We start from the raw sequence: 243793 nt of genomic DNA on the forward strand, positions 1-243793 counted from the left end.
TATCTAATCCTATTCTGTGCCATACTGATTGCTGAGCCGTGTATCTAATCCTATCCTGTGTGACACTGACTGCTGAGCCGCGTATCTAATCCTCTCCTGTGTGATACTGACTGCTGAGCCGTGTATCTAATCCTATCCTGTGTGATACTGACTGCTGAGCCATGTATCTAATCTTATTCTGTTTGATACTGTCTCTTGAGCCGTGTCTCTAATCCTATCCTGTGTGATACTGTCTGCTGAGCTGTTTATCTAATCCTATCCTGTGTGATACTGACTGCTGAGCCATGTATCTAATCTTATTCGGTGTGATACTGTCTCCTGAGCCGTGTATCTAATCCTCTCCTGTGTGATACTGACTGCTGAGCAGTGTATCTAATCATCTCCTATGTGATACTGACTGCTGAGCCGTGCATCTAATCCTATCCTGTGATACTGACTGCTGAGCCGTGTATCTAATCCTATCCTGTGTGATACTGACTGCTGAGCTGTGTATCTAATCCTATCCTGTGTGATACTGTCTGCTGAGCCATGTATCTAATCCTATCCTGTGTGATACTGACTGCTGAGCTGTGTATCTAATCCTATCCTGTGTGATACTGACTGCTGAGCCTTTTATCTAATCCTATCCTGTGTGATACTGACTGCTGAGCCGTGTATCTAATCCTCTCCTGTGTGATACTGTCTGCTGAGCCGTGTATCTAATCCTATCCTGTGTGATACTGACTGCTGAGCCGTGTATCTAATCCTATCCTGTGTGATACTGACTGCTGAGCCGTGTATCTAATCCTCTCCTGTGTGATACTGTCTGCTGAGCCATGTATCTAATCCTATCCTGTGTGATACTGACTGCTGAGCTGTGTATCTAATCCTATCCTGTGTGATACTGACTGCTGAGCCTTTTATCTAATCCTATCCTGTGTGATACTGACTGCTGAGCCGTGTATCTAATCTTCTCCTGTGTGATACTGACTGCTGAGCTGTGTCTAATCCTATCCTGTGTGATACTGACTGCTGAGCTGTGTATCTAATCCTATCCTGTGTGATGCTGACTGCTTAGCTGTGTATCTAATCCTATCCTGTGTGATACTGTCTGCTGAGCCATGTATCTAATCCTATCCTGTGTGATACTGACTGCTGAGCTGTGTATCTAATCCTATCCTGTGTGATACTGACTGCTGAGCTGTGTATCTAATCCTATCCTGTGTAATACTGACTGCTGAGCATGTATCTAATCCTCTCCTGTGTGATACTGTCTGCTGAGCCGTGTATCTAATCCTATCCTGTGTGATACTGACTGCTGAGCCACGTATCTAATCCTCTCCTGTGTGATAGTCTGCTGAGCCGTGTATCTAATCCTATCCTGTGTGATACCGACTGCTGAGCCGTGATTCTAATCCCATCCTGTGTGATACTGACTGCTGAGCCGTGTATCTAATCCTCTTCTGTGTGATACTGACTGCTGAGCCGTGTATCTAATCCTATCCTGTGTGATACTGTCTGCTGAGCCGTGTATCTAATCCTCTATTGTGTGACACTGACTGCTGAGTTGTGTATCTAACCCTATCCTGTGTGATACTGTCTGCTGAGCCGTGTATCTAATCCTCTCCTGTGTGATACTGACTGCTGAGCCGTGTATCTAATCCTATCCTGTGTGATACTGTCTGCTGAGCCGTGTATCTAATCCTCTCCTGTGTGATACTGACTGCTGAGCCGTGTATCTAATCATCTCCTGTGTGATACAGACTGCAGAGCCGTGTATCTAATCCTCTCCTGTGTGATACGGACTGCTGAGCCGTGTATCTAATCCTCTCCTGTGTGATACTGACTGCTGAGCTGTGTATCTAATCCTATCCTGTGTGATACTGACTGCTGAGCCGTGTATCTATTCCTATCCTGTGTGATGCTCACTGCTGAGCTGTGTAGCTAATCCTATCCTTTGTGATGCTGACTGCTGAGCCGTGTATCTAATCCTATCCTGTGTGATACTGTCTGCTGAGCTGTTTATCTAGTCCTATCCTGTGTGATACTGACTGCTGAGCCGTGTATCTAATCCTATTCTGTGTCATACTGACTGCTGAGCCGTGTATCTAATCCTATTCTGTGCCATACTGATTGCTGAGCCGTGTATCTAATCCTATCCTGTGTGATACTGACTGCTGAGCCGTGTATCTAATCCTATCCTGTGTGATACTGACTGCTGAGCCATGTATCTAATCTTATTCTGTGTGATACTGTCTCTTGAGCCGTGTATCTAATCCTATCCTGTGTGATACTGTCTGCTGAGCTGTTTATCTAATCCTATCCTGTGTGATACTGACTGCTGAGCCATGTATCTAATCTTATTCGGTGTGATACTGTCTCCTGAGCCGTGTATCTAATCCTCTCCTATGTGATACTGACTGCTGAGCAGTGTATCTAATCATCTCCTATGTGATACTAACTGCTGAGCCGTGTATCTAATCCTATCCTGTGATACTGACTGCTGAGCCGTGTATCTAATCCTATCCTGTGTGATACTGACTGCTGAGCCTTTTATCTAATCCTATCCTGTGTGATACTGACTGCTGAGCTGTGTATCTAATCCTATCCTGTGTGATACTGTCTGCTGAGCCATGTATCTAATCCTATCCTGTGTGATACTGACTGCTGAGCTGTGTATCTAATCCTATCCTGTGTGATACTGACTGCTGAGCCTTTTATCTAATCCTATCCTGTGTGATACTGACTGCTGAGCCGTGTATCTAATCCTCTCCTGTGTGATACTGACTGCTGAGCCGTGTATCTAATCCTATCCTGTGTGATACTGACTGCTGCGCCGTGTATCTAATCCTATCCTGTGTGATACTGACTGCTGAGCCGTGTATCTAATCCTCTCCTGTGTGATACTGTCTGCTGAGCCATGTATCTAATCCTATCCTGTGTGATACTGACTGCTGAGCCTTTTATCTAATCCTATCCTGTGTGATACTGACTGCTGAGCCGTGTATCTAATCCTCTCCTGTGTGATACTGACTGCTGAGCTGTGTCTAATCCTATCCTGTGTGATACTGACTGCTGAGCTGTGTATCTAATCCTATCCTGTGTGATACTGACTGCTGAGCTGTGTATCTAATCCTATCCTGTGTGATACTGTCTGCTGAGCCATGTATCTAATACTATCCTGTGTGATACTGACTGCTGAGCTGTGTATCTAATCCTATCCTGTGTGATACTGACTGCTGAGCCTTTTATCTAATCCTATCCTGTGTGATACTGACTGCTGAGCTGTGTATCTAATCCTATCCTGTGTGATACTGTCTGCTGAGCCATGTATCTAATCCTATCCTGTGTGATACTGACTGCTGAGCTGTGTATCTAATCCTATCCTGTGTGATACTGACTGCTGAGCTGTGTATCTAATCCTATCCTGTGCGATACTGTAGATTTTATCCTGGTTTCATGAGATACTTTAATTTCAGTTTAGTCCCTACCTTAAAGGCGCAGTCCTCACAATAAGAGGGGTGCGGCTTATGGTAACTGCCCCAAAATGGGCGTTTTGAAGCTTCCTAGGCCATCCGGGGATAGGGCGTAGCTGCCCCAATGTTGATCATTAGTAGGTATGGCCCACATGATTATCATACTGAACCTCATGTCTGGTGAGGCACATATACTTTCATGGGTATAAATGTTATCAGGGTCCCAGAGAACATCAGTTCTGCCCAAAGAGGAACATCCCGGACCTTTAATGGCTCCTTCTACCCTGGACTTAGGAGGCTCCTCATCACTCATGTTTCCATTCCTATTGACAACTACCCCTTTCTTTGAAGAACATCAGGAGACATTCTTTGAGTCTGATCGGTGCAGAAGGAGATGGTGGTTCTGGATTAAGATCAATCCACTGATCACTACGCCAGGACCAGTTGATGCATTACCCAGCCAGAAGGTTCATCTGGGCTCATGAATAGAAATTGGTCAAACCAACAGGACAGTTCTAGAATTAATACTGCTGAAAAGGGGCAGCACCGCTTACCTGCCCAGGTCTCTGAACAAATACACTACAGGATGCAAGATGTCGGCAACACAGGTGCAAAATACTAACATGTGATTTCTACTTCGATGGAATACAATGAGGTCTTCAGCCCTGAGGACCTACATGACAGATCCAGGTTCAACACTACTGTAGCTACTGTAGGGATGGGCTGGAACACTTTGACCACTACTTCTACAAGTGAGGAACTATGATAGCTTGGGTGGGATGGTGGCATTTTAGACCATAGCCGCGATACAGGACAAAACTCTACCAATGCTACCTCTAAATCTGAAGAGACATGATGGTTTTGTGGGATGGTGGTGGCCTGGACCAGAGCCATGGTGCCAAACAGAAGGATTGTACCATTACCTCTAGATCTGAGGAGCTATAACAACTCGTGTGGGATGGTGGTAACCCAGTCCATAGCCATGGTACCAGATAAAAGGCTTTTACCACTACCTCTAGATCTGAAGCGCTATGATGACTCATGTGTGGGATGGTGGTACCACAGACCAAAGCCGTGGTACCGGACAGAACGCTTTTACAACTATATGTACATCTGAGGAGCTATGATGGCTGGGGTGGGATGGTGGTAATCTAGGCCATAGCCACGGTACTCTACAGAGAGCTTTTACCACTACGTCTGAGGAGCTATGATGGCTCCTGTGTGGGATGGTGGTATCTTAGGCCATAGCCATGGTACTGGACCGAACACATTTACCACTACCTCTAGATCTGAGGAGCTATGATGGCTCGTGTGGGATGGTGGTACCACAGACCATAGCCGTGGTACTGGACAGACACTTACCACTACCTCCTCTGAGGAGCTATGATGGCTGGTGTGGGATGGTGGTACTCTAGGCCATAGCCGCGGTACTGGACAGAAAGCTTTCACCACTACCTCTGAGGAGCTATGATGGCTCCTGTGTGGGATGGTGGTATCTTAGGCCATAGCCATGGTACCAGACAGAACACATTTACCACTACCTCTACATCTGAGGAGCTATGATGGCTGGTGTGGGATGGTGGTACTCTAGGCCATAGCCACGGTACTCTACAGAAAGCTTTTACCACTACCTCTGAGGAGCTATGATGGCTCCTGTGTGGGATGGTGGTATCTTAGGCCATAGCCATTTTACTGGACCGAACACATTTACCACTACCTCTAGATCTGAGGAGCTATGATGGCTGGTGTGGGATGGTGGTACTCTAGGCCATAGCTGCGGTACTGGACAGAAGCTTTTACCACTACCTCTGAGGAGCTATGATGGCTCCTGTGTGGGATTGTGTGGGATGGTGGTATCTTAGGCCATAGCCAATAGCCATGGTACCGGACAGAACACATTTACCACTACCTCTACATCTGAGGAGCTATGATGGCTTGTGTGGGATGGTGGTACTCTGTCATAGCTGTGGTACCGGACAGGACACTTTTACCACTACAGCTGAGGAGCTATGACGGCTGGTGTGGGATGGTGGCACTTTATGCCATAGCTGTGGTACTGGACAGAAAACAATTACCACTACCTCTACAACTGAGGAGTTATGATGGCTCGTGTGTGAGATGGTGGTTCCCAATGTCTCCCATACGAAGGTTCCTTGGATGTGGAAATTTTCCACCTTATTATTAGATTCTGTTCCACCATAAAATGTATTACAATCTTGGGGTCTCCCTAGTTGCGGATCACCAGGAAGCTTTAGGGGTCGTCCACAAACATACAAGGAAGCCCACCCAGAGATTTTATTATAAAACAGTACATAATCAGCAGCACCTGTAGGGGGCACTAGCAGTACTCGTCACACTGTGTGTAAGGGAAGTGGTTTAGATTCCCGTAGTTGGAGGGATTCTGTGCTGGTGCCGATAAATCCACAAAGTCCTCTCTGTGGCTCTGCAGGGTGTGGATGTAGATGTCCCACACCGGGGCCAAGCTCTCCTGCTCCTGGGTCTTCTGCGTGTTCTGTAAACTTCTCTCCAGGTTCCGTCTCCTTTGCTTGAACTCCAATATGGTCTTTGTGTATCGGTTGATGGTCGTTACTGATGCTGCCATGCAGCATGTGAACGAGCCCCACGCCAAGCTGCGGAGAGAGACAACGGGCAATAATGATATCTACAGCTGCTATAACATAGGCATTGTGTACCCAGTGATATGGAGCATGCTGGTATAGCCTGGACATCTCCTGTATATAATTATACATGTACAGCCGGTATAACCTGGGTATATTCTATATATAATTATATATGTACAGCCGGTATAACCTGGGTATATTCTATATATAATTATATACGAGTACAGCAGGTATAACCCGGGCATCTCCTGTATATAATTATACATGTACAGCCGGTATAACCCGGGTATATTCTACATATAATTATATATGTACAGCCGGTATAACCTATATATAATTATATACGAGTACAGCTGGTATAACCCGGGCATCTCCTGTATATAATTATACATGTACAGCAGGTATAACCTGGGCATCTCCTGTATATAATTATACATGTACAGCTGGTATAACCCCGGCATCTCCTGTATATAAAATTGTACATGTACAGCTGGTATAACCCGGGCATCTCCTGTATATAATTGTACAGCAGGTATAACCCGGGCATCTCCTATATATAATTATGTATGTACAGCCGGTATAACCCGGGCATCTCCTGTATATAATTGTACATGTACAGCAGGTATAACCTGGGCATCTCCTCTATATAATTATATATGTATAGCTGGTATAACCTGGGCATCTCCTGTATATAATTATATATGTACAGCTGGTATAACCTGGGCATCTCCTGTATAGAATTATATATGTACAGCTGGTATAAGCCGGGCATCTCCTGTATATAATTGTACATGTACAGCAGGTATAAGCCGGGCATCTCCTGTATATAATTATATATGTACAGCTGGTATATCCTGGACATCTCCTGTATATAATTGTACATGTACAGCTGGTATAACCCCGGCATCTCCTGTATATAAAATTGTACATGTACAGCTGGTATAACCTGGGCATCTCCTGTATATAATTGTACATGTACAGCAGGTATAACCCAGGCATCTCCTGTATATAATTGTACATGTACAGGTGGTATAACCCGGGCATCTCCTGTATATAATTATATATGTACAGCCGGTATAACCTGGGCATCTCCTGTATTATTATATATGTATAGCTGGTATAACCTGGGCACCTCCTGTATATAATTATATATCTACAGCTGGTATAACCTGGGAATCTCCTGTATGTAATTATATATGTACAGCTGGTATAACCTGGGCATCTCCTGTATATAATTATATATGTACAGCCGGTATAACCTGGGCATCTCCTGTATATAGTTATATATGTACTGCCAGTAAAAGTTACACAGCTTCTTGTCTACGGTGATGTGGAGTGCGCTGGTATAACCTGGGTATATAATGATATATACAGCCGGTTTTATGTGCGCAGCAGTGTGCGGTGTAATGACTCGGCTTTTCGCTGGACATGTTGACGTCTCCTCTCTGCTGATTTTGGATCTTTTCCCCATTAATAGACAATTCTAACTTCAGCATTGAAACCACTTCAAAAAGATGTCGATAAATTGTGGAACGAGTTCTTACATCTTCAAGGAAATCCTTCCCGGACTTGGAACTGCTGAATAATCAGAATTGCCCAGAACTTTTTGCCGGTGGGAAAATATTCAGAAGCTACTGATCTTCGTGCAGAGAGAGACTGCGCCGGATAATTCATTACTGATGAGCAAGTCATTCCTCAGTCAGGACATGAGATCTGTCTATTTGTAGACGGAGGGAGAAAGGGACCATGTCACCCGGTTCTCCTCTTGAGGTGGGTTAATCCTTGTGTTTTGCCTTGGGCCACCTGGGACCAGATGAGAACAGGACAGATAAGGACTCCTTGATAGTTCTGTCCTTTGGTCAGCATGTCATAAAAGGCTTTGGGCTACTCATCTAGTAGACCGATAGACTATATACAGATGATTGGAAAGGTCTATGTCCCATCATCCATGGAACTTACTGGTATGGTGCCCAGAGAGCCCCATTTAAATCATTGGGAAGTCAGAAGAAGACCATCACCTGTGATGGTTGACTTTAAAAAAACAAGACAAGGCAGTGTACAATTCTACAATTGTGGCTACTTTTTCAAACAGTTGATTGACGGTGTCTTACCAGTAGGACCAGCCGTAGTCCCAGTTCTGAGGTCTCCAATCCTCCGGGCCAAGGTTGACAGTCATCTGGAACACTGTTGTGTACATCATGTGTGCGACCATCCCGAGTAACCCTGTAAAATAGATTGTTATTGTCATTAAGGTCTCATGTGTTTACAAAAAGAATCATACAGCCAAATCAGATCTCTCGCTTTGCACTGAAGATGAGTAACGAAGGATGCAAAGATGGTCCCAAATCCTGGAGAGGACACCACCCTCGTTGACTTCATCCTCAATCTATGGATGGCAACAAAAATCCCCAGCTCTGGTTAATAGGGAGTGTTTACCACAATTAGTACCTCCCTCTATTATAATTTTGGTTAAAAAGAGCATCTATCGAGAGAGCTTATCCAGAAGTCCTTTGTTTCCAAAGAAGTGTGGTGGAGCCACCTCAAAATATTTTGTGCAGAAGGCACCACATATCACATCAGACATCCTAAAATTTGGCAGATTTGTTCAGTGTAAACTCTACGATGTAGATCAATTGGTCATCATCTTCCATTGTTCATCACGTGGTCTTGTAGGCTATAGCTCTTGTATCCACCACCCCGCCAAAAAAAAGGCCAAACCTCATGGAAAGCGTTCAAGCTCAAGAGATATAAATCAGACGGATCCTCTACAAATCAGACTTCTCATATTTCACCATTTTTGAAATGTTTTGCTTCTCATTTCATACATTACTCCTGACTGTCTCTTCATTGGAAAAACTCTTGACCGATTTTGACCAAACACAAACAGAAGGAAATCTGAAAGTGTTGGAAGAGGATGAGATCACTGTGAGAAGATGATTTTAAATGATGGGCTGAGGGGAGAGGACAGCACAAAACCTCCTTCACAAGAGGTCCATAGTCTATGGTTAGCAATGGTCAACCTTACTCTCTATTGTCATGCATCTGATCAAGAAGACTTTTGTTTGGAAAGATGAAGCAGTCAACAAGTAGGGCCACCATGGAGAGAGTTGGATTGTGTGGTGGAGCCACCCCATGAATTGGTAGATTTTCAGAGTGTGAATTCTACGAGGTAGGTCAGATGTTACTTACTGTGTAGGCTATGGCTCTTGTATTTTCCAAACAAGAAAGCCAAATTTCATTGAAGGAGCTCAGGAGAAATAAATCGGATGGTTCCTCTACATGTCGGACTCCTCATATTTCATGGTGACTTGCTGACATTTTTGGAAATGTTTTGCTCCTCTTGGTGTCTAAAGATTCTCTCTTCAGTAGAAAATCCACTCAAAGCTTTGGGAAATAACAAATGGTACCAGATATGGCCTACATAGGAGGCCAAGGTGAAGACATCTCACCACACGTCCCCGTTCATCCAGGCATCAAGGAGAAACTTCTGATGAACTTAATAAATCTGAAGAACCCAAGAGGGACTCACCTGATAAAACAGTAAAAATGGCGGCAAAGGCGTTGAGCTTGAGGCCGTCAATAACTGAGGTATAGTAACAAACTTCCACCGACATGAGGCTGACCCCTGTGAGGAGCAACGTGATGTACAAGACCTCGGCAACGATGGAGAGCCACAAGACACCTGCACCAAGACACAAACACCATTATACCACTGACAACCAGCCCCTATGTCATGTCTGAGAGGTTGTCACTGCCCGCCCCCAGGCATGGCCATCACATGGGTATAGATGCAGCTTAGGCTGTGACTAGAGAGTAAGTCCAATGAGTACTTACTGAGTTAATCATCATTACAAGTAGCAAGAACTGGTCTTAGGAGCGAGGCTTTGTTATTTTTTGTTCGCTATCGCAGATTATCGCATCTTTCTGCAATTTCTTAATATAAATGGTAATGCTGATGTCACACTGGGTTGGGTTCTTTGCTTGCGCAGCTTTTTTTTACTTTCCTGGTGATTATTATTATTGCAGGTATGGGAATTTGTGGTCATTAGCGACCAGCAGAACAGATCTAATTACTGATATACGGCCAGCGGAGGAACCTGAGCTGCACTACAAATACTGGGCAGTGGCCAGAGCAGGGAGGGGGGCAGAGGCGACAGAGGGGCGAGGGGCAGAGCCGACAGAGGGGGGCGAGGGGCAGAGCCGACAGAGGGGGGCGAGGGGCAGAGCCGACAGAGGGGGGCGAGGGGCAGAGCCGACAGAGGGGGGCGAGGGGCAGAGCCGGCAGAGGGGGGCGAGGGGCAGAGCCGGCAGAGGGGGGCGAGGGGCAGAGCCGGCAGAGGGGGGCGAGGGGCAGAGCCGGCAGAGGGGGGCGAGGGGCAGAGCCGACAGAGGGGGGCGAGGGGCAGAGCCGACAGAGGGGGGCGAGGGGCAGAGCCGACAGAGGGGGGCGAGGGGCAGAGCCGACAGAGGGGGGCGAGGGGCAGAGCCGACAGAGGGGGGCGAGGGGCAGAGCCGACAGAGGGGGGCGAGGGGCAGAGCCGACAGAGGGGGGCGAGGGGCAGAGCCGACAGAGGGGGGCGAGGGGCAGAGCCGACAGAGGGGGGCGAGGGGCAGAGCCGACAGAGGGGGGCGAGGGGCAGAGCCGACAGAGGGGGGCGAGGGGCAGAGCCGACAGAGGGGGGCGAGGGGCAGAGCCGACAGAGGGTGGCGGGGCAGAGCCGACAGAGGGGCACATGCCTTGGGGCGGGGGGGCGCTAACAAACCACTTTGCCTTCACCAGAGTATTTACATATAGGAAAGGGGCAGTTGGTGTAACGTTCACCCTTACTATCGTGCACACGAAGCTACGCCAATGTCAGCAGTTCTCAGTGGAGCAATCTGGGTCCTGGATGGAATATAATATGGGAAGTGCTGAATGCAGAACAGATTTGGGAGATTCCCATTAATTTAGTAGCGTGCACAGCAAACTGAGGAATGACCACTAGGTGGCAGCATGTGGCATACAAAGAAGAAGAAGACTGTATCACAGAGACCCCTATATTATACCAGACCCCCATGATATACCAGGTGGCAGACCTGCTCCTTATTTATTTCCAAAACTTAGTTTCAAATATTTAAAAAATGAAATATTTTACAAAAATGTCAGAAAGCGCAGTAGCTAACCTCTGTCTGCAGGGGGCGTGAGCGCAATGAAACTGCGACATTTCTCACCTGGAAAACAAGAGGAAAATGAAAGACCGATATTAGATATGAGATTGCTACATAGATAAGGAATAATATAAGAGGAAGAAATGATGTTACACAGGCAGATTCCCCAAGTGGTTTGAGTCCTACAGGGCACTGAGGCATGGAGAACATTGGTTGATGGAGAACATTGGTTGATGGAGAACATTCAGGGTCAGGTGGAGAACATTCATTGGCGGATGCAGCTACCTGACCTTATACATCAGGGCGCAGTGCAACCTTGACACCAACGGCTGCTGAGCATTAACATAAATGTGGTTTGCAAATAAGTCTCCCTTCCCTCTTCCGATACATCATGGAGACCGTTAGTGACACTTCCATCCCAGAGGAGATCTGTTCTACTACACGGCTCCCTCTACCCCGACCCTACACATAACTGAACATGGGATTCGCAGTCTCCTTCCTGATGCTGGGACATTCATCGATTGAGAATTGAATCACTGATGAAACCTTCTGAATAATGTAATCCAAAAAAAATGTATACAATATTAGGACACAAACAACCACAAACAGAACAACAAACCACCACACCAAATTCCACAGACAGTAGGGCGATGACCATCGCCACAAACAGGACAATCACTACCATAAAAAAGGATATCCACCAACCAAAACAAGACAACAACCTGCAACACAAACATAAGGACATATGCTACCATCACCAATATAAGGATAACCACCACTACCAGAAAAAGTTGGACAACATCCGCTACAAACAAGAGGACAACGATCACTACTCCATCAGGAGGACAACCACCACCACAAACAGGAGGACAACTATTGCTGTAAACAGGACAACCACCACCACAAACAGGAGGACAACCATCCCTATAGACAAGACAGCCACCACAAACAGAACAACCACACCACAAATAGGAGGACAACCACCTCTACAGACACGACAGCCACCAAAAACAGGAGGGCAACCACCACAATCAGGATAATTGTCACCATAAAGAAGAAATACACAAGGACAACCATCAGAAATACAAATCCTTTTTTTTTGTAAGAAACTTACTTTACAAAAAAGAGGACATCCACAAACACCATTGCATCTGCTACTATCTCAAATAAAACCACAGCTACCTCTGAGACAACAAGTAGGACAATGTCCACTGAAAAAGGACAAGTACAACCAGAAACAAAAAGAACCACCACTACTCCAAAAAGCTGCAAACTTTCTTTAAATAAGAGGACAATCACCACCACAAACAAGAGGATAATCACTACCAGAGACGAGCATACAAGCAGCAGTACAACAAGCAGGACAACCACCAGAAATAGAAGGACCACCACAAAAAATAGCACAACATTCAAAACAAGTAGCCACTAGAACCACCACAAAAACAAGAGGACAACTGCCACCATAAGCAGTAGGAAAATCACAACAAATAAAAGGACAACCAACTTCACAGTTAACAGCATAACTAGCAGCTAGCACAAAATAGAACTAATCGCCATCACACACAACCACCACCAGAAACACACCCACCGCTACAATCAAAAAGGACAAAACAAATGAAGAACCAGCACAAATGAAGAACCAGCACAACAAACATAAAAAAAAACATCAACTACCATGATAAACAAGAGGACAACAATCACCATAAAGAAGAGAACAACTAGCAGCACAAACAAAAGGTAAACTGTACCACAGAAAAAAGTTAAGTGCCACCACAAGCAGGAAAACAGCACACCATAAAAAGGACAGCAACTACCACCATGAAGAAGCAGACATCAACCACAAATGAGTTACCATCCACAACTACAAACTGAAAAACAACTTTAACCACCAGGAGGACAACAACCACTACAAACAGGAGGATAACCACCACCAGAAACAGGAAGACAACAACCACTAAAAAGCAGGTGACAATGACCACCACAACCAGGAGGACAAAAACCTCTACAAACTAGGAGGACAACTACAACCAAGCGACAACCACCACTATTACCAGAAGGACAGCTATCACCACAACCAGGAGAACAACAATCACAAGGACAACCACAACAACACCACTACAACCAGGAGGACAACCACCACCACAACCTGGAGGATGACAACAACTATAACAAGGATGAAAACTGTTATGAGTTCATTTTCTGCTTCACCAGTTGAGAGGTCCCCTTCCGTTCTCCCTCTGGTGGTGACGGGAGGTAGTGAGGTTGGTTTAAGTGGTAGTGATATGCCACCTGGTGAGGAAGATAATGATTGGATTTCTGGAGTATCAAACTGGATATAAGACAGCCGACGCCCTATCCTGGTGCTGGTGATTCAGTCTGCCTCTCAGGTCTAGGCCTCAGCTCTGTCCCAGTCTTCTCAAAGAGAAGTTTGTTTTTTGCTAATGTTCACACTTGCTCTTGCTGGTTTTTTTCAGTTTTTTGTGTGGTCAGCCAGCCCGGCTGGGCTGTGCTGAATTTCCACTCTTATTTGCCAAATTGCCTTTTTTTTTTTGTCCCTTATTAGATTGGCCTCTTTTTGCTCTGTCTCAGAATATTTCAGAGTGCTGATATAGTGGGAGAAGTCTAGTGACTTCAGGGTTAATTATGCTATCAGTTGTGTTGGATATTTTGTAGGGTTTTTTGGCAGACTGCAGACAGTGTCTTTCCTTTCCTGTCCTTTCTAGTTAGTTTGGCCCCATCATTTGCTCAGCCTATTTTCCTGCCTTTGTTTGTGTTTTCATCTTTATTCACCATCAATAAATGTGGGGGGCTGTCTCTCCTTTGGGGTCTGCTCTGGGGCAGTTAGTTTTCCTCTTTTCCTGCTTTAGGCTTATCTAGTTCTCCGGTTGTGACGAGGAGTCTAGGACCACCGTAGGAACGCTCCACGACTGCTGCTAGTTGCGTGTTAGGATCAGGGGTCTGCATAGTTACCAACCTCTTTGGTTTTCTGAGACTTAGCTTGTATTGTTTTTTATTTCCTCCTCGGCTACCCGTTCATAACAGAATCACCAGCCATACCGCAGATTCTAGGGTACGCAAAAGCAGGAAAGAATTGTAAAAAGTGTCAGAATTTTTTTTTTAATATGCATTTTTTGCTCTTTTTCTCTGGGGCCGTAGGAGGATTTTTTCCTTAATGGAGATTAAGCAATTGTCTGATCGTGTGGAGCAGCTTGCTGTTGAAGTGCGGGGAATTTCCACCTATCTCGCTCAATCACATGCTGCTGAACCCAAAATCCCCACTCCTGATGTGTTTTCTGGGGATCGGTCTAAATTTTTGAATTTAAATTTGTGGATAAGTTTTTGATCATCTATCTGGATGATATTTTGATCTTTTCTTGTGACTGGGATTCTCATGTGGAACATGTCCGGACTGTGTTCTGGATTTTGAGGGGGAATTCCCTGTTTAAGGGATCGAAATGTCTCTTTGGTGTTCAGAGGATTTCATTTTTGGGATTTGTCTTGTCTCCATCGACTATTGAAATGGACCCGGCCAAGGTACAGGCCATTTATGATTGGGTTCAGCCCACTTCTTTGAAGGCTCTTCAGAAGTTTTTGGGTTTTGCTAATTTCTATCGGAAATTTATAGGTAATTTTTCTGGTATTGTCAAACCACTGACTGACCTGACCAAAAAGGGCGCTGATGTGCTGAATTGGTCTCCTGAGGCTATCTCAGCATTTCAGGAGCTTAAACGGAGATTTACTTCAGCTCCAGTTTTACGGCAACCTGATGTCTCACTCCCGTTTCAAGTGGAGGTAGACGCTTCTGAGATTGGTGCAGGAGCTGTTTTGTCCCAAAAAGACCCTGTGACTTCTAAGATGAATCCCTGTGCCTTCTTTTCTCGAAAGTTCTCCCCATCTGAGCGCAACTATGATGTGGGGAATCGGGAATTGTTGGCCATGAAGTGGGCATTTGAGGAGTGGAGACATTGGTTGGAAGGAGCTAGACATCAGGCTGTGGTCCTCACCGATCACAAGAATCTGACTTATCTGGAGTCGGCCAAACGCTTGAATCCTAGACAGGCTAGATGGGCCTTGTTTTTCACGCATTTTAATTTTGTGGTCTCTTTTCTTCCGGGCACTAAGAATCTTAAGGCAGACGCCTTTTCTAGGAGTTTCTTTGCCGATTCTCTTAATGTGACCGAGCCTACTACTATCCTAGGTGAGGGGGTAGTTCTTTCTGCCATTTTGCCCGATTTGAGACGCGCCCTGTAGGAATTTCAGGAGGATAAACCTGAGCGTTGCCCTATGGGAAGATTGTATGTTCCTGACCAGTGGAGAAAGAGAGTGATGTCTGAAGTCCATTGCTCCGCATTGGCTGGTCATCCAGGTATTTTTGGTACCAGAGATTTGGTGAGTCGGTCCTTTTGGTGGCCTGCCTTATCTCGTGATGTCAGGAATTTTGTACAGTCCTGTGGGACTTGTTCTCGGTCTAAACCCTGTTCTCATTCTAGTGGGTTGCTGATGCCCCTGCCGGTGCCCAAGAGGCCATGGACCCATATCTCAATGGATTTTATTTCTGATCTTCCTGTCTCTCAGAGAATGACTGTTATCTGGGTGATTTGTGATAGATTTTCGAAAATGGTCCATCTTGTACCACTCTCAAAGTTGCCATCTTCCGCTGAGTTGGTGCCCTTGTTTATACAACAGGTGGTTCGGTTACACGGGATTCCTGAGAACATTGTGTCCGATAGAGGGGTCCAGTTTGTTTCCAGATTTTGGAAAGCCTTTTGTTCCAGTCTGGGAATTCAGTTGTCCGTCTACTCCGTGATTCATCCCCAGACCAATGGACAGACAGAGAACAATCCAGACCTTGGAGTCTAATTTATGTTTTATATCTGCTGATCAAGATGATTGGGTCTCATTTTTGCCCTTGGCCGAATTTTCGCTGAACAATAGAGCTAGTTCTGCCACTTTGATGTCACCGTTTTTCTGTAATTTTGGGTTTCATCCTCGATTCTCTTCAGGGCAAGTGGAATCTTCGTCCTGCCCAGGTGTGGACACTGTGGTAGAGAGAATGCAGCAGATATGGGATCAAGTGGTGGATAAGTTGTCTCTCTCTCAGGAAAAGGTCCAGCATTTTTCCAACCGGCATAGGACCATTGGTCCCCGTTTTAAAGTGGGTGATATGGTTTCGTTGTCGTCTAAGAATATTCCTATGAAGGTTGCATCTCCAAAATTTAAGCCAAAGAGCGACCAGAATGGTGACCGGTCTGCAAACCCTGTCTTATGAGGAAAGGTTGCAGGATTTGGGAATGTTTAGTTTGCAAAAGAGAAGACTGAGAGGAGACTTAATAGCTGTCTACAAATATCAAGGGCTGTCACATTGTAGAAGGATCAACTTTATTCTCATTTGCACAAGGAAAGACTAGAAGCAATGGGATGAAACTGAATGGGAGGAGACACAGATTAGATATTAGCTAAACTTTTTGACAGTTAGAGTGATCAATGAGTGGAACAGACTGCCACGAGAAGTGGTGAGTTCTCCTTCAATGGAAGTCTTCAAACAGAGGCTGGACAGACACCTGACTGGGATGATTTAGCGAATCCTGCTTTGAGCAGGGGGTTGGACCAGATGGCCCAGGAGGTCCCTTCCAACTCTACGATTCTATGATTTATTGGACCTTATAGGATTTTGGAGATTCTTAATCCTATTTCTTTTCGATTGGCTCTTCCAGTTACGTTCAAAATCCATAACGTATTTCACAAGTCACTGTTGAAGAGGTTTGTTGAGCCAGTAGTTCCTGTGGTGGCACCTCCTGACCCTGTGTTGCTTTAGGCTTATCTAGTTCTCCGGTTGTGACGAGGCGTCTAGGAGCACCGTAGAAATGCTCCACGACTGCTGCTAGTTGCGTGTTAGGATCAGGGGTCTGTAGTCTGCATAGTTACCAACCTCTCTGGTTTTCTGAGACTTAGCTTGTATTGTTTTTTATTTCCTCCTTGGCTACCCTTTCATAACAGAAAACAACCACTACAACCATGAGAACAGCCAGCAGTACAACTAGGCGACAACCACCACCACAACCAGGAGGACAACCACCACCACAGAGGAACAAAGAGGAAGACAACAACCACTACAACACCCTGGAGGGCAACTAGCACCGCAATTAGGATGACAAACTAATGCAAATAAGTTTATATCCACCGTAAACAAGAGGACCACCAACCCTCCTCTCTTCCTAGTGGCTTCCAGGTTACCATGATCACTACTATTGGGTCAGGTTCCTCATCGTAGTCCAAACCTAGAGTCTTATCCCAAAAACAGGAGGAAATGTTGGGCCAAGAGAGGTGTCCATAACATCATTGCACTGAACTGGTGGAAACTGTCCACCCTACAAGTCTCGTTTATCAAGCAGCAGGGAAGTTCCAACTGTGTGGTAGGACCACCACCCTATAGTCTACCAGATTTTGCTGGTAGGAACACTGAGGTTTGAGGCAGAGGACGATGTGGAGAACTGGAGCGCCACCTCAGCCCCAGTAATAATGGCTCCATCTATAATGCATGCCGTGATGAGGCGAAAAGGGTCTCCGAGGGGCTCGGGGATCAAGAAGACAATTATTACGGCTGCTTTAATATGAGCATTGGGAAAGGGAAAATGCATGAAAATTGGATGTTATAACATTATTGCCTGCAAGCTCAATAACCGCACATATTAAAGCCTGGATCATTAGTGGACGAGCCGTGGAAGGAAAGAAGAGCCCAAAGCACTGATAAAAATGAGGCCTTTACCAGCAGCTGCCTGACACCAGCACAATCCTGCTGCCTGAGTGTGACCACAGGAGGGTACTAGAGAAGGAGCCGGATCCTGTGCATTGCAGAGGATTACAGGACAATTCACAGAGAAAGCTGTGCATAGCAGGACGGCGCAGTCTGCCGTCGACGCACAGATCTTAGACGTCTCTCGTCTACATATGGAGGAGGATTTGGCTCCAGACTCAACTGCCTTATCCAAACTCTTCCCCGTGTCAGGGAACGTCCCGAGGATCAGTCTCGATTATGGCTGATGATCAGTTAAAGAGATGATGTCCACATGGGGCACCAGCAGCTGCTCAGCCCAATGTCTCAGGGAGCCGGACCACTCTGACGACACTCCAGATTTCACTATTAGGGTTGTGTTCATACCATGCGATCCTGATGCGGTTTGAAAGTTTAGAAAACATGGTACAATCAGATCTGATGAGCAGTCACCTCTGTGGCCTCAGAAAAAAAGGACTTTCCATAATCAGATCACTAAACCTACAGATCCCAGAATAGGATCCCGACGAGTCCGCGCCGTCCCCCATTCATTGCTTCTTCAACCAGTTTTCGACGAGACAGCGCAGTCCCCCCACTCATTACTTCTCCATCTAGTCTCAACTCTATAGATGAAAGGATTTGTGTAGGGGATGAAGGCCTAATCACCATAAGCTCCGGTGACCCCCTCACCGCCGGTATCCATCACACTGCCAATAACGCCCCGGCACTATAATACTGCCCCTATGTACAAGAATATAACTACTATAATACTGCTCCTATGTACAAGAATATAACTACTATAATACTGCCCCTATATACAAGAATATAACTACTATAATACTGCCCCTATGTACAAGAATATAACTACTATAATACTGCCCCTATGTACAAGAATATAACTACTATAATACTGCCCCTATGTACAAGAATATAACTACTATAATACTGCCCCTATGTACAAGAATATAACTACTATAATACTGCCTCCTATGTACAGGAATATATCTACTATAATACTGCCCCTATGTACAAAAATATAACTACTATAATACTGCCCCTATGTACAAGAATATAACTACTATAATGCTGCCCCCTATGTGCAAGAATATAACTACTATAATACTGCTTCTATGTACAAGAATATAACTACTATAATACTGCTCCTATGTACAAGAAAATAACTGCTTTAATACTGCTCCTATGTACAAGAATATAACTACTATAATACTGCTCCCTATGTACAAGAATATAACTACTATAATACTGCCCCCTATGTACAAGAATATAACTACTATAATACTGCTCCTATGTACAAGAACATAACTACTATAATACTGCCCCTATGTACAAGAATATAACTACTACAATACTACCCCTATGTACAAGAATATAACTACTATAATACTGCCCCTATGTACAAGAATATAACTACTATAATACTGCACCCTATGTACAAGAATATAACTACTATAATACTGCCCCTATATACAAGAATATAACTACTATAATACTGCTCCTATGTACAAGAATATAACTACTATAATACTGCCCCTATATACAAGAATATAACTACTATAATACTGCCCCTATGTACAAGAATATAACTACTATAATACTGCCCCTATGTACAAGAATATAACTACTATAATACTGCCCCTATGTACAAGAATATAACTACTATAATACTGCCCCTATGTACAAGAATATAACTACTATAATACTGCCCCTATGTACAAGAATATAACTACTATAATACTGCCCCTATATACAAGAATATAACTACTATAATACTGCCCCTATGTACAAGAATATAACTACTATAATACTGCCCCTATGTACAAGAATATAACTACTATAATACTGCCCCTATGTACAAGAATATAACTACTATAATACTGCCTCCTATGTACTGGAATATATCTACTATAATACTGCCCCTATGTACAAAAATATAACTACTATAATACTGCCCCTATGTACAAGAATATAACTACTATAATGCTGCCCCCTATGTGCAAGAATATAACTACTATAATACTGCTTCTATGTACAAGAATATAACTACTATAATACTGCTCCTATGTACAAGAATATAACTACTATAATACTGCTCCTATGTACAAGAACATAACTGCTATAATACTGCTCCTATGTACAAGAATATAACTACTATAATACTGCTCCCTATGTACAAGAATATAACTACTATAATACTGCCCCCTATGTACAAGAATATAACTACTATAATACTGCTCCTATGTACAAGAATATAACTACTATAATACTGCTCCTATGTACAAGAATATAACTACTATAATACTGCTGCTATGTACAAGAATATAACTACTATAATACTGCTCCTATGTACAACAATATAACTACTATAATACTGCCCCTATGTACAAGAATATAACTACTATAATACTACCCCTATGTACAAGAATATAACTACTATAATACTGCCCCCTATGTACAAGAACATAACTACTATAATACTGCCCCTATGTACAAGAATATAACTACTACAATACTACCCCTATGTACAAGAATATAACTACTATAATACTGCCCCTATGTACAAGAATATAACTACTATAATACTGCTCCTATGTACAAGAATATAACTACTATAATACTGCTCCTATGTACATGAATATAACTACTATAATGCTGCCCCCTATGTACAGAACATAACTACTATAATACTGCCCCTATGTACAAGAATATAACTACTACAATACTACCCCTATGTACAAGAATATAACTACTATAATACTGCTGCTATGTACAAGAATATAACTACTATAATACTGCCCCCTATGTACAAGAATATAACTACTACAATACTACCCCTATGTACAAGAATATAACTACTATAATACTGCTCCTATGTACAAGAATATAACTACTATAATACTGCCCCCTATGTACAAGAACATAACTACTATAATACTGCTCCTATGTACAAGAATATAACTACTATAATACTGCTCCTATGTACAAGAATATAACTACTATAATACTGCTCCTATGTACAAGAATATAACTACTATAATGCTGCTCCTATGTACAAGAATATAACTACTATAATGCTGCTCCTATGTACAAGAATATAACTACTATAATGCTGCTCCCTATGTACAAGAATATAACTACTATAATACTGCTCCTATGTACAAGAATATAACTACTATAATGCTGCCCCCTATGTACAGAACATAACTACTATAATACTGCCCCTATGTACAAGAATATAACTACTATAATACTGCCCCTATGTACAAGAATATAACTACTATAATACTGCCCCCTATGTACAAGAATATAACTAGTATAATACTGCCCCTATATACAAGAATATAACTACTATAATACTGCTCCTATGTACAAGAATATAACTACTATAATACTGCCCCTATGTACAAGAATATAACTACTATAATACTGCCCCTATGTACAGGAATATAACTACTATAATACTGCCCCTATGTACAGGAATATAACTACTATAATACTGCCCCCTATGTACAAGAATATAACTAGTATAATACTGCCCCTATATACAAGAATATAACTACTATAATACTGCCTCCTATGTACAAGAATATAACTACTATAATACTGCCCCTATGTACAAGAATATAACTACTATAATACTGCCCCTATGTACAGGAATATAACTACTATAATACTGCCCCCTATGTACAAGAATATAACTACTATAATGCTGCCCCCTATGTACAAGAATATAACTACTATAATACTGCTCCTAGCTGTGAGGTTGTGTGTTTGTAGCTCTCCTGATGTCTGGAGCAAGCCCCTGGGCGGGGTATCTCCCCAAGCAAGGCCCAGGCTTCCAGGCCTACACTTGGAAGTAGCACTCAAGTTGTGTCTAAGGCGGATGCAAGTCCCAAAGTTGTTTCTGAGGGAAAGAAAGCTCAGAATGGAAGTAGCAGCAGCAGGAATAATGAAGCTGTGAAAGTGCAAAAAGTAACGGAACAAGGAAAAGCCATGGCTGTGGGTAAGAAAGTTCCAGTTAAGCAGTCGGCCAGCCAAGGCAAACAGAGTGAAGGACAACTAGGAGAAATCCAGAAGAAATCTACTGGTGAGAAGCTGAATGGAGGAAAGCAGCCTGCAGCTCAGGAGGTGCCATCACCATCTTCAGGTGTGCAGCTGACTCCCAGCAGACAGAGGAGAACCTCACTGGAGAGACAGACGCTCCAGGAGAACCTGCAGCAGAAGCATGTGGTGGCCAGCATGGCGAGCTCTGGGCGCACAAGGTCGCAGTCAGGTGGCAGCAGTAAAAGTGCTGTGGAGCCTGGAGCCACGAAACCAGCGGTGGTGAAAGTTAAGGAGACGTCTGGTTTCAAGCATCCAGGGACATTGCTGAAAGCAGGATCCCAGGAGGAGACGCCATGTGCACCTGAGCTTCAGGTCGCAGAGGAGATCCCAGGACTGGTCAAGAGGCTCGGTGAGTTACAGCAGCACAAAGACTTGCTGCAGAAACAGATAGACATGGGCTATAAGGTAAAGGCTGCTAATCCTGGTGGAGATCACACCTTTTATGATCAGACTCTGAACATGCTTGGTATACAGCTGGCAAAAGTGGTGACTGACATGGACTGTGTCCTAGAGAAGATGGGGCCCCTGGCAGAGACTTATAGGAACCAGGAACTGTTTATGTCACACAAGCAGGACTCTGCAGGTTCCAGCTCAGACATTGTCCCAGGTGGGCCCCAGAAGCCGGTGCAGCCAGTGCTGCAGCCTGCAAGTTTCTGCTTCCAAAAGGGTCAAATACTGCAGCCGCAGCAGCCTGCGGCAGACCCCAAGCAGCAGCACGTTATGCAGATTCCAGCAGGTGTACCATAAGTCTCAGAATGCCCAGCACAGCAGCCTGCGGCAGACCCCAAGCAGCAGCATGGACTGCACTTTCCAGCAGAGGGACTACAAGTCTCAGAATGCCAAGCACAACAGTTGGGAAGTGGACATGTGCCGGTCATTACTGATGGTGCCCAGCAGGGCTCTGATGCTGGGGATAACCGCACTATATCTGGGGGGTCGGGGGCTTGGGGGAGCACAGTATATTTGGTGGACGCTGCACAGTCTGATAATGACATTGATGCTGATGATAACAATGTGCATGATAATGTCTGTGATTTCCCACCTTTAATTTCAAGAACACAAGGTGTGGCTGCCCCTCCTGCTGCAGACCTTCACCCCGTCAGTCAACCCAATGTGACACCGCACGGTCCCCCCAGTAATGCCTGGAGTCGTGGTGCTCCGTCCTTTACCTCTGGTACCAATTATACAGGCCAGGCGTTTAAACGGAGAAACGTCGTGCGTTTCCGGCACAGAGGTGCCAAGGAGGATCTGCCAGACAGGAGGTTTGTCGTCAGGGAGCTCTTGTGCCACCAGATGGGGTTTGTGCCAGTCAGCATCCTGGCAGTGATTAATCTTCCAGACAGGCAGGGCTATGATGTCAGCTTTAAGCTCATGTCTGACCTGGACAGATTCTGGTCTAGTTTCCCCAAGTTTAGAGACACGGAGGGCTGGAGTAAGTTCAGCTTTATTCCTATCTCTAAGCCAGATACTGTCACCGTAAATGTCATCTTCTGGAATGAGTCTGTTCCCCCGCAGGACATTGTGGTGTGGCTCCGGAGGCATTGTGACCTGGTCTCTGACCTCACCAAAAGCAGAGACAGTGATGGGATCTGGACAGGAGGGTGGCGGGTTTTGGTGAAACTGCGCCAATGCAATAACATCACTGCCCACTTACCCAACTCCTTCTTTATTGGGAGGGAGAGGGGTGTGTGTTTCTATCCTGGGCAGCCTTGTAAGTGCTTTAAATGTGGCAAGGCAGGTCACCTGGCAAATACCTGTACTGTGGTGAAGTGCAGCCTGTGTGGGGAGGTCGGCCATCTAGCTGCAGACTGCCAGAACATCAGGTGCAACCTCTGTGGGAAGATCGGTCACCCTCACAGGGACTGTCCAGACGCCTGGCACAATATCTGTAAGGACTTTCCTGACGAGGACTTGGTGGCAGGGGCAGAGATTCTGGAGGAGGCAGCTTTACTGTCAGGGGAAATACTGACCAGACCAGAGGTCCACCAGGGGTCTACTCAGCTAACACCAGAGCAGCAGGGTTCAGAGAGAGAACAGGGGAGTATGGAGGTTGTACCTCAGGGGCAGCGGTCACAGGAAGGCATTACTTCAGTGCTACCATCTGTGTCTGAGGAGTATAGCAATAATCAGAAAAGGAAGAAAAAGGACAAGGCCTCCCGTAAACCTGAGGGGTATGACACTGGCCAAGGAGCCGGGAAGAAATTCCAGAGCTCTGCAGGTGTAATGGTCGTATCTAACAGGTTTGATGTTCTGTCTGAGTCTAACGGCGATTTTGAAGATGACCTTAAGAGAATTGACGCAGAGTGTGATAGGGACGTAGAGGATTGTCCTCCGCCAAAGCGGAAGCCCTTACCTGAGGGCACTCGGGAAGAGTCTGAGATGGAGACCGGAGGTGAACAGAATAACTCCGACTCAGATCTGTGACGCTGTCAACCAGATAATGTCTGAACTCAGATAGGGAAAATCATTAGGAGAAATTAGGACATGTTAAGATATGGAAGGATGAGTCACTGGGTAGGAATATAATGAGCTCTGTTTGCAAAGTGTTTTTTTTTTTTTGTTTTTTTTTTTTCTCTCCTCAAACTAGGAGTATGGACTCTAAGTTAATTTGATATGTATAAACTGGATATGTAATGAATGTATGTACAATCCTAGTGAATTCAGTTTTGTATTATTGGAGGAATGTTATTTGTATTTGTTTTGTTTTTACAATAAAAATTGCCCCCTATGTACAGGAATATAACTACTATAATACTGCCCCTATGTACAAGAATATAACTAGTATAATACTGCCCCTATATACAAGAATATAACTACTATAATACTGCCTCCTATGTACAAGAATATAACTACTATAATACTGCCCCCTATGTACAAGAATATAACTACTATAATACTACTCCTATGTACAAGAATATAACTAGTATAATACTGCCCCTATGTACAGGAATATAACTACTATAATACTGCCTCCTATGTACAAGAATATAACTACTACAATACTGCCCCTATGTACAAGAATATAACTACTATAATACTGCCCCTATGTACAAGAATATAACTACTATAATACTGCCCCTATGTACAAGAATATAACTACTACAATACTACCCCTATGTACAAGAATATAACTACTATAATACTGCCTCCTATGTACAGGAATATAACTACTATAATACTGCCTCCTATGTACAAGAATATAACTACTATAATACTGCCCCTATGTACAAGAATATAACTACTACAATACTACCCCTATGTACAAGAATATAACTACTATAATACTGCTCCTATGTACAAGAATATAACTACTATAATACTGCCCCCTATGTACAAGAACATAACTACTATAATACTGCCCCCTATGTACAAGAATATAACTAGTATAATACTGCCCCTATGTACAAGAATATAACTAGTATAATACTGCCCCTATGTACAAGAATATAACTAGTATAATACTGCTCCTATGTACAAGAATATAACTACTATAATACTGCCTCCTATGTACAGGAATATAACTACTATAATACTGCCTCCTATGTACAAGAATATAACTACTATAATACTGCCCCTATGTACAAGAATATAACTACTACAATACTACCCCTATGTACAAGAATATAACTACTATAATACTGCTCCTATGTACAAGAATATAACTACTATAATACTGCCCCTATGTACAAGAATATAACTACTATAATACTGCCCCTATGTACAGGAATATAACTACTATAATACTGCCTCCTATGTACAAGAATATAACTACTATAATACTGCCCCTATGTACAAGAATATAACTACTACAATACTACCCCTATGTACAAGAATATAACTACTATAATACTGCCCCCTATGTACAAGAACATAACTACTATAATACTGCCCCCTATGTACAAGAATATAACTAGTATAATACTGCCCCTATGTACAAGAATATAACTAGTATAATACTGCTCCTATGTACAAGAATATAACTACTATAATACTGCTCCTATGTACAAGAATATAACTACTATAATACTGCCCCTATGTACAAGAATATAACTACTACAATACTACCCCTATGTACAAGAATATAACTACTATAATACTGCTCCTATGTACAAGAATATAACTACTATAATACTGCCCCCTATGTACAAGAACATAACTACTATAATACTGCCCCCTATGTACAAGAATATAACTAGTATAATACTGCCCCTATGTACAAGAATATAACTAGTATAATACTGCTCCTATGTACAAGAATATAACTACTATAATACTGCCTCCTATGTACAAGAATATAACTACTATAATACTGCCTCCTATGTACAGGAATATAACTACTATAATACTGCCTCCTATGTACAAGAATATAACTACTATAATACTGCCCCTATGTACAAGAATATAACTACTACAATACTACCCCTATGTACAAGAATATAACTACTATAATACTGCTCCTATGTACAAGAATATAACTACTATAATACTGCCCCCTATGTACAAGAACATAACTACTATAATACTGCCCCCTATGTACAAGAATATAACTAGTATAATACTGCCCCTATGTACAAGAATATAACTAGTATAATACTGCTCCTATGTACAAGAATATAACTACTATAATACTGCTCCTATGTACAAGAATATAACTACTATAATACTGCTCCTATGTACAAGAATATAACTACTATAATACTGCTCCTATGTACAAGAATATAACTACTATAATGCTGCTCCTATGTACAAGAATATAACTACTATAATGCTGCTCCCTATGTACAAGAATATAACTACTATAATACTGCTCCCTATGTACAAGAATATAACTAGTATAATACTGCCCCTATATACAAGAATATAACTACTATAATACTGCCTCCTATGTACAAGAATATAACTACTATAATACTGCCCCTATGTACAGGAATATAACTAGTATAATACTGCCCCTATATACAAGAATATAACTACTATAATACTGCCCCCTATGTACAAGAATATAACTTCTATAATACTGCCCCTATGTACAAGAATATAACTACTATAATACTGCCCCCTATGTACAAGAATATAACTACTATAATACTGCCCCTATATACAAGAATATAACTACTATAATACTGCCCCTATGTACAAGAATATAACTACTATAATACTGCCCCCTATGTACAAGAATATAACTACTATAATACTGCCCCTATGTACAAGAATATAACTACTATAATACTGCCCCTATGTACAGGAATATAACCACTATAATACTGCCCCCTATATACAAGAATATAACTAGTATAATACTGCTCCTATGTACAAGAATATAACTAGTATAATACTGCTCCTATGTACAAGAATATAACTACTATAATACTGCTCCTATGTACAAGAATATAACTACTATAATACTGCTCCTATGTACAAGAATATAACTACTATAATGCTGCTCCTATGTACAAGAATATAACTACTATAATGCTGCTCCCTATGTACAAGAATATAACTACTATAATACTGCTCCCTATGTACAAGAATATAACTAGTATAATACTGCCCCTATATACAAGAATATAACTACTATAATACTGCCTCCTATGTACAAGAATATAACTACTATAATACTGCCCCTATGTACAGGAATATAACTAGTATAATACTGCCCCTATATACAAGAATATAACTACTATAATACTGCCCCCTATGTACAAGAATATAACTTCTATAATACTGCCCCTATGTACAAGAATATAACTACTATAATACTGCCCCTATGTACAAGAATATAACTACTATAATACTGCCCCTATATACAAGAATATAACTACTATAATACTGCCCCTATGTACAAGAATATAACTACTATAATACTGCCCCCTATGTACAAGAATATAACTACTATAATACTGCCCCTATGTACAAGAATATAACTACTATAATACTGCCCCTATGTACAAGAATATAACTACTATAATACTGCCCCCTATGTACAAGAATATAACTACTATAATACTTCCCCCTATGTACAAGAATATAACTACTGTAATACTGCCCCTATATACAAGAATATAACTACTATAATACTGCCCCTAATCTAATATATAAAGCTCAAGTGTGTGTATGTCCGGGATTGACATCCGCACCGTCGCAGCTACAGCCACACGTCTGGACCCCAAGAGCGTCCTAGGCTATGTTGTGAGGCGAAATTTTAACCCCGCGCGTTCCAATTCACCAAACAATTTTGCCCCTATCTACACAATGGGGAAAAAGTGTGTGTGTGTATCAAGCCCCACCCCTCATTATGATGTCATAATGGTTGACTATGGGATGGAGGATAATTATAATTTGCTATAATTATCCACAGTTAGTTACTATGCCCGGGCAGCGCCGGGCTCTTTAGCTAGTATAACTACTATAATACCACCCGGGGTGTATTCCATGTATTGCACACAGTATATAGATCTTCCTCCCCTCTGCGGTATTATACTGTGCTGTATGTCTCTCACACTTGTGGTCAGATTATTCCACCTGTCAGGAAAATAACCCGAACTTTTGTTTCCACTTTCTGTTCCAGTTAGGAACATGCAGCTCTCTGGCGCCCTCCTTACCCTCAGGTCAGTCAGGGAACTGCACCTAGGATAAGTAGTCGCCGGAAAGGCTGCCTTGTCAAATACTGGCTATGGGCACTCTGTAGTGAGGTTGGTGTATATATCACCAGTCTCAGGCAGGAAATACACACATAAACCTCCGATCCATCACTGCCAGGGTTCTCCAATACCACCAGGAAACCACGCTGCCAGCAGTTCCTCATTTGATACTAAAGCCTATATCGGGTCAGGAACCCACCAACCAGTCGCGTGGTTATGCGCGGGAGTACATGTCCGTTTGGTCATAGAGCAAGAAGAACAAAACTAGTAAATTTATAAGTTTACTCCAGAAAATATCGGCAGTGTTTACAAAAATACAAAAGATATTACAAAAGGAGACAAAACACAGTAGGTACAGACAGTTACAAATAAAAGGGATTAAAATAAGAAACTTACTCTATGTCAGTCACCGGTATGAAGTGTCGATAAAGGGGAGGAGCGCCGTCCCAAGGACAAGATTCAGTCCACAGCATGGATGGCAGCTATCTTCCCCAGGTCTGAACGGCTCTGAAAATGGTTGCTCCGGTTCTATGGTTTGCCCATAAACTTAGGCTCTCCCACCTTTGTTGACTTCACATGTGGGCTGTCCCCAGGAGGACCACCTATATTAAAAGCTTGTGCTTACCATATCTTTGGCTGGGAAGCTCACAGGGTGACGACAGGGACATTATATTGTCCCCTGCGAATTTACCTTTCTTTTGAGACCAAACATGGCCTGTCTGCGTGTTACTGGGGGGCAGAAACTCATTTCCCAAGTTTCTGATGGCCCTATGGGCTGCCGGGCGTAGCCCCAATTTTCCTGATCCTGGAAATCTACTTCTCCTGTTTCTAGGTTTAGCGGGAGTTATTACATTTGAGTCTGAGCATTTTACAGTAGGATTAAGACAAAGGAAATCTTGGAGGGAAAATAAAAAAAACCAAAACACTTAACTGGGCCAGATGCAATAAAAGTGACCATTTGCTGAAGGGAGGGGGGAGTAGACATATGGAGATGTGATCATGAAGCCGTCTTCCACAACCTCACCTTCTGGGCAGAGTTTGGCTATTCCTCACCCAGTTTTATGCCTCCCACATCACTGTTTCTGTTAGTGTTTCCACCTAATTGTGAGAATGATCATTAACATCAGCTCTGCTGCATCGCCCCACACTCACCCCGCGCAGCGGAAACCTCATACTGACCCCTTTACATCCCAGAGTAACAAGACAGAAAATCAACCCACAATGATGAAGCCATAAACACAGATACACAAAGCGGGGCCGAGCGCCCGAGACGGGGCACAGCGGGGCCGAGCGCCCGAGACGGGGCACAGCGGGGCCGAGCGCCCGAGACGGGGCACAGCGGGGCCGAGCGCCCGAGACGGGGCACAGCGGGGCCGAGCGCCCGAGACGGGGCACAGCGGGGCCGAGCGCCCGAGACGGGGCACAGCGGGGCCGAGCGCCCGAGACGGGGCACAGCGGGGCCGAGCGCCCGAGACGGGGCACAGCGGGGCCGAGCGCCCGAGACGGGGCACAGCGGGGCCGAGCGCCCGAGACGGGGCACAGCGGGGCCGAGCGCCCGAGACGGGGCACAGCGGGGCCGAGCGCGCGAGACGGGGAAGAGCGGGGCCGAGCGCGCGAGACGGGGCAGAGCTGAGTGTGTGAGATGTAGCCTGCAGAATATGGCAGATATTATGTAGATGCTTAACTCAGTTATAGCAGAAATGTGTTTGTCTAAAGCAGCAGATGCCACGTGTAGAAGTCGTGAGTTTGCAGTGAAGTTGTATGTGATTTTCAGATGTAGCAGTGCTGAATCTAACATAGGAGAGATAAATATTTCATTAGTTCTAGTGCAGAGTTGTGTAGATGCAGCAGAGCAGACTATGTCAGTTGGAGATGGGATTACTAGATGTAGCTGACATGTCCTCTCACATGTAACAGATGCAGCAGAGCTGAGTGTGTACCCTGTGGCAGTGATGTAGCAGAGCTGAGTGTGTATCCTGTAGTAGGAATGTATTAGGGCTGAGTGTGTATCCTGTGGCAGTGATGTAGCAGAGCAGAGTGTGTATAATGTGGCAGTGATGTAGCAGAGCAGAGTGTGTATAATGTGGCAGTGATGTAGCAGAGCTGAGTGTGTATAATGTGGCAGTGATGTAGCAGAGCTGAGTGTGTATAATGTGGCAGTGATGTAGCAGAGCTGAGTGTGTATAATGTGGCAGTGATGTAGCAGAGCTGAGTGTGTATAATGTGGCAGTGATGTAGCAGAGCTGAGTGTGTATAATGTGGCAGTGATGTAGCAGAGCTGAGTGTGTATAATGTGGCAGTGATGTAGCAGAGCTGAGTGTGTATAATGTGGCAGTGATGTAGCAGAGCTGAGTGTGTATCCTGTGGCAGTGATGTAGCAGAGCAGAGTGTGTATAATGTGGCAGTGATGTAGCAGAGCAGAGTGTGTATAATGTGGCAGTGATGTAGCAGAGCTGAGTGTGTATAATGTGGCAGTGATGTAGCAGAGCTGAGTGTGTATAATGTGGCAGTGATGTAGCAGAGCTGAGTGTGTATAATGTGGCAGTGATGTAGCAGAGCTGAGTGTGTATAATGTGGCAGTGATGTAGCAGAGCTGAGTGTGTATCCTGTGGCAGTGATGTAGCAGAGGTGTGTGTGTACTGTGGCAGTGAAGTAGCAGAGCTGAGTGTGTATCCTGTGGCAGGGCTGAGTGTGTATCCTGTGGCAGGTATATAGCAGATGTGAGTGTGTATCCTGTGGCAGTGATGTAGCAGAGCTGAGTGTGTATCCTGTAGTAGGAATGTATTAGGGCTGAGTGTGTATCCTGTGCTAGGGATGTAGCAGGGCTGAGTGTGTATAATGTGGCAGTGATGTAGCAGAGCTGAGTGTGTATAATGTGGCAGTGATGTAGCAGAGCTGAGTGTGTATAATGTGGCAGTGATGTAGCAGAGCTGAGTGTGTATAATGTGGCAGTGATGTAGCAGAGCTGAGTGTGTATAATGTGGCAGTGATGTAGCAGAGCTGAGTGTGTATAATGTGGCAGTGATGTAGCAGAGCTGAGTGTGTATAATGTGGCAGTGATGTAGCAGAGCTGAGTGTGTATAATGTGGCAGTGATGTAGCAGAGCTGAGTGTGTATAATGTGGCAGTGATGTAGCAGAGCTGAGTGTGTATAATGTGGCAGTGATGTAGCAGAGCTGAGTGTGTATCCTGTGGCAGTGATGTAGCAGAGGTGTGTGTGTACTGTGGCAGTGAAGTAGCAGAGCTGAGTGTGTATCCTGTGGCAGGGCTGAGTGTGTATCCTGTGGCAGGTATATAGCAGATGTGAGTGTGTATCCTGTGGCAGTGATGTAGCAGAGCTGAGTGTGTATCCTGTAGTAGGAATGTATTAGGGCTGAGTGTGTATCCTGTGCTAGGGATGTAGCAGGGCTGAGTGTGTATAATGTGGCAGTGATGTAGCAGAGCTGAGTGTGTATAATGTGGCAGTGATGTAGCAGAGCTGAGTGTGTATAATGTGGCAGTGATGTAGCAGAGCTGAGTGTGTATAATGTGGCAGTGATGTAGCAGAGCTGAGTGTGTATAATGTGGCAGTGATGTAGCAGAGCTGAGTGTGTATAATGTGGCAGTGATGTAGCAGAGCTGAGTGTGTATAATGTGGCAGTGATGTAGCAGAGCTGAGTGTGTATAATGTGGCAGTGATGTAGCAGAGCTGAGTGTGTATAATGTGGCAGTGATGTAGCAGAGCTGAGTGTGTATAATGTGGCAGTGATGTAGCAGAGCTGAGTGTGTATAATGTGGCAGTGATGTAGCAGAGCTGAGTGTGTATCCTGTGGCAGTGATGTAGCAGAGGTGTGTGTGTACTGTGGCAGTGAAGTAGCAGAGCTGAGTGTGTATCCTGTGGCAGGGCTGAGTGTGTATCCTGTGGCAGGTATATAGCAGATGTGAGTGTGTATCCTGTGGCAGTGATGTAGCAGAGCTGAGTGTGTATCCTGTAGTAGGAATGTATTAGGGCTGAGTGTGTATAATGTGGCAGTGATGTAGCAGAGCTGAGTGTGTATAATGTGGCAGTGATGTAGCAGCGCTGAGTGTGTATAATGTGGCAGTGATGTAGCAGAGCTGAGTGTGTATAATGTGGCAGTGATGTAGCAGTGCTGAGTGTATCCTGTGGCAGGGATGTAGCAGAGCTGAGTGTGTATCCTGTGGCAGGGATGTAGCAGAGCTGAGTGTGTATCCTGTGGCAGGGATGTAGCAGAGCTGAGTGTGTATCCTGTGGCAGGGATGTAGCAGAGCTGAGTGTGTACTGTGGCAGTGAAGTAGCAGAGCTGAGTGTGTATCCTGTGGCAGGGCTAAGTGTGTATCCTGTGGCAGGGATGTAGCAGTGCTGAGTGTGCATCCTGTGGCAGTGAAGTAGCAGCGCTGAGTGTGTATCCTGTGGCAGTGATGTAGCAGGGGTGAGTGTGTATCCTGTGGCAGGGCTGAGTGTGTATCCTGTGGCAGGGATGTAGCAGTGCTGAGTGTGTATCCTGTGGCAGTGAAGTAGCAGAGCTGAGTGTGTATCCTGTGGCAGTGATGTAGCAGAGGTGAGTGTGTACTGTGGCAGTGAAGTAGCAGAGCTGAGTGTGTATCCTGTGGCAGGGCTGAGTGTGTATCCTGTGGCAGGTCTATAGCAGATGTGAGTGTGTATCCTGTGGCAGTGATGTAGCTTAGCTGAGTGCTCTGTGGCACTAATGTAGTAGAGCTGAGTGTGTCCTGTGGCAGGGATGTAGCAGAGCTGAGTGTACTATGGCAGAGCTGAGTGTGTACTGTGGAAGTGATGTAGCAACGCTGAGTGTGTGTCAGGTGGCAGTAATGTAATAGAGATGGGTGTGTCGTGTGGCAGAGCTGGATGTGTCCTGTGGCAAACTGGCAGTGATGTAGTAGCGCTGAGTGTGTATCCTGTGGCAGTGATGTAGGAAACCTCGTGTGTCCAGTGGCAGACTGGCAGTGATACAATAGAGCCAAATGTGTCCTGTGGCAGTGCAGCAGAGCTGAGGGTGTATAATGTGGTAGTGATGTAGCAGAGCTGTGTCCTGTGGTAGACTGGCAGTGATGTAGCAGTGCTAAGTGTGTCCTCCTATTGCAGTAATGCAGCAGTGCTAAGTGTGTCCTCCTATTGCAGTAATGCAGCAGAGCTGAGCGTGCCCTCCGGCGGTGACGCAGCAGAGCTGAGCGTGCCCTCTGGCGGTGACGCAGCAGAGCTGAGCGTGCCCTCTGGCGGTGACGCAGCAGAGCTGAGCGTGCCCTCTGGCGGTGACGCAGCAGAGCTGAGCGTGCCCTCTGGCGGTGACGCAGCAGAGCTGAGCGTGCCCTCTGGCGGTGACGCAGCAGAGCTGAGCGTGCCCTCTGGCGGTGACGCAGCAGAGCTGAGCGTGCCCTCTGGCGGTGACGCAGCAGAGCTGAGCGTGCCCTCTGGCGGTGACGCAGCAGAGCTGAGCGTGCCCTCTGGCGGTGACGCAGCAGAGCTGAGCGTGCCCTCGGGCGGTGACGCAGCAGAGCTGAGCGTGCCCTCGGGCGGTGACGCAGCAGAGCTGAGCGTGCCCTCGGGCGGTGACGCAGCAGAGCTGAGCGTGCCCTCGGGCGGTGACGCAGCAGAGCTGAGCGTGCCCTCGGGCGGTGACGCAGCAGAGCTGAGCGTGCCCTCGGGCGGTGACGCAGCAGAGCTGAGCGTGCCCTCGGGCGGTGACGCAGCAGAGCTGAGCGTGCCCTCGGGCGGTGACGCAGCAGAGCTGAGCGTGCCCTCGGGCGGTGACGCAGCAGAGCTGAGCGTGCCCTCGGGCGGTGACGCAGCAGAGCTGAGCGTGCCCTCGGGCGGTGACGCAGCAGAGCTGAGCGTGCCCTCGGGCGGTGACGCAGCAGAGCTGAGCGTGTCCTCGGGCGGTGACGCAGCAGAGCTGAGCGTGTCCTCGGGCGGTGATGTAGCAGTGCTGAGTGTGTCCTCTGGCGGTGATGTAGGAGGGCTGAGTGTGTCCTCTGGGGTGATGTAGCAGGGCTGAGTGTGTATCCTCTGGCAGTGATGTAGCAAAGCTGAGTGTGCCCTGCGGCAGTGATATAGCAGATCTGTGTGTGTATCCTGTGGCAGTGATGTAGCAGAGCTGAGTGTGTCCTGTGGCAGTGATGTAGCAGAGCTGAATGTGTGTCGTGTGGCAGTGATGTAGCAGAGCTGAATGTGTGTCGTGTGGCAGTGATGTAGCAGAGCTGAATGTGTGTCGTGTGGCAGTGATGTAGCAGAGCTGAATGTGTGTCGTGTGGCAGTGATGTAGCAGAGCTGAATGTGTGTCGTGTGGCAGTGATGTAGCAGAGCTGAATGTGTGTCGTGTGGCAGGGATGTAGCAGAGCTGAATGTGTGTCGTGTGGCAGGGATGTAGCAGAGCTGAATGTGTGTCGTGTGGCAGGGATGTAGCAGAGCTGAGTGTATCCTGTGGCAGCAATGTAGCAGAGCTGAGTGTGTACTGTGGCAGAGATGTAGCAGAGCTGAGTGTGTTCTGTGGCAGTGATGTAGCAGAGCTGAGTGTTCTGTGGCAGTGATGTAGCAGAGCTGAGTTTGTGTCATGTGGCAGTGATGTAGTAAAGATGGGTGTGTCGTGTGGCAGTAATGTAGCAGAACTGTATGTGTCCTGTGGCAAACTGGCAGTGATGTAGCAGAGCTGAGTGTGTATCCTGTGAAAGTGATGTAGGAAAGCTTAGTGTGTCCAATGGCAGACTGGCCGTGATGCAGCAGAGCCAAATGTGTCCTTTGGCAGTGCAGCAGCAGAGCTGAGGGTGTATAATGTGGTAGTGATGTAGCAGAGCTGTGTCCTGTGGTAGACTGGCAGTGATGTAGTAGTGCTAAGTGTGTCCTCCTATTGCAAAGATGTAGCAGAGCTGAGTCTGTGTCGTGTGGCAGTGATGTAGCAGAGCTGAGCGTGCTCTGAGGTAGTGATGCAGCAGAGCTGAGCGTGCTCTGAGGTAGTGATGCAGCAGAGCTGAGCGTGTCCCCTGGCGCTGGTGTGGCAGAGCTGAGCGTGTCCCCTGGCGCTGGTGTGGCAGAGCTGAGCGTGTCCCCTGGCGCTGGTGTGGCAGAGCTGAGCGTGTCCCCTGGCGCTGGTGTGGCAGAGCTGAGCGTGTCCCCTGGCGCTGGTGTGGCAGAGCTGAGCGTGTCCCCTGGCGCTGGTGTGGCAGAGCTGAGCGTGTCCCCTGGCGCTGGTGTGGCAGAGCTGAGCGTGTCCCCTGGCGCTGGTGTGGCAGAGCTGAGCGTGTCCCCTGGCGCTGGTGTGGCAGAGCTGAGCGTGTCCCCTGGCGCTGGTGTGGCAGAGCTGAGCGTGTCCCCTGGCGCTGGTGTAGCAGAGCTGAGCGTGTCCCCTGGCGCTGGTGTAGCAGAGCTGAGCGTGTCCCCTGGCGCTGGTGTAGCAGAGCTGAGCGTGTCCCCTGGCGCTGGTGTAGCAGAGCTGAGCGTGTCCCCTGGCGCTGGTGTAGCAGAGCTGAGCGTGTCCCCTGGCGCTGGTGTAGCAGAGCTGAGCGTGTCCCCTGGCGCTGGTGTAGCAGAGCTGAGCGTGTCCCCTGGCGCTGGTGTAGCAGAGCTGAGCGTGTCCCCTGGCGCTGGTGTAGCAGAGCTGAGCGTGTCCCCTGGCGCTGGTGTAGCAGAGCTGAGCGTGTCCCCTGGCGCTGGTGTAGCAGAGCTGAGCGTGTCCCCTGGCGCTGGTGTAGCAGAGCTGAGCGTGTCCCCTGGCGCTGGTGTAGCAGAGCTGAGCGTGTCCCCTGGCGCTGGTGTAGCAGAGCTGAGCGTGTCCCCTGGCGCTGGTGTAGCAGAGCTGAGCGTGTCCCCTGGCGCTGGTGTAGCAGAGCTGAGCGTGTCCCCTGGCGCTGGTGTAGCAGAGCTGAGCGTGTCCCCTGGCGCTGGTGTAGCAGAGCTGAGCGTGTCCCCTGGCGCTGGTGTAGCAGAGCTGAGCGTGTCCCCTGGCGCTGGTGTAGCAGAGCTGAGCGTGTCCCCTGGCGCTGGTGTAGCAGAGCTGAGCGTGTCCCCTGGCGCTGGTGTAGCAGAGCTGAGCGTGTCCCCTGGCGCTGGTGTAGCAGAGCTGAGCGTGTCCCCTGGCGCTGGTGTAGCAGAGCTGAGCGTGTCCCCTGGCGCTGGTGTAGCAGAGCTGAGCGTGTCCCCTGGCGCTGGTGTAGCAGAGCTGAGCGTGTCCCCTGGCGCTGGTGTAGCAGAGCTGAGCGTGTCCCCTGGCGCTGGTGTAGCAGAGCTGAGCGTGTCCCCTGGCGCTGGTGTAGCAGAGCTGAGCGTGTCCCCTGGCGCTGGTGTAGCAGAGCTGAGCGTGTCCCCTGGCGCTGGTGTAGCAGAGCTGAGCGTGTCCCCTGGCGCTGGTGTAGCAGAGCTGAGCGTGTCCCCTGGCGCTGGTGTAGCAGAGCTGAGCGTGTCCCCTGGCGCTGGTGTAGCAGAGCTGAGCGTGTCCCCTGGCGCTGGTGTAGCAGAGCTGAGCGTGTCCCCTGGCGCTGGTGTAGCAGAGCTGAGCGTGTCCCCTGGCGCTGGTGTAGCAGAGCTGAGCGTGTCCCCTGGCGCTGGTGTAGCAGAGCTGAGCGTGTCCCCTGGCGCTGGTGTAGCAGAGCTGAGCGTGTCCTCTGGCGCTGGTGTAGCAGAGCTGAGCGTGTCCTCTGGCGCTGGTGTAGCAGAGCTGAGCGTGTCCCCTGGCGCTGGTGTAGCAGAGCTGAGCGTGTCCCCTGGCGCTGGTGTAGCAGAGCTGAGCGTGTCCCCTGGCGCTGGTGTAGCAGAGCTGAGCGTGTCCCCTGGCGCTGGTGTAGCAGAGCTGAGCGTGTCCCCTGGCGCTGGTGTAGCAGAGCTGAGCGTGTCCCCTGGCGCTGGTGTAGCAGAGCTGAGCGTGTCCCCTGGCGCTGGTGTAGCAGAGCTGAGCGTGTCCCCTGGCGCTGGTGTAGCAGAGCTGAGCGTGTCCCCTGGCGCTGGTGTAGCAGAGCTGAGCGTGTCCCCTGGCGCTGGTGTAGCAGAGCTGAGCGTGTCCCCTGGCGCTGGTGTAGCAGAGCTGAGCGTGTCCCCTGGCGCTGGTGTAGCAGAGCTGAGCGTGTCCCCTGGCGCTGGTGTAGCAGAGCTGAGCGTGTCCTCTGGCGCTGGTGTAGCAGAGCTGAGCGTGTCCCCTGGCGCTGGTGTAGCAGAGCTGAGCGTGTCCCCTGGCGCTGGTGTAGCAGAGCTGAGCGTGTCCCCTGGCGCTGGTGTAGCAGAGCTGAGCGTGTCCCCTGGCGCTGGTGTAGCAGAGCTGAGCGTGTCCCCTGGCTCTGGTGTAGCAGAGCTGAGCGTGTCCCCTGGCTCTGGTGTAGCAGAGCTGAGCGTGTCCCCTGGCCCTGGTGTAGCAGAGCTGAGCGTGTCCTCTGGCCGTGGTGTAGCAGAGCTGAGCGTGTCCTCTGGCGCTGGTGTAGCAGAGCTGAGTGTGTCCTCTGGCTGTGGTGTAGCAGAGCTGAGTGTGTCCTCTGGCTGTGGTGTAGCAGAGCTGAGTGTGTCCTCTGGCCGTGGTGTAGCAGAGCTGAGTGTGCCTCCTTACCGTCCCCGCTGACGGTCTCCTCGCAGCTGTACCAGATCCCGGCGTGGAAGCGCCGGTGGAGGAACTTGTCGTCGCCGGTCTCCCAGCTGTAGTGGCCGCTGCTGCTGTTGGAGTGGTCGGAGCGGGTGCAGTCCTCCTCCCGGGCGCCGCCGCCACACTCGGGCTTCGGTACCTTGCGGACGCCCTGACACCAGTGACTGCTGCAGAAGGCGGTGACCGAGAAGAGCAGCGACAGCGCCGTCAGGGTGAGGGCGACCCCGGCTCTGCGCCGCCGCTCCATGCCCGACACTGCCGGCGCCGAGAGTGAGGAGGGGGAGGAGGAGGGCGGCCTGCAGCCCGCCCACCGGGGCGAGGGGACCTAGGGAGGCGGGGGAGATCCCACCCCCAACATGGACCGGGGGAGGCAGGGGAGATCGCACCCCCAACATGGACCGGGGGAGGCAGGGGAGATAGCACCCCCACCATGGACCGGGGGAGGTAGGGGAGATCACACCCCACACAGGCTAAGGGACCGGGGGAGGCAGGGGAGATCGCACCCCCAACATGGACCGGGGGAGGCAGGGGAGATCACACCCCACAGGGATCAGGGGAGGCAGGGGACATGACAGCCCAAGGGGGCCATCATCCCTGTATAACACTGTGTCCCCCCCTGTATAACACTGTGTCCCCCCCTGTATAACACTGTGTCCCCCCCTGTATAACACTGTGTCCCCCCCTGTATAACACTGCGTCCCCCCCTGTATAACACTGCGTCCCCCTGTATAACACTGCGTCCCCCCCTGTATAATACTGTGTCCCCCCTGTATAACTCTGTGTCCCCCCTGTATAATACTGTGTCCCCCCTGTATAATACTGTGTCCCCCCTGTATAACACTGTGTCCCCCCTGTATAATACTGTGTCCCCCCTGTATAATACTGTGTCCCCCCTGTATAACACTGCGTCCCCCCCTGTATAACACTGTGTCCCCCCCTGTATAATACTGTGTCCCCCCCTGTATAATACTGTGTCCCCCCTGTATAACACTGCGTCCCCCCCTGTATAATACTGTGTCCCCCCCTGTATAACACTGTGTCCCCCCCTGTATAATACTGTGTCCCCCCCTGTATAATACTGTGTCCCCCCTGTATAACACTGCGTCCCCCCCTGTATAACACTGCGTCCCCCCCTGTATAACACTGTGTCCCCCCCTGTATAATACTGTGTCCCCCCTGTATAACACTGTGTCCACCCTGTATAACACTGTGTCCCCCCCTGTATAACACTGTGTCCCCCCCTGTATAACACTGTGTCCCCCCTGTATAACACTGCGTCCCCCCTGTATAACACTGCGTCCCCCCTGTATAACACTGCGTCCCCCCCTGTATAATACTGTGTCCCCCCTGTATAACTCTGTGTCCCCCCTGTATAATACTGTGTCCCCCCTGTATAATACTGTGTCCCCCCTGTATAACACTGTGTCCCCCCTGTATAATACTGTGTCCCCCCTGTATAACACTGCGTCCCCCCCTGTATAATACTGTGTCCCCCCTGTATAATACTGTGTCCCCCCTGTATAATACTGTGTCCCCCCTGTATAACACTGCGTCCCCCCCTGTATAATACTGTGTCCCCCTGTATAATACTGTGTCCCCCCTGTATAACTCTGTGTCCCCCCTGTATAATACTGTGTCCCCCCTGTATAATACTGTGTCCCCCCTGTATAACACTGCGTCCCCCCCTGTATAATACTGTGTCCCCCCTGTATAATACTGTGTCCCCCCTGTATAATACTGTGTCCCCCCCTGTATAATACTGTGTCCCCCCTGTATAATACTGTGTCCCCCCTGTATAATACTGTGTCCCCCCCTGTATAATACTGTGTCCCCCCTGTATAATACTGTGTCCCCCCTGTATAACTCTGTGTCCCCCCTGTATAATACTGTGTCCCCCTGTATAATACTGTGTCCCCCCTGTATAACACTGCGTCCCCCCCTGTATAATACTGTGTCCCCCCTGTATAATACTGTGTCCCCCCTGTATAATACTGTGTCCCCCCTGTATAACACTGTGTCCCCCCTGTATAATACTGTGTCCCCCCTGTATAATACTGTGTCCCCCCTGTATAACTCTGTGTCCCCCCTGTATAATACTGTGTCCCCCCTGTATAACTCTGTGTCCCCCCTGTATAATACTGTGTCCCCCCTGTATAACTCTGTGTCCCCCTGTATAATACTGTGTCCCCCCTGTATAACTCTGTGTCCCCCCTGTATAATACTGTGTCCCCCCTGTATAATACTGTGTCCCCCCTGTATAATACTGTGTCCCCCTGTATAATACTGTGTCCCCCCTGTATAACTCTGTGTCCCCCCTGTATAATACTGTGTCCCCCCTGTATAATACTGTGTCCCCCCTGTATAATACTGTGTCCCCCTGTATAATACTGTGTCCCCCCTGTATAACTCTGTGTCCCCCCTGTATAATACTGTGTCCCCCCTGTATAACTCTGTGTCCCCCCTGTATAATACTGTGTCCCCCCTGTATAACTCTGTGCCCCCCTGTATAATACTGTGTCCCCCCTGTATAACTCTTTGTCCCCCCTGTATAATACTGTGTCCCCCCTGTATAATACTGTGTCCCCCCTGTATAATACTGTGTCCCCCCTGTATAACACTGTGTCCCCCCTGTATAATACTGTGTCCCCCCTGTATAATACTGTGTCCCCCCTGTATAATACTGTGTCCCCCCTGTATAATACTGTGTCCCCCTGTATAATACTGTGTCCCCCCTGTATAACTCTGTGTCCCCCCTGTATAATACTGTGTCCCCCCTGTATAATACTGTGTCCCCCCTGTATAATACTGTGTCCCCCTGTATAATACTGTGTCCCCCCTGTATAACTCTGTGTCCCCCCTGTATAATACTGTGTCCCCCCTGTATAATACTGTGTCCCCCCTGTATAATACTGTGTCCCCCCTGTATAACACTGCGTCCCCCCCTGTATAATACTGTGTCCCCCCTGTATAACACTGTGTCCCCCCTGTATAACTCTGTGTCCCCCCTGTATAATACTGTGTCCCCCCTGTATAATACTGTGTCCCCCCTGTATAATACTGTGTCCCCCTGTATAATACTGTGTCCCCCCTGTATAATACTGTGTCCCCCTGTATAATACTGTGTCCCCCCTGTATAACTCTGTGTCCCCCCTGTATAATACTGTGTCCCCCCTGTATAATACTGTGTCCCCCCTGTATAATACTGTGTCCCCCTGTATAATACTGTGTCCCCCCTGTATAACTCTGTGTCCCCCCTGTATAATACTGTGTCCCCCCTGTATAATACTGTGTCCCCCCTGTATAATACTGTGTCCCCCCTGTATAACACTGCGTCCCCCCCTGTATAATACTGTGTCCCCCCTGTATAACACTGTGTCCCCCCTGTATAACTCTGTGTCCCCCCTGTATAATACTGTGTCCCCCCTGTATAATACTGTGTCCCCCCTGTATAATACTGTGTCCCCCTGTATAATACTGTGTCCCCCCTGTATAACTCTGTGTCCCCCCTGTATAATACTGTGTCCCCCCTGTATAATACTGCGTCCCCCCTGTATAACTCTGTGTCCCCCTGTATAACTCTGTGTCCCCCCTGTATAATACTGTGTCACACACAGGTTAAAGATGTAAAAGTAGCCGCCTGGCACAACTTCTAAAAGGAGCAGCAGAGGTCCCCATAACGGGATCAGTCATCGTGGATGTTCCCCAAATAGTGGTGGTAAAGAATGGAGGAGATCAGTGGTGGCAGAGTAAAGAATGGGAGAGATCAGTGGTGGCAGAGTAAAGAATGGAGGAGATCAGCGGTGGCAGAGTAAAGAATGGAGATCAGTGGTGGCAGAGTAAAGAATAGAGGAGATCAGTGGTGGCAGAGTAAATAATGGAGGAGATCAGTGGTGGCAGAGTAAAGAATGGGGGAGATCAGTGGTGGCAGAGTAAAGAATGGGGGAGATCAGTGGTGGCAGAGTAAAGAATGGAGGAGATCAGCGGTGGCAGAGTAAAGAATGGAGGAGATCAGCGGTGGCAGAGTAAAGAATGGAGATCAGTGGTGGCAGAGTAAATAATGGAGGAGATCAGTGGTGGCAGAGTAAAGAATGGAGGAGATCAGCGGTGGCAGAGTAAAGAATGGAGGAGATCAGTGGTGGCAGAGTAAAGAATGGAGATCAGTGGTGGCAGAGTAAAGAATAGAGGAGATCAGTGGTGGCAGAGTAAATAATGGAGGAGATCAGTGGTGGCAGAGTAAAGAATGGGGGAGATCAGTGGTGGCAGAGTAAAGAATGGGGGAGATCAGTGGTGGCAGAGTAAAGAATGGAGGAGATCAGCGGTGGCAGAGTAAAGAATGGAGATCAGTGGTGGCAGAGTAAATAATGGAGGAGATCAGTGGTGGCAGAGTAAATAATGGAGGAGATCAGTGGTGGCAGAGTAAAGAATGGGGGAGATCAGTGGTGGCAGAGTAAAGAATGGGGGAGATCAGTGGTGGCAGAGTAAAGAATGGGGGAGATCAGTGGTGGCAGAGTAAAGAATGGGAGAGATCAGTGGTGGCAGAGTAAAGAATGGGAGAGATCAGTGGTGGCACAGTAAAGAATGGGGGAGATCAGTGGTGGCAGAGTAAAGAATGGAGGAGATCAGTGGTGGCAGAGTAAAGAATGGGAGAGATCAGTGGTGGCAGAGTAAAGAATGGGAGAGATCAGTGGTGGCAGAGTAAAGAATGGGAGAGATCAGTGGTGGCACAGTAAAGAATGGGGGAGATCAGTGGTGGCAGAGTAAAGAATGGAGGAGATCAGCGGTGGCAGAGTAAAGAATGGAGGACATCAGCGGTGGCAGAGTAAAGAATGGAGGACATCAGCGGTGGCAGAGTAAAGAATGGAGGAGATCAGCGGTGGCAGAGTAAAGAATGGAGGAGATCAGTGGTGGCAGAGTAAAGAATGGAGGAGATCAGTGGTGGCAGAGTAAAGAATGGAGGAGATCAGTGGTGGCAGAGTAAAGAATGGAGGAGATCAGTGGTGGCAGAGTAAAGAATGGGGGAGATCAGTGGTGGCAGAGTAAAGAATGGGGGAGATCAGTGGTGGCAGAGTAAAGAATGGGAGAGATCAGTGGTGGCAGAGTAAAGAATGGGAGAGATCAGTGGTGGCACAGTAAAGAATGGGGGAGATCAGTGGTGGCAGAGTAAAGAATGGAGGAGATCAGTGGTGGCAGAGTAAAGAATGGAGGAGATCAGTGGTGGCAGAGTAAAGAATGGAGGAGATCAGTGGTGGCAGAGTAAAGATTGGCGGAGATCAGTGGTGGCAGAGTAAAGAATGGAGGAGATCAGTGGTGGCAGAGTAAAGAATGGAGGAGATCAGTGGTGGCAGAGTAAAGAATGGGGGAGATCAGTGGTGGCAGAGTAAAGAATGGGGGAGATCAGTGGTGGCAGAGTAAAGAATGGGAGAGATCAGTGGTGGCAGAGTAAAGAATGGGAGAGATCAGTGGTGGCACAGTAAAGAATGGGGGAGATCAGTGGTGGCAGAGTAAAGAATGGAGGAGATAAGTGGTGGCAGAGTAAAGAATGGAAGAGATCAGTGGTGGCAGAGTAAAGAATGGGAGAGATCAGTGGTGGCAGAGTAAAGAATGGGAGAGATCAGTGGTGGCAGAGTAAAGAATGGGAGAGATCAGTGGTGGCAGAGTAAAGAATGGGAGAGATCAGTGGTGGCACAGTAAAGAATGGGGGAGATCAGTGGTGGCAGAGTAAAGAATGGAGGAGATCAGTGGTCGCAGAGTAAAGAATGGGGGAGATCAGTGGTCGCAGAGTAAAGAATGGAGGAGATCAGTGGTCGCAGAGTAAAGAATGGAGGAGATCAGTGGTCGCAGAGTAAAGAATGGAGGAGATCAGTGGTGGCAGAGTAAAGAATGGAGGAGATCAGTGGTGGCAGAGTAAAGAATGGAGGAGATCAGTGGTCGCAGAGTAAAGAATGGGAGAGATCAGTGGTCGCAGAGTAAAGAATGGGGGAGATCAGTGGTCGCAGAGTAAAGAATGGGGGAGATCAGTGGTGGCACAGTAAAGAATGGGAGAGATCAGTGGTGGCAGAGTAAAGAATGGAGGAGATCAGTGGTGGCAGAGTAAAGAATGGGGGAGATCAGTGGTCGCAGAGTAAAGAATAGAGGAGATCAGTGGTGGCAGAGTAAATAATGGAGGAGATCAGTGGTGGCAGAGTAAATAATGGAGGAGATCAGTGGTGGCAGAGTAAAGAATGGGGGAGATCAGTGGTGGCAGAGTAAAGAATGGGGGAGATCAGTGGTGGCAGAGTAAAGAATGGGGGAGATCAGTGGTGGCAGAGTAAAGAATGGGAGAGATCAGTGGTGGCAGAGTAAAGAATGGGAGAGATCAGTGGTGGCACAGTAAAGAATGGGGGAGATCAGTGGTGGCAGAGTAAAGAATGGGGGAGATCAGTGGTGGCAGAGTAAAGAATGGGAGAGATCAGTGGTGGCAGAGTAAAGAATGGGAGAGATCAGTGGTGGCACAGTAAAGAATGGGGGAGATCAGTGGTGGCAGAGTAAAGAATGGAGGAGATAAGTGGTGGCAGAGTAAAGAATGGAAGAGATCAGTGGTGGCAGAGTAAAGAATGGGAGAGATCAGTGGTGGCAGAGTAAAGAATGGGAAAGATCAGTGGTGGCAGAGTAAAGAATGGGAGAGATCAGTGGTGGCAGAGTAAAGAATGGGAGAGATCAGTGGTGGCACAGTAAAGAATGGGGGAGATCAGTGGTGGCAGAGTAAAGAATGGAGGAGATCAGTGGTCGCAGAGTAAAGAATGGGGGAGATCAGTGGTGGCAGAGTAAAGAATGGAGGAGATCAGTGGTCGCAGAGTAAAGAATGGGAGAGATCAGTGGTCGCAGAGTAAAGAATGGGGGAGATCAGTGGTCGCAGAGTAAAGAATGGGGGAGATCAGTGGTGGCACAGTAAAGAATGGGAGAGATCAGTGGTGGCAGAGTAAAGAATGGAGGAGATCAGTGGTGGCAGAGTAAAGAATGGGGGAGATCAGTGGTCGCAGAGTAAAGAATAGAGGAGATCAGTGGTGGCAGAGTAAATAATGGAGGAGATCAGTGGTGGCAGAGTAAATAATGGAGGAGATCAGTGGTGGCAGAGTAAAGAATGGGGGAGATCAGTGGTGGCAGAGTAAAGAATGGGGGAGATCAGTGGTGGCAGAGTAAAGAATGGGGGAGATCAGTGGTGGCAGAGTAAAGAATGGGAGAGATCAGTGGTGGCAGAGTAAAGAATGGGAGAGATCAGTGGTGGCACAGTAAAGAATGGGGGAGATCAGTGGTGGCAGAGTAAAGAATGGAGGAGATCAGTGGTGGCAGAGTAAAGAATGGGAGAGATCAGTGGTGGCAGAGTAAAGAATGGGAGAGATCAGTGGTGGCAGAGTAAAGAATGGGAGAGATCAGTGGTGGCACAGTAAAGAATGGGGGAGATCAGTGGTGGCAGAGTAAAGAATGGAGGAGATCAGCGGTGGCAGAGTAAAGAATGGAGGACATCAGCGGTGGCAGAGTAAAGAATGGAGGACATCAGCGGTGGCAGAGTAAAGAATGGAGGAGATCAGTGGTGGCAGAGTAAAGAATGGAGGAGATCAGTGGTGGCAGAGTAAAGAATGGAGGAGATCAGTGGTGGCAGAGTAAAGAATGGAGGAGATCAGTGGTGGCAGAGTAAAGATTGGCGGAGATCAGTGGTGGCAGAGTAAAGAATGGAGGAGATCAGTGGTGGCAGAGTAAAGAATGGAGGAGATCAGTGGTGGCAGAGTAAAGAATGGGGGAGATCAGTGGTGGCAGAGTAAAGAATGGGGGAGATCAGTGGTGGCAGAGTAAAGAATGGGAGAGATCAGTGGTGGCAGAGTAAAGAATGGGAGAGATCAGTGGTGGCACAGTAAAGAATGGGGGAGATCAGTGGTGGCAGAGTAAAGAATGGAGGAGATCAGTGGTGGCAGAGTAAAGAATGGAGGAGATCAGTGGTGGCAGAGTAAAGAATGGAGGAGATCAGTGGTGGCAGAGTAAAGAATGGAGGAGATCAGTGGTGGCAGAGTAAAGAATGGAGGAGATCAGTGGTGGCAGAGTAAAGATTGGCGGAGATCAGTGGTGGCAGAGTAAAGAATGGAGGAGATCAGTGGTGGCAGAGTAAAGAATGGAGGAGATCAGTGGTGGCAGAGTAAAGAATGGGGGAGATCAGTGGTGGCAGAGTAAAGAATGGGGGAGATCAGTGGTGGCAGAGTAAAGAATGGGAGAGATCAGTGGTGGCAGAGTAAAGAATGGGAGAGATCAGTGGTGGCACAGTAAAGAATGGGGGAGATCAGTGGTGGCAGAGTAAAGAATGGAGGAGATAAGTGGTGGCAGAGTAAAGAATGGAAGAGATCAGTGGTGGCAGAGTAAAGAATGGGAGAGATCAGTGGTGGCAGAGTAAAGAATGGGAGAGATCAGTGGTGGCAGAGTAAAGAATGGGAGAGATCAGTGGTGGCAGAGTAAAGAATGGGAGAGATCAGTGGTGGCACAGTAAAGAATGGGGGAGATCAGTGGTGGCAGAGTAAAGAATGGAGGAGATCAGTGGTCGCAGAGTAAAGAATGGGGGAGATCAGTGGTGGCAGAGTAAAGAATGGAGGAGATCAGTGGTCGCAGAGTAAAGAATGGGAGAGATCAGTGGTCGCAGAGTAAAGAATGGGGGAGATCAGTGGTCGCAGAGTAAAGAATGGGGGAGATCAGTGGTGGCACAGTAAAGAAAGGGAGAGATCAGTGGTGGCAGAGTAAAGAATGGAGGAGATCAGTGGTGGCAGAGTAAAGAATGGGAGAGATCAGTGGTGGCAGAGTAAAGAATGGAGGAGATCAGTGGTGGCAGAGTAAAGAATGGAGGAGATCAGTGGTCGCAGAGTAAAGAATGGGGGAGATCAGTGGTCGCAGAGTAAAGAATGGGAGAGATCAGTGGTGGCAGAGTAAAGAATGGAGGAGATCAGTGGTGGCAGAGTAAAGAATGGAGGAGATCAGTGGTCGCAGAGTAAAGAATGGGAGAGATCAGTGGTGGCAGAGTAAAGAATGGAGGAGATCAGTGGTGGCAGAGTAAAGAATGGAGGAGATCAGTGGTCGCAGAGTAAAGAATGGAGGAGATCAGTGGTGGCAGAGTAAAGAATGGAGGAGATCAGTGGTGGCAGAGTAAAGAATGGAGGAGATCAGTGGTGGCAGAGTAAAGAATGGGGGAGATCAGTGGTGGCAGAGTAAAGAATGGAGGAGATCAGTGGTCGCAGAGTAAAGAATGGGGGAGATCAGTGGTCGCAGAGTAAAGAATGGGAGAGATCAGTGGTCGCAGAGTAAAGAATGGAGGAGATCAGTGGTGGCAGAGTAAAGAATGGAGGAGATCAGTGGTCGCAGAGTAAAGAATGGGAGAGATCAGTGGTGGCAGAGTAAAGAATGGAGGAGATCAGTGGTTGCAGAGTAAAGAATGGAGGAGATCAGTGATCGCAGAGTAAAGAATGGAGGAGATCAGTGGTGGCAGAGTAAAGAATGGGAGAGATCAGTGGTGGCACAGTAAAGAATGGAGGAGATCAGTGGTTGCAGAGTAAAGAATGGAGGAGATCAGTGGTCGCAGAGTAAAGAATGGAGGAGATCAGTGGTGGCAGAGTAAAGAATGGGAGAGATCAGTGGTCGCAGAGTAAAGAATGGAGGAGATCAGTGGTCGCAGAGTAAAGAATGGGGGAGATCAGTGGTGGCAGAGTAAAGAATGGGAGAGATCAGTGGTCGCAGAGTAAAGAATGGAGGAGATCAGTGGTGGCAGAGTAAAGAATGGAGGAGATCAGTGGTGGCAGAGTAAAGAATGGGGGAGATCAGTGGTGGCAGAGTAAAGAATGGGGGAGATCAGTGGTCGCAGAGTAAAGAATGGAGGAGATCAGTGGTGGCAGAGTAAAGAATGGAGGAGATCAGTGGTGGCAGAGTAAAGAATGGGGGAGATCAGCGGTGGCAGAGTAAAGAATGGGAGAGATCAGTGGTCGCAGAGTAAAGAATGGAGGAGATCAGTGGTCGCAGAGTAAAGAATGGGAGAGATCAGTGGTGGCAGAGTAAAGAATGGGAGAGATCAGTGGTCGCAGAGTAAAGAATGGAGGAGATCAGCGGTCGCAGAGTAAAGAATGGGAGAGATCAGTGGTGGTAGAGTAAAGAATGGGAGAGATCAGTGGTGGTAGAGTGATGAAAATGGGGAAAAAGTAGGAACCAGAAAACTTCTGGAGTCATGCTCTTGTCATATGTTGACTCTACCTCATCTTTCTCTGCGGACGTCATCAGCTGTGCTCATCCTGAGGCTTCTGGTTCAGGAATAGAATGCCAGCACTGCAGTGAAGACTGAAACACAGAGGAATATGTAAGAAGAGCTGTGACATCCTTTTTGGACGACCATTGTGTAACACTCCAGAGGACAGTATTCAGGTTACATTACCCAGAATTCCCTGCGTGAGGCACTAGAGAGTCTAGAACCTGAAGGATCTGCTCTAGAACATCTAGATGTCGCGAACTGCACTGCTGATCTGCATCCACTAAATACCCCTGAGGAGCAGACATGAAGATTAGACTGCACTTGGGGCAGAACATAGGGTTCCCGATTACTAATGTTCTATTTTAACCACCAGGGTGGTGGCCAAGAATAAGATGTTCTATGAGGGATCCTCAATACTGTTCTGTCTCCATGGACCCCAATAATCTTATGCCCTCAAGGAGGCCCATACTCTTTTTGCCCCTTTGGACCCGCTGCTGTCATCACCCCAATGAGGGTGGAATCATCTAAGATCCTGGATCAGTGGTGGGTTCTAGATCAGCAATGATCCATTGTATCCAGGTCAGTTCTATCCTCCCACTCCACATCTCTCTAGAACATTGCTGTTATGTATATGTGGGACTTGGATATGAATGATGAGCTTTGTCGTCTTACGGTGAGAGAACCCTACAAGTCATGGACGCCCCACCAGAGCCTCTTTCGGCATGAATGGCCCCCATGACCAGCTCATATTCCAGGCGGCAGCCCCACCATTTATCTAAACGCAGAACATTTCTAGGACGAGACCTTGATCTCCAGAGATTTTCTATGTGGTGCTGACCTGATGGTGGATCCATCCACGTTCTGCCCATTTCCATGTTTGATCACATCATCTGCCGAGGAGACTTTACAGATCTACAGTGAGGAGAAGACTGAGGCTGAAAGTTCTACACTCCCTGCGCTCTACAACCCTCAGCTCTGGAGGATCTTCTAAACATGACATCATATTGTCATCTTCACTATGCAGAACGTCTCGACCTGGATCATTGGAGGTTCTAGGTCTCATGTCCTGAACACCATGATCAATGAGAAGACGCTGGTGTAACTGGAACATTTACTTCAGTATTATATTAGTTCTATTCTTGTATATAGGGAGCAGTATTATAGTAGTTATATTCTTGTATATCGGAGCAGTATTATAATAGTTATATTCTTGTACATAGGGGCAGTATTATAGTAGTTATATTCTTGTACATAGGGGGCAGTATTATAGTAGTTATATTCTTGTACATAAGAGCAGTATTATAGTAGTTATATTCTTGTACATAGGGGGCAGTGTTATAGTAGTTATATTCTTGTACATAGGGAGCAGTATTATAGTAGTTATATTCTTGTACATAGGGGCAGTATTATAGTAGTTATATTCTTGTACATAGGAGCAGTATTATAGTAGTTATATTCTTGTACATAGGAGCAGTATTATAGTAGTTATATTCTTGTATATAGGGGCAGTATTATAGTAGTTATATTCTTGTACATAGGAACAGTATTATAGTAGTTATATTCTTGTACATAGGGGCAGTATTATAGTAGTTATATTCTTGTACATAGGAACAGTATTATAGTAGTTATATTCTTGTACATAGGGGCAGTATTATAGTAGTTATATTCTTGTACATAGGGGTGGTATTATAGTAGTTATATTCTTGTACATAGGAGCAGTATTATAGTAGTTATATTCTTGTACATAGGGGCAGTATTATAGTAGTTATATTCTTGTACATAGGGGGCAGTATTATAGTAGTTATATTCCTGTACATAGGGGCAGTATTATAGTAGTTATATTCTTGTACATAGGGGCAGTATTATAGTAGTTATATTCTTGTACATAGGAGCAGTATTATAGTAGCTATATTCTTGTACATAGGAGCAGTATTATAGTAGTTATATTCTTGTACATAGGGGGCAGTATTATAGTAGTTATATTCTTGTACATAGGGGCAGTATTATAGTAGTTATATTCTTGTACATAGGGGGCAGTATTATAGTAGTTATATTCCTGTACATAGGAGCAGTATTATAGTAGTTATATTCTTGTACATAGGGGCAGTATTATAGTAGTTATATTCTTGTACATAGGAGCAGTATTATAGTAGCTATATTCTTGTACATAGGAGCAGTATTATAGTAGTTATATTCTTGTACATAGGGGGCAGTATTATAGTAGTTATATTCTTGTACATAGGGGCAGTATTATAGTAGTTATATTCTTGTACATAGGGGGCAGTATTATAGTAGTTATATTCTTGTACATAGGGAGCAGTATTATAGTAGTTATATTCTTGTACATAGGGAGCAGTATTATAGTAGTTATATTCTTGTACATAGGGAGCAGTATTATAGTAGTTATATTCTTGTACATAGGAGCAGTATTATAGTAGTTATATTCTTGTACATAGGGGCAGTATTATAGTGGTTATATTCTTGTACATAGGAGCAGTATTATAGTAGTTATATTCTTGTACATAGGGGCAGTATTATAGTGGTTATATTCTTGTACATAGGAGCAGTATTATAGTAGTTATATTCTTGTACATAGGGGGCAGTATTATAGTAGTTATATTCTTGTACATAGGAGCAGTATTATAGTATTTATATTCTTGTACATAGGGAGCAGTATTATAGTAGTTATATTCTTGTACATAGGAGCAGTATTATAGTAGCTATATTCTTGTACATAGGAACAGTATTATAGTAGTTATATTCTTGTACATAGGGGCAGTATTATAGTAGTTATATTCTTGTACATAGGAGCAGTATTATAGTAGTTATATTCTTGTACATAGGGGCAGTATTATAGTAGTTATATTCTTGTACATAGGAGCAGTATTATAGTAGCTATATTCTTGTACATAGGAGCAGTATTATAGTAGATATATTCTTGTACATAGGAGCAGTATTATAGTAGTTATATTCTTGTACATAGGGGGCAGTATTATAGTAGTTATATTCTTGTACATAGGGGCAGTATTATAGTAGTTATATTCTTGTACATAGGGGGCAGTATTATAGTAGTTATATTCTTGTACATAGGGAGCAGTATTATAGTAGTTATATTCTTGTACATAGGGGCAGTATTATAGTAGTTATATTCTTGTACATAGGGGGCAGTATTATAGTAGTTATATTCTTGTACATAGGGAGCAGTATTATAGTAGTTATATTCTTGTACATAGGGAGCAGTATTATAGTAGTTATATTCTTGTACATAGGGAGCAGTATTATAGTAGTTATATTCTTGTACATAGGAGCAGTATTATAGTAGTTATATTCTTGTACATAGGGGCAGTATTATAGTGGTTATATTCTTGTACATAGGAGCAGTATTATAGTAGTTATATTCTTGTACATAGGGGCAGTATTATAGTGGTTATATTCTTGTACATAGGAGCAGTATTATAGTAGTTATATTCTTGTACATAGGGGCAGTATTATAGTATTATAGTAGTTATATTCTTGTACATAGGAGCAGTATTATAGTAGTTATATTCTTGTACATAGGGAGCAGTATTATAGTAGTTATATTCTTGTACATAGGAGCAGTATTATAGTAGCTATATTCTTGTACATAGGAACAGTATTATAGTAGTTATATTCTTGTACATAGGGGCAGTATTATAGTAGTTATATTCTTGTACATAGGAGCAGTATTATAGTAGTTATATTCTTGTACATAGGGGCAGTATTATAGTAGTTATATTCTTGTACATAGGAGCAGTATTATAGTAGCTATATTCTTGTACATAGGAGCAGTATTATAGTAGATATATTCTTGTACATAGAAGCAGTATTATAGTAGTTATATTCTTGTACATAGGGGGCAGTATTATAGTAGTTATATTCTTGTACATAGGGGCAGTATTATAGTAGTTATATTCTTGTACATAGGGGGCAGTATTATAGTAGTTATATTCTTGTACATAGGGAGCAGTATTATAGTAGTTATATTCTTGTACATAGGGAGCAGTATTATAGTAGTTATATTCTTGTACATAGGAGCAGTATTATAGTAGTTATATTCTTGTACATAGGGGCAGGGGCATTATTATAGTAGTTATATTCTTGTACATAGGAGCAGTATTATAGTAGCTATATTCTTGTACATAGGAGCAGTATTATAGTAGATATATTCTTGTACATAGGAGCAGTATTATAGTAGTTATATTCTTGTACATAGGGGCAGTATTATAGTGGTTATATTCTTGTACATAGGAGCAGTATTATAGTAGTTATATTCTTGTACATAGGGAGCAGTATTACAGTAGTTATATTCTTGTACATAGGGGCAGTATTATAGTAGTTATATTCTTGTACATAGGGACAGTATTATAGTAGTTATATTCTTGTACATAGGGGCAGTATTATAGTAGTTATATTCTTGTACATAGGGGGCAGTATTATAGTAGTTATATTCTTGTACATAGGAGCAGTATTATAGTAGTTATATTCTTGTACATAGGGAGCAGTATTACAGTAGTTATATTCTTGTACATAGGGGCAGCATCATAGCAGTTATATTCTTGTATATAGGGAGCATTATTATAGTAGTTATATTCTTGTACATAGGGGGCAGTATTATAGTAGTTATATTCTTGTACATAGGGGCAGTATTATAGTAGTTATATTCTTGTACATAGGGGCAGTATTATAGTAGTTATATTCTTGTACATAGGGGGCAGTATTATAGTAGTTATATTCTTGTACATAGGAGCAGTATTATAGTAGTTATATTCTTGTACATAGGAGCAGTATTATAGTAGTTATATTCTTGTACATAGGGGGCAGTATTACAGTAGTTATATTCTTGCACATAGGGGGAAGTATTACAGTAGTTATATTCTTGTACATAGGAGCAGCATTATAGTAGTTATATTCTTCTACATAGGGGCAGTATTATAGTAGTTATATTCTTGTACATAGGGGCAGTATTATAGTAGTTATATTCTTGTACATAGGGGCAGCATCATAGCAGTTATATTCTTGTATATAGGGAGCATTATTATAGTAGTTATATTCTTGTACATAGTGGCAGTATTATAGTAGTTATATTCTTGTACATAAGGGACAGTATTACAGTAGTTATATTCTTGTACATAGGAGCAGTATTATAGTAGTTATATTCTTGTAATAGAGGGCAGTATTATAGTAGTTACATTCTTGTACATAGGGGAAGTATTATAGTAGTTATATTCTTGTACATAGGAGGCAGTATTATAGTAGTTATATTCTTGTACATAGGAGCAGTATTATAGTAGTTATACTCTTGTACATAGGGGCAATTTTTATTGTATAACCAAACAAATACAAATAACATTCCTCCAATAATACAAAACTGAATTCACTAGGATTGTACATACATTCATTACATATCCAGGTTATACATATCAAATTAACTTAGAGTCCATACTCCTAGTTTGAGGAGAGAGAAAAAAAACAAAAAACACACTTTGCAAACAGAGCTCATCATGTTCCTACCCAGTGACTCATCCTTCTCTATCTTAACATTTCCTAATTTCTCCTAATGATTTTCCCTATCTGAGTTCAGACATTATCTGGTTGACAGCGTCACAGATCTGAGTCGGAGTTATTCTGTTCACCTCCGGTCTCCATCTCAGACTCTTCCCGAGTGCCCTCAGGTAAGGGCTTCCGCTTTGGCGGAGGACAATCCTCTACGTCCCTATCACACTCTGCGTCAATTCTCTTAAGGTCATCTTCAAAATCGCCGTTAGACTCAGACAGAACATCAAACCTGTTAGATACGACCATTACACCTGCAGAGCTCTGGAATTTCTTCCCGGCTCCTTGGCCAGTGTCATACCCCTCAGGTTTACGGGAGGCCTTGTCCTTTTTCTTCCTTTTCTGATTATTGCTATACTCCTCAGACACAGATGGTAGCACTGAAGTAATGCCTTCCTGTGACCGCTGCCCCTGAGGTACAACCTCCATACTCCCCTGTTCTCTCTCTGAACCCTGCTGCTCTGGTGTTAGCTGAGTAGACCCCTGGTGGACCTCTGGTCTGGTCAGTATTTCCCCTGACAGTAAAGCTGCCTCCTCCAGAATCTCTGCCCCTGCCACCAAGTCCTCGTCAGGAAAGTCCTTACAGATATTGTGCCAGGCGTCTGGACAGTCCCTGTGAGGGTGACCGATCTTCCCACAGAGGTTGCACCTGATGTTCTGGCAGTCTGCAGCTAGATGGCCGACCTCCCCACACAGGCTGCACTTCACCACAGTACAGGTATTTGCCAGGTGACCTGCCTTGCCACATTTAAAGCACTTACGAGGCTGCCCAGGATAGAAACACACACCCCTCTCCCTCCCAATAAAGGAGTTGGGTAAGTGGGCAGTGATGTTATTGCATTGGCGCAGTTTCACCAAAACCCGCCACCCTCCCGTCCAGATCCCATCACTGTCTCTGCTTTTGGTGAGGTCCGAGACCAGGTCACAATGCCTCCGGAGCCACACCACAGTGTCCTGCGGGGGAACAGACTCATTCCAGAAGATGACATTTACAGTAACAGTATCTGGCTTAGAGATAGGAATAAAGCTGAACTTACTCCAGCCCTCCGTGTCTCTAAACTTGGGGAAACTAGACCAGAATCTGTCCAGGTCAGACATGAGCTTAAAGCTGACATCATAGCCCTGCCTGTCTGGAAGATTAATCACTGCCAGGATGCTGACTGGCACAAACCCCATCTGGTGGCACAAGAGCTCCCTGACGACAAACCTCCTGTCTGGCAGGTCCTCCTTGGCACCTCTGTGCCGGAAACGCACCACGTTTCCCCGTTTAAACGCCTGGCCTGTATAATTGGTACCAGAGGTAAAGGATGGAGCACCACGACTCCAGGCATTACTGGGGGGACCGTGCGGGGTCACATTGGGTTGACTGACGGGGTGAAGGTCTGCAGCAGGAGGGGCAGCCACACCTTGTGTGCTTGAAATTAAAGGGGGGAAATCACAGACATTATCATGCACATTGTTATCATCAGCATCAATGTCATTATCAGACTGTGCAGCGTCCACCAAAGATACTGTGCTCCCCCAAGCCCCCGACCCCCCAGATATAGTGCGGTTATCCCCAGCATCAGAGCCCTGCTGGGCACCATCAGTAATGACCGGCACATGTCCACTGCCCAACTGTTGTGCTTGGCATTCTGAGACTTGTAGTCCCTCTGCTGGAAAGTGCAGTCCATGCTGCTGCTTGGAATCTGCTGCAGGCTGCTGTGCTGGGCATTCTGAGACTTGTAGTACACCTGCTGGAATCTGCATAACATGCTGCTGCTTGGGGTCTGCCGCAGGCTGCTGCGGCTGCAGTATTTGACCTTTTTGGAAGCAGAAACTTGCAGGCTGCAGCACTGGCAGCACCGGCTTCTGGGGTCCACCTGGGACAATGTCTGAGCTGGAACCTGCAGAGTCCTGCTTGTGTGACATAAACAGTTCCTGGTTCCTATAAGTCTCTGCCAGGCCCCATCTTCTCTAGGACACAGTCCATGTCCGTCACCACTTTTGCCAGCTGTATGCCAAGCATGTTCAGAGTCTGATCACAAAAGGTGTGATCCCCACCAGGATTAGCAGCCTTTACATTATAGCCCATTTCTATTTGCTTCTGCAGCAAGTCTTTGTGCTGCTGTAACTCCCCGAGCCTCTTGACCAGTCCTGGGATCTCCTCTGCAACCTGAAGCTCAGGTGCACATGGCGTCTCCTCCTGGGATCCTGCTTTCAGCAATGTCCCTGGATGCTTGAAACCAGACGTCTCCTTAACTTTTACCACCGCTGGTTTCGTGGTTACAGGCTCCACAGCACTTTTACTGCTGCCACCTGACTGCGACCTTGTGCGCCCAGAGCTCGCCATGCTGGCCACCACATGCTTCTGCTGCAGGTTCTCCTGGAGCGTCTGTCTCTCCAGTGAGGTTCTCCTCTGTCTGCTGGGAGTCAGCTGCACACCTGAAGATGGTGATGGCAGCTCCTGAGCTGCAGGCTGCTTTCCTCCATTCAGCTTCTCACCAGTAGATTTCTTTTGGATTTCTCCTAGTTGTCCTTCACTCTGCTTGCCTTGGCTGGCCGACTGCTTAACTGGAACTTTCTTACCCACAGCCATGGCTTTTCCTTGTTCCGTTACTTTTTGCACTTTCACAGCTTCATTTTTCTTGCTGCTGCTGCTGCTGCTGCTGCTACTTCCATTCTGAGCTTTCTTTCCCTCAGAAACAACTTTGGGACTTGCATCCGCCTTAGACACAACTTGAGCGTTACTTCCAAGTGTAGGCCTGGAAGCCTGGGCCTTGCTTGGGGAGTTACCCCGCCCAGGGTGGCCTCCCCCTGGGCTTGCTCCAGACATCAGGAGAGCTACAAACACACAACATCACAGCTAGGAGGCAGTATTATAGTAGTTATATTCTTGTACATAGGGGTAGTATTATAGTAGTTATATTCTTGTACATGGGGCAGTATTATAGTAGTTATATTCTTGTACATAGGAGCAGTATTATAGTAGTTATATTCTTGTACATAGGAGCAGTATTATAGTAGTTATATTCTTGCACATAGGAGCATTATTATAGTAGTTTTATTCTTGTACATTGGGGGCAGTATTATAGAAGTTACATTCTTGTACATAGGGAGCAGTATTATAGCAGCTTTATATTCTTGGACATAGGGGCAGTATTATAGTAGTTATATTCTTGTACATTGGGGGCAGTATTATAGAAGTTATATTCTTGTACATAGTGGCAGTATTATTGTAGTTATATTCTTGTACATAGGAGCAGTATTATAGTAGTTATATTCTTGCACATAGGAGCATTATTATAGTAGTTTTATTCTTGTACATTGGGGCAGTATTATAGAAGTTACATTCTTGTACATAGGGAGCAGTATTATAGCAGCTTTAAATTCTTGTACATAGGGGCAGTATTATAGTAGGTATATTCTTGTACATAGGGGGCAGTATTATAGTAGTTATATTCTTGTACATAGGAGCAGTATTATAGTAGTTATATTCTTGTATATAGGGGCAGCATTATAGTAGTTATATTGTACATAGGGGGCAGTATTATAGTAGTTATATTCTTGTACATAGGAGCAGTATTATAGTAGTTATATTCTTGTACATAGGGGCAGTATTATAGTAGTTATATTCTTGTACATAGGGGCAGTATTATAGTAGTTATATTCTTGTACATAGGGGCAGTATTATAGTAGTTATATTCTTGTACATTGGGGGCAGTATTATAGAAGTTATATTCTTGGACATAGGAGCATTATTATAGTAGTTATATTCTTGTATATAGGGGGCAGTTTTATAGTAGTTATATTCTTGTATATAGGGGGCAGTTTTATAGTAGTTTTATTCTTGTACATAGGGGCAGTATTATATTAGCTATATTCTTGTACATAGGGGCAGTATTATAGTAGTTATATTCTTATACATAGGAGGCAATGTAGTTATATTCTTGTACATAGGGGCCGGATTATAGTAGTTATATTCTTGTACATAGGGGGCAGTATTATAGTAGTTATATTCTTGTACATAGGGGGCAGTATTATAGTAGTTATATTCTTGTACATAGGGGTCAGTATTATAGTAGTTATATTCTTGTACATAGGGGGCAGTATTATAGTAGTTATATTCTTGTACATAGGAGGCAATATTATAGTAGATATTTTCTTGTAGATATGGGGCAGTATTATAGTACTTATATTCTTGTACATAGGAGCAGTATTATAGTAGTTATATTCTTGCACATATGAGCATTATTATAGTAGTTATATTTTTGGACATAGGAGCATTATTATAGTAGTTATATTCTTGTACATAGGGGGCAGTATTATAGTAGTTATATTCTTGTACATAGGGGCAGTATTATAGTAGTTATATTCTTGTACATAGGGGGCAGTATTATGGTAGTTATATTCTTGTACATAGGAGGCAATATTTTAGTAGATACATTCTTGTAGATATGGGGCAGTATTATAGTAGTTATATTCTTGTACATAGGAGCAGTATTATGGTAGTTATATTCTTGGACATAGGAGCATTATTATAGTAGTTATATTCTTGTATACAGGGGGCAGTATTATAGTAGTTTTATTCTTGTACATAGGGGGCAGTATTATATTAGATATATTCTTGTACATAGGGGGCATTATTATAGTAGTTATATTCTTGTACATAGGGGGCAGTATTATAGTAGTTATATTCTTGTACATAGGGGCAGTATTATAGTAGTTATATTCTTGTACATAGGGAGCAGTATTATAGTAGTTATATTCTTGTACATAGGAGGCAATATTATAGTAGTTATATTCTTGTACATAGGGGGCAGTATTATAGAAGTTATATTCTTGTACTTAGTGGCAGTATTATAGTAGTTATATTCTTGTACATAGGAGCAGTATTATAGTAGTTATATTCTTGCACATATGAGCATTATTATAGTAGTTATATTCTTGGACATAGGAGCATTATTATTGTAGTTTTATTCTTGTACATTGGGAGCAGTATTATAGTAGTTATATTCTTCTACATAGGAGCAGTATTATAGTAGTTATATTCTTGTACATAGGAGCAGTATTATAGTAGTTATATTCCTGTACATATGGGGCAGTATTATAGTAGTTATATTCTTGTATACAGGGGGCAGTTTTATAGTAGTTTTATTCTTGTACATAGGGGGCAGTATTATATTAGCTATATTCTTGTACATAGGGGGCATTATTATAGTAGTTATATTCTTGTACATAGGAGGCAATGTAGTTATATTCTTGTACATAGGGGCCGGATTATAGTAGTTATATTCTTGTACATAGGGGGCAGTATTATAGCAGCTTTATATTCTTGTACATAGGAGCAGTATTATAGTAGTTATATTCTTGCACATATGAGCATTATTATAGTAGTTATATTCTTGGACATAGGAGCATTATTATTGTAGTTTTATTCTTGTACATAGGAGGCAATATTTTAGTAGATACATTCTTGTAGATATGGGGCAGTATTATAGTAGTTATATTCTTGTACATAGGAGCAGTATTATGGTAGTTATATTCTTGGACATAGGAGCATTATTATATTAGTTATATTCTTGTATACAGGGGGCAGTATTATAGTAGTTTTATTCTTGTACATAGGGGGCAGTATTATATTAGCTATATTCTTGTACATAGGGGGCATTATTATAGTAGTTATATTCTTGTACATAGGAGGCAATGTAGTTATATTCTTGTACATAGGGGCCGGATTATAGTAGTTATATTCTTGTACATAGGGGGCAGTATTATAGCAGCTTTATATTCTTGTAAATAGGAGCAGTGTTATAGTAGTTATATTCTTGTACATAGGGGCAGTATTATAGTAGTTATATTCTTGTACATAGGGGGCAGTATTATAGTAGTTATATTCTTGTACATAGGGGGCAGTATTATAGTAGTTATATTCTTGTACATAGTGGGAGTATTATAGTAGCTATATTCTTGTACATAGGAGCAGTATTATAGTAGTTATATTCTTGCACATATGAGCATTATTATAGTAGTTATATTCTTGGACATAGGAGCATTATTATTGTAGTTTTATTCTTGTACATTGGGAGCAGTATTATAGTAGTTATATTCTTCTACATAGGAGCAGTATTATAGTAGTTATATTCTTGTACATAGGAGGCAATATTTTAGTAGATACATTCTTGTAGATATGGGGCAGTATTATAGTAGTTATATTCTTGTACATAGGAGCAGTATTATGGTAGTTATATTCTTGGACATAGGAGCATTATTATATTAGTTATATTCTTGTATACAGGGGGCAGTATTATAGCAGTTTTATTCTTGTACATAGGGGGCAGTATTATATTAGCTATATTCTTGTACATAGGGGGCATTATTATAGTAGTTATATTCTTGTACATAGGAGGCAATGTAGTTATATTCTTGTACATAGGGGCCGGATTATAGTAGTTATATTCTTGTACATAGGGGGCAGTATTATAGCAGCTTTATATTCTTGTAAATAGGAGCAGTGTTATAGTAGTTATATTCTTGTACATAGGGGCAGTATTATAGTAGTTATATTCTTGTACATAGCAGCAGTATTATAGTAGTTATATTCTTGTACATAGGGGCAGTATTATAGTAGTTATATTCTTGTACATAGGGGCAATATTATAGTAGTTATATTCTTGTACATAGGGGGCAGTATTATAGTAGTTATATTCTTGTACATAGGAGCAGTATTATAGTAGTTATATTCTTGTACATAGGGGCAGTATTATAGCAGTGATATTCTTGTACATAGGGGCAGTATTATAGTAGTTATATTCTTGTACATAGGGGCAGTATTATAGTAGTTGTTTTCTCATATATAGTAACAGTATTATTGTATTTAGGTTTGTGTAATATTTGATCACTTACATAGTTGCCATATGTTTGGGGGGGCAATCATAGAATCGTAGAGTTGATCTTGGACAAATTTCATATTTGACTTCACCCACCATATTGTGCCATATGGCCTTGGCAGCTCAAGGATGAGCTCGACCCTACAATGTCCAGACAATATCATGTTCAGCCAACGTGATTGACCACATTTGGTTCCACTAGATTCTACATCAAGAAGACTTCCAACACTTGGTTGACTGAGTTGCTCATGAAACATAAAATATTGGGTGACAACGATGGATCTCCATGCTCTTGAGAAGATCTGGTGGTGGCACTTACATCCTGTAGACAGGCGGGTGATGGTCTCTACTTAGAGGTATCTCCAGCACTTCTGATGGAAGATTTCATCTAACACTGGATTATTCATCTCCTTGTACTGTAAAAATAATAACCAGGAGCCAAATGATGATCTTATAATCCAATTATTTACCGACCGCTAACGTCTCCTTCCGTGTAACTCATGTTCTACATCTTTAATAACCACCTGAGAGAAGAGAAACAGAAAATACCGAGGCCAACGAGAGGATTACAGGACGGAATTTAGAGCAGACGGCACGAGAACGTCCTTTATCCCGTCCTGTAATCAACTGTCGCAACATTGCAAATATTTATCATAAGGAACTTGTTCCTCACATCTCCAACCACAGTGTGACATCAGCAGAGCAGAGGACAAGAGGATTACAGTGATAATACCCAGAGAGGGAGACAAACAGAAGAACAACAGTATAATGTACTGTACACCTACAAATATATGTGTGCGTGACACAACGCAACAGCCAACACCAAACAACCATCCAACACTGGCCCTTCAAGGTTTATGCCTTGATCTAATCTGGGACAAAGACAATTGTTTTTTGTATCTCAGGCTTGGTCAACAAATATGTATGGTGTGTAGTCTTGTGGCAGAGGTGTCATCAGTAGGGACAGACTTGAGCTTACAATGAACCAAAAATGTTTGCACTCTGAAGAACTGATGGACCTTTCCCCACATACCAGACTGCAGAGACCTGTGTGTCATAAGCAGTGCTTTCACGCCTCCCATCAATACCGTAATAACAAAACACCAACAAGCATGGATGGGTTGAACAGGTCGGTCACAGTTTATTAATAAGCAGAGAGAGGCAAGTACAATTTGCAGCGGTCTCATAGCTGAAGTCCCGTCACTGACCACTGGGCAAGGAAGCTGATGAGAGGTTACAAACCTTGCCCCCCTCTACACTACCGCCACGGAGGGTCATGTGTATGACCTACACAGGACTCCGACCCCCACCCAACATCATTAGGGCCTGTTCAACGCCATCCTGCAAATTAGATAAAAATAAATCTAGCCCGATATCTGTAAGGTGAACTCCGTCCGGGCTCAAAAAGAGTGAGATGTCTTTTTCCAGATTGTGGTGGTAACTATGATACCCTAGTTCTCTTTGATGAATTTTGCCATCTTACGAGTTGATCTTTCTCCTTGATTTGTCGATGGACCTAGAGTAGACCTAGGGCATTGTTTAGCGTTTCCTGAGACATGACACATGTATGCCCATTGTAGGATTCCAAGAATGTTTTCCAGACGGACAAATCCGCTTTCAGTGAGCGATTAAGTCTGATTCGGTGGCCCGGCTGGGCGATGCCCTTTGTTGTTAATGATAATGTGCGCGAAAAAGCTCTGCCAACCGGCATTATACGACAAGCAAAGTTGAGTAAACCTAGTAAGGACTGCATCTGCTGGAGGGTGACTTTCTTTTCAACGAGGAAACTTTTAACCGTTTGGATTGTTTTTTTATCCGCCGGAAAACGAAAAATCATTTAATTGGTATCAATTTCAATGCCGAGGAAAGGGAGCACATTACACGGACCGATCATTTTTTCCGGCGATAGTGGGACACCGAAACGTCGAGAAATAAACTTAATCTTTTGGAGAAGGAAGGAACAAAGCTTAGAGTCCCTGGGTCCGATGAACAAAAAGTCTTCGAGGTAGTGGATTGTTGAATTGCTGCCTGTTTCGTGACGTACTACCCAGTCTAAGAAGGTGCTGAAAAGCTCGAAATAGTGACAGGAGATGGAGCTGCCCATCGGTAGGCACATGTCGAAATAAAAAAGCTGGTCCACCTTACAACCCAACAAATGAAAGCATTCAGGGTGCACGGGTAAAAGACTGAGAGCTGACTCGATGTCAGTTTTTGCCAGCAGGGCACCGGGCCCCGCTGCGCGCACGAGCTCAACTGCTCTGTCAAACAAAGCGTAGGTTATGGATGAGTCTTCTGAGGGTATTGCGTCGTTGACCGAATCACCTTTTGGGTAGGAAAGGTGAAGAATAAGCCAATATTTACCGGGTTCTTTTTTGGGCACAATACCTAAGGGCGAGATTCTGAAATTTTTGAATGGCAATGATTTAAATGGGCCCGCCATCCTGCCGAGTTCGACCTCTTTTTTGATGTAAAATCTCTGGGAACGCTCAAGCTGATTTTCGATTTTTTGCTTATGTTGGTGTTCGGTTAAATTTGAAGAGGATAAAAAAGCCGCATTTAAAACCATCATGTAATTGCTGGGCAGCTACTTTATTGGGATAAAGGCTTAGCCAGGGGCCCATGGTGGCTACGCTCATTGGGGTTCTGCCTCGTAGCAGTTCCGTTCGCATGGCGTGTACACCCAGAAGCGGGGTGAGCAGTCGTGTCTGTATCTACATGATGCCTGGAAGCAGCAGTTTCCATCATTATATGGCAAGCAGGTCCCTGGTCTCCGTACGACCACTGAGTTCTGGGCTGCGGCTGCTGAGAAACTAGTGGCCGATGCTGAAAAGGGAGGATGTTTTTGTGTAAGCATTAGCCGTAGCCAGACATCTGTGGCTTTTACACCCCATCATAGCTCTGGTTGCAGGGCTAGCCGCCTGCGGAATTCCTCGTCATAGCGCCTCCATGCGAAACCACCATGAGACTTATAGGAGTTGTATATTAAATCCTGGTATATGAATAACTCAGAGCACCATTCTGGGTGTTTTTGACCCATAATACATCCTAGGACTGCAAAGGCCTGCAGCCAGTTGTTCACTGTATGCGTTATTTTACCTCTATTTCTATCATATGACCATTCGCCAGTCCTCCTTTCCTTATCCTCTGACTGCTGGTCTGCTGATAACAGCGACCATATGTCTACATAGTCATTATTCCAGATTTTTTCTTTTGTCTCTAGGTCTATGTGTGTACCTAGCGGACAAATTCCGCAGAAAAAAGCGTCTTTGTGTAGGCTAGCTGATTGAGGTATATTCCTGGTGACGGTTTGACCTCCAGGCTGATTTAAACGGTCGACTAGCGCCCTGATAGCAGATACCAGTTCTCTCTCTTCTGTGTTGTGTACTTTGTTCAGGTTGTTGATCATACAAAACTCACCGCTGTCTGTCTCCGATCGAGTGTCTCCTGGTGATGGAGGTATCCCAGCTTCCGCGTTGTCGATGTCCTGGTCCTGGCTGGTGGCCTGAGTTGGCTCAGAGATCCCCTGGCCAGCGGAACGTGGTGGGACTCCCTCTTCGGTGAAAGAACCGTGTCGATGTTGGCCGGTGGCCATAATGGATAGGGATGGATCTCCTCGGCTTGTCGACAATGATGAAGCACGTGGCAGCCGATGGCTGTCGTGTGCCCAAGGCAGATAGGTTGCCGCTGATAGCGTCACTCCGGCTCCTTCCTGCATGATGATCTGGCTGGAGGCCCCAAATGGTGTAGAGGTGACCCTCCAGCTGGCGGTCTGGGATGGAGATCTTGTGCGCCGTCTTCTGCTGGATGCCGAAGAATGTCTGCTGCGACCCTTGGATGTATCGGACCGTCCCGATGGGGAAGGTGACCTCCTTCTGGAGGACCGCGACCTGTGGCGGCTCCTATTGGAGCTGCGCCTTTGCCTGTAACGGGAACGGTGACAGACAGAGGGACCCCGAGAATGGGGGTGGGAATTCTCCGAGGAGGGGGTAGAGGACCTGCGACGCATGTAACTATGGCCTCCGTGGTTATCGGTTGTATGATGGTTGGGTGTATGATGATTGGTAGCCTCGAGTGATAGTGCATCGGAGTTATTTAGTAGGCTATGGCTATGGGCGAGTACAGGTTGTGTAGTGCGTAATGAGGGGGATGGCGTTCTATCTGCCAAAGAAGTAGTGTACGACGAGCATGATTGGGTCATTGGGGGGGTTGGTGGAGTATAGTGTGATGTGATTGTGTTATGTGTTTCACACTCTTTTTGCTGCAGAGAGTGTTGAACGGTCGGGTTGGACCTGACAGCGCGCTCGACAGCAGCATTATTTATTCTGCCTGGTCTCACGTCATCCCACACGGGCGGCAATGCTGCGCCCGCAGGGGAAGCACAGATTACCAGGTTTGGTTGGCAGGTGGTGGAATTATAGTTGGAGGCCCTGCTTCGGGGCTCCCGATTCCGTGGCCTGGGGGTCAGAATGCTCAGGGCTCCCGAAGATATCTGAGCAGGGAGCTGGTGATTTTGTGCCCGCTGCACAGGCCGGTAGTTCACGGACAGTGATAGGAATGGGGCGGCAGCGCCATCAGCTGCAGGACCTGGGGCACAGTTAGGTCTATGTGAGGGCTGCGGTGTGGGTATAGGAGTGGTCGGGACTACGGCCGGGCTGTGGGAGGCGGCGGAAGTCTTGTAATGCGAACCGGAAGTGGGCGTGGCCTGTGGCCGACTTGGACGCCTGAGGCCTAGCACTGGGGTCTGGGCGTGTGGCCTGTGATTGGTGCTGTTGGGCGCAGCGCACCGGAAAGTAATGGAGACAGGAGCGCCGGCACGTGCCCGGCGATTTGAAAAGGGGGACCCGCCACCCACATGAAGTCGCTCTGGCGGGCGCAAGGACCTAGAAGAGCGCCTGCCAGAAAGCATTTCCGGATCAATTGTGGAGGTGGGAACAGAGGCGGTAGCGGCCCCGACAAGAGGCTGCTGTGAAGGGGATGGCGCAATGAAGGTAGCAGGGGGAGACAGTGTTACCGGATGGGCAGAGCAGGGGCCGGATGAGGATGGGGTATCGAGGGATGCAGGGGCGGCATGCAGTAGGGGCAGAGATGGGGCTGCGGGGGGTGGTGACAAAGAAGCCTGGGGCCCAGAAAAGGATTGGGCCCCGTGAGGTAAAGGGGAGGCCAGCAGTGAAGGAAGGGGGTTAAGAGAAGGCACAGGAGGGTGAGCATCCAGGCTAGATAAGAGGGCTATGACCCATGGATCACCCACCTGTGCTGCTCTCTGCCTCAGGGCCGCAATCAGTGCTTCGGACATGGCTGCAGGGGATTCCTGGAGGTCCTGGAGTCAAAAGCTTCTAGGGATCAGCCGGGGAGGAAGAGGAAGACCCCGGCCCTAACACCTGAATTTAACCCCTGAGGGTGTGGCCGGATGCCCCATCCTGTCTCGTCCCGTTGGTCAGTTGAGCGTCCTAATTATTGTATCACCTGGGGGGAGTAGTGGGAGGGGGAGGCACTGCACAGAGTTCCTTTCCAAATTAAATCCATGGGGGCTCTACAGTCAGATGCACGTTCCTTATACAGTACCGTGCCTGCCATTCTATAGTTCATTTGCTCCTTGGCGAGCAGCATTTTTGTGGTTTCTAACACATGATTATATATTAACTGCGCTCTTAACCTCCCTGACACTCCTTCCCTCATTCTGACATTCACCGGATGATCACCTTAAGACCGTCATAATTTCTGCTCTTTTTCTGCTGAAATTTCTCATAAAATGGATTTATGGAAAGTCTTATCCGATCCACCTCTCATACATCTCCTCTGCAGCTCAGCATCAGATCGTATGTCATGAGAGTCACCAGCTCTGTGCCTCATTTCTGTATTTTTAGGAGAATTAAAGTGAAAAATAATTTTTAAATCAGTGAGTATAAGTTGGCCATATTACCACATGGACGACTATGGGCTGTGCATTATACTATATGGTTAACTATGAACTGTGCATGATACTACATGGATGACTATGGGGTGTGCATTATACTACACGGATGACTATAGGCTGTGCATAATACTACATGGATGACTATGGACTGTGCATAATACTACATGGATGACTATGGGCTGTGCATTATACTACATGGATGACTATGGGCTGTGCATTATAGTACATGGATGACTATGGGCTGTGCATTATACTATATGGTTAACTATGGACTGTGCATAATACTACATGGATGACTATGGACTGTGCATAATACTACATGGATGACTATGGGCTGTGCATTATACTACATGGATGACTATGGGCTGTGCATTATACTACATGGATGACTATGGGCTGTGCATTATACTACATGGATGACTATGGGCTGTGCATTATACTACACGGATGACTATGGGCTGTGCATTATGCTACATGGATGACTATGGGCTGTGCATTATAGTACATGGATGACTATGGGCTGTGCATTATACTATATGGTTAACTATGGACTGTGCATAATACTACATGGATGACTATGGGCTGTGCATTATACTACATGGATGACTATGGGCTGTGCATTATACTACATGGATGACTATGGGCTGTGCATTATAGTACATGGATGACTATGAGCTGTGCATTATACTATATGGTTAACTATGGACTGTGCATAATACTACATGGATGACTATGGACTGTGCATTATACTATATGGTTAACTATGGACTGTGCATAATACTACATGGATGACTATGGGCTGTGCATTATACTACATGGATGACTATGGGCTGTGCATTATAGTACATGGATGACTATGGGCTGTGCATTATAATACATGGATGACTATGGGCTGTGCATTATACTACATGGATGACTATGGGCTGTGCATTATACTATATGGTTAACTATGGACTGTGCATAATACTACATGGATGACTATGGGCTGTGCATTATACTACATGGATGACTATGGAGTGTGCATTATACTGTATGCGTGTCTATGGGCTGAGCATTATACTACATGGATGACTATGGGATGTGCTTTAAACTACATGGATGACGAAGTGCTGTGCTTGGTGTTTGGCAAGTAAGATGGTAAGCCAACGCTGCATGCAAATCCGCTGGGACTGATGGTGTGGTGCAGCAGAGATGGTATAGCTCCCCACAGGTGGAGCTGTAGTCCCAGGGCAGTGTAGGTGCAATGGATGAGGAGAGGCGCAGAATGGTATGGAGGCTGGTACCCAGGTGTAGTGGTGCTGGAATAACTGGAGGATGCCAGAGTATGCGGTTCCAAAGCTTTACTCACTGATCGCAGTTCACACAACTGCTCGCCTCCGTACCATGTTCTCCAGGTCAGGGCTCCAGCCAACCTCCAGGCAGGATAGGATTCTCCCTTCCACGCTCCGCCAACATGTACCTTACTGAACGACTCCTCCAATGCGCCTTTAGGTGCGAAGCACTCCAGTACTTAGTTACCCTGGAATGCCTCTCTCTAGGTGTTCCTAGTCTTTACTTGTATGACAGACAGCTGTAGCCTGCTTCAGGGACTCCTCACTGCGTCCCGGCTCTATTCAGTTGCTGTTGTGTCCCAAGTCTATGATGGAGCAAGGCGTTAGCGGCTCACTACTCCTCTGGTGTCTGTTGCCGGACATAAAGATCCAATCAACCTCGGGGACCGGGCCCCGGCCTTTGCGCTCTCTGGACTGGAAGGGTTCTCTCTCTTTCTCAACCTGCTTCCCACTGTCCTTCTATTCTCCTTCGTTCCGATCTGTTCTCTCTCTCTCTTATGGAAGGTTAGATTATCAATCTTATCAATATCTTCCTCTGGTCTTTTTCGTGCCAGCAGCCCAGATCACTGGGACCTGCTGCAGCACGTCCCTCAGACACCCATCTTCTCTCTTCTCTCTCCTCTAACCAACTAACCCCTACCTTTCACTCTTCCCACTCTTTTGTATCATCTTACTCCACCCGCCTCCCAGCACATCTCATGTTACGAAGCAGGGTTCCATGAGGGGTGCTCTGCTTACCCCCAGCATAAAGCTGTTAGGTGGCCCCACTGAACTATCCTGTGTGTGGAATGCAGGTGTGGAGCGTGGTCAGGAGTTCCCACCTTACCTGGATGGTGGGGCACTACACCTTAGGAGGTGCAGTACCTCTGTGGCGACTGAAGCCTCAGGGGGCACCACATACCCCCCCATTAAACACAGCACGTCCGCGGGCTGCAAGACAACAAAAGGTACAATACAGGAACACACAAAAGTTTTTAAATGCTGTTTAACAATACTTATCTAATCTTCCTACTGTAGGAGGCACATTTCTTTAAACGTTACAAACAGGTTAACTTCCTATCTTAGTATCAAAAATTTACTTAAGTGCAATTCTTAATTCAAAGTGCTATACTCAACATATTTTCTTTATTACATTTTCTATCAATTATTCTCTTTTTCTTTCTTTCTTCTACTGGACGCAAGACACTGACCATCTACTCTTGGCCTGTCACCTGTCACTTTCAATTCTGTATTATTTATTCAATTCTCACATTCTATCTAAAAGCTTTTCTAATTCTCTGTATCCAATATTCTATAAAAGACATTTACTTTTCACAAGGCACAACATTATCAAATACGTTATCATAAAACATTCACAATTCTTGTAAGGTCCTGAACACTTTCTCCCAGACGGGATTTCTTGCAGTGTCCCTTGAGGTAGACATCATTCTTCGAAAAGTGTCCATGCAAAAACATTATCTTCGCAAAGAGTCTCTTTATATGTAAAACCAAGAAAGGGCACCTAAAGAGGTGCAAACAATTTACAATAAAAGTTTTTGGATCAATCAGCGTCTACGATCTCCACAGTTCCATTTGTAGAAACAGGCAACAAAAGTGCTACCGGAAAAACATGATAGCAAAAGCAACAAAGCACAACTGGTGCAACAAACCCTCCTGGGTAACGAGATTTAGTAAATGTAAACTTTCTTAGTGGCTACCAGATTCAAAGTAGTCATTGGCAATTCGTAGGTACTCCTCTTCCCACGGTGTCAAACCAGGGATCTTTGGTTTGGGCTGCCGAACTGGAGGTGTTGCAGGAGCAGCTTGGTTCCTAGGATCAGGTACCTGAGCAGTCTGAGTGGTACCGGTGGATGGAGGGGCATTGACTGGTTTCGATGGCAGGTACCTCTCGACGAACGCTGCAGGGATACATCGTACATTCAGGGTGTACCACCCTCTGAGTCTTTCATGCCGGGTAAAGGTCACATACTCCCCAGGCTGCAGGTCTCTATCTGGATGCCCTCTCCTCAGATGGGACTCCACATCCCGCCGGTTGAAGAACAGGTCACCAATGCGCTTGGGGTCTGCGATGAATCCAAAACCCCTCTCCTTATTCACATTCAGCACCTGCCCCCATCCGGCTGCATCCCGGGGGCCATGATGACCTGCACGGGCCCTCTCCTTCCGGGCCAGATCCAGGCCCAGCACAGCCTGCTTTCTTTGTTCCCTCTCCCGGTATTCCGCTGCCAGCTGCCGAATAGTGTTCCGACATCCTGCCCAACTCTCTTCTTTCTCTGTTATGATTGAGTCACCGTAGGAGGCAAAAACAGAAATACAAGCTAAGTCCAGAAAACCAGAGAAGTTGGCAACTATCAGATTGCAGACCCCTGAACCTATCAACACAACTAGCAGTAGCCGTGGGGGGTTCCTACGATGCCCTAGACCCCTCGATCACAGCCGGAGAATTTAAATAGGCCTAAAGAAAGAAAGGGGAAATCTAAACTGCCCCAGAGCAGACCCCAAAGCAATAGGCAGCCCCAACATATAATGACGGTGAAGCAAGATGAAAACACTAACACAGACAGAAAGATAGACTGAGCAAAGCCGGGGCCCAAAACTACCTAGATAGGAAAGGACAGGAAGGCTGCTGTCTGCAATCTGCAAAAACCCTATCAAAGACATAAGCCAACAAGCTGATATGAAAAAGACCCTGAAGCAGCTAGGCTTCAAAAACTAAATCAGCACTCAGGTATTTTCAGAAGACAGAGCTAAAGGAATTCAGCACACCCAGCAGGGAATGGCAGAAATCCAGAAAAACAAAGCAAAACAAAGTCAAAGCACAAATGCAAAAAGCCGAGCAGCAAACTTAGCTTTAGAGGAGCAGGAATTCAGACTGGTCTCCAAGGATCCCACAGAGAAATCACCCGCAGGGCAGAAGGGCGTCGGCAGCCTTATATCCAGTCAGTAACTCCACTCAGCCAGTCATCATCATCAGCCTCAGGTGTTTGATAATCAGGCTCACTACCTTTCTTTACCAGATGAGGGAGTTCCTCGGGCCTCAGTAGTGAAGGGGAAAATGAACTCACAACAGTACCTCCCCCTTGAGGAGGGGTCACCGAACCCTCAACCACGCCACCAGGGCGATCAGGGTGAGCCCGATGAAAGGCACGCACCAATCTTTTGGCATGAATATCAGAGGCAGAGACCCAGGAATTATCCTCCTGACCATAACCCTTCCACTTAACCAAATACTGGAGTCTCCGTCTAGCCAGACGGGAATCCAGTACTTTCTCTACCCTCATATTCCATGTTACCTTCAACCAATACAGGGTCTGGAGGTGCCACCCCTGGAACAACAGGTTCAACAAACCTCTTCAACAAAGATTTATGGAACACATTATGGATTTTAAATGTAACAGGAAGAGCCAAACGAAAAGAGACCGGATTAATAATCTCCACAATCTTGTAAGGTCCAATAAATCTAGGCTTAAACTTAGGAGAAGCCACCTTCATAGCAATATTTTTTGATGATAACCACACCATATCACCAACCTTAAACTGGGGACCAATGGTCCTATGTCGGTTGGAAAACCACTGGGCCTTTTCCTGGGAGAGAGATAACTTATCCACCACTTGGTCCCAGATCTGGTGCATTCTCTCCACCACAGTGTCAACACCTGGGCAGGCAGAGGGCTCCACCTGCCCTGAAGAAAATCGAGGATGAAACCCAAAGTTACAAAAAAAAGGTGACATCAAAGTGGCAGAACTAGATCTATTATTTAAAGCAAATTCGGCCGAGGGCAAAAATGAAACCCAATCATCCTGATCAGCAGAAATAAAACATCTCAAATATGACTCCAAGGTCTGGTTTGTTCTCTCTGTCTGCCCATTGGTCTGAGGGTGAAAAGCAGAGGAGAAGGACAACTGAATTCCCAGCCTGGAATAGAAAGTTCTCCAAAATCTAGACACAAACTGGACTCCTCTGACAGATACAATGTTCTCAGGAATCCCGTGCAAACGAACCACCTGTTGTAAAAACAGGGGCACCAACTCAGAGGAAGACGGCAACTTAGGGAGTGGTACAAGATGAACCATCTTAGAGAACCTATCACAAATCACCCAAATAACAGTCATCCTTTGAGAGACAGGCATATCAGAGATGAAATCCATTGAAATATGGGTCCATGGCCTCTTGGGGACAGGCAAAGGCATCAACAACCCACTAGAGCGAGAACACGATTTAGACCGGGAGCACGTCCCACAGGACTGCACAAAATTCCTGACATCACGAGACAAGGAGGGCCACCAAAAAGACCGACTCACCAGATCTCTAGTACCAAAAATACCTGGATGACCAGCCAAAGCAGAGCAATGAACTTCAGACATCACTCTCTTATTCCACTGGTCAGGAACATACAACTTTGCACTGGGACAACGCTCAGGTTTGTCCTCCTGGAACTCTTCCAGAGCACGTCTCAAATCGGGCGAGATGGCAGAAACAACTACCCCTCCGCCTAAGATGGTAGCAGGCTTGGTCACCACAGGAGAATCAGCAAAGAAGCTCCTAGAGAGGGCGTCTGCCTTGACATTCTTCGTTCCAGGAAGAAAAGAAACCACAAAATCAAAACGTGTAAAAAACAAGGCCCACCTAGCCTGTCTAGGGTTCTAGCGCTTAGCCGACTCTAGGTAAATCAAATTCTTGTGGTCAGTGAAGACCACGACTTGATGCTTGGCTCCCTCCAACCAATGTCTCCACTCCTCAAATGGCCATTTCATGGCCAACAGTTCCCCCACATCATAGTTACGTTCAGATGGAGAGAACTTTCGAGAAAAGAAAGCACAGGGATTCATTTTAGATGTTACAGGATCCTTTTGGGACAAAACAGCTCCTGCACCAATCTCAGAAGCATCCACCTCTACCTGGAATGGAAGTGAGACATCAGGTTGCAGCAAAACCGGGGCGGAGGTGAATCTTCGCTTCAGCTCCTGAAAGGAAGAAACAGCCTCCGGAGACCAATTTAACACATCAGCACCCTTCTTAGTCAAATCAGTCAATGGCTTGGCAATACTAGAAAATTTTGCTATAAATTTATGATAAAAATTAGCAAAACCCAAAAACTTCTGGATGGCCTTCAAAGAAGTGGGCTGAACCCAATCGTAAATGGTCTGTACCTTGGCCGGGTCCATTTCAATAGTTGACGGGGACAAAATAAATCCCAAAAAAGAAATCCTCTGTACTCCAAAAAGGCATTTAGATCCTTTGACATACAGGGAATTTTCCCTCAAGATCCGGAATACAGTCCGAATATGTTCCACATGAGAATCCCAATCCTTGGAGAAGATCAAAATATCATCCAGATAGATGATCAAAAACTTATCTACAAAGTCTCGGAAAATATCATTCATGAAGCACTGGAAGACAGAAGGGGCATTAGTGAGCCCAAAAGGCATCACCAGGTACTCAAAATGTCCCTCCGGAGTATTAAACGCCGTCTTCCATTCATCCCCATGCTTAATGCGAATAAGATTATACGCCCCCTGAGGTCAAGCTTGGTAAACCAGCAAGCACCTTTAACTCTGGAGAATAGATCAGAAATCAGGGGTAACGGATACTGATATTTAACAGTAATTTTGTTGAGGGCACGATAATCAATACAAGGTCTTAATGATCCCTCCTTTTTGGCTACAAAAAAAAAAAACGGCACCTAAGGGTGACGAGGATGGTCTAATATGACCCTTCTCCAACGCCTCCTTAATATAGGATCGCATAGCCTCGTGCTCGGGTACAGATAAATTGAAGAGCCGACCCTTGGGAAATTTACACCCCGGGCTCAGTTCAATTGGACAGTCATAACTCGTATGAGGAGGCAGAGACGCAGACTCATTCTCACTAAATAGATCATAAAAGTCCGCCAAATAATCAGGAACATCATGCGACTGAGGAGAGGTGGAAAACACCGGAGCCTCACTAAAGGCACACCGACAACCCCAACTCACCACAGACACAGATTTCCAATCCAAAACTGGATTATGAATTTGTAACCAGGGAAACCCCAGAACAATAGTATCATGCAGATTATGCAACACCAAAAGTCTGCAATTTTCTTGATGGTCTGGGGCGACCCGCATTACCACCTGGGTCCAAAACTGAGGTTTATTTTTAGCCAAAGGAGTAGCATCAATCCCCCTCAAAGGGATAGGCGTCTGCAGAGGTGTCATCGGAAATCCACAACGTTTAGCAAAATCCAAGTCCATTAGGTTTAGGGCTGCTCCCGAATCCACAAAAGCCTTGGCGGAAAATGTGGACAGGGAGCAGATCAGAGTAATTGCCAGAAGAAACTTAGGCTGAACACCCCCAACAGAAAACGTGTGTGCAAAGCGTTTCTCTCGTTTAGGACAGACAGAAATAATATGAGATGCATCTCCACAGAAAAAACACAACTTATTACGCCTTCTGAACTCCTGACGCTGCTCTCTGGAAAAAACTCTATCACATTGCATAGGTTCAGACATTTGTTCAACAGGTGGCAACACCTCTCGTGCAGCTTTGCGTTCGCGCAAACGCTGATCAACCTGAATGGCTAATAACATAGAATCATCAAGACCAGAGGGAACAGGAAATCCCACCATAGTATCTTTTACGGCTTCTGACAACCCCTTCCGAAAGAGAGCAGCCAAGGCACTATCATTCCAGGTAGTAAGTACTGCCCACTTTCGGAATTTTTGACAGTACAATTCTGCAGAATCACGACCCTGGTTCAATGCCAGCAGGGTCTTTTCAGCCTGATCAATGGCATTAGGTTCGTCATACAACAACCCCAAGGCCTGAAAAAATGCGTTCACATTAGTCAGAATAGGATCATCTGGTTTCAAAGAAAACGCCCAATCCTGGGGATCGCCACGCAGCAAAGAGATGACAATTTTAACCTGCTGCGCGGAGCTCCCTGACGAGTTAGGCTTCAAGGCAAAAAATAATTTACAATTATTTTTGAAATTCAAAAATTTAGACCGATCCCCAACAAATACATCAGGTGTAGGAATCTTTGGTTCAGCAGCATGTGAATGAGCAAGGTAGGCGGAAATTCCTCGCACTTCCGCAGCGAGCTGCTCCACATGATCAGACAATTGCTTTATCTCCATTGAGAGAAAAAAAAAATTCCCCCTACGGCCTCAGAGATATAGAGGAAAAAATATACACACTTTTTTTTTTTTTTTTTACAATTCTTTCCTGCTATTGAGTACCCTAGGATCTGCGGTATGGCGGGTGATTCTGTTATGATTGAGTCACCGTAGGAGGCAAAAACAGAAATGCAAGCTATGTCCAGAAAACCAGAGAAGTTGGCAACTATCAGATTGCAGACCCCTGAACCTATCAACACAACTAGCAGTAGCCGTGGGGGGTTCCTACGATGCCCTAGACCCCTCGATCACAGCCGGAGAATTTAAATAGGCCTAAAGAAAGAAAGGGGAAATCTAAACTGCCCGAGAGCAGACCCCAAAGCAATAGGCAGCCCCCAACATATAATGACAGTGAAGCAAGATGAAAACACTAACACAGACAGAAAGATAGACTGAGCAAAGCCGGGGCCCAAAACTACCTAGATAGGAAAGGACAGGAAGGCTGCTGTCTGCAATCTGCAAAAACCCTATCAAAGACATAAGCCAACAAGCTGATATGAAAAAGACCCTGAAGCAGCTAGGCTTCAAAAACTAAATCAGCACTCAGGTATTTTCAGAAGACAGAGCTAAAGGAATTCAGCACACCCAGCAGGGAATGGCAGAAATCCAGAAAAACAAAGCAAAACAAAGTCAAAGCACAAATGCAAAAAGCCGAGCAGCAAACTTAGCTTTAGAGGAGCAGGAATCCAGACTGGTCTCCAAGGATCCCACAGAGAAATCACCCGCAGGGCAGAAAGGCATCGGCAGCCTTATATCCAGTCAGTAACTCCACTCAGCCAGTCATCATCATCAGCCTCAGGTGTTTGATAATCAGGCTCACTACCTTTCTTTACCAGAAGAGGGAGTTCCTCGGGCCTCAGTAGTGAAGGGGAAAATGAACTCACAACATTTCTCCTGCTCTTCCCAGGACCTGCTCTCACCCACAGCACCAGCATCCCGGTCCCAGACCAGATCCAGGATGACCTGGCCAGCCGCTGCGACTGCGGTACACCCCTGGGCCTTCCCAGGTGGAGGGACATCCGACATACCTGGGGCCTCCTGGTGGTGCGGCCTCTGCTCCGGTGCAGGCGGTGATGGAGCGGGTGGTGGCTCCGGATCCACGGGGGTTTCGGTCGGGACCTGCACAGCCACAACAGGTCCAGGCGGGAGCACGATCTCAGCTCCCGCGTCCTCCGGTGACTTCTTCGAGCGAGTGGGACTCAGCCGCACGGACAGCGTGGAGGTGAAAATTAACGCTGCCGGGGAACAGTCCGGTGCGGTAGCGGCGGGTACCGATGGAGGGGGTACCGCTGATGTAGGCCCCGCCGGGGTGCGCTGCCGTCTCAGCCTCTCCAGCACTTCTCTTCTTAGCTGCAGATGGGTAGTCAGTTCTGTGATTTCGTCTTGTAGCTGCCGGCAAATCATGCCAGCTTCAGGGTTGGAGCCGTCAGCCATGGCGCCGGGGAGATCCGCTTCCCCGCGCTCTGCAGGCCTCCTTCCCTCACTCTCCAAGATGGCGTTCTGGTGTTCTTCTTCTTGCTCCGCCCTTCTGCTCGCCACTGGCTTTCTCTGCCCCTCCTTCCGGGGGGGCATCGTCGTCTTCCCGCGCCTCCATACCAAGCCAGTATACGAACCCCTCGGGGGGTGGGCCATGCATCGGTCATATAGTAATTCAGGCAGGGACGGCCCAAGACTCTTCGCTGTCTTCTCTTAGGACCTCCCATCTCTTCACGCCCTTCTCCGCACCAGCGGCCATTTCTAATGTCCATTTTACAGTCTATTAAATTTGGTCTTCTGCACATTTTCAAAAGTTGTAAACCCAAGGCACACAGAACCCGATGGCATCGGGTCTCGTTATCCTGTTTGTGACGCCAAAATTGGGTCGCCCTCGCACACCCAGGGCAGTGGGGTACTCGGTACCGGGCCGGTGTCAAGGCGGGAATGTGTCACCGCAGCGGTGACCCGGTCCGTGGCCCTGGGCGCCCAATATCAATGGCGGTGATGTCAATGGTGTTGTGATGGACTCAGCTCCTGCTGAGCCCATTTTCCTTTTTAGATTGGCCCTCTGGGCCGTGGCACCCACCCACCTAGGGCGAGCTGACCTAGTGAGAACCCACCCCCTGTACAGGGAGTGTCAGGGGCAAGACCAAGGGGGTGAGCCACCACGGCAGCTGGACCAGACGACCGGCTCAAGGAGACACTATTGAGTGTCTGACAACAGGACGGACAGGATACCAAAGATAAAGTGAAGTCACACAGTTTTTTCCTCAAACGTGGATTCACACTTTATTCAGGTGCAAGGCATAACAGGGAATCAGGTGCAGGGCACAAACAGTGAAACACGGCAGGATGCGTGCAAGGGCACGCCAAATGTTCCAGGCATAACACGTGCACGAAAACATACCAGGGTCCAGGACAGGATACCTGATAGGGATCACACAAAAGTTCCTAGAAGGGATACATGCTAGGACACGCCAGGATCCAAGACGGGGTGCGATGGCATCGGACTCCGCACTACTGGCAACGACCGACAGGGTCCAGGCATCGGGCTGCGGACATCAGTTCCGGACATCAGGCCGCAGTCATCTGGTTCCGGACCTCTGGCAACGGTCGGCAGGTTACGGGAATCCGTCAGGCAAGCCAAGGTTCAAGGCAGGGTGTGTGCTTGGAGCCACGCCAGGGTTCAAGGCAGGGTGCGTGCTTGGAGACATGCCAGGGTTCAAGGCAGGGTGCGTGCTTGGAGACACGCCAGGGTTCAAGGCAGGGTGCGTGCTTGGAGACACGCCAGGGTTCAAGGCAGGGTGCGTGCTTGGAGACACGCCAGGGTACAAGAGAGTGCGTGTGTAGAGACACGCCAGGGTTCAAGGCAGGGTGCGTGCTTGGAGACACGCCAGGGTTCAAGGCAGGGTGCGTGCTTGGAGACACGCCAGGGTTCAAGGCCAGGTGCGTGCTTGGAGACACGCCAGGGTTCAAGGCAGGGTGCGTGCTTGGAGACATGCCAAGTTACAAGACAGTGCATGTGTAGAGACACGCCAAGGCAGAAGGCTCAAGACAGAGTGCGTGTGTAGAGACACGCCAAGGTCAGGGTTCCAGGACAGGGTTAGGGCCTGTGCGTGCAAGAGGGCACGACAGGGAACATGGCAAAGCCTGAGCGTACTTTTACAAAAGCACGGGGAGGTATGCCATGGGCAGGCGAGGGCCTGCGCGTGCTTTAGAGAGCACGCAGAGCACAGTGCGGAAACAGCGTGAAGTGCAAGGGAGCACAGAGGGCACGGCTGGGGCACTGGCTAGCTGAACGGGCTGCGGCACTGACAGACGGGCAAGACTCCAGCGAACCCGGCTGAGGCATGGCAGGCGACACAGCTGTCACTGACCGACGAGCATGGCTGAGGCACAAGCAGGTGGGCACGGCTAGGGTGGGCACGGCTGAGGCACAAACAGGAGGATAGGAAGGCCAGGCACATGCAAAGAGCATACGAAGAAACAGAGCAAGGAAGACAAGATGAGAAACAAGGCAGGCTTAAGCAGAGTACAGAACCAGGAACGGAAGCATAGGCAGAAACACGGAATCAGGTCAGAGCAAGAAAAGAGCTAGCAGCGGAGCGTAGGCCGAAGCCCAGAGCCGGGCCAAGGGAGAACCTTGGGACTAGCCTAGAAACGTGCAAGAGAGCAAAATAGGAAAGAGTCTAGCAGCGGAGCGTAGGCAAAGCCCAGAGCCGGGCCAAGGAAGAGCCTTGGGACTAGACATGGAAAAGAGCTCAAAAGGAAAGAAAGGAGGGATGATGCGTGTGCCAGGGAGCTCTACAGAGCACCATGGGAGAGAGCGAGGCAGAGCAAGCAAAGACCATTGGGAGGAACAAGGCAGAGCAAGGCAAGGTACGGAACAAGGCATAGCGAAAACAGGCAAGGCAGAGAATAACAGAAGGACTACAAGTCCAAGCAGGACAAGGATGAACATGGCACAACGGACAAACATAAGACAAGGCACGGGACAAGAGACGGAATACAAGCACGGAGCGTGTGCAGAGACGCACGACAGAGCAGAGTGCAAGGGCACAGAATAGAGGGAGCGCCCCACAGACCAAGCAGCCATGCAGGAACACCACACAATACTCAGGCCCTGAGCATAGGAAGGGGCGGCCTGATATAGGGCACAGCACCTCCTCTTCCAGGTCAGGACCAGGGGAGCACTTCCGCATTCAGATCCACAGGATAACAGAGCACAGTCACATGATCAGAGTTCCAGACATGACGAAATGATTGCAGAACCAGACAGTGCAGGATCCTAGGAAAGGTCACATGATCAGAGTTTCAGACATGACGAGATGATTGCAGAACCAGACAGTGCAGGATCCTAGGAAAGACACATGATCAGGGATTCTAGACATGATGAGAAGATCACAGAAGGCAAAGCAGAAACGCAGGCATCTTGCAGCTCAGCAGACATGAGGTGAGTGTGCACACTGCTCTAGGGAACAAGCAGCATAGCAGACATGAGATGCGCGTGCACACCGCTCCAGGGTCATGAGGCACAACAGACATGGCGGAAATAACAGACATGGCGAGCATGACAGGTGTTAAATTTTATATGAATAGTTTGTGACGCCACCCGTGGTGTTTGGCAAGTAAGATGTTGAGCCAAAGCTGCATGCAGATCCGCTGGGACTGATGGTGTTGTGCAGCATAGATGGTATAGCTCCCCACAGGTGGAGCTGTAGTCCCAGGGCAGTGTAGGTGCAACGGATGAGGAGAGGCGCAGAATGGTATGGAGGCTGGTACCCAGGTGTAGTGGTGCGGGAATAACTGGAGGACACCAGGGTGTGCGGTTCCAAAGCTTTACTCACTGTTTGCAGTTCACACACACGCCTGCCTCCGTACTGTGTTCTCCAGTTCAGGGCTCCAGCCAACCTCCAGGCAGGATAGGATTCTCCCTTCCACACTCCGCCAACATGTACCTTACTGAACGACTCCTCCAATGCGCCTTTAGGTGCGAAGCACTCCAGTACTTAGTTACCCTGGAATGCTTCTCTCTAGGTGTTCCTAGTCTTTACTTGTATGACAGACAGCTGTAGCCTGCTTCGGGGACTCCTCTCTGCGTCCCGGCTCTCTATTCAGTTGCTGTTGTGTCCCAAGTCTATGATGGGAGCAAGGCGTTAGCGGCTCACTACTCCTCCAGTGTCTGTTGCCGGACATAAAGATCCAATCAACCTCGGGGACCGGGCCCCGGCCTTTGCGCTCTCTGGACTGGAAGGGTTCTCTCTCTTTCTCAACCAGCTTCCCACCGTCCTTCTATTCTCCTTCGTTCCGATCTGTTCTCTTTCTCTTATGGAAGGTTAGGTTATCAATCATCAATCTCTTTCTCTGGTCTTTTTCGTGCCAGCAGCCCAGATCACTGGGACCTGCTGCAGCACGTCCCTCAGACACCCATCTGCTCTCTTCTCTCTCCTCTAAACAACTAACCAATAACTTTCACTCTTCCCACTCTTTTGTATCATCTTACTCCACCCGCCTCCCAGCACATCTCGTGTTACGAAGCAGGGTTCCACGAGGGGTGCTCTGCTAACCCCCAGCATAAAGCTGTTAGGTGGCCCCACTAAACTATCCTGTGTGTGGAATGCAGGTGTGGAACATGGTCAGGAGTTCCCACCTTACCTGGATGGTGGGGCACTACACCTTAGGGGAGAAGGTGCAGTACCTCTGTGGCGACTGAAGCCTCAGAGGTGCCACAGATAACTATGGACTGTGCATTATACTACATGGATGACTATTTGTTGTGCATTATTCTACATGAATGATTATAGGGAGTGCATTATGCTACATGGATGACTATGGGCTGTGCATTATACTATATTATATTATATATTATACTATATTAATGACTATGGGGTGTGCATTATACCCAGACTCATAAATAAACCAAGAAATATATTTATCATATTTAGTGAACATGTATTCCCTTAAAAATATTTATTTGATAGAAAAAATTTAAAAGATCGCCTGTTCCCGTGAAAGGAATCAAAAAATTCCACAAATACTAGAAAATAGAAGACCATAGAAAAGCCCTGCAAACAGAACTATGATAATCCTGTCTGGACACCTTCCTTGCTGTGGAGGTTGGCACCCTAAAAGAAAATGATTTTTTGGCACCCGCTCAACATAGACTGACCCTTTCTCCCCTACCTCACCCTAGATAAAAAGGTGGGAAAACACAGATAGTCTTGCCTGTAAATGCTCAATTAATATATGACTAACAAACATGCATGGATCACATCACACTATGAAAAATGTGATCATATTAGATGACATTCATAGTACTATGAATTGCCAACCTCCACAGCAAGGAAGGTGTCCAGATAGGATTATCGTAGTTCTCTTTGCAGGGCTTTTCTATGGTCTTCTATTTTCTAGTATTTGTGGAATTTTTTGATTCCTTTCACGGGAACAGGTAATCTTTTAAATTTTTGCTGTTAATGAAATATTTTTAAGGGAATACATGTTCACTAGGTGTCCATTATACTATATGGATGACTATGGGCTGTGCTTTATACTGTATGGATAACTATGGGCTGTGCTTTATACTGTATGGATAACTATGGGCTGTGCTTTATACTGTATGGATAACTATGGGCTGTGCTTTATACTGTATGGATAACTATGGGCTGTGCATTATATTACATGTATGACTATGGGCTGTGCATTATGGGCTCTGCATTATACGACATAGATAACTATGGGGTGTGCATTATGCTACATGGATGACTTTGCGGTGTACATTATACTGTATGGATGACTATGGACTGTGCATTATACTACATGGATGACTATGGGGTGTGCAATATACCGTATATACTCGAATATAAGCCGAGATTTTCAGCCCGTTTTTTTGGGCTGAAAGTCCCCCTCTCGGCTTATATTCGAGTCATATACACCGGGGGGTCAGAGGGGGAGGGGGGGCGGGGGTGTCAGGTCATACTTACCCGTCCTGACGCTGTGTCTTGAGCCCCCAGCTTCTCCCCGTACTCTCTCTTCCTGCCTTCAGCGGTCACGTGGTGCCGCTCATTAAAACTCATGAATATGCGCATATCATGAGTTTTAATGAGCGGCACCACGTGACCGCTGAAGGCAGGAAGAGAGAGCACGGGGAGAAGCTGGGGGCTCAAGACACAGCGTCAGGACGGGTAAGTATAGCGATACTCACCTGTCCTGCGTCCATGGCTGCTTGCTGCTGTCTGTCATCGGTCAGTGACTTCAGACAGCAGAGGGCGCGGTGACGTGATTAGTGCACGCCGCGCCCCCTGCAGGCTGAACGTCACTGACCGATGACGTAGCAGATAGCGGTGAGCAGCCATGGACGCAGGACAGGTGAGTATCTGACACCCAGCGACGGAGAGGTGAGTATGTCTTTTTTTTATTTTTACATGCTGCACAGCATATGGGGGAACAATATGGAGCTTCTAATGGGGGCAGCACATGGGGAAATAATCTTAAGGAGCTTCTAATGGGGGCAGTATATGGGGGAACAATATGGAGCTTCTAATGGGGGCAGTATATGGGGGAACAATATGGAGCTTCTAATGGGGGCAGTGTATGGGGCAACAATATGGAGCTTCTAATGGGGGCAGTATATAGGGGAACAATATGGAGCTTCTAATGGGGACAGTATAGGGGGAACAATATGGAGATTCTAATGGGGGCAGCATATGGGGGAACAATATGGAGCTTCTAAAGGGGGCAGCATATGGGGGAACAATATGGAGCTTCTAATGGGGGCAGTATATGGGGGAATAATCTATGGAGCATTTCCCACCCTAGGCTTATACTCGAGTCAATAAGTTTTCCCAGTTTTTTGTGGCAAAATTAGGGGGGTCGGCTTATACTCGGGTCGGCTTATACTCGAGTATATACGGTACTGCACAGAATCATAGAGTTGGAAGGGACCTCCTGGGCCATCTGGTCCAACCCCCTGTTCAAAGCAGGATTTGCTAAATCATCCCAGACAGATGTCTGTCCAGCCTCTGTTTGAAGACTTCTATTGAAGAACTCACCATGGATGACTATGGGCTGTACATTATACTACATGGATGACTATTGGCTGTGCATTATACTACATGGATGACTATGGCGGTGCATTATACTGTATGGATGACTATGGGCTGTGCATTGTTTGTGGAGAACTATGGTTTGCATTATTCTATATGGAGGAATATAGAGGACTATGAGGAGCATATTATACTGTATGGAGGACTATGGACTATGCATTATACTATATGAACGACTATGGTAAGTTTATTATACTATATGTAGGGCTATGGGCTGTGCATTATATTTGGAGGATTTTGGAGGATGCATTATATTATAAGGTGGTGCATTATACTATATAGAGGACAGTTGTTACCTCTCTGCGCTCCCTCGTCGGGTCCGGGTCTACTGCCACTTGTGCCGCTGCTCCCACGCTGTCTCGGCTTCCTGCTCCTGCTCCCTGCCGGGTGCCTGCATGGGCGCTCCAGCACGCTGTCCCTCTGCCGCCGGCCGCACGCTCCTACTGTTCGCGCATCCGCCCTAAGGGGCGACCGCGTGTGCACTCCCTAATCTTATGCTCCTAAGTGACCTGACCCGGCAGCACTGCCTGTCCAATGGAGGACAGGCGCCGGGTATTTCAAACTTCTGTGAAATCAAACTGTCCACTTAGGAAGCAACACTGATTGACACCACTCCTTTATTGAGGGTGTCTTGATAGTTTCCAATAATTTCCATCTGTTGTCTATTCCATTTGCACAACAGCATGTGAAATTGATTGTCAGTCAGTGTTGCTTCCTTAGTGGACAGTTTGGTTTCACAGAAGTTTGATTTACTTGGAGTTATATTCTGTTGTTTAAGTGTTCCCTTTATTATTTTGAGCAGTGTATATATATACACTGCCTTTCAAAAGTTTGGGGTCACCCAGGCAATTTTGTGTTTTCCATGAAAACTCATACTTTTATTAATCAGATGAGTTGCCAAATGAATTTAAAACCTCGTCTAGACATTGACAAGGTCCGAAAAAAAGATTTTTATTTGAAATAATAATTTTCTCCTTCAAACTTTGCTTTTGTCACAGAATGCTCCCTTTGCAGGAATTCCAGCATTGCAGACCTTTGGCATTCTACCAGTTAATTTGCTGAGGTAATCTGGAGAAATTTCCCTCCATGCTTCCTGAAGCCCCTCCCACAAGTTGGTTTGGCTTGATGGGCACTTTTTAAGTACCATACGGTCCAGCTGCTCTCACAAAAGCTCAATGGGGTTGAGATCTGGTGACTGCGCTGGCCACTCCATTACAGATAGAATCCCAGCTGCCTGCTTCTTCCCTAAATAGTTCTTGCATAATTTGGAGGTGTGCTTTGGGTCACTGTCCTGTTGTAAGATGAAATTGGCTCCAATCAAGCACTGTCCACAGGGTATGGCATGGCGTTGGAAAATGGAGTGATAGCCTTGCTTATTCAAAATCCCTTTTACCTTGTACAAATCTCCCACTTTACCAGCACCAAAGCAACCCCAGACCATCACATTACCTCCACCATGCTTGACAGATGGCGTCAGGCACTCTTCCAGCATCTCACAAATGTTTTTCTGTGTGATCCAAACACCTCACACTTGGATTCGTCTGTACATAACACTTTTTTCAATCTTCCTCTGCCCAATGTCTGTGTTATTTTGCCCATATTAATCTTTTCCTTTTATTATCCAGTCTCAGATATGGCTCTTTCTTTGCCACTCTGCCCTGAAGGCCAGCATCCCGGAGTCGCCTCTTCACTGTAGACGTTGACACTGGCGTTTTACGTGTACTATTTAATGAAGCTGCCAGTTGAGGACCTGTGAGATGTCGATTTCACAAACTACAGACTCTAATGTACTTGTTACTCAGTTGTGCAGCGGGGCCTCCCACTTCTCTTTCTACTCTGGTTAGAGCCTGTTTGTGCTCTCCTCTGAAGGGAGTAGCACACACCGTTGTAGGATATCTTCAGTTTCTTGGCAATTTCTCACACGGAATAACCTTCATTTCTAAGAACAAGAATAGACTGTCGGGTTTCACATCAACGTTCTTTTTTTCTGGTTTAATGGAACCAACAAATGTAATGCTCCAGATTCTCAACTAGCTCAAAGGAAGGTCAGGTTTATAGCTTCTCTAATCAGTCAAACTGTTTTCAGTTGTGCTAACATATTTGCACAAGGGATTTCAAGGGTATTTTAACCATCCATTAGCAAACACAAAGTACCATAGGGACACTGGAGTGATGGTGGTTGGAAATGGGCCTCTATACACCTATGAAGATATTACATTACAAACCAGACGTTTGCAGCTAGAATAGTAATTTACCACATTAACAATGTATAGAATGTATTTCTGAATCATTTCATGTTAGCTTCATTGGAAAAAACTGTGCTTTTCTTTCAAAAATAATTTCTAAGTGACCCTAAACTTTTGAACGGTAGTGTATATACAATATATATATATATATATATATATAAACTTCCTTCTCACCCCAATGGGGGTGGTCATTGTTGTCCTTTCTCATTCTCGGGTCCTCTATCAGAGGCCGGGGAGTTTGAGGGTTCTGCGCAGGATCTTAGTTGTTCCCAGCATTGCGCTTTTCTGGACACAGCTCAGATGTGGCTCCTGGGATCTGTTGTAGCCATTCTTCCAACTTAGGGGTCACTGCTCCAAGTGCTCCTACCACCACTGGAATCACTGTTGCCTTCACCTTCCACATCTTCTCCAGTTCTCCTTTGAGGCCCTGGTATTTCTCCAGCTTCTCATATTCCTTCTTTCTGATGTTGCGGTCACTTGGCACTGCCACATCTATTATCATTGCTGTCTTCTGATCCTTGTCTACTATCACAATGTCTGGCTGGTTAGCCAACACCTGCTTATCCATCTGGATCTTGAAGTCCCACAGGATTTTAGCCCTTTCATTCTCCACCACTTTTTCTGGGGTCTCCCACCTGGACTTAGCCCATATGCTGTGCAGATGTTCCTGTATACAATTCCCGCTACTTGGTTGTGGTGTTCAGTATACGCTGTTCTTGCATTTTGCATCTTGCCACTATGTGTTGGACGGTTTCTGAGGTTTCTTTGCATAGTCTGCACCTTGGGTCTTGCCTTGTGTGGTAGATTCCTGCTTCTATGGATCTGATACTCATTGCTTAGTGGGGGGAGTACTATATATATATATAGGTATATATATACCGTGTGTCCGTAAAGTCATGGGGCACTTTTGACCAGTCACGGGAAAGCAACAAAGACGATAGAAATGTGAAATCTGCACCACATAAAAGGAAAACCCTCCCAGTTTCTGTAGGATGATGTGGCAGCATGTGCACATGCGTAGATGGTGACGTAACACCGTGTACACCAGAGGTCTCAAACTGCTTTCCTCAAGGGCCGCAAACAGGTCATGTTTTAAGGACTTCCTTGTATTGCACAGGTGATAATTTACTCACCTGCACAGATAATGATTCCAGCACCTTGTGCAATGCTAAGGAAATCTTGAAGACACGCATGGTTTGCGACCATCGAGGAATGCGGCTTGAGACCCATGGTGTACACAGACGTTATTCACTCTGTTACACCAGACGTCCTTACCTGTGTGGCAAGAACTTCACTATCGATTAGATGTGTGTAGGGCAACAAATGGAGCCCACATCGAACTGCACTGAATAGGTATGAACCTGGGAGAGCTTTTCTTTTATTTGGAGCTGATTTCACATTTCTATCATCTTCTATCATCTTTTGTTGCTTTCCAGCGACTGGTCAAAAGTGTACCATGACTTTAAGGACACACTGTATATGCATACATATCCTTCATCCCGGTATATGTCCCTTATCCTGACCCTATCTTGGCATATATGTCCCTCATCCTGACCCTGTCCTGTTATATATAGCCCACATCTGATATATGTCCATTATCCTGGGCCCCATCCAGGTAGAAATATCCCTCATCCTGGTATACGTCCCCCTGTTCTGCCACTATTCTTTAATCTATAGAAAAAACCCATTATACTCATGAGGAGTGTACATATAAGTCATGAGGCCTCATGGCAGAAATATAATGCACCCCCATAGTCCTCCATATAGGATAACGCAAAGCCCATAATACTCCCTATAGCATAATACACACCCCATAGTCCTCCATTCAGTTTAATGCACACCCATAGTCCTCCATATATTATATTGAACCCCATGCTCTTCTATATAGTATAATGCACTCCCCATAGTCCTCCTTATAGTATAATGCACCCACCCATAGTCCTCCATATAATATAATTCAGCCATAGTCCTCCATATAATATAATGGACATCTCATAGCTTTCCATTTAGTATAATGCACTCCCCATATTCCTCCATATGGTATAATGCATCCCATAGTCCTTGATATAGCATAATATACCTCACTGTCCTCTATATAGCATAATGCACCACCATAGTCCTTCATATAATATAATGGATCCTTCAAAAACCTCCAATATAATGCACTGCCCATAGCCTTCCATACAGTTTAATGCACCCCATAGTCCTCCATATATTATTTTGAACCCCATGCTCTTCTATATAGTATAATGCACTCCCCATAGTCCTCCTTATAGTATAATGCACCCACCCATAGTCCTCCATATAATATAATTCAGCCATAGTCCTCCATATAATATAATGCACACCTCATAGCTTTCCATATAGTATAATGCACTCCCCATATTCCTCCATATGGTATATTGCATCCCATAGTCCTTGATATCACACAATATACCTCGCTGTTATGCTGTTACGCCGGAGGTGACGAGTGCCAAGACTGGACCCACTAGACCGTGATACCAAACCTCCCCCGAGCGAGCTCACCAGGTTTGACCAACCCCTATACAGGGATCGTTTGGGAGCAAGCTCAGGGACCTCAAGTATCACGGATGCCAGGACCAGAGGTCGGCTCAGGGAAAAAGAACGTAAAAACGGAGATGAAACTGGGAGTAAGGAAGTGGGTGGGAACAGAGCAGGAAAGGAGCGAGGGAGGTACGGAGGCAGTAAGGAACCAGATGAGGGTTAACAGAGCAGAGGAGAGTGGAGGTGGTTGCTGGACAGAGGAGACCGGAGGTGGAGATGGTTGCTGGACTGAGGAGAGACGGAAGGTAGAGATGATTGCTGGACTGAGGAGAGACTGAGGGCAGGCACCAGGAGGACACAGGGCAAAAGCAGACTCTGCGAGAGGAAGAAAAACAGGGTTAAGATGCAGGCTATGTAGGACAGAACTGGCGGCAGCGAGGCGGCCTAGATATAGCATATAAAACACGATAATGAGGTGCCTCCATTAAGGGAGAGCAGCCTGAAATACCCGGCAGCTGTCCTCCACTGGACAGGCAGTGCGGCCGGGTCAGGTCACTTAGGGGCATAAAAGTGGTGAGTGCACGCGCGGTCGCCCCTTAGGGCGCATGCAATAACAGCAAAAGTGTGCGGCCAGCAGCAGAGGGAGAGCGCGCTGGAGCGCCCGTGCAGGCACCTGGTGGGGAGCACAAGCAGGAAGCTGAGACAGTGTGGGAGCAGCGGCGCAAGTGGCGGTAGACCCGGACCCAGCGAGGGAGCACAGAGAGGTAACAACTGTCCTCTATACAGTATAATTCACCACCATAGTCCTTCATATAATATAATGCATCCTCCAAAATCCTCCAAATATAATGCACAGCTCATAGCCCTCCATATAGTATAATAAACTTCCCTTAGTCCTCCATATAGTATAATGCATAGTCCGTAGTCCTCCATACAGTATAATATGCTCCTCATAGTCCTCCATATTCCTCCATATAGTATAATGCAACCCATAGTCCTCCACTTACAATGCACAGCCCATAGTCATCCATACAGTATAATGCACCGCCATAGTCATCCATGTAGTATAATGCACAGCCAATAGTCATCCATGTAGTATAATGCACACCCATAGTCATCTATGTAGTATTGTCAGGAACACCGCACTATACTCGCTCACTGAGCCAGTGCGCATGTCCTGAGTACAAAAACAGTGCTCAAAGATACCTGTGGAGCACGGCAGCAGCGGTGACAATGCGTGCATCAAACTATCAGGACCTGAAGCACATGACTGCTGGGGCCATGGCCTAAGCTCCACAGAGCTAGGAGCTGCAGGGAAACTCCTAGAAAGTTAGCTACGGGACAGGTTACCAAGGGGCATAGACAGGGGCGGAAACCAAATCAAGCCAGGGTCAATGCACGAGATAGCAGGACAGTACCAAAGGGTTAGACAGAGCGGATAGTCAGGACGTAGCAATAGATCAGAAAACCAGAACGGGCAATCGACTGTACAATAGGGGCAAATGGTAATGGAGTAACAATAGCCAAGCCAGGAGGTCAGAACCAGAGAAGACAATAGTACCTAAAACGTGAGACGGAGTTCAGAGCAAGGGGACAGGCCGGGTCATACACGTGAATCAAACAAGCAATGCAGTACACGCACACCAGGGGGTCGGTCAGACTCACCGCCAGAATAACAGTATAGCTGACAGAGAATGGTAGTCTGGAGTGAGTATAAATACCCCTCCCAGATCCATTATTATTAATGATTAATCCGACAGTTGAATGCAAATTCTGCCATGGGTAATACCTCACACCAGTCTTCCTGTCTGGAGGAGGCCAGGCATCTCCGAATCTGCTCCAATGACTGGTTGGTGCGTTCCGTTTGTCCGTTGGATTCCGGCTGATAGGCAGAGGAGAATGACAACGTGACCCCCAACTTCATACAAAACGCTCTCCAAAACCTGGCCACAAATTACACACCCCTGTCCAACACCACGTTCACAGGCACTCCATGCAGTCGAACAATGTGCTGTATAAACAAGCGGGCCAAGGTTTCAGCAGATGGTAATGCAGGTAATGGCACAAAGTGGGCTTGCTTACAAAATCTATCAATCACTACCCATACCACTGAGTTGCCCTTGGAAGGTGGAAGATTAGTAATAAAGTCCATGGACAGGTGTGTCCATGGTTTATCCGGAATTGGCAAAGGCACCAATTCCCCGGCTGGCCGGACCTGAGAGCTTTTAGAGCGCGCGCGCACCCCACAAGTATTCACAAACCTTTTTATATCAGTACCCATAGAGGGCCACCAAAAACCCCTAGCTACTGCCCCCCGGGTAGCTGCAATACCAGGGTGTGCACTTAACACAGAATCATGAAATTCTTGAAGGAGTGTGGGATGGAATTGTTCGGGTACAAACAATTTACCTGGGGGTTTATTCCTGGGAGCTTGTGCTTCCAGAATCTCTCTCTGTAACTCAGAGGAGATTTTGGCTACAACCACTCTCGGTTGAAGAATGGAGGAAGGAGGTTCTGGAGGGGACACAGAATCAAAACTTCGGGATAAGGCATCCGCCTTTACATTTTTAGACCCTTGTCTGAACGTGATGGTAAAATGAAATCGAGAAAAAAAAAGTGCCCACCGAGCCTGTCTGGGGGTCAATCTCTTAGCAGACTCGATATAGGCCAGGTTTTTATGATCAGTGATGACCGTAATGGGATGAGCGGCCCCCTCCAAAAAATGCCTCCATTCTTCGAAGGCCAATTTAACTGCTAACAATTCCCTGTTACCAACATCATAGTTTCTCTCAGCCGAAGAGAACTTCTTAGAGAAAAAGGCACAGGGTTTGAGGTTAGTCAGGGTAGAGGAGCCCTGTGACAATACTGCCCCCATCCCCACCTCCGAAGCGTCGACCTCGACGATAAAATGTCTTGACGAATCGGGTTGTACCAACATAGGGGCTGTAGTAAAACACTTATTTAATGCCAGGAAGGAATTTTTTGTGGCCACGGACCAATTTTTTACATCTGCCCCCTTAAGAGTGAGGTCCGTCAAGGGTTTCACCACCTGCAAGAACCCTTTAATGAACTTCCTATAATAATTAGCGAAGCCCAGGAATCGCTGCAACCCCTTCAGGTCATGAGGCTTCACCCAATCTATAAAGGCCTGAACCTTCCCTGGATCCTTGCGGAATCCCTCCCCGGATATAATTACACCCAGAAAAGATAGTTCTTGCATAAAAAATGAGCACTTCTCCAGCTTAGTGTGCAAATGATTCTCCCGGAGTCTCATAAGAACCGTACGCAGATGATGCAAGTGTGACTCACTGTCCTCAGAGTAAATCAAGATGTCATCCAGGTAAATGACTACGTAACGTCCAATCAAGTCAGAAAAAACAACATTAATAAAGTTCTGAAAAACCGCAGGAGCGTTAGTGAGGCCGAAGGGCATAACCAGGTTTTCAAACAGCCCCTCAGTTGTCAGGAACGCTGTTTTCCATTCGTCCCCCTCCCGGATCCTGATAAGGTTATAAGCCCCTCGTAGATCGAGCTTAGAAAAGCATTTGGCCCCCGTGAGTTGATTGCATAGATCAGGAATCAACGGGAGAGGGTACATGTTCTTAACAGTAATTTTGTTCAGTTCTCAAAAGTCGAGGCACGGTCGCAACCCACCATCTTTTTTCTTTACAAAGAAAAACCCTGCTGCCACGGGTGAGACCGAGGGCCAAATATGCCCCTTGCGAAGGCTTTCTTTCATGTACTCTTTCATAGCTTGGTGCTCAGGCCCGGACAAATTAAACAAACGAGCCTTGGGTAATTTGGCTCCAGTGTCATGAACTCATTTTTTGCTCCACCAGTTGAGAGTTCCCCTTCCGTTCTCCCTCTGGTTGTGACAGGAGGTAGTGAGGTTGGTTTATGTGGTAGTGATCTGCCACCTGATGAGGAAGATAACGATTGGATCTCTGGAGTATCAGACTGGATATAAGACAGCCAACGCCCTATCCGGGTACTGGTGATTCAGTCTGCTTCTCAGGTCCTGGATTTCAGCTCTCTTCCAGTCTTCTCAAGCTAAGTTTGTTTTTTGCTATTGTTCACACTTGCGCTTGTTGGTTAATTCAGTTTTTTGTGTAATCAGCCTGCCCCTGCTGGGGCTATGCTGAATTCCCACTCCTATTTATCAGTATTTGCCTATCTGCTTTTTGTCCCTTATTAGATTGGCCTCTTTTTTGCTCTGTCTCAGAATATTTCAGAGTGCTGATATAGGTTTAGAAGTCTAGTAACTTCAGGGTTAATTTTGCTATCAGAAGTGTTGGACAATATTTTTGTAGGTTTTTTTTGGCAGATTGCAGACAGTGTCTTTCCTTTCCTGTCCTTTTTAGTTAGCCGGGCCCCATCGTTTGCTCTGCCTATTTTCCTGCCTTTGTTTGTATTTTCATCTTGTTTCACCGTCAATACATGTGGGGGGCTGTCTTTCCTTTGGGGACTGCTCTGGGGCAGTTAGTTTTTCTCTTTTCCTGCTTTAGGCTTATGTAGCTCTCCGGTTGAGACGAGGCATCTAGGACCATCGTAGGAACGCTCCACGACTGCTGCTAGTTGTGCGGTTAAGATCAGGGATCTGCAATCTGCATAGTTACCAATTTTTCTGGTTTTCTGAGACTTAGCTTGTTGCCTTTTTTTCCCTCCTCGGTTACCCATTCATAACACTCCAGGTACTAAATCGATAGCACAATCATATGGTCTATGTGGTGGGAACGCCTCAGCCTCGCTTTCGGAAAACACATCTTTAAAGTCTCTCAGGTACTCCGGAATACCCTCCAGACCGACAGATGACACAGATACAGATTTTATCGGATTGACTAAAGGAACCGGGTTACAACACAGACCAATATCTGTTATGATGAGTCACTGAAGGAGGAAAAAACAAAATACCAGCTAAGTCCAGAAAAACCAGAGAGGTTGGCAGCTATCGGATTGCAGACCCCTGAACCTATCCACAACAACTAGCAGTAGCCGTGGGGGGTTCCTACGGTGCCCTAGACCCCTCGATCACAGCCGGAGAACTACATAGCCTAAAGACAGAAAGGGGAAAAACTAAACTGCCCCAGAGCAGACCCCAAAGCAATAGGCAGCCCCCAACATATAATGACGGTGAAGCAAGATGAAAACACTAACACAGATAGAAAGATAGGTTGAGCAAATGATGGGGCCCAAGCTAACTACATAGGACAGGATAGGAAAGCTGCTGTCTGCCATCCGCAAAAACCCTATCAAAATGAGCTAACCGACTGATAGGAAAAACAGGCCCTGAAGTCGCTAGGCTTCAAAAGACTATATCAGAACTCAGGTATATTCTGAAGACAGAGCAAAAGATCAACAGATCAGAGACAAAAATGGAATTCAGCTCACCCCCGGCCGGGGATGGCAGAACTCCCAAAAAACAAGGCAAAACAAAAACAAAACTGAAGAGCACAAAGCAGAGCAGAAAAACTTAGGTTTGAGACGCAGGAATCAGACTGGCCTCCAAGAATCCAGCAGGAAAATCAACAGCCAGGAAGAAGGGCGTCGGCAGCCTTATATCCAGTCCTCAATTCCAGCCACCCAGTCATCATCTAGCTGCCCAGGTGTTTGGTAATCAGTCTCACTACCTTCCTTCACTAGAGGAGGGAGTTCATCAGACCTCAATGGTGAAGGGAAAAATGAACTCACAACACTACCTCCCCCTTGAGGAGGGGTCACCGAACCCTCATCCATTCCACCAGGGCGATCCGGGTGAGCCCGATGAAAGGCACGCACCAATCTTTCGGCATAAATATCAGAAGCAGAGACCCAGGAATTATCCTCCTGACTAGTGTTGAGCATTCCGATACCGCAAGTATCGGGTATCGGCCGATACTTGCTGTATCGGAATTCCGATACCGACATCCGATATTTTTTCAATATCGGGCATCGGAATCGGAAGTTCAAAGTTGATTGACAGCCGAAATGACGTCATCATGATGCGCGGTGTGTGTGCATCATGATGCGCCGTCATTTCGGGCCTTCCGGGGGTCTCTGCCGGCCTGCCGGGGGGCTGTGCCGGCCTGCCGGGGGGCTGTGTGGACTGCCCGGGGTCTGTACCGGCCTGCCGGGGGGCTGTGCCGGCCTGCCGGTGGTCTGTGCACCCTGTGGGGGTCTGTACTGGCCTGCCGGGGGGCTGTGCCGGCATGCCGGCGGTCTGTGCACCCTGTGGGGGTCTGTACCGGCCTGCCGGGGGACTGTGCTGATGTCCGGGGGTCTGTGCAGGCATCGTCCGATGGGACTACAAGTCCCATCTGGCGATGCCTGCTACCATGACAGTGATTGACACATTAGCCAATGATGGGACAGTAGTAGTCCCATCATCCGGCTAATGTGTTAAATGTTAAAAAAAAAAAAAATACTACATACATACTACATGCATGCTACATACATACCACATATATACTACATGCATGCTACATACATACTACATGCTACATACATACTACATATATACTACATGCATGCTACATACATACTACATACATACTACATGCATGCTACATACATACTACATGCTACATACATACTACATACATACTACATATATGCATCATACATACTACATGCTACATACATACTACATACATACTACATATATACTACATGCATGCTACATACATACTGCATGCATGCTACATACATACTACATGCTACATACATACTACATGCTACATACATACTACATACATACTACATACATACTACATGCTACATACATACTACATACATACTACATATATACTACATGCATGCTACATACATACTACATGCTACATACATACCACATATATACTACATACATACTACATGCATGCTACATACATACATGCTACATACATACTACATATATACTACATGCATGCTACATACATACTACATGCTACATACATACTACATATATACTACATGCATGCTACATACATACTACATGCTACATACATACTACATGCATGCTACATACATACTACATGCTACATACAGTATATACTACATACATACTACATACATACTACATGCATGCTACATACATACTACATGCATGCTACATACATACTACATGCTACATACATACTACATACATACTACATATATGCATCATACATACTACATGCTACATACATACTACATACATACTACATATATACTACATGCATGCTACATACATACTGCATGCTACATACATACTACATGCTACATACATACTACATACATACTACATACATACTACATGCTACATACATACTACATACATACTACATATATACTACATGCATGCTACATACATACTGCATGCATGCTACATACATACTACATGCTACATACATACCACATATATACTACATACATACTACATGCATGCTACATACATACATGCTACATACATACTACATATATACTACATATATGCATCATACATACTACATGCTACATACATACTACATACATACTACATATATACTACATGCATGCTACATACATACCACATATATACTACATACATACTACATGCATGCTACATACATACATGCTACATACATACTACATACATACTACATATATGCATCATACATACTACATGCTACATACATACTACATACATACTACATATATACTACATGCATGCTACATACATACTACATGCTACATACATACTACATGCTACATACATACTACATACATACTACATACATACTACATGCTACATACATACTACATACATACTACATATATACTACATGCATGCTACATACATACTGCATGCATGCTACATACATACTACATGCTACATACATACCACATATATACTACATACATACTACATGCATGCTACATACATACATGCTACATACATACTACATATATACTACATGCATGCTACATACATACTACATGCTACATACATACTACATATATACTACATGCATGCTACATACATACTACATGCTACATACATACTACATGCATGCTACATACATACATGCTACATACATACTACATATATACTACATGCATGCTACATACATACTACATGCTACATACATACTACATATATACTACATGCATGCTACATACATACTACATGCTACATGCATGCTACATACATACTACATGCTACATACAGTATATACTACATACATACTACATACATACTACATATATACTACATGCATGCTACATACTACATACATACTACATATATACTACATGCATGCTACATACATACTACATGCATGCTACATACATACTGCATGCTACATACATACTACATACATACTACATGCATGCTACATACATACTACATGCTACATATATACTACATACATACTACATATATACTACATGCATGCTACATACATGCTACATACATACTACATACATACTACATGCATGCTACATACATACTACATGCTACATACATACTACATGCATGCTACATACATACTACATGCATGCTACATACATACTACATGCATGCTACATACATACTACATATATACTACATGCATGCTACATACATACTACATGCTACATACATACTACACACATACTACATGCATGCTACATACATACTACATGCTACATACATACTACATACATGCTACATACATACTACATACATACTACATGCATGCTACATACAATACATTCATACAATACATACATAGACATACAGTACATATAACATAGAGTAACATACTTACCAATACTTGTCACATTGTTCCCCGAAGCCATTGTCTTTTACGGAATAAATATTAACATAACAAACCACAAAAATACTCACAAAAATTCCCACACAGCTTTTACCATAAAGTGAGACTAGGGACTTTTTTTTTTTAAGTGGCGGAGGAATACAGTGCGGAAGGATACCCACCTTCCGTCATTGAATTCCTGCAGCCCGTAGAGAGCGGCAGCATCAGCTGATGCTGCAGTTCTCTACCCAAGATCGTCGTGGGACACACTCGTGGACTGCTTCGGATCATGGGTGAGTATTTTTGTGGTTTGTTATGTTAATATTTATTCCGTAGACGACAATGGCTTCGGGGAACAATGTGACAAGTATTGGTAAGTATGTTACTCTATGTTATATGTACTGTATGTCTATGTATGTATTGTATGAATGTATTGTATGTAGCATGCATGTAGTATGTATGTAGCATGTATGTAGTATGTATGTAGTATATATGTGGTATGTATGTAGCATGTAGTATGTAGCATGCATGTAGTATGTATGTAGTATGTATGTAGCATGCATGTAGTATATATGTAGTATGTATGTAGCATGCATGTAGTATGTATGTAGTATGTATGTAGCATGTAGTATGTATGTAGCATGCATGTAGTATATATGTAGTATGTATGTAGTATGTATGTAGCATGTAGTATGTATGTAGCATGCATGTAGTATGTATGTAGTATATATGTGGTATGTATATAGCATGTAGTATGTAGCATGCATGTAGTATGTATGTAGTATATGTGTGGTATGTATGTAGCATGTAGTATGTATGTAGCATGCATGTAGTATGTATGTAGTATGTATGTAGTATGTATGTAGCATGCATGTAGTATATATGTAGTATGTATGTAGCATGCATGTAGTATGTATGTAGTATGTATGTAGTATGTATGTAGCATGCATGTAGTATATATGTAGTATGTATGTAGCATGTAGTATGTATGTAGCATGCATGTAGTATGTATGTAGTATGTATGTAGTATGTATGTAGTATGTATGTAGCATGCATGTAGTATATATGTAGTATGTATGTAGCATGCATGTAGTATGTATGTAGTATATATGTGGTATGTATGTAGCATGTAGTATGTATGTAGCATGCATGTAGTATGTATGTAGTATGTATGTAGTATGTATGTAGCATGTAGTATGTATGTAGCATGCATGTAGTATATATGTAGTATGTATGTAGCATGCATGTAGTATGTATGTAGTATGTATGTAGCATGTAGTATGTATGTAGCATGCATGTAGTATATATGTAGTATGTATGTAGCATGTAGTATGTATGTAGCATGCATGTAGTATGTATGTAGTATGTATGTAGTATGTATGTAGCATGCATGTAGTATATATGTAGTATGTATGTAGCATGCATGTAGTATGTATGTAGTATGTATGTAGCATGTAGTATGTATGTAGCATGCATGTAGTATATATGTAGTATGTATGTAGTATGTATGTAGCATGTAGTATGTATGTAGCATGCATGTAGTATGTATGTAGTATATATGTGGTATGTATGTAGCATGTAGTATGTAGCATGCATGTAGTATGTATGTAGTATATATGTGGTATGTATGTAGCATGTAGTATGTATGTAGCATGCATGTAGTATGTATGTATGTAGCATGTAGTATGTATGTAGCATGCATGTAGTATATATGTAGTATGTATGTAGCATGCATGTAGTATGTATGTAGTATGTATGTAGCATGTAGTATGTATGTAGCATGCATGTAGTATATATGTAGTATGTATGTAGCATGTAGTATGTATGTAGCATGCATGTAGTATATATGTAGTATGTATGTAGTATATATGTGGTATGTATGTAGCATGTGGTATGTATGTAGCATGCATGTAGTATGTATGTATGTAGCATGTAGTATGTATGTAGCATGCATGTAGTATATATGTAGTATGTATGTAGCATGCATGTAGTATGTATGTAGTATGTATGTAGCATGTAGTATGTATGTAGCATGCATGTAGTATGTATGTAGTATGTATGTAGCATGTAGTATGTATGTAGCATGCATGTAGTATATATGTGGTATGTATGTAGCATGCATGTAGTATGTATGTAGTATTTTTTTTTTTTTTTAACATTTAACACATTAGCCGGATGATGGGACTACTACTGTCCTATCATTGGCTAATGCGTCAATCACTGTCATGGTAGCAGGCATCGCCCGATGGGACTTGTAGTCCCATCGGATGATGCCTGCACAGACCCCCGGACATCAGCACAGCCCCCCGGCAGGCCGGCACAGCCCCCCGGCAGGCCGGTACAGACCCCCACAGGGTGCACAGACCCCGGGCAGTCCGCACAGCCCACCGGCAGGCCGGCACAGACCCCCGGCAGGCCGGCAGAGACCCCCGGAAGGCCCGTACAGACCCCCGAGAGGCTGTACAAGGGCAGGAAAGAGTTTTTCCAATTCCGATACCGGAAGTCTCATAGACTTAAATGGGACTTCCGGTATCGGCATCGGCGATACCGATACTTTTTTAAAGATCGGCCGATCCATTCCGATCCGATATTTTGAAGTATCGGACGGTATCGCTCAACTCTACTCCTGACCATAACCCTTCCACTTAACCAAATACTGGAGTCTCCGTCTAGCCAGACGGGAATCCAGTATCTTCTCTACCTCATATTCCATGTTACCTTCAACCAATATAGGGTCAGGAGGTGCCACTACAGGAACTACTGGTTCAACAAACCTCTTCAACAAGGACTTATGAAACACATTATGAATTTTAAATGTGACAGGAAGAGCCAACCGAAAAGAGACCGGATAAATAATCTCCAAAATCTTGTAAGGTCCAATAAATCTAGGCTTAAACTTAGGAGAAGCCACCTTCATAGCGATATTTTTTGATGACAACCAAACCATATCACCCACCTTAAACTGGGGACCAACGGTCCTACGCCGGTTGGAAAACCGCTGGGCCTTTTCCTGGGAGAGAGACAACTTATCCACTACTTGGTCCCAGATCTGGTGCATTCTCTCCACCACAGTGTCAACACCTGGGCAGGCAGAAGGCTCCACCTGCCCTGAAGGAAATCGAGGGTGAAAACCAAAGTTACAAAAAAAAGGTGACATCAAAGTGGCAGAACTAGCTCTATTATTTAAAGCAAATTCGGCCAAGGGCAAAAATGAAACCCAATCATCCTGATCGGCAGAAATAAAACATCTCAAATACGACTCCAAAGTCTGGTTTGTTCTCTCCGTCTGCCCATTGGTCTGAGGGTGAAACACAGAGGAGCTTGGAACAGAAAATCCTCCAAAATCTAGACACAAACTGAACTCCTCTGTCAGATACAATGTTCTCAGGAATCCCGTGCAAGTGAACCACCTGTTGCAAAAACAAGGGCACCAACTCAGAGGAAGATGGCAACTTAGGGAGTGGTACAAGATGGACCATCTTAGAGAATCTATCACAAATCACCCAAATAACAGTCATTCTCTGAGAGACAGGCATATCAGAGATAAAATCCATTGAAATATGGGTCCATGGCCTCCTGGGCACCGGCAAAGGCAAGTCCCACAGGACTGCACAAAATTCCTGACATCACGAGATAAGGCGGGCCACCAAAAAGACCGACTCACCAGATCTCTAGTACCAAAAATACCTGGATGACCAGCCAATGCAGAGCAATGAACTTCAGACATCACTCTCTTCCTCCACTGGTCAGGAACATACAACTTTCCACTGGGACAACGCTCAGGTTTGTCCTCCTGAAACTCTTCCAGAGCACGTCTCAAATCGGGCGAGATGGCAGAAAGAACTACCCCCTCGCCTAAGATGGTAGCAGGCTTAGTCACAACATGAGAGTCAGCAAGGAAACTACTAGAGAGGGCATCTGCCTTGACATTCTTAGTGCCCGGAAGAAAAGAGACCACAAAATCAAAACGTGTGAAAAACAAGGCCCACCTAGCCTGTCTAGGATTCAAGCGCTTGGCCGACTCCAGGTAAATCAAATTCTTGTGGTCAGTAAGGACCACGACTTGGTGTTTGGCTCCCTCCAACCAATGTCTCCACTCCTCAAATGCCCATTTCATGGCCAACAGTTCCCGATTCCCCACATCATAGTTACGTTCAGATGGGGAGAACTTTCGGGAAAAGAAAGCACAAGGATTCATTTTAGATGTCACAGGATCTTTTTGGGACAACACCGCTCCTGCACCAATCTCAGAAGCGTCCACCTCCACCTGAAACGGGAGTGAGACATCAGGTTGCCGCAAAACTGGAGCAGAAGTGAATCTTCGCTTCAGCTCCTGAAAGGAAGAAACAGCCTCCGGAGACCAATTCAGCACATCAGCACCCTTCCTAGTCAAATCCGTCAATGGCTTGGCAATACCAGAAAAATTAGCTATAAATTTCCGATAAAAATTAGCAAAACCCAAAAACTTCTGGAGGGCTTTCAAAGAAGTGGGCTGAACCCAATCATAAATGGCCTGTACCTTGGCCGGGTCCATTTCAATAGTTGACGGAGACAAAATAAATCCCAAAAATGAAATCCTCTGTACCCCAAAAAGGCATTTCGATCCCTTGACATACAGGGAATTCTCCCTCAAAATCCGGAACACAGTCCGAACATGTTCCACATGAGAGTCCCAATTCTTGGAGAAGATCAAAATATCATCCAGATAGATAATCAAAAATTTATCCACAAAGTCTCGGACTATATCGTTCATGAAGCACTGGAAGACAGAAGGGGCATTAGTGAGCCCAAAAGGCATCACCAGGTACTCAAAATGTCCCTCTGGAGTATTAAACGCCGTCTTCCATTCATCCCCATGCTTAATGCGAATAAGATTATACGCCCCCCTGAGGTCAAGCTTGGTAAACCAGCAAGCACCTTTAACTATGGAGAATAGATCAGAAATCAGGGGTAACGGATACTGATATTTAACAGTAATTTTGTTGAGGGCACGATAGTCAATACAAGGCCTTAATGAACCATCCTTTTTAGCCACGAAAAAAACCCCAGCACCTAAGGGTGAAGAGGATGGTCTAATATGACCCTTCTCCAACGACTCCTTAATATAGGATCGCATAGCCTCGTGCTCAGGTACAGATAAATTGAAAAGCCGACCCTTGGGGAATTTACACCCCGGATTCAGCTCAATTGCACAGTCATAACTCCTATGAGGAGGCAAAGACGCAGACTCATTCTCACTAAATACATCATAAAAGTCCGCCAAATAGTCAGGAACATAATGTGACTGGGGAGAGGTGGAGAAAACAGGAGCATCACTAAGGGCACACCGACAACCCCAACTCACCACAGACAATGATTTCCAATCCAGAACTGGATTATGGATTTGCAACCAGGGAAACCCCAGAACAATGGTATCATGCAAATTATGCAACACCAAAAATCTGCAATTTTCTTGATGATCTGGGGCGACCCGCATTACCACCTGGGTCCAAAACTGAGGTTTATTCTTTGCCAAAGGAGTAGCATCAATACCCCTCAAAGGGATAGGCGTCTGCAGAGGTGTTATAGGAAATCCACAACGTTTAGCAAAATCCAAGTCCATCAGGTTCAGAGCTGCTCCTGAATCCACAAAAGCCTTGGTGGAAAATGTGGATAGGGAGCAGATCAGAGTAATTCCCAGAAGAAACTTAGGTTGAACACCACCCACAGAAAACATGTGTGCACAATGTTTCTCTCGTTTAGGGCAGACAGAAATAATATGCGAGGCATCTCCACAAAAAAAACACAGCTTATTAAGCCTTCTGAACTCCTGACGTTGCGCCCTAGACAAAACTCTATCACATTGCATAGGTTCAGACATTTGTTCAACAGGTGGCAACATCTCTCGTGTAGTTTTGCGTTCACGTAAACGCCGATCCATCTGAATGGCTAATGACATAGAATCGTCAAGACCAGAGGGAACAGGAAATCCCACCATAGTATCTTTTACAGTTTCTGACAAACCCTACCGAAAGAGGGCTGCCAAGGCACCATCATTCCAGGTAGTAAGGACCGCCCACTTTTGGAATTTTTGACAGTACAACTCTGCCGAATCCCGACCCTGGCTTAATGCCAACAGGGTCTTTTCAGCCTGATCAATAGCATTAGGTTCATCATACAACAACCACAAGGCTTGAAAAAATGCGTTCACATTATTCAGAATAGGATCATCAGGTTTCAAAGAAAACGCCCAATCCTGGGGTTCGCCGCGCAGCAAAAAGATGACAATTTTAACCTGCTGCGCGGAGCTCCCTGACGAGTTAGGCTTCAAGGCAAAAAATAATTTACAATTATTCTTGAAATTCAAGAATTTAGACTGATCCCCAAAAAACACATCAGGAGTAGGAATCTTTGGTTCAGCAGCATGTGAATGAGCAAGATAGGCGGAAATTCCCCACACTTCAGCAGCGAGCTACTCCACACGATCAGACAATTGCTTCATCTCCATTGAGAGAAAAATTCCCCCTACGGCCTCAGAGATATAGAGGAAAAATATGCACACAAAAAAAAATTCTGACACCTTTTTTTTTTTTTCCTTTTTTTTCTTACAATTCTCTCCTGCTATTGAGTACCCTAGGATCTGCGGTATGGCTGGTGATTCTGTTATGATGAGTCACTGAAGGAGGAAAAAACAAAATACCAGCTAAGTCCAGAAAAACCAGAGAGGTTGGCAGCTATCGGATTGCAGACCCCTGAACCTATCCACAACAACTAGCAGTAGCCGTGGGGGGTTCCTACGGTGCCCTAGACCCCTCGATCACAGCCGGAGAACTACATAGCCTAAAGACAGAAAGGGGAAAAACTAAACTGCCCCAGAGCAGACCCCAAAGCAATAGGCAGCCCCCAACATATAATGACGGTGAAGCAAGATGAAAACACTAACACAGATAGAAAGATAGGTTGAGCAAATGATGGGGCCCAAGCTAACTACATAGGACAGGATAGGAAAGCTGCTGTCTGCCATCCGCAAAAACCCTATCAAAATGAGCTAACCGACTGATAGGAAAAACAGGCCCTGAAGTCGCTAGGCTTCAAAAGACTATATCAGCACTCAGGTATATTCTGAAGACAGAGCAAAAGATCAACAGATCAGAGACAAAAATGGAATTCAGCTCACCCCCGGCCGGGGATGGCAGAACTCCCAAAAAACAAGGCAAAACAAAAACAAAACTGAAGAGCACAAAGCAGAGCAGAAAAACTTAGGTTTGAGACGCAGGAATCAGACTGGTCTCCAAGAATCCAGCAGGAAAATCACCAGCCAGGAAGAAGGGCGTCGGCAGCCTTATATCCAGTCCTCAATTCCAGCCACCCAGTCATCATCTAGCTGCCCAGGTGTTTTGTAATCAGTCTCACTACCTTCCTTCACTAGAGGAGGGAGTTCATCAGACCTCAATGGTGAAGGGAAAAATGAACTCACAACAAATATCATTACATCCCCAATGGGTGATCTCCCCCTTCACCCAATCAATAAGAGGATTGTGGCGTTGCAACCAGGGCATTCCCAATACCAGTCCTGCAGGCAGATTATTCATAGTGAAACAACTTAAATTTTCCACATGAGTGGAACCCACTTTCATAGAAAAAACTTCAGAGATAAAACAAATTCCATCCTGGGTAAGAGGGGATGAATCCACAGCCACAATTTTAACAGGGTCTTTTAACCTGACTGTCCCTATCTTATTAAGAGTCACAACTTGGGCATCAATCAGATTAATGGAGGAACCACAGTCGACAAAGGCGGTGGTCATAACAGGACCGCCAGCAAGCTCCAATTCAACCTGGAGCACCATTTTTATACGTGAGAAAAAATGTACCTGGGAGTCTGGACAACCTCCTCTATTGTTGCCCAGACTCAGTCGTTTCTCTGATGGTTTCTCTGAAGAAGGGCAGGAGTGGCAATTCCTTTTCCAATGTCCAGAGGCTCCACAGTAAAAGCATAGTAGGTTGTCTCTACGGTGCCTTCTCTCTTTCTCCTTAACCGAGACTGACCCAACCTCCATGGGCTCAGATACAAGTGCAGTGTCACACAATTTGGGGTACAAGGGAGACTCTTGTTGCATCATTCCTCTAGCACGGAGTCTCCGGTCCATACGGACCGCCTGCATCATGGCGTCTTCCAGGGTATCAGGAAGCGGATGTAATGCCAGAACATCCTGCAGATGGTCAGACAGGCCCCTGCGAAACAACCCTCTCAGGGCGGCGTCATTCCAGGATACTTTGGACGTTCAACGTCTAAACTCTGAGCAGAACCATTCAGCAGAATGCCTCCCCTGTGTCAAACTCATCACCATATCCTCTGCCAGACGCACTCTATCAGGCTCATCATAAATGTGCCCCAGAGCCTCAAAGAACAAATTCACAGACATACGTTCAGGAGCAGAGGAAGAGAGAGAGAAAGCCCATGCCTGTGGAGCCTCCCGAAGTAGGGAAATAATGACCCCCACCATCTGGAACTCATCCCCGGAGGAGTGGAGCCTTAGAGAAAAAAAAAGCTTGCATCCTTCTCTGAAAGACCTGAACTCCATTTTAGCCCCTGAGAACGGGTCTGGCAATTTGACCGGAGATTCGGGGGACACTAATGACACATCTCTACCCCCAGAACTAGAAGCCCCTGCAGCGACATCTCCCTGCACAGTAACCACCAACTGTTGCTGGGTATGGGCCATCATGCGCTGTTCCACATTGAGTTTATGGAACATTTGGGTCAGGTGTCATCAGCCAAAGCTTGTATGGGATCCATGAGGATAACACACTTTTTTTTTTCCCTCAGAGAAAAAAAAAGAACTGAAATGGTCAGGTATAATGTCAGGAACACCGCACTACACTCGCTCACTGAGCCAGTGCGCATGTCCTGAGTACAAAAACAGTGCTCAAAGATACCTGTGGAGCAGGGCAGCAGTGGTGACAATGCATGCTTCAAACTATCAGGACCTGAAGCACATGACTGCTGGGGCCATGGCCTAAGCTCCACAGAGCTAGGAGCTGCAGGGAAACTCCTAGAAAGGTAACTACGGGACAGGTTACCAAGGGGCATAGACAGGGGCGGAAACCAGATCAAGCCGGGGTCAATGCAAGAGATAGCAGGACAGTACCAAAGGGTTAGACAGAGCGGATAGTCAGGACGTAACAATAGATCAGAAAACCAGAACGGGCAATAGACGGTACAATAGGAGCAAATGGTAGCGGAGTAACAATAGCCAAGCCAGGAGGTCAGAACCAGAGAAGACAATAGTACCTAAAACGTGAGACAGAGTTCAGAGCAAGGGGACAGACCGGGTCAAACACGGGAATCAAACAAGCAATGCAGTACACACACACCAGGGGGTCGGTCAGACTCACAGCCAGAATAACAGTATAGCTGACAGAGAATGGTAGTCTGGAGTGAGTATAAATACCCCTCCCAGATCCAAAGAGAGGCCGGCAAAACCCTGTGGGAACAGGACATTAACCATGTCCTAACCATGACAAGTATAATGTACAGCCCATAGTCATCCATGTAGTATATTGCACACCCCATATTCATCCATGTAGTATAAAGCACAGACCATAATCATCCTTGTAGTATAATGCACACCCCATAGTCATCCACGCAGTATAATGTACACCACATAGTCATCCATGTAGCATAATGCACACCCCATAGTCATCTATGTCATATAATGCACAGCCCATAGTTATACATGTAATATAATGCACTCAGACCATCCTCATGGAGTCGGTTTCTAACCGTTTTGTGCAGACACAGGAACATTTGTGGCCTGCTGGAGGTCATTTTGAAGGGCTCTGGAAGTGCTCCTCCTGTTCCTCCTTGCACAGAGGCTGAGGTAACGGTCCTGCAGCTAGGTTATTGCCCTCCTATGGCCCCCTCCATGTGTCCTGGTGTACTGGCCTGTCTCCTGGTAGCGCCTCCAGCCTCTGGACACAACGCTGACAGACACAGCAAACCTTCTTGCCACAGCTCGCATTGATGTGCCATCCTGGATGAGCTGCACTACCTGAGCCACTTGTGTGGGTTGTAGAGTTCGTCTCATGCTACCACGAGTGTGAAAGCACAACCAACATTGAAAAGTGAACAAAACATCAGCGAGAAAGCATTGGTGCTGAGATGTGGTCTGTGGTCCCCACCTGCAGAACCACTCCTTTATTGAGGGTGTCTTGATAATTGCCAATAATTTCCATCTGTTGTCTATTCCATTTGCACAACAGCATGTGAAATTGATTGTCTATCAGTGTTGCTTCCTAAGTGGACAGTATGATTTCAGAGAAGCTTGATTTACTTGGAGTTATATTCTGTTGTTTAAGTGTTCCCTTTATTCTTTTGAGCAGTGTATATATATATATATATATATATATATATATAATATTCAGAATGGGGAACCCCAGCTCCAAATCTTGCACTGAGGCGCATCAGACTATAGTTACGACACTGTACCTTGGATCAGTAGAGCCGTGTGTGAAGAGCTAGGCTTGTTTGGTGACTAACTTTGGAGTAAATGCAGCAGAGTGCAACTGTGAAGCAGAGCTGCACTGGTCAGCAGGCTCAGGTGGACAACTGTAGCAGGGCCCAGTTATATAGTAGCAGCTAGGGTGCCAAGTACCTGAATACTCAGGCAGCATGCTGACGCCTGAGCTGGCCTACATAAGTTTTGCAAATGTGACAACAGATGTGTGTGCTGGTGACCTGAGGGAGTCGGCCCGGTAGGAGAAAGACGCAGAATTCGGCGCTGGAACCGGGACATGAGAGTTCTTGGGGACAGATAAGGATGAAGGCTGATTATTCAGATTTATGAGCTATAAAACAACATTAGATGGGAGAGCCTCCAGAAATCTCGTAAACGTCTATAGAAGAATACAGACTCGGCTTCTGGGTCATTGCTGGGTGACCACTGAAAAAAATATGATAATAGGGGCCATTTCTAGACGTCATCTATCAACTATGATTTCTGTACAATGAACTTTTTGGGGTAGTAATGATCGCCCTCACCATCTATTATTGGTCAGACCGCGCCGTCTCAACCCGGAATGTATCCACCAGTGATTTATGTGGAAAGTTCTGCCGCTTGTCCTGGGCTTGGAGTCATATTTTGTCTGCAGTTTTCCTGTTCAGAAATGCCTCCGACAGTAAATCAGTCGAGGATATTACCTCACTGATAGATTTTACATCTGCAGCATGGACGGCAGTGCCTCAATCTAAGGTGAAATGGCGGGACTATCTGTAAACGCCAAATGTGTCACCGGGAAGTATGGTTAGTACTGTCGGCACCTGAAATACTCTGTGCTGCTTGGGTACCCTGCTCCTTCCACAAGATCAGCACGCTCCTCTCCTGAAATACTCTGTGCTGCTTGGGTACCCTGCTCCTTCCACAAGATCAGCACGCTCCTCTCCTGAAATACTCTGTGCTGCTTGGGTACCCTGCTCCTTCCACAAGATCAGCACGCTCCTCTCCTGAAATACTCTGTGCTGCTTGGGTACCCTGCTCCTTCCACAAGATCAGCACGCTCCTCTCCTGAAATACTCTGTGCTGCTTGGGTACCCTGCTCCTTCCACAAGATCAGCACGCTCCTCTCCTGAAATACTCTGTGCAGCTGTAGACCTTCCTCCTTCCAATATGTAACTGTCAGCCTGTGGACACATTTGATGTCATAGGATAATATTGATGATCTTTACCTCTGGCCCCTCCGGTTGCGTCATTTAGAAACCCCCTTATGGGAAATCTCAAATCTGGACTCCTATTGGGTATGCGGATACCAAAAAAAAAATGTGGAGACCAGAGAGAGAGAGTGTCTGGAGGCTCAGACTGTGCTGCCAGTGCACGGGGGGCGGCTTCTCCATGCACACAAGTTCTAAAAACTTTTCTAAACTTGTGTCCGCTCCAGGAATGTGTTCACGCTGTCCTGTTATTGTAAGAACATTCCGGATTCTTGTAAAAGTGTCAGATTTTTTTATTACTTTTTTTTTAATACAAGGTGGAACCAGGCTATTTAATAATTAGGACAGACGGGAATATTGGAAATTTTTTATTCTGGAACCATGGGAGAATTTAGAGGCTGCTCAGATGGCGGTAACCTTCGTGTAACCAGGACCGCGCTACTCCTGATAATACTACTGCCTATAGAACAGGTAAGAGGAGGTCTTATTTAAAAAAAATTGTACTTTACAAATTTCAACATTTTTATATTTTTTTATTTTAAATTTGTTTTATTAAAATGGGGTTAGGGTTAATAGCGAGGCCAAAAAAGGATAATGTACATTCTTTACATGCCTAACATAAACCAGTGAAAAGTAAGAGATAAGGTTCCTGGCTTCAGTAAAAGTCCAAATAATTTTGACTTTTTCTGTGTTTTTTTTTGAATTTCGAAGTTTAGTCTGAATAATGAAAGTCATTAAAAAACTGCAGACAGTGTTCAATTTTTTTACATATTTTATTCTCATGACTGCATCAAATTTGAATTCTGTTATCATCCATATATAGACGTTTACTGTTAAAACATGAAACAAATCTGAAAATTGTATGCATTTATTTATACATTTCTATAATTGTACTATTTTTATGTTATATTATGTTGTTTGAATTTTTATTATTTTATTGTAGAGTTTTCCCCAGTTTATTAGAATTTAAAAAGATAAAAAGGTAGAAAATTCTATAAAATAATTGTCAAATTTTCAATATTTTTCCTTTTTAAATTGTAAGAAAATGTGCAAAATTCAATAATAAAATAATAAAGAAAGCAAAAATATAGCAACATAAAAATTGTAGAAAATGCAGAAAATTGCACAATAAACTAATAAAACAATATAACTATAAAAAACAGCAAATATAGAAATTTCTACAATAAAATAATAAAACATTCAAAACATATGACAGTATAATAAAGTAGAAAATTCTACAATAAAATGAAAAATTCAAAAACAATTTTAAAAATGTTGAAACTATAAAAAAAAGCTACAAAATAATAAAATAATTAAAAAAATTAAAAAGCATAACAATATAAACAAAGTAGAAAATTCTACAATAAAATAATACAAAATTCCAAAATATAACAATATAAAAAAGCATAAAAAATGTAGAAAATTTTACAATAATATAATAAAAAAATCAAAAATAAAAAAAGTAGAAAATTCTACAATAAAATAATAAAACATTCAAAAATATAACACTATAAAAAAGTAGAAAATTCTACAATAAAAAATTCAAAAAATAATAATATAATAAAGTAGAAAATTCTACAATAAAATGAAAAATTCAAAAACAATATAAAAAACGTAGAAAATATAAAAAAAGCTACAATAAAATAATAAAAAATTAAAAAGCATAACAATATAAAAAATGTAGAAAATTCTACAATAATATACTACAAAATTCCAGAATTCCAGAATATAACAATATAAAAAGTGTAGAAAATTTTACAATAAAATAATAAAAAAAATCAAAAATATAAAAAAGTAGAAAATTCTGCAATAAAATAATTAAAAAACAAAATATATAACAATATGAAAAAAATAATTCTACTTCACAGGTTTTGAGTCCGTCCTTCTAGTTGTTAGAACGCTGACATTTTTGCTTTCTGTGTCTTGCTGCTTTGAAGAATCATCCTTGTCTGAATGTCGGGAGTTGTTTTGCTTTTGTGTTAGGAGATGAATAATGAGCTGCTGACATTTGCCATATGGAAGATTTTTACTGTTCTCTTTTCAAATGTTACTCCGGGTCTGTAAAGTGTTTTTTTTCCCCAACGTAGGTAAATCCTGCAGATGTTGTCTCTAATGCGCCAAGTACTTTTATATCGTACTGAAAAAAAAAGTTTTCAAAAGCCTGAATCCAAAAAAGAATTAGCTTCTAAGAAAAAACAAATTCTAAAAAGTTAAGAAAATGAGAAAACAAAATAAAAAAAACATTATTTTTCTACATTTCGTTGGAACTGTGAATAAGCATACATTTATAAGCTTAAAATGTTAAAAAGAGAAAAATCAAAGTGTCTTTATAAAAAATGCAGGGTAATCAATGAAGGAATGTTTTGGGCGCTGTTGACTCTCTGTTAAGGCTTTTTTTTCATACCTAATTACTCTTAAAATTATAAAACTTAAGTTTTTTCCACATTTTATACTTTTTTTACTTTAAATATGTAAATAGCAGATTAGAAGGATTCTATGGTAGAACCATGTATACTTACTCTTCTGCAATGAATTGTAACACATGATCCTAGGGGTATTTTTTGATGTTTTTTTTCTCAATACTTAAAAAAAAAAACCCACCATGAATAAGAATAAAGATTTTTAATGTGTAATTCCAGTGAAAAATATAGGCCTAGACAATGGAGAACATGACGTCTTTCTGGACGCACCTACTCCGAAGAAAGGCTTCCCTGGAATTTCTTGGCAACGGTGAAAACCAGGGAAAGCCTCTAAGTCTTGTCCATATAATTACAAGAATTGGCACAGACAATTAATGGAGTAATATAATATATGGAATTCTAACACCACTTTTATAATTTTTAATACAGTGATGTCGGTATAAGGGGTGGGCCGGTGACAACTTCAGTTTTAACGTTGTTGAGAGAGTTAAATATTTCTGCGTAATTGTGATAAAGTATGAGCATTGATATGATTTCAGGCCGACCGTCCGCGCTGGGTGTTACCTTATAAAGATATCTGGTTTTGGATGGTGCGAGTCTCATAGAACAGAGCAGCTTCTCTGCGTCTGCATTCTTAAGTATGATATATTACAATCCTTCTATCATTCCGAGCCTGAACCCCCTTCCCGGAAATATGAAAAATGCATCATGACAAGAATCAATGAATCTTTCTTTACAGCAAACATTAGAAACAGATTTCAAAGAAAATATGGCACCTGCCCCTGAAGAAAAAGATTAACCCACGGCAAATAGTTTGAAAAACTATAAATCTTCAGTTTAGTGGAACATAAAACATGAATATAACTACTGTAATACTGCATCTATATACATTATAATACTGCCCCCCTATGTACAGGAATATAACTACTATAATACTGCTCCTATGTGCAAGAACATAACTACTATAATACTGCCCCCTATGTACAAGAATATAACTACTATAATACTGCCCCCTATGTACTAGAATATAACTACTATAATACTGCTCCTATGTACAAGAATATAACTACTATAATACTGCTCCTATATACAAGAATATAACTACTATAATACTGCCCCTATGTACAACTATGTACAAGAGTATAACTACTATAATACTGCTCCTATGTGCAAGAACATAACTACTATGATACTGCCCCCTATGGTCAAGAATATAACTACTATAATACTGCCACCTATGTACAAGAATATAACTACTATAATACTGCCCCTATGTACAACTATGTACAAGAGTATAACTACTATAATACTGCTCCTATGTGCAAGAATATAACTACTATGATACTGCCCCTATGTACAAGAATATAACTACTATAATACTGCCCCCTATGTACAAGAATATAACTACTATAATACTGCTCCTATGTACAAGAGTATAACTACTATAATACTGCCCCTATGTACAAGAATATAACTACTATAATAATGCTCCTATGTATAAGAATATAACTACTATAATACTGCCCCCTATGTACAAGAATATAACTACTATAATACTGCCCCTATTTACAAGAGTATAACTACTATAATACTGCTCCTATGTGCAAGAATATAACTACTATGATACTGCCCCTATGTACAAGAATATAACTACTATAATACTGCCCCTATGTACAAGAATATAACTACTATAATACTGCCCCCTATGTACAAGAATATAACTACTATAATACTGCCCCTATGTACAGGAATATAACTACTATAATACTGCCCCTATGTACAAGAATATCACTACTATCATACTGCCCCCTATGTACAAGAATATAACTACTATAATACTGCCTCCTATGTACAAGAATATAACTACTATAATACTGCCCCTATGTACAAGAATATAACCACTATAATACTGCCCCTATGTGCAAGAATATAACTACTATAACACTGCCCTCTATGTACAAGAATATAACTACTATAATACTGCTCCTATGTACAAGAATATAACTACTATAATACTGCCCCCTATGTACAAGAATATAACCACTATAATACTGCCCCTATGTACAGGAATATAACTACTATAATACTGCCCCTATGTACAAGAATATAACTACTATAATACTGCCCCTATGTACAAGAATATAACTACTATAATACTGCCCCTATGTACAAGAATATAACTACTATAATACTGCCCCTATGTACAAGAATATAACTACTATAATACTGCCCCTATGTACAAGAATATAACTACTATAATACTGCCCCCTATGTACAAGTATATAACTACTATAATACTGCCCACATGTACAAGAATATAACCACTATAATACTGCCCCTATGTGCAAGAATATAACTACTATAATACTGCCCTCTAAGTACAAGAATATAACTAATATAATAATGCTCCTATGTACAAGAATATAACTACTATAATACTGCCCCTATGTACAAGAATATAACTACTATAATACTGCCCCTATGTACAAGAATATAACTACTATAGTACTGCTCCTATGTCCAAGAATATAACTACTATAATACTGCCCCCTATGTACCAGAATATAACTACTATAATACTGCCCCTATGTACTAGAATATAACTACTATAATACTGCTCCTATGTACAAGAATATAACTACTATAATACTGCCCCGATGTACAAGAATATAACTACTATAATACTGCTCCTATGTACAAGAATATAACTACTATAATACTGCTCCTATGTACAAGAGTATAACTACTATAATACTGCTTCTATGTGCAAGAATATAACTACTATGATACTGCCCCTATGTACAACTATGTACAAGAGTATAACTACTATAATACTGCTCCTATGTGCAAGAATATAACTACTATGATACTGCCCGCTATGTACAAGAATATAACTACTATAATACTGCCCCCTATGTACAAGAATATGACTACTATAATACTGCCCCTATGTACAAGAATATAACTACTATAATACTGCCTCCTAGCTGTGAGGTTGTGTGTTTGTAGCTCTCCTGATGTCTGGAGCAAGCCCAGGGGGAGGCCACCCTGGGCGGGGTAACTCCCCAAGCAAGGCCCAGGCTTCCAGGCCTACACTTGGAAGTCACGCTCAAGTTGTGTCTAAGGCGGATGCAAGTCCCAAAGTTGTTTCTGAGGGAAAGAAAGCTCAGAATGGAAGTAGCAGCAGCAGCAGCAGCAAGAAAGATGAAGCTGTGAAAGTGCAAAAAGTAACGGAACAAGGAAAAGCCATGGCTGTGGGTAAGAAATTTCCAGTTAAGCAGTCGGCCAGCCAAGGCAAGCAGAGTGAAGGACAACTAGGAGAAATCCAAAAGAAATCTACTGGTGAGAAGCTGAATGGAGGAAAGCAGCCTGCAGCTCAGGAGGTGCCATCACCATCTTCAGGTGTGCAGCTGACTCCCAGCAGACAGAGGAGAACCTCACTGGAGAGACAGACGCTCCAGGAGAACCTGCAGCAGAAGCATGTGGTGGCCAGCATGGCGAGCTCTGGGCGCACAAGGTCACAGTCAGGTGGCAGCAGTAAAAGTGCTGTGGAGCCTGGAGCCACGAAACCAGCGGTGGTGAAAGTTAAGGAGACGTCGGGTTTCAAGCATCCAGGGACATTGCTGAAAGCAGGATCCCAGGAGGAGACGCCATGTGCACCTGAGCTTCAGGTCGCAGAGGAGATCCCAGGACTGGTCAAGAGGCTCGGTGAGTTACAGCAGCACAAAGACTTGCTGCAGAAACAAATAGACATGGGCTATAAGGTAAAGGCTGCTAATCCCGGTGGGGATCACACCTTTTGTGATCAGACTCTGAACATGCTTGGCATACAGCTGGCAAAAGTGGTGACGGACATGGACTGTGTCCTAGAGAAGATGGGGCCCCTGGCAGAGACTTATAGGAACCAGGAACTGTTTATGTCACACAAGCAGGACTCTGCAGGTTCCAGCTCAGACATTGTCCCAGGTGAGCCCCAGAAGCCGGTGCGGCCAGTGCTGCAGCCTGCAAGTTTCTGCTTCCAAAAGGGTCAAATACTGCAGCCGCAGCAGCCTGCGGCAGATCCCAAGCAGCAGCATGTTATGCAGATTCCAGCAGGTGTACCACAAGTCTCAGAATGCCCAGCACAGCAGCCTGCAGCAGATTCCAAGCAGCAGCATGGACTGCACTTTCCAGCAGAGGGACTACAAGTCTCAGAATGCCAAGCACAACAGTTGGGCAGTGGACATGTGCCCGTCATTACTGATGGTGCCCAGCAGGGCTCTGATGCTGGGGATAACCACGCTGTATCTGAGGGGTCGGGGGCTTGGGGGAGCACAGTATCTTTGGTGGACGCTGCACTGTCTGATAATGACATTGATGCTGATGATAAAAATGTGCATGATAATGTCTGTGATTTCCCCCCTTTAATTTCAAGCACACAAGGTGTGGCTGCCCCTCCTGCTGCAGACCTTCACCCCGTCAGTCAACCCAATGTGACCCCGCACGGTCCCCCCAGTAATGCCTGGAGTCGTGGTGCTCCGTCCTTTACCTCTGGTTCCAATTATACAGGCCAGGCGTTTAAACGGAGAAACGTCGTGCGTTTCCGGCACAGAGGTGCCAAGGAGGATCTGCCGGACAGGAGGTTTGTCGTCAGGGAGCTCTTGTGCCACCAGATGGGGTTTGTGCCAGTCAGCATCCTGGCAGTGATTAATCTTCCAGACAGGCAGGGCTATGATGTCAGCTTTAAGCTCATGTCTGACTTGGACAGATTCTGGTCTAGTTTCCCCAAGTTTAGAGACACGGAGGGCTGGAGTAAGTTCAGCTTTATTCCTATCTCTAAGCCAGATACTGTCACTGTAAATGTCATCTTCTGGAATGAGTCTGTTCCCCCGCAGGACATTGTGGTGTGGCTCCGGAGGCATTGTGACCTGGTCTCGGACCTCACCAAAAGCAGAGACAGTGATGGGATCTGGACGGGAGGGTGGTGGGTTTTGGTGAAACTGCGCCAATGCAATAACATCACTGCCCACTTACCCAACTCCTTCTTTATTGGGAGGGAGAGGGGTGTGTGTTTCTATCCTGGGCAGCCTCGTAAGTGCTTTAAATGTGGCAAGGCAGGTCACCTGGCAAATACCTGTACTGTGGTGAAGTGCAGCCTGTGTGGGGAGGTCGGCCATCTAGCTGCAGACTGCCAGAACATCAGGTGCAACCTCTGTGGGAAGATCGGTCACCCTCACAGGGACTGTCCAGACGCCTGGCACAATATCTGTAAGGACTTTCCTGACGAGGACTTGGTGGCAGGGGCAGAGATTCTGGAGGAGGCAGCTTTACTGTAAGGGGAAATACTGACCAGACCAGAGGTCCACCAGGGGTCTACTCAGCTAACACCAGAGCAGCAGGGTTCAGAGAGAGAACAGGGGAGTATGGAGGTTGTACCTCAGGGGCAGCGGTCACAGGAAGGCATTACTTCAGTGCTACCATCCGTGTCTGACGAGTATAGTAATAATCAGAAAAGAAAAAGGACAAGGCCTCCCGTAAACCTGAGGGGTATGACACTGGCCAAGGAGCCGGGAAGAAATTCCAGAGTTCTGCAGGTGTAATGGTTGTATCTAACAGGTTTGATGTTCTGTCTGAGTCTGACGGCAATTTTGAAGATGACCTTAAGAGAATTGACGCAGAGTGTGATAGGGACGTAGGGGACTGTCCTCCACCAAAGCGGAAGCCCTTACCTGAGGGCACTCGGGAAGAGTCTGAGATGGAGACCGGTGGTGAACAGAATAACTCCGACTAAGATCTGTGACGCTGTCAACCAGATAATGTCTGAACTCAGATAGGGAAAATCATTAGGAGAAATTAGGAAATGTTAAGATAGAGAAGGATGAGTCACCGGGTAGGAACATGATGAGCTCTGTTTGCAAAGTGTTTTTTTTTTTTTTTCTCTCTCCTCAAACTAGGAGTATGGACTCTAAGTTAATTTGATATGTATAAACTGGATATGTAATGAATGTATGTACAATCCTAGTGAATTCAGTTTTGTATTATTGGAGGAATGTTATTTGTATTTGTTTGGTTTTTACAATAAAAATTGCCCCCTATGTACAAGAATGTAACTACTATAATACTGCTCCCTATGTACAAGAATATAACTACTATAATACTGCCCCTATGTACAAGAATATAACTACTATAATACTGCCCCCTATGTACAAGAATATGACTACTATAATACTGCCCCTATGTACAACTATGTACAAGAGTATAACTACTATAATACTGCCCCTATGTACAAGAATATAACCACTATAATACTGCCCCCTATGTACAAGAATATGACTACTATAATACTGCCCCTATGTACAACTATGTACAAGAGTATAACTACTATAATACTGCCCCTATGTACAAGAATATAACTACTATAATACTGCCCCCTATGTACAAGAATATGACTACTATAATACTGCCCCTATGTACAACTATGTACAAGAGTATAACTACTATAATACTGCCCCTATGTACAAGAATATAACTACTATAATACTGCTCCTATGTACAAGAATATAACTACTATAATACTGCCCCCTATGTACAAAAATATAACTACTATAATACTGCCCCTATTTACAAGAGTATAACTACTATAATACTGCTCCTATGTGCAAGAATATAACTACTATGATACTGCTCCTATGTGCAAGAATATAACTACTATAATACTTCCCCTGTGTACAAGAATATAACTACTATAATACTGCCCCCTATGTACAAGAATATAACTACTATAATACTGCCCCTATGTACAAGAATATAACTACTATCATACTGCCCCCTATGTACAAGAATATAACTACTATAATACTGCCTCCTATGTACAAGAATATAACTACTATAATACTGCCCCTATGTACAAGAATATAACCACTATAATACTGCCCCTATGTGCAAGAATATAACTACTATAACACTGCCCTCTATGTACAAGAATATAACTACTATAATACTGCTCCTATGTACAAGAATATAACTACTATAATACTGCCCCCTATGTACAAGAATATAACTACTATAATACTGCCCCTATGTACAAGAATATAACTACTATAATACTGCCCCTATGCACAAGAATATAACTACTATAATACTGCCCCTCTGTACAAGAATATAACTACTATAATACTGCCCCTATGTACAAGAATATAAGTACTATAATACTGCCCCCTATGTACAAGTATATAACTACTATAATACTGCCCACATGTACAAGAATATAACCACTATAATACTGCCCCTATGTGCAAGAATATAACTACTATAATACTGCCCCTATGTACAAGAATATAACCACTATAATACTGCCCCCTATGTACAAGAATATAACTACTATAATACTGCCCCCTATGTACAAGTATATAACTACTATCATACTGCCCCTATGTACAAGAATATAACTACTATAATACTGCCTCCTATGTACAAGAATATAACTACTATAATACTGCCCCTATGTACAAGAATATAACCACTATAATACTGCCCCTATGTGCAAGAATATAACTACTATAACACTGCCCTCTATGTACAAGAATATAACTACTATAATACTGCTCCTATGTACAAGAATATAACCACTATAATACTGCCCCTATGTGCAAGAATATAACTACTATAATACTGCCCTCTATGTACAAGAATATAACTACTATAATACTGCTCCTATGTACAAGAATATAACTACTATAATACTGCCCCTATGTACAAGAATATAACTACTATAATACTGCCCCTATGTACAAGAATATAACTACTATAGTACTGCTCCTATGTCCAAGAATATAACTACTATAATACTGCCCCCTATGTTCAAGAATATAACTACTATAATACTGCCCCTATGTACTAGAATATAACTACTATAATACTGCTCCTATGTACAAGAATATAACTATAATACTGCTCCTATATACAAGAATATAACTACTATAATACTGCCCCTATGTACAACTATGTACAAGAGTATAACTACTATAATACTGCTTCTATTTGCAAGAATATAACTACTATGATACTGCCCCTATGTACAAGAATATAACTACTATAATACTGCCCCCTATGTACAAGAATATGACTACTATAATACTGCCCCTATGTACAACTATGTACAAGAGTATAACTACTATAATACTGCTCCTATGTGCAAGAATATAACTACTATGATACTGCCCCTATGTACAAGAATATAACTACTATAATACTGCTCCTATGTACAAGAATATAACTACTATAATACTGCCCCCTACGTACAAGAATATAACTACTATAATACTGCTCCTATGTACAAGAATATAACCACTATAATACTGCCCCTATGTGCAAGAATATAACTACTATAATACTGCCCTCTATGTACAAGAATATAACTACTATAATACTGCTCCTATGTACAAGAATATAACTACTATAATACTGCCCCTATGTACAAGAATATAACTACTATAATACTGCCCCTATGTACAAGAATATAACTACTATAGTACTGCTTCTATGTCCAAGAATATAACTACTATAATACTGCCCCCTATGTACAAGAATATAACTACTATAATACTGCCCCTATGTACTAGAATATAACTACTATAATACTGCTCCTATGTACAAGAATATAACTATAATACTGCTCCTATATACAAGAATATAACTACTATAATACTGTCCCTATGTACAACTATGTACAAGAGTATAACTACTATAATACTGCTTCTATTTGCAAGAATATAACTACTATGATACTGCCCCTATGTACAACTATGTACAAGAGTATAACTACTATAATACTGCTCCTATGTGCAAGAATATAACTACTATGATACTGCCCCCTATGTACAAGAATATAACTACTATAATACTGCCCCCTATGTACAAGAATATGACTACTATAATACTGCCCCTATGTACAACTATGTACAAGAGTATAACTACTATAATACTGCTCCTATGTGCAAGAATATAACTACTATGATACTGCCCCTATGTACAAGAATATAACTACTATAATACTGCTCCTATGTACAAGAATATAACTACTATAATACTGCCCCCTACGTACAAGAGTATAACTACTATAATACTGCTCCTATGTGCAAGAATATAACTAATATGATACTGCCCCTATGTACAACTATGTACAAGAGTATAACTACTATAATACTGCCCCTATGTACAAGAATATAACTACTATAATACTGCTCCTATGTTCAAGAATATAACTACTATAATACTGCCCCCTACGTACAATAGTATAACTACTATAATACTGCTCCTATGTGCAAGAATATAACTAATATGATACTGCCCCTATGTACAAGAATATAACTACTATAATACTGCCCCTATGTACAAGAATATAACTACTATCATACTGCCCCCTATGTACAAGGATATAACTACTATAATACTGCCCCTATGTGCAAGAATATAACTACTATAATACTGCCCCTATGTACAAGAATATAACTACTATAATACTGCCTCCTATGTACAAGAATATAACTACTATAATACTGCCCACATGTACAAGAATATAACCACTATAATACTGCCCCTATGTGCAAGAATATAACTACTATAATACTGCCCTCTATGTACAAGAATATAACTACTATAATACTGCTCTTATGTACAAGAATATAACTACTATAATACTGCCCCTATGTACAAGAATGTAACTACTATAATACTGCCCCTATGTACAAGAATGTAACTACTATAATACTGCCCCTATGTACAAGAATATAACTACTATAATACTGCCCCTATGTACAAGAATATAACTACTATAGTACTGCTCCTATGTCCAAGAATATAACTACTATAATACTGCCCCCTATGTTCAAGAATATAACTACTATAATACTGCCCCTATGTACTAGAATATAACTACTATAATACTGCTCCTATGTACAAGAATATAACTATAATACTGCTCCTATATACAAGAATATAACTACTATAATACTGCCCCTATGTACAACTATGTACAAGAGTATAACTACTATAATACTGCTTCTATTTGCAAGAATATAACTACTATGATACTGCCCCTATGTACAAGAATATAACTACTATAATACTGCCCCCTATGTACAAGAATATGACTACTATAATACTGCCCCTATGTACAACTATGTACAAGAGTATAACTACTATAATACTGCTCCTATGTGCAAGAATATAACTACTATGATACTGCTCCTATGTACAAGAATATAACTATAATACTGCTCCTATATACAAGAATATAACTACTATAATACTGCCCCTATGTACAACTATGTACAAGAGTATAACTACTATAATACTGCTTCTATTTGCAAGAATATAACTACTATGATACTGCCCCTATGTACAACTATGTACAAGAGTATAACTACTATAATACTGCTCCTATGTGCAAGAATATAACTACTATGATACTGCCCCCTATGTACAAGAATATAACTACTATAATACTGCCCCCTATGTACAAGAATATGACTACTATAATACTGCCCCTATGTACAACTATGTACAAGAGTATAACTACTATAATACTGCTCCTATGTGCAAGAATATAACTACTATGATACTGCCCCTATGTACAAGAATATAACTACTATAATACTGCTCCTATGTACAAGAATATAACTACTATAATACTGCCCCCTACGTACAAGAGTATAACTACTATAATACTGCTCCTATGTGCAAGAATATAACTAATATGATACTGCCCCTATGTACAACTATGTACAAGAGTATAACTACTATAATACTGCCCCTATGTACAAGAATATAACTACTATAATACTGCTCCTATGTTCAAGAATATAACTACTATAATACTGCCCCCTACGTACAATAGTATAACTACTATAATACTGCTCCTATGTGCAAGAATATAACTAATATGATACTGCCCCTATGTACAAGAATATAACTACTATAATACTGCCCCTATGTACAAGAATATAACTACTATCATACTGCCCCCTATGTACAAGGATATAACTACTATAATACTGCCCCTATGTGCAAGAATATAACTACTATAATACTGCCCCTATGTACAAGAATATAACTACTATAATACTGCCTCCTATGTACAAGAATATAACTACTATAATACTGCCCACATGTACAAGAATATAACCACTATAATACTGCCCCTATGTGCAAGAATATAACTACTATAATACTGCCCTCTATGTACAAGAATATAACTACTATAATACTGCTCTTATGTACAAGAATATAACTACTATAATACTGCCCCTATGTACAAGAATGTAACTACTATAATACTGCCCCTATGTACAAGAATGTAACTACTATAATACTGCCCCTATGTACAAGAATATAACTACTATAATACTGCCCCTATGTACAAGAATATAACTACTATAGTACTGCTCCTATGTCCAAGAATATAACTACTATAATACTGCCCCCTATGTTCAAGAATATAACTACTATAATACTGCCCCTATGTACTAGAATATAACTACTATAATACTGCTCCTATGTACAAGAATATAACTATAATACTGCTCCTATATACAAGAATATAACTACTATAATACTGCCCCTATGTACAACTATGTACAAGAGTATAACTACTATAATACTGCTTCTATTTGCAAGAATATAACTACTATGATACTGCCCCTATGTACAAGAATATAACTACTATAATACTGCCCCCTATGTACAAGAATATGACTACTATAATACTGCCCCTATGTACAACTATGTACAAGAGTATAACTACTATAATACTGCTCCTATGTGCAAGAATATAACTACTATGATACTGCCCCTATGTACAAGAATATAACTACTATAATACTGCTCCTATGTACAAGAATATAACTACTATAATACTGCCCCCTACGTACAAGAATATAACTACTATAATACTGCTCCTATGTACAAGAATATAACCACTATAATACTGCCCCTATGTGCAAGAATATAACTACTATAATACTGCCCTCTATGTACAAGAATATAACTACTATAATACTGCTCCTATGTACAAGAATATAACTACTATAATACTGCCCCTATGTACAAGAATATAACTACTATAATACTGCCCCTATGTACAAGAATATAACTACTATAGTACTGCTTCTATGTCCAAGAATATAACTACTATAATACTGCCCCCTATGTACAAGAATATAACTACTATAATACTGCCCCTATGTACTAGAATATAACTACTATAATACTGCTCCTATGTACAAGAATATAACTATAATACTGCTCCTATATACAAGAATATAACTACTATAATACTGCCCCTATGTACAACTATGTACAAGAGTATAACTACTATAATACTGCTTCTATTTGCAAGAATATAACTACTATGATACTGCCCCTATGTACAACTATGTACAAGAGTATAACTACTATAATACTGCTCCTATGTGCAAGAATATAACTACTATGATACTGCCCCCTATGTACAAGAATATAACTACTATAATACTGCCCCCTATGTACAAGAATATGACTACTATAATACTGCCCCTATGTACAACTATGTACAAGAGTATAACTACTATAATACTGCTCCTATGTGCAAGAATATAACTACTATGATACTGCCCCTATGTACAAGAATATAACTACTATAATACTGCTCCTATGTACAAGAATATAACTACTATAATACTGCCCCCTACGTACAAGAGTATAACTACTATAATACTGCTCCTATGTGCAAGAGTATAACTAATATGATACTGCCCCTATGTACAACTATGTACAAGAGTATAACTACTATAATACTGCCCCTATGTACAAGAATATAACTACTATAATACTGCTCCTATGTTCAAGAATATAACTACTATAATACTGCCCCCTACGTACAATAGTATAACTACTATAATACTGCTCCTATGTGCAAGAATATAACTAATATGATACTGCCCCTATGTACAAGAATATAACTACTATAATACTGCCCCTATGTACAAGAATATAACTACTATCATACTGCCCCCTATGTACAAGGATATAACTACTATAATACTGCCCCTATGTGCAAGAATATAACTACTATAATACTGCCCCTATGTACAAGAATATAACTACTATAATACTGCCTCCTATGTACAAGAATATAACTACTATAATACTGCCCACATGTACAAGAATATAACCACTATAATACTGCCCCTATGTGCAAGAATATAACTACTATAATACTGCCCTCTATGTACAAGAATATAACTACTATAATACTGCTCTTATGTACAAGAATATAACTACTATAATACTGCCCCTATGTACAAGAATGTAACTACTATAATACTGCCCCTATGTACAAGAATATAACTACTATAGTACTGCTCCTATGTCCAAGAATATAACTACTATAATACTGCCCCCTATGTACAAGAATATAACTACTATAATACTGCCCCTATGTACTAGAATATAACTACTATAATACTGCCCCTATTTACTAGAATATAACTACTATAATACTGCTTCTATGTGCAAGAATATAACTGCTATGATACTGCCCCTATGTGCAAGAATATAACTACTATAATACTGCCCCCTATGTACAAGAATATAACTACTATAATACTGCCCCCTATGTACTAGAATATAACTACTATAATACTGCTCCTATGTACAAGAATATAACTACTATAATACTGCTCCTATATACAAGAATATAACTACTATAATACTGCCCCTATGTACAACTATGTACAAGAGTATAACTACTATAATACTGCTCCTATGTGCAACAATATAACTGCTATGATACTGCCCCTATGTGCAAGAATATAACTACTATAATACTGCCCCCTATGTACAGGAATATAACTACTATAATACTGCCCCCTATGTACTAGAATATAACTACTATAATACTGCTCCTATGTACAAGAATATAACTACTATAATACTGCTCCTATATACAAGAATATAACTACTATAATACTGCCCCTATGTACAACTATGTACAAGAGTATAACTACTATAATACTGCTCCTATGTGCAAGAATATAACTACTATGATAATGCCCCCTATGTACAAGAATATAACTACTATAATACTGCCCCCTATGTACAAGAATATAACTACTATAATACTGCCCCTATGTACAACTATGTACAAGAGTATAACTACTATAATACTGCTCCTATGTGCAAGAATATAACTACTATGATACTGCCCCTATGTACAAGAATATAACTACTATAATACTGCCCCCTATGTACAAGAATATAACTACTATAATACTGCCCCCTATGTACAAGAATATAACTACTATAATACTGCTCCTATGTACAAGAGTATAACTACTATAATACTGCTCCTATGTACAAGAATATAACTACTATAATACTGCCCCCTATGTACAAGAATATAACTACTTTAATACTGCCCCTATTTACAAGAGTATAACTACTATAATACTGCTCCTATGTGCAAGAATATAACTACTATGATACTGCCCCTATGTACAAGAATATAACTACTATAATAGTGCCCCTATGTACAAGAATATAACTACTATAATACTGCCCCCTATGTACAAGAATATAACTACTATAATACTGCCTCCTATGTACAAGAATATAACTACTATAATACTGCCCCTATGCACAAGAATATAACCACTATAATACTGCCCCTATGTGCAAGAATATAACTACTATAACACTGCCCTCTATGTACAAGAATATAACTACTATAATGCTGCTCCTATGTACAAGAATATAACTACTATAATACTGCCCCCTATGTACAAGAATATAACTACTATAATACTGCTCCTATGTCCAAGAATATAACTACTATAATTCTGCCCCTATGTACAAGAATATAACTACTATAATACTGCCCCCTATTTACAAGAATATAACTACTATAATACTGCCCCCTATGTACAAGTATATAACTACTATAATACTGCCCCTATGTACAAGAATATAACCACTATAATACTGCCCCTATGTGCAAGAATATAACTACTATAATACTGCCCCCTATGTACAAGAATATAACTACTATAATACTGCCCCTATGTACAAGAATATAACCACTACAATACTGCCCCTATATGCAAGAATATAACTACTATAATACTGCCCTCTATGTACAAGAATATAACTACTATAATACTGCTCCCTATGTACAAGAATATAACTACTATAATACTGCCCCAATGTACAAGAATATAACTACTATAATACTGCTCCTATGTACAAGAATATAACTACTATAATACTGCCCCTATGTACATGAATATAACTACTATAATAGTGCTCCTATGTACAAGAATATAACTACTATAATACTGCTCCCTATGTACAAGAATATAACCACTATAATACTGCTCCTATGTACAAGAATATAACTACTATAATACTGCCCCTATGTACATGAATATAACTACTATAATAGTGCTCCTATGTACAAGAATATAACTACTATAATACTGCCCCCTAAGTACAAGAATATAACTACTATAATAATGCCCCCTATGTACAAGAATATAATTACTACAATACTGCCCCTATGTACAAGAATATAACTACTATAATACTGCTCCTATGTACAAGAATATGTCTACTATAATATTGCCTCTATGTACAAGAATATAACTACTATAATACTGCTCCCTATGTACAGGAATATAACCACTATAATACTGCTCCTACGTACAAGAATATAACTACTATAATACTGCCCCTATGTACCTGAATATAACTACTATAATAGTGCTCCTATGTACAAGAATATAACTACTATAATACTGCCCCCTATGTACAAGAATATAACTACTATAATACTGCCCCTATGTACAAGAATATAGCTACTATAATACTGCCCCCTATGTGCCAGAATATAACTACTATAATACTGCTCCTATGTACAAGAATATAACTACTATAATATATACTGTTCCCTATGTACAAGAATTTGACTACTATAATACTGTACTGCCCCTATGTACAAGAATATAACTACTATAATACTGCTCCTATGTACTGGAATATAACTACTATAATACTGCTCCTATGTACAAGAATATAACTACTATGATACTGCCCCCTATGTACAAGAATATAACTACTATAATACTGCCCCTATGTACAAGAATATAATTACTATAATACTGCCCCTATGTACAAGAATATAACTACCATAATACTCCCCCTATGTACAAGAATATAACTACTATAATACTGCTCCTATGTACAAGAATATAACTACTATAATACTGCCCCTATGTACAAGAATATAGCTACTATAATACTTCCCCCTAAGTACAAGAATATAACTACTATAATACTGCCCCTATGTACAAGAATATAACTTCTATAATACTGCCCCTATGTACAAGAATATAATTACTATAATACTGCCCCTATGTACAAGAATATAACTACTATAATACTGCTCCTATGTACAAGAATATATCTACTATAATACTGCCCATATCTACAAGAATATAACTACTATAATACTGCTCCCTATGTACAAGAATATAACCACTATAATACTGCTCCTATGTACAAGAATATAACTACTATAATACTGCCCCTATGTACATGAATATAACTACTATAATAGTGTTCCTATGTACAAGAATATAACTACTATAACACTGCCCCCTATGTACAAGAATATAACTACTATAATACTGCTCCTATGTACAAGACTATAACTACTATAATATATACTGCTCCCTATGTACAAGAATTTGACTACTATAATACTGTACTGCCCCTATGTACAAGAATATAACTACTATAATACTGCTCCTATGTACTGGAATATAACTACTATAATACTGCTCCTATGTACAAGAATATAACTACTATGATACTGCCCCCTATGTACAAGAATATAACTACTATAATACTGCCCCTATGTACAAGAATATAATTACTATAATACTGCCCCTATGTACAAGAATATAACTACCATAATACTCCCCCTTTGTACAAGAATATAACTACTATAACAAGAATATAACTACTATAATACTGCTCCTATGTGCAAGAATATAACTACTATAATACTGCCCCTATGTACAAGAATATAACTACTATAATACTGCCCCCTATGTACAAGAATATAACTACTATAATACTGCCCCTATGTACAAGAATATAACTACCATAATACTCCCCCTATGTTCAAGAATATAACTATTATAATACTGCCCCCTATTTACAAGAATATAACTACTATAATACTGCCCCTGTATACAAGAGTATAGCTACCATAATACTGCTCCTATGTACAAGAATTTAACTACTATAATACTGTCCCCTATGTATAAGAATATAACTACTATAATACTGCCCCCTATGTATAAGAATATAAGTACTATAATACTGCCCCCTATGTACAAGAATATAACTACTCTAATACTGCCCCTATATACAAGAATATAACTACTATAATACTGCCCCTATGTACAAGAATATAACTACTATAATACTGCCCCTATATACAAGAATATAACTACTATAATACTGCTCCTATGTATAAGATTATAACTACTGTAATACTGCTTCTATGTATTAGATGAGATCTGTTAGTAGAACTATATCGGAGGTGTCTCGATAGTAATCATAACACAGTGAAAACCTGACCTCTGTGCTCTGAACTGTCTGGTGTCATCTCATCACGTATCATGTACACAATGCTTGTGTTGGTAATTTCCATGAGAATCCTGGGTGTAGACATTGAGTCTCTGATGGGATGAAAATTCCATCATTCTTTGTTGGGTTTGGGTCAAACACCATTTGTTGTGAATGATTCCAATGGATTTCCCCTGGACATTGGTCAGTGTATGTTCCATCGTGGGAAAAGAAGATGGACACACAGGTGGGGGTGTCGTTCTTCCAAATTAATATCCCCTTATTCGTAGTCTACTTTGTTAGGATCTTCATCTTCTCTCTTCTGACCAGTTTCCTCCTCTCTTCTATTTACTAGATGAACAATCATTATTCGGGGTAATATGGTTGCCCACCCACTCTGTAAAACACAATGTAGCCTAATATGCCTCTATAGTAATGCAGACAATGAGAAATGTCCTCATTCGTGGTTGAAATGAAGTTTCAATGACCCAATTTTACATCATGATATTTAAGTTAGACATTTGGATATTTGCCCTGAAGAGGGCATACCAACCAATCACACCACTGATTACCACCCTACCAATGGGTATGACCATAGTGATCTAAGGTCTTGTGCTTTGATCACTGGAAGCCAAGCTGAAAGTTATGAGTGAGGCACCATCAACAAATCAGGAATTGATGTCGGAAAAAATATTTGGAGGTTTCATTTTTGACCCTTGACATATGGAGCTTTCATTGAATACTATGACGTTGGACCTTCTGAAGTACCAGCTTTTCTAGATGACAGTCCACCTTCTCTATGGTTCACTGTCTTTACCATAGTCTCCATCCATCTTGCTGCCAGTCATCTCTTTAATTTTATGGTTTCCTTAAAGATTGTTTGACATTGGTTCCACAGGACTACCTGATCATTTTAGATTTGTGAGGAGTTTGGGAAGAAGAATAATTTCATTCTAGAGGAGAGGAGCCATCATTTAGTATGGTCTCCAATGATCTTGGACTTTGGGGTAACCTGATTGTCTTCTAGCTGAATCTCTGAGATAATCGTTGTTTGAGTGTTGGTTTACCGTCAGATTTGCAGTTGAGCTTGATGAACATCTGTTTTCTAACCTATGACAGATGAATCCTAGAAGAATTACCAATAGTTGGATTTTTGCTGAAGTTCTCAAAGATGTGGGGTCTTTGTAGATAGAAGATGGGTTTAATTTTGTGAGATGGTTCATACAGTGAAGAAAAAGAGCGAATTTGCCAGGGAGATGTGGTGCTTTGTGATTTCTGACAACCTTTCCAAAACAAAATGTTTCCCTTGCGGGTGGTAAGACGTCAGCCATGATCGGACTCGGAGACATTATTTACTAATAAAAGGTCAGATTGAATTTCTGTGTTCGCTGCTACACCAGGCACCAAAGAGCCAAGTATTTCCAGATTATAAACACACGGCAGAGATAATAACTATCTTAATCACCCGGGAACTTCCTCTAGAGACGCTTAGAGGAGGCACTAAGTGGTACTGCAGAAGACTGGAGCGCATCTTCTCTGCCTGTTACTCTCAGCTTCTTTGGCAGTAATATATTTTTATGTCTCGGATATGAATGTTTTCTCCCATGGTTACTGATATAATTTAGTTACTAATCATAGATATTGAACGCACCCTTTCATATCTGTATCCATGATAATCTTGAGTTTGGGCCAGTCAAAAGTTTTAGTCACTTGACCGAATCATCCATACAAATGCCTGGAGGTCCCATCCTGAAGAAGCTTTGGCACCAACCTCTCGAAAGTCCATCAATAGGAGATGTTTGGGAAGAAATAAAAGACTAGACATTCTAGATTTCAATTTGCTTGATACTCAAAAATCAGGATAAATATCACACCTAGGGACACCCTGGAATTCCCCCCAAAACATCCAGAAATGCCCCTCAAGAGCACACTTTTAGGAGTTGGTTTTGCTAAGCCATGGTCCTTCACGGCCACGTTTGTGAGACTGTTGAGACTCTTGGCATAAAGAGCATTTATCTAGATAAAATAAACCTGGTGTTTATTTCCATCTTGGGCCAATCTATATCTAGTGGAGGGTTTTGAGAGCTATCTTTACAATAGGCAATGTCTTACTGCCAGCACCCCAAACCGATCAGTTGATTAATGTGCCCCAGTACATTGGCTAGTGTTGTGTCTCCTTCCTTGTTGACCAGACATGGCTCTTCTGTAGTATGACCAACCATGATGGGGTCCACATAACAGCCGTATGACCTTCCACTTTGTCCTTTGCACAACATTTATATCTCTCAGTGACTAGAAAGAAACAACGGGCAAGGGGAAGGGTCAGATGGGACATTTTTCTATCTTTAAAGGTACAATCCTCAGGTGTTTATGATGTAAAGGAAGTATATGGTAATCATTTTTATTCTGTGGAATCAAGAATCTGAAAACACCAGATACACAGTTTTGGCCATGGCCGGATAAAATCTTAGGTTTTTGATAACGGGGATTATTAAAACTGAAATACTTGTGTGATGGTGTGATATGCTATGTGGGTATCATTTTTTGTATATTTCTATTTCACTGATTTTCATAATGTTTTCTTGTTACCTTGTATCATTCCGTGTATTCCCCATATTATCTAGAGTCTCAATTACCTTCCAAAAGGCTGATAATTGAATTAGCTCACTTACTGTCTGCAGCCTGACTGTATCTATGGCTTTTGATTACCCCTGTAGTAACATAGTAACATAGTAACATAGTTTTGAAGGCTGAAGGAAGACCTTATGTCCATCTAGTTCAGCCTATTTTTACTGCAGCTGTTCTGCATTGTTGATCCTGGGGAAGGCAAAAAACCCACAGAGTAGAATCCAATTTTCTCCATAGGAAAAAAAATTCCTTCCCCTAAGCTGGGTCAACCATCTACCTATAATATTCTGTTATTCATAACCTTCTATACTGTTACTCACAAGAAAAGCATCCATTCCTTTCTTAAATTCATTCAGTGAGTTGGCCATCACCACTTCCTCAGGAAGAGAATTCCAGAGCCTCACTGCTCTTACCATGAAGAACCCTCTTCTATGCTGGTGCAGAAATTGTCTTTCCTCCAAACAAAGAGAATGCCCCCTTGTTCTTGTCACAGACCTTGGTACAAACAGTTCATTGGAGAGATCTATGTATTGCCTCTGATATACTTGTACATATATATTAGGTCTCCCCTAAGTCTTCTCTTTTCTAGTGTCTTAATCCTCAAGGCACCTTTGTCAGGTCTGGGAGGCCTGAAAACCACCCCAACCCGTCTGACTACTCGTGGACATAGGGAGGGGGCTGGGAAGTGCAGGAGGGGGGAAGTCAGTTCCTGTGTGGTGAGGATCATGTGGACACACAGCACGTCAGAGAGAAAGGGAAGCGTATGGACTTTTATCCTCTGGCTGCTGGATTACTGGACTCTCATCTAACTTGACATTTTATCCTGTTACTGAACTGCATTCGTGTTCTGGACTATTGTATCCTCAGTGTGGTGGATTGTTTATGGACCTTCTAATTTTGCCTAGAATAAAGGTCTTGGGATTGTTCACATTTCCCTCGCTCTGTTGATTGTGTGATACCGGAGAAGGACCCCGTGACAACTTGTATGGTCAACCTATTGTAGCTCTGAAGCCTGAGTATGTCTTCTTTTTTGGTGGTGGGACCAGTTGCTCTGATCCTCCTGTCAATCCAAGGATTGTGAACATCTGCCAGTCGCAAATGGGTAGCGACTTGGTGGTAACCAGCACATGGAGGGGTCCCATTTTAACCCCTTCCTGACATGAGACGTACTATTCCGTCCACGGTACCCGGGCCCGTATGACCGGGGACGGGATAGTACGTCTACCGCGATCAGCGGCGCCCACGTGGTGAGCGCCGCTGATCGCGGCCGGGTGTCAGCTGATTATCACAGCTGACACCCGGCACTACGTGTCAGGGGCGGTCACGGACCGCCCCCGACACGTTAACCCCTTGCACACCGCGATCAAACATGATCGCGGTGTACCGGGGGTTAAAGGGAAGCATCAGCAGGGAGGGGGCTCCCTCCGTGCTTCCCTGAGCCCCCCACGGCAGCGCAATGTGCAGCGCTGCTGCGGGGGGCTCCTTTCCTCCAGGCCCCCGAATCCAAGATGGCGACGGGGGCCTTCGGGGGCCTGGGGAAGCTGGCTTCCTCAGTGCCTGCAAAGCGCAGGCATGAGGAAGCCTTGTGCACTGCCTGTGACAGATTGCTGATCTGTCACAGTGATCTGTGATGTGACAGATCAGTGATCTGTCACAGGACAGTGATGTCCCACCTGGGACTATGTAATAAAGTAAAAAAAAAATTAAAAAAAAGTGTAAAAATAAATTTAAAAAAATCGCCAAATAAATTAGTAAAAAAAAAAAAAAATAGTCCCCAATAAATTCATTTTTTGAAAATAATAAAAAAAAAAAACAATAAAAGTACACATATTAGGTATCGCCGCGTCCGTAACGACCTGCCCTATAAAACTGTCCCATTAGTTAACCCCTTTAGCGAACCCCTTAAAAAATAAAAATAAAAAACGAAGCAAAAAATAATGATTTATTATCATACCGCCAAACAAAAAGTGCAATAACGCGCGATCAAAAAGACGCATATAAATATCCATGGTACCGCTGAAAACGTCATCTTGTCCCGCAAAAAACAAGCCACCACACAGCATCATCAGCAAAAAAATAAAAAAGTTATAACTCGCAGAATAAAGCGATGCAAAAATAATTATTTTTTATATAAAATAGTTTTCATTGCATAAAACCGACAAAAACATAAAAAAACGACCTAAATGAGGTATCGCTGTAACCGTACTGACCCGAAGAATAAAACCGCTTTATCAATTTTACCGCACGCGGAACGGTGTAAACGCATTCCCCCCAAAAGTAATTCATGAAACGCTGGTTTTTGTTCATTCTGCGTCCCAAAAATCGGAATAAAAAGCGATCAAAAAATTTCACGTGCCCGAAAATGGTACCAATAAAAACGTCAACTCGTCCCGCAAAAAATAAGACCTCACATGACTCGGTGGGTCAAAATAAGGAAAAATTATAGCTCTCAATATGTGGTGATGCAAAAACTATTTTTACAATAAAAAGCGTCTTTTAGCGTGCGACAGCCGCCAAACATAAAAACCGCCATAAATAGTAAATCAAACCCCCCGTTATCACCCCCTTAGTTAGGGAAAAATAATAAAATAAAAAAAATGTATTTATTTCCATTTTTCCATTAGGGTTAGGGCTAGGGTTAGGGCTAGGGGTGTGTTGGGGTAGGGTTGGGGTAGGGTTAGGGCTAGGGTTAGGGCTAGGGTTAGGGGCGTGTTTGGGTTCGGGTTGGAGTTAGAATTGGGGGTTTCCACTGTTTGGGCACATCAGGGGCTCTCCAAATGCAACATGGCGTCTGATCTCAATTCCAGCCAATTCTGAGTTGAAAAAGTCAAATGGTGCTCCTTCCCTTCCAAGCTCTGCTATGCGCCCAAACAGTGTTTTACCCCCACATGTAGGGTAGCAGCCTACTCAGGACAAATTGCAAAACAATTTTTGGGGTCCAATTTCTCCTGTTACCATTAGGAAAATAAAAAATTGGGGGCAAAAATATCATTTTTGTGGAAAAAAATGATTTTTTTATTTTCACATCCGAGTGTTATAAACTTCTGTGAAGCACTTGGGGGTTCAAAGTGCTCACCACACATCTAGATAAGTTCCGTGGGGGGTCTAGTGTCCAAAATGGGGTCACTTGTGGGGAGTTTCAATAGTTTAGGTACATCAGGGGCTCTCCAAACGCACATGACACCCGCAGACCATTCCATCAAAGTCTGCATTCCAAAACGTCACTGCTTCCCTTCCGAGCCCCGACGTGTGTCCATACAGTAGTTTTCTCCCACATATGGGGTGTCCGCATACTCAGGACAAATTGGACAACAACTTTTGGGGTCCAATTTCTCCTGGTACCCTTGGGAAAATAAAAAAATGGTGACTAAAAGATCATGTTTGTGGAAAAAATACGAATTTTTTATTTTCACGCCCGGGCGTTGTAAACTTCTGTGAAGCACTGGGGGGGTCAAAGTGCTCACCACACATCTAGATAAGTTCCTTGGGGGGTCTAGTTTACAAAATGGTGTCATTTGTGGGGGGTTTCCACTGTTTAGGTACATTAGGGGCTCTCCAAAGGCAACATGACACCCGCAGACCAGTCCATCAAAGTCTGCATTCCAAAACGTCACTACTTCCCTTCCGAGCCCCGGCGTGTGCCCATACAGTAGTTTTCTCCCACATATGGGGTAGCAGCGTACTCAGGACAAATTGGACAACAACTTTTGGGGTCCAATTTCTCCTGGTACCCTTGGGAAAATAAAAAAATGGTGACTAAAAGATCATGTTTGTGGAAAAAATACGAATTTTTTATTTTCACGCCCGGGCGTTGTAAACTTCTGTGAAGCACTGGGGGGGTCAAAGTGCTCACCACACATCTAGATAAGTTCCTTAGGGGGTCTAGTTTCCAAAATGGTGTCATTTGTGGGGGGGTCCACTGTTTTGGTACATCAGGAGTTTTCCAAACGCGACATGGTGTCCGATCTCAATTCCAGCCAAAAACGTCAAATGGCGCTGCTTCCCTTCCGAGCTCTGCCATGCGCCCAAATAGTGGTTTACCCCCACATGTGGGGTATCAGCGTACTCAGGACAAATTGCACAATAACTTTTAGGGTCCTGTTACCCTTGGAAAAATAAGAATTGAGGGTGAAAAGATCATTTTTGTGGAAAAAATATGATTTTTTAATTGTATGGCTTTATGTTATAAACTTCTGTGAAGCCCATGGGGGTTCAAAGTTCTCACCACATATCTAGATAAGTTCCTTAGGGGGTCTAGTTTCCAAAATGGTGTCATTTGTGGGGGGTTTCCACTGTTTTGGTACATCAGGGGTTTTCCAAACGCGACATGGTGTCCGATCTCAATTCCAGCCAAAAACGTCAAATGGCGCTGCTTCCCTTCCGAGCTCTGCCATGCGCCCAAATAGTGGTTTACCCCCACATGTGGGGTATCAGCGTACTCAGGACAAATTGTACAATAACTTTTAGGGTCCTGTTACCCTTGGAAAAATAAGAATTGAGGGTGAAAAGATCATTTTTGTTGAAAAAATATGATTTTTTAATTGTATGGCTTTATGTTATAAACTTCTGTGAAGCCCATGGGGGTTCAAAGTTCTCACCACACATCTAGATGAGTTCCTTAGGGGGTCTATTTTCCAAAATGGTGTCATTTGTGGGGGGTTTCCACTGTTTTGGTACATCAGGGGTTTTCCAAACGCGACATGGTGTCCGATCTCAATTCCAGCCAAAAACGTCAAATGGCGCTGCTTCCCTTCCGAGCTCTGCCATGCGCCCAAATAGTGGTTTACCCCCACATGTGGGGTATCAGTGTGCTCAGGACAAATTGCACAATAACTTTTAGGGTCCTGCTACCCTTGGGAAAATAAAAATTGGGGTGAAAAGATCATTTTTGTGGAAAAAATATGATTTTTTAATTGTACCGCTGTACGTTATAAACTTCTGTAAAGCCCTTGTGGGTTCAAAGTTCTCACCACATAGCTAGATAAGTTCCTTGGGGGGTCTAGTTTCCAAAATGGGGTCACTTGTAGGGGGTTTCCACTGTTTAGGTACATCAGGGACTCTCCAAACGTGACATGGCGTCCAATCTGAATTCCAGCCAATTTTGCATTGAAAAAGTCAAACGGCGCTCCTTCCATTCTGAGCTCTGCCATGCGCCGAAACAGTCGTTCCCCCCCACATATCAGGTATCTGCGTACTCAGGACAAATTGCACAATAACTTTTGCAGTTCAATTTCTCCTGTTACCCTTGGTAAAATAAAAAAAATTGAACCTGAAGTATTTTTTTTATGAAAAAAAGTTAGATGTTCATTTTTTTTTAAATGTTCAAAAAAATTCCTGTGACGCACCTAAAGGGTTAATAAACTTCTTGAATGTGGTTTTGAGCACCTTAAGGGGTGCAGTTTTTAGAATGGTGTCACTTTTGGGTATTTTCTATCATATAGACCCCTCAAAGTGGCTTCAAATGTGATGTGGTCCTAAAAATAAAATGGTGTTGTAAAAATGAGAAATCGCTGGTCAACTTTTAACCCTTATAACTTCCTAACAAAAAAAAATTTTGGTTCCAAAATTGTGCTGATGTAAAGTAAACATGTGGGAAATGTTAGTTATCAAGTTTTTTGTGTGCCGTATCTCTGTGATTTAAGGGCATAAAAATTCAAAGTTGGAAAATTGCGAAATTTTCAAAATTTTCGCCAAATTTCCGTTTTTCTCACAAATAAACGCAAGTTATTTGAACGAAATGTTACCACAAACATGAAGTACAATATGTCACGAGAAAACAATGTCAGAATCACCGGTATCCATGGAAGCGTTCGAGAGTTATGACCTCATAAAGGTACAGTGGTCAGAATTGTAAAAATTGGCCCGGTCATGAACGTGCAAACCACCCTTGGGGGTGAAGGGGTTAATCTTAGTAGCTATCCCATCTATGTATGCCCATTACTTTATGACCTAGCAGGTCAACTGAGACATCTCAGATCTCCATATCATTAAACAATTACTATGAGGAAGAACTCAAGAGTCCTTAAATGCATCAGCCATTCCTGTCTGCTTTATTCTTATGGTTGGCCTTAACAATGTTGAATCATCGCTTTTCTTATCAATGTTCCTCAAGATTTACGGCCATTGTTGCCAGCTAAGCAGGTCTTCTTTAGGTAAGCTGAGGCGTTCTGTTTCCACTCCAGTCTTGAAGGACAGTATTATGGTCCAGTGATGTCATGACTTCTTCTAGTAATTAAATTGAAGACTACAGGATGTGCGCTGTTTACTTGGTATGTGATCCAGCTTCTTGAGAAGAACGTCACTGTACAACATCACGGCTTCTAATGTTTCATGTCCACAGAAAATGACTCTCCAGTTCTACTTTTGGCTACGATAAGTAGTGACTAGTGGCCAAAGACGTAAATTAAAGGTTGAGATCTTAGGAAACATGTCCCTTAGGACTCTGGGGGGATGTAACAAGACATTTGGCTGATGCTTCTTGACAAGGGATAACAGATTGTGTAGTTTGGATTCAGGTAGATGACTAAGTGACCAGACGGTTTAGCTCCAAAATGATGGAAAGCAGTTGGGACGTTCTGGATCTCCAATTTCAGTATGAAGAACAGCTCTGGAGCATAAGCTGCTCCTCTATGACAGACAGAAAACAAGAACATCATGAACAGATGTACATGGTGCTTCACATACTCCATTGGTGGTCACCCAAATAGCAATCAAAACTTGCCCAAGTAGTCAATGAGGTGACGTTTGAACAGTTAAGAAAATCCAAACATTTTGGTCCAAAAACCACTTCTAGACCGCACAGCACGCTCCTGATATCCCATGATGCTCCAGATCTGAGAGGGGGTTTTGTTTTATGTACACAGTTCTTCCCTCCGCTCCATCGTTATTTTATATTTGTATGTAATAAATATTAGACAGTATATAAACAGGCGCCAGCTGCGCACGTTCTGCCGAGAAATAATCGACTGGAGACAGGGAAAGTTTCTGCTCATCAGTCTACTAAAAGATCTCCAGATCTAAAATGTAAAGGGGGACACTTCTGCGTTTATAGTCTGTAACTATACTAGCTTAATCATGTGACAATCAAGCTACACCCAAAAGATACACCATTGCTGGATCCCCAATGGGTACAGATAATGTTACAAAGAATGGTAAACCCAATGGTGGAATGTCTCAATGCGTTTCCCCAGAATTTGGTTCCTCAGGAGGCCGATCAATAGATAATAACATTCCCTAAATTTAAGATGATACCGATGATACAGATATTGTATTATCTACCTAACCAATATCTGTATCATCTGAGCAACATCTCCCCTTAAGGTTAGGGAATGTTATTATCTATCGATCGGCCTCCTGAGGAACCAAAGTATGGGGAAATGCGTTGAGGCAATCCATTGAGTTTACTATTAAGGCTGTATCGGTATTCACCTTTGATTGAATGTTTGCTCTGAGATCTTTATATGTGATTATAAGGGACTTATAGGGCCTAGGCTGGGCAGCCGCCATGGAGCGGGGGCGCCACTGCCGAGCGGGGGTGCCACTGCCGTTCACATATAGGGTGCCAACCTCCGCTGTTAGGCAGTGACAGGCCAGGAGTTATGATAGGGCAAACGAGATTTACTCAGCTATCCGGATCAGTGTGACCCATCAGTTTGGGTGGATCTGTGCTTATTGGGGTGCGACTAGATTGTTCTCACTGAGATTTAATAAAGGTTGTTATTATAGGGTGTATGTTACACAAGTGTTTGAATCTATACACAAAAAAGCAGAGAATGTGAGAGATTTTTTTATCTATGGAAAAGACGGATATAACGTAGCATAAGAAAAATCATGACCTTTCATCGCTGCGAATATTTACATTCCACAAATCCAACTTATAAAAGAAAGATCCAGACACCGAGTATAGATATTTACTCACTAAGAAGCCTTCCTGCGCCCATCGTTATTTCATGGACTGATATTACCCAGGTATCTCCTATATATTTGTATAATTATATATAGCTGATATAACCTTGGCATCTCCTGTGTATAATTACATATGTACAGCAGGTATAACCTGGGTAACTCCTATATGTATATATACTGTATATATTGTAAGAAAGCAACTGGACAGATACTGGATAGAGTGCATGTGTTACCAAGGTCCCCTTCTTCGGTGATCTGAAGTCCAGAGAGAAGGCTTCAACACAGATAGTGCTGAGAGGTTTTTATGGCCTGGATTTTGGGTCTGGGTTTTAGGAATGGCTGGAAGAGCTGGGCGGGACTGGTTAATCCCATCGTCCAATCCAGGAGGTCCAGCTGATATAAAAGGGCAGCTGAGCTGCTTCATAATGATCTTTGTATGTAAACTTAAACTTATTTGAGGACTCGTCAGCCTCTGCCAGGGCCGTGACTAATAACTTTGTATTTTTGTGCTAACCTGTTACATGGACTTATATCTAAGCGGGTTCATTTTCTGTTGCTCCTTTATGCCCAGTCAAGGCTGTGTTGTGTTTGGAGTCCTGTGGAGATTTATGAAAACAATAAACTTCATCTGCTTACACTCAATCTGATTAACTGTATATCTGCTATGGCTACCAAAGAGACTTATTCTCCACAATTGGTGGAGAATGTGGGCAGTGAATCCCAGGGAACACAGATTATAACTGTGTAGAAACTGGATGTCCTGGGTATAGGCAGCTGCAGCATTAAAAACATAGTCGGATGAAATGGAGGAGATTGTCAAGCAACTGGTCTTGCAGCAAGAAATCCAGCAGGAGACCAACAGACTCCTAATTCAACATATTCAACAGCAGCAGAAACAACAGCAACAGATGCAACAGCAGCAACAACAGATTCATCACCAGATGGATCTCATAGCTGAGGCTGTCCGGAAAATCATCCCTCTCCCAAGCCGAAGTAACGAGACTTAGGTGAAGAAGGCTGTAAGAGGGTCATTACAGAAGAGATTGCCACTGGAGCAGTGGGCAAAGATTCTGGCGCCATATTTGACTGACAGGATGAACCCCCTTTGTCCCTGAGGTTTGATCTCTTGCACCTGGTGCAAAAATAGTTGCAGCTGGAGACTTCTTCCCCAGCACAGATGGTAAAGAGATTATTGATGGACCGTTACATACACTTTATACTGAAGCCAGTTCAATGGTTGTTTGCCCAGGAAAAACCCCAAAATTCCGATGACCTGGTGAGCCTGGTGGAAAGATTCCAAAAGGTCAAGAGTTCCCTTGCAATTCAAGAGGGTTTAACTTCACTTTACTGGTGTTCCCAAATCAGTGTTAACACTCAAAAGAAGGGTACTAAAACCTCACCTGTGGGATGTCCTAAAGCCCAGGTAGCGATTTCTGAGATCAGTCCCATACCGGGGCTCTGATGGAGGTGTCATGCCTCTGGACATATAGCTGCCCAGTGTCCCATGACCTCAGCCAATAGACTGCAGCATAGGCTGGCGCTTCTCCTATTTTGCCTAGCCTGCTTGCAATGCTTTTCCTTACCCTGGCGAGGGGCCTCAGGTGCCTGGTGACTGTATATGGGGTACAAGTGATAGGACTGGAGTGTGGGAGTTTGGTGACATTGGTAAGAGCCACACTTACACATCTGCTTGTCCCTGAGAAGATGGCTGGCATCAGGTTTATCCATGGGGATGCCAAGATCTAGCCGGTGGTCCGAACTGTTTTAACGCGTCTCATGAAATAGAACTCATCAAAGACTTACTACACTCAGTGATAATCTGACTGGACTTTACTTTGTTTTTTGACTTAAGGGGGACAGCCGGGTCGCCTGGTTATTGGACCGAAAACCAAGTTACAATCAAGGAAACCTCGTCTAATTTTGTGGCTGATGAGTTTCCATTTTCTGTGTTTGTTGGGGATGAGAATGAGGAAGCCAATGTCCCTGAGGTGGAGGTGTCCAGGGACAATTTTGTAACCACCCAACTCAGGAAACTTAACTTTAAAAGGTGCTCTTGAGAATGTGACGGTGTTAGATGGGGATCCTCTGAAGCCAATCGGTTCCCTTATTTTGCCACGAATGGTGATTTGTTATATCAAATCCCTACGCAAATGGGTGAAGTGATAGAGCAGTTACTGGTGCCAGGGGCCATCAGATGTAGGGAGTTAGATATGGCTTTTACACCTATGTTAGATGATCATCTGGGCGCTGCCCAGGTGTCACAGAAAAACTCTGAGCTATTGGAGGCCCTGTTCCACATGCCAGCTAACCTCCCCGGGGGATGACTTTTCTAGTACCTTAGTACAATTGCCCATTATCGAGGTTCCGTTCGATCGCATAGCTATGGAGTTACTGGGACCCTTGGTAAAGTCTAAGAGAGGACATCAATATATCTTGGTGATCATCGATTATACTACACGGTATTGGTAGGCGGTGCAGTTAAGAAACTCCTCCACTAGGTGTATAGCTCGGTAGTTGGTCCATATCTGCTCTTGAGCTGGTCTGCCTAAGGAGATCCTAACAGATCAAGGGACTTATGTCAAAGGTCATGAGTTGTGCAAAGACCTAGATATTGCGAAGCTCAAGACCTCCCTTCTAAACAGGATTCTGACTTGTGGGTGTTGTGCTGTAGAGTGCATTCTGTATTCACTTGTCATTCGAGAGTCATTGTTACCTCCCCATCCATGGGATCGGATGCAGTCACACACATATTACCAGACATTTGGTCCGGTTCAGCTTTACTGTGCAATTCTGATACATATGGCTGCAGCATGCAGAATGAGACAGAGTCCCTTACAAATGGTGTTCACTTTGCCCAGTCCACTATCAGTCCTTGCCTCTGTTCTGCCCAACCTGGAACTGTCTATCCGGTACTACAGCTTCTCTGAGGCCCACAATCTTTCCCTCATGCTGTGATCCGACTGGCCTCTTCCTCTCAAGCGAGTCAGAGCCATGGAATCCAATGCCTCTTCTGGGTCGTAGGCCCAAGACTGCCCCAAGATCTGCGCAAAGTCCTCATACTCTTTTGGAGACTTGAAACTGACAGGACCCTTCTCCGCTTATGCATCCACTGAATTTAAACCTCTCTCTCACTGTCACTAAGACTTCCTCTTTTATCCTTCTATCAGGAAGTGCTTCCCCTTCTTATCTGATCTATCCCCTCCCCATATGTCGGCTATTCTCAAGCTTTTAACTATATCCTACCACGAGTTGTGAAAAATGATATCCCTATACCTTCCACTGCTTCCCCTATGGAAAGTCCTCCACAATCCCCAGGGATGGCCTTGAGGTAAAACCTCTAGGCGAACCGAGACACAAACCAGGCCTAAGGATAAAAATGAAGATTTATATAAAGGACATAAAATAAATCATTACTATTAAATTCAACTTCTTGACTAGGAATCTTCTTCTCACCCCCTTACAAAGTCAATTCTAAAGTTCACCAACCATAAAAGAGGAAACCCTACCATATTTACCATGTCAATCTGATTTAAACCTTGTCAGGATAGGGAACCTCAGAAAGCTCTAATGCCAACATAGAGGATGTCAGGGTGGCAGAAACTTTGCCGCACACCCAGAAGCAGCAGTGTCGGGAGTTGTTGCTCCAAAATAGACACATGTTCTTGGAGTTACCCGGACTTACCAAGGTAATAGAGCATGAGGTCTTCATGGAGCCTCATGTTTGTGTCAACTTGAAACCCTATTGAATTTCAGAAACACACTAAGAGGTGATCTTGAAAGAGGTAAAACAGAAGCTGAATCTAGGGATTATTGAAGAGTCCAAGAGCGGATGGTTGAGTGCTATAGTGTTGGTGCCAAAGCCAAATAGGAAATGGTGGTTGTGTAAAGACTACATGAAACTCTATGAGGTCTGTAAGCCTGATGCCTACCCGATGCCACTTGACCACATTTGACCTTACAAAGAGTTATTAGCAGATTCCCCTGTCCAAGGACGCTAAGGAGAAGGCCTCGTTCTTGATGCCAGATGGATGTTATCAAGTATGCCGGTATGCCTTTTGGGTTACAAGGGGTTACAGCCACATTTCAGAGATCTGTGGATCGGGTACTAGCCCCTGGCAAGAAGTAACCCACTGCCTACTTGGATGGCATCGTCATATTCAGCCAGGATTGGTGAAGTAAGTTGAACAAAGTCCAGGTAATACTTGATGCCCTAAGGAAGGCGAACTTTGACATCAATCTGAGAGGTTGCCGGGTTGATGTAAGAAGCCAAATATTTGGGCCATGTTGTAGGCAGGGGCATGTTCAAGCCTCAGATTACTAAGATAGAGGCTATACAGAGCTGGCCACAATTCCTCTCAAAGCAGCAAGTGATAGCCTTCCTAGTCATTGTGGGCTCTTATTAGAGGTTTGTCCCCAATTTTACCCTGAAAGCAGGCCCTCTGATGGACATTCTGAAGTGTACATAGTCGGCCATGGCCAAGTGGTCACTGGAGGGACATTTCAGGTACTAAAACTAGCCCTCTGTAAGGCAGCCAGTATTGGTAGCTGCAGACTTCACAAGGAGTTCATAGTCCAGACAGATGCATCAGATCTCGGAGAACCCCGTCATGTATCTAAGTAGGAAGTTTCCCCCAGTAAGAAAAACTCTATTTTGGAAAAGGAAGGTTTGGCTAAGAAGTGGGTACTGGAGGCCATAAGATATTACCTGCTGGGCTGGAAGTTTAAGCTAGTATTTGTCCATGCCCCGCTAAGATTGATGCAGTAGAAAAATGGGAATACTACTCAGATAACCCATTCTAGCTCTGGAGGACTTTAGTTTTTGGGTGGAGGATAGTCCTTCATCTCAGGAATTCCTTGTCATGGGTACAATGTATGATGGCAGAAGGTGCCTAAACCACCTGGGTTTAGGCAAAGGGAGAGAGAGGTATGTAAGTAAACAGCTGGACAGATCTTGGATGGAATGTATGTGTTAGGGACGGCGGAACACACTAAATATTAAACAACAGAAAGTGCGTTCGCCGCCCGGGATCCACCGTGCAGAGGTGTAAAACTGCTGCTATATAATGGCAGACGCACAATATGGCGGCATGGCACATGTGGGTTGAACGTCACCCAGCGAGTGCTGGCGAGTTCTGTTATAATCACAGAGGCGCCTAAAGCATAAACATAAATGCCGAGCCTGTTGACCTCACAGGTCTCAGCGGTGTGCACGCACGGTATACGGTCAAGGACTAGGCCCAAGACTCAGGGTCAAAGTCCGTCTAGACCTACTGTGCGTGCGGCGTCGCTACCGCGGATGCCAACAAGTGCTGCTGACTGCAGCGCGGCGACTGATCCAGCCGCAATACGACAATGCCCAAGAGAGGGCGCACTGTCGGACGCTAGTTCTGTGAGATGAGAACTGTGGCCTATAGCATGCCGGGATTGCTGTGCAGGCTCCTGAGCAGTCGGTGGAGAATGGGAGACCGCTGAATGCAAGGCTCTGGATTCCTCCTGTGCAGCTGCAGGAAACCGACGCCTAACAGTATGTGTCACCAAGATGCCAAGCCTGTGAACCCCGGAGAGAAGGTTAGGATAGTGCCGAGAGGTTTTTTGAGCCTGCTTTTTGGGTCCAGGTTTTAGGAATGACTGGAATAGCTTGGCAGGACTGGTCTTTCCCATCCTCCAATCCAGGAGATTCATCTGCTATAAAAGGGCAGCTGAGCTGACCAATAATGGTCTGTGTGTGTGAAGGTGAAAAGACCTGTTTGTGGATTCATCAGCCTCTCCTGGAGGCCTGACTAACTTTGGAGTACTACCATATGAACTGTTTATTTTCTCTTGCTACTTTGTGCCAAGGCTGTGTTGTGTTTGGGGTCCTCTGGAGGTTTATGAAAACAATAAACTTCATCTAGTGGGACCCAATCTGATTAACTGTATTGCTATGGCTACCAAAGAGACTTATTCTCCACAGTTGATGGACAATGTGGGCAGGGAATCTCACAGGTGATTGCTGTGTAGAAACTGTATGTCCTGGGTATGTACCTGTGTATCTGTGATGGCTTCCAAAGAGACTGATTGTCCTCAATATGTACAGCTGGAATAATTTGGGAATCTCCTGAATATAATTCTATATGTACAGCTGGTATAATCTGGGCCTGGAAGCCACCATGTTTTGAGTACAAGGCATGGTGGTGTCGGTACAAGGCATGGTGGTGTCGGTACAAGGCATGGTGGTGTCGGTACAAGGCATGGTGGTGTCGGTACAAGGCATGGTGGTGTCGGTACAAGGCATGGTGGTGTCGGTACAAGGCATGGTGGTGTCGGTACAAGGCATGGTGGTGTCGGTACAAGGCATGGTGGTGTCGGTACAAGGCATGGTGGTGTCGGTACAAGGCATGGTGGTGTCGATACAAGGCATGGTGGTGTCGGTACAAGGCATGGTGGTGTCGGTACAAGGCATGGTGGTGTCGGTACAAGGCATGGTGGTGTCGGGCAGTGGTGGAGTGGAACAGCTCATGTTGGAACTGCTGACATCTCCGTGATTCATACTGATGCTTCCTCTGCTAAGCACAATGTCTGGTATGTGCAATGTGCAGGATGAGGAGGGTTGTTAATCTAATAGATGAGACATAAAGGAGGGCTGAAGACAGAAGGCTGCATCATACGCCTCACAGCAGAAGTAGTCATTTGGCCTGTAGCGGGTCTGGGCTGGAGACTAGTGCGGATGGAAGGGGTGCTCCTGCACCTTTCACAAAGGAGGGCCCATCTCTGACCTTACAGGGTTTGACCAGATAAGAAAAACATGGTTGTTTTCCTAGAAACAGCGCCACACTTGTGAATAGGATGTATCTGGTATTGCAGTTCAGCTCCATCTACATGAATGAGCTGCTAGTCTCCATTTAATCTGTGGAGTTTGCATTCTTTGGTAAGAAGCCGCCATTTTTCTAACTCTGGACAATCCCTTTCAGCAACAGGAGCTGTCTCAATTTCTGCTTCCAATTGAATCTTTTTGACTTTTGATTGGCTGAGAGCAGTGCGTTTTATGACATCACATTCCAGGTCTGGTGACATCACTGGTTTTTACTCACCTGGGACTAGATCTGGACAATTTGCTTGAATGTAAAAAAAAAATATAAGCTAATGGGGGCTTCATTTAAAGGGCCCCATCCTATTTATATAGGGACCCCCTGGGAGGTAAGTGCTGGACATTGTCCATCTCATTTATCTCTCGGCAGCGCAGAGAACCTGCTGGAGAATGCAGATAAAGCGCAGACACTTTCTCTCTTTCTGTATAAATGCTCCGGTCGCGCTGTGTAAATATTTAGGAATAGAGACGCGCCCCAGGATCTGCTGCGTGTGACGGCGCACGGCTACTGTAGGAGTGTATGCGGAAAGGAATGCAGTTACCGCTCTTACCTCTTGGGGCAGTGTTAGGAGACCCATGCAAACACGGGGAAGACATACAAATTCCTTGTAGATGTCGTCCTTGAACCCAGCGCTGCAAAGTAACAGTGCTAACCACTGATCCACTGTGCTGTCTGCATGGCTGCAGCATTATTATTATTATTATTATTATTATTATTATTATGAATTTATATAGCGCCATTTATTCCATGGCGCTTTACATGTGAAAAGGGGAAATATAGACAAGTGTAATAAACATTTGTAAGACAAGGGAGACACAAGTACATAAGGAGGGGGACCCTGCCCGTGAGGGCTCACAGTCTACAGGGATGGGTGAGGATACAGTAGGAGAGGGTAGAGCAGGTCATGCGGTGGTTCAGTAGACTGAGGATCATTGCAGACTGTAGGCTTGTCAGAACAGGTGGGTCTTCAGGTTCTTCTTGAAGGTTTCCGTTGATGGTGAGAGTCTGATGTGTTGCAGCAGAGAGTTCCAGAGTATGGGGGAAGCACGGGAGAAGTCTTGTATGAGGTTGTGGGAAGAAGAGATAAGGGGGCAGTAGAGAAGGAGATCTTGAGATGATCAAAGGTTGCGTGCGGGTAGGTACATAGAGACCATGTCACAGATGTATGGAGGAGACAGGTTGTGGATGGCTTTGTATGTCATGGTTAGGGTTTTGAATTGGATCCTCTGGGCAATAGGAAGCCAGTGAAGGGCCTGGCATAGGGGGGAGGCTGGGGAATAACGAGGAGACAGGTGGATTAGTCGGGCAGCAGAGTGTAGGATGGACTGGAGCGGAGCCAGAGTGCTAGAGGGGAGGCCAGAGAGTAGGAGGTTGCAGTAGTCGAGGCGGGAGATAAGAGCGTGCACTAGTGTTTTTGTGGTTTCGTGGTTGAGGAATGAGCGGATTCGGGAAATATTTATGAGTTTGAGGCTGCAGGAGGAGGCGAGGGCTTGGATATGTGGTTTGAAAGAGAGCGCAGAGTCGAGGATCACCCCAAGGCACCGAGCGTGCGGGACTGGGGAAAGAAAGCAGCCATTAACTTTGATGGATAGGTCCGGTGGAGGGGTAGAGTGAGATGGGGGAAAGATGATGAATTCTGTTTTGTCCATGTTCAGTTTGAGAAAGCGAGCAGAGAAGAAGGCTGAGATAGCAGACAGACATTGTGGGATTTCAGTCAGTAAGGAGGCGAGGTTGGGTCCAGATAGGTACATCTGCGTGTCATCGGCATAGAGGTGATACTGCAAACCGTAGGATTCTATGAGCTGTCCCAAGCCAAAAGTGTAGATGGAGAATAGTAGGGGTCCTAGGACAGAGCCTTGAGGAACGCCAACAGACAGGGGACGAGGTGAGGAGGGGGTGTGTGAGAGGGAGACACTAAATGTTCGGTCTTTTAGGTACGATGAGATCCAGGATAGGGCCAAGTCTGTGACGCCAAGAGATGAGAGAGTCTGTAGCAGGAGGGAATAGTCTACGGTGTCGAAGGCAGAGGACAGGTCCAGGAGAAGGAGGACAGAGTTGTGTCGCTTGCTCTTGGCAGTTAGTAAGTCGTTAGTGACTTTAGTTAGGACAGTTTCAGTTGAGTGATGCGGTCGGAAGCCAGATTGTAACCTGCCAAAGAGGGAACAGGAGGAGAGGTGGGAGGACAGTTCAAGATATACATGCTGTTCCAGTAGTTTTGAGGCGTAAGGGAGAAGAGATATCGGGCGATAGTTAGACACAGAGGATGGATCAAGGGAGGGCTTTTTGAGGATGGGTGTGATTGAGGCATGTTTGAAGGATGAGGGAAAGACACCATTTGTAAGTGAAAGGTTGAAGAGGTGTGATAGAGATGGGATGAAGACTGTGGCCAAGTTAGGGATGAGGTGGGACGGGAGTGGGTCGAGGGCACAAGTGGTGAGGTGTGATCTTGACAGAAGGGTGGAGAGCTGATCTTCTGTCATGGTGGAGAAGCTGGCTTTTGCAGAACAGGGCTGAGCGGCTAAGAGGGGCATTGAGGGCTGCGGGCCAAAGTTTTGTCTGATCTTGTCGATCTTCTGCTTAAAGAAGGAGGCAAAGTCTTCAGCAGAGATGAGAGGAGGGGGAGGAGGTGCTGTGGGACGGAGTAGAGAATTGAAAGTGTTGAAGAGTTGTTTAGGGTTGTGAGACAGTGAGGATATGAGAGATGCGAAGTAAGTTTGTTTAGCAGCAGAGAGCATGGACTTAAAGCTGGCAAGGGACTGCTTGTATGCGCTGAAGTGCTCAGTAGAATGGGTTCTCTTCCATCTCCGCTCAGCGGCCCTGGAAACCTATCTCAGTTCTTTGGTCAGGCTGGTCAGTCAGGGTTGCCTGTTGATTGTACGAGTTTTGCTCTGCGTGAGGGGGGCTGCCAAATCAAGTGTTGCTGTTATTGTGGTGTTATAAAAAGTGGCAGCAGCATCTGTGTCATGAAAGGAAGCTATGTCTGTAAGAGGAAGAAGGGACTCAGAGAGTGATTGCAAATTGAGGTGTTTGAGATTCCTGCGAAGGTGAGCGAGTTTATGGAGCGGGGGTTGCGCAGTAGGAAAGGAGAGGGAAGAGAATGTCAGTAGGTTGTGGTCAGACAGGGGGAGGGGTGAGTTATTGAGATTAGTGAGGGAACAGAGACGGGTGAAGATAAGGTCCAGCATGTGACCATCTTTGTGAGTGGCCACAGAGGACCATTGAGTGAGGCCAAGGGAAGCCGTGAGCGATAGAAGTTTAGAGGCAGCTGGGGTGGAAGTGTCAATGGAGATGTTGAAGTCGCCCATGATGATGGTGGGGATGTCAGCAGAAAGGAAATGGAGTAGCCAGGTGGTGAAGTGGTGGAGAAAGGTGGAGATGGCTAGTTCTGGGGGGGCGGTAGATGACAGCCAGTTGGAGGTTGGAGGGGGGATAGATGCGGACGGAGTGCACCTCGAACGAGGGAAGAGTAGCGGAGGGTGGCAAAGGAATTGGGGTAAAGGAGCAGGTATCGGAGAGGAGCATGCCATCTCCTCCACCACGTTTGTTGCTGGGGCGAGGGGTGTGAGAGAGTTGGAATCTGCCATAGGAAAGCGCAGCTGGAGAAGCTGTGTCAGAGGGAGTGAGCCTGGTTTCAGTGATGGCAAGGAAGGAGAGTTTGTCGGTGATAAAGAGGTCATGGATAAATGATAGCTTGTTGCAGACAGAGCGTGCGTTCCATAGGGCTCCAGGTAGGGGGACCGGGGGAGTGGGGGCTGGATGAATAGGTATGAGGTTGTCATGGTTGCAAAAAAGTGTAGAGGATCGTGGCAGGGTGATAGAAGTGAGTGTAGGGATGTGTTGAGGAGGGCCAGGATTTGGGGATACATCGCCAGCAATGAGGAGTAGCAGACAGAGCATTAGAAGGTGGGAGCAGGATAGGACATGATGTGGCCGTGTGTGTCTGGAGAAAAAGGACTGTATGTGGAGGAACAGTTGTGACGAAGAGGTGAGATGGCTGGGAAGGATGGAGGGGGAAATGACAAGTTCCTTACTGGGTGGAGGGATTGCAGGAGTTAGGGAGAAATAGAGTAGTATGGGGGTGATAGTAAAAAGAAGGCGAAACATTGTTGTGGTGTTATAGTCCGTTACCTTACAGTCAATTCCAGTCCAATTCTAGTCTAATTCAGAGTATTGTACTTAGAAATATGTACTTTGAAGTATGGATTTTGAAGTAGATGGAGCCGACTACGTCTGGAGCAGACCCATGCTGCTGAATATATGTGCAGCTAAGCACAATCTGCTGTGAGTGAGAGTGGGGTGTGACTGCCCAGGCCAAATGCACAGAGTTAAGCAGAGGTCATAAAAGGGGGAAGGGGTTATACAGACCACTTAGATGTGTGGCAGAGATAACAAGAATGGAGTACAATTATGGATACAAGAAGATGGGTAAGCAATGCATACCATGTAAAATACAATGTAGTTCACATGGGGCATTCAGGAGCATGGGAGAGAGGGGTGGAATGCAGCAATGCATACCATATAAAAATACAATGCAGTTCACATGGGACATTCAGGAGCATCTCCGGACTTGTCTCCATCGAGCACATCGGGGTCGTCATTGGTCAGTGATTACACAGTAGCTGCCGGCGGCATCTACGGATTTGTCTCCACTGAACACAGCGGGGACTTTATTGTTCGGTGATTACACAGGAGCTGTTAGCAGCATCTCTGAACTTGTCTCCATAGAGCACATTGGAGATGTCATTGGTCAGTAATTATACAGGAGCTGCCTGCAGCGTCTCTGGACTTGTCTCCATCTAGCATGTTCGGGACGTCATTGAACGGTGATTACAGAGGAGCTGCCTGCAGCGTCTTCAGGCTTCTCTCCATCGAGCACATCGGGAACGTCATTGGGCAGTGATTACACAGGAGCTTCCAGCATTGTCTCCGGGCTGCTCTCCATCGAGCACATCAGGGACGTCATTGGACAGTGATTACACAGGAGCTGCCAGCAGCGTCTTTGGACTTGTCTCTATTGAGCACATTGGTGACATCATTGTTCAGGGCGTACACAGGAGCTGTCGGCAGCGGATTTTGAGGATTTCCTTCCTCAAACAACCAATAATAACCTCAGTGATGGCAACCTAGGCTGGAAATGCCGGGATTTTTTGATACTGAATAAATCCAGAAGTTTTGAAAGCTTTGACTCCATTTTCCATCACTTGCAGATGATTTCTATGTCTATCCATCCTGTGATGTCCATAATTCTGTAACTTTTCCTTCTTGGTCTTGTGATTGGTGTCTGTACTCAGCGCGATCTATGGAAATTTCATAGTGCATGCTGTTCAATAGATGGGGCCTCCTACTCTCTGTGGATGCACTCTTACTATCTATGGACCACCTCCAGCACTCTATTGACCAACCTTGGCACTCTATGGACACTCATACTCTCCATGGACCAACTCCTATACTCCACTCTATGAACACTTTATGAATGGACTCTAACTTTCTGAAGACTAACTCCAACTTTTTATGGACGGATTGCTACACTCTATAGATTGGCCCATAGTTTCCAAAAACTCAATCTTAGTTTCCATGAATTGAATCCAGCTCTCAACGTTTTGACTCCTACTCTTAGTGATCCAACTCTTAGTCTTGATGTACCGGCTCTAGCTCCCTACTGATAGACTCCTACAATCTGTGGGTCATTTGTTACTCTCATGAGGCAGCTCCTACACTCTATGGTCCAAGCTTTGTATATCTATGGAGAGGCTGATGGACTTTTGTCACTGACATTGTCGAAACTGGCGACAATTGTTCATTACGGACAACATCAGCCATTTCATCTGACTTTTGTCTTATGTCTAGGGGGTCTTGCTCTCTGTAGACCCACTCTAGCTCTCTACAGACATTCTTATACTCTACAGGCCAAATCTAACTCCACACACCGACTCCAGGACTCTGTTTATGGACTCAAGCACACTATGGACATCCCTGCTCTCCTTGGATCCAATCCCTACACTCTACGGACAAATTCCAGCTCTCCGTTACATGACTCTAGTAATCTATGGACACCGTTACTCTCTATGGACCAATTCCTCTTCTTCATGAATCAAGTTCTCCAAAACAACTCCTACACTGTATGGACTAATTCCATCTCTCTGTGGACAACCTCCAACTCTTTATGGACTAATTTGTACACTCTTCGGACTGACTCTTACCCTCCCAGAATAGACTCTTAGCCTCTTTGAACTGACTCCATGTCTCGATGGACTCAATCCTACTCTCTGTAGCCCAACTCCTACTCTCAATGAACTATCTCTTACACATTATGGACCACCTCGTAGTCTCCATGTGCCAACTCTAGTGACAGAGTCCTACGCTCCTTGGAACAACTCTTATTCTGAATGAGCTGACGATTACTCTCTGCGCGGCAGCTCCTACACTTTATGGACCATCATCTCTGTACATTGTCTGTACTTCTATGGAGAGGCTGATACTTTTTATTGTTGGAAACCTTTCAAGACCATCTTCTAAATTCTGCCAGCCAACAGGTTTCCATTCACCTGAGTAACCTCTTCTCTATCTCCATCCAATCTTGCCCCATGGCCATACATTTTGACTTTTTTTCCCACATCACAACCATTGCTTTCAATGCCCAATGTTTCCCAATTCTAAGTCTTTAAAAGTCCCTCGTTTGGTTGTATTATGGATGACTTTGCTTTTTATAAACATATTCTTCCAGTTGATAAAAAGCAGATGCAATGAGGAGTTTATACGTTTAGGGAACTGTTTACATTGCGTTGGTCAGTGGCTTGCGTCCAATGTAACCATGACAAGTCTTAACATAACAAGGTGGAAGAGTATTAACAAGCTGAAGATAATCACCAGCTGAGAACCTACATCAAAAGTCTTGACGGCTCCGATTCATTACTGTGGTTAGGATGTGATCCGAGGTCTGGCGTACTATGAGAACATCGTCCCAAGCACTTCAGAAAAACTCTGGCAATCTAATATGTTGTAAACAACTTCATGAGGGTGGAGAGTATGAGAAGATATGAAGCTAATAATGGTTGCTTCAAGCGAGAGTTTAACTGTCTAGTAATAATAGTTCCTATAGAGAAATATGGAGTATGAAGCCCCAAAATTACATATAACAAATTTTTCATAAACGTGGTACTCTGTTATATGTAATTTTGGGGCTTCATACTCCGTATTTCTCTGTAGGAACTATTTATATTAGGAGTTGTCCCACTTTCCTGTTGTATTTCAGCACCCTTTCCCAGTTAGGGAGTGATTAGAGGGGTTTCTAACATGTCGGTTCTTGTTAAACTTATCTAGTGATAATAGTTCTGCTGCCATTGAGGTCCGCAATAGTAGAATCCATTTAATGTTTGAGGGTCTTTCATTTTAGGCTGCCACTTTTTCATGAAATATGTAGACCTTGATGAATAAAGGAATGGAAATTGGTCATGGCCATCAAGGGCAGGGCAAGAGGTAGAAGGAGTATGAAAATTGGATTTAAAAAGAACCGAACTAAAGGAATTGGTTTGGAATTGGGCGAGTTGGAGATTGTCCATCCAACATCTCCAAAAGTTATTGAAGGTGGGTACAATCCCTGACTTTGGTAGCAAGAGAGATTGTCAAGCTCCTGGTTGCTTTAATTCTATGTCATCCTGTCTAGGTCACATGAAGAACGTTCTTGGAAACTTCATATTAAGTAAACAAATCATCCAACTCATAGTCCTGTACACCCATGAAAGCTTGTTTATGACTACTGGGTTAAAGACTTCTATATAGATTTGATCCATGTTGCAATGGTGGCACATTGGTGTAAAGTTCAAAATGTTGGTACACTGTGTAGATCTGCACAACACACCTGAATGTATGGTCATTACCGTAGTCTAATACAGGGTTCCCCAACTCCAGTACTCAAGGCCCATCAAAAGATCATGTTTTCAGGATTTCCTTTGTATTGCTCATGTGAAGCAATTATCACCTGAGCAATACTAAGGAAATCCTGAAAACATGATCTGTTGGTGGGCCCTGAGGACTGGAGTTGGGGAACCCTGGTATAATACATGCCCCCATCTAAAGAGAGTCCTTGTTCCCCTTAGGTCAACTATAATCTGTGATGGAGTCAGCTATCGCTGAGTCGTTTTCTAGAGTGGACCCTCTGGGTCGTGGCACCCACCCACCGAGGACAAGCTGACCTTGTGAGGAACCACCCCCTATACAGGGAGTGTCAGAGGCAAGACCAAGGGGGTGAGCCACCATGACTGCTGGAGCCAGATGGCCGGCTCAAGGAAGACACGAGTGTCTGACGACAAGGGATGTGCAGGAACCAAGACAAGATGTGATTTCAAGGTATCTTCATTAAGACAAACTCAGGGTAACATCAGGTGCAAGACATGAAAACAGGAAAACACAGCAAGGTGCGTGCGTGGGCACACCAAGGTCCATGACGTGGTACATGCCTGGTGGTACGCCTGGGTACAGGCAAGGGCTCGATGGCATCGGACTCCAGACAGCTGGCAACGATCGACAGGATCAGGGCATCAGGCTGCGGACATCAGCTCTGGACATCAGGCCGCAGTCGTCAGGCTTACGATCTCTGGCAGCGATCGGCAGGTTTCTGGCATCCAGCAGGTAAAACAGTGTTCAGGCAAGGAGGCACGACAGAGCTCCAGACATGGTGCATTTTAGGGAACACACCAAGGTCCAAGGCAAAGTTCAAGGCAGGGTGCGTGCTAAGGGCACACCAGGGTCCAAGGCAAGGTGCAAGGCAGGGTTCAACACACTAGGCATGGTGCGTGTTTAGGGGACACACCAGGGTTCAAGGTCCAAGGTCCTGGGTGCGCTAGAGAAGCCGCCAGGATTCAAGATTCAAGGTCCTGCGCATGCTAGAGGCACGCCAGGGGCACGGTACAATAATGATCCTGGCCGTGCTAGGAGGCACGCCAGGGTATATGGTCAACGGCAGGTCCCACACGTACTAGGGAACATGTTGGGCTTTGAAGTTCAGGACATAGTCCTGCGTATGCAGAGGGGAACGCCGAGGTTCAGGCTAAGGTCCTGCGCGTGCAGAGGGGCACGCCAGGGTTCAGGCTAGGGTTAGGACCTGCGCGTGCTAGGAGGCACGCCAGGGTTCAGGCTAAGGTAAGGGCCTGCGCATGCTAGGAGGCACGCCAGGGTTCAGACTAGGAAAAATGAGGATGAATGAACTCATGGAAATCAACATCAAACACTGCGGAGACACCATCACATGTTTCTCAATGCAGTGATTCTAGAGCAATGCCCCCATCCCTTATGGGTAATATGTAAAAACATGCAACACACAAGCCGCGGAGACACCATCAAATGTTTCTCAACGCAAGCAATGACTAGCCAGGTCTTTCCCCGGGAAGGAACAACCACGGGAAGGGAAGTCTCCAATGAAGGAAACCACCTATGCCAAAACATGGTATCCATTCACAGACAGCTGTTTCGGGGTATTGCCCCTCATCAGTGTGGAGTAAGAACCTGGCCAGTAGGAGCAATGCCTAGTAGAAGACTGTGAAAAATGAGGATGAATGAACTAATGGAGATCAACATCCAACACTGCGGAGACACCATCACATGTTTCTCAACGCAGTGATTCTAGAGCACTGCCCCCATCCCTTATGGGAAATACGTAAAAACATGCAAAACACAAGCCGCGGAGACACCATCACATGTTTCTCAACGCAAGCAATGACTAGCCAGGTCTTTCCCCGTGAAGCAACAACCACGGGAAGGGCAGTCTCCAATGAAGGAAACCACCTATGCCAAAACATGGTATCCATCCACAGACAGCTGTTTCGGGGTATTGCCCCTCATCAGTGTGGAGTAGGGTTCAGACTAGGGCCTGTGTGTGCAAGAGGGCACGACAGGGTACTTGCTAGGGCCTGTGCGTGCTAGAGGGCACGACAGGGTACATGGCAACACCTGCGCGTGCTTTAGAGAAGCACGGGGAAGTATACCAAGGAGCAGGCTATGGCCTGCGCGTGCTATTAGAGAAGCACGCAATGCACAGTGCGGGGCAGCGTGGGTGCAAGGAAGCACAGAGCACGGCTGGGGCACTGGCTAGCTGGTCGGGCTGAGGCTCAGGCCGGCGGGCAAGACTGAGGCGAGCACGGCTGAAGCACAACAGGCGGAGTCTAGCAGCGGAGCGTAGGTCGAAGCCCAGAGCCGGGTCAAGGCAGAACCTTGAGACTAGACAGGGAATGTGCTAGCGAGCATCAGAAGGCAGAGTAAGGAAAACCAGGCAAAGACAGGAAACGAGAGAAGTACTACATGGCTCAGAATAGCAAAGACAAGACATGGCGAAACAGGCAAAGGCAGAGAACAGAGAAATACTACAAGTCAAAGAATAGCAGAGACAAAACATGGCACAAAAGACAACACAAGACATGGCACGAAACAAGAGGCAGAATACAAGCACAGAGCGTTTGCAGAGACGCACAACAGGGCAGAGTGCAGTGGCACAGAATATAGGGAGCGACCCAGCAGGACCATGCAGCCTAGCAGGGAAGCAACACGATATTCAGGCCCCGACCATAGGAAGGGGCGGTCTGATATAGGGCATTAGCACCTGCACTTCCGGTTCAAATCCTCCAGGATCATAAAGAGGCTAGCTAGATCAGATTCTGCTAGACTATAGAGAGGGTCACATGATTAGGGCCTCCAGGACCATAGAGAGGATTGCTGGATCAGACACTGCTGGACATAGAGAGGGTCACATGATCAGGGCCTCCAGGACCATAGAGAGGATTGCTAGATCAGATTCTGCTGGACTATAGAGAGGGTCACATGATCAGGGCCTCCCGGACCATAGAGAGGATTGCTGGATCAGATTCTGCTGGACTATAGAGACGATCACAGCAGGCAGCGCAGAGACGGGCGCGCACACAGCAGCAGCATGCAGCGATGAGGTGAGGTGCGCATGCACACTGCTCCAGGAGTGATGCAGCACATCAGTCATGAGGTGCATGTGCATACTGCTCCAAAGATCATGCAGCATAATAGTCATGAGATACGTGTGCACATTGCTCCAGGGGTCATGCAGCATAACGGACATGACAGATATAACAGTGAGGTGCGCGTGCACACTGCTTCAGGGTTCATGCAGCACACAAGACATGACGGGCAAGACAGTTAGGTGCGCTTGCACACTGCTCCAGGGGTCATGCAGCATATCAGACATGGCGGGCATGACATAATCATTGTTAGGTATCAGTTCTATCACTAACTTCTACAACCCTCCTCTCACTCCTTGTTTCTTCATAGTGCGTATGGGTTTCTCCAGGGTGTGGAATCAAAACGGGCATCCAGTAGTGAAGAATGTCTTACATGAGTGTCAACCACTCAGAATCTCTCCAATAACTACATTTTAACATCCAAATTACGACCTCAAGACCCGATCCTCCCACTGTTCAGATGAACTGAGCTTAGATTACCAAAAGACTCCTTCATGACCACATCTCAGAAAAGTCCAAAAGTTGGTAAAAAGATTGGAACCAATCCAACCATGACTGACATTGGGTTATCCAATTGTCGTAATAACTCCAGTGTCTACCATACACAATATCCCAAGATCTTGGCATGGAATTTAAAAAAACCCTCATCAAAGCATTGTTTGTAGACTTAGACATTTAGGTCTTTGACAGGCTTCACCATTATGGCTAGTAGTAGGCTCTGATCGACCTAATGATGGACTTCTGGTAGATATAGCACTTCAGTGATTAGGCCTATGTGATATTGAGCTTATGAACATGTACAATCTCTATGACTGGTAGACCACAGCCTAAGCATCTCTGTTTGGACAATCAAGCCTTCATTTCTTACAGCTCAGAGGCCTAATACACACAAATACACCTAACTCATTGCAGACTCTGGTAGACCCAATGATGGACTTCTGATAGCTATACCACACTAATGATTAGGTATATGTCCTTTGAAGAGTATTGTAATGACTGGCTATTATGACTGGCAGACAACTACTTGAGCATTCTTCAATTTGCGTAGCTAAGAGGCCTGAAGGTACAAGGTTGCACAATTCTACCAAATTCATTGAAGGCTCTGATGGACCTAATGATGGACTTCTGGTAGATGGATCACCCCAATAATTTGGTCTATGTGATATTGAGTTTATGGCCATGGACAAGCTCTATGACTGGTAGACCACAGCCTAAGCATCTCTATTTGGACAGTCAAGCCTTCAATTCTTACACCTCAGAGGCCTGAAGGTACTAGGTTGCACAATTACACCAAATTCATTGTAGATTCTGGTGGGCCCAATGATGAAGTTCTGATAGACATAACACTAATGTTTTGGTAAAAGTGCTTTGGAGTTTATGGTCATGACTGGCTATTATCACTGGTAGAAAGTTAGTGGAGCTTTTATAAATATGTGTAGCTAAGAGGTCTGGAGGTACTAGGTTGAACAATTGGTCCAGCTTAATAGTAGACATTAATGGACCTCGGATGGATTTCTTGTAGATGGACAATTTTTCTAAGAATTATGTCCATGAGATATTGGGTTTGGGGCTATCTTTTTTACTACTTGTGCTCACAACCCTGTATGATTTTTTTCTTTACTTTTATATTGTATTTTTCACCCTTGTCCTGATAAGCCCAGAGACATTTCTGCTGGAAACCACTAATAGCTTATACATTCTGCTGAATACAGCTCCTAGTCCAGCAGACCACCCCTCCCCCAATGTCATTAATCTTCTCCAGTGAAGCAGACTTGGCCTTCATTCAGGGTCTGGTCACCGGCTGTCACTGACTGTTTAGCTTCCCAAGACTTGTGACCAAGAGGAAATTTTATTAATGATTTTTTCCTTGAAAGTGTCACCTATTTATCATCGGTTTCAGATTCAATACGACAGAATGTTCTTAGGTTCATCAGATGAGATGGTCGTATCTACAGAGGACCTGTCAATCACAGAGTAAATGAGGGGCAATACAAATGCCCCCTCGTGAGGTGGATCCTGGGCGAGGAAGGTGGATTATAGCACGGACTGAAGACATTGATGCAGCAGTGACAGAACGGCAATGGAGGCTGGATGGCACCTGGAGATGCGGAGGTGGAATTGTGTGAGAGGGAGTGTGGGAGGAACGGCCCCCGTCGAGTGTCCGGGCCGGAACCAAAGGAGCCGTCATCTGGGTTCCGGGGGAAACTGTCCCCGGGGGGCAGAATTCAGGGACGGACCATTGTGACAGACAGATGGGCTGGGGGAGGGACCAGTACAAAAGGGGAGGGGAATTCCCGGGACAATGAGTCAGCAGACCGACACAGAGACAGCAGGAGACCGTGGAGGCGGCTGAAAGCGAGAGCGACTCACCAGTGCCAGGGGGGACGCTCCCCGAGGACTCCAGAAAGACGGTACCGAGGCGATTATCCGGGACTTGCTGCCCCGCTCCAGCCCGCGGCCACTGCAGCCCCAGTTCAACCCGCGGCCGCTGCCGCCTCCCCTCAGCCTGCGGCTGCGGCCTACCCGCGGTCACCTGCGGCCGTTGCCGTCACGCCCCAGCCCGCGGCTGCGGCCTGTTCCCCGCCACCTGCAGCTGCCCTGTTCTCACCAGTGGTCGCAGCAAGTACAACACCGCCGGCGGCCACCACTGTCCCGCTCCGGTCCGCAGCAGGGGCCGGGCCTCTGCTGACCGCGGACCCCCCGTCGCAGCCGTTAGCTGCGCAGGTGGCCTATTATTCACCACCACACATCGCTGCCGCTTGCCCCAGGCCAAGGGCTGCGGCCCCACCGTCCAAGGACCCCGCCGGAGCTTATGGGGCTCCAGTGTCAGCTGCGTGGCGGAGAGTGCGAAGACTTCGTCATCGCCTCAGCAACTGGGCCCAGCAACTACTACGCCGAAAGACCACCATCCCGAAAGGTGAGGGACGTCTGGATGGCTAAGTTGACTTTATAATTAAGGACCCGTAGTCGGCCATACCGCGGCTCTATAGTGACCGGCTGTTGCCGGAAGTAGTCGTGTTCTACCCATTTTGTGTGTACTTGTATAGAACCCCTGCAAGGGCAAACCATGTTATTTCTTTTGGTGATCAGGCCGGGACTGAGGAAAGTTCCCTCTAGTCTTATAAACGTTAATACAGAAAGCACCTAATTGTCTCGCGACTCGTCACTGCATCCTGCGTACCTGCAAACACTACAGGAGCTGGAGACAGTAAGACTTGTGGATGGAGACTTGTGATGTTGTAGCAGAGCCCAGCAATGTAGCAGAGCTGGGACTGTCAGGAGACACATTTGTGGTGTTGTGGTAATAGCAGGTACGCAGGATGCAGTGATGAGACGCGAGACAGAAATGACTTTAAACGGTAACTTTTATAGATAAATGCCGTTAGGGCTATTGTTACGCAACCAACAGAATAACAGTGGTTGTCCTCGCAGGGAGCCAATACACATAAACAAGGATTGGGAGAACACGACTAATCCGACAAAGACCGGTCACTATATGGCCGCGGAATGGCCGACTACGGGTCCTTAGTCACTATGTATCACTTATCCGTCATGACGGCCCTCGGCATTCTGTTCCACGGTGTGTCTGCGTTGCAGCCACTGGGCCCAGCCACTGAAGATCTGGCGTAGTCTTCGGGCGTTCCGACGCCCAGGAGGAGTAGGGGCACAACAGGCCCGCGGAGAGTTCTTTGGCGGGATGTCCCCCAGCGGAGGCAGCGGGATACCGCCTGGGAGTGGGAGGGTGGAGGCCGCAACTCCCTCACAGGGACTGGCGGCGGCGGTGATAAGTGGTGGCTGGTAGGCCACAGGCGCAGTTTGAGGCCGCATTGGAGGATCCGCAGCAGGCACAGGCCCAGTCTCTACCGCGGACTGGAGCGGGGAGGTGGCAGCTACGGGGGGGCAAAGGAGGAGTCACCACCGTGGTCAGGAGTGAAGCAGCGGTGGCTGCGGGCAGCAGTGAGGAGGCCGTAGCCGAGAGCTGGAGTGAGGCAGCAGTCTTCTTTTGTCGGTAAGCTCGGCACCATCTCTCTGCGGTCCACCGAGAGTCTCCCTCCTGTCGCTGTCCTCCTCTCTGGAAGCTGCTCGTTGCTCTCGCTCTCTGGCCCTCCCCAAGTCTCCACCTCCTTCTCCCTCGTTCTGCTGACTCACACAGTCTGGCCCTCTCCTGCCCCTCTTCTCTGGACTCCTCCCCCAACTGCCCTGTCAGTCTCAGCAGTCCATCCCCTTGCTCTGCTCCCTGAAAACAGATACCCCAGGAACCTGGAAGACTGTCCCCTCAGTTCCGGCCCGGGTACTCGGCGGAGGCCTCTCCTCCTACAGTGTTGTAGCAGAACCCAGCGAAGTAGCAGAGTTGGGACTGTATGACACTTTTGGTGTTGTAGCTGAACCCAGCGATGTAGCAGAGTTGGGACTGTCAGGAGATACACTTATGGTGTTGTAGTACAACCCAGTGATGTAGCAGAGTTGGAACTGTCAGGAGACACACTTGTGGGGTTTTTAGCAGAACCCAGCGATGTAGTAGAGTTAGGTTTGTCAGAAGGCACAGTTGTGGTATTGTAGCAGAATCCAGTGATGTAGCAGAGTTGGGTTTGTCAGAATACACACTTATGGTGTTGTAGCAGAACCCAGCGATGTGGAAGAGCTAAGTTTGTTAGATGACACACTTGTGGTTTTGCAGCAGAGTTCAATGGTAAGAACTAGGTGTATGTGAGGAAACACACTTTTAGTAATGTAGCAGAGGCCAGTGATGAAGCAGAGCTCCATTTGTCAGATGACACACTAGTGGTATTGCAGCAGAGTTCAATGGTAAGAACTAGGTGTATGTTGGTAGACACACTTGAGGTACTGTAGCAGAGTCAAGTGATGTAGCAGAGCTGGGTTTATACGTTACGGACTTTGGTTTATTTGACCTGGTTATAGAAATCCGCTGACCACTTGCTGGACGGGGCCCATCGTGACATTAGCATTCAATGGGGGTTATTTACGTCCACCCATCTGACCGCCGGTCATGTCATCTATCATCATGGCATCCGGCATCTTTAACATCCTTCTACATCAGCTGGTGACTTCTCTACTAACAGGACCTTGTTCCACTTTACACAGGTCGCTGACATAAATACATTTGCTTTTACCTGTTATGGTTGTTATTGATTTATTCTGTCATTCCATTTGGCCTATACCGGGCGTATTGATGTTTCTTCATGGACATATATAGAAGAGTTTAATTCCCTTTATTATTATTGTACCTATATTTACACTGCACTTGGCACTGTGTATAACTATTTTAACAACAATTATAAGTAATATATAGGATTAAGACTCATTCTCCTTGTAGTAGACAGCCTATTGTTGAGTATTGCCCCCCTCAGAAAGTTCCTCCCTTCATTCTGTCATATTGCTTTCTTATTCTTATTCTTTTTCTTTTGTCTTTTTGATTTTAAAACATATTAATAAAGAATATGATTTTATTAGCTGGAATCTGTTCGTATTTTTCTTAGGCAGTTAAAACAAAGGGCTTTTACAGCTGCTTACAAAAAAGAGATTGGACACTTGTGATGATGTAAAAGAGTTCAGTGGTCAGTCAGAGATGGGTATGTCAGAAAACAAACTTTTGGTAATGTTGCAGAGCCCAGCAATGTAGCAGCGCTAGGTTTGTTGGAGGACACATTTGTGATGTTAGAGCAGAGTTCAGTAATAAGTCAGAGCACGATATGTCAGGAACATAACTTGTGGTGTTGTAGCAGAGCCCAGTGATGTAGCAGAGCTGGGTTTATCTGAGAATACACTTGTGGTGTTGTAGCAGAGCCCAGTGATGTAGCAGAGCTGGGTTTTTCTGAGGATGCACTTGTGGTGTTGTAGCACAGCCCAGTGATGTAGCAGAGCTGGGTTTTTCTGAGTATGCACTTGTGTTGCTATAGCAGAGTCCAGTGATGTAGCAGAGCTGGGTTTCTCTGAGGATTCACTTGTGTTGTTGTAGCAGAGTCCAGTGATGTAGCAGAGCTGGGTTTTTCTGAGGATGCACTTGTGTTGTTGTAGCAGAGCCCAGTGATGTAGCAGAGCTGGGTTTATCTGAGGATGCACTTTTGGTGTTTGGTGTTGTAGCAGAACCCAGTGATGTAGCAGAACTAGGTTTGTCAGAAGGCACTTTGGCTCCTGCCCCTGAGGGGCAGCGATTAATGTGACATATTCAGGAGTTGGCAAAACCTGGGTACGTTTTTCTCTGGGAGCTGCCATGGTGGCCACCTTACTAGCCGCCCGGATCTCCGTAGACAGACGTAATGTAGCAACAGACTATAGATGGCCGGGTTGTGGAGCTGGGCTCGTTACAGGGATGTATCACACCAATAAAATCTGCCATAAATGTAGCAGCTCCATCGGGTCCTGGCTCCGAGACGTCGCTGCCTCCGTGAGCACAATGTCACTAAACACCACTGTCCTCCTCTAGGTCAGCGGAGCTGTGCTGAAGGACATCCTGAAGAAGTGGCAGCAGTACAAGCAAGAATGCCTGACCAGGCTGGAGGAAGAGAGGACCCTGCTGACCGGTAAGACTCCGACACATGGGGAAACGAGGGTCCCGTCCACTGACACCGAGGAGAACACACAATATGGACAAGAACACAAGTATAAACACGAGTACCACCACTCATTATACTACATATATATGTATACAGGAGATACCCAGGTTATACCGGCTGTACATATATAATTATATATAGAATATACCCAGGTTATACCAGCTGTAAATATATAATTATATACAGGAGATGCCCAGTGTGATGGTGTGATATGCAATGTGGATATCATTTTGTGTATATTTCTATTTCACTGATTTTCATAGTGCTTTTCTTGTTGCCTGGTATGTCTACAGCCTGACTGTATCTGTCCATTGATGACCCCCTGCAGTTCCTTAATCCCAAGGCTCCTTTGTCTCCTCAAACTGTCTGACTACCCCTGGACATAAGGAGGGGGCTGGGGAGGACAGGAGCTGTACACAAGGAAGGGGGTGGGGAGGAGAGGAGGTGGACAAGTCAGTTCCTGTGTGGAGAGCTTTGTGAAGACTGCACCCCAGAGAGAAGGACCCATTTTATCCTCTGGTGCTAGAGCTTTGGAATCCCATCTCCCTGGACATTTTATCCTGTTACTGGGCTACATTCTTGTTCTGGACTATTGTATCCTCAGTGTGGTGGATTGTTTATGGACCTTCTAATTTTGCCTGTAATAAAGGTCTTGGGATTGTTCACGCTTCCCTCGCTCTATTGATTGTGTGGTATCGGAGAAGGACCCCGTGACAACTGGTGGCAGTGGTAGGATCAACAGAGCGTAACCCAATGGAGAACCACCCACACAGAGTGAGTACAGAAATTGGACTGTGTCCAGATTACAGGAGAGAGCCAGAGACCTGGGCCTGAACTACCAGGGACTGACTAAAAATTCCTTAATTGACCTACTGGTGGGTGCTAGCCCGGCCACCTCCTCCCAGATCTCTGAAGGACGAGCACTGGAGACAGAGATCCCCATCCAAAAAAACCAGTGGTTGGTGTGATATGAAGAAGAGATGGCGGTTCTGGGCCCCGGCATCTCTCAGGAGTACAAGGAGGAGGCTGCCCGCCGGGCACAGCGGAGACAGGAGGCAATGGAGCTTGAAAGAGGGAGTAACGCAATGTGGAGTGTAACCCCAACGATCCAGGAGCCTGTACGGATCACCCGGACAGAGTTTAAGCCATTTGATGAGGCTTCCGGAGATGTGGAGGGGTTCTTCAAGGACTTTGAGCAAGAGTGTGCTGTGTTGGAGGTGCCCCACTCTAGCTGGATGCGTTGTTAGTGGGGCTCCTGAACGGAAGCATGGCGGAGGCTTACCGAACCATTGACGCACCGCGGAATTGGGATTATAGCATTGTAAAGCGGACTATCCTGGATTACCATGCTATCACCCCAGACTCATATAGGGCCAAGTTCCGAGACCTCCCATGCACCACGGGAGGATCGTTTAGGATGCATGCACATAAGATGTCCCAGGCATGTCGGAGATGGCTGGAAGCAGAAAACGCCTTTACTGTGGAAGATGTTATACAGGCGTTCCTTATAGAACAATTTCTTGCCAAGTGCCCTGCAGAGGTACAGGAATGGGTCCGGGAGTGCACGCCTTGTACCGTGGATAGAGCTGCAGCCCTGACCGATGAAGCCCTTACTATACGGCCGGAATGGAGGAGGCTTCTGGACAATGAACCACGGCCTGCTCCCGTGCCCCGTCCCCCTCCAATTATATCTGCCCTTCCACCTAGTCGCAAGCCGATGACAATCACGCCTCACAATCCTAGGCCCCAACAGTTACGACCATGACCTGGGGGTATCACAGAGAGGAGGTGTTATGGGTGTGGGCAACCTGGACACTTGCAGTCTGGCTGTCTCTCCAGGATTCAGAGGGAGCCCCAAGCAGCCCCTCCTCGTCCAGTGCATCTTGTGCACTCCACCCCGCCTGAGGAAGAGCTACCACCACCCCCACCAGAGTGGACCACCGTCCACGGCACCATAGATACTCATCCTGGAGTGTACGGACTCCGGCCTCTGTCCTTTAGCTACTCAGAGCAACAGCAACGCCACCTGCAGGATGTCTTAATTGATGAATACAAAGTGTCAGGATTTAGAGACATGGGGGCATTCTTGACTATCGCTGACCCCTGTGTGGTTCGACCCGAGGCAATTTACCAGGGCCCGGGAATTCCCATTGTCCTGGCGGGGGGTGCCCGCAAATATATACAGCGAGCTTCTGTGCGTTTGGATTATGGTTGTGGAGAAAAACTGTGTTGGATTGGAGTTATGGGTGGACTACCTGCAGATATCCTCCTTGGTAACGACATTGGGGAAGTTACAGTGCCAATTTGTGGGAGCAGTCACCCGACTACAGGCCCTTCAAGCACTACATCATCCGGACCTCACCGGGGAGCAACCACCATGAACCGCATCAGAGTCGGTAAGCAATACATTCGCTGCTACTACATTCGGAGAGTCTTGGGACCGAGAGGAGTTTAGGAGAGAAATAGAGGGGGACACTACCTTAGCTGCCCTTAGGCGAAAGGCAGAAACTGGGCACATAATGGGGAGATAATGGGGATGGCTTCACTCAAGAAAACGGACTGTATCATCGTGTAAAAAAGGTCAGTGACCAGGGCAACCCTGACTCAGTGATCAGGCAGCTTATTGTCCCTCAGAAGTACAGGGCACAGCTACTCCAACTGGCCCATGACGTCCCCTTGGCTGGGCATCAAGGAGAATAAGGACTGAAAAGAGACTCACCCAAAGTTTTTACTGGCCGGGCGTCTCGCAGTCGGTAGCCCATTATTGCCGCAGCTGCGATGTGTGCCAGTTAATGCGGCATCCAGGAGCTCGACATAAGGTACCCCTGCAATCCCTGCGCAGAATTGAGGAACCATTTCAACGTGTAGCTGTCGACATCATAGGTCCTCTGGCCCACCCCAGCCGGTCGGGGAAAAATATATCCTGACCATGGTGGACTATGCCACTAGGTATTCTGAAGCTGTGGCCCTGTCCAGTGTTACAGCAGTAAAGGTAGCCAAGGCCCTTGTTACCATCTTTACCCGTGTAAGGTTTCCTAGTGAAATATTATCGGATCAAGGCACTCAGTTCATGTCAGATATGGTCCAGTCCCTATGGCATACCTATGGTGTTCGAGCCATTCGCACCACCCCATACCACCCGCAGACCAACGGACTATGTGAATGCTTTAATGGAACCCTAAAAAATATGCTGAGGGCTTTTGTTGACGTTGAAAAAGACTGGGAAAAGTACCTGCCACATCTCCTCTTCGCCTATCGGGAGGTTCCCCAAGAGTCCACAGGGTTCTCCTGTTTAGCCGGAAGGTCCGTGGGCCTCTCACTCTTCTGAAGAACATTTAGAGGGAGAATGCCCATCGTTCCCTATGTTCTAGAGTTCAGAGACCTTCTCGCCCAGCTAGCTACCTTGGCTAAAGAACATCAGCGAATGGCCCAGTCCAGACAAAAAACCTGGTATGACCGTAATGCCAGGAACCGGGAATTTATGGAAGGACAACAAGTGCTCATGATTACTGCTTCCCCTGCCAACAAACTTCAAGCAGTGTGGGAAGGCCCTTATCAGGTTGTCAAGAAAATTAATGACACTAACTACGTTATTGCCCTGGACTCTAGTGGTCGACGACAGAAAACCATCCATATTAACATGCTGAAAGACTACCACGACCGATCTCTGCCTGTTCAAGCTGTCTGCCACCCCCCTAGTGATACCACCGCCGACGAGTATCTCCCCGATCTCCTCCAGGTTACCCAAGCGGGAGGATAACTGGAACAAGTGCCCCTGGGCTCCCATTTATCGGACATACAAAAGGACGATATTGTCGCCATACTAAGGCCGAGGGCTGCTGCTTTCTCCTCAAAGCTGGGGAAGACTACTCTCACCAGCCACCATGTGGAAACCCCCGGACAACGCCCCATCCAGCAGGCTGCCTACCGGGTTCCAGAGGCTGTTCAAGGCATGATAAAGAACGAACTGGAGGAGATGAAATGACTGGGAGTTATTCAGCCATCTCACAGTTCTTGGGCCTCTCCTGTCGTCCTGGTCCCCAAGAAGGATGGTACAATACGATTCTGTGTTGATTACAGATGATTAAATGATGCCACCAAGAGTGATGCTTATCCATGCCCAGGATTGATGATCTATTGGATCGTCTGGCCAGTGCCCAATTTGTGACCACGTTAGACTTGAGCAAGGGGTACTGGCAGATACCCCTAACGGAGGACGCTCGGGAGCGCTCAGCCTTCATTACTCCATTTGGACTTTATGAGTTCCTGGGAATGCCCTTTGGGATGAAAACTGCTCCCGCTACTTTCCAGAGACTGGTAGATCGACTGTTACAACTATGTCAGGACTTTGCCTGTGCTTACTTGGATGACATTGCCATTTTTAACACAACCTGGGAGGAACATCTTAAACACTTGGGCATAGTGCTAGACTGTATCCTTACTGCAGGACAGACCATTCACCCTGATAAGTGCCAAATAGGGATGGCTGAGGTGCAGTACCTCAGGCAAAGAGTAGGGGGTGGGACACTAAGGCCTGAGCCTGCCAAGGTGGAAGCCATTAGCAACTGGTGTAGACTCCAGAAAAAAAAGCAGGTACTTGCATTTTTAGGAACTTCTGGTTACTATCGCAAATTTGTTTCTAACTTCAGCACCTTGGCCAAGCCCCTAACCGACCTGACTTGCAAGAACATGCCTAGGAATGTGACATGGACGATGGCATGCAAGGATGCCTTTTCAGCGTTAAAGACTGCCCTCGTCACTGCTCCTGTCTTGGCTGCCCCGGATTATAAACGCAGGTTCCTCGTGCAGACAGATGCATCCACCTTTGGGATTGGGGCAGTACTTAGCCAAGTGAACGCCGCCGGAGGAGAACATCCTGTTGCTTTTGCCAGTCGGAAACTACTGGATCGGGAAGTTGCCTATGCCACTATTGAAAAGGAGTGCCTTGCCATCGTATGGGCGCTAAAAAAATTGCAGCCATACTTGTATGGCAGAGACTTTACAATTGTTACAGACCACAACCCCCTCACATGGCTGAACCGTGTATCAGGGGACAATGGAAGATTGCTGCGGTGGAGCTTGTCCTTACAACCCTACAGCTTCTCCATCCAATACAAGTGGGGAAGCCAACACCAGAACGCCGATGGACTGTCTCGACAAGAACAACCATAGGCTCCCCAGGCCGACCTACCCCTGCCACTGTACAAGGAACTATAAATGGTTGAGCAATGTGGACTAAAGTGAGCAGGCCAGAGGTCTGTGTAGACCTCATGGCGTGCTCACTTATTATAGGGGGGGAGAGGTTGTGATGGTGTGATATGTTATGTGGATATCATTTTGTGGATATTTCTATTTCACTGATTTTCATAGTGTTTTTCTCCTTCGTCTCATTGGGGGACACAGAGACTGTGGGTGTGTGCTTCTGCCGCCTGGAGGCCGACACTAAGTGTACAAAAAAAGAGTTAGCTCCTCCTCCGCCGCATACACCCTCGCCCCTAGGCCGGGCGTAACTCAGTTTTTGCTTAGTGTCTGATGGAGGCACACGCAGTCTGGAGTTCCAGACTAGATTTTTTTTTTTTTTTTTTCTTTTCCCTTCCTTCTTTTCTATGAAGATAAGATAGGGGCGACGGATCCTATAGAGAGGATCCGATCTCCCCAAATCACCAACGGGCGAACACGTGTGAGTAACCCTCCACGTGTCCTCTCCCGCACCGAGGGACACATCTGGGACTTTTTTCCAGACATCTATTTTTTAACGAAAGAGGGGCAACGCGTCCTGATTAGAGGACTCGGTTTCCCCACAAACTTCATCAGGCGCGTGTGAGCAGAACCAGTGGTCAGCCTCCACGTTGTTCCTCTCCTACAGCAGCAGTGTATGGAGGCCCCGTCCACCCCTTGGTTGTGAGTCCAGGGGGTTGAATCGGAGGCGCAGGTAAGAGCGCCCAGGAGCGGGGGTTCCGGTACAGGGGAAGAGGCCGCGAGTAGAACCGACAGAGCCAGACCCCCCCCCCCCACCCTGCACGGCGAATGGTCCTGCTCACCTATTTAATATATGGGTCTGCTCCGGGAGCGCACCGCAAATTGGCGAGAGGAGCCGCGAGTATCGCGCGAGGCCGCGCGCCGACTTCCGGTGGTGGCCGGAAGTCCCGCCCGCTGACTTCCGGTGGTAGCCGGAAGTCCCGCCCGCTGACGCGGCGGTGGCGGCGGCGAATGCGGAGACGTGCGATATAGGGCAGGAGGTCAGAGAAACGGCGGGCGCACAGATCCCAGAGACTTCCGCCCTAACACCTCGCATCCACGCAGGGGTACTGCGGACAGGAGCCGGTGGGTGAGTGTAACTCCGTGTGGAGAACCACGCTGCTTGTCAAGGAAGAGGTTACCCTCCTCCTCCTTCTACTCTGCCTTCAGCCTGTGCAAGTATGTCTGCCAAAGGGAAAGCTCACTCTTTCCTTTACACGGTTTGCGTGTCCTGTGGGGTCAGGCTGCCAAAGGCACAGGCGGGTAAATATTGTGAAGCCTGTGAGTCGGAGCGCGCCCAGGAGCCCCCCACTGTGTCTGAACCCAGGGGTCAGGACCCCCCGGAATGGGCGGTGTCCTTATCGCAGTCTATGCTGTCCCTTACAAGGGCAATTGAATCCCTTCAGGGCCCGGGCAGGAACAGGGAGGGGGGTCTGCCAGCGGAAGAGAGCTCGTCCTCGTCTCAGGACCCTCCAACCATTAGAGGTCGCTCCAGTACCAGGCAAGCTCATATCAAGAGGGTTCGTTCCCCGTCGGCCGGACCCTCCGGGGTTTCGGCGGCGGGTATTAGGGCATCCCGTTCCCCGTCACTAAGCTCTGGGAGCGATCAGGATGAAGGAGAGGAGGAAGAGGCCTGGAATCTAGAGAGTCTGGGGTTCCAGGATTCGGTGGACAGTCTCATTGAGGCAGTCAACCAGACTTTAGAGATCGAGGACGATTTGCCCACAGCCTCAGGTCACAAGGTCTCTTTTAAGAAATCCAGGCGACCACATAGAAGATTTGCCACGCATCCGGAGTTTGAGGAGCTAGTCCAGAAACATAGAGATCACCCGGATAAGCGTTTTGCAATGCAAAAAGCGCTGCAGGCAAAGTATCCGTTTCCTCCTGAGCTCCATAAGGCTTGGGTAGAGTCGCCAGTAGTGGATCCTCCGGTGTCACGTTTAGCATCAAGATCGCTATTGTCGATACCCAGTGTTTCCTCTATAAAGGACCCAACTGATCGCCTCATGGACGGGCTTGCCCGCTCGGTATATGAGGCAGCAGGGTCGGCTCTGGCCCCCTCCTTTGCGGCGACTTGGGTGGCTAAGGCCATGGTTTCGTGGGGGGACGCTCTGTATAAGGCCCTCCAGGACAGGGATCTCCCCGCGGAGGTCTTAGAGGTGGCAAATCAGATGTCAGGAGCAAGTGATTATCTTGTCAGCGCCTCACTGGACGCGGCCGAGTGTTCGGCGGTGGCGGCGGCGAATGCGATCGCCATTAGGCGTGCATTATGGCTGAGACTGTGGAAAGCGGATTCTATCTCTAAAAAATCCTTAACCTCATTGCCGTTTCAGGGCAATCGACTGTTCGGTGAGAAGCTGGATAGGCTTATCTCAGAAGCCACAGGGGGGAAGAGTAGTTTCCTTCCGCAGCAGAGAAGTCGCCCGGCATTCAGGCAAACGCAAAGGCGTTTTCGGCCCTTTCGTAGCCCCTGGGGGGGGACTTCGGCCAGGGCATACTCCTCCGCAAACGATGGCCAGAGTAGGGAAAGACAAGTCTCTTACAGGGCCAATCCGCTGGGTAGAGGCCGAGGCCATTTACCCAGAGCGAAGGGGGCCAAGCCCCAAAAACCTCCAGCTAAATGACTGGAGGCACTCCGTACCTACGGACGACAGAGTGGGCGGACGCCTACTAAGGTTCAGCCACGTTTGGGTCGCAGTGACACGCGACTCTTGGGTGGCAGAACTTGTATCGTCCGGGTACAAGATAGAGTTTGTCGGACGGCCACCTCAGCGATTCTTCCGTTCGCGACTTTCCATAACAGATTCGCAGGCGAAGAGTTTGTTACAGGCTGTAGCGTCGCTACAGCTCAAAGGGGTCATCGCCCCAGTGCCGCAGAGCGAAGAGTCGCAGGGGTTTTACTCCAATCTTTTTTCGGTCCCCAAAAAAGACGGGACTGTGAGGCCGGTTCTGGATCTAAAGATCCTAAACAGATTCATCAGGGTCAGGCGATTCCGGATGGAATCCCTCCGCTCGGTCATTGCAGCCATGGATCCAGGGGAATTCCTGGCCTCAATCGATGTGCAGGATGCATATCTGCATATTCCGATATTCCCCCCACACCAGAGGTTCCTGCGATTTGCGATCGGAGGACGTCACTTCCAATTCGTGGCTCTGCCCTTCGGTCTGGCCACTGCCCCCAGAGTCTTTACAAAGATAATGGCGGTGGTTATGGCCATCCTGCATGCACGGGGCATAGCGGTGTTACCTTACCTGGACGACCTTTTGGTAAAGGGGCCGTCGTTTCAGGAGTGCCAGGACAATGTCAGGATTACTCTGGATACCCTGGCCCGTCTGGGCTGGCTGATCAATTGGAGCAAGTCGTCCTTGGTTCCAGCCCAAAAAATTGTGTTCCTAGGCATGATTTTCGACACCTCCCGGGGGCTGGTGATCCTCCCTCAGGACAAGGCGCAAAAAATCAAGCAAGGGATACGGAACCTTCTACAGCCGGGCTCCAGGTCCATCCGGTATGGCATGAGTGTTTTGGGCAGAATGGTGGCGGCGATAGAAGCAATCCCGTTTGCCCAGTTCCATCTCCGTCCGCTTCAGCATGCGCTCTTGACAGCATGGGACCGGAGGCTGCTGTCTCTCAGTCATCGGTGCAAGTTGTCTCCGCTGGTACGGAGTTCTCTCCGGTGGTGGACTCGCGACTCGTCTCTGGTCCAGGGGAAACCCTTTCCCCCGGAACAATGGTTGGTGGTGACGACCGATGCAAGCCTGCAAGGTTGGGGAGCAGTTTTCCAGAGTCACATAGCCCAGGGGCGGTGGTCCGTTCAGGAGATAGTTCTCCCGATCAACATTCTGGAGATACGGGCAATACGATTGGCCCTACAACATTTTCAGTGTTTCCTGAGACACCAGCCGGTGCGCGTCCAGACGGACAATGCTACAGCAGTAGCATATGTCAACCATCAAGGGGGCACGCGCAGCCAGGCAGCCATGCGCGAGGTCGGACTGGTACTACGTTGGGCGGAGAAGAACCGCGTGGTAATTTCAGCGGTGCACATCCCAGGAGTCGAAAACTGGGCGGCAGATTTTCTCAGCCGACAGGGGGTCGCGGCAGGGGAATGGTCCCTGCACCCCGAGGTCTTTCAGCAGATCTGCCAACGGTGGGGGACACCAGACGTGGACCTTATGGCATCCAGAGAGAATGCCAAAGTACTAAGGTTCGTTGCTCGATCCCTCGATCCGCAGGCAATCGCAGCAGACGCGCTGGTGCTCCCGTGGAGCCAGTTTCGTCTCCCGTACTTGTTCCCCCCGCTGCCGCTGCTTCCAAGAGTTATCAGGAAAATAAGGAGAGAGAAGGTTCCAGCAATTCTGCTGGCCCCGGACTGGCCCCGGCGGGCCTGGTACGCAGATCTGGTCCAACTAGTGGTGGACGTACCCTGGCGTCTTCCAGATCGGCCGGACTTACTGTCCCAGGGGCCGATCTGCCATCCGAACTTAGGGGCCCTGTGTTTGACGGCGTGGCCATTGAATCTTGGCTGTTAACACAGGCAGGATTCAGACGCGATGTGGCGGCCACGATGGTGAGTGCCCGAAAGCCTTCCTCGGCGAGGGTGTATCATCGAACTTGGGAAGTTTTCTTCCGTTGGTGTAGGGATCGTGAAGTGGCTCCTCTGGTTTTTTCGATCCCCAACGTACTGGCTTTTCTACAGGCAGGGCTGGACGCAGGGTTGGCCCCGAGTTCCCTCAGAACGCAAATCTCGGCCCTGTCGGTACTTTTCCAACGAAAAGTCGCTTCCGTCTGGCAGGTTAGGACGTTTATGCAAGGGGTCGCACATTTAGTACCCCCCTATAAGGCGCCGACGGAATCATGGGACCTGAACTTGGTGCTCAGAGCCCTTCAGGAGGCCCCTTTCGAACCATTGCAAGAGGTATCCTTGCCTTACCTGTCCAGAAAGGTCGTTTTTCTAGTAGCCATAACGTCTATTAGGCGGGTTTCGGAATTGGCGGCCTTATCTTGTAAACCACCGTTCCTAACCTTTTATAAGGATAAGGTAGTTTTAAGGCCAGCTCCCCCCTTCTTGCCGAAGGTTGTGTCTGCATTTCATATCAACGAGGACATCGTCTTACCTTCATTTTGCCCGGCACCGGTGCACAGGGTAGAGAAGGCTTTGCACACCCTGGATCTGGTAAGAGCTCTTAGGAGGTATGTGACAAGGACGGCGCCATTCCGCCAGACAGATTCTCTATTCGTGGTTCCAGAGGGACGGCGGAAGGGGCTCGCTGCGTCCAGAGCGACTTTGGCCAGATGGGTTCGCCTGACGGTCCAAGAAGCTTATCAAATCAGTGGCACGCCGGTTCCGGCAGGGATCAAGGCTCACTCGGCACGGGCAGTGGGTGCCTCATGGGCACTACGACACCAGGCTTCAGCGGAGCAGGTATGCAAAGCAGCTACCTGGTCCAGTTTACATACGTTTGTCAAACATTATAACGTACATACCCAGGCATCCTCGGATGCAAGCCTGGGAAGAAAGATTCTCCAGGCAGCAGTTGCGCACCTCTAGTCAGGGGCGCAAATTAGCATGGATTGGGTGAGCTAAGATCCCGCCCAGAGGACTGCTTTAGGACGTCCCACAGTCTCTGTGTCCCCCAATGAGACGAAGGAGAAACATGGATTTTTGTGAGTACTCACCGTAAAATCCTTTTCTCCGAGACGCTCATTGGGGGACACAGCACCCACCCTATCAGCCAGTTGGCATTTACTTATTTTGAGTTTTACAAATTCCTTGTACAAGGTTTAGGGTGGCCCCTTTTTCAGACATATAGTTTCTTGCCTGAGTTTAAGGCGCGTTCTCCTACTGCTTATGCACTAAACTGAGTTACGCCCGGCCTAGGGGCGAGGGTGTATGCGGCGGAGGAGGAGCTAACTCTTTTTTTGTACACTTAGTGTCGGCCTCCAGGCGGCAGAAGCACACACCCACAGTCTCTGTGTCCCCCAATGAGCGTCTCGGAGAAAAGGATTTTACGGTGAGTACTCACAAAAATCCATGTTTCTTGTTGCCTGGTATGTCTATAGCCTGACTGTATCTGTCTCTTGATGACCCCCTGCAGTTCCTTAATCCCCAAGGCTACTTTGTCTCCTTAACCTGTCTGACTACCCCTGGACATAAGGAGGGGGCTGGGGAGGGCAGGAGCTGTACACAAGGAAGAGGGTGGGGAGGAGAGGAGGTGGACAAGTCAGTTCCTGTGTGGAAAGCTTCGTGAAGACTGCACCCCAGAGAGAAGGACCCATTTTATCCTCTTTCTGGACTGCATTCTTGTTCTGGACTATTGTATCCTCAGTGTGGTGGATTGTTTATGGACCTTCTAATTTTTCCTGTAATAAAGGTCTTGGGATTGTTTACACTTCCCTTGCTCTGTTGATTGTGTGGTATCAGAGAAGGACCCCGTGACACCCAGGTTACACCAGCTGTACATATATAATTATATGCAGGAGATGCCCAGGTTATACCAGCTGTACATATATAATTATATATAGAATATACCCAGGTTATACCATCTGTACATGTATAATTATATACAGGAGATGCCCAGGATATACTGGCTGTACATATATAATTATATACAGAAGATGCCCGGGTTATACCGGCTGTACATATATAATTATATACAGGAGATGCCCAGGTTATACCAGCTGTACATATATAATTATATACAGGAGATGCCCGGGTTATACCGGCTGTACATATATAATTATATACAGGAGATGCCCAGGTTATACCAGCTGCACATATATAATTATATACAGGAGATGCCTAGGTTATACCAGACGTATATATTTAATTATATACAGGAGATGCCCAGGTTATACCAGCTGTACATATATAATTATAAACAGGAGATGCCCAGGTTATACCAGAAATATATATATATATATATATAATTATATACAGGAGATGCCCAGGTTATACCGGCTGTACATATAATTATATACAGGAGATGCCCAGGATATACCAGCTGTACATATATAATTATATACAGGAGATGCCCAGGTTATACCAGCTGTACATATATAATTATATACAGGAGATGCCCAAGTTATACCAGAAGTATATATATATAATTATATAAAGGAGATGCCCAGGTTATACCGGCTGTACATATATAATTATATATAGGAGATGCCCAGGTTATACCAGCTGTACATGTATAATTATATACAGGAGATGCCCAGTTTATACCGGCTGTACATATATAATTATATACAGGAGATACCCAGGTTATACGAGCTGCACATATATAATTATATACAGGAGATACCCAGGTTATACCAGCTATACATATATAATTATATACAGGAGATGCCCAGGTTATACCAGCTGTACATATATAATTATATACAGGAGATGCCCAGGTTATACCTGCTGTACATATATAATTATATACAGGAGATGCCCAGGTTAAACCGGCTGTACATATATAACTATATACAGGAGGTGCCCAGGTTATACCAGCTGTACATATATAATTATATACAGGAGATACCCAGGTTATACCAGTTATAAATATATATAATTATATACAGGAGATGCTCAGGTTATACCAGCTGTACATATATAATTATATACAGGAGATGCCCAGGTTATACCAGCTGTACATATATAATTATATACAGTAGATACCCAGGTTATACCAGCTGTACATATATAATTATATACAGGAGATGCCCAGGTTATACCAGCTGTACATATATAATTATATACATGGGAGATGCCCAGGTTATACCGGCTGTAGATATGTAATTATATACAGGAGATGCCCAGGTTATACCAGCTGTACATATATAATTATATACAGGAGATGCCCAGGTTATACCAGCTGTACATATAATTATATACAGGAGATGCCCAGGTTAAACCGGCTGTACATATATACAGTAACTATACATGGGAGATGCCCAGGTTATACCATAATGCTCCCTATGGCTTCTCAACAGTATATTAAATTTTTAGCAGCACTTAATTGTATATTTCTTATTTTTCTCTTTAATTGTCGTTATTTTTAATATTATAATCAGAGAATTTGTTAAAGTAGGAAAAACAAGTTGTTCCTCTGGGAGATTTGCCAGGATCAGTGTTTTTTCCTGTTTTCCTGATGCCTCCCACGTGTATCTGTGAATCAGCAGAGATTGTATCAGAGGACGGTGATAATAACCTCCAGTGTGGGGGCGGTACATGGGGCAGTGATAATAACCTGCAGTGTGGGGGTGGTACATGGGGCAGTGATAATAACCTCCAGCGTGGGGGCGGTACATGGGGCAGTGATAATAACCTGCAGTGTGGGGGCGGTACATGGGGCAGTGATAATAACCTGCAGTGTGGGGGCGGTACATGGGGCAGTGATAATAACCTGCAGTGTGGGGGCGGTACATGGGGCAGTGATAATAACCTCCAGCGTGGGGGCGGTACATGGGGCAGTGATAATAACCTGCAGTGTGGGGGCGGTACATGGGGCAGTGATAATAACCTGCAGTGTGGGGGCGGTACATGGGGCAGTGATAATAACCTCCAGCGTGGGGGCGGTACATAGGGCAGTGATAATAACCTCCAGCGTGGGGGCGGTACATGGGGCAGTGATAATAACCTCCAGCGTGGGGGCGGTACATGGGGCAGTGTTAATAACCTCCAGCGTGGGGGTGGTACATGAGGCAGTGTTAATAACCTCCAGTGTGGGGGTGGTACATGGGGCAGTGATAATAACCTCCAGCGTGGGGGCAGTACATGGGGCAGTGATAATAACCTCCAGCGTGGGGGAGGTACATGAGGCAGTGATAATAACCTCCAGCGTGGGGGCGGTACATGGGGCAGTGATAATAACCTCCAGCGTGGGGGCAGTACATGGGGCAGTGATAATAACCTCCAGCGTGGGGGAGGTACATGAGGCAGTGATAATAACCTCCAGTGTGGGGGCGGTACATGGGGCAGTGATAATAACCTCCAGCGTGGGGGCGGTACATGGGGCAGTGATAATAACCTCCAGCGTGGGGGAGGTACATGAGGCAGTACATGGGGCAGTGATAATAACCTCCAGTGTGGGGCGGTACATGGGGCAGTGTTAATGACCTCCAGCGTGGGGGCGGTACATGGGGCAGTGATAATAACCTCCAGTGTGGGGGCGGTACATGGGGCAGTGATAATAACCTCCAGCGTGGGGGCGGTACATGGGGCAGTGATAATAACCTCCAGTGTGGGGGCGGTACATGGGGCAATGTTAATAACCTCCAGCGTGGGGGTGGTACATGGGGCAGTAATAATAACCTCCAGTGTGGGGGTGGTACATGGGGCAGTGATAATAACCTCCAGTGTGGGGGCGGTACATGGGGCAGTGTTAATAACCTCCAGCGTGGGGGCGGTACATGGGGCAGTGATAATAACCTCCAGTGTGGGGGCGGTACATGGGGCAGTGACAATATCCTCCAGTGTGGGGGCGGTACATGGGGCAGTGATAATATCCTCCAGTGTGGGGCCGATACAGGGGGCAGTGACAATATCCTCCAGGTCGGGGCAGGTACATGGGGCAGTGATAATAACCTCCAGTGTGGGGCCGGTACAGGGGGTAGTGATAAAAACCTCCAGGTGTGGGGGCGGTACATGGGGCAGTGACAATATCCTCCAGTGTGGGGCACATACATGGGGCAGTGATAATAACCTCCAGTGTGGGGCGGTACATGGGGCAGTGATAATAATCTCCAGTGTGGGGCAGGTACACGAGGCTGTGATTATAGCTCCAGTGTGGGGCCGGTACATGGAGCGGTGCTAATAGTACCACTTGTGGGATCGGTGCATGGGGTGGTGATAATAACCTCCAGTGTGGGCCCGGTACAGGGGGCAGTGATAATAACCTCCAGTGTGGGGGCGGTACATGGGGCAGTGATAATAACCTCCAGTGTGGGGGCGGTACAGGGGGCAGTGATAATAATCTCCAGTGTGGGGGTGGTACATGGGGCAGTGACAATATCCTCCAGTGTGGGGCCGGTACAGGGGGCAGTGATAATAATCTCCAGTGTGGGTCCGGTACAGGGGGCAGTGATAATAACTTCCAGTGTGGGGCCGGTACAGGGGGCAGTGATAATAATCTCCAGTGTGGGGCCGGTACAGGGGGCAGTGATAATATCCTCCAGTGTGGGGGTGGTACATGGGGCAGTGACAATATCCTCCAGTGTGGGGGCGGTACAGGGGGCAGTGATAATAATCTCCAGTGTGGGGCCGGTACAGGGGGCAGTGATAATATCCTCCAGTGTGGGGCCGGTACAGGGGGCAGTGATAATATCCTCCAGTGTGGGGCCGGTACATGGGGCAGTGATAATATCCTCCAGTGTGGGGCCGGTACATGGGGCAGTGATAATAACCTGCAGTGTGGGGGCGGTACATGGGGCAGTGATAATAACCTCCAGCGTGGGGGCGGTACATGGGGCAGTGATAATAACCTCCAGCGTGGGGGCGGTACATGGGGCAGTGTTAATAACCTCCAGCGTGGGGGTGGTACATGGGGCAGTGATAATAACCTCCAGTGTGGGGGCTGTACATGAGGCAGTACATGGGGCAGTGATAATAACCTCCAGCGTGGGGGCAGTACATGGGGCAGTGATAATAACCTCCAGCGTGGGGGAGGTACATGGGGCAGTGATAATAACCTCCAGCGTGGGGGAGGTACATGAGGCAGTACATGGGGCAGTGATAATAACCTCCAGTGTGGGGCGGTACATGGGGCAGTGTTAATAACCTCCAGCGTGGGGGCGGTACATGGGGCAGTGATAATAACCTCCAGTGTGGGGGCAGTACATGGGGCAGTGTTAATAACCTCCAGCGTGGGGGCGGTACATGGGGCAGTGATAATAACCTCCAGTGTGGGGGCGGTACATGGGGCAGTGATAATAACCTCCAGTGTGGGGGCGGTACATGGGGCAGTGATAATAACCTCCAGTGTGGGGGCGGTACATGGGGCAGTGATAATAACCTCCAGTGTGGGGGCGGTACATGGGGCAGTGATAATAACCTCCAGCATGGGGGTGGTACATGAGGCAGTACATGGGACAATGTTAATAACCTCCAGCGTGGGGGCGGTACATGGGGCAGTGTTAATAACCTCCAGCATGGGGGCGGTACATGGGGCAGTGATAATAACCTCCAGTGTGGGGGCGGTACATGGGGCAGTGATAATAACCTCCAGTGTGGGGGCGGTACATGGGGCAGTGATAATAACCTCCAGTGTGGGGGCGGTACATGGGGCAGTGATAATAACCTCCAGTGTGGGGGCGGTACATGGGGCAGTGATAATAACCTCCAGCGTGGGGGTGGTACATGAGGCAGTACATGGGACAATGTTAATAACCTCCAGCGTGGGGGCGGTACATGGGGCAGTAATAATAACCTCCAGTGTGGGGGTGGTACATGGGGCAGTGATAATAACCTCCAGTGTGGGGGCGGTTCATGGGGCAGTGTTAATAACCTCCAGCGTGGGGGCGGTACATGGGGCAGTGATAATAACCTCCAGTGTGGGGGCTGTACATGGGGCAGTGACAATATCCTCCAGTGTGGGGGCGGTACATGGGGCAGTGATAATATCCTCCAGTGTGGGGCCGATACAGGGGGCAGTGACAATATCCTCCAGGTCGGGGCAGGTACATGGGGCAGTGATAATAACCTCCAGTGTGGGGCCGGTACAGGGGGCAGTGATAAAAACCTCCAGGTGTGGGGGCGGTACATGGGGCAGTGATAATAACCTCCAGTGTGGGGCACATACATGGGGCAGTGATAATAACCTCCAGTGTGGGGCGGTACATGGGGCAGTGATAATATCCTTCAGTGTTGGACTGGTACAAGGGGCAGTGATAATAATCTCCAGTGTGGGGCAGGTACACGAGGCTGTGATTATAGCTCCAGTGTGGGGCCGGTACATGGAGCGGTGATAATAGTACCACTTGTGGGATCGGTGCATGGGGTGGTGATAATAACCTCCAGTGTGGGCCCGGAACAGGGGGCAGTGATAATAACCTCCAGTGTGGGGGCGGTACATGGGGCAGTGATAATAACCTCCAGTGTGGGGGCGGTACAGGGGGCAGTGATAATAATCTCCAGTGTGGGGGTGGTACATGGGGCAGTGACAATATCCTCCAGTGTGGGGCCGGTACAGGGGGCAGTGATAATAATCTCCAGTGTGGGGCCGGTACAGGGGGCAGTGATAATAACCTCCAGTGTGGGGCCGGTACAGGGGGCAGTGATAATAATCTCCAGTGTGGGGCCGGTACAGGGGGCAGTGATAATATCCTCCAGTGTGGGGGTGGTACATGGGGCAGTGACAATATCCTCCAGTGTGGGGGCGGTACAGGGGGCAGTGATAATAATCTCCAGTGTGGGGCCGGTACAGGAGGCAGTGATAATATCCTCCAGTGTGGGGGTGGTACAGGGGGCAGTGATAATATCCTCCAGTGTGGGGGCGGTACAGGGGGCAGTGACAATATCCTCCAGTGTGGGGCCGGTACATGGGGCAGTGATAATAACCTCCAGTGTGGGGGCGGTACATGGGGCAGTGATAATAATCTCCAGTGTGGGGCCGGTACAGGGGGCAGTGATAATAACCTCCAGTGTGGGGGTGGTACATGGGGCAGTGACAATATCCTCCAGTGTGGGGCCGGTACAGGGGGCAGTGATAATAACCTCCAGTGTGGGGGCGGTACAGGGGGCAGTGATAATAATCTCCAGTGTGGGGCCGGTACAGGGGGCAGTGATAATATCCTCCAGTGTGGGGCCGGTACAGGGGGCAGTGACAATATCCTCCAGTGTGGGGCCGGTACATGGGGCAGTGACAATATCCTCCAGTGTGGGGGTGGTACATGGGGCAGTGACAATATCCTCCAGTGTGGGGGCGGTACAGGGGGCAGTGACAATATCCTCCAGTGTGGGGGTGGTACATGGGGCAGTGACAATATCCTCCAGTGTGGGGGTGGTACAGGGGGCAGTGATAATAACCTCCAGTGTGGGGGCGGTACATGGGGCAGTGACAATATCCTCCAGTGTGGGGGTGGTACAGGGGGCAGTGACAATATCCTCCAGTGTGGGGGTGGTACATGGGGCAGTGACAATATCCTCCAGTGTGGGGGTGGTACAGGGGGCAGTGATAATAACCTCCAGTGTGGGGGCGGTACATGGGGCAGTGACAATATCCTCCAGTGTGGGGGCGGTACAGGGGGCAGTGATAATAATCTCCAGTGTGGGGCCGGTACAGGGGGCAGTGATAATATCCTCCAGTGTGGGGCCGGTACATGGGGCAGTGATAATATCCTCCAGTGTGGGGGCGGTACAGGGGGCAGTGACAATATCCTCCAGTGTGGGGGTGGTACATGGGGCAGTGACAATATCCTCCAGTGTGGGGGTGGTACAGGGGGCAGTGATAATAACCTCCAGTGTGGGGGCGGTACATGGGGCAGTGACAATATCCTCCAGTGTTGGGGCGGTACAGGGGGCAGTGATAATAATCTCCAGTGTGGGGCCGGTACAGGGGGCAGTGATAATATCCTCCAGTGTGGGGCCGGTACATGGGGCAGTGATAATATCCTCCAGTGTGGGGCCGGTACATGGGGCAGTGATAATAACCTCCAGTGTGGGGGCGGTACATGGGGCAGTGATAATAACCTCCAGTGTCGGGGCAGGTACATGGGGCAGTGATAATATCCTCCAGTGTGGGGCCGGTACATGGGGCAGTGATAATAACCTCCAGTGTGGGGGCGGTACATGGGGCAGTGATAATAACCTCCCGTGTGGGGGCGGTACATGGGGCAGTGATAATATCCTCCAGTGTCGGGGCAGGTACATGGGGCAGTGATAATATCCTCCAGTGTCGGGGCAGGTACAGGGGGCAGTGATAATAATCTCCAGTGTGGGGCCGGTACAGGGGGCAGTGATAATATCCTCCAGTGTGGGGGCGGTACAGGGGGCAGTGACAATATCCTCCAGTGTGGGGCCGATACAGGGGGCAGTGATAATGACCTCCAGTGTTGGGGTGGTACATGGGGCAGTGACAATATCCTCCAGTGTGGGGGTGGTACAGGGGACAGTGATAATATCCTCCAGTGTGGGGCCGGTACAGGGGGCAGTGATAATATCCTCCAGTGTGGGGCCGGTACAGGGGGCAGTGATAATATCCTCCAGTGTGGGGCCGGTACAGGGGGCAGTGACAATATCCTCCAGTGTGGGGCCGGTACAGGGGGCAGTGATAATATCCTCCAGTGTGGGGGTGGTACATGGGGCAGTGACAATATCCTCCAGTGTGGGGGCGGTACAGGGGGCAGTGATAATAATCTCCAGTGTGGGGCCGGTACAGGGGGCAGTGATAATATCCTCCAGTGTGGGGCCGGTACAGGGGGCAGTGATAATATCCTCCAGTGTGGGGCCGGTACAGGGGGCAGTGACAATATCCTCCAGTGTGGGGCCGGTACAGGGGGCAGTGATAATATCCTCCAGTGTGGGGGTGGTACATGGGGCAGTGACAATATCCTCCAGTGTGGGGGCGGTACAGGGGGCAGTGATAATAATCTCCAGTGTGGGGCCGGTACAGGGGGCAGTGATAATATCCTCCAGTGTGGGGGTGGTACATGGGGCAGTGACAATATCCTCCAGTGTGGGGGCGGTACAGGGGGCAGTGACAATATCCTCCAGTGTGGGGCCGGTACATGGGGCAGTGATAATATCCTCCAGTGTCGGGGCAGGTACATGGGGCAGTGATAATATCCTCCAGTGTCGGGGCAGGTACAGGGGGCAGTGATAATAATCTCCAGTGTGGGGCCGGTACAGGGGGCAGTGATAATATCCTCCAGTGTGGGGGCGGTACAGGGGGCAGTGACAATATCCTCCAGTGTGGGGCCGATACAGGGGGCAGTGATAATGACCTCCAGTGTTGGGGTGGTACATGGGGCAGTGACAATATCCTCCAGTGTGGGGGTGGTACAGGGGACAGTGATAATATCCTCCAGTGTGGGGCCGGTACAGGGGGCAGTGATAATATCCTCCAGTGTGGGGCCGGTACAGGGGGCAGTGATAATATCCTCCAGTGTGGGGCCGGTACAGGGGGCAGTGACAATATCCTCCAGTGTGGGGCCGGTACAGGGGGCAGTGATAATATCCTCCAGTGTGGGGGTGGTACATGGGGCAGTGACAATATCCTCCAGTGTGGGGGCGGTACAGGGGGCAGTGATAATAATCTCCAGTGTGGGGCCGGTACAGGGGGCAGTGATAATATCCTCCAGTGTGGGGCCGGTACAGGGGGCAGTGATAATATCCTCCAGTGTGGGGCCGGTACAGGGGGCAGTGACAATATCCTCCAGTGTGGGGCCGGTACAGGGGGCAGTGATAATATCCTCCAGTGTGGGGGTGGTACATGGGGCAGTGACAATATCCTCCAGTGTGGGGGCGGTACAGGGGGCAGTGATAATAATCTCCAGTGTGGGGCCGGTACAGGGGGCAGTGATAATATCCTCCAGTGTGGGGGTGGTACATGGGGCAGTGACAATATCCTCCAGTGTGGGGGCGGTACAGGGGGCAGTGACAATATCCTCCAGTGTGGGGCCGGTACATGGGGCAGTGATAATATCCTCCAGTGTGGGGCCGGTACAGGGGGCAGTGATAATATCCTCCAGTGTGGGGGTAGTACATGGGGCAGTGACAATATCCTCCAGTGTGGGGGTGGTACAGGGGGCAGTGATAATAATCTCCAGTGTGGGGCCGGTACAGGGGGCAGTGATAATATCCTCCAGTGTGGGGGTGGTACATGGGGCAGTGACAATATCCTCCAGTGTGGGGGTGGTACAGGGGGCAGTGATAATAATCTCCAGTGTGGGGCCGGTACAGGGGGCAGTGATAATATCCTCCAGTGTGGGGGTGGTACATGGGGCAGTGACAATATCCTCCAGTGTGGGGGTGGTACAGGGGGCAGTGATAATAATCTCCATTGTGGGGGCGGTACAGGGGGCAGTGACAATATCCTCCAGTGTGGGGGCGGTACAGGGGGCAGTGACAATATCCTCCAGTGTGGGGCCGGTACATGGGGCAGTGATAATATCCTCCAGTGTGGGGGCGGTACATGGGGCACTGATAATATCCTTCAGTGTTGGACTGGTACAAGGGGCAGTGATAATAATCTCCAGTGTGGGGCAGGTACGAGGCTGTGATTATAGCTCCAGTGTGGGGCCGGTACATGGAGCGGTGATAATAGTACCACTTGTGGGATCGGTGCATGGGGTGGTGATAATAACACCCCTTGTGGGGTTGATGCATAGGGCTGTGCTGATAACACCCCTTGTGGGGCTGTTACATAGGGCCATGATGTTTCCACCGCATGTGGGGCTGGTGCATGGGGTGGTGATTGCCTGACCCATCGATCACAGTAACACTGATCCTTATCCCTGATAAAATGAACTCGCTAAATACCTAAACATTATTACTTTTCAATTATAAATGAAAATCAAAGAAAAAAATAAATAAAATAAATTTCCTGTAGTTTATAAATTGATGATGGTTCCGTTTCTCTTGTCGGACCCGCGATATTCTCCATATTTGGGTACTCATTTGCTGTGATCATAGTGATCGAGTCATCATGATTCTGATTCGGTGGAGCCTACCATCAGCGAATCAGTAGAGGGTAGAGGCGGGGTCAAATTCCAAGATGTGTCCACATTTAAAGGAACCTTTCCTACCTCAAGTCCAATATCAATTGTTCCACGGAGAAGCAGCGCCCTCTAGCTGTAGGAACGATCACTTAAAAATAGAAGAATGCTTGAAATTTGAATTGGAACCTGTAATTGGATAAAATTGAGGATTTGATGGTCGAGGCCTTGTCTTATGGAAACGACACACTCTGAGTAGAGCCCCCCCTGGAGCCCTAGTGGTTCCTTGTTATATACTTTTTTTTACTTTTTGAGCTTTGGCAGAGTCATTGATGGAAATGCTGATGTTCTAGATTTCCTATAATAGAAATTGAAATGGTGTAAGCGCCCATCCCCCGCACCTATACGTCATGAATAAATAGATCTCTGTAATGTATGAAGACCCTGCGAAACGCATTATCATGGTCGACTACACACCGCGGTGACTGCGCGACGCCGGCAGCTCGCACTTCACCATCATTATATGGAAATTATTGGCACTCGATCATTCTGATACATATATAATGGACCCCAATATTGGTCTATTTTTCTGCTTTAAAGGGGCGGCACGCCTATAGTAGCAGCAAAAACGACGATAAATAAACTATTACAACATATGTTTTAGCCTTTTATTATTATTATTTATTATAAAATATTATTTTATTTTTTTATGTATTATTTGTAGGTTATTTATAATATTTAGTTTCATATATATATATTTATACACACACACACACACACACACACATATATTAGCCTTTTTTATAATTCATAATTTATTTATTTTTTGTCTATTTTGCCATTTATCTTTATTGGTTAATACCATTTCATTTTAAGGTTTAGGTTTTTATTTTTATTCTTAGCCTTTTTTACAATTTACAGTTTTTTTTTAATTTGTTTATCCTTTTTATTATTCATTATTGATCTCTCAGCCTTTGCATCATTTATCTTTTAATATAATTTCGTTTATTCATCATTTATTTATTTCACATTTTATAATTTGTTGTTGATTTTAATAGTTTTGTTACATTTTATTTTTTAGGTTTTTTTTTAAATAAATTTTGTTTAACCTTTTTATAAGTCATAATGTATTTTTAGTCCATATTGTAATTAATATTTTTTTATTGTTTTTCATTATTTTATTATTATTTTTATCTTATTTTTTTTCCAACTTATCTTTCCTTCTCTTTTTGTGTGGGAAAAGATTAGTTTAATAATGTGTAGTTGCTGACTCGTGGAGTTTCCCCATTTAGTGACTATGCCTCAGTGGCTCCAGCATCCTCGTAATAGAAATGCTGCTCGCCTGGAGTCATTATCATATAGAAGATCAAATATCTTCTGTGTTTTTTATTCATTACTGGAAGGAAAAAAATAATATAAAAACATTTCCTACTTTTTTTGCAATCCAAGCAGCAGCACATAGATATGGGGATATTTTTCTGACCGAGTATTTAGAAAGGTGACACAAAGAGTTAAAAAATAAACTTAAAGTATTGAAAAAGAAAACATTATTATTCTTTTTTTATATTTATTATACATTATTTTATTATACGGTATTGATATGTATTACATTTATTATGATATATTAAGTATATATATAAATTGTATATTATTTTATACTTTATTATTTATTAAAATATATGTACTATATGTTGTAAGAATATTTTATTTACAGTATTATATTTTACTATTATCTATTGTATTATTTACTATATTATGTGTTATATATTTATTATATATTTTCTTATTTTTTCATATTTGTTGATACATAATATTTTGTTAGAATGTATTATAATTTCATATATTTTATATTATGTTTATTATGGTATAATAAATTAATATAGTAATAATTTAATTAATATAGTTAATTAATAGTATAGTAATAGCTATGCTATTAATTGTATTATATTTTATTTGACTTTATTATCTATCACATTATATATTTAATAGATTTATTTTATTTATTATTTTACTTTATTAGCTAACATTTTTATTATATGTTATTATATTTTATTAATATATTTTTATTATATTATTTTCATTATATATTTTTTATTATATCATTTTATTGAACATGATTATTTTTTATATATTATTATTATATCTATTTTTATATTGGGCAACACGGTGAAAGTTCATCTCAATATTTTGTTACATCTCCTTTGTTGGCAATGACAGACGTCAAACGTTTTCTGTAAGTCTTCACAAGGTTGGCACACACTGTTGTTGGAATGTTGGTTCATTCCACCATGCAGATATCCTCTAGAGCAGTGATATTTTGGACCTGTCAGTGGGAAACACGGACTTTCAGATCCCTCCAAAGGTTTTCTATGGGCTTGAGATCTGGAGACTGGCTAGGCCACTCCAGGACCTTCATATGCTTCTTACGAAGCCACTCCTTCGTTGCCCTGGTGGTGTGTTTGGGATCTTTATCATGCTGAAAGACCCATCCACATTTCATCTTCAATGCCCTTGCTGATGGAAGGAGGTTTGCGCTCAAAATCTCAAGATACATGGCCCCATTCATTCTTTCATGTACATGGATCAGTCGTCCTAGTCCCTTTGCAGAGAAACAGCCCCAAAGCATGAAGTTGCCACCCCCATGCTTCACAGTAGGTATGGTGTCCTTTGGATGCAACTCAGCATTCTGTCTCCTCCAAACATGGCGAGTTTTGTTTCTACCAAACAGTTCTACTTTGGTTTCATCAGACCATATGACATTCTCCCAATACTCTTCTGGATAATCCAAATTCTCTCTAGCAAACTTCAACGTTTGTACGTTTGTAGCTCACTTTCCCTCTCCAATGAGACAATTGCTACTGAAAAGAATATATTATCAAAGAAGAACAAATCTGCTTCTTGACGGGGCTTGGAGGGGTGTTCACAAAGTTTTCTTAAAACCAGTGGTCAATCCAACTTTGAGGAAACATTAATCGAAACCAGTCAACGTTTTTGACTTGCCAGGAGAAAACTCTTTATCATGGAAACAAGATATTACAAAGCCAGCGGTCAAGGCTAAGATTTGTACTCTGATAGTACTAGGTGCTAGTTTCTTTTGAAATCCAGCCTGCAAGTAATGGAGATAGAGGAAACCTGCCATTTTTGACATTTTCCAGTAGTCTTCTCTAGTCACACCATTTCCAGAAGTTAAACAGTTTGCTCTCTTTTGACTCCTCTCATGTGTTCGGAAGGATGGGGACCTCTTAGTTCGGAAAGCCTGGATTCCTCACTAAGGGTCCATCAATTTTCATGATGGTGGGTGGACCGCATCGCTCCGCTCTAAAATATAATTTAAGGCAATGTACAAGCACTCTAAAAGCCTCCAATGAAAACTCTTCCAAATCCAACTCTGATCCCAAGGATCTACCAAATCCAACTCTGATCCCGAGGATCTACCAAATCCAACTCTGATCCCGAGGATCTACCAAATCCAACTCTGATCCCGAGGATCTACCAAATCCAACTCTACTCCCGAGAAGCTAATAAAGGGGGCAGCAATGACAAGTAACCATCCTAAGCTTGTTGAAAAGACATCAACAAACTGGAGCAAGTTCAGAAAAGAGCGACCAGAATGGTGACCGGTCTGCAAACCCTGTCTTATGAGGAAAGGTTGCAGGATTTGGGAATGTTTGGTTTGCAAAAGAGAAGACTGAGAGGAGACTTAATAGCTGTCTACAAATATCTAAAGGGCTGTCACATTGTAGAAGGATCAACTTTATTCTCATTTGCACAAGGAAAGACTAGAAGCAATGGGATGAAACTGAATGGGAGGAGACACAGATTAGATATTAGAAAAAACTTTTTGACAGTTAGAGTGATCAATGAGTGGAACAGGCTGCCACGAGAAGTGGTGAGTTCTCCTTCAATGGAAGTCTTCAAACAGAGGCTGGACAGACATCTGACTGGGATGATTTAGCGAATCCTGCTTTGAGCAGGGGGTTGGACCAGATGGCCCAGGAGGTCCCTTCCAACTCTACGATTCTATGATTCTATGATTCTATAAGCTATTACTGTCATCCAATATCTGGTCTCTTGGTGGAAACCATTAATATCCCCTGAGCAGAACGGTCATTCTGGGCCAAAATCAAGAAAAGAAGAAAACAGTCGCAGCTCTCCACCGGGGTGTGATGTAAACGTGGTTTATTCACCCACGTCAAGACGTTCCTGTCCTATCACAGTTCTTATCACTGAAGATATGAGATTTCTTCTTTCTTTTCTAATAATTCAAAAAATTAGATCTAAGACATTATTAATAATTAGCGCTTTATGAGTCATATGGTGACATCTATGTGCTATGTGGTAGAGGCTACACCTGCCCATTGCTCTTGGCTGTCCTGCTCAATGGCTGGTAATGCTAAGCTGCAGGGTCCTGTATCTACTGCTGACCCCACCTCTAATGATAATGAGATGACCCTGCTGACCTCTTCCTCTACTGATAATGAGATGACCCTGCTGACCCCTCCCTCTAACGATAATGAGATGGCCCTGCTGATCCCACCTCTAATGATAATGAGACGACCCTGCTGACCCCACCCTCTAATGATAATGAGATGACTCTGCTGACTCCACCCTCTAATGATAATGAGATGACTGCTGACCCCACCCTCTAATGATAATGGGATGACCAGAAGCCTGCTGTAGAACTTCAGCTATTACCCTGGATTTCCAGTAATGGACACGTCTTCTCCATCTGTCCATCTAAGGTTCCCCGCGCTCCAGAGATCCGTGTTATGGAGTTTCCTTCAGATTCCATAGCTCAGGATCTGGAGCTCTTAACTTTTGTTATTGTCTGAACCCTCCCCCCCCCCCCCCCCGCACCGTTAGTTGAGGTGTTTATGGGTCCATATAATAATTATGCATCAGCATCAGAGGAGAGGAGACTGTGAGGAGTCAGCGATAAGGAGGATGAGATTACCGGAGCTTTATGGCCCCTCAGTATCCAGAAATCATAATAAGTGGAGACGCCGGAGACTTCGGGAAGATTACACTGAGAAACAGAACAAACCACCGGAAGCAATCGCATTATCACTTCTCTTTCATCTGTGTTTTCTTCATCCTCTTCCTCCTCCTCTGCTGCAAATATTTAGTTCTGTCTTCTTTTTATTACTTTCTCCTTTCTCTGCAACTTCTTCATCTTTCTCTTATTCCGTTCTTCTCTTTTTTTTCTTCTCGTTTATCCATTCTCCTCTTTTCTTTCCTTTTTTCCTCGTCTTCTGCATCCTCTATTTCTGTTTTCTCCCATTTCTCATCTTCCTCCTATTTCTGATTTTTATTACCCCTTCAATGCTTCTTTCCCTTCTTTTTTCTTCCTGCTATTTGTTCCTCCTTTTTTCTTCTCTACTTCCTTCTCTTATTTTCCCTTGTTTTTCTCTTCTCTGTCTTTTGATTTATCTTTCTTCTTCTCTTTCTTCTGATTCTTCTTTCGTCTGTACTTCCTCCTTCACGTTTAAAAACCTTCCTTCCCACATTGGATTCTTCTTCCTTTTTTCCTTTCTTTGTACTTATACTCATCATCACCAATTTCTTCTTTTTTAACCCTTTCTCCTTTTATAATTTATGCTTTCTTGTTCACACTCATTTTTTATACATTTGCCTTCTTTTCATCTTCTTTGTCATCTTCCGCTTCTTCCTTCTCTTCCTCTTCTTGTTTTCTTCCGATATCCTCTTTACATGAATTTCTTCCCATTTTTCCTCATTTAGCTCTGTCTTGTCTTTCTTCTTCAGATTCTTTCTACCATTTTTGTCTTTCTGTTTTCCTTCTTGTTGCGTCTCCTCATCTTCTTACACCTTTCCTATAATTACTCCTCTTTTTTTCGGCTTTACTCTCCATTTCTATTGTCACCTTCGGCATTGCCTTCTGTTCTTTTTGTCAGTTCTTCGTCTCCATTTTTTCTTCCTCTTCTTTCTGTTATTTTTAATTCACCTTTCTTCTTCCTTCTCTTTTTATTCTACCTTTTTTTTTTATCTTTCTCCTCTTCTTTCTTCCTCATTCCTCCCACTTCTCTTCCACTTCATCCTCTTCACTTCTCACCGTTTCTCACCATCTTCTTTCTTTCTTTCTTTCTCCATCTTCTTCCTTTTCTACTTCATTCCCCCTCTTCCTCCCTTTTCTTCTCCCATACCTCCTCTTCCTTCTTTTTTCCTCATTCTTCTCTTTTTCCTTTACTTTATTTTTCTCATTGACCTTTAGATTTGTCTCTTTCTTCAGATTGATTATTTCTGTACCATTTTGTCCTCTCATTTTGTCTTCTACCTTTTCTTTCCTCTTCTCTTTTTTCTTTATTCTCCCTCTTTCTCCTCTACTTAATTTCTTATTTTATTCCTCAACCTCTTCCTCCTTCTTATTTTCTACCCTCTTCTCATCATCTTTATTCTTTCTTTGTCTTCTTCCTCCTACTCGTCCTTTAATCTCCACCCTTATCCTCATTGTTTCTTATTGTTCCCCATCTTCCTCCTCTACTTCCTTCACCTCTTACTTTTCTTTCTCATTTTGTGTTTTCCCTTTCCTTTTGTTTTTAGCAGGTTTATGTTAATTTGTGTCTTCTGCTCTTTTTGTCATCTGATTTCAGATTTATCTTTTTCTCAGACTCTTATTTCTCTACCATTTTTCTCCTCTCATTTTTCTGTTCAGCTCCTCCTCTCCTTCTTACTTAAAGGAGCTGTCCACTACTCGGACGACCCCTTCTCAATCACCATACTCCTAATTGTAGTACGGGGTTTGAGAAGGGGTCGTCCGAGTAGTGGACAGCTCCTTTAAATTGTCTTTGTCCATTTGGCCTTCTCTGTTCTCTTCTTCTTCAGCACTTTCATGTTTTTCCTCTTCTCATTTCTCTTTCCATCTTCTTCATTTTCTTTGTTTTTCTTTTATATTCCTCTATTTGCTCCTCCTTAATATTTTGTCCTCATCTTTTCACTTATTTCCCTTTTTTTTTCTTCTTTTCAGTCTTTTCTACTTCTTCCTTTATTCTGTTCTCTGCTTTTGTTTTTCTACCATTCTCTTCCATCTCATACATATTTTTTCACTGTTTTCTTTCTTTTTATTCTTTGCTCCCTCTTCCTGATTTTTATTTTTTTTCCTTCCACATCTCCTCCTCCTCTTTTCCTTCCTCTTCTTCATCCTTACTTCTTCCTCTTTCCCATCCAATTTTTCTTCTTCTTCCTTGTCTTCCCGTCTCCTCCTCCACTTCTTAATCTTCTTACCTTCTCCTCCTCTTCTTCCTCCGCTTTCCTTCTTTTCCTTATTATCATCCCCTTCTTTTCATGTCTACCTTTCCTCCTTCTTTCCTGTCTCTTCCACTACTTCCTTCTTTCTCTTCTTCTTTTTCTTCCATTCTCTTTTTCTTTTTTTTTAATTTTTCTTTCCTTCTCTTTCTTTTTTTCCTTCTCCTCCACGTGTTACTTCACTTCCTCTTATTTCCTTTCTCTTCCTCTTCTTTCCCTTTTCCTCATCTTCCTTCCTTCTTCCTCTTCTTTCCCTTCTCTTCCTCTTCTCTTCTTCTCTTTCTTCCTCTTCTTTCTCTTATCTTCCTCTTCTTCCTTCTCTTTCTCTTCTTTTCTTCTCATTTTACTTCTCTTTCTCTTCTTTCTTATCTTCATCTTCTGTACTTTTTGTTCCTCTTCTTTCCTTTATCTTCCTTTTCTTTCCCTTCTCTTCGTTTTCTTCCTACTCTTATTCCTTTTCCTTTTTTCCTTATCTTTCTCATCTTCAGTCTCATCCTTTTTCCTTCTTTTCCTCTTCTTTCACTTCTCTTCCTCTTCCTATTGTTTCACTTATATTCCTCTTCTACCTTCTCTTTTTCTTTTTCTTCCTATTCTTTTCCTTCTCTCACTCTTATCCATTCTCTTCTTATTCTTCTGTCGTTCTCCTTATCTTTTTCCTTCTTTATCTCTTCTTTTCTTCCTCTTCTTTCACTTCTCTTCCTCTTCTTCCTTCTGTTATTCATTTTCTTCCTCTTCTTTCCTTCTCTTCCTCTTTTTTATTCTTCTCTTCTTCATTCTCCTCCTCTTCCTCTTCTTTTCTTCTCCTTCTCTTCTTCATTCTCCTCCATTCTTCTTCCTCTTCCTTCTCCTCCTCTTCTTTGTTCTCTTCCTCGTCTTCCCTTCTTCTCTTTTACCTTCTATTCCTCTTGTCTTTCTCTTCTTCATTCTTTCCTCTTCTTTCTCACTCTTCTTCTTTTCTTCTCTTCCTCATCTTTTCTTTCTCTTCTTCCTTGTCTTCCTCTTTTTTCCTTCTTTTCCTTTTTTCCCTTCTCTTCCTCTTTTTACTTCTTTTTCTCTTCATTCTCTCTTTTTTCCTTCTTTCCCTCTCTTCCTCTTCTTTCCTTCTCTTTCTCTTCTTTCTCTTCCTTTTCTTTCCTTCTCGTTCTATTCTTTCTCTCTTCTTTTCTTTCCTTCTCTTCCTCTTCTTTACTTCTGTTTCTCTTCTTTCTTCTCTTTCTCTTTTTACCTGCGCTGTATCTTCTTCAATGTCTTCCTCTTCTTTCCCTCTCTTTCTCCTGGTCCTTCTCTTTCTTTTTTTACTTCTCTTTCTTATTTATTCTCTTCCTCTTCTTTCCTTCTCTTCCTCCTCCAGTTTTTCTTTCTCTTCCTCCTGTTTCTTTCTCCTTTCCTCTTCTTTCCCTCTCTTCCTCTTCTGTCCTTCTCCTCGTCTTTCTTCTCTTCTTCCTCTATCTCCTTCTCTGTATTTTCTTACTTCTCTTTCGCTTCTTCCCTTCTCTTCCTTCTCTTTCCTTCTGTGTGTCCTGTTCCTTCTCTTTTTTCTTTTTTCTCCTCCTGTTTTTCTTTCTCTTTCTCCACGTTCTTTTTTTCTCTTCTTCCTTCTTTCCTCATCTTTCCCTCTCGTCCTCTTCTTTCCTTTTCCTTCTCTTCCTCTTCTTTCCTTCTCTTCCTCTTCTATCCTTCTTTCTCCTTTTTTCCTTCTATTTCTCTTCTTCCTCCTTTCCATTTCTTTCCCTTTCCCTCTTCATTCCCTCTCCTCATCTTTCTTCTCATCCTCTTTTTTCCTTATATCTTCTTCCTTCTCATTCTCTTCTTTCATTCTCTTCCTTTTTTTCTTTCTCTGTATCGTCTTCCTTCTCTTCCTCCTCTAGTTTTTCTTTCTCTTCCTCCTGTTTCTTTTTCTTTCTCTTCTTGCTCATTTCCTCTTATTTCTCCTTTCCTCTTCTTCCCCTCTCTACCTCTTCTTTCCTTCTCCTCGTCTTTCTTCTCTTCTTCTTTATCCTTCTCTTCCTCTTTATTCCCACTGTTCCTCTTTCCTTCTCCTTTTTCCTTCTCCTTCCCTTATTCCTTCTATTTCTCTTCTTTCCTTTTCTTCTTCCTCTTTCCTTCTCCTCCTGTTTTTCTTTCTCCGCTTTCCTTCTTTCTCCTTTCCTCTTCTTTCCCTTTTTTTCTATTTTTCCTTCTCTTCCTCTTCTTTCATTCTCTTCCTTCCTTTTCATTCTTTTCCTCTTCTTTTCTTCTCTTCCTCCTTTTTTCCTTCTTTTCCTCCCCTTTCCTTCTCCTCCTGTTTTTCTTCCTCATCTTTCTCTTTCTCCATTCCTCTTCTTTGTCTCTTCCTCTATCCTTCTCTTCTTCCTCTTTAATTCTTTATCCTCTTCCTTCTTGCCTATTCTTTCTTCTTTTCCTCTTCTTTCCTTCTCTTCCTTTTCTTTCCTTCTCTTCCTCCTCTTTCCTGCTCCTTCTTTTCTCTCCTTCATTACACATGTCCTCGCAGTTTATTAGACCCTTCTGTCTTATGATGTCACTAGTGTCCTTCCTTTTGCAGCATCTCGGTTTACAGCAGGTGATGACATCATTGTTGCTGATGATTCATGTTCTCTTGTCTTCCAGGAGTTTACTGTAATGGTACATTTGATAAGTTCGCTTGTTGGCCGTCGTCCTATCCAGGGAACGTATCTGTGCCGTGTCCGTGGTACCTGCCGATGACACCAGAAGGTAACGAGAAGGAAGCAGCTGCTCCTGTTATGTGTATGGTCACAGCAATCAGACTGGTTCACAGACTGTAGTGTAGAGACTGAGACAAGGTTCAGGCACTGTATGGCGGTGGTTATCAGCACTGTATGGCGGTGGTTATCAGCACTGTATGGGGGGTTATCAGCACTGTATGGGGGGTTATCAGCACTGTATGGTGGTGGTTATCAGCACTGTATGGCGGGTTATCAGCGCTGTATGGCGGTGGTAATCAGCACTGTATGGCGGTGGTAATCAGCACTGTATGGCGGTGGTTATCAGCACTGTATGGCGGTGGTTATCAGCACTGTATGGCGGTGGTTATCAGCACTGTATGGCGGTGGTTATCAGCACTGTATGGCGGTGGTTATCAGCGCTGTATGGCGGTGGTTATCAGCGCTGTATGGCGGTGGTTATCAGCGCTGTATGGTGGTGGTTATCAGCGCTGTATGGCGGTGGTTATCAGCACTGTATGGCGGTGGTTATCAGCGCTGTATGGCGGTGGTTATCAGCGCTGTATGGCGGTGGTTATCAGCACTCTATGGCGGTGGTTATCAGCGCTGTATGGCGGTGGTTATCAGCGCTGTATGGCGGTGGTTATCAGCACTGTATGGCGGTGGTTATCAGCACTGTATGGCGGTGGTTATCATCACTGTATGGTGGTGGTTATCAGCACTGTATGGGGGGTTATCAGCACTGTATGGCGGTGGTTATCAGCACTGTATGGCGGTGGTTATCATCACTGTATGGCGGTGGTTATCAGCACTGTATGGTGGTGGTTATCAGCACTGTATGGGGGGTTATCAGCACTCTATGGGGGGTTATCAGCACTGTATGGCAGTGGTTATCAGCACTGTATGGGGGGTTATCAGCACTGTATGGGGGGTTATCAGCACTGTATGGTGGTGGTTATCAGCACTGTATGGCGGGTTATCAGCGCTGTATGGCGGTGGTAATCAGCACTGTATGGCGGTGGTAATCAGCACTGTATGGCGGTGGTTATCAGCACTGTATGGCGGTGGTTATCAGCACTGTATGGCGGTGGTTATCAGCACTGTATGGCGGTGGTTATCAGCACTGTATGGCGGTGGTTATCAGCACTGTATGGCGGTGGTTATCAGCACTGTATGGCGGTGGTTATCAGAACTGTATGGCGGTGGTTATCAGAACTGTATGGCGGTGGTTATCATGCACTATATGGTGGTGTTATCAGCACTGTATGGCGGTGGTTATCAGCACTGTATGGCGGTGGTTATCAGCACTGTATGGCGGTGGTTATCAGAACTGTATGGCGGTGGTTATCAGAACTGTATGACGGTGATTATCAGAACTGTATGGCGGTGGTTATCAGCACTGTATGGTGGGGGTTATCAGCACTGTATGGCGGTGGTTATCAGCACTGTATGGGGGGTTATCAGCACTGGGGGGTTATCAGCACTGTATGGCGGTGATTATAAGCACTGTATGGGGGGTTATCAGCACTGTATGGCGGTGGTTATCAGCACTGTATGGCGGTGGTTATCATCACTGTATGGCAGTGGTTATCATCACTGTATGGTGGTGGTTATCAGCACTGTATGGTAGTGGTTATCAGAACTGTATGGTGGTGGTTATCAGCACTGTATGGCGGTGGTTATCAGCACTGTATGGGGGGTTATCAGGCACTGTATGGGGGGTTATCAGGCACTGAATGGGGGGTTATCAGGCACTGTATGGGGGGGTTATCAGCACTGAATGGCGGTGGTTATCAGCACTGTATGGGGGGTTATCAGCACTGTATGGGGGGTTATCAGCACTGTATGGGGGGTTATCAGCACTGAATGGCGGTGGTTATCAGCACTGTATGGCGGTGGTTATCAGCACTGTATGGCGGTGGTTATCAGAACTGTATGGCGGTGGTTATCAGCACTGTATGGCGGTGGTTATCAGCACTGTATGGCGGTGGTTATCAGCACTGTATGGTGGTAGTTATCAGAACTGTATGGCGGTGGTTATCAGCACTGTATGGCGGTGGTTATCAGCACTGTATGGGGGGTTATCAGGCACTGTATGGGGGGTTATCAGGACTGAATGGGGGGTTATCAGCACTGAATGGGGGGTTATCAGCACTGTATGGGGGGTTATCAGGCACTGTATGGGGGGTTATCAGCACTGAATGGGGGGTTATCAGGCACTGTATGGGGGGTTATCAGCACTGAATGGGGGGTTATCAGCACTGTATGGGGGGTTATCAGGCACTGTATGGGGGGTTATCAGCACTGAATGGGGGGTTATCAGGCACTGTATGGGGGGGTTATCAGCACTGAATGGGGGGTTATCAGCACTGTATGGGGGGTTATCAGGCACTGTATGGGGGGTTATCAGCACTGAATGGGGGGTTATCAGCACTGTATGGGGGGTTATCAGGCACTGTATGGCGGTGGTTATCAGCATTATATGGCGGTGGTTATCAGCACTGTATGGCGGTGGTTATCAGCACTGTATGGCGGTGGTTATCAGCACTGTATGGCGGTGGTTATCAGAACTGTATGGCGGTGGTTATCAGCACTGTATGGCGGTGGTTATCAGCACTGTATGGGGGGTTATCAGGCACTGTATGGGGGGTTATCAGGCATTGAATGGGGGGTTATCAGGCACTGTATGGGGGGTTATCAGCACTGAATGGCGGTGGTTATCAGCACTGAATGGCGGTGGTTATCAGCACTGTATGGGGGGTTATCAGCACTGTATGGGGGGTTACCAGCACTGTATGGCGGTGGTTATCAGCACTGTATGGGGGGTTATCAGGCACTGTATGGGAGGTTATCAGGCACTGTATGGGGGGTTATCAGCACTGAATGGGGGGTTATCAGCACTGAATGGGGGGTTATCAGGCACTGTATGGGGGGTTATCAGCACTGTATGGGGGGTTATCAGGCACTGTATGGGGGGTTATCAGCACTGTATGGGGGGTTATCAGCACTGAATGGGGGGTTATCAGGCACTGTATGGGGGGTTATCAGCACTGAATGGGGGGTTATCAGGCACTGTATGGGGGGTTATCAGCACTGTATGGGGGGTTATCAGGCACTGTATGGGGGGTTATCAGCACTGTATGGGGGGTTATCAGCACTGAATGGGGGGTTATCAGCACTGTATGGGGGGTTATCAGGCACTGTATGGGGGGTTATCAGCACTGTATGGTGGGGGTTATCAGGCACTGTATGGGGGGTTATCAGCACTGAATGGGGGGTTATCAGCACTGTATGGTGGTGGATATCAGGCACTAGTGAATAAAGTGAATAGATGTCACTTTTGAACATGTGACAAATCTCTCCCGTAAAGTGCCGTGTGAATGTAGATGTCGAAGGCCGCATGGGACCCTCGATTTTATCTAATCATGTCAGGAATCAAATTCCTTTTATTTAAAGAAACTGTCCCTTTAAATTAATGCTGCCATATGGCATATGATCATAGGCAGGGTAATGGACATGTGCTCTAAAAATTGCAGAAATGGATCAGGATTCTAGCAAAGCTGGGTGTCATGGCCGACCATCGCTGGAGATAGCTGGCGGCCTCCCATCTATTGATGAGGAGAAAAACCTGACAATTAGTGGGACCTATAGGGAGGCCATTCCTGTAGAGGGCTCTCTGTTCTGAACCCATGGGCTGTGTCGTTGCAGGCAGCATCGGCTTTTCGTACAGGTACTGCACTGAGCACGGAGTCTGGCAGACCAAGGAGAACTCTACGGATATTTGGCGGGACGACACAGAATGCTCCACCAGTAATCATTTCAAACAAAATGTGAGTCTGCCTTGTTTCTTCCACGTTTCTCTGCTATTCCCCCGGATAACATACATTTGCCTCTTTGATGGGACCAGATTTATTCAGAACACAACGCAGTGACATCTGGAATAATCTGACAGTGAAGATTCCGGATGGAAATGTTATTATGTTATACTGACTGACTGATAATGGCCTGGTACTGCAGGAGACAAAATAGGCAGGATCACATATAAAAAGTAATCATGTGTACACTTTGTTATCAGAGGTTTCACCCAACTATCACTAAAAGCTGGGAATATAGTGACTAATAGACCAACCTACTCTACTGCTGGAGACAAGATAGGCAAGATCACACCACTCACGATATCAAAACGTAATCTTTGTACACATTGTCATCAGAGGTTTCATCCAGTTATCACTAAAAGTGGGCTTATACTGACTAATAAACCAACCTACTCTATTGCTGGAGACCAGATAGGCAGGACCACATATAAAAAAATAACCAAGTGTAATCATCAGAGGTTTCATCCAACTATCACTAAATACTGGGCTTATACTTATAGACCATCCTACTCTACTGCAGGAGACCAGATAGGCAGGATCACACCATTCACGGTATCAAAAAGTAATCTAGTGTACACAGTCATCAGAGTTATAACTAGAAGCTTTGCTAATATTCACTAAGAAAAGAGCCTACTCTACTGCGGGAAACTAGGCAGACTCACACCACTCACAAAATGTAATAATAATCGTGTATATACCCTGTTATTGGAGGTATCATCCAATTATCACTAGAGGCCAGAATTATACTGACTAATAGATCAACCTACTCCTATGTTGTACACTAGATCAGCAGGATTGCACCTCTCCTTGTATTAAAAAGTAACGATGTGTACACATTGTTATCAGAGGATTCATCCACTTATCACTAGAGGCTTTGCTTATACTGACTAAAATCAGGCTACTCTATTGCTGGAGACTAGATAGGCAGGATCATAAATTTCACAGTAATAACTCAAATAGTGTACTGCTGGAGACGAGATAGGTAGGATATACTGTCAGAGTTTAATCCATTTATCACTAGAAGTTGTGCACTGACTGCATGTTCTACTGGACATGAGATAGGTAGGATCACACCACTCAAGATAATAAAAAGTAATCATGAGATATACTGTATACTGTTAGAAGTTTCCACCAATTGAAACCTGAGCTTTGTACTAAGCCTATTATTCTGCTGGAGACTAGAAAGGCAGGATTACAACACACACACCACAGGAGAGGTGGATGAAGTATACACATTATTATTAAGTGTCATTTTAGTCTAATTAGGGTCTGGGGTTATACTGAATTAATGACAGAATAGTTGTATGGTTGGAGCCTAGATAAGCAGGATACAATGAGATATAGATTTACAATTTTATTATGTCATGCTGGCGGATTGACAGGCTTTTGATACTGGGAGAGACTATATAGGTTGAATCATGCTGTTATCATCAGAGGTTTTATTCCATTATCACTAGTGGCTGTGTATATTTTGGCTGAATGACTGGCATATCCTTCTGCTGGAGACAAGATAGGTATGAATAGAACACTCAAAGATGATCTTGTATAAGCGCTGTAACTAGAGATGTCATTTTTTATCTCTTAGTCTTAGTTCTGCTGACTGAATCATAGTTAACAGAAACGCAATTGATTATTATAACTAAAGGCCATTGTTCTCTTGTTATTGCATTGCTGGAATCTAGATACGCAGGATAACACAACTCACAATGCCATAGAAGAACTCATATGATATCAGAAATGTTATTTGTTATCTCTAGAGGCCTGAGTACTGAGTCACAGGCCAGTTGTACTGCTGGAATCTAGATAAACAGGATTACACCACTAACCATGCTGGCCGAATGACCAGCCTATTCTTCTGCTGGAGACAAGATAGGCAGGATTAGAACACTCAGAGCTCTACAATGTCATTTATGACTGAATGATAGGCCTATTACACTGCTGGAGACTAGAAAGGCAAGACTCACAATACCAGAGCAGATCTCATATAGACATTGTTTTCAGAAGTGTCATTAGTTATTTCTATAGATTTAAATCAAAGGACTGTTGTGCTGCTAGAGTCGAAGTAGACAGTGTTACACCTCTCACAAAAGCAGAGCTGATCAGTTATACTTTATTATTGGAAATGTCATCCATTGTCAGTAGAGACATTTGTTCTTCTGATAGATTAATAGATACTGTATGTGGCACTACTGGAGACTAGATAGGCAGGATTAGACAACTCACAGCACTATAGCTGATCATGTATCAGAAGTGTCCTCCATGGTCATCTTAGGCCAGGGTGCTAATGACAGATTGATAGTCCAATTGTACTGCTGGAGACTAGATAGGCAGGGACATGGGGCATCCTTCTTGCCTAGCCATCTTTATACAGTGGAGTGCAGGAGACCATACAATTTATAACAACAGAGCTGATCATGTATAGGCACTTTCATCAGAAGGGTCCTCCATGGTCCCCTTAGGCCTGGGTGCAATTGAGACTAGATAGGCAGGATTACACAACTCACACCCCAGAGCTGATCATGTATCAGAAGTGTCCTCCATGGTCACCTTAGGCCTGGGTGCTGATGACAGATTGATGGTCCAATTGTACTGCTGGAGCTGGAGACTAGATAGGCAGGATTACACATCTCACACCCCAGAGCTGAATGTATCAGAAGTGTCCTCCATGGGCACTTTAGGCCTTGGTGCTGATGACAGATTGATGGTCTGCTGGAGACTAGATAGGCAGGATTACACCAGTGACAACACATAGAGCACATCCTTCTTGCCTAGCCATCTTTATACAGTGGAGGGCAGGAGACTACACAGCCATCTCCACCCTGTGATGTGCTGACCTCCACCTGCTGCAGCTACATTGGTCGGACCCCAGCAGAGCTGTCATAGGGCCTCCGGCTGTTTGTGTTACATCAGATAAATGCCTCCCAGGAATGCTCCGTAATAACAAACCTATGGAAACTGCTGCTGTGGGCTTTGGGCGTCTCGCCCTTCGGTGTCTAAACACTGGATATATTCTTGTATCAGAAGATAATGGATGTCATGTAGGAAGGTTCTGCCTGTATTAACATTGCGGTGTCGGGTTTAACCCCTGTGTTACAGAACGAGGAGCACGCACTGCAGTTACTGCTGCAAATCTGCTACACCGTGGGCTACTCCATATCACTCGGGACCCTCGTACTCGCTCTGGGCATTCTCCTCATATTCAGGTGAGTCCGTGTATCTCAGCCTGTCATATCTTATACTGTCTGCTCAGCTATTGCCACCTCCTCTCTGCTGCCCCCAGTGGTGGATCTGCACACTGCGGCCAGTACTTAGGGGCTCATTTATAGTCATCGCCTCTCTGCTGCCCCCCAGTGGTGGAGCTGCACACTGCGGCCAGTACTTAGGGGCTCATCCATAGTTATCGCCTCTCTGCTGCCCCCCAGTGTTGGATCTGCAGACTGCCACCAGTACTTAGGGGCTCATCTATAGCCATCGCCTCTCTGCTGCCTCCAGTGGTGGATCTCCACACTGCGGCCAGTACTTAGGGGCTCATCCATAGTCATCGCCTCTCTGCTGCCCCCCAGTGGTGGATCTGCACACTGCGGCCAGTACTTAGGGGCTCATCCATAGTCATCGCCTCTCAGCTGACCCCCGGTGGTGGATCTGTACACTGCGGCCAGTACTGAGGGGCTCATCTATAGTCATCGCCACTCTGCTGCCTTCAGTGGTGGATTTGAACACTGCGGCCAGTACTTAGGGGCTCATCTATAGTCATCGCCTCTCTGCTGCCCCCCAGTGGTGGAGCTGCACACTGCGGCCAGTACTTTGGGGCTCATCTATAGTCCTCGCCTCTCTGCTGCCCCCCAGTGGTGGATATGCACACTGCGGCCAGTACTTAGGGGCTCATCTATAGTCATCGCCTCTCAGCTGCCCCCCAGTGGTGGATCTGCACACTGCGGCCAATACTTAGGGGCTCATCCATAGTCATCGCCTCTCATCTGACCCCCGGTGGTGGATCTCTACACTGCGGCCAGTACTGAGGGCCTCATCTATAGTCATCGCCACTCTGCTGCCTCCAGTGGTGGATTTGTACACTGCGGCCAGTACTTAGGGGCTCATCTATAGCCACCTCCTCTCTGCTGCCCCCAGGTGGTGGATCTGTATACTGCGGCCAGTACTTAGGGGCTCATCTATAGCCATCACCTCTCTGCTGCCCCCCGGGGGTGGATCTGTACACTGCGGACAGTACTTAGGGGCTCATCTATAGTCATCGCCTCTCTGCTGCCCCCAGTGGTGGATCTGCACACTGCGGCCAGTACTTAGGGGCTCATCTATAGTCATCGCCTCTCTGCTGCCCCCAATGGTGGATCTGCACACTGCGGCCAGTACTTAGGTGCTCATCTATAGTCATCGCCTCTCTTTTTGCCCCCCAGTGGTGGATCTGTACACTGCAGCCAGTACTTAGGGGCTCATCTATAGTCATTTCCTCTCTGCTGCCCCCCAGTGGTGGATCTGCACACTGCGGCCAGTACTTAGAGGCTCATCTATAGTCATCGCCTCTCTGCTGCCCCCCAGTGGTGGATCTGCACACTGCGGCCAGTACTTAGGGGCTCATCCATAGTTATCGCCTCTCTGCTGCCCCCCAGTGGTGCATCTGTCCACTGCGGCCAGTACTTAGGGGCTCATCCATAGTCATTGCCTCTCTGCTGGCCCCCAGTGGTGGATCTGTACACTGCGGCCAGTATTTTAGGGCTCATTCTTGTGTTTGCCTCTCTGTCACCCCCAGGTGATGGATCTGCACACTGCAGCCAGTATTTGGGGCTCCTGCTTATGTTCTCTCTGCTGCCCCCCGGTGGTGGATCTGCAGACTGAGGCCAGTATTTTTGGGGCTCTTTCTTGTGTTCTCCTCTCTGTCGCCCCCAGGTGGTGGATCTGCACACTGCAGCCAGTATTTGGGGCTCCTGCTTATGTTCTCTCTGCTGCCCCCCGGTGGTGGATCTGCAGACTGCGGCCAGTATTTTGGGGCTCTTTCTTGTGTTCTCCTCTCTGTCGCCCCCAGGTGGTGGATCTGCACACTATGGACAGTATTTTGGGGCTCATTCTTGTGTACTCTCTGTTGCCCCCCGATGGTGGATCTGCACACTACAGCCAGTTTTTTTGGTGCTCATTCTTGTACCTTTCTCCCATTTTCTAGGAAGCTTCACTGCACCCGGAATTACATCCACATGAATCTCTTCGGCTCATTCATTCTGAGGGCTTTGGCTGTGCTGATAAAGGATCTACAGAGAACCAACCTGGCCCCGAAAATGGCGACCAACGAGGACGACTGGCTGTCTGTACTGACGCCGCAGGTAACGCATCATCCCCGGTCACATGTCGGGATGGACGGGGGTCTACAGGTCTTCATGTGATGACTGTCATGGCCAGCAGGGGGAGCTGTGACGCCTGCCCCTCTTCCTGCAGATTCCCACCTCCTGCCGCATCGTTCACATCTCGCTGCATTTCTTCGTGGGCACCAATTATTTCTGGCTGCTGGTGGAGGGGATCTACCTGCACACCACCATCGTCTCCCTGATCCTGTGCGAGCGGCGGATGCTGCTGCGATACGTGGCCATCGGCTGGTGTAAGTGGCCACCCCTGGGGTCCGGCTGTGGTCCTGGGGGGCTTTATTTCATCGGCTCCCATTTATTTTGCAGTTTGCCCCCTACTGTTCATCATACCCTGGGTGATCGCAAGGACCTACCTGGAGAACGAGGGGTGAGTTCTGGTATCAGCGCGGTGCAGCAGCACAGAGTATTTCAGCAATTCTTCGCTATTGTCAGGGAGGTGGCGCCTGTAATTAGCAGCGTTTCAGCCTCGAGAGCAGCACTCGCCGGCAGACATTAATTACGGGAGGACCCTGAGGTGGCGGGATGATCCATCACATGTTTCACTGCGCCATCAGTGGCGAGATTAACGATGCGATCTCTGCGCAATGTCTATGCCGTGTAGATATGGATCCGGTGACTGCGCGCATCAATCACCGCAGCGTGTGGCCCGAGGCACGCAACTGCGGAAACACGGAGAAGAGCGACGCCGGCGGCACCAGGGAAGCGACAGAGCAAGGATCAAGGCGGAAAGTGCAGGACAATGGGGTCACCGCCACTGCACCCCGTAATTGTCACCGCCACTGCACACTCGTAATTGTCACTGCCACCACACCCCCCGTAATTGTCACCGCCACTGCACACTCGTAATTGTCACTGCCACCACACCCCCCGTAATTGTCACCGCCACTGCACACTCGTAATTGTCACCGCCACCACACCCCCCGTAATTGTCACCGCCACAGCACCCGAAATTGTCACCGCAACCGCACACTCGTAATTGTCACCGCCACTGCACCCGAAATTGTCACCGCAACCGCACACTCGTAATTGTCACTGCCACCACACCCCCCGTAACTGTCACTGCCACCACACCCCCCGTAATTGTCACCGCCACCGCACACTCGTAATTGTCACCGCCACCGCACACTCGTAATTGTAACCGCCACCGCACCCCGTAATTGTCACTGCCACCACACCCCCGTAATCGTCACTGCCACCGCACCCCCCCATAATTGTTACTGCCACCGCATACTCGTAATTGTCACCGCCACCGCACCCCCAATAATTGTCACCGCCACTGCACCTCCCATAATTGTCACCGCCACTGCACCTCCATAATTGTCACCGCCACTGCACCCCGTAATTGTCACCGCCACTGCACACTCGTAATTGTCACTGCCACCACACCCCCCGTAATTGTCACCGCCACCGCACCCCGTAATTGTTGCCGCCAGTGCACCACCATAATTGTTAACGACACCACACCCCCCGTAATTGTCACTGTCGCCTCCACCGCACCCCGTAATTCTCACCGCCACCACACCCCCATAACAGACACCCACCTCACCCTCATAACAGACAGTCGCTGCACCCCCATAACAGTCACTGCACCCCCATGTTAGGAAAATATGAGTTATTGCGAATGTGAAGAATGAAGAAAGCACGCCACCACCACCAATTTGTGACGACAGCGCCATCTCAGCACCCTCTGCCACCAATACGTCACGATCCCACCACTGGCACCAGTATGTCAGCGGACGGAGGGATGCTACGCACTGCCGTCACACAGCTATCACAGGTGCAGTGGGGGCCTATCTTAGTTATCCCACCACTGGTACCATGTGACAAAAATACAGCAAGCTAATCACGCTCTAACAATTTTCCGCAGGGGGGGTATTTTGGATGCCCCACCACTGCTAACAACCTTCCAAGAACTGCGGGGATTTATGTATACCCCACTTTCTCAGTTCCACTTTGCAACTCGCAGCTCTCCGGCGCCCCCCTTACCCTCAGGTCAGTCAGAGAACTGCACCTAGGATAATTAGTCGCCGGACGGGCTGCTTGCTGTGCACGGGCAATTAGGCTACTGCAGTGAGGGGTCAGCCCCCTACTCTTGGATTTAGAATCAAATGACAAAACTTAATATAACTGTATCTCGTAGGAGGAAGTTCGCACAAACACGCACATGGTATCATTCTTTGTAGTTTGTTGATTACAATAATTCAAAACCAAATATGCAGTAGTTCGGACACACCGTTTAGAAGGAATCCATATCTCAGTTTGTGGGGGTGCTGGAACCGTGAAAACTAGGGGTAGAAAAGCTGGTTTCGTGCCCGTCGCAGGAATGTAATTATTATATCTCTGTGGTGTATGATTTTTGCAATATGACTTGTTGTAATACTACTCATATTGATCCCAGCACATGTCTAGAGAACAAAGGGACTTCCTTTCCTGGCTGTGCAAGGAGGAGGGGGGAGAGAATCCTCATTGTGATCTCAGATTTCACTGAGCTGCAAGCAGGAAGACGCTGGTGTGTGTGTTGTGGGGGAAGAGGGGGGTTGCAGCTATATGACAGGCTGGTCTCCTCAGTGTGTAGCAATGGGAGATTCTAGAAAGCTCTGCAAAATCATATCTTACATTACCCCTTCCGCCTTTTAGAGGGCGCTACGGAGGCATTACCTGTCGGTAATCGGCCATGCGCACCTCAGCGGGTTCGCCCCAGCGGGACAACCCATGAGCATTACCATGTTCGCTGCCTTTTGTGTGTTGTACAGTAAAGTCGAACTGTTGAATGGCAAGGCTCCAGCTTAGCAACCTTCCATTGGTTCCAGACACTGTGTGCAACCAGCTCAGAGGCTTGTGGTCGGTTACCACTGTGAAGGTGCGCCCGTACAGGTAGGGCTGCAAATGTTGCCGGGCCCACACCATGGCCAGGCACTCCTTCTCGATGGTGGAGTATGCCACCTCCCTCAGCAAAAGTTTCCGGCTCAGGTACAGCACGGGGTGCTCCTGGTTCCCCGAGTCGACCTGGCTGAGCACAGCACCGAGGCCAAACTCGCTGGTGTTGGTCTGTACCAGGAACAGGCGACTGCTGTCAACTGCTTTCAACACTGGAGAGTTTCACAGGGCTGTTTTCAAAGCTTGGAAGGCCGCCTCACAGTCATCTGTCCAGTTGACTGTTTGGGGTAGCCTCTGCTTGGTGAGATCGGTCAAGGGTTTTGCAAGGGCGCTATAGTCTTATACGAACCGCCTATAGTACCCTGCAGTGCCCAAGAAGGACTTCACCTGTTTCTTGGTCCTGGGGGTGGGCCAGGACACAATTGTGTCCACCTTTTCTGGCTCCGGACTCATGGAACCCCCGCCTACCCGGTGCCCCAGGTAGTGGACCTCGCTCATGCCCATCTGGCACTTTCCCGGCTTGATAGTCAGGCCTGCCTGGTGAAGACGCTTGAGCACCTCCTGGAGCTGCTGAAGGTGTTCCTCCCAGGTGGAACTGAAGATGGCGATGTCGTCCAAGTACGCCACTGCGTACTCCTCCAGTCCCCGGAGCAGGTGGTTGACCATCCGCTGGAAAGTGGCAGGGGCATTTTTCATGCCGAAGGGCATGACTGGACTTGTACAGTCCAAAGGGGGTGATAAAGGCGGATTTCTCCTGCGCCTCAGGGCTCAGGGGGATCTGCCAGTATCCCCGACTCAAATCCATGATGGATATGTACCTTGCTTTTGCCAACCGCTCAAGCAGATCCTCGATGCGCGGCATCGGGTGGGCATCAGAGGTTGTGATGGCGTTGAGCACCCTGTAGTCCACGCAGAACTGGGTGGTTCGATCCTTTTAGGCACGAGGAATACAGGTGAGGCCCACGCGCTTTTCGAATCACCCCCAGCCTTAACATCTCATTGATCTCTTGGCGCATGACCTGTTGCACCTCCTCAGAGATCCGATAAGGTGTTCGCCGTAGTGGGGCGTAATTCCCGGTGTCCACCTCATGAACCGCTAACTCCGTCCTCCCAGGTCGGTTGGTGAACACGACCCTGAAGGGTTCCAGGGTTTCCACCAACTGCGACCGCTGGGATACGGTTAGCAAACCACTTATCTCCATGTCCTCAATGGACCCATTGGCCTTGGCTTGGGCCTGCATGTCCAGGAGGGGATCTTCCTCTCCATCCTCAGGCAGGTTGCAGACCGGTAGGACACAAGCTTCACGTTCGTAGTGCGCCTTCAGCATATTGACGTGAAAGGCCTTGCGCCTACCCCGAGCATGGTCAAGCGTGACCACGTAGGTAACCGGGTTGAGCTGTTGGTGGACGACGTATGGGCCTTCCCAGGCTGCCTGAAGCTTATCCGTTGGTACGGGGACCAGCACCCACACCTTTTGACCCACCTGGTAGGTCCGCTCCCGGGCGTTCTGGTCGTACCAGTGCTTCTGGTCAGCCTGAGCCTGCGTCATGTTGTCATGTACCAACTGCGTCAAGGTCTGCATCTTGTCACGGAAGCGCATGACATAATCCACGGTGGACACTTCTGTGGGGTTTGGCTCATCTTCCCAGGATTCTCTTATCAACCCAAGGGGTCCCCGGACTCGCCTGCCATACAGGAGCTCTAAGGGGGAGAACCCGGTCGAGGCCTGCGGAACTTCTCTGTAAGCGAACAGCAGGTGTGGGAGGTACCGCTCCCAGTCGCGCCCTTGGGTCTCAACCAGCATGTGGAGCATCTGTTTGAGGGTACCGTTGAAGCATTCACACAAACCATTAGTCTGTGGGTGATACGCACTCGATACCAGGTGCTTCACCTGAATTTTCTCACAAAGAGCCTCCATTAGGCGAGACATGAATTGGGTCCCTTGATCGGTAAGCATCTCCCTGGGAATCCTACCCTTGAAAAGATGGTCACCAGTGCGTCAGCCTCCTTATCTGCCCAGGTTGAAGACAGAGCTACTGCCTCTGGGTACCGGGTAGCGTAGTCTACCACGGTGAGAATGTATTGCTTTCCAGAGCTGCTGGGGACGGCCAGCAGGCCTACAATGTCCACCGCGATTCTCTGGAAAGGCTCCTCTATCACCGGCAAAGGAATAAGAGGAGCCTTAAGAGAAGGCCCCACCTTACCCACCTTTTGACAGGTGGTACAGGTGCAGCAGTATTGTGTTACATCTGTCCCCATCTTGGGCCAATAGAAGTGTTGAGACAGCCGTGCCTTTGTTTTGCTGATCCCCAAGTGTCCAGCGAGTGGAATCTCATGGGCAATCCGCAACAACTCCATTCTGAACTGGAGGGGGACGACCAGCTGTTTTTCCCTCCACCACCCCTTTTGGGAATCTCCGGGTACTGTCTCCCGGTACAACCTTCCACGTTCCCAGAACACCCTCTCCTTATCAGACTTGGAGGTGGGAGTCTTGGCGAGTTGTCTCAATTTTTCCAGGCTTGCATCTGAGTGCAGAGCAGCCTGGAACTCCTTTCTGGAGGCAGCCAGAAGTGACGTCAGGGTTCCTTCCTTACTGGGACCCTCTGGAACCTGCTCTGGGTTCACCTCTGGTTCATTCTCTCCTGTAGCAGAAAAGGGTCCAGAAGACAGGGCGCTACCTGCGATCTGAGCACTCTGACTGCGTGTGACAGCTTCTACGTATGCTGTCTCCCTGGGGGGTTCTACAGACCCACCAATCGGTGCTGCTATGGGCTCTACCTCCCCATCCACCCCCAACACTTCAGGAGCAGTGCTACTTATGGGCCAGTTACCTTCCTCGGTGGCACTGGTCAGTTGCATGGCATTACCTTCCTCATGGTCCCCATGCACCTTCCCATTCCCTTGAGCACCGTTGCTTGTTCCTGACAGGGGTTCCTCAGCCGGCTCACTCTGCAGAGTGACGGGGCTGAGCACTTCGGTACCTGTGGACACATCTGCCGTTTCAAAGAAATGGTTAACAGGTTCAGTCGGCACAGATACATCATCATCATCATCATTATCATCATCATTCCTAGGAAAAGAATGGTTATCAGATTTCTTTGGTGCATTTACATCACCATCAGCATCATTCCTGGGGAGAGAATGGTTGTTAGTTGCATCATTACTCATCACGTCATTAGCAGGTAACACATTCAGTTTCCCGTCATCATCATCAACACCAGGGTTAACGTTACCCTTATTATCAGACTGGGGAGGGGTGTCAGGGACGTAGTATGCAACCATCCGCCCCAAGTCAGTCCCCAATAAAACATCAGTGGGCAGGTTTTCAGACACTCCCACTTCCCTCACCCCGCTCCCAGCACCCCAATCAAGGAATACCCGGGCCACTGGCAAGGACAGTGGGTAATAATAAATAATAATAAATTTTATTTCTATAGCGCCGACATATTCCGCAGCACTTTACATTTCAGAGGGGATTTGTACAGACAATAGACATTACAGCATAACAATAATCACATACAGTAGATTATAGCAAATACCAAGAGGAGTGAGGGCCCTGCTCGCAAGCTTACAGTCTATGAGGAAAGAGGTAGACACGAAAGGTGGGTGGTAACAGTTGCCCTGATTGTATGGACCAGCCATAATGTTAAGTGTGTAACAGTACAGACACAGAGGGCTAATGGAGGCATAAAGCATGTGGGAACATGATGCTGGGAACCTGGTTATGGTAAAACTTTTGGCTCTGCCACACAGGGATAGGTTAGGTTAATGTGTTGAGGCGATAGGCCAGTCTGAATAAATGCGTTTTCAGGACACGCTTAAAATTGTGGGGATTGGGGACTAATCGTATTGACCTGGGAAGTGCATTCCAAAGAATTGGCGCGGCACGTGTAAAGTCTTGGAGACGGGAGTGGGAAGTTCTGACTATTGAGGATACTAACCTCAGGTCATCAGCAGAACGGAGGGCGCGGGTAGGGTGGTATACTGAAACAAGGGAGGAGATGTAGGGTGGTGCTGAGCCATGGAGGGCTTTGTGGGTGAGGGTAATAAGTTCATACTGAATTCTGGAGTGAATGGGTAGCCAGTGTAATGACTGGCACAAGGTAGAGGCATCGGTGTAACGATTGGTGAGGAATATGATCCTGGCTGCAGCATTCAAGACAGATTGGAGAGGGGAGAGTTTGGTAAGAGGGAGACCGATTAGAAGAGAGTTACAATAGTCGAGACGAGAATGAATAAGAGAAACAGTAAGAGTTTTTGCAGAGTCAAAAGTAAGAAAAGGTCGAATTCTAGAAATGTTTTTGAGGTGCAGATGACAAGAGCGAGCCAGTGATCGAATGTGGGGGGCAAAGGAAAGCTCGGAATCAAGTATGACCCCAAGACAGCGGGCCTGTTGCTGGGGAGTAATAGTGGAACCACACACAGAAATAGCAATGTCGGGTATAGGTACATTAGTAGCAGGAGGAAACACCAGGAGTTCAGTCTTTGACAGGTTCAGTTTCAGATATAGTGAGGACATGATATTAGACACAGCGTTTAGACAATCGCCAGTGTTTCGATCCGATCCGATCCCAGTGACAGTTAGGGTTTTCGCCTCAACAAACTCTTCAGGGGCCGCCAGTCCAGGACGGATGAGGGTTCGTTCAGCCCCGGTGTCCTTGAAGCCTGTAGCAAGACGGGCCCCCACCTGGATGGGTTGAACGTTGTCGCCAATCCTCCCAACCACACCTCCCACCAAAAGAACAGAGGCGTTGGGCCCAGAGGCCTTGGCTGGGGGGTTCTTCGGCTTTTCCGGACAGGTGTAACTGATGTGACTAGGCCGCTGGCAGTTGTAACACTGGCGACTGTCAGTAGTGGGCCTGGTTTTGGCGACAGGGACAGGGCCTCCGGAGGGTCGGATAGCTGGGGCACTGGGGTTGGTTGCAGGCTTACCCCCTCTCCAGCTGGTGGTGACTGGCCTCCGCGTCTCTGGCTTCCTGTTGGCCTCATAGTTGTCGGCGATCTGCGCCGCTTTGTCCGCATTCGTTGGTTCGCGGTCCAGGATGAGCTGTCGGACCTCAGCTGGGCAGAGATGCAGGAACTGGTCTTTGATCATCAGGTCCTGTAGCAGCTCAAAGGAATCAACGGACAGTCCATGGATCCACTGGTCAAAGTGGGTCCTGAGTCCTTGTACCACATCGCTATAGCTATCGTGTGGGCTACATTGGAGGTTTCGGAACTTCTTTTGGTATACCTCAGGTGTCAGCCGGTATTTGGCGATCAGAGCCTGCTTTATGGCATCATAGTCGTCATCGTCTTCTGGCGGAAGAGAAGCAAATGCCACCAGAGCTTTGCCCTTTAGCCCTGGGGTCAAGTACCTGGCCCATTGTGCTCTAGGCAGCTGGTACGGTCTGCAGGCTTTCTCAAAGGCCCGCAGAAACGTGTCCAAGTCCGCGTCCTTTTCCATTACGGGCAAATGCTCTGGCCGGGGTTTAGGACTCTGGACGCTGCTGGGCTCACTGCTTCGGGCTGTGGGGGCATTCCCCCCTTGTCGGAGCATCTCCAGTTCATGGACTCTCTCAGCCTCTCTTTCGTCTCGGGCCTCCTGCCGATATTGCTGGATCAGCCTCACTAGTCCCTCACTGTCTTCGGCGAGGAGTGTGTCCAAGGCCGCTTGCAGGTAGGGATCCAGCCTGGCCTGGTTGCATGTGGGGCTGGCATACGGTGGTTGGACCTCAGGTGCAGCGCCACCTTGGCTAGGGCCGACTTCTGCGCCCGCCGGGCTCTGGTCGTTGTCCAGCTGCACCAGAGCCGCGATCAGTTGGGCTGTTTTTGTTCGCGGCGTCAAGGCCTTGGTACGTGCATAACCCAGCAAGAACTTCCTGTGTCTGCTGTTTGTACCAGCCTTCTCCTTTTGCCGCCATGGTTGCCAAATAAAAGATAGAAAAGAAAGACGAAGAAAAAGGGAGGGAATACTTGCAAGTACACAAAAATGTCTCAGGACTAGTAACCACTGAGTCTGTTCTCCAAAACCTATGATGCAGGATTCCCGCAGGACCCGTGCAGGTCTTTAGTGAGAGGAATGATTGCTCAAACCAAATCACTAATGCTCTATGATTATCCCACCGCTCTGCCACCAATATGTGAAGAACGAAGAAAACACGCCGCGGCCACCAATATGTGACGACAGCGCCAGCTCAGCACCCTGTGCCACCAATACGTCACGATCCCACCATTGGCACCAGTATGTCAGCGGATTGAGGGATGCGACGCACTGCTGGCACACGGCTATCACAGGTGCAGTGGGGGCTTATCTTAGTTATCCCGCCACTGGTACCATGTGACAAAAATATACAGCAAGCTAATCGCGCTCTAACAATTTACCGCAGGGGGTTATTTTGGATGCCCCACCTGTTGTGAGTTCATTTTCCCCTTCACCATTGAGGTCTGATGAACTCCCTCTTCTGGTGAAGGAAGGTTGATTACCAAGCACCTGAGCAGGATGATGATGACTGGGTGACTGGAATTGCTGACTGGATATAAGGCAGCCGACGCCCTTCTGCCTTGCTGGTGATCTCTCTGAGGTATTCTAGGAGACCTGTCTGATTCCTGCTCCTCAAAAGCTAAGTTTTCTGCTCTGCTTTTTGCATTTGTGTTTTGGTTTTGTTTTGCCTTGTTTTTCTGGATTTCTGCCATTCCCTGCTGGGGTGAGCTGAATTCCTTTTTGCTCTGTCTTCAGAAAATACCTGAGTACTGATATAGTCTTTTTGAAGCCTAGCGGCTTCAGGGCTTTTTCCCTATCAGTCTGTTGGCTCTTGTTTTGATAGGGTTTTGGTGGATTGCAGACAGCAGCTTTTCTATCCTTTCCTATTTAGTTAGCTTGGGCCCCATCATTTGCTCAGCCTATCTTTCTGTCTGTGTGAGTGTTTTTTCATCTTACTTCACCGTCATTATATGTTGGGGGCTGCCTATTGCTTTGAGGTCTGCTCTGGGGCAGTTTAGATTTCCCTTTCAGTCTTTAGGCTATTTAGTTCTCCGGCTGTGATCGAGGGGTCTAAGGCACCGTAGGAACCCCCCACGGCTACTGCTAGTTGTTGTTGATAGGTTCAGGGGTCTGCAATCCGATAGCTGCCAACTTCTCTGGTTTTCTGGACTTAGCTAGTATTTCTGTTTTTGCCTCCTACGGTGACTCTTTCATAACAGAATCACCAGCCATACTGCAGATCCTAGGGTACTCAATAGCAGGAAAGAATTGTAAAAAAAAAAAAAAAGTGTGTATATTCTTTCCTCTATATCTCTGAGGCCATAGGGGGAATTTTTTTTTCTCTCAATGGAGATAAAGCAATTGTCTGATCATGTGGAGCAGCTCGCTGTGGAAGTGCGGGGAATTTCCGCCTACCTTGCTCATTCACATGCTACTGAACCAAAGATCCCTACTCCTGATGTGTTTTTTGGGGATCGGTCTAAATTTTTGAATTTCAAAAATAATTGTAAATTATTTATTGCCTTGAAGCCTAAGGCCTCTTTCACACATCCGGTTTTTGTAATTCGGCACGATGCGGCGAAATTTTTCATAACCGGATCCAGCACCGGATCCGGTTTTGTCCCATAAGCTTTCATGGTCCCCGCATCGTGCCGGACGGTTATACGTCGTGTCCGGCTGCTGCCGGACACGGCAAAAATTAGCCGTCCGGCATCTGCAAAAAACGTTCTCTGCAACGTCTTTTGTCAGTGCCGGACCGGCTTTTTCCACAGCGCATGCCCGGACTCTGTGAATGTTAACCCCACAAGTGCCCGGCGAGAGAGAGAGAGATCTCTCTCTGTCACCCGGACACTTGTGAGAGATCTCTCTCGCCAGGCACTTGTGGGGTTAACACTCACAGTGTCTGGGTGAGAGAGAGAGATCTCTCTGTGGGGTTAACCCCACAAGTGCCCGGCAAGAGAGAGAGATTCTCTCGCCTGGACACTAAGTGTTAACCCCCCATGTCTCTCTCTCCACCCCCCTCTCCTCTCCCCTCCCCTCTCCTCTGTCTCCTCCCCTCCCCTCACCTCCCTTTCAGCAACTGTCTCTCAGCGGCTGCCTCTGTCCACCTCCTCCTGCGGCTCCTTTAAATCATGTCCGAGCCGTATGTCTCGCCGCATACAGTCATGGCCAAAAGTATTGACACCCCTGCAATTCTGTCAGATAATATTCAGTTTCTTCCTGAAAATGATTGCAAACACAAATTCTTTGGTATTATTATCTTCATTTAATTTGTCTTAAATGAAAAAACGCAAAAGAGAATGAAGCAAAAAGCAAAACATTGATCATTTCACACAAAACTCCAAAAATGGGCCGGACAAAAGTATTGGCACCCTCAGCCTAATACTTGGTTGCACAACCTTTAGCCAAAATAACTGCGATCAACCGCTTCCGGTAACCATCAATGAGTTTCTTACAATGCTCTGCTGGAATTTTAGACCATTCTTCTTTGGCAAACTGCTCCAGGTCCCTGATATTTGAAGGGTGCCTTCTCCAAACTGCCATTTTTAGATCTCTCCACAGGTGTTCTATGGGATTCAGGTCTGGACTCATTGCTGGCCACCTTAGAAGTCTCCAGTGCTTTCTCTCAAACCATTTTCTAGTGCTTTTTGAAGTGTGTTTTGGGTTATTGTCCTGCTGGAAGACCCATGACCTCTGAGGGAGACCCAGCTTTCTCACACTGGGCCCTAAATTATGCTGCAAAATTTGTTGGTAGTCTTCTGACTTCATAAAGCCATGCACACGGTCAAGCAGTCCAGTGCCAGAGGCAGCAAAGCAACCCCAAAACATCAGGGAACCTCCACCATGTTTGACTGTAGGGACCATGTACTATTCTTTGAATGCCTCTTTATTCTCCAGTAAACTCTATGTTGATGCTTTTGCCCTAAAAGCTCTACTTTTGTCTCATCTGACCAAAGAACATTCTTCCAAAATGTTTTAGGCTTTTTCAGGTAAGTTTTGGCAAACTCCAGCCTGGCTTTTTTATGTCTCGGGGTAAGAAGTGGAGTCTTCCTGGGTCTCCTACCATACAGTCCCTTTTCATTCAGATGCCGACGGATAGTACGGGTTGACACCGTTGTACCCTCGGACTGCAGGGCAGCTTGAACTTGTTTGGATGTTAGTGGAGGTTCTTTATCCAACATCCGCACAATCTTGCGCTGAAATCTCTTGTCAATTTTTCTTTTCCGTCCACATCTAGGGAAGTTAGCCACAGTGCCATGGGCTTTACACTTCTTGATGACACTGCGCACGGTAGACACAGGAACATTCAGGTCTTTGGAGATGGACTTGTAGCCTTGAGATTGCTCATGCTTCCTCACAATTTGGTTTCTCAAGTCCTCAGACAGTTCTTTGGTCTTCTTTCTTTTCTCCATGCTCAATGTGGTACACACAAGGACACAGGACAGAGGTTGAGTCAACTTTAATCCATGTCAACTGGCTGCAAGTGTGATTTAGTTATTGCCAACACCTGTTAGGTGCCACAGGTAAGTTACAGGTGCTGTTAATTACACAAATTAGAGAAGCATCACATGATTTTTCGAACAGTGCCAATACTTTTGTCCACCCTCTTTGTTATGTTTGGTGTGGAATTATATCCAATTTGGCTTTAGGACAATTCTTTTTGTGTTTTTTCATTTAAGACAAATTAAATGAAGATAATAATACCAAAGAATTTGTGTTTGCAATCATTTTCAGGAAGAAACTGAGTATTATCTGACAGAATTGCAGGGGTGTCAATACTTTTGGCCATGACTGTACACATCCGGTGTCACGGCTGCAGGCCGGATCCGGCAGCCCGGCTTTTCGCCGCACGCCGCCGGACCCCACACTCCGGATGTGTGAAAGTAGCCTAACTCGTCGGGGAACTCTGCGCAGCAGGTTAAAATTGTGATCTCTTTGCTGCGTGGCGATCCCCAGGATTGGGCGTTTTCTTTGACACCAGATGATCCTATTCTGACTAATGTGAACGCATTTTTTCAAGCCTTGGGGTTGTTGTATGACGAACCTAATGCTATTGATCAGGCTGAAAAGACCCTGTTGGCATTGAGCCAGGGTCGAGATTCTGCAGAATTGTACTGTCAAAAATTCCGAAAGTGGGCGGTCCTTACTACCTGGAATGATGGTGCCTTGGCAGCTCTCTTTCAGAAGGGTTTGTCAGAAGCCGTAAAAGATACTATGGTGGGATTTCCTGTTCCCTCTGGTCTTGACGATTCTATGTCATTAGCCATTCAGGTTGATCGGCGTTTACGTGAACGCAGGACTGCACGAGAGGTGTTGCCACCAGTTGAACAAGTGTCTGAACCTATGCAATGTGATAGAGTTTTGTCCAGGGAGCAACGTCAGGAGTTCAGAAGGCGTAATAAGCTGTGTTTTTTTTGTGGAGATGCCTCGCATATTATTTCTGTCTGTCCTAAACGAGAGAAACATTTTGCACACACGTTTTCTGTGGGTGGTATTCAACCTAAGTTTCTTCTGGCAATTACTCTGATCTGCTCCCTGTCCACATTTTCCTCCAAGGCTTTTGTGGATTCGGGAGCAGCTCTGAACCTAATGGACTTGGAATTTGCTAAGCTTTGTGGATTTCCGATGACACCTCTGCGGACGCCTATCCCGTTGAGGGGGATTGATGCTACTCCTTTGGCGAAAAATAAACCTCAGTTTTGGACCCAGGTGGTAATGCGGGTCGCCCCAGACCATCAAGAAAATTGTAGATTTTTGGTGTTGCATAATTTGCATGATATCATTGTTCTGGGGTTTCCCTGGTTGCAAATTCATAATCCAGTTTTGGATTGGAAATCTGTGTCTGTGGTGAGTTGGGGTTGTCAGTGTGCCCTTAGTGAGGCTCCGTTTTTTTCCACCTCTCCTCAGTTGCATGATGTTCCTGATTATTTGGCGGACTTTTATGATGTATTTAGTGAGAATGAGTCTGCGTCCTTGCCTCCTCATAGGAGTTATGACTGTGCAATTGAACTGAGCCCGGGGTGTAAATTTCCCAAGGGTCGGCTCTTCAATTTATCTGTACCCGAGCACGAAGCTATGCGATCCTATATTAAGGAGGCGTTGGAGAAGGGTCATATTAGACCATCCTCTTCACCATTAGGTGCCGTTTTTTTTTCGTGGCCAAAAAGGATGGTTCATTAAGGCCTTGTATTGATTATCGTGCCCTCAACAAAATTACTATTAAATATCAGTATCTGTTACCCCTGATTTCGGATCTATTCTCCAGAGTTAAAGGTGCTTGCTGGTTTACCAAGCTTGACCTCAGGGGGGCGTATAATCTTATTCGCATTAAGCATGGGGATGAATGGAAGACGGCGTTTAATACTCCAGAGGGACATTTTGAGTACCTGGTGATGCCTTTTGGGCTCACTAATGCCCCTTCTGTCTTCCAGTGCTTCATGAACGACATTTTCCGAGACTTTCTGGATAAATTTTTGATTATCTATCTGGATGATATTTTGATCTTCTCCAAGGATTGGGATTCTCATGTGGAACATGTTCGGACTGTGTTCCGGATCTTGAGGGAGAATTCCCTGTATGTCAAAGGATCGAAATGCATTTTTGGGGTACAGAGGATTTCATTTTTGGGATTTATTTTGTCTCCGTCAACTATTGAAATGGACCCGGCCAAGGTACAGGCCATTTCTGATTGGGTTCAGCCCACTTCTTTGAAGGCCCTCCAGAAGTTTTAGGGTTTTGCTAATTTTTATCGGAAATTTATAGCAAAATTTTCTAGTATTGCCAAGCCATTGACTGATCTGACTAAGAAGGGTGCTGATGTGTTGAATTGGTCTCCGGAGGCTGTTTTTTCCTTTCAGGAGCTGAAGCGAAGATTCACTTCTGCCCCGGTTTTGCGGCAACCTGATGTCTCCCGTTCCAGGTAGAGGTGGACGCTTCTGAGATTGGTGCAGGAGCTGTTTTGTCCCAAAAGGATCCTGTAACATCTAAAATGAATCCCTGTGCTTTCTTTTCCCGAAAGTTCTCTCCATCTGAACGTAACTACGATGTGGGGAATCGGGAACAGTTAGCCATGAAATGGGCATTTGAGGAGTGGAGACATTGGTTGGAGGGAGCTAAACATCAAGTCGTGGTCCTCACTGACCACAAGAATTTGATTTACCTGGAGTCGGCCAAACGCTTGAACCCTAGACAGGCTAGGTGGGCCTTGTTTTTTTACACGTTTTGATTTTGTGGTCTCTTTTCTTCCTGGCACTAAGAATGTCAAGGCTGACGCTCTCTCTAGGAGCTTCTTTGCTGATTCTCCTATGGTGACCAAGCCTGCTACCATCTTAGGCGAAGGGGTAGTTCTTTCTGCCATCTCGCCCGATTTGAGACGTGCTCTGGAAGAGTTCCAGGAGGACAAACCTGAGCGTTGTCCCAGTGAAAAGTTGTATGTTCCTGACCAGTGGAAGAAGAGAGTGATGTCTGAAGTTCATTGCTCTGCATTGGCTGGTCATCCGGGTATTTTTGGTACTAGAGATCTGGTGAGTCGGTCTTTTTGGTGGCCCGCCTTGTCTCATGATATCAGGAATTTTGTGCAGTCCTGTGGGACTTGCTCCCGGTCTAAACCTTGTTCTCGCTCTAGTGGGTTGTTGATGCCTTTGCCGGTCCCCAGGACGCCATGGACCCATATTTCAATGGATTTCATCTCTGATATGCCTGTCTCTCAGAGAATGACTGTTATTTGGGTGATTTGTGATAGGTTCTCTAAGATGGTTCATCTTGTACCACTCCCTAAGTTGCCATCTTCCTCTGAGTTGGTGCCCCTGTTTTTGCAACAGGTGGTTCGCTTGCACGGGATTCCTGAGAACATTGTATCTGACAGAGGAGTTCAGTTTGTGTCTAGATTTTGGAGGACTTTCTGTTCCAAGCTGGGAATTCAGTTGTCCTTCTCCTCTGCTTTTCACCCTCAGACCAATGGGCAGACGGAGAGAACAAACCAGACCTTGGAGTCGTATTTGAGATGTTTTATTTCCGCTGATCAGGATGATTGGGTTTCATTTTTGCCCTTGGCCGAATTTGCTTTAAATAATAGAGCTAGTTCTGCCACTTTGATGTCACCTTTTTTTTGTAACTTTGGGTTTCATCCTCGATTTTCTTCAGGGCAGGTGGAGCCTTCGGCCTGCCCAGGTGTTGACACTGTGGTGGAGAGAATGCACCAGATCTGGGACCAAGTGGTGGATAAGTTATCTCTCTCCCAGGAAAAGGCCCAGCGGTTTTCCAACCGACATAGGACCATTGGTCCCCAGTTTAAGGTTGGTGATATGGTTTGGTTATCATCAAAAAATATTGCTATGAAGGTGGCTTCTCCTAAGTTTAAGCCTAGATATATTGGACCTTACAAGATTTTTGAGATTATTAATCCGGTCTCTTTTCGTTTGGCTCTTCCTGTCACATTTAAAATCCATAATGTGTTTCATAAGTCCTTATTGAAGAGGTTTGTTGAACCAGTTGTTCCTGGGGTGGCACCTCCGGACCCTGTATTGGTTGAAGGTAACATGGAATATGAGGTAGAGAAGACACTGGATTCCCGTCTGGCTAGACGGAGACTCCAGTATTTGGTTAAGTGGAAGGGTTATTGTCAGGAGGATAATTCCTGGGTCTCTGCCTCTGATATTCATGCCAAAAGATTGGGGCGTGCCTTTCATCGGGCTCACCCTGATCGCCCTGGTGGCGTGGATGAGGGTTCGGTGACCCCTCCTCAAGGGGGAGGTACTGTTGTGAGTTCATTTTCCCCTTCACCATTGAGGTCTGATGAACTCCCTCTTCTGGTGAAGGAAGGTAGTGAGGCTGATAACCAAGCACCTGAGCAGGATGATGATGACTGGGTGACTGGAATTGCTGACTGGATATAAGGCAGCCGACGCCCTTCTGCCTTGCTGGTGATCTCTCTGAGGTATTCTAGGAGACCAGTCTGATTCCTGCTCCTCAAAAGCTAAGTTTTCTGCTCTGCTTTTTGCATTTGTGTTTTGGTTTTGTTTTGCCTTGTTTTTCTGGATTTCTGCCATTCCCTGCTGGGGTGAGCTGAATTCCTTTTTGCTCTGTCTTCAGAAAATACCTGAGTACTGATAAAGTCTTTTTGAAGCCTAGCGGCTTCAGGGCTTTTTCCCTATCAGTCTGTTGGCTCTTGTTTTGATAGGGTTTTGGCGGATTGCAGACAGCAGCTTTTCTATCCTTTCCTATTTAGTTAGCTTGGGGCCCATCATTTGCTCAGCCTATCTTTCTATCTGTGTGAGTGTTTTTTCATCTTGCTTCACCGTCATTACATGTTGGGGGCTGCCTATTGCTTTGGGGTCTGCTCTGGGGCAGTTTAGATTTCCCTTTCAGTCTTTAGGCTATTTAGTTCTGCGGCTGTGATCGAGGGGTCTAGGGCACCGTAGGAACCCCCCACGGCTACTGCTAGTTGTTGATAGGTTCAGGGGTCTGCAATCCGATAGCTGCCAACTTCTCTGGTTTTCTGGACTTAGCTAGTATTTCTGGTTTTGCCTCCTACGGTGACTCTTTCATAACACCCACCACTGCTAACCACCTTCCAAGAACTGCGGGGATTTATGTATATCCCTCTTTCTCAGTTCCACTTTGGAACTCGCAGCTCTCTGGTGCCCCCTTACCCTCAGGTCAGTCAGGGAACTGCACCTAGGATAATTAGTCACCGGATGGGCTGCTTGTTGTGCACGGGCAATTAGACTACTGCAGTGAGGGAATTATCAATGCTGTGGCCGCAGCCCCCCTTATTCTGCATATAAGACCCTTCTGGACTGCCAACTAGCCCAACCAACCGTACACACCACGCTGCCACCAGCTCCTGGTTTCTCCACTTAAGTTATAGACTTAATGGAGGGGTTCAAAGCCAACCCAAACAGTTGCGTAATTATCTAAAAAAGGCGCATAGTTCATTTCTTAGAGCATGGAGACAGAGCTAACAGATTTTATCATTTATTCCCAAAATGTGGGCAGTGATTACATAGATAAAGTTGCTATAAATTGAGACAGTAAATATGTACAATGCAAATATGAAAATAACATGGATGAAAAGAGAAAGTACACTTACATGTGCTTAGTTGGTATTAGGCATCCCATGTGGCTCGGGGGATGGGCGGCCAACCACACATCCCAAGACATCCGCACGTCTTGTTAGCATCAAACCCCAGCTCAAAACTGACTGGTTTTTCCAAGGGAATGCCTTATAACCTCTGCTGTGTGACATCATGGAAGGGGCAGATTGGAGAGGGTCAGCCCCCTACTCTTGGATTTAGAATCAAACTACAAAACTTAATATAACTGTATCTCGTAGGAGGAAGTTCGCACAAACACGCACATGGTATCATTCTTTGTAGTTTGTTGATTACAATAATTCAAAACCAAATATGCAGTAATTCTGACACACCGTTTAGAAGGAATCCATATCTCAGTTTGTGGGGGTGCTGGAACTGTGAAAACTAGGGGTAGAAAAGCTGGTTTCGTGCCCGTCGCAGGAATCTAATTATTATATCTCTGTGGTGTATGATTTTTGCAATATGACTTGTTTTAATACTACTCATATTGATCCCAACACATGTCTAGAGAACAAAGGGACTTCCTTTCCTGGCTGTGCAAGGAGGGGAGGGGGGAGAGAGAATCCTCATTGTGATCTCAGATTTCACTGAGCTGCAAGCAGGAAGACGCTGGTGTGTGTGTTGTGGGGGAAGAGGGGGGTTGTAGCTATATGACAGGCTGGTCTCCTCAGTGTGTAGCACTGGGAGATTCTAGAAAGTTCTGCAAAATCATATCTTACATTACAGCGAAAATAACCGAAGCATCCATCCAGGGCTGCCTGCTGCATCTCCTTGGTTTGTGAATGACATGCTGCCCCACTCCCATTAGGTTTGTGCAGGAAGCTTCTTGTGCTGCAGTCCTCCCCTCCCTTCTTCCCCTGTTGGAATGTCCACGGTCCATTCGCCCCTCCCTTCAGATAATTGAGCTTTGTGTAATGTGAGATCATGGTCTGCCCGGCTCAAGCAGGAAGTCAAGTTTTCCAGCCACATGTTCCTTTGTTTATTTCAGATCGAATTTAATAAAACACAATAATCCTAGAGGCAGGAAACTTATATTTTCAGACTCGGCATAATTAAAGCTTCACACAGCAATGTTTTGCAGCCTGGGCGCCCACCAGAAACCCAGAAAAGGATATATGCCTCCCAGTAATGCATAGATATATGATGTTTGGTATCAAAAGAAAGATAATTTCGTAAGCGAACATATGATAACCCTGTTGTCACACTGTGAGCTTTCCAGCCAGAGATACGAAAGATAGAATTCTCTAAGAACTTTTAAAAGGGGGTGTATATCCTCTAGCTCATCCCCCCAGTGAGGTCAGCAAGGGAAAGGTATAAAGCTCAGATGCTGAATCGGGGGGTGATCAGCTACATTGAGCTGTGCAGATGTACCCTTGTTCTGGGATGATTCTCCTCTCCTCATCAGCATGTCATACCAGTGACTGAGATGTAGTAATTTCTTATTTTAATCCTCTTTTATTTGTAACTTTTTGTATATATCGTATTTTGTCTCCTTTTGTATTATTATTTGTATTTTTGTAAACACTACCCATACTTTTGGAGTAAACTATTAAAATTTACTAGTTTCGTTTTCCTTGCTCTATGAACAAACCGCCATGTCCTCTGTGCTAAACTACACTATCTTGTGGGTGGGTTCCTGACTCGATATTGGTTTTAATATCAAACGAGGAGCTGGTGGCAGCAAAGTGTTCTGGGGCATTTGAGAGATGCTGGCAGTGACGGAACGGGGGTTTATGTGTGTTTTTCCTGCCTGAGACTGGGGATATACATACCGCCCTCACTGCAGAGTGCCCAATAGCCAGTACACAGCAAGGCAGCCTTTCTGGTGACTACTTATCCTAGGTGTAGTTCCCTGACTGACCTGTGGGTAAGGGGGGTGCCAGAGAGCTGCAAGTTCCTAAACGGAACTGAAAATGGAAACAAAAGTTGTGTGGGTTTACATACCCCACGACTGTATATATAAAATAAGCAAATTTTTAACCTTCAGGGGGCAACCTTCCCCCCTAAACCCTGATATATTTGTGTCAGCGGTGGGATAGGCAAGTAAATGCCTGACACCCCATAACAGGCAGTCACTGCACCCCGTAACAGACACCGCACCCCCATAACAGACAGTAACCGCTCCCCCATAAGACACAGTCACCGCACCTCTGCTACTGATTTCCTGTTAACTCTCAGGATCTCCCCTCTTGCTGACTTGTTATCCGCTGCGGTGCATTCTGGCCGATTGTAGATTTTACCGTTTGTTCTTTCAGGTGCTGGGCAGTAAATCAGAACACAGCAATCTGGTATATTATTAAGGGGCCGATGCTCATCTGCATATTCGTAAGTTTTCAAACCCTCCCCTATTCATGAAATTATTACTCCAAGCTCCCAGAGTGCAAATCTGAGAGCAGTGCATGATGGGAGCTCCAGTAACCTAAGAGGGATGTGGCTATTATCAACCAATAGGATTTGACTTTTGATTTGGAGGTGGCTAGAATAAAGTGTCCATAAACGCTTTAAGAAGGAGCCACATTTCTGGCTTTTACATAAGATGGTCTGTATCACTTCTATAGATAAACTTCATCGTACACATCAGGATCCTGAACCTTCTCCATCTGAAGCTGAAGGCCCAGCAGCTGAAGTTTACAGACTACAAGTACAGGTAAAAAAAAGAGTGACCCCAGAGAGAGTAATATCGGGACTGTGATATCATGGTGAGCGCCATCTACTGGATTGGAAGGGTAATACTGTTATTCACATTAGTCCTGCCCCCGAGGAGCTTGTAATCTAATCCTTCCATCCTGGTCATGCATTTAGAACGTCAATTTACCAGATACAACCAGTGGACAGATGTACTGCTTGGTTAGGAAGAAATCAGCCATTTAGAGTGAAGATGAGTATACAGGATCCGAAACAGATCCACAAGATGGAGAACTCCAATAAATGAGATAGACCAGTCCATCATATGTCTTATTAGAGAGTTGAAAGTTGTTTGTGGCCCAAGTTACCAAACAAACTCTGACTAGAAGCAAGTGTGTCCGATTAAGGCCAGCAGACCTTCATCTTCTAGACCCAACTAAGCCGGTCCCAGACTCCGACTGGAAGCAACTGTGTCCGACAAAGAGCAGCAGACCTTTATCTTCTAGACCCAACTAAGACTAGACCCACCCAAATAAGACTAGACCCAGATTCCGACTGAAAGCACCTGTGTCCGACTAAGACCAGCAGACCTTCATCTTCTAGACCCAACTAAGGCTGGACTCAGATGCCGACTGAAAGCAACTGTGTCCGACTAAGACCAGCAGACCTTCATCTTATAGATCCAACTAAGGCTGGACTCAGATAGCAACTGAAAGCAACTGTGTCCGACTAAGACCAGCAGACCTTCATCTTCTAGACCCAATTAAGGCTGAACTCAGATTCTGACTGAAGGCACCTGTGCCCAACAAAGAGCAGCAGACCTTCATCTTCTAGACCTAACTGAGATTGGACCTAGACACCAACTAAAAGCCACTGTGCCTGACTAAGACCAGAAGACCAGATCTTCTAGACCAAACATAGTCCCACTAGATCCAGCAGAATACTAACAGACTAAACAGTGTCCCACCAGAACCAACCAAGTCACAATAGAACTACCAGAGACCGGTGAAATGTAGAGTTTCACTAGAAGCAACAGAGGCCAACTATAAGCAAGAGAAGCTTATTAGACGAAACAGAGTCTCAATAGATCAAGCAGAGTATTAATCTACCCAACAATATCTCACCAGAACCATCCAAGGCACACTAGAACCATCAGCGGCCCACTACACTTAAAGTCCCACAAGGAACAACGGACTGACCCCAATTAAAAGTAACAGAGGCTTACTAGACTTAAGAGTCCAACTGGAATCAATAACCCATAGACTCCCCCTAGAACCAATAGTTTATCACTAGACCCAAGAGAGTCCCATCAGAACCAACTGGAACTCACTATCTCATAGAAAGCAACCAAAACTAACAGAGTCCTACTAAACTCACCTGGAAGCAATAAACTTTAACTGGACACACAGAGCCCAAGCAGGGCCCTATAGAAGCATCAGCAGCCCAATAAACATACACCAGAGTGCCACTAAAAGTAACAGACATCCACCAAAAGTCTCATTAGAACCAACGGAGTCCCACTAGACCCAACATTGTATTGCTAGACCCAACAGAGACCCACTAGACTTAAAAGATCTATCAAGTATCTATTTGCCCCAGGACCTATGACACGTAGATAGATATGCGGACCTATTCTTTAACTGTACAGGTAAGCAGGGGTGGGAGCTATGTCTGCTCCTGGGCGGACTCTAGTGATGTCACTATGCTCGACACTGCATAAATTTGCCTAAAAAAATGACGTCCTATTGGCAGCTTCCACTGATGGACCCTAGTTTCTATAGAAGCCTGAATGGGAGGCCCCATGGGTTACTATAGAGCCACTATATTACTTCCTATAGTAGGATATTGTAAAAGTTGACTTCTATCATTATGAAGACTTTGTGTTCCCTATATTGGCCTCTCAACTCATCTGCAACTTCATATTTTTGTTTTTTAAGGTTTGCAAAAGCGACACTCATCCTCATCCCGCTCCTGGGGACTCATGAGGTCCTGTTCACATTCGTCAGTGATGAGCATATCAAGGGTCTCACCAAGCACGTCCTGCTCTTCATCCAGCTGACCATGAGCTCCTTCCAGGTGACTTAAACTGCAAAGGGGGCAAAATATTTTACAAAACCCACATCGATGCTGACAATAACTAGTGTTGCCTACTTTTCTATCCCATGGCACAAGCCAAGAAATGGGAGGAGTGAAAAACATTTTACTCTACATTCATCATGTGCCCTAGGAGTCAACCATTTTGGCCCCTTCACATGGGGCAGGGGGTTCTTTCACCTCTGTACCCCAAGTTCTTAGTACTCTAAATGAATCTCTAGCTGGGAAAAAGCTTACTGGTGTTGAAAGCTCCAGGAGATCTGGAAAACTAAACCACTCCCCTAAACATAGTGTATTAAAATTTTCAAATAAAATTCTTGAAGTTTTTTGCCTTTTACCTAAATGGCTCAAGTGAAACTAATAAAAAGTTGTGGGGTTAAACTCTTTAAGAACTCCAAACCTCTATAATACCACCCATAGACTCATTATTGGCTTCACCCCTCAGAAAGTCCCAACCTAGACTCCTTATGAGCTCCACCCCTTATAAAACCCCACTCATGGACTCTTTAGGAGCTCCACTCCTCATAAAAACCCACCCAGACTCTTTATAAGCTCCACCCCAAATGAGCAACACCTCTGGACATTTTATATGCTCCACCCCTCATAAAGCATGACCTGATACTCTTTCGAACCTCCACCCCTCATAAAGCACCACCCCTGGACTCTTTAGGCGCTCCATCTCTCAAAAAAACTCCATCTCTAGGCTCAATAGGAGCTCCCCCTCTCATAAAGCCCGCCCAGACGATTTATAAGCTCCAGCCCTCATGAAGCCACACCCCTGGATGTTACGTAAGATCTATCCCTCATAAAGCCCCACCTGAGACTCTTTAGAACCTTATCCCCTCATAAAGTACTACCCATGGACTCTTTAGAAACTCTGCCCCTCATAAAGCTCCACCTGAGACTCTTTAGAACCTCAACCCCTCATAAACCACCACCCATGGACTCTTTAGAAATTCTGCCCCTCATAAATCCCCACCTGAGACTCTTTAGAACCTCAGCCCCTCATAAAGCACCACCCATGGACTCTTTAGAAATTCTGCCCCTCAAAAAGCCCCACCTGAGACTCTTTAAAACCTCAGCCCCTCATAAAGCACCATCCATAGACTCTTTAGAAACTCCATCCCTCATAAAGCACCACCTCAAAACTCTTTAAAAGTTCCTTCCCTCATAAAGCCCCACCTGAGACTCTTTAGAAGCCCCACCTGAGACTATAGAAGCTCCCCCCTCATGAAGCACCACCCCTGGACTCTTTTGAAAAGAGACCTTCATTATATTTATGTCTGGACATGTCCATTAACCATGTATTCTCTCTTCTTTTCAGGGTTTTGTGGTTGCTTATCTATACTGCTTCACTAATGGGGAGGTGAGTCTGAATATCACCTATTCGTACACTATTTACATCCAAAATTTGTATTTACCATCGTACAGTGCATTGTTGGAGCATTTTTGTATCTTCTAACCTGGGAGAGGGGACTTTAGGTCTCATCTCACACCAGAGCCCACTTGTGAACGCTGTCCCTACACCTCCTACCTTCATGACATATGTAAGGTCTGGAAACGCAACGAATGATCATCTCAGATAACTTACGGTTTCATACGCACAAACCAGGAGGAGAAAATGTCTTCCTGCAAATAGCCTGTAGATTTATTCTCCGACAGTGAAAAGGTCAATTAGTCGTCTACTTCATGGAGCAGAAAAAACGTTAATTATGGCATCCTGTAGAGTATAATCTAATGAAGACTCAAGGACATCAGATCCCTGCACTGAGAGGCACAAGGACAAATAGTCACTGAACCGCTATATCACTTCTACATCGCAACACGGTGATGGAGGGATTAATGTACGGCCCCTATGTACAAGAGTATAACTACTATACTACTGCCCCTATGTACAAGAATATAACTACTATAATACTGCCCCTATGTACAAGAGTATAACTACTATAATACTGCCCCTATGTACAAGAATATAACTACTATAATACTGCTCCTATGTACAGGAATATAACTACTATAATACTGCTCCTATGTACAATAATATAACTACTATAATACTGCCCCTATGTACAAGAATATAACTACTATAATACTGCCCCTATGTACAAGAATATAACTACTATACTACTGCCCCTATGTACAAGAATATAACTACTATAATACTGCCCCTATGTACAAGAGTATAACTACTATAATACTGCCCCTATGTACAAGAATATAACTACTATAATACTGCCCCTATGTACAAGAATATAACTACTATAATACTGCCCCTATGTACAAGAATATAACTACTATAATACTGCTCCTATGTACAAGCATATAACTACTATAATACTGCTCCTATGTACAAGAATATAACTACTATAATACTGTCCCCTATGTACAAGAATATAACTACTATAATACTGCTCCCTATGTACAAGAATATAACTACTATAATACTGCCTCCTATGTACAAGAATATAACTACTATAATACTGCTCCTATGTACAAGAATATAACTACTATAATACTGCCCCTATGTACAAGAATATAACTACTATAATACTGCTCCTATGTACAAGAATATAACTACTATAATACTGCCCCTATGTACAAGAATATAACTACTATAATACTGCTCCTATGTACAAGAATATAACTACTATAATACTGCTCCTATGTACAAGAATATAACTACTATAATACTGTCCCCTATGTACAAGAATATAACTACTATAATACTGCTCCCTATGTACAAGAATATAACTACTATACTACTGCCCCTATGTACAAGAATATAACTACTATAATACTGCCCCTATGTACAAGAGTATAACTACTATAATACTGCCCCTATGTACAAGAATATAACTACTATAATACTGCTCCTATGTACAGGAATATAACTACTATAATACTGCTCCTATGTACAATAATATAACTACTATAATACTGCCCCTATGTACAAGAATATAACTACTATAATACTGCCCCTATGTACAAGAATATAACTACTATACTACTGCCCCTATGTACAAGAATATAACTACTATAATACTGCCCCTATGTACATGAGTATAACTACTATAATACTGCCCCTATGTACAAGAATATAACTACTATAATACTGCCCCTATGTACAAGAATATAACTACTATAATACTGCCCCTATGTACAAGAATATAACTACTATAATACTGCTCCTATGTACAAGCATATAACTACTATAATACTGCTCCTATGTACAAGAATATAACTACTATAATACTGTCCCCTATGTACAAGAATATAACTACTATAATACTGCTCCCTATGTACAAGAATATAACTACTATAATACTGCCTCCTATGTACAAGAATATAACTACTATAATACTGCTCCTATGTACAAGAATATAACTACTATAATACTGCCCCTATGTACAAGAATATAACTACTATAATACTGCTCCTATGTACAAGAATATAACTACTATAATACTGCCCCTATGTACAAGAATATAACTACTATAATACTGCTCCTATGTACAAGAATATAACTACTATAATACTGCCCCTATGTACAAGAATATAACTACTATAATACTGCTCCTATGTACAAGAATATAACTACTGTAATACTGCCCCCTATGTACAAGAATATAACTACTATAATACTGCTCCTATGTACAAAAATATAACTACTATAATACTGCTCCTATGTACAAAAATATAACTACTATAATACTGCTCCTATGTACAAGAATATATCTACTATAATACTGCCCCTATGTACAAGAGTATAACTACTATAATACTGCTCCTATGTACAAGAATATAACTACTATAATACTGACCCCTATGTACAAGAATATAACTACTATAATACTGCCCCCTATGTACAAGAATATAACTACTATAATACTGCTCCTATGTACAAGAATATAACTACTATAATACTGCTCCTATGTACGAGAATATAACTACTATAATGCTGCTCCCTATGTAAAAGAATATAACTACTATAATACTGACCCCTATGTACAAGAATATAACTACTATAATGCTGCTCCCTATGTACAAGAATATAACTACTATAATACTGCCCCTATGTACAAGAATATAACTACTATAATACTGCTCCTATGTACGAGAATATAACTACTATAATACTGCCCCCTATGTACAAGAATATAACTACTATAATACTGCCCCTATGTACAAGAATATAACTACTATAATGCTGCTCCCTATGTAAAAGAATATAACTACTATAATACTGCTCCCTATGTACAAGAATATAACTACTATAATGCTGCTCCCTATGTACAAGAATATAACTACTATAATACTGCTCCTATATACAAGAATATAACTACTATAATAGTGCCCCCTATGTACAAGAATATAACTACTATAATACTACCCCTATGTACAAGAATATAACTACTATAATACTGCTCCCTATGTACAAGAATATAACTACTATAATACTGCTCCTATGTACAAGAATATAACTACTATAATACTGCTCCTATGTACAAGAATATAACTACTATAATACTGCCCCTATGTACAAGAATATAACTACTATAATACTGCCCCCTATATACAAGCATATAACTACTATAATACTGCCCACTATGTACAAGAATATAACTACTATAATACTGCCCCCTATGTACAAGAATATAACTACTATAATACTGTTCCTATGTACAAGAATATAACTACTATAATACTGCCCCTATGTACAAGAATATAACTACTATAATACTGCCCCTATGTACAAGAATATAACTACTATAATACTGCCCCTATGTACAAGAATATAACTACTATACTACTGCCCCTATGTACAAGAATATAACTACTATAATACTGCCCCCTATGTACAAGAATATAACTACTATACTACTGCCCCTATGTACAAGAATATAACTACTATAATACTGCCCCTATGTACAAGAATATAACTACTATAATACTGCCCCTATGTACAAGAATATAACTACTATAATACTGCTCCTATGTACAAGAATATAACTACTATAATACTGCTCCCTATGTACAAGAATATAACTACTATAATACTGCTCCTATGTACAAGAATATAACTACTATAATACTGCCCCTATGTACAAGAATATAACTACTATAATACTGCTCCTATGTACACGAATATAACTACTATAATACTGCCCCCTATGTACAAGAATATAACTACTATAATACTGCTCCTATGTACAAAAATATAACTACTATAATACTGCTCCTATGTACAAAAATATAACTACTATAATACTGCTCCTATGTACAAGAATATAACTACTATAATGCTGCTCCCTATGTACAAGAATATAACTACTATAATACTGCTCCTATATACAAGAATATAACTACTATAATAGTGCCCCCTATGTACAATAATATAACTACTATAATACTACCCCTATGTACAAGAATATAACTACTATAATACTGCTCCCTATGTACAAGAATATAACTACTATAATACTGCCCACTATGTACAAGAATATAACTACTATAATACTGCCCCTATGTACAAGAATATAACTACTATAATACTGCCCCCTATATACAAGCATATAACTACTATAATACTGCCCACTATGTACAAGAATATAACTACTATAATACTGACCCCTATGTACAAGAATATAACTACTATAATGCTGCTCCCTATGTACAAGAATATAACTACTATAATACTGCCCCTATGTACAAGAATATAACTACTATAATACTGCCCCTATGTACAAGAATATAACTACTATAATACTGCTCCTATGTACGAGAATATAACTACTATAATACTGCCCCCTATGTACAAGAATATAACTACTATAATACTGCCCCTATGTACAAGAATATAACTACTATAATGCTGCTCCCTATGTAAAAGAATATAACTACTATAATACTGCTCCCTATGTACAAGAATATAACTACTATAATGCTGCTCCCTATGTACAAGAATATAACTACTATAATACTGCTCCTATATACAAGAATATAACTACTATAATAGTGCCCCCTATGTACAATAATATAACTACTATAATACTACCCCTATGTACAAGAATATAACTACTATAATACTGCTCCCTATGTACAAGAATATAACTACTATAATACTGCTCCTATGTACAAGAATATAACTACTATAATACTGCTCCTATGTACAAGAATATAACTACTATAATACTGCCCCTATGTACAAGAATATAACTACTATAATACTGCCCCCTATATACAAGCATATAACTACTATAATACTGCCCACTATGTACAAGAATATAACTACTATAATACTGCCCCCTATGTACAAGAATATAACTACTATAATACTGTTCCTATGTACAAGAATATAACTACTATAATACTGCCCCTATGTACAAGAATATAAGTACTATAATACTGCCCCTATGTACAAGAATATAACTACTATAATACTGCCCCTATGTACAAGAATATAACTACTATACTACTGCCCCTATGTACAAGAATATAACTACTATAATACTGCCCCCTATGTACAAGAATATAACTACTATACTACTGCCCCTATGTACAAGAATATAACTACTATAATACTGCCCCTATGTACAAGAATATAACTACTATAATACTGCCCCTATGTACAAGAATATAACTACTATAATACTGCTCCTATGTACAAGAATATAACTACTATAATACTGCTCCCTATGTACAAGAATATAACTACTATAATACTGCTCCTATGTACAAGAATATAACTACTATAATACTGCTCCCTATGTACAAGAATATAACTACTATAATACTGCTCCTATGTACAAGAATATAACTACTATAATACTGCCCCTATGTACAAGAATATAACTACTATAATACTGCTCCTATGTACACGAATATAACTACTATAATACTGCCCCCTATGTACAAGAATATAACTACTATAATACTGCTCCTATGTACAAAAATATAACTACTATAATACTGCTCCTATGTACAAAAATATAACTACTATAATACTGCTCCTATGTACAAGAATATATCTACTATAATACTGCCCCTATGTACAAGAGTATAACTACTATAATACTGCTCCTATGTACAAGAATATAACTACTATAATACTGACCCCTATGTACAAGAATATAACTACTATAATACTGCCCCCTATGTACAAGAATATAACTACTATAATACTGCTCCTATGTACAAGAATATAACTACTATAATACTGCTCCTATGTACGAGAATATAACTACTATAATGCTGCTCCCTATGTAAAAGAATATAACTACTATAATACTGACACCTATGTACAAGAATATAACTACTATAATGCTGCTCCCTATGTACAAGAATATAACTACTATAATACTGCCCCTATGTACAAGAATATAACTACTATAATACTGCTCCTATGTACGAGAATATAACTACTATAATACTGCCCCCTATGTACAAGAATATAACTACTATAATACTGCCCCTATGTACAAGAATATAACTACTATAATGCTGCTCCCTATGTAAAAGAATATAACTACTATAATACTGCTCCCTATGTACAAGAATATAACTACTATAATGCTGCTCCCTATGTACAAGAATATAACTACTATAATACTGCTCCTATATACAAGAATATAACTACTATAATAGTGCCCCCTATGTACAATAATATAACTACTATAATACTACCCCTATGTACAAGAATATAACTACTATAATACTGCTCCCTATGTACAAGAATATAACTACTATAATACTGCTCCTATGTACAAGAATATAACTACTATAATACTGCTCCTATGTACAAGAATATAACTACTATAATACTGCCCCTATGTACAAGAATATAACTACTATAATACTGCCCCCTATATACAAGCATATAACTACTATAATACTGCCCACTATGTACAAGAATATAACTACTATAATACTGCCCCTATGTACAAGAATATAACTACTATAATACTGCTCCCTATGTACAAGAATATAACTACTATAATACTGCTCCCTATGTACAAGAATATAACTACTATAATACTGCTCCCTATGTACAAGAATATAACTACTATTATACTGCTCCCTATATACAGGAATATAACTACTATAATACTGCTCCCTATGTACAAGAATATAACTACTATAATACTGCCCCTATATACAAGAATATAACTACTATAATACTGCTCCCTATGTACAAGAATATAACTACTATAATACTGCTCCCTATATACAGGAATATAACTACTATAATACTGCTCATATGTACAAGAATATAACTACTATAATACTGCCCCTATGTACAAGAATATAACTACTATAATACTGCCCCCTATATACAAGCATATAACTACTATAATACTGCCCCCTATGTACAAGAATATAACTACTATAATACTGCCCCTATGTACAAGAATATAACTACTATAATACTGCTCCTATGTACAAGAATATATCTACTATAATACTGCCCCCTATGTACAAGAATATAACTACTATAATACTGCCCCCTATGTACAAGAATATAACTACTATAATACTGTCCCTATGTACAAGAATATAACTACTATAATACTGCCCGCTATGTTGTATGTTTCATGTGTGTGTGTTTTCAGAAGTTTGATCATCTCCATTTTCTATTGATAGGTGAAAGCAGAACTCCGGAAACAATGGAACCTCTTCCTTCTCCAGTATTTTCCATGTAAAAGTTGTATCCTTGGTAATAAAGTGAAATATAAAACTCAAAGAGGCAAAAAGCCTAAGGGTCAATTGTTCCTGGAACGTGAAAGCTACCAGAATGGGAAGAAGAATGGTGGAGTGCAGCTCCTACAAGCCACGGTCAACATCTCCTCTGACCTCGGCCCCAATAACAATGCCCCACTGCAGTATTTTGCCCGGAGAAGCGTTTCAGAAAGTAGTGATGGGGGACTGACCTTGGGGGAGACAATAGAGGAGACGGTGGAAGACAGTGAAATCTAAGATTTTTTATTGTAGGTCAAAAACTCATCATGGAAATGATTGGGATTCACTTACTCACCCATGAGTGGATGAGCAGGTTCAAGACCTGGAAATATCATCTGCACTCAGGTCGTTTCAAGGACAATCTTCAAATGGACGTTTTCAAACAGTTTACAAAATGTCACCAGGAAATATAAAAAGAATAAGAGAAATCATAACAGATGTGAGTGAGGAACCATTACTGAGAAGAATGAGGAGATCATCTTCCATTCTACTGGAGAAGACCACCAACCAGGGAAATGACCGTCCCTGATATGTATGGGCAGATGTCTCGCCATGTGACATCATGAATGTAATGTAATATGTATCGTTGTATCCCAGTAAGGGAGAGGTCCACGGCGCTGTCCTACCATCACTTGGTCAAGAACATCAAGAGGTTCAATTTTGAGGTCTACAGAAAATCAAGTTTTGTTAATTCCCAATTACTGAGGGTCCTACATTAATGTAGATGTTTAGTGAACCTTTTTGATGTCTTTTACACCATGATGACCTGTGTAACATTTTCTAGATGCCACCTCTCTGTCAAGCCATCACGTGGTCAAGAACATCAAGAGGTTCGATTTTGAGGTCTACAGAAAATCAAGTTTTCCTAATTCCCAATTACTGAGGGTCCTACATTTATCTAGACTTTTAGTGAACCTTTTTGATCTCCTTTACACCATGATGACCTGTGTAACGTTCTAGATTCCACCACATATTGGTAGAAATGTGACAACAAGTCCTACAAGAGGCTACGGGGGACATGACACATTCAGGTGTGGGTCAGTTTTCCCAAACCATACGACTTCTTTGTTGCCTTCTGATCAAGCTTTGTGGTGCTAAGATATTTTAGGGTTCAGCATTGAATCATTTCTGCCCTCAATGTAAAAGTTGACCTGCAGAATTTCTATATACACTGTATATGTCTGTTTTGCCATATTTGAAGAGTCGTGGCTTTCAGAGTTATTGTTTGATCTACAAAAAGCTCTACTGTTCTTCACACAGAACCTTGACCTCATGTACGATACTGTATAGTACTGTCAAGACATCACATATCAGGGTAATGAGGATTCGGTATGGTATTGTTATGTACAGTGCCTTGCGAAAGTTTTCGGCCCCCTGGAACTTTTCAACCTTTTCCCACATATCATGCTTCAAACATACAGATACCAAATGTAAATTTTTGGTGAAGAATCAACAACAAGTGGGACACAATTGACAAGTTGAACAAAATTTATTGGTTATTTTCAATTTTTGGGGAAATGCAAAATATTCAGGATTGAGAGTCCTCAGTAGTTGATACCTTTTAATGGCTAACTGAAAAGATGGTAACACATTGCAAGCTTTCGAGACTACTCAGGTCTCTTCATCAGGCTAGACTAAGACAAAATCTGAAGTCACATATTTATGCACAATACAGCCTAGAAAAAATGCAATGGATAAGACAAGTGACGTGAAGCAGAACTATCAATATGGGAGAGGGAGAAACATAAATATAAACATTGGACCAGTTCATAGATAAGGAGTCCGGATGTTTTATGGTCCTCTGATTGGGGTCTAGTTCTGTGTTGCCCCGCAAGGTTTTAAAAGGAAATTCCTTAATTGATGTAAAAAGACATAAATCCATGCGACACATTCATTCCAGCACTGAGAGTGTCAAAGTTCGTCATAAATTTGTACTCCCAAACTCGTCTCTCTCTCTGAGATGTGAAGTTACCTTTCAATACCAGTAATTTCATATCCACGCTGCTGTGATCAGGGATACAGAAATGTTTTGCCACAGGTAGATCCATTCTTTTTTCTCTTATAGTGTGACGATGAGCATTCATCCTTGTTCTAAGCTTTTGCCCTGTCTCCCCCACATACAGACCCCCAGTTGGACATTTAGTACAAATAATTAAGTACACCACATTAGATGTAATGCAGGTGAAAGTACCTGGGATCTTGTAGTCCTGATGTGAGTTGGGGATCTTTATCTTGTCCGTGGTCATTATAAATGGACAGGTTTTACATTTTTTCTGGTTGCACGGAAAGGTTCCTGCAGCTGTTGGGGAGGACAGGGAGCTTCTGACAATGATGCTTCTTAAATTTGGGGGCTGCCTAAAACACAGCAGTGGGGGGTCTGGAAAAATGGATTTTAATCGGGCATCTTTTTGTAGTAAAGGTTGTAATTTCCGTGCAGCTCCCCTTAGCACCTCCAGATTTGGGTTGTAGGTGACTACTAGAGGCACTCGGTTATTTTCTTCTTTAGCTTTGTAATGTAGCAGGTGATTCCTTGACAATCTGGTGGCTCTTGTAATTTGGTTTTCAATTGTTCTTGGATGGTAACCCTGATTCAAAAAGGTCTTTTTGAGGCGACCAAGGTGTTTGTCTCTATCCATGGGGTTGGAACATATACGATTGTATCTGATGGCTTGGCTATAGATAATAGAGTTCTTTATGTGTTTTGGATGGAAACTGTCCCATTTAAGGTATATTGGACGGTCGATTGGCTTCTGATACAGGGATGTCTCTATTTCATTGTTTTTTAGCTTAATGATGGTGTCCAAAAAATTAATCTCGGTACTGGAGTAGTTGAGTGTTAAATTGATGGTGGGATGAAATTGATTAAACTGTTCGTGGAACGTCTTTAGCTGTTGCTCAGACTCCGTCCAGATGATTAAAATATCATCAATGAAGCGGTAGTAGGCCAGGGGCCTGATGGGGCATGAGGACAAAAAATCGCTTTCAAGCTTGGCCATGAAAAGATTTGCATACTGTGGAGCCATTTTACTTCCCATAGCTGTGCCAGTCTCCTGTAGATAGATCCTGTTGTCAAATTCAAAGTAATTGTGGGTGAGGATGAATTGTATAAGTTTCACCACAGCATTAGCATCAGTCCCTGTGTTTTCCATGAAGAATTTGCAGGCATGTAAACCATCTTGGTGTGGGATATTAGAGTACAAAGATTCCACATCCATGGTGGCCAGGATGGTTCCTTCTGGTAGAGGACCTATTGCTGCTAGTTTATTCAATAGGTCAGTTGTGTCCTGAATGTAGCTGGATGTATCCTTCACCAGTGGTTTAAGAATACCCTCTACCCATCCAGATACCTGCTCAGTGAGGGTGCCCACACATGAAATAATTGGTCTTCCTGGATTTCCAGATTTGTGGATTTTGGGAAGCATGTAGAATGTCCCTATTCTTGGAGTCTCTGGTATCAGGTCATCGCCAGCTCTTATGGACTGGTCAGGCAGACAAGAAACCAACTTGTTTAGTTCCTTGTAATAATCCTGTGTAGGATCCGACTCCAATTTTCTATAGTAGAATGTGTCCATAAGTTGCCTGTTTGCTTCCTTCATGTAGTCTGACGTATTCATCATGACTATTGCACTTCCCTTGTCAGCAGGTTTAATGATGATTTCTTTGTTGGTTCCACCACATTGTCAAGGAATCACCTGCTACATTACAAAGCTAAAGAAGAAAATAACCGAGTGCCTCTAGTAGTCACCTACAACCCAAATCTGGAGGTGCTAAGGGGAGCTGCACGGAAATTACAACCTTTACTACAAAAAGATGCCCGATTAAAATCCATTTTCCAGACCCCCCACTGCTGTGTTTTAGGCAGCCCCCAAATTTAAGAAGCATCATTGTCAGAACCTCCCTGTCCTCTCCAACAGCTGCAGGAACCTTTCCGTGCAACCAGAAAAAATGTAAAACCTGTCCATTTATAATGACCACGGACAAGATAAAGATCCCCAACTCACATCAGGACTACAAGATCCCAGGTACTTTCACCTGCATTACATCTAATGTGGTGTACTTAATTATTTGTACTAAATGTCCAACTGGGGGTCTGTATGTGGGGGAGACAGGGCAAAAGCTTAGAACAAGGATGAATGCTCATCGTCACACAATAAGAGAAAAAAGAATGGATCTACCTGTGGCAAAACATTTCTGTATCCCTGATCACAGCAGCATGGATATGAAATTACTGGTATTGAAAGGTAATTTCAATTCTCAGAGAGAGAGACGAGTTTGGGAGTACAAATTTATGACGAACTTTGACACTCTCAGTGCTGGAATGAATGTGTCGCATGGATTTATGTCTTTTTACATCAATTAAGGAATTTCCTTTTAAAACCTTGCGGGGCAACACAGAACTAGACCCCAATCAGAGGACCATAAAACATCCAGACTCCTTATCTATGAACTGGTCCAATGTTTATATTTATGTTTCTCCCTCTCCCATATTGATAGTTCTGCTTCACGTCACTTGTCTTATCTATTGCATTTTTTCTAGGCTGTATTGTGCATAAATATGTGACTTCAGATTTTGTATTAGTCTAGCCTGATGAAGAGACCTGAGGAGTCTCGAAAGCTTGCAATGTGTTACCATCTTTTCAGTTAGCCATTAAAAGGTATCAACTACTGAGGACTCTCAATCCTGAATATTTTTCTATCCACTGGCTAACACGGTACAAAGATATACATCTTTCCTGTGTGGAAATGCAAAAACTGAAAAGTGGGGCGTGCAAAATTATTCGGAACCTTTACTTTCAGTGCAGCAAACTCACTCCAGAAGTTCATTGTGGATCTCTGAATGATCCAATGTCCTAAATGACTAATGATGATAAATATAATCCACCTGTGTGTAATCAAGTCTCCGTATAAATGCACCTGCTCCGTTATTGTCTCAGGGTTCTGTTTGATGCACAGAGAGCATCATGAAGACCAAGGAACACAACAGACAGGTCCGTGATACTGTTGTGGAGAAGTTTAAAGCCGGATTTGGATACAAAATGATTTCCAAAACTTTAAACATCCCAAGGAGCACTGGGCAAGCGATCATATTGAAATGGAAGGAGTATCATACCACAGCAAATGTACAGAGACCCGGCCATCCCTCTAAACTTTCATCTCAAACAAGGAGAAGACTGATCAGAGATGCTGCCAAGAGGCCCATGATCACTCTGGATGAACTGCAGAGATCTACAGCTGAGGTGGGACAGTCTGTCCATAGGACAACAATCAGTCGTACACTGCACAAATCTGGCCTTTATGGAAGAGTGGCAAGAAGAAAGCCTTTTCTCAAAGATATCCATAAAAAGTGTTGTTTAAAGTTTGCAACAAGCCACCTGGGAGACACACCAAACATGTGGAAGAAGGTGCACTGGTCAGATGAAACCAAAATCGAACTTTTTGGCAACAATGCCAAACGATATGTTTGGCGTAAAGGCAACACAGCTCATCACCCTGAACACACCATCCCCACTGTCAAACATGGTGGTGGCAGCATCATGGTTTGGGCCTGCTTTTCTTCAGCAGGGGCAGGGAAGATGGTTAAAATTGATGGGAAGATGGATGGAGCCAAATACAGGACCGTTCTTGAAGAAAACCTGCTGGGAGTCTGCAAAAGACCTGAGACTGGGACGGAGATTTGTCTTCCAACAAGACAATGATCCCAAACATAAAGCAAAATCTACAATGGAATGGTTCACAAATAAACGTATCCAGGTGTTAGAATGGCCAAGTCACAGTCCAGACCTGAATCCAATCGAGAATCTGTGGAAAGAGCTGAAAACTGCTGTTCACAAACGATCTCCATCCAACCTCACTGAGCTCGAGCTGTTTGCCAAAGAAGAATGGGCAAGAATTTCAGTCTCTCGATGTACAAAACTGATAGAGACATATCCCAAGCGACTGCAGCTGTAATCGCAGCAAAAGGTAGCGCAACAAAGTATTAAGTTACAGGGGCCGAATAATATTGCACGCCCCACTTTTCAGTTTTTGAATCTCCACAAAAATTTAAAATAACCAATAAATTTCATTCAACTTCACAATTGTGTCCCACTTGTTGTTGATTCTTCACCAAAAATTTACATTTATGTTTGAAGCATGATATGTGGGGAAAGGCTGAAAAGTTCCAGGGGGCCGAATACTTTTGCAAGGCACTGTAGACATCATATATCAGTATAATGTGGACACTGTATGGCACTGTTATGTAGACCGCAATACAATGTGGATACGGTATGGTACTGTTGTATAGATACCTTATAGCGGCAGTATGATATGGGCACACTGCAGTATTGTATATATTAGACAGCTGTAGTTTTGCACCCCAGGAGCGATATCTGTACGGGTTCAGCGCTATGTGAATCCATGTCATTAATGTGTAAATATCTGGTTGTAATTTTGCTTTATTTTTCTACATTGTTTGTAAATATTCCACAAAATGAATTCATTGTTATAAAGAAATAAAAAAAATAATCCTACAAAATAACAGCAGGGCTCCTGGTAACCCTCTCCGGACACCGACCGTTCACAGCGTGGGAAAAGCCATCCTCCGGTTGTTATCAGCACCAGGTAATGCGGGGCGTCCTGGCGGAATACTACCGCAGAATTAATGGATGGACGAGTCCTGCCTGTAACTAATGCAAATAGCACTGATCGCAGCCGTCTATGCCACAGAAGCCAGGGTCAGTAAAGACAACAGCAACCACAGGTTCAACAACGGCCTCCAGGTCAAAGGCCCAATATGTCCTGAGTTAGCATAGAATTACTACTGTGTGCATCCAAAATACTACTATAATACTTGTACATAGGGGCAGTATTATAGTAGTTATAGTCTTGTACATAGGGGCAGTATTATAGTAGTTATATTCCTGTACATAGGGGGCAGTATTATAGTAGTTATATTCTTGTACATAGGCGCAGTATTATAGTAGTTATATTCTTGTACATAGGGGGCAGTATTATAGTAGTTATATTCTTGTACATAGGGGGCAGTATTATAGTAGTTATATTCTTGTACATAGGGGCAGTATTATAGTAGTTATATTCTTGTACATAGGGGCCGTATTATAGTAGTTATATTCTTGTACATAGGAGCAGTATTATAGTAGTTATATTCTTGTACATAGAGGCAGTATTATAGTAGTTATAGTCTTGTACATAGGGGCAGTATTATAGTAGTTATATTCCTGTACATAGGGGGCAGTATTATAGTAGTTATATTCTTGTACATAGGCGCAGTATTATAGTAGTTATATTCTTGTACATAGGGGGCAGTATTATAGTAGTTATATTCTTGTACATAGGGGGCAGTATTATAGTAGTTATATTCTTGTACATAGGGGCAGTATTATAGTAGTTATATTCTTGTACATAGGGGCCGTATTATAGTAGTTATATTCTTGTACATAGGAGCAGTATTATAGTAGTTATATTCTTGTACATAGAGGCAGTATTATAGTAGTTATATTCTTGTACATAGGGGGCAGTATTATAGTAGTTATATTCTTGTACATAGGAGCAGTATTATAGTAGTTATATTCTTTTACATGGGGAGCAGTATTATAGTAGTTATATTCTTGTACATAGGAGCAGTATTATAGTAGTTATATTCTTGTACATAGGGGCAGTATT

At 45.0% G+C, this 243793-nt stretch overlaps 2 protein-coding genes across 2 annotated transcripts; one reads left to right on the plus strand and one right to left on the minus strand.

Annotated features, from left to right (window-relative positions):
- Window positions 1-5735: 5735 nt before the first annotated feature.
- Window positions 5736-38628, minus strand: GSG1L2 (GSG1 like 2). Its single transcript, XM_073579760.1, has 5 exons — window positions 38298-38628; window positions 11240-11287; window positions 9606-9758; window positions 8188-8299; window positions 5736-6085 (listed from the first exon to the last, which is right to left on the minus strand). The coding sequence occupies exons 1-5, from the start codon at window positions 38575-38577 to the stop codon at window positions 5794-5796; spliced, it is 885 nt and encodes a 294-aa protein (XP_073435861.1). The 5' UTR covers window positions 38578-38628; the 3' UTR covers window positions 5736-5793.
- A 70231-nt stretch (window positions 38629-108859) lies between these two features.
- Window positions 108860-236558, plus strand: GLP2R (glucagon like peptide 2 receptor). The gene is made up of 13 exons (XM_073579761.1): window positions 108860-109146; window positions 163547-163643; window positions 195424-195528; window positions 199206-199327; window positions 202469-202575; window positions 204546-204702; window positions 204815-204974; window positions 205048-205108; window positions 224932-225001; window positions 225235-225323; window positions 227239-227377; window positions 228720-228761; window positions 236036-236558. The coding sequence occupies exons 1-13, from the start codon at window positions 109057-109059 to the stop codon at window positions 236366-236368; spliced, it is 1572 nt and encodes a 523-aa protein (XP_073435862.1). The 5' UTR covers window positions 108860-109056; the 3' UTR covers window positions 236369-236558.
- The last annotated feature ends 7235 nt before the right edge of the window (window positions 236559-243793 follow it).

The sequence above is a fragment of the Dendrobates tinctorius genome, unplaced genomic scaffold (genome assembly GCF_039654945.1).
Source record: "Dendrobates tinctorius isolate UK_male_01 unplaced genomic scaffold, ASM3965494v1 ptg000063l, whole genome shotgun sequence".
Classification (NCBI taxonomy): Eukaryota; Metazoa; Chordata; class Amphibia; order Anura; family Dendrobatidae; genus Dendrobates; species Dendrobates tinctorius.

Bases quoted from the DNA above. Each gene is read 5' to 3' on its own strand.
- GSG1L2 (XM_073579760.1), bottom strand. From the start codon at position 38,577: ATGGAGCGGCGGCGCAGAGCCGGGGTCGCCCTCACCCTGACGGCGCTG. The intron at 9,759-11,239 runs GTTAGCTACTGC...GTCTTGGTGCAG, and splicing joins CACGCCCCCTGCAGACAGAG to GTGTCTTGTGGCTCTCCATC. The intron at 8,300-9,605 runs GTGAGTCCCTCT...TCTATTTTACAG, and splicing joins CATTTTTACTGTTTTATCAG to GGTTACTCGGGATGGTCGCA.
- GLP2R (XM_073579761.1), top strand. From the start codon at position 109,057: ATGGGAGAATTTAGAGGCTGCTCAGATGGCGGTAACCTTCGTGTAACC. The intron at 205,109-224,931 runs GTGAGTTCTGGT...TTGTTCTTTCAG, and splicing joins ACCTACCTGGAGAACGAGGG to GTGCTGGGCAGTAAATCAGA. The intron at 228,762-236,035 runs GTGAGTCTGAAT...TTCTATTGATAG, and splicing joins ACTGCTTCACTAATGGGGAG to GTGAAAGCAGAACTCCGGAA.